This window comes from Gavia stellata, chromosome 3, assembly GCF_030936135.1.
Source record: "Gavia stellata isolate bGavSte3 chromosome 3, bGavSte3.hap2, whole genome shotgun sequence".
Lineage (NCBI taxonomy): Eukaryota > Metazoa > Chordata > Aves > Gaviiformes > Gaviidae > Gavia > Gavia stellata.
Window position 1 is genome coordinate 9,085,853 of NC_082596.1, and position 245,957 is coordinate 9,331,809.

At 40.3% G+C, this 245,957-nt stretch overlaps 3 protein-coding genes across 3 annotated transcripts; 1 reads left to right on the plus strand and 2 right to left on the minus strand.

Moving 5' to 3' along the window:
- Positions 1-13,162: 13,162 nt before the first annotated feature.
- Positions 13,163-170,889, minus strand: TG (thyroglobulin). Its single transcript, XM_059815276.1, has 48 exons — positions 170,823-170,889; positions 169,082-169,190; positions 168,078-168,175; positions 167,439-167,642; positions 166,986-167,145; positions 162,593-162,699; positions 161,346-161,489; positions 159,402-159,587; positions 155,182-156,246; positions 152,958-153,545; positions 151,502-151,744; positions 151,030-151,167; positions 150,400-150,477; positions 149,821-149,933; positions 149,022-149,133; positions 147,313-147,513; positions 143,608-143,817; positions 141,204-141,358; positions 140,574-140,730; positions 136,436-136,660; positions 131,080-131,229; positions 128,689-128,859; positions 125,129-125,251; positions 123,252-123,367; positions 122,525-122,633; positions 121,136-121,333; positions 119,108-119,275; positions 118,500-118,565; positions 117,770-117,850; positions 116,158-116,295; positions 114,866-115,042; positions 113,750-113,861; positions 113,038-113,117; positions 111,038-111,181; positions 108,245-108,310; positions 96,191-96,322; positions 93,513-93,677; positions 91,444-91,666; positions 87,713-87,806; positions 82,808-82,967; positions 77,840-78,039; positions 44,016-44,180; positions 42,999-43,166; positions 35,832-36,013; positions 31,415-31,522; positions 19,361-19,501; positions 18,397-18,587; positions 13,163-13,513 (listed from the first exon to the last, which is right to left on the minus strand). Exons 1-48 carry the CDS (start codon positions 170,887-170,889, stop codon positions 13,398-13,400), a joined length of 8,304 nt encoding a protein of 2,767 aa, XP_059671259.1. The 3' UTR covers positions 13,163-13,397.
- On the plus strand, positions 57,151-72,952 carry SLA (Src like adaptor). The gene is made up of 7 exons (XM_009816223.2): positions 57,151-57,211; positions 63,460-63,559; positions 66,890-66,976; positions 68,393-68,496; positions 69,636-69,767; positions 71,641-71,773; positions 72,733-72,952. Exons 1-7 carry the CDS (start codon positions 57,151-57,153, stop codon positions 72,950-72,952), a joined length of 837 nt encoding a protein of 278 aa, XP_009814525.1.
- A 9,109-nt stretch (positions 170,890-179,998) lies between the features above and the next one.
- Positions 179,999-236,976, minus strand: PHF20L1 (PHD finger protein 20 like 1). Its single transcript, XM_009818793.2, has 20 exons — positions 236,950-236,976; positions 235,668-235,773; positions 227,267-227,438; positions 227,027-227,111; positions 226,143-226,231; positions 219,693-219,900; positions 218,902-219,027; positions 214,367-214,449; positions 210,326-210,578; positions 208,130-208,315; positions 207,719-207,925; positions 199,720-199,776; positions 198,297-198,401; positions 192,366-192,530; positions 191,801-191,982; positions 189,772-189,871; positions 187,353-187,548; positions 186,559-186,928; positions 182,964-183,126; positions 179,999-181,849 (listed from the first exon to the last, which is right to left on the minus strand). Exons 2-20 carry the CDS (start codon positions 235,748-235,750, stop codon positions 181,707-181,709), a joined length of 2,973 nt encoding a protein of 990 aa, XP_009817095.2. The 5' UTR covers positions 235,751-235,773; positions 236,950-236,976; the 3' UTR covers positions 179,999-181,706.
- Between the last annotated feature and the right edge of the window lie 8,981 nt (positions 236,977-245,957).

A 245,957-nucleotide genomic window follows, 5' to 3' on the forward strand; every position in this document is an offset into this window, starting at 1 on the left:
AGGGTGGCTGTCTCTTCTGAAGTGTCCACTTCCCCACTCAATTTGGTATCATTGGCAAACTTCATCAGGGTACACTTGAACCCAACATCCAGATAACTTATGAAAATACTAAACAGCGTTGGGACCAACATCGATCCCTGGGGGACCCCACTTGTGACAGGTTGCCAGTTTGAAAAGGAGCTATTTACCACCACCCTCTGTGTGTGGCCTGTCAGCCAGTTCCCCACCCACCATACAGACCACTTGTCTAGACTGTAACACATCAGTTTCTCTAGGAGGAGGCTGTGGGAAACCGTATCAAAAGCCTTGGAGAAATCCAGGTAAACAATGTTCACCACTGACCCCACATCAATTGAGCAGGTTACTTTGTTGTAGAAGGCAATCAGGTTTGTCAAGCACAGTTTGCCTTTGGTGAATCCGTGCTGGCTTTTCCCAATCACGTGCTTCATTTGACTTGTGATAGCCCCAAGGAGGATTTGTTCCATAACTTTCCCAGAGACTGAAGTAAGACTGATGGGCCTATAATTTCCTGGATCCTCCTTTAAGCCCTTTTTGTAGATGGGGGTGACATTAGCCTTCTTCAGTCTTCTAGGATGACCCCTGACCTCCATGACTTCTCTAAGATTATGAAGAGCAGTTTTACAATGATGTCAACCCTTCCTCTTAACACCCTCAGGTGGATATTGTCAGGGCCTATTGATTTGCAGGGGTCAAGCTCCTGTAACAGTTCACATACCAACTCTTCCTTCATTGATGGTGGGTCTGTGTTTGCATCAACCTGGATTTTTGTTCCCAAGACCTGGGACTCAACAGCGCTGATAAAGACAGAGGTGAAGAAAGTGTTGAGAACCTTTGCCTTTTCAGAGTTGTTGGTGACTAATTCACCTCCCCCGTTTAACAGTGGGCGAATATTTTCCTTCTGCTTCTGCTTGTTGTTTACGTACCTGAAGAACCCTTTCTTGTAGTTTTTGACATCTCTGACCAATTTCAATGCAAGCTGAGCTTTTGCTTTTCTAACTGCATCTCTGCATGCCCTGACAATGCCCTTGTAGTTCTCAATGGGTATTCACCCGCTTTTCCATCTCTAGTACGCTTCTCTTCTGGTTTTGAGCAGACTCAGAAGCTCGCAGTTAAGCCAAGGGGGTCTCTTGCTCCACCTACTTCTCTTACCTTTAAAGGGAACGAACTGGTTTTGTGCTTCCAGGAGAGCGTTCTTGAAAAACTCCCATCACTCACTACCTCTTTTATCATCCATGGAAGCCTCCCATGGAATCCCTCCCAACTGAGCGAGCTGAAGTTTGCTCTTCTAAAATCTAAAACCTTTGCCTTAGTACTAACCTTCAGCATGCTCAGCAGAATCCCAGACCCCACAATATCGTGATCACTGCAACCAAAGCTGTCACTAACTGAGATATTACAAAGCAGGTTTTCTTGGTTTGTGAGTAGCAAGCCCAGCAGTGCCTCATTCCTGGTTGGCACACCTAACATTTGTATGAGGAAACAGTCCTCTATGCATTCCAGGAACTTGATGGATGACATGTGAGCTGCTGTATTGTTCTTCCAACAAACGTCTGTGTAGTTGAAGTCACCCATAAGAATCAGGTTCTGTTGACCCGAAGCTTGCTTAAGTAACCCAAATATTGCTTTGTTGGCCTTATTGTCTTGGTTTGAAGGTCGGTAGCAGATGCCTACTGTAATATCCCCCTTGGAGATGACCCCTCTGATCTTGTCCCAGAGGCATTTGATAGGGCTTCCACAATCACCATAGTTGACTTCTATGCATTCAATGTTCTCCTTAACATAAAGCGCGACTCCTCCTCTTCTTCCCTGCCTGTCTTTACGAAACAGCCTATAGCCATCCATTGCAATTGTCCAGTCATGTGAGTTGTGTCGCTATGTTTCAGTTATTCCTATGATATCATAACTTTTTGACAGGGCATGGAGCTCCAGTTCCTCCTGTTTGTTCCCCAGGCTGTGTGCATTGGTATACGTACACTTGAGGTGGTTGGTCTTCTGGTTCTTATCTTGGGAGGCAGCTAAGGAACATTTGTGACTGCTCTGGTTGGCCTGGCTTATTCCCCAGTTGGTTGCAATGGCGTGAGCGTTGACACTTTGGACCCCGCCCGCCCTGGTCTTTATATCTCCTTGTGTAATCATAGCAATATTTCAGTTGCATTGAGTCTCTGGCTTGGCTGCATGATGCACACCCTCAGAGGGAGAGTTGCACTGAGAGAAGGAGCCTCTATCCTGCTGGGCATGGCTGTGTTCAACCGAGCACCCTGCTTAACCCTAGCCCTGCTCCTCCTCCTCCTCCCCAGAGCCGCTGGCTGATGCTGTGAAGGAGTCCCCCACTCACTCCCTGAACATGGATGTCTGTCCCCCTCTTATTGCCCCTGCAAATCTCTGGTCCTTCCTGTTGCAAGAAGTGAACATTCAAGTTAGTTATCAAATACCATGATCTGATATTTGATGCTTTTACCTCTTGCCCTGGTTCTGTCTGCCGTGCAGCCCACAGGGTGATGAGGATTTGGAGTTATGCCCCAGTTATTTCTAAACCAGCCATGGACCAGGCTCAGCTCTGCATAGTGCCCCCTTTTTAAGGCTGGGGCTCAGTGGCCTTGCAGTGCCAGCATGTTTGTTTTGCCCTTCCCTGACCACTCCTTTCATCAGGAAAGACTTTGACTTGAAGTCAGAGAGATCTTTGCTGCAAGTTTCAGTGGGAGGAGACCTCAGCTCTGTTTGACCTTCTATTTTCTTTTAAAGTACTCAAAAGAGAACTTCAGGCTGCTTCCAGGGCCAGATACTTTCTTGGCCAGTTGCAAGAAGCCTTCCTTATCTGGCTGCAATACAAGCGGTCAGAATTTCGCTTGGATGAATTGTTCTCAAACAAGGTCTCCAATGTATTAGGCAAAAAAGGCTTTCCTTTTGATGTCAGCTGTGATGCAGGTTTTTTTATCTCAGCATACTTTTGTCCACAGACCTATTTACTGTGGTGGATGGATGAAAATGCTGAGTGGGACTTAACTGTGTTGTGTCTCAGGCACCACTGAAATGCATTTTTAATTTGTATATTTCTTTCCCCTGTACTATTACCATTAGATTTTATCTACTACCCTTAAATGTTGCTCTCTGGGGCTATGAATCAGCCCCTTTCTGCAGAGCTCCATTCTTTTAATTAGCACTAAACTGACTCCCCAAGCACCTTTTAACAATATAAACACTATTAATTTTGAGGGTTTTTTTCTCTTTTTATTTTATTTTTCTGTTCAAATTCATCATAAACTCTGAAGTAAATGTCATGAAAAAAGAAAATGGAATATCTGCAAAGTCCATGCAGCAGCAGCACAGCAATACGCAACAATGCAATTGCAAATCACAGCGGGTAAAAAATTTCTCTTAGGTTTTGCTGCAGTTAAGGCCAGCATTACAGCACAGAAGCCAAAATGAGCAGGGACTGAATTCTTTGCTAAGTGCCAGTCACCTGGAGAGAAGAGGGGTACCTTGCTGGGACTTTGCAATGCACCCCAGCTGTTGGTTTTGCATCAGAGGCTCAGCTTGAAGATGGGAGAGAAGAGTTGCGTGAAATGAATATGGAGAGTGTGAAGAAATGGGATAAAGTGGAGATAAATAATAAGGGGTTAAAGAGAACAGAAAAAGCATCTGCAGAGGGAAGGAGGAAGTGGGGGCAGGAAAGAGACTGCGTGCTGGAAAGCTAAGCCTCAGCAGGCCAAGGAACGGCTGCAGATACAGAGCAGGACTTTTCCAGGACAGCATTTCCTGTTGACTCAGGGACTGTGAGGAAACCAAGATCAGTTGGGGAATGCGGATTTCTTGAAACGTTTCTGTACTGGCAAAAGCATCACTATTATAGACAAAAAGGGCCTTTTTTTTTGGAGTCTCATGAGCAATTGGAGTGCTTCTTCACCAGTACAAGCTGATTTGTGTAGAACAGTCTGGCTGGACCAACTACACCAATTCAAGTGTCCTCACAAACCTTTTCTAGCATAGACCTGACCTACAGCAGCATCAAGAGCAGGGTAGGAATGTGGTCTTCTCTAATTTGTCTTTTCCTGAGAGTAATTTCTTGCATTGCTATACCTTAAAATCTACCTGGCTTTCAACTCCACCCCCCTCCTATGGCCCTCCCAAAGCGACAGAAAAAGAGGCGTCAAGCAGCTTCTGTCTGGGAGCTTACAGCTGGGCTGGGGTCTTACAGCTCTTCCAGCCAGGCTTGCATTTGAACTGGTACACTGTAGAGCTGTAAGTGCGATACTGCTTGCAAGCTGAGACTCAAGAGCCTACTGAAAAGCTGGAAAAGGTTTTTATCATCTGTGACTTAGGCTAGTGTCGTGGTTTAAGCCCAGCTGGCAACTAAGCACCACACAGCCGCTCGCTCACTCCCCCCCTGCCCCAGTGGGATGGGGGAGAGAATAGGAAAAGTAAAAGCGAGAAAGCTCATGGGTTGAGATAAGAAGAGTTTAATAAATGAAATGAAATAAAATGAAATAAAATATAATAATAATAATAATAATAATAATGAAAAGCAAAATAACAACAACAAACAAGAAAGGCAAGTGATGCAAATGAAAACAATTGCTTAACCACCCTCCGACCGATGCCCAGCCCAAGCAGCGGTCCCCCAGCCAGCTTTTCCCCTAGGTTATATACTGAGCATGACATCAAATGGTATGGAATATCCTTTTGGTCAGTTGTGGTCAGCTGTCCCAGCTGTGTCCCCTCCCAACTTCTTCTGCACCCCCAGTCTACTTGCTGGTGGGGTGGTGTGAGAAACAGAAAAGGCCTTGACTCTGTGTGAGCCCTGCTCAGCAGTAACTAAAACATCCCTGCTTTATCAACACTGTTTTCAGCACAAATCCAAAACATGGCCCCATACTAGATACTATGAAGAAAACTAACTCTATCCCAGCCAAAACCAGCGCAGCTAGTTATACTACGTCTTTATTGTACTTATCTGGCTGTAAAATGGGAATAATAAAAACTCCGGTCTTTGCAGGCAGGAGAAAGAAGTAAATGCCTCATATTGTAAGTGATAGTAAAACAGATGATTGATTTTTGTTTGTGAAAATTAGAGAAACATCCTATAGAGACGTAAGCTCTGGAGATACTGAGCATGCACCTTCCCTCACGGTCTGCTGTTGGGCATTAAAAGTAGATGCTCTTGAACACCATGTTGCACAGTCTCTGGTGGGACACACCATGTATGTCATGTTTACACATGACATCATGTTGTGTAAGCACCATGTTAACTGAATTTGAAGTGATGACCATCAGCCAAGGAGGACCATGAAACTTAGCAGGTAGTGAGGGTGACAGGAGCAGAAGCATAACCAAGGGAGGTGAACCACTGACACCAACCTTGGGTCACCAACAGGCTCTTGCAAAGGAAAACATGGAATCCTCCACCAGATCCAGTCTGGTCCACCATGGGGAACTGCATGCACAGGAGAGCAAGGAGAATAATAACAGCGAAGACAAATTCCACCCAAAAGAAAAGGTTGTGGATTAAAGTAGCAGGTTAGATTTGTCTGAGCAGATCCCAAGCACTTGATCCCTGGGACTCACCCCCCAAGTTCAGCTTTCTGGTCTTCCACAAGGCTTCACAGAGCTCCAATGTGTGACACAATGGCCTTACTGAGAGCTAAACATAGGCCAAGAGGTCTATTTTTAGCATGCTAAAATATTCCAAAAAGGTGAAAAAAGGGTGTAAATTGGGAACTGGATTCCAGGGCAGAGGGTTGTGGGGTTTTTTTGTGAAAAATGGCTTCTCAGAGAAAGTGCTCCTTTTGGAGGATTAGTGGCATCTTGGCAAAGAAATAATTCGTTCCCTCATAAACAGTCACCACTCTGAGTGCAACTGCTGTAAATCAGGGCAGCTTACAGCCTTTGGCTCTGCTGGCATTCCTGACTTCAGCTGAAAAACAGGCCCATGGCTTTTGATAGAAAGATCACTGCCAAATTTAAGAGCTTCAGCCCTCATTCAGACATTTATTACCAGGCATGAAAGCAGTGCAAACTGCCATGCAAGCGATCTGAAGCAAACATGTCTGTCAGAGTTTGACTTCTCCCTCTGCCTGTCAGCCCTCTGCTGCCTTTGCAAGTGGTCAGGCTTGTGACTGTATGTTTGACTGTGTCAGCTGGGTCGGAAACAATTTGTCAGGCTGATCCTTTAACTGGCTCCATGGAAGCCTGTATCCTGAGAGTGCTCGTCCCCAAGGATTCCCACATGTGGGCGTGCACCCCTTGCGTTCTAATGTCCAAGGGGTTCAGCTGTTTTCTCACAGTGCAAGTCCTGACAGCCCAGGAGGCTATAACAGAAACTGTGAAAAACCAGAGTATTAGAGCCACAGAAACTGGGCCATCCACCACAACTCTGGCTAGCCTTGAAAGTCTTATTTCATGCCCACATCTTATGTGCGCACTGAACAAATTATTTCCCTGTAGAGTGTTTACCTACAAGAATTAAGGATAGGACAACAGGTGTCGTAATAAGCTTAGCTCCTAAGGTGCTAAGTTAGGTGCCTAAATAACTTTGAATTTGAACCAAATGGGGAGATGGTATAGGTCTCTCTTCAGCACATTTTGGGAAGTGACTTCCTCCTTTCTAGATGCTTCATCCCCCACAGAGTCCCTCCCTGGCAAGGGAGAGACAAGGTGAAGTCCATTCTTCCCCTGCTGTAAGCATTGCTAGAAACACCCCTGTTACTTCTGAACAAAGAGCTGTTGGTCACCACTCCAGGCTGATCTACACTACACCCCATGTGATAGGATCTGACTTATGTAACTGCCATACATCTTACCCCTGCTACAAGTTAGGATTTTGAACAAAAACCACCCATTTGGAGTTTTTCTGCACTTTAGGCTGGGCTGAGATGCTGAACCTAATGATGTTGCTTTGGCCTATTCCTTTGAGAAACCAATCATTCAGTTGGTTAGTTATTTGCTCTGTCTTTCACTTGAACATGGGTTTTACTTCAGAGTTAAATCTCTCAGCTACTAGCATCCCACATGATCTAATCAAATCCTAGGTACTTCTAATCCCCATCGCAAACTGCAGATCTGAGGTCACACCCCTCTGACCAGTGAGTTGCCAGTCTTCCTACTCTAATAGCATCTCTCATCTCCACTTGGCTGCTTGTGGTGCTCTGCACCTCTGCTCCGCACTGCCAAATACAGTAATACCTGCATGCAGGTTTCATTACATTATGATGCTGCAGAATTGTATCTTGGTCTACTACATCACTGAAAATGCTCTTGTGATAGAAGAATCTACTCTGCTTTATCTCAGGTTTCTTAAGCTCACTGTTTGCCCTTGGGAAAAATTGTCATCATAGTCATGATAATAAAGGGCCATGTTAGTTGCAAGCTAAAAGCCTGCTTGAGGCAGGGCCTGTCAGTCTTTCATGTTTGAGCTGTGCCAGTTTTGGTAGTTACAGGGTAAGGTAGTGGGCATCCAGCCATTCACATTTGGCTTGTCACTCTGAAGATCAGCCATTAATTCAAACTTGTATTCACTGTGTCTTATTACACAAGTACCGAGCAAGCTCCTCAGAGCCAGAAGAAACCCCTGTCTTACCTAGATATCCTGTTCTTAAGGTACCTAGCCAAAATCTTTTAAACAAAAGACTTTTCTCTGAAAAGTCATCCTTCTATTATTTAAAATTGATGTATTTGAGCAATTATGATTGCATAATGTAAATCTTTTTAGGAGAGGCTTAAAATCAAAACCATAGCTTTCCTGATGTTGGTGTATTATTTGTTTTACTTCTGTTCTCTTCCCCCTCCCAAAAAACCCACAAGAAAACAGCAGTTCATCTGCCTCCTGAAGGATGACAACAATCTTACAGTTCTTTACAAAATGATTTTTTTCCATTTTTTTAAAATTTGGTCTGAATTTTTGACCAGGTTTTATTTTTAGCCTTTCAGTCCAGGGGGACTCAATTTGCTTTGCTGTGGAAAGGCAATTCTACTTCATGCACCTTCTGCATGTGATGTGTCAATCTGTGGGAGCTGAACTGAGGAGAAACGGTAAGCCTCTTTGCTCTTCAGCTTGGGCTCTCATTTCACTTAAACTGCCTGACACATGCAGACCAGATCACTACCTTCAGTGGCACATATAAAATGGTGCTGCAAACTGGTTGTGACTCCACTGACTTCTTTTATATTGTTGCAAAATAGGGGTACGTGGTGTGAGAGAGTATATGTATGCTAAAAATGGATAATGGTCATGAAAAGTGCTAGCTGGCCCTGAAAACTGGCCAGCTATTAACATGAAACAAAAATAATAGGTGAACTTTTTTTGGTCTGTCTTGCTCAAAATCTCAATCTTCACCAGGGAAGCTAAGCAAAAGGCTGAATTCTCCCTTCACAAGCCAATGAACTGCTGCCAATTGCAATGGTGCTTTTCAACGTGGACATCCGCTCATTAGGAAAGGGCCAAGACTCCTAAATGAGCACTGACCGTTGCACAGATGTCGGGTGGGGCTTCCAAAGACATAATGGGAACCGGGCATCTCAATTCCCTACAGGTCAGTGGAATCTGACTTACAGAATTCCTTAGTCAGCTTTGAAAACCATCTGTAATGTTTAAAAATATCCAGTCCCGTCTGGTACAGTGGCCTACAAGATACTATCGGTTTCCTTGACTTTTGCTCACTAGCCTCTCTATAGAGTGATTGCGTAGGAAGCAGCCAAGATAAACTACTGAGACATTGCCTCTCATACCATGATAGTAGAATACATGAAGAATAACAACAGTAAGGAAAAGGAGGTCTCCTTAAAACAAGAAAATAACAGCTTTTGTAATGACTCAAAATCTGTGCTGTGAAATGTGGCATTTTCCACACCCAATCATACAGCCAGCCTCCTAAAGAGTGAGTTAATTTGGCAGAAATCTTGATGCAAAACTGTCTTAATTCTCCTTGACGGCACATCAGCTCTCAGCTGAAGTTCGCTGAGTTTTAGTCACTGCTGGAATCAAAAGGTCTTTCTTGGGCAGCTGGAAAACTATGAGAGGGAGCTCACATCATCATGACCAAAGGCCACGCTAGAGGATCCACATCTGCAGGGGCAGGAACTAGTGACCTCTCAGCTTTGGGCCAGATCAACGTCACGGAAGTAGAAAAAGTTGAAAGAACTGACTATCGCACTTCCTCTTAACCAAATTCTCTCACCACCTGAAACTTATATAAAATCCCTGCTAGGCTGGTGTCTGTGTTTCAAAGACCAAATGAGAACCATGTGGAGGATCTTTGGCTTTGTGATCATGTTTATTTTTTTAGCTTCATATAGGGAGGAGCAATGGTCTATAAATCTATAATTACTATTATATAAGCCACTGCTATGTACTGTCGCTGGAGCAAGTTAGAGAGAATATGAGCCTTTCATATAATACAGAGAACTGGCTGTGATGCTGCTATGGTGAAAGACTGAGTCGTTAAATTTAGCCAAGAGAATTATATGATGTGGGTTCCTGCAATAGGAGGAAAACAACCGTGATGTTCCAGCTGTATGTGTCAAGTACTTATGAAAACAATTAACGTTCCAGCATTGCCATTTAGTTAGTTGTTCTCTTTCCAACTCTGCATGGTAAAATCTTTCTAATACTCTACATTTTTTTCTGTTGACTAATATCTCCTGTGCAAAAGAATCACACAAAATGCTGTAGGTTAGATATTCAAGCCTCAGCTCCATAGGTTCTGATGGCTTGTCTTTCAAAAAGTTCAGATGACATGACTTAATTGGCATTAATTTGGTTTGTCTGTCTGTGTGTTCATAAGGAAGTTTCAAACGATGCTTCACTTTTAATATATTACAGCTATTTCCAGCAGGAGGCAAGAAAGCATGGCTCTACTCAGCATGCTCCTGTGCATCGTTTCACTACCAGATCACTGAAGTCTTTGGTATTTCAGCTTAAAGCATGATGACCTAAATAGTCTGAGAATGTATTTTTCTTACTAAGAATTATATGTGGGAGCAGACTTGGCCTCTCAGTATCACTAAGGCTAAAGTCTCCTGACCTCTGTCAGTCAGCCCACATGTAGGCTTTTCTAATTAAGTCTCCCAATAGGGATTTGACTGGGCTATTTCTATCCATGTGATTCCCCATGAGGAAGAGCAGTAAAGTCAGGAAGGTGATCAGATTTACAACCAAAGACTGGATCACTTGTACTGCTGCAAAAGTCACTCCAGATATCAAAGATGTTTGGGCTTGAGGACCCAGGATGGAAGATGGGTGAAATATGGGATTAGATGAACACATGAGATCGTAAGACTGCATTTGTCTGCATCAAAATGCACCTTGGCAGAAGCGAATTAAAAGAGGTATGGAGAATGAACAGGACTAGCATAAGGGAAGAAGACGGTGAAGAGAAATGGGGGAGTATTGCTTTTTTTAAGGAGGAAACAAATAGTGGGCTATAGAAAAGAGTGTGAGGGCTTCTAGGAAACCTGAAGAGAGACAGAATAGTCTAAAGACCTGCATCCAGTGTAACAGGGTGAGTTTGGGGCAGTCAGCCACTAATGAAATAAAGATGTTTTACAAAAATCCCATACTTAAAAAGGCTCTTTTATGAAACTGACAGTCAAGCTGAATACCTCAGGAGGGGTGACCTAAAAGGGCCATCATACCTACCTACCTACCAAGCCTACCACATGGCCAAGACTAATTAGAAGGCTACAAGGCTAAGCAGCTGAGTTCCTAGCTCAAAACTAAAACCTTTTCTCAAATTCCAGAGGCATATCTGGGCTCAGGCTGGAGCTAAATAATAAGTGGGGAAAGATTATATATTTGGCTTTCACTAACATGAGTCAATACTGAAGCCTTTTAAATCTGTCCTCTGTTTACCAGCTCCATGGGCAGCAGATTAATACTGGGGCTGCTGTGTACAATAAGTTCTCAAAGATATTTAATTTTGTATGATATATTTTATGCTTTATGATATTGTGATGCAGAAGACAGTACATTCACAGCATTATGAAAGGAACCCTGATGAGCTGAGCATTTCCTGTTGGAGTTATTGAATTTATTGGAGGTGTTTTTTCTACAATTTGATTCTTTACAAGGCAATTAAGATTAATTACTTTTTGTGAAGCTGGCCTGTTTGGAATGACACTACTAAAGTTGGTACACACAGCAGGGAAAAAAATTCTTCATTTGCATTTCTATTTGTAAATATTTATCTGTATAAAATAATAATTAAAAGCATATGTTTATAGTTTATTAGGATTTAAATGATTTAGGTATTATATTTAGCATTCCAGTGTTCATACAATAACCTTTTAACATCTCTTTAACAGGAGTTAAGGGACAGTAGTTTGATTCATCAAAACTGTTAGTCTCATGGCCTGTTTCCCCAAAGTGATTATTTGACTCAGTGTAACAATGCAGCCTGGCATATGGCTATACCAACCCCATTCTCCACAAACAATAGCCCAGTTAACGACAGTATTTCACAGGGATTTGGCTGGTGTTCTGGAGAATTTGATTTTTTGGAAGAGTACAGTGCAGAAACGAACATTAGCTGGGAGAAGATGCCTCAGTGTTGGGAATGAAAGCTAGGAAGACCAGTACAGACAGCAAAGTGACCTAAAATACTTTTAGATTAGTCATAAAGCATTTGTTTCATGGATGAAGAAGAACTTTTCGCATTTGCTGAAAAGTTTTATATATATAGATATACACACACATATATATAATAATAAAGATTCACAGGACTACTAGGGTCAAGCTAAGGAGGACCAGGATGCTGCCATTGTGGAAATTAGGTGACAGAACTAGAGAAACCCGTATGTCTTTAACCCAACTCACTGTTAAATGAATACGAAATACTGTAGCTCAGTTTTGGGTCTTCCCAGGGCTGGAGATACACGCATGACTGTCTGCATATATGGACACATGTAAAATCATAGCTGTTATTAAAATAAGAGGTTTTGGCTGGGTGCATTAAGTTTTAAATAGAATCTATTAGACATTGATTTCCAGGAGCAGTCTCAAAAGAGGAAAAGTAAACCCAGTCTTGGCCAAGGAATCACAACTGCTGCAAAGAAAGCATCCTCTGTTGAGCTATACGATTAAGATCTAGGCTTTTTAAAAATTCTTACATCTTTTCTTTTTTTCATTACCAGTTAGCTAGCATAGGTAAAGGTAATGATGGAAAACACAGTTTGATTTCTCCATCTTTACTTTTTTATATTTAATCAGTTAACCAGCTTCTTGATGCTTCTGTACTTTTTTTTGTTTATTGAACAATATGTAAGTATAAGAACTATGAGTGTTACACAGTTTTTCTTCTAGCTAGATAAAATCTTTGGAAACCTGGATACATGGCAGACAGCAGCAACTGCTCATGCACTGGCAAAGGCCCCAAGCAGCAAACAAAACCTTATGAGTTGTTTTATTAAATCATTTCAACACTGCACAAAAATTTTGGGTCCTACTGAAATAAATGGAAATTTTGCTATTAGTTTCAGGGCAGCCTTGATTTTACTTTTTGTTCTCAAGTATCATGAATATGTATGTGGTATACTGTCAACTGAGGATTATCTGTTGCCAAATGTTCCCCACAATGAATTAACAACCTAACACAAATTACCTTCAAAGCAATTAGATATACCCTATGATGCACTTTTCCTTACGCTTCCAAAACTATTCTGTATCTATTTCACCTTCTCCTTACCAAAGATAAATGTTCCAAGGACAGCATATTCTAAGCTTTAATTAACATATGCTTTGTATTGTCTCTGTTGTGTGTTGTGCTTTACCCAAATGGTCTTATACATATTTTCACGGGTGATCATGACCTGAATATAGCATGTGCATGTGCCTGACTTCATGTGAACACACTCAATGCACACTCTTGATTCCCTTCTTACATCTCTTTTCCTGGACTCAACCCTTCCCCATTTTGAAGCTTTTTAACTTTCTCCAGAATGTCAGACCAGGCTCCCACTCCTATTGGCAGCTTGGGATAGGATGAGTAATAAAAAAGAACAAGTCAGATATGACATGTGGCAAATTTAAGCCTCATCAGCTGAGGGACTTCTCAGAGTTTCAATGTACAACCTTTCCTGGCTGCTGGTACTACAATGTGTGCGCATTTGGGTGCTTGCAAGAAATAAAGTCCAAGTACTTTTGTTTATTTTTTGCAGTTTTTATTGATACTTAATTTTTCAAATTACAGTTTCTTTTGACCTAAAATAACAGCTATAGGGCTTGCTTTGTGCCATATTCAACAATTTTCTTGAAAAACTACTTTCTTGAAAGGTCTACTTTATTTGTGCAGAAAGTTAACTAAAGGAAGCAACTTGTTCATCTGGTGTGAGACCATTGTATGGATGTACAGTTGTGTGACAAATCCATCCAACAGCATTGTGTCTTTCTATCTGCTGTAAGCCACCTTGTCTCCCAGCAGCTGGCTCTCCTGGGAGGTAAGTCCTTCACTGGGAGCTTCACTAGGGCTGTTTTCTGCAGATGGCTCTCCATTACTTGCACTTCCTGAAAAGACAATATAATTAAGATGAAAATAAATGTCATATCTTTGATGCAGCAAGCTAAAAGGTATATACTTTGTCAATGACACTCAAAAGCCTTTTTATCCATCTATAAATGTTCGGGAAGCTATTTTTCTCAGTTTGCAGTCCATTTGCAAAATGCTTTAGGGTAATGACAGATCACCTAATGGTAATTAATTATCATGCTTCCAGCATGCTTTAAATAACTGCCACTGGAAGGCACAATAGTTTGCACTCCACCTGTGCAAGACTTGTTCTTTTTTTTTGTATTATCTCCTGATACTTACCTACCAGGCAGGAATGGGGAGCATTATTTTTTGTCTGTCTGGAATACATAAATCCCCAAGCACCCACCTCTGATAGATCTCTTCTTCCTTATTCTTTACCACCTGTGATTTTAGTCTTCCACCCTGTTTCAGAAGCTCAGCTGCCTTAACAAGACCAAACTGTGCCATAAACTGTGCTGATACTGTTAATTTAACGTATCCTACCCAGATTGCTCTCATTGCTGCACAGATGTCCCTCATACTAAAGGAATCTGTTTTCTAGTGGAGATTTCCAAAAAGAAGGTGTGAATAGAATGGGTAAAAGATGAATGCTAACCACAACATTCCTGATTCGTTCTTGATTCAAGTCTGAACTATGAACACTGATGCTTTATTTGGACTCTTGTGTGGCTACATATAGTGTCTCAGAAAAAAATGGAGAAGGCTTCAGCTTTGCGAGCCGTTGAATTTTCTACAGGTGGGGTCCAGTCTGGCTAACTTGGACACGTATGCTTAAATGTCTAAATTGAGGCACAAGAGTTAGGCAGACAAGATTTCACTTTGGAGACCCTAAAGGTATCTCCTTCTACCCAGCTGTAACGCTGCTTACAGACGCACTTATTTTAGGAGGACTGGTTCTGTTTAGATACGAGTTAGAGGAGTAAGAGATGTAGACTGGATCTAAGTCTACCTGTTTGGGATGCAGTGAGAAGCCCCTTATAAAGGGACTCACTGTTATGCAGCACAGTCCACGACACTATGCAAGGGGAATTTTAGCATTCAGACATACTGTCTAAATATGCATAAACATTCTGGACCTCCTGTTTTTAACAGATTTTCAAGTTGTTAACACATTCCCTGGAAAAAGCCATCCACAGCTTTTTTCCACAATGGCCACTCCCCTTGTTTCTCATTTTGATGTTTCCCATGGAAACCATCATGATTCAGAATATAAAGCATGTCTTCAAAATGCAACCATGGGAACTCCATTTACTAAATCAAAAACTTTTCAAGCACCATCACTTTCATAATTCCTCAGGTAAACTGTCCCCCAAAATGCCAACTTACAAACTGGTTTCAAACAAAACTTCAACAGATTTATAGATCATCTTCAACGAAACAGATTCAAACTTTCCTCCATAATTTGTAAAAGCACTTCCAGTAAATACCGTGAAGAATCATTGCATTTATGAAATTACTTTTGTTAAATTATCTTCAGTTATGACAACAGACATTTCAATTATATGCCAGGAACAAATGATACATTCTGTCATTAAATATTGCTGTCTGATCGCAAAATGAAACACCTACTTCAACTTGGACAATATTTTTACTGAATGGAAAGAAAATCACAGGTAACAGTTAAGCTGGATATATATATACAACAGCTTCTAGATCCAGCAGTGAATAACCTAAAAGACATGCAACTTCAGCTGTACAAGAGATTATAAATGAGAGGCTTTATTCCAGAAACTGCAATTTATGAGTTTAAGAGTAACTCAGTTTTCTGTTGGACTGAGACCTACAGTCTAAGATATTGAGCTTTGAGCCTTTAGTTATTCCTAATTTGACATTTGTAAGTCAAGACAGTTCACATGGTAGTAAACAAAGGATGAAGAAAAGATTTTGAAAAGCCAGTTGTAGTTAGATTTTATGATCACTGGATTGTCCAGTTCTTCTCCATTTTACTGAAATATGTTGGCATTTTTTGCTTGTAGATTACAGATGATATATGAAGCTGGAAAGATACTGATTTGAAGGAAGAGGTGAGATAGACAAAACAGGATTCATCACAGTTGGTTGAGATTGCATCAAAACAGACCCTCTACAGCTTTGCAATTGGACGTGAAAACTGGATTGTTTCATCAGCAATGCCTCTTGCTGCCACACTTGTAAACTCCATCTACTTGGCATGAGGCCACAAATTGCCAACCACAACAACTGAGACTCAGCAGTCAGAATGAACAGTGTATCATACAATCCAAAAACACAATCATGAAGATTTATAACTACTGAAAGGCAGGAAACTGCTCTTTTTTCCACTAAGTATGTGTTAGATTGGGTCTCACAGTAGCTGACAAATAGTTCCCCCTCAGGATGGAGTGCAAGGTATATCATCCAAAAATGGTTTGCAGCATTGCTCTCTCAAATCTAGCATCCAATATCATGCCAGGATCCCATACGACAGCTTGGAAGCACTCCAGGAACAGAGTCTGGAGCAGTCAGGTAACAACATAGGTGCAGTGCTTCAGCTCCAAAGGGAGGTACAGCAAGCTACTTCGGCGCAAGGAGGCACACCAACCAAGCAGCAACATGATGCTTAGGGACTTAAAAAAAAAAAAAGATTTCCATTCTCTTGACTGAACACATTCCACAGTCTCACTTGTCCACTCCCGCAGAATGTGATTTTTGGGAGCAATGCAAGTGATTAACTTGTACTGATGGACTGACACTGCTTTGGCATGAATTTTGGCACAACCTCATCTCAAAAAGAAATTGAGGGTGTTCAGCCATCAGCATCTGAAGTTCATACAGTCCTTCTAGCTGAACTGATGAACATTACGAATCTTTTTTCACAAGGAGGTGGGCTCAGATTGTTATCAAGAGACCCACAGTAGGAGTCTCTATAAGTTACCATGCTGAGGTCTGGAGCAGAAATGGATTTGATGTGATGCCTATTTAAGTAGAATTCATATGAGAAGTTTCAGTACTCCAGGGTGAGATAAGATTAAAGATGACTATCGAAGCAAGGTGACAAGCCAACGTTGCTATGAGATGGAATTTAGTAGAAGTGAACTGTGTAGCTTCATTACCATGGTGCTGAGGCCAAGCAAATACTGGCTTAAAGAGCAGGCAGGATGTACTCACTTCTGCTTGCAGAACAACATGTTGACATGTACTTTTTAAACCTTCTCCTTGACAATCTATACTCCATAAATCTCACACTGTGTGGCTTGTTTTCAAAAATTTGACTCATCTTTGTGAACTCTTTCAGTGTGTTTTTCTCTCCCTCTCTCAAGTTTTATGTTTAACATTCAAGTATTTGGTTTTGGCCACTGATGAGGGCAGGATATTGAGCTAGGCAGACCATTGGACTGACCCATACACGAATGTTGTTGTGTTCTTATTCCTGTTTGGATGGTTTTCAACCTTCTCCATCTCAAAACCAAACTGCCCTGGTAGATATTTTCCCACCTTTTTTCGGGATTTTCTGTAAATGCTGGGAGTAGCCTCTGTCCGTGGTGCTCGGGCAGCAGTCATTCTGTCAGAGCTGTGACTTCAACTCAGTCTGGTGTTACACAGAGATAATGCTGTGAGATTAAGTGCCAAAAGGTATAGAAGCTATGCCCAGGACTGTTGAAATATCAGAATCAAGCTTTGCAAATTAGGAATATCTCGACCAGCAGAAAGCCGTCAGAGAGATCAAAATATCCCCTCTGAACTTTAAAGACGCTGAGGGATACCAAGAAACTGATGAAAATGTGTACAGCAAAATCTTGAGTCCACTTTTGAAGAAAGACCATGAGTAATGGTTCAGGCTGTATCTTGAACAAAAGCATTGATGCTTTGTGTTTGTATCAGAACCACCAACTTGATGGTTCTGAGATATTATAGTTTTGTGTCACTCAAACATCAGCCTCTGTCCATTTGAGGTGGTCTGTCGGGCATAGATAGCCTAGGTAGCTCGGTGTCTTGGAGAGTACATTTTGTTCCCAGAAATGCAACTGCCCTCCAAAGCAGAAAAAGCCTGGACTCTGTTCACTGTGAAGATGAGTCCTTAGGACATAAAAAACACTTGTAAGCTTGCAGGCCTCCAAGAATAGTTCAAAACATCTCACCCTGCCAAAAAAGGATGGTTTTGTTTGATTTTCTTGAGGCAATCCAAATTTGTTTACAACATACACAGACATGAAGGGGAGTTTATTTACCAGAATAAATTGAGTGTTCAGGGCAGAGCAGCAGATAGAAATCTCAGCAGAGTTGGTCTTACTGTTCTAAGCAGTAAGAAAAATTTGAAGGAATCTCACAGCTGCATGGAAATTTACAGCGACAAAGGAGAAATACAAGGGGCATAACTAGCACAGCTATAAAAAAAAACCCAAAGAAACTAGTGTGAAGTCAAAGCATGCAGGATCCATATTGAGATATATCTAAAGCCTCAGTTGCAACTTTACAGTGGATAGAAGTTATTGTGCTCCTCCTAAGTTGTATGAATCTCAACATTCTCACGTTAGGTGATGCCAGTAGACAAAAGAGGCCACTTCCAGTTTAGTCAAAGATTATATTATGACTGCAAATAGAAAGCAAACTATTAGAAGATATAGCTTCATCATATCTTCTATAATCACTGCAGGAAGATTTCTCTACCTCTAACTCCAGGACAATGAAACTTTATTACACACTGTCTGCTCTAAAATAAATTTGTTTAGTGTTCCATCACGAGAGTCTCAACCATATACTCTGGACAGTGCAAGACGTTTCATCTATGAGAAGTATTTTTTCACACTGACATAACTATAACATCAACAGGACTACAGACAGAGGAAACATTAAACAGAGAATTCAGGTTTTATTTAATGACAGAAAACATTCTGCTCACCTGTGGATGCTTTCAATCTTCTGATATAATCAGACCAAAAGGAACAGTCTGATTTTTTCAATCCTTTAAGAGTTGGCAAGGAAACAGTGAACTCCTTGTAGTTATCACCATCATCATTTGGCAGATACATAGGCCAGGGAGGCATCACCCCTGACATTCTTCTTGAGAAAGTATAAGGGTAGTTTGGATTTCTAAGGGAATGGGAGAAACGAACATTAGAAAACAATGACATGAAGAGTAAAATGCAGAAGGAGATCGGCTGGGTCAAGGAAATGTGTATCCAGTCCTTCTGACCAGTAGGGTTCAAATTCAGTCCAGACTGGTGAATTGTTCATGGTGTCTCCCCTCACAGTAACTTGGTAGTCTGGTTCACTTCCTAGGGAACAGGTACACAGAACCTTTATAGACACAGACTCATGAATGCCCTCAAGAGGCCTCAATCCCAAAGCAACCCACGGTACTCTAAAAAGCACATAAAGTCATAGTTCGCACACTAGCTTTCCAGAGATACCCCTCATTCTCAAGGATGGCCACGGCACAGTAAAGCTGAGGATTATTTGCAGGTTAGTTGGTAAAGGATGCACTGTGTTTTCATGTGCATTAACCTTTCTTCTGGGAATAAGGGAACTCTTAGAATTGGGGTCCTAGAACCCTTAAGAATTGGGGTCCTAGAACTAAGCTCTGGAAACAACAGCAAGACCTTTGTAGCCCCCATATATTTAAGTAGAATTTGCAGCTGCTCCATGGAGATAAAATTCCTATTACTTCCAGCTAAGTGTCATACTACAGTTCTTTGGTATCTGCTTGACAACTTGGCCATGACTTTCCAACAGGGCTGACCAAAGCCCCCCTGTAGGATTACAAATTGCTAGAGGAAATGGAGGCTGCCTGAGTGAGGGACTACGTTCCCTCTACTCCTCGCCCCCTCCCCAATCATAGCAATTTTTAAATGTCACATTCTTACCCAGAGTTTACAAAATTGGAGATATACTGCATAATTTGCAAGGAAAGGCTTTTTTCTTCCAGAGTAAATTGTTCTTCATACTTCGGGTAGAATGGCAGTCCAAATGCATACTGAACATCCAGCAAGAGCTCCTGACCTGAACTAAAAAAACCATTTATATAAAGATAATTAAAACCGTCATTTATTTATCTGGGGGAGAAAGGGACCTAATTTAATTCAGAGACTAAAACAAAGTTTTAAATAATTAATGACCATTAATTAGAGTGCGGTGAGCTGTGGGGCTTTTTGAAATCAGAACATAGAAGAAAAACAAGCAATAACAAGGAGAATTATGTTAATGTAGGGTCTTTAACATTTGTTACAAGAGGAAATTGTGGGAGACAGCAGGGCATATTTTCTAAATTAACTAGGCATATAAAAGAAAGTGATAGAGGGAGAAAACCACTTGCCTATTCCTTAACTGCCTCTTAAGTTGTGTACAGCTTTTCACTAAAATTAAATTCAGAAAGTGGAAGCAAGTGGTGACATGGAATCTGGCAGCCATGATGGAAGGTTAATTATGGTTTATTTCACAGATTTGGAATAAAATCCTGGCCTTTAACGGCAGTTGGAGTTTTTCCATCGACTTCATTGGGGCCAGCATTCTGCCCCAAATCTTTGGATAAGGAAAGATGTAATAGGAGATGTTTACGGAGATTTCTCTTAGACATAGTTTTAATTTAATTTCTCTGCTGGCTAGGTGGTTTTGGTTCATACAGTCTGTCCTCCCCAAGTTTCATATGGCAGTCATGTCAAAACAGCTTGAGATAATCACCTAGATCAGATTTAAGAAAGAATAGTTGTTGTTTACTTCTGTGTAATAATTAACACATATAATAAGGAATATTTCTACTATTCAGAGACAAGACTGGCCAGGCAAGACAACACTTCTAGGACCTAGTAGCAAAGGTTACACAACTCAACATATTCAAGTCCTGCAGAAAAACAGTGGGCAACTTCTACTAATAAAATTATGACTGAACTATGCTCAATACATAGCTTTGAACCACAGAGACATTTCTGGTATAGAGTCCAATTGCGTTTTCTGTATCCCACATTTAGACAAAGGTCTTACTGACTTGGTTAAATGCTGCATGAAGGCAGACAGCATCAGGGGACCTGGGAGAAGGAACAGATGTCTGTGAGGCTAGGACAAACAAATCCTGGATCCACTCAGCAAGATTGCATCTGCAGTAGCTGCAGAGGTTGTTGTTGAAAGGTGTCACAACTGAAACTCTTTTCTCTTTGGACATGAAATGCAGCAGCATTGGTATGACCCTGATACTGCCTCTAATGGAACAAGGCTTATAGTTCAAACCATTATGGGCAGGTAGACTGAAAGCAAGATGACTTCTTTATATTTTAGGAGTGGTTGCACCAAAGCCTCTATTTTGAAAAACAAACACACAACCCACTAAATGAAATACATCTTTCGTTGTATTTTTCTTAGTCTTATCATAATAACTCAGTAATACTTTGCATCTGGAAAGTGAATTATTCACAGATTATTCACCAAAAAAATGTAGAACTGAAACAAGATTAAAGCACATTTTTCTTCCCCAAATGTTTATAGAAGGATTAAGCAAGATCATAGTTTAATAATTTTGCTTTAAAAATAATTTGCTTGGCCCAGTATATTACAGCAATATTTAGTGTCAGTATTCCAGCAAAGGTGCTATATACTTAAAGGAGCTACTTCCTTTTCAATAAAGAGTCACTTTTGAGTAGAATAGAGGACTTGAAATCAGTTAAGATGCAATGAAGGGCCAAATGTACCCATTTAGGGAAGCCATAGCAGAGGTGAACTTTGCCCTAAATCTAAAACGAATGAGCTGGGACTGAGGGTTTCCCCCCAAACGAGACTGTGTCCTCAGCCCTCATGTTTCTAGAGATGAAACCTGTTAAGGTCACAGCCCAGACTAAAATTCAGCAAACTCCTAAACAGAGAACTTATTAGGACTGAAATTATTTGTACAACTGTAATGGGTTTGATACAGAGATGTAAAGTGGTACAAAACTACAATTTCATGGGCTGCTTTCAATATTTCTGGTTGATGCTACCACACCCTGGCCAGTCAGTATCAGTAGTAAGAGGATGAGAAAGAAAACATATGACTAAGAGGGGAAAGAGGCACATATATACATGCACAGAACAGCAGTAAAGATGACTGTGAAACATCTAGGTGGCAGCTAGATGGAAAATATCAGGGGAACATTTCTGTCTCCTCTCTCAAACTCTGTTCATCATCCATTACTGCCAGAGGGGAGTGCAAAACAGCCAGAAACACCCAAACAAGGATTTTGGAGTCTTGTAGGAGCTCTGAGCATACTCAAGGTAGTACCAGGTAGTGATGCTGTTTTTACTGAAAGAAAAATGGAGTGAGACAAAGAAAGGAGTGACAGATAAGCATGTATAACTTTACTGTTGTACACTGCTAGCTCTGCAGGGAGGTTTTTCTTTGCTAAGCTGCTCCAAACTGCACTCCTGAAGCCCCAGGGTGCCATATAGGTGACTCAACAGCATCAGCTCTAAATGGGGAAATGCAGTCCCCAGCAACCGGTGGACTTCAGAAGACAGTTTGATAAAAGGGAAGACTGCAGAAACAATGGCAAAAGGGATTTTTAAAGTGTTTTTAAGGAAGACAAACTAATAGCAACTAAATCCCGCTACAGAAGTCTCTTTTTAAGGAACAGATCTGTTATTTTAATAAGAGTGGTGAATGTGGTTACGTGCAAGGATGAAATCTTGGCTTTGGTGACTTCACGGGACTAGTACTTCATGCAAAGGTATCACTTCAGATCTTCTGTGTATACCTTTTCTTTTTAAGATGTCAACATTTTTAGAAACAGATTCACAGCTCTTCTTCTGTGACAGTATGACAGACTAGTGAATTGAGCCATGGGGAAGCTAGGAGCCAGACACTACCAGTTCGTTCACATTAAAGTGAGCTCCCTTTGGAGCATTATTACTTCACTTCAGGAGACGCTACTGGAGTTCAGTTATCCAGTTTACAGAAAAACAGGGAGTAAAATCAGAAACTTTGTGATATTCATAGCCAACAATTTAAGAGCAGACCCTGAAATATCACTTGCTGGGAATTTTCATTATACAGTGCCAACCCAATTGGGAAGGTATTGGTTCTGAGAAAATTTTCCTTAAGCCTTAGATGAAGTTTCCATTTAAATGTTTCCAAGTAAGAAAGAGAGAAAGGGGTTTCTTAGCCATCAGATACTCCACTGCTCTCTCTATAGACCTCTGTCTACTTTTGCATGCAAAGAACAGCTTCAACAGGGAAGAGTAAAAGCTGAGAAGGTCAGAATTTAGAACAAAAATGCCCAGGTTACGGTTGATTTGGTTCAAATTCTTGTTCCAAATCAAACAGAGATGTAAATGCAGGTTTCCAACAACTGAAGTGAATATCTTAACCATAAGCTTTTGGAACAGTAAAAAAAAAAAAAAAAAAAAAACCCGGAAATCCTCAAAAATTTTGTTTGCAAAATGGAATTGTCATTAATGGCTATCCATAATCATGGCAGTCAGAACAGAAGAATATGATCTGGCAGACCACCATGCTATTCTACACTAGGACTGAAGGCATAACTTACAGCTGGGGCTGCAGAGACCTCACACTGTGATCCATTGTAAATTAGGACATATATCTCATTTTGAACTTTGTCCTTGTTCTAGATCTGGCTAATTATTTCATACTGGAAACTCATTTTGATGATTAATGACTGACTATGGCCTAACATGTCTCTTTTTTTTTCTTTCATTTAAAAATAGTCATTACTCTCCTAATGTAACAATTTCAACTAATCTCAAAGCCTTTTGAGTCACAGCTTCTGTTTTTAGTTGACTTAATGAAGTTTTTAGTTCTTTTTTAAAACTCCGTACACAGATAGAAGCCAATGTAAATTAACTCAAAATTCAAATGACAACCTATACAATACCAAAATACCAAACTTCCCACTGCTATCCCTTCATTTAAATTTTAAAATAAGAAGATAAATATAACTCTAGCTAGAGTTCAGCCAGAGTTACCAGTAAGTTACCCAGAATGAAAAAGAAAGTTGAAGAAGAATCAGTCTGTCATTAGTGAACATACCAAAGGGATATTTCTTTATCAATCTCTTTAGCTGTATTGACCAATAATGATAGGTATTTTAGTCCTCATAAGGCACAGACAGCCATTAACAGAATACTTTTCTAATATATATGGTCTAGAACAAGAAACTAATGTGTGGCCATGAGTTTCCTTCTCTTTTTGTGCTTTAAATTTTTTGCTGATAACTAGGCAAGAGAACCACACAAACGGAAATTTAAATGTGCTGAAGAACCTGACACCACATCTTAAATAGTATGTGGGAGGAATTTAGTTGATATTTTCAATCTAAAACTCATTCTATCTTCATTCATACAAACAATTTTAGCCAATTTTCTTCATACTCCTTTTTATACAATTTTATATACTCAACTTACGGTCCATTTTATGACACAAGCACCCCCTTTTTCACAAGGGATACTGTTTTGGCATTCTGATTTTTTGGTTGTTTTTTTTAATGAATTATAATTTTGGAACAAATATGGTCTAGCAGACATATTTCTCAAGCCCCAGCCTGAAAAACCCTGACCCTCAAATGATCTTCAGTCTCCCCCAGCTCAGACTAGAGATGTTGGCCAAAATTCCCATTACCCTATGTGATACAAAGCCAGACTACACAGCCCAGTAAGCTAGGCCTAACAAAAACCTAAGCAGATGATAACGTCAGAGGCTTAAGTTCCCAGCCCCACCATTTTGGGGACAGTAGCATCATTAGTCATAAATGGTCTACTGAGCAACTCTTTCCTTCCTCAATGCCTGCACAAACCTTTCAGTTCAGCTAGAGCATTGCAACCCAGCCTCTTCTGGAGGTAAAATAGAGAGATCTGTTTATTTTGTTTCAGCTACAATGATTGTCTGAGAAATTTAAAAGAAATAGTGTACTCAAACTCATGTTAGTCACTAAACTTAGCAGATATTGGCGATCTGCGACAGACTTGTGAGATAAGCAAACCATTAATCCTTCAAATGTAAACTTTTATGAGCATAACTGTTCATTCTAACAATTCTGTGAACAGATCCATGTTAGAGATGGGATCACGGTTTTGCGTTCCTAGCCTCGCATTCAAGACCTTGTTCAGTATCCCATTGGCAAGGATAGGCCTATCATTGGGAAAACAAAACAAAACTCCTATCCACTGTCACTTGGCTTTGGTGAGAATAGGTCATTTACATGCTGATCAGATTGAACAGCACATATGAAACCCAGACTCATAGAGTTGGTGATAAATCTCCTGCTGATTTGAGTCAAGATAGAATTTCATAACAACCGTGTCCCTAGAGAAGAGGATATGATTTATATATAAAACGCCACTGCCTGCATGATCTTGTGTACCCGTTCTGTGTTTATTTTCAATAAATGGATATAAAATTAATTCTTGCAAGAAGTATTGGAAATACTAAATGTGGTTGGTTGCACACATCTACATTCTCTTCATATTAATACCAGCAGATTTGCAGAGTGGGATCAAGTACCCTAAGCTGTTAACAGCTACCATCTAATCAATGTCATGGGAGAGGAGTAGCCTACCAACACTGCACTTTGCCTGGACTGAAAAGTTCATTTTGATGATAAGCAAAAATAATTTTTAAAAAAACTATATACAACCACATATCTTAGAAAAGGAAATGGTATGTGATTGCAGGGAGACAAAAAATAATCAAAGGACAGCTGGATATTTATAGAAATTTAATGAGCCAATGTAAGGCCTGATGTGACCCCTGCAGTTCTAGGGATGCATTTGGCTCATTGTGTCTCACATTACAAAGTCCTGCCAAACAAATGGGGGAAAGCATGTGAAAAACAGATGAACATTTTTCTTTCTTTCTTCTTTTCAGGAAAATCAGTACATATGGAAAAAGCTTAACTCCTAATGGCATTGAACTGCCAAGTTTATCCACCTTTGTACCAAAAAAGCCCCATAGATACATGTGACTTGCAAAAGTATCCTGGAGTTTGCGGTGTCTTTTCCACTTGGATTACTCCAAATATACGCAATGTTCTACTTTGCGTTATAGCTGTGCCAACTGAAGAAAATAAAACTGCAGTAGCAGATAATAAATTCAAGAACCTGAAAGCTCACATTCATTGAAAAAAAAAACAAAACATAGATCTTAATGCAGGAAGAAAGCACTTTTATCATCTTGTCAGAACTCCTAAATAACACAGATTACAGAATTTTGTCAGGGAATTGCTGTATTAAAAACCTAGTAATAGGCATATTGACACTTGAGTGCATCTTTGGGGGACAGAAGTTCATCCATTTGTTCAGTATGCATACTCCTGAGCTGAATGAATGGATGAATTTCCTTAAAAAGGTGATGTGTCCGTCCAAAGCCCCCAGAGCACCAAGGAAGGTCTCTTTAGATATATGGATTTAGTGCTTATATTCTAGATTACATTTCGTAGGAACAGCCTGTCTCAGTGCAGCACATGCAGTTCCAAAAATTGCTTTGTACTTTTCTGAGTCTTTTAGCTGAATTTTGCTTAACTTAAAGCTGATTTCTGCTTTTTCTGAGCTTGGTACTTTGCCTTCACATGTTTATGGCTAATTTCCAAGATCTGAAAAATCTACTGAGTTGTAAAGGCCCCTAAACCACTCCGTGGGAAGAAAAAACAAATTGCCTAGATCTCAAGCCTTTAGCAACACCAAAACTGTCTAAAGACTTGAGAATAGTGTGGTGTGGTTGAATCAGTGGGAGAGTGTTTTTATAGCTGCAGCTGGCATAACACAATAGATAAGGCCAGAGGGGTGAGAGGCAATTCCAACAAGAAGAGCAAATCAACTTTTAGGAGATGAGAAGAAGCACAGCTTTATAGAGAAAAATTACAAGCTGTTGTTGCAGCAAGTGTACGTAGCTACCTAAGGTGATTGTGGTGCCTGCCCAGCTATGGAGGCAACGTGCATCTTATCATTCTTGTTACCACCTCTCCAATGCCTTATCTTCCCTCTGTGTTTAGATGAGTTTGTTTGACACCCGGAGACATAACTTTCTGTCTGCCTCCACAGCACTCACTTCACCCTGTGGCCCCTGAACTTATGGGGTGTTTGTACTCATGGACTAACAGCTGCAGTTAGGAGGAGAGCCTTAAATGTACAACAGGTCATGAACAGAAAGAAGTACAGGGATATGGTTATTACAAAATCAAAAGAGTAGAAAAACCTCCTTTAATTAAAGGGAAATTAAGAACAGACAGAATTAGCACGGCATATATAATAAATAGAAAATGAAAATACTTCACATAGTTGAATGGGGTTATACACAAGCATTTATTTTCTTTTATCAGTCAGGAGTTCTCGCCTTCAGTTACAGGAATCATAAAAAGTGTCACCAAAACCCAGACAACTATGTGAGCATTGGCATGGAGCAGTCTTTTAACAACTCAAACCAACATACACAAGAGTGCATAGTCAGGAAGTAAAGACAGCCCCAACTAAAATGACTCAAAACAGACAGCAGCTCATTAATCTTGGATGAGTCTGTCCAGTGCACAACAGTTAACAAAAGCTTTTGTGACAATTATTATGGTAATGTTAATGACTATAAGAGAGATAACTATAAGAGCCTCATTAAGTCTCACTTTAGACGCCTTGAATGACAACAATGATGCCCTGCCATCCTGCTGCAGCTGATGATCTGTCCTCCTCAGTGAGCAGAGCACTGATTTTTGCCCACCATCTTTAAGACAGCTCATTTGGCACCAGCGTGACTTGGAAATATGTTGGCATGGCAAGCAGTGCTACTTCATATAATATGCAAAAATCACCCAGAAAACTATTGAAGGGTTAACAAGGCAAATCTTTGTACAGTTAATAATATTATCCTTGTCAAAACATACTTCTCCTATCATGTATTTCTTTACTGTAACTAAAGCTATACTCCAGCCCTCCTCACTAATCCTAGGCAATGCTGAGCAGTCACATTCCTCCTGCATTGTTTAGAATAAATGTTTACTCCAAGGCCTAAGTGTTCTCAAAAAGAGTGAGAAAATGGCATCTGGGTTATGTATATATTTTTACCACAGATCATTAATGTGGGAGTTGGCTATGCATCCTGCTCCTTATTCAAATAGGAACTGAAGACTAAAGCAGACATGGTGTTATGCCAAGCTGGGGAGAATGCTACCACGTGGAAGGAGATATTCGTTTGCTTTCTGCAAGATCGATTCATCTATATGAAAATTGTCAGTTCATGGTTTTATGGGATTTTCCACATATGTCATAGACATCAGCATGGCCTTGTTAATCCTACCCCTGTATCTATGCATGCTTGGATGTGTGTATGTGTGTACATTTTAGAAACACCCAGCTGAGAGATAAACTTTTGCTAATTGACTCGTACTAGTAAAAATTCCTCCCTGTTTAATAACTTCTTGACTACTTTGCATCATTGCAGTTGGGTCTGTCTTTACTGGCTGACTTCTCCTTTTCTCCCTCTTGTTTATCTTGCTGTGAGTTACTAAGGGACTGCTCCATGCGAAACAAGAGGAAATACCAGTACTTTTGCATCTCTGCATTTTAACTCTCTGTTCTGTTACACATTTTGGGAGACACACATAAAGTAGGAGAGAGGTGGCAGAGCAGTTAAGAGAATGTGTTGCTATACTGTGCCTTATCTTAATTAGCGAATGGCCATTTCCCCAGCCAGAAAGTTTTATCTAAGAATAAATAGTCTTCCATGGTTGCAGTATTGAACACAATATTATTTTAATGTACTCTTTCCAATACCCCTGTGAGGTAAGCTATTAGTAGTTATTATAGATAATATATAATTACATTGTTGTCATCATCATCATCTATATGATATAAATAACAAACACAAAGAGGGAAGGGCCCATAGCCTGTGTACACTGAGACCTTAGGAAGAATTTAGACATCAAAGACTAAAAAATCATTATCTTTTCTCTTATGTTACCCTATGGACATAATACTACAGAAGTTTCCATTTTTACAAGCGAAGGTCTGTATCTCAGCAAACACAGATGTGATTCAATATCAAATGGGCTGAGAAATCATTTTTCTGCCAAATGCCTATAAGTGATCAGGAATATCTAATGAGGTGTTCCTCCAGCTACAATGCACCAAGGGGGATCTGATCCAATATGTATACTCACAGAATATCCTTTACATGCCTCCTCTGTGCAAAATATGCTGTTGGCTATTGCATTCGTTAATGCAAAGAAATGGCTGTAACAGGGTTCTTCTAGTCAGGAATTTAATAGCTAGATTGTTTGCAGGGTTCCCGATTCAATTCTCACTTCTGCTGAGCAAGTTCAAACCCACACATCCTACCTTCCATCCTAAGCTGTAGGTTACTCGGCAGAGTATCTGCCTCTACTCCTCCTCCTAAGAAGAATCACAATTTTCAAAAGACTTGAGAACTGGCAGGACTCATTACTCCAGTGGTTAGGAAAGTCCCTTGTGAGTTGGTGACATGGTTGCCAGCTCTTTCCCCAAGATTAGTTTATATATTCTACTTGAAGGCTGTTTCATGTACGTTGTTGGTTTTAATCTGGTAGGGCAAATCGACAATAATATTCCCAAACAGTGTGTTTTGTTCGTCTCACATTACTGATGGTTTCTCACAGTTTTTAGCAGTTAAGGCCACTGTCCTGTGTGAAGCTCCTACCCTCGACAGCATTGCTTCGTTGGCAGGCAGTGAGTCTGCCGGACAGGCTGCAATGCACATATACTATATGGAGGGGGGAATGCTGCAGGGAGGGTGAGGGAGAGAGGTCACATGGCAAAACTGGGATGAATAATAAGGAAGGATTCATTCAGGAATGAATGACAACAATGTTTAAACAAAAGACTCTCAGTATATTCAGCGAAGAATCTAGTGTGGGGTCCCTTGGGAAAATGAGGGCATCACTTCATAAATAGTTACGTTGTAGTGTCAAATGAGATCCTTTGGTACACGGACAAGCTGAATTCTGCAATCTCTGTTTAAGTGCTTGCCTTTGCAACCTAAACAACATTTATTTTAACGGTACTTAAGCATAAATAAAGATGAAAGGAGTAAGAATGCAAACGCAGCATATCAATTTGAGTCCATTTCTCCTTGCAAGTGGTTTAGCCTAAGGCATTTGAGCCTCTGCCTCACGTTCCCACAAGTTTCAGACAGCAGACTGGCTTTATTTTTCTTTTAAAGAGGGTTATGAAAAAGTGAAATAATAAATTTTGCACTAAAATTTAAAGTAATTAGCTTAGAATTCCACTCACAACATAAATATTATTTAAATGTGTAGGTAAGTTCTATGTAAACTATTACTGCGCTGAAGAGTGTGAGGAGAGCTAAATAACACGAGCACAGGAGAAATCTTAAATAGGGCTACATAGAAGAGGAAATTCTCATCAGTTCAAAATCACTGCCTCAAAGCCAGTGACTCTAAGTTGTATAAGTACTATTTATTTCATCTATTTTCAAATAAGATCTTATCATAGATGACTGGGTCACTATCATTCTCCAAAGCAAGAGAAAACTTGCTAGCTAATTTAAGAACACAGCTTTTCTTTCTGTGTGGCTGGATTTTTGGCATACCATAGCTTGGCCCTATTTGCAGCCTTGTAAAAGTCACTTATCTGAGCCTATCAGTAGCCAAACAGAGCACTGCGAGCATTCCCGGTGGAGCTGCCAGCGAAATAACGGCTCCCTGAGGATTAACTTCTCGGCTAAAAAGAAAGCGAGCCTGTCTTACGGCAGCATAATGGCCTTCATCTGTAACCTAGATCTTGGCTGGTTTCTTTCAAATGCTTTTTCACTACGCTATCAGAAAGGTAAAAAACCCGCGTAGTTCGCAGGGAACGTCACCGTATCAAATGGTGCCAGCAGGAACCCGCTGTCCCTCCCCTGAGCCCTTTCGGAGAAAGCCTGAGAAAAAGTAAAGGGTCTCAGAAGTCTTTCTTGGAGAGAGGTATGGGGCGGTACAGGGAGCAGGGGACAAGCACTGCTCCCTCATAAGGAAACAGCTGGAAGAGAAGCACCCCTGTGTGCTTTGCTGCCCTAATGTGTGGATCTAGGGGACAGGAGGGGCTCCTGTCACTGCAGTTTCTGATCACTCAGCCTTTGAGAGTAAGGGACCAGGAGCTACCGTGGTATGTCACATAGCAGCCCAAAGTGCTGACCACTGCCTGCAAACCTCAGTGTCTCATCCTGACTTCTGGGAGAGACTGGGTCTAAAATAAAACCAGGGGAGGTCATCTTAATAGCCTCTGACTACCAGCTTGTTTTATGCCCAAGGGAACAACGCGTTTGCATCTCCCACAGGCATTTAGAACTTTCTGTCTAAAACATGATACAGCTTCTCCTGCTGAAAATTTTTCAAGTAAGCTTCTAACACAAAGGATGACATAGAGTCTGAGTCTGCAAATGCTTGTGTTCAAAAACACTTTTCCTCCCATGAGACAGTCTGTTGGCTGATCACAAGTCACGGTGCTGGAGCAGGAAGGAATAAATCCCAGACCCTGGTCACACTGAAGACCAGTCAGCGTAGCTGTGGTACAACTGCATTGACTTCAAAAGGGGGCAGTGTTAAATTGATGTTGAGTCCTTAAAAAACGTTACCCCATTTACCTTGAGAGCTGTGGGCTCGCGATGACTTAGACCATATTCTGGTTCTTTGTGGGAGATTTATCAGGTATAGAGTAGAAATCTAAAAGGCTATCTGAAACTGGCAAAGGTAGGTAAGTTGGAAAAGAGAAATTTAATTTAGACATCAACTTGAAGTGCCTCAGTTCAGAAACAATATTCGTTTATAGTCAACAGAGAGAAATAAACTATTAAAGCCCAATACCTCCTTTGCTAATCTGAACTGTTCATACCTACATCTATCCATTTACTCCACAGGGTGCCCAGACAGCCCTGTTTCTGCAAACTCTAAATCCAAGAAACATAATAAAATACATCTCCTTACCTGCTCTGTGAGGAGCTCTCAGGTACATGGTACATGAAGACATTTCCTCTGGAGGCAGCAGCCCAGTGACTGGCCATGTTTATGATGGGACACGTGATAAACTGGTCACTGATAAAAAAGGAGGAGCAGGGAACAGACACAGTCACATAACAGAAAAAAAGGAAAGAACCCCCACCACAACCAACAGACCTCTCTCTATATTGATAGCCTTCCTTAAATCTTCCAAAACAGCTCATATCTCTGCGTTCAGGTGCACTGAGGGAAACCACATTCACCCTCTATGAACCCAGTACACCCTAGAATTCACTAAATTTTCTGGTTTATGGAGTGTTGAACAATGGTAATGATACTAAAGAAACAAGATCTGACACATAAAGAGTAGCCTGGCCAAAAAAACAATCCCATTTTAGTCTAGTTTATGGGGGCCCATGCTTGTAATAGTATAAAGCTCCTTCTGGCACCACTAGAAATGGCATCTAGTAAAAGGACGTATATATTTTTTGGGTTAAAGATCAACAATATCATTTCTGCATTTGGATCTGTGTGATTTTTTTGGATAGAATTTCTAGAGCTGGAGGAAGTAAGAGACCACTTTTGGAGATATCCTGCAGGGCCTCTAGAAGGGCTCATCAATATGGACTATCTGGTGCAGTATGTCCAGCAGAGAAAGGTTAAACAAGAAGAATGCAATAAGATAGTTAAATGATCAATTTATCACCAGGTATTGCAATACAAAGATATTAGTGAAGTAAATATATCCAAACCTTCCTAGGTTCCATTGCCCCAAGAAGTGGGGCTGGAAGATGGGGTGAGCAGTAGCTGGAAGGAGCACAAGCGGTTCAAGAGAAGCAGGCAGAAAACAGGACACCTTACTGCAAGATATCTCATTATGATTCCTCAAGGCAATATTATATACACACATATCACCACTTCTCATTCTACATGTGCCTGAAGACTCAACACACTCTTCGGGTGTTTATATATCCATAACTACATGAGCACACCAAACATATCTGCTGTGGAAGTGGGAGGTTTCAATTCTCGGTCTAGTGAATCTGAAACAGTAGCTGTTCCTTCAAACTTGGTAGGTAAAAAAAGAATGACTGATGGCAAGAAAGAACAGCGTCAGAGAAGCATAAAAACATGTTGCTATATTTAACTGGTATGATTATGAAAGGCACCGTTTGGGTGGCTATCTTGGTTCAGCAGAGTTTATTTTAAGCCCATCTGTGAGACCGCAAGCTATGGGCTGACTGACCACAATACTCTTTGACAGTTATGGTTGACAACACCCGTATGAAACAAAAATTACTGCTGTTCACATGCCTACCAGCATGGGGTTTTAGCGGAGCAGATGGTCTTTGAAAACTAGGGAGTCTGTGGAGAGCATTGGCTCTCGAGAAATGCTTTGACATACATTTCACCACTTAAAAATAATTCTCAGTTGGTGCTATAGGGGGAAAAAAAGCTATTCTGGGGAAGTAGAAAAAAAATGTAAAAAATAGCAACCACAAAAAAGAAATGTCTGGAATATCAGAGTTAAAAAAAAAAAAAAAAAAAGAAAAAGAAAATGAAACTCATTTCGTACCTGGGAAAAATACCAGAGAATTGCAGCTAAAACAATTTTTAAAGTGGAAATATTTTAAAACCACAAAATATTCACAATGTATGTAGTTAGCAACCACTTATGTTGCTTTCTCACACTTTAGAATCCTGTTAAAACTTTAGCAATTAATTATAACTTCCTGGCATAGAACTTCTGTTAATATAAATCAAAACTAAAAAACAAAAAAACCCCACAAAATAAACACACTCCAAAAAAACAGAACCAAACCCCTTTTTTCTCCACAGTATATGTGATGCTGATGTAGATGACTGTCATTCTGTAACTACTGTCTCCCTCCCTTTTTCCTGTAGCTGGAGTCATTTCCAAAGTGTTTAAAGCAAAGGATTATCATCAGCTGTCCTGGTTTCACGACTCATTCTTCTGCTAACTCTTTAAGCCGTTCACTTCTTTCCTTAGCCAAGTCGTTTGCCTCATATCGTAAACAAGCAGGTAATCCCTGCCCGCGAGGCTGCTGCAGGGTGCTCGCAGGCTGAGAGCCAGAGGAACTATTTGTGTATTGCATTCCTGCTGCAAGCAAGCGGTGTGGCCACCGTCGCAGCTTTGCAAAAGTCAGTGTTTGCACCACGCCGAGCCCTGGGCTGAACGTGGATGATCAAATGCGACAGCCCTGTGTTGTAGCAGCTCCTTATGGAGATACCTCTGGATGGGAAGAAGGGTTAAAATTAAAGTCCTTCAGTGTTTTACTATGGCTTAAAACCTTACTGATCTGACTAAAGAATTATAGCCCCATGGGTAACAATAGTGATGGAAAGAGATTGAAGACAAGTTCTGCTTTAATGCCCATGAACCACCACGCTTCCACGTGTGCTGCATGCAGTAGCCCCAGATGCCGTAGCGATGGGTGGCCTGTCCCTGGGACAGGCTACAAGGCAGGGCAAATGCAGCATGGTGTGAGACTCGCTAAATGGCACAAAGCTCAACCCACAGCCTTCTGGCTTGTTTACTCCATGATCTCAATGCACTGGCACACCGGGACCACCCAGAAACCTTCCCCAAACAGATTTGGTCACTGCTGTCTTGGATCAGATGTTTCCAAGTGAATCTTGGCTCCTGTTCATCTCCCACTCCCTGAGGCTCCCCTGGAGCAACGCCCTGCAATTCTGATGGAGGATGAAGACCTACTGAAAGGAAAATCTTTTCTCTACGGTCTCATGGAGAGGCTCAGAGTGGAACAGAAAGCTGTAACACTGAGAGCGCAGATACCAGGAGCTTGTAGCTATGATGTCTCAGTTCAGAACAGAGGTGAAACAGCTTGAATGGGCACACTAGGGCTCAAACCAGCAGCTTATAAAACACATCACCTTAGGAGTTTTCATACCAAATCTGCTCGTGAAGCAGAGACAGGAATAGGGAAAGTTTTTGATTCATTTTCTGAAAATCTGTTCCAATAACTTAAACATTCAGCCCCATGTTTGCACAGAGGTAGGAAAAAGGAGATAAGGACATTCCCCCTCCGTTTGCCTCCTTTCAGAAAAAATGGGCCCACCCCGCCACAGCTCAAGATCTGTACCTGGCTAAAGCAAACTGACTGCCCATAAGGGGAGAGAGCAAAATCTACAGTTTTCTCTGCAGACCAAACCACCATGTGACCCAAGCTAAAGATATCCCCCAGTCTCTATGGCCTACCATAGGTCTCATGACTGCTGTGCAGTCCTAGTTCAACAGGGCAATGAACTCTTCAAACTGACTGTTACCCAGAACTGCTGGACCCTAATGCCATACCCAACTAAGGGTCGAAGCTCTGCATATATACTAGGTGGTGTGAACATGGCCCACTGCTCATCTTCCACTTCCCAACGATCCCTCCCTGCAATGTTTCAAAGCGAAGTATGGGAGTGCATATTCTGGAAGTAAGTCGCTCATGGGTCTTCTGACATTTCATCACTACCGCCTTCGGAAGAGGCCGGGAAGCACTGTGAGTCTACAGTGTGTCCTGATGGATCAAACAAAGCAAGAGTCAGGTATCATGTGTTCTCCTTCCACCTCCACAAGAAGCCTTCCTACAGAAGCATCCTAATGCCTGATTCTGCTTTCTCTGACCATGGGAAACCATACACAAAGGGAGCAAAATGAGGATTAGGTGACATTATACAATCACTGTACGCTGGCATAAATGATTACACAAGGGTTAAGGAAATGCATGAATAAGCTTGAGGGGAATCTTCTGCCATAGGCAAAATGGAGATTAGCAATGCACAGAATGGAGTTGGGAGCCACTTTTCTGAATGTTCACAAGTGCTTCACCATTTTACACAGGATACTTACCTGTAGAAAGCCTGACATTGTGAAAAAATATATTTTGCAGGTTTCATAATATAAAAATTAATGTAATTGCTGAAATCAAAGTTTTCAAACTTGACCAGTCTCCAAATTTTCAAAAACTAGGAAAAGTATCTAACTGTATAATTAGGTGACTGTGAATAAAAGCCAGTCTATTGGTTCTTCTACTGTCACAGGGATGAGAGGACTCAAGAAATAGTTGATGCAGAGTGTGCAAAAAACCAAGACAACTTTGGCATGAAAGAGTACACAAAGAAGCATTAGTAGTCTGAATCCAATACACAGTTCAGGAAAGACAACTCAAACTTTTCACCAGGCATAAAAGTCAGTTCAATTTCTGTTTACCAATGACATTGGAAACCTCACAGAAAATGAAATCATATTCCCCATTTTCTGTTCATTTGCATAAGAATTTCCCAAGTTTTTCAGAATATAAATGCACACTTGAGATAAGCAAAACAAACCTTGCTTAACCCCAATCACACAGTTGTAATAGGATGAGTTTCTTACCGGGTGGCATTTTCCAAAGCCCTGGAAAAGGATGAATAATCATCGGTTGAGTGTTCGAGGGAGTAATACCACGTTGCTGCATCTTCAATGAATGAGTTGGAGTCTTCTCCTCCTAGAGAATTTTGCAGAGCCTGATAAAAGGCTGTTTTGCTGTTTGCTCTTCCTTGACTTTCTTCAAATTTCTGAGAACAAAATGCATACATGGAATTTACAAAAAAAACCCAAAAGATACATTTTTAGTGGAACAATATGGGCTCAGATCTCCCTCTGCTGGAATGAGTCCTCTCTGATTCCTAGGGGAAGAAGTAAGGGACAGTCCTACTTTTGCTTTCCCAATACTGTCACCAGCCAGCTGTATTAGCTTCCTCAAAACATACTCTAGGACTGAATCCCTAAGCTGTTAAGTCTAAATCATAGGCACAGTGCTGTGCAGATGTAGCTCTAATACTACAGAAACCCAGCTGGCTCCCACGGAAGTAGTCCACATGGATAGTTCTCCAGTGTGAGCGTGCCCAATGCTGTCTTTCTGATGAGCTCCCTGCAGGAAAACTAAAGGGGAAAGAGAGAGATATTGCTCCTTTCCTTTGGGAAGTCCAGAAAGCGAACACACCATATTGCCATTTCATTTCAAAGCTAAAGACTGCTGGAAGTTTTCATCACATCTTTCTTTGAGGAAGTTTTTTATTTGATCAATTCAGAATTTTCACCTTTTTTTTTTTTTTTTAAATAATTTATTTCAAGTTCAGAAACAGGGCTGAACCTTCCTGTGGATCAAGTCCTTTCTAAAGAGGGCACCTTGCAGGTTCATGGTGGCTGAAACTTGGTATAAGAACTCCAGAGAGAAAGATCCAATAAACCACCTATATTATTTTGGGCAGTCAGTCTGACGCAAAATAGGCTGCTGTCTGCCCAGTCCAGTTACCATAGATGCTTTACTGAATATATTACTTTGATGGCCCGCAGCTGGTTTTCATCACACAGCTAGGTCTTTCCACAACCTTATACAGAAAGTACAAAGGGAATAATTACTTTTCAACAGATTCACAGAAATGAAAGATGGAAAATAAGTCCCCATCTGCTGAGGCCAAGGCCTGTCCTTACTGATATACTCTAATGCTTTGTGCATTTTGATTAAGTGACTTTACAAGGGATTTCAAAAAACTACCAAATATCCTAAGGTCCAAAAAGAACTTGGAAATTTTCCTTGTATTTGTAATAAATTCTTCTTTTGCTAGATTTTGGCCCATGCAATGTGAAAAGAGTCAGGTGGTGCCAGTTTTAGTAATACAGCTGTACTTCGAAAAAGATCTGGAACTCACCCATGACACGTCACTTCATGTGCACAAATGCCACATATGAAACTGCATAGCACACTTCCCTGCAAAATCATTCAGTTTAAATACAGCAAGGACTCGTACATTTTTCAGCAAGAAACAGAAATTGTCACTGAAGACCTGACTGCAGATTTACTGAATTTGAAAGCAATCTTCCCATTGGCTTTGGCACACATCAATTCAGCTCCCTACTAACCAGCAGAAGCGTTGCTGCTGTCTAATTAGGAATCTCTCATTTGGTGACTGGAGCTGGTGGATTTGGCTAGCAGATATGGGTAAGAACAGATGCTTTTCTGTGTCAATGCAGAGCCCAAGCTCTTATGTGTAAAGCATCCTGTCTAAGGCAACTTTCATGCAATGCTTTCATTTTGTTGGGGGTTTTTTAATGGATTTGTTACATTATTCTACACCTGTTATGGATAACTTAAAGAGAAAAAGAAAGAGAAAAAAAAACTTCGGGTATTGATTATGTACCCTAGGAAATGATCCTTCACTGCCTCATCAACTACCAAGCATCATATAAGCATTACAGTTGAAAACCACAGAGGAGGAGATGGATCATCATACAACCATACATACATCATGTGGTTAAGCTGAAGAACTCCTTGCCACATGGTTTTGTGGATGCCAAAATTGGTAAAGATGAAGTTTCATGAACAAGTTTTTGCATTCAAAAAAATAAAATAGTCAGTTGATGGTTATTAATTATGGAAAGACCAATTCAGGCTAGGAAGTCCCTGAGCTGCAAAGTGCTAGAGGTTTGGAGAGCATTTAGCAGAAGTATCAGATTTACTTACCCTATTCTTACAAACTTCCACTCTTAGCCACTGCTGAAAAGAGCATTCTGTGCTAAATGGGCCTTTGGTCTGACTCAGTGTGGTCGGTCTTATGTTTTTACTGCACTTATGTACTAGTTTCTGTGATCTTCAAAATGCCCCAGAAATTCTGGTGACCTTTCTCAGCAATCATTGATAATAGAGTGAGGTCCTCGAGACGTGCTGAGTCAGATGAAAGAGGACTCAATAGGCAGAGATGGGTGAGAAACAGAACTGGCATTTGTAAGACATTTTGAGATTTTTCATTCCAACCAGCACTAAAATAGGACAATCTAAAACATAATATGTTAATTGTTGCTTTGGTTACAATATAATATAATTTAAACATCCGACTTGAACATGATAGCACAAAACAAAGCAATGCATTCAAAATAAAACCCATGAAACATTAAAAAGACAAAGCATTTTAACTTTTCAGAAATTGATTCAATTTGACCAATTTTCCATGTCCAACAGATGTTTCCCATTAGAAAATATATGACCAAGGAACAATTTTCAAATAGCAGTAGATACAACAGCTGCTACCAGATTAATAGAAACAGCTGCACATTATGTAAAATAATTTACATTCTGCTAACCTTTAAAGAGGTATTAGCAACTGACCTCAGAGTTATAGTGGGGTTTTCAACTATTTTTAGAAAGTAAGAAAGAAAATAATTAAAGACAGCAGGTGCACTGCTTTCTACTGTTCTGGTGATGCAAAGCAGTCATAAACACTCTGTAAACAATGAGTTATATAATGCTTACTGTCCTTGTTCCTGCAGCATAGCTTCTGGAGCATATAAATGCATCTGGTCCAGTGTTTTATTTAAAAAGAAATTCTAGCAGCTGATAGACCAAATGTACTTTTCTGACAAACTGGAATAGTGATAACACTAACATAATATGTACAGATCTTAGGTCTTAAATGGCTTTTGATAAAAGTTGTCACAAAAGATGGTGCCATTCAGCAGAGTGTTTCAAGGATTCCAGCTAGTTACAAGATGAAGTAAAGAGCTGATATCAGCCCATTCTCCTCACTGATGGCATTTATCAGGACACTGCTCCCCTGATCATTACAATTAATATACACGTATTTGCCATCTGTTTTATGTTGCTGAATACCTTTATCCATAAAGAAATTAATTGACTGTAATATAGTGCAGGATGGAAGATCTGGTCTGCATAGATCCAGCTGCTTACATGGGGTAAATAAACTATATTTCTGTCTATCCACTCCCCTGTGTCCTGATTTTGGGTTCTGCAGCCAACCATATTATGCTAAGGAGGGAAAGAAAAAGAGAGAAAACACATGAAGTGCAACCTTAGTCTTCCAACTAAAAAGTAAGTTAACAATCCTTGAAATGTGGGGATTACATAGTAGGCGCAGAACATATGGAAGATATAAACAGGGCTGTACTGACTTACATGCATATGCAAACAAACACAGATCTAAATCAGCATGAGCGATTCCGTATATTTAATGTCAGTAGGAACCATTAGATCCTCCCACATGAGCATAACATATAGCACAGGGATAAAATTTTGTTCAGTTGGGAATTGAAATCAACATTTTTAGAGGTTTCTGCTCAGCTGCCCTAATCTATGACTGCTCAAAGCTAATATCCCTGAAGGTCTGCCATGGGAATTGCAGTTAACGGGTTCAGGCTTAACTACTCCATATGCCACGTAATAGTGCATTACGGCACCACTTACCATTCCCTTAACAAACTCTGCTTTGTCTTCTCACTTAGTCTCAACCATCTGATGGCTGCACTGGGGATGAGTACGAAGTGCTCCAGGAAGTGGCAAATCTGTCTCAGTTCACATGAATAAGCATTAAAGTGAATGCCATAAAATGATCATTTCCATGGTCAAGACATTGAGCATGAATGTTCAGCATACTCTCTGCTGCAAGCATCAGAGAGACCTCAGCCTTTAATTGTAAATAAATCGAACATAAATGTTTTGCTAGCGCATAAGTGACGCCTTCTGTTTTTCTATTTCATTTTTAATAGTAAAGGTCTTAACAGGCATAAGCACAGTGTTGCAGTGGGAGTACAGAGACACCCAACACAACCAGATGCCAGTAAGCCCCCACAGAACAACATGGTGCCAACTGGATTTACCACCTTCAGGTCTGGTTGCAATCTAGAGGTTTTACTCTTACTCCTAAGACTCGACTGGTAAGAGTTTATAAAACTTGCATGCAAGTCCAGTCTAAGGTGATAAGATTTGCATCACGTCTCAAGCTTGCTTGCATCCAAATAGCTAAAAGTGTCTCCTCACCATTTAGAGGATCAGTATTAATAGAGCAAGACCAAGATTAATAGAGCAAGCCCTCGGCTGAATTTGCCAGCACAGCTGTTCCCAGGAACTGGTGGAACAGGTCAGCAGGGGTTAAATTTTATTATCCCCCATTTCTTGCATCTGACTGCACTGAAATCAGTGATCCTAAAGGAGATAGAAATGAAGGACTTTTTGCCAATTCCATACGCTTGCCATAGGACCTTTTAGCTGTGCCATTTATTTACCCAAATACATGCATGGTTCTTCTCTCCACAGAGTTGGAGCACATCCACAGATGGATTTTCACCCTAGGGAGGTTTCATCCCCTCTTTGTAGAACAGATTAAATAACTTGGTTGTAGTCAGAGGCACACAAGGAACTATGCCTTGGTTCCCCAAGCTGAGTTCAGTGCTCTGTCCACCAGCTAAGCCCTCCCATCTTCCTTAGTATATCAGTAAAACCAGCTTTGGGTTTTCCTAGAAAGATGCAAGTCAGATCTACCTCAAGGCAACCCTTAAAATGAATACAGTAGAAGAGCAGGATACAGTGTGGGTTGTCTCAAATCCTTCTTCTAGGTCTATTTTGGGGAGAGGACAGTTAATACAGTTCAAAGGTCCCTTACAACATTATGACAGAGGAAACGGCGCACAGACTTCTCAATAACAACCACCAACCACACCAGTTTCTGCCACTGTAGCTAAATACGTCTGTGGCCTACTCAGGACTTCATCATCTGACTTTGACTGCAACCATGCATGGCCATGGCTATGATGTAGAAATGCTCTTGAGGACCTGGAAAATGCATGTTCTTAAATAGCTCAATGACAGAGGAAGCATTACAGTTTCCCAGCAATTAATACACTAACTGCATGAACAAGGAAGAAATCAGGAAGCTTTAGCCCTGCAGCATGTCTTTAAGAAAACAATCCGATGACAGAAATACAGACTGGTCAAAACAGTCATATTCCCTCAAGCCCTAAAAACCTGAAAACACAGGAAAATAGAAATAGAGGAAAATGTGGATAAAAAAATCATCAGTTCTTACTGGGAACATGAAAACAGCTTAAGGAAGTCAAAAGGGAGAAAACAAAACATAACCACCTACCATGAACATTACGAATTTTCTGGAACAGAGGTGGAATCTGACTGACAGCAGTAGCACCAAGTAAGGTAGATACTATTATAATGGCTAGTAAAGAAGTTAACTATCCTTCTAAGTAAGGATAGTTAAACACTTGCCAAAGGAGATCAGAAGACCTCCAACAGCAGGAGATTTTAAACCAGGTCTCTCAGGTTGAGGTAGATATGACCATTTCTCAGGGTTGAGTTGCACCAACTTTTTGAGTCCCCTTCCAATCTTATTTTCTGCAAGTCTTTAAATAAAGAAGATATTCCAGATTTTCTTTTTGGAAAGGCAACATTTTACTGCTGAGCTCTCAGTTACAAGTGGGGTTTTTTTTCATTTCAACCTGACAGTGCTGGCTTTTAGCACTTGTGGCTTTCATTGACATCATGATTTGTTGCATAATTTCTAATACATCTTGGAATTTCACTTTGGTTTTGCAGACAACTGTCACATGTGGAAATAGTGTAAAGGAAAGAATTTCACTTCCTGGTCTTCATCACATAACTTGTAATGAGGTTACTGAGGTTTACTCCCCTCTCACAGGGTCTGGATCATTACCTGCAGGCCTCCAGCATCACGGTCCATTTCCTATGTTTGACTCTCTCTTTTAATTGATTCCAAAAGAGAAATAAGAGCAGGAAACTTCTGATGGAGACTAAACAAGCAATATGAACTTCATTCAGGTGGGTCAAAAAAGGGGGTACCAGCACAGAGAAGCTGGGATTGACCTTTCACTGCTTCCTAAGAGATGAAATCCACACAGTTACAGAAAGATAGCAACAGACCTGCAGTTCACTTAGATAACCCTCAAAATAATCCCTGCCATGTTACATTCTCTTGTTGATTTCTTAGCATGTATCTGAGCATGTTGGAACATTTAATTTAATTTGGCAGTGTTAAACAGGGAAGCGCTATTGTTCCCATGGTAGAGAAGGACAAATGAAGTGGAAGAGATTGATATGCTGTCTCAAGAACAGACAGTGCCGGAGGGTGCACAAGAAGACGTAAAATCCCTCTGGGGAGACCTTAATGCGCTTGAGGACTTTTATGTCCAAAGTATAGCATGGACACAATTCTGTTCACCAGTTTATGCCCTGAAACCTTAGCCACACATCAGGCCAGTGCTATTTTTAGTCATAGCTAGTCCATATTCAGAAAGAAAATGTACTTCTTAAAGGCAACAGAGAAAAATGTTTGCAGGAAAAAAAAAGTTGGCATGGAAAAGACTGACTTAGCCCTGCTGGACAGTGACGAACCAAGTTATAAGCTTGCTTTCTTCTTGGTGATGTACAACTGAGATTGCAATATTAATAGGATTTCAGAGACAGAAAAACATACTGCTGCATATTAATACATGTTAAATCATTGCTGATCTTTTACCTTTTCGTATCTCCCCCAGTAGTGTTAATCAAAAAATATAATAATGCCATTAATCAGCCTAAACAGGACTGGCTGGAGACGGACAACACTTTTGCACATTTGCCTGGAGTATAATTCACAAATTGTAGAAATCAGAAAGGGTCTGTCCTGGCTGTGTAGGATTACTGTCATCACTATAGTAACAGTAATACCATCAGTTCCTTAACAGTGAGTCTCTTCCTACCTTAATTGCCTTAGCTCTGCTGATCAACCCATCTTGCTGAGCACTTCCAATGAGCAGATCTACTTTCTGAAGTTGAGCGCGCTGCAGGGCTTTCGCAAAAGGTTCTCGAAGGTAAATTCCATCCACCACTGGACCCCAGTACTGGAATGGACCACTTATAGCTAGGAGCTAGATTAGCAAAAAAACAATAGTAGTGCACTTAAATTAGCTTACTCTGGTCATTTCCATTTTACTTATGTTTCAGAAAACTGAGCTGATAGACTTCAAGTGAACAAGTGATCGGTTAACGTAAGTGTAAACTCACCATTGGCAGGAAGCAATGCTTTTGCTGACAGTCTCAGAGGTGAAACGAGCTGAATAGGCCAAGAGAACTGATGGCCTTGTAGTCATAAAAATATTATTTTAAATTAGGGATTGGCTGTATGCTGGTCCTGATCAGAAAATGTATTGCCAGTGCATGTTTTAATCTGTGGGTAAAGGATCCATATCTAGAATTGTTTATACTGCAGCTTTCACAAGTCTCCCACTTAAGAGTCAGAGCACTGATATCCCTCCCCACTTCCTTTTCTGCAAAAATGCAGTTACTGAAGCTGCAGACACTTGATTCTCCTCTAGGGTAACATGCAAGGGCAGACAAGAGGGGGCTGAAGAAGATGTGGTCAAAGTAGTGTAAAAGGATTTTCATCTAAAGGAGAATCAAGCTGTGAATATTCATAGGTCAGAGATGGACGTCATGGACATCAGCATCACTCCACCAAAGCTAGTCCAGTTCCTCTTTCGTAAGGATTCAGCCCAATTTATTTTTTAAGCTTCCTCACAGCTTCATGTCAATGGAAACTTGTGTTCAAAAAATGTGTAGATGTGGCATTGTGGGACATGGTTTAGTGGGCATGGTTGTGTTGGGTTGATGGTTGGACTTGATGATCTTACAGGTCTTTTCCAACCTTAATGATTCTGTGATTCTGTGAAACTTCTTTTTGGTTCCTTGTCAATGGCATATATTTTGCAATGGTATACCTTAGTTTGTGCATCATTGAGGACACGAGCAGGCAACTGGCGGAGGCAGGCTACAATTTCCTTACTGGTGGATGAAGGGCATCCCACATCTTCAGCCAGGACTGCTGCTTGGGTCTGTGCTCTCCTCTTACTAATAATGGATGCTGGAGAAAAAGCTGAACCTCCCTGGAAAAGAAAGACAATATCAGTCAATACATGCTGTCAAAACACATGGTCCCCTGGCGCACGTAAAAAAGATGAGAAGCAAAATCTGCTCAGTTGCAGAATGTGAAACACTGGTATTTAAATCATAAGAAACAAGTTCTAATGATCAAAGCAAAAGGGAGAAGGATAGGTTTGGCTGTTTCCAGCTCTGCTGTGGTTATTTTGGAAGACCTCTGAAAAGTGTCTATGTTATGTCTATACCCACGTCACAAATCTTCCTGAAAACTTTGCTGGAAGGAGACATATTCAGACAGAGGTGGATACAAAGAAGGTGCTGTGAGGCACATCAGGGAATGGAGAGCCCATCTTACAAGGGCAGACTAAATAAATTTTTACTTCCTTAACTGTGATAGATAAGGACTGAGAGCAGGCATGAACTTTATAAATTAATCCATGAAGAAGAGATATTTTTACCTTAGGACAATGCTGGTACAAGGCCAAATAGGCATTAACTATTCATATTAAGTGTAAACAAATTTAGGCTAGAAACTCTAAGATAGCTAACCCAAGGAGCAGTGAGAGTTTAGAAGACCTATGAGCAGAGGTAGTAGGAACAAAAGGCTAAAGCAAGCTGCAGAAGATCAACCAGAGCTGGAGCACATCAAAATCAGAGCACAGGCTACAGTCCAATCTCTATTCCAGACTCTTTGTTTCTTTCCTATACCTGTGCCAGCATGGAAAACGTCACCAAGAAAAGGTGGTACAACATTGTTGAGTAACCATGAAAACTACTTATTGAAAATGCAGATAAATTAGCATAAATCTGATAAGATCTGACCTAGAACAGAAAGGCTGGAATAGCTCTGATATGGTTCAAATGACTAATTTCCAAACATTTATATCAGTTTACTACAATAACTGCTAAGTTTAGCTTCCGTCTTCTAAAAAAACCCAAACCCTAGATGCACGATATGAAAGACCCTGGTCTATTCAACCGATTAACTTACTTCTTACTGAATTTGTTCAATGCATAGCTACAAGTGTGAAAAAGCATAAAACCAGGAGCAAGTTAAAAAGAAACAGAAAACAAAAAGCAAATCCTTAATTTGAAATTTTCTCAAACCTTTGAGCCCAAAGAACTTTGTGCAGCCCTGGCCAGCACTGAGGATATTATTTATATTTCAAACAAGCAGACCCATTGATACTAATAGGATACCATTGCTCACAACTGGAGAAATTGGTTTCCAAAAATAATTCGAAAAAGGTTATTGTTTGGATGCAGAGACAGTCATTTTAGTTCACTGTGTGTAGAATTTCCAGTGCTACTACCTTCCTGAAAGGTTTCTCTTCCTTTTTAAGGGATATGGAAAACAAGCACTGTCATTAGCTTAATAACTGAGATGCAGATGGTTGCAGATAAGCAAAGGAAAAAGCTAAAAGATTGTCAATCCTGTGTCACTAGAAGAGCCATCTCTGGTTTTAAGAGGGCAGAAGAACTAAAGAAGAAGAAATAAACACCGCTTGGTCTTATTCCTCACTTCCGCCCTCGATTTAGATGTTTGTAAGGCACGATATTTGCCAGCTGCTCACTAGGTGCACTGACTCAGTTGGTCATGAGAGAGAAAGAAAGATATCCTTGATGAGAGTATCTCTGTGTGTGGGTGTGTCCCCAGGACGCAGAATGAGAACGTTGCTTTTTTGCCTGGCCTTTGGAAGAGCACGTTCACCAGAACTAGGGTGAGTGAGACTAGAAAAGGGATAATGTGGCATACCAGCTACCCTCAGAAGAGTAGCTTCCTTGCTTTTCATTTGGAGTGGGGAATTATGTGCCTCCTTGGTATAGCAGAGAAATTAGGTCTAGGATTGCACAATATTTATCCACTAACCTGGCAAATATATTCTTCAACGTCAGATCTGAACATGCTCAGCATGTTTTATCAAGTATCCAGTACCTCTAAATGGCATTCATTTAAAACAAAACAAAAGAAAACCACAAAAAATTAAAGGACTTCAATTTCCCAAATTCTGAAAGTTTCACAAATTTTGAAAGTGGTAGTTTCTGTGGAAATTCTGAAGTTGCCTTATTAAAAGGCTAAGTTTGGTAGGGAAAGAGAGTCTATGATCAGATGACATACGGAATCCAGAAATTCACTGGGACCAAGCAAAACATCCTAGTGTGTGCTTGATTTTGAACACATCTCCTCCCAAGGATTTTAAAAGCTGTGCAAAGTTCCCTGTCTCTGAGATCTCTAGACTGCCCTTGGGTCAAGTACTGAGTTAAACAATGATTGCAAAAGGTTCTGGATAGAAGTGTCCCACAAGACCTCTATGAAGAGGGACAGCTAAAAGCCTGGACAGGCAAATCTTCATGTCACAACACTGGATGTGTATGGGCTAGCATTAGATAAGGTCCAAGCTTGACGAGTAAAAGAAAAACCCAAAACTTTTGCAAATACCTTTGCTAGGTAAGGAGAGTTCTTGTTTGGAGCCCTACTCTAGCTGTGGATATTATTTTCTCTTCTTTGCATGAGTGGTTAGAACAGGTTTACATGCTCTTCTTTATTCTGGTTTTTTTTTTTTTCCTATTTTCCATGGTAATGGCCACTTCCTCAGTTTGGTTTTTTTTATAACATCTGCATTCAGGAAGCATGTCTTGCGTTTGGGGTTTGAAAGAGATGTGGTATCCACTACTGTTATTCATGTTTGATTTTTATTGGGACTGGAAGCGGGTGATAGAGGAACGTGGGACATCATTCAAGCAGTATTTGGAAGCAATACTGTTATGTTCCCTCCCCTGCTGCATCTGAAATACTTTCCAGGCTCTGGAAACAAGGCTCCTCTTACCACAGAAGTTAGGCAAGCAAAACTGTACCAGTTCTCTCTTTTTCAAATTCACATCACAATTCAGGCTCATTGTTTCCTCACCCTCACCAAAAAAACCCTCAGGAACAAATAAGTGAGAGCAGAAGCTGGACACTGCCCAGAATTAAATTTCTTCCTTTTTGAGCCTGCAGTTTTCACATTAAAATGAAATCTTCCCTAAATGCTGTAGCCACATTACAGGGAGGCTCAGAACACAGAGGATAACATAGCTACACTCATTTCCTTCTTTCCCTATAAAACTGTAATTTATTTGTGTGATTAGTCCCAGCAACCAGTAATGAAGGAGCTGTGTGCTTTAAAAAATAGGACTATTTATGCAGAAGCAGAAATAGTGGAGGGACTGTTCGTTTCCATTACATGACACCCATATTACCATCAACGTGACAGAATCATGAATCATGAAACCAAAAATCATGAGATCAGCTCAAAAATAACAAACACTGTGTTCTTTTTGTTAGTCCTCTGGTTTTAATTCTCCAGGAATTCTCCTGTACCTATAAACACAAGAGCTAAAAAATTTACTTTTAAAACTAGCAGCTGAGCTCTTCAGATAATCCTGCAGAGTAGTTTTTTGAAAGCAAACCTCTGAATAATATGAGATATACAATAAAACTGTGAACATTAGCCATCTTGCCATCACAGGGTATTTCCTATCTCAGCATCATTTCGAAGGGCTTGACAGGGAACTGAAGCCACATGCAGTTCTTGTTTCAGCTGTCCTTACGCATTGACCTACTGTCATCAGAAGAAGCTCCAATGACATTTTTGCACAACGACCCGGATGAAAGCGTTCAGTACTGAACTGCTGAGAAGAAGTGGTTGCAGCTGTGTTGCACAATCCACAGAAGCAAAATTACACTGTCCTGCTAAATTCATGGCAATAGTGGGAACATTACAATGTGGGGCAATAATACCTACTGTAACAAGTGATGGCACTGAAAATGGAAGGCAAAGATTTCAGTACTATTTAGTTCAGGGACCAGCAGCTTTGCAAGCATTTCTTTATTTCCCTTTGCAAAATGTAGAGGTTAAGTTAGACAGTAGAAATTCAGATACTAGGAAATGTTGCAGCTCACAGTGGTGAGAAGCTGATGAATGCAAATTGGTATTACATGAAGATGAATTCTTGCTTTGATGTTAGGCTGTGATCAGCTGAGTTGTGCCCGGTACCTCTTGCAAACTGCTCTGTTGGGACATCATAGCTCACAGATCTGCACTGGTGCTATCCTGTCCATCCCAATTCTCCCTCCACTTGTTGGTCACATCTAACTAGTCTCGTCTAGCCAAACGCTAGCTTTCTGCTTCAGGTGTCTCACGGTTCAGGAGCTTTTAGTTAAATAGCACCCCTTGCTGCTATTCTGATGAGATAGTAAAAAAGAATATATGGACTATTACTGTACCTCTGTCTCCCAACATACCTGGAAAAGACTATCACTGTATAAGCTGCAGTGCTGAATGTCTTTTAATTCCTCATTTACACTGGAAACTCATGTCTGCAAAGTTTTTCAAAACTGATTCACAACAGATCTAATGATTAGAAACTTCACTGCAACTAGTTTTTATCACCCACACTCTGTAAACCCAAAACCTCCTTCCTCTCCTCACATCATGACCTCTTGTTTTTCCAGCCTGACTTGAAACTGAAAACCTTGCTTGAGCCACGTTTGTCTCTTCAACACATGCACACCCTTCAAATTAATGCAGTTTCTCCGATGGCTGCACGGCTGCAGACTCCTTACGAAGCAGGCTCTCTCTCTGCCCAGAGGTATGCTATAGACAATTCAAACAGCAATAACAGTAACACCACCCAAAAAGCGAGATCAAAAAATATCTAATGAAAACAGTCAAACTAATGAAAAATCCTGGTAATGCTACTTTCCCAAAAGAACCAGCTGTACAGCAATTTTTTATTTGTTAAGGATAGTGTCCCTATACAGCTAGGCACTCTCCAGGCTCAGATGCATACAGTTCACAGCCAGAAGTAACTGTCAGACCATCTGGCTTGATCTCCGGGATAGCCGAGGCTCTTGCATTTCCTGACTGCTGAGCTCAAATGCTTCCTATTACTTAAAACATGGCTTATGTTTGACTAAAAACTGATCTTGCATGAGGCGTTTAAGCTGGGCTCAGAGACACAGAGAAATGGATATCACAATCTTCTCCTTTGCAGTTTGTGCCTGAAGATAATCGCTCCACTGACAGAAAACTGCATCTTATTTCTGTTTGAGGTTTCAGTTAATGCCAGATTAAAGAGACTGTTTATATCCTGATTTTTCTCCCTGCAAAAATAAGCAAGCTGCAACTAAGTGACCACTAACTCTTCTTTCCAATTAGCTTAACAGATTATTCTCTAAAAGACTGGATTTAAAAAATTTTCAGAAGTTGTTTTCAATTTGGGGCCTTGTTTTTGTCTTGCAGGGTTGTATTTCTGTATCTTGCATTGCTTTTCCTTAGACATCTAATTCTGCGTGGTGGCAAGTGCTTACAACACACCAAGGTTGCAGGGCTCTATGTGAAGACATTAATGTCATTTTTTTTCCAGGCTTTCAGACAAAGTCTGTCTTCAAGAACCTGGAGGTGTAGAAATCTTTGGGACCCACTCAGGGAGTCTCTGTCACAGCTAAGGAGCTATGTGGCAGATCTGTGGCAAACACTAGCACACAAAGTGTAACAGGGAATTGGCAGGTCAGTCCAGCAATGGAAAGGGAGACCGAGATATAAACATTTTTCCCCTCCATAACCATCTACTAGAACTGTGATTTCCAGATAAAATGGGGGAAAGGGGAGGGTCCTCTCTCTTCTGTCAAAAATAACATTTTGAAGAAGGAAGATGTCTTTTTTAGACATGAGTCTTGGCAAATCCCTCTTTGCTCTAATCAGAGGCAGTCCTGCAAGTGCAGTGTTCCTCTCTCAAGTGACTCACTGAGTGCCTGTGTCAGGTTAGTGACTTGAATAACAGGATACAAATACTTTTAAGATGACATATAAAGCCCCACTTCATTCATATAAAAACTTTCTTCCATTTAGATGTAAACATTACCTTATCAATTATCCTATTGTTTAAAGCAAATTATTAGCTGAACGCTCTGAAAGAATAAACTGGCTCTCATCATTGTATAACGGTAAACAGCCACTAGAAACAGGCAGAAATGACATGGAAATGGAGAATTTTATTTACTTCCCTTCACTGCGAACTTATCTGTTCCTCTACGAGCATGGTACAAACCATGGCTGAGATTTATTGTGTTTCCAATGGAGCATGTTCTACCAGGGGAGTCCAACCTCTTCTTCAATCTTTCCTGCTCAGTCTGAGACCTGCCCCATTCGTGAATGCATCTTGGGACGTAACCTGACTTCTTGCAAAGGCACAAAGACCTTCAGAGCCAGCCTAAGGTAGATATTGGTGAGAATGATCAGGAAAAGGCAGAGCTCTGCCCCTGCCTATTCCCATGTGTGGTGCAGACATCCCCCAACCCGTGATCTTCTAGTAATTCCAGAAACATTGTACATTCGTTTGGTGAATGCTGTTAGGAAATGTGCATGCCACACCCCTGTGATTTGAAGAAAGCAATAAGGTCCTAAACAATCAAATTATAACTGGCAGGGATAATCATAGGGCATTATGGTAAAACCAGCTCCCCAGAGGACTGGCTATAATGCTGTCACGGCTCTGTGTTGCAGACTGATTTGCTTATCAAGCTCCCTAATGCTTTCCTGGCCCTTCAAGGTGAGGACTGCTAGCACAGTCCATCAAAGAGAAAGGATAGTCTCCTGTAATTTCCATAGCTTCAAATTTTGGCACAGCTTTGGGAATTTGATCACTGTCTTCTGGTTCCAATAACACTTACACAACAGCTCTCACACTTGTCAACTTTTAGTTTTCATCATCAAACAGATTGGCATTACAATGAATGTCTACTCAGAGCTACTCCAGTGTGAAGTAGGAACGCTACTTGGGTTTGCTGGGTTTTCTGGTGGTAGGTTTTGCTTGTTTTTTGATTTTTTATTTTTATTTTTATTATACAAAATTAGGTATATGAGCTTTTCAGATAACATCTTGATCATGAAAGAAAAGGGCAAACCTTAAAAAATCCCTTTGATTTCTATATTCATATCTTCAGTACTATACTCCTGAGGGGCTTTCGTCAGGTTATTTAACAGGCTACTATCTTGTTTTCCCCATCTCAGAAACTGAAATGAGAGAGGTCTTGGGTCACCTGCTTCTGCACTTTGTGCAACTGATGTGAAAATGTGCTTCATAGACAGGCTTTCACTCCATATTCTTTCATTGCTCATATTGAGCTTCAACTATTTGCAGACAGGGGTGTTTTGGAATGCAGAGTAAAGAAGAATAAAGCAAACCTTGCGTTCCCATCCAGGCTCAATAAGAATGGGAAACAAAGTTTTGTGCCTCTTCCTGTCTGTCTGAAAAAACTAGCAAAACTACATAAAACAAAACAGTTGGGGACTGAATAGTACTGGATAAATAAATTTGGAACAAAAAAAAAAAAGAGGAGAAAGAGAAACCCTTTCTGTGTAAGTAATGTAAAACTGCTCATTTTTTATATCTGCTCAAACCAGCCCTGATGCAATATATTGAAAACCTCCCTGTTTTCCACAGCCCATAGATAAAAAGTGTCTTGAGTAGTGACTTGCAACAGGAACCTCATCTGTTGCAAACACTTTGAGCCTTCCTTATTTCTCAGAGAGGAAGTGTGTGGCCTGTTTGGCAAATGCTGCTCTACATGACAGCGTGAACTTCACAACACACTCATTCGACTGGCTGCTCCTCGACTTGATCAGCTAAACCTTGCTGGCAGCATGAGAGCAGTATTATGACTACGGCATTTTTGAGAAATACTGCAACCTGGAATATCATGCTTAGCATTTAAAGGTAATCATTGCTCTGATACATTTTAGATTATCTGCAAACGGGACCAAATGTTTCAGTTTTATTTATATAAAAGGGAGTTCTATTTCATTAACAATGACAGTATTCAGACCATGGATTTCAAGTACCACCAAAGGTAGAAATAGAAAAGCCTGCCTTGATCCTTTTCATAAGGAGTGGTACTAAAGATAGAAGGGACAAGGAGTATTTCTGCTGAAAGCTCACAGTAAGATAGATATATAGGGCCTTATGCTGAAGCAAACTGCAGTTCACTATAACCCAAAATATGAGAAATGTTACATATTCGTGGGCTTCTTATTCAAAGTGTTAGAAGTTTGCATAATGTGGTATTTCTGTGTTGTTTCATAGTTGCATGTTTCTGTGAATTACCTTGATTACAGCATTATATTGTTCTTTCTAAGCACAAAGGTACAAGAGCCTAAAAGCTGAAAGGATGCTCATTTTGATTAATGACAAATTAAGGTAAATTCACCAAACAATATACAGCTTCTGAAATCTAAGCTGCTTTCTTTTCCCCACATGAAAAATAACAGCATGCTGGTAATTTCATTTTCAAGATAAATGGGATTCAGACATTACCTGTGAACTTTGCTGAGAATTATATTATAAGACCATGGTGGTATAGATGTGAATATAAAAATAAAATAGGGTAGAGCATCTCAGGAATGATGAATATCCTAATTTTACTAGTCTGCAGTATTCCTTGCAGAGGGGCTTTACTCAGGTACTTATTTTGGCTTTTTATTTCTCTTATTAATTTTGTTTCTTTATATTTACTAATTCTCAATCATTTTAAATATAACTTTGAAAAAGTTCTTCTAAAGTGACAGACTTTCCTATGCGCTGTGCTATTTAACTGAGCGCGTTTTCTCAGAGAACAGATTATGTGAAAGGAAATTATTGCTACATGTGCTGCACACAGGAACGGAAGGTGTAAATTGTACCACAGGCTTTTGGGACCCATGAGGTAGGTCAGCGAGATTCCAGTCTTGACAGATGAAGAGTTCATATCTGCCGAGAGTTCTGCCAGTGATAAATAGGACACAAAGCAGGACTGGGCCTGTAGATATGTTTCCTCACCGTCCTTTTGGCAGCAAAAACAAAGCAGTAAAGATCACTAAACCCCACCAGTTGTGTGTTTGCAAACAGCTATGGCTGCAGCGACCAGCGTTCGTTAAACAGCATGTGCACAAGTGAAGGGGAGGGGAGAAAGGGCCAAACCTTGGAAGACTGCAAATGCGGTCTTAATGGTTAAAGTCTAATTTCCACACAAGCCTGAGGAGGTGGTCTGTGAGTGGGGAAAGTTGCCCTTACACCTGCAGGTAGTTTGGTTTGCAGCCCAGCAGCACAGCGGTTCCTCCGAGCTGAACAGCAGCTGCACTCCTCCATGCAGGGCTTTGGGTTGTTAAGACAAGGTGAGCTTAGAGACTATCACCTCTCCTTAATTCTTCCCAAATCACCCTCAGTGAATTATTTTCTTTGGATCTGGCGTAATTATCTGCTCCTATGACAGAGGGATGCCACCTCTACTTGTATCCCAAACTCTGTAACCAAGTTTAAGTGAGATGCAGTGCCTGGAGCAGATTTGCCATTTCAAAAGAATATAATCTATAAAACTGTTATTGCTCTGCTATTGACTTAAATGATAAAATATTGGCTCAGCCACAAGATGCTCTACAGTTTCCTGTAAGTCTATTTTTGCAGAATATCTCAAAAACTTCAGAAAACCGCCATACAGTTTATCATATAGCGATACAACGGATTGGCGCTGCCAATACTCGGTGCAAGCACAAGCTACTTAAGCCATTAAGTTCTAGCATGCACTTGAGTCATATGCACTGTTGTTTTAGAAATACTTAGGATACTAATTCATACACTGTTACTCTAAAAACAGCGATACGTCATCGCCCGCAAGCAAGTAGAAATAATCTTTCGCCCTCCCCCACCCCCCATTTCAAACAAAACTTCCAATTTCTTCCATTTCCATCCCATTTTCAAATGTCTAAGAGTTGACCCATACCTCATGGCATTCACTCCACCACCTGTGACTGGACTATAGGCACCTCTACGCTGCCCAAATGCATAATGACAAGTGGCCTTAGTGGTAAAACCTAGTCTGATATCTGTCATTTTCCTTTCAATCACTTTGGCTAAGTGAATCAACAGCAGTGGTCATGGCTTTCCATTTGCTTATTTTTATTGAACACTTCTGCCATGAGTCTAGAGAACATCTTGAATTCTCTGTCCTTTTTAAGACTTTATGCTGCCACCAATTGTAATAAGTGACAGTAAAACAGCATGGAAAATGTAATGAGACACTGCGAACTGTCACGCTAGTGACATCAAAGTCCAAAATGTCATTGCTCTTCGCTGTTACTGTAAGTACTTTATAACATTTGTATTTTCTGTAAGTCAGATTCTTCTACATCTGAAGTAGCAGCACTGAGCTGCATGCTCTGTCCTGTTGACTTCAGTGGTCCCTTGAGAAGAACAATGATTTGTATGGCAGAATTGAGCCAGGCTGGTTTTGGCTATGCTCTGCAAAAATACGAAGCAGGCACATGCCTGTTGTCCGGTACTTAATCCGCCTGGACAAGTGGTTTAATTACAAACTACCTATAAGCAAACCTTCAAAAACACTTCAGGTATTTTTAAAGCAACATTTAGAGTTTAGACCCCTAAATAGCATCTAGGAAAATGAAGGTGCCTTGCTCAAATGTGCCATGCTTTTAGAAAGTTTGTAAGCGTGAGGTGAAGTTTTCAAAAAGAAGTCTTTCCATCGTGTACAAATGCTACGTATCACTTTCCAAAGTGACTCAGACACACCTGAAAATTGTATCCACTGTATCTTAAGAGTAGGAAAAAAGCCTTTGAAAGCACTCTGATCGCTAGTAGGATGACTTGCTCTCCTGGCCCTCAGATACCAAGACCCAGAATAAAGGGGTACATAGAGGTAGGGCTCTATTATTTTTATGTTTTCTTACTTTTGTGACACAAAATTCAAGTACTATTCTCATCTAAATAACAATTGCATGTGTTAAAATTATAGATGGGCATAAGATTTTCATGCTGCCGTGCTTGGCACCCATCTGGAGTTGCACAAAATTTTTGGTAACTGCAGCTTGCTTACTACACACTTAGCCAGATTTGACCTGTCCTTTTCAAGTACTGCAAAACTGCAGCTATTACAGCACAGAGCTCAACAGGGCTTATCTGTCCAGGTATTTATCCCACTTCTCTGGCTGACTTTTTCAGCCCTGTTGAACTCTCTATTGCCATGCCCAGGAAATTTTGCTGGCTAATTTGAAGATGAGCCAGGAACAGCTATAACATCTGTAGCCAAAGTACTGGCTGCACTATTCCTATGCCTATACCTCTTATTCTTGATGGGATACAACTGAGAAAAATGTTGAAGAAATTAAAATTGGGTCTTGCAAAAAAATATTCATAGTTAGTTCAGGAAATTATAATCTTGCGAGTAGACAGTGCCTGCCAAAATGAATTCTGATTTCAGTTTGAGAAACTTCAGTGCCTTTAAATGGAGAATGATTTTGTGTTTTCTATCAAGAAAGACCCTTTTATTCAAACATGAATACCCAAAGAGTTTATTTAAATTTAAGGCTACTTTTTTATTCAGCTTCTAGACTTCTTATATCAGCAATGAAACAGTTTTTTGTTCTTGTGAAAGCAGATTTCAGACACTTGTCAGAAGGACACTGACACAGCTGGGTCCTACAGCTGTGCCACAAGCTAGCTCCTGAGTGCAGGCAGTGAAAGGGTAATGCGCCATTTGACCGGTGAAATGGAGACTTCTAGCAAAGAGCCTTTGGGAACAAGCACTAAGAAGCTTGAAAATCAGATGAGGTAGAGTCAAACTGTGCATTACCATCTGTTTTAGCACTGATCTGCTTGCATTTGATAAGAGAGGAATTCTTTTTCTTTTGAACGGCATTTTATTCTGTAGGGTGTCTTCCTAAACTCGCTGTAAGACGTCAAAAATTTACGGTATTAAGCGATATACTCAATTCTGCCAATCTTATTCCAAAAGACAATTAGTAGTAAAGTCTCACTGATTTCAGCAGTACTGCTGCTCAGGTTAGACACCGCTCCAGCTAACACTGTCAGGCTGTAGCCTGTTGTAAGTAAAGGGCAGCATGCCAAAGGCAGTAATCATCTTTGAAATATTTAAGTTAGAAAAGACTGAAAGATGCAGAATACCCACACAATGCTGTTAGAGCTCCTGTTATCATTTTCACAGGGCAACTGACAGAAATATATGTTTAAAAAATAATTATCTATCAGCTAGTGGTGTTGAGTTATTTTGCTTTAATGTACAATTTCAAACAGATAAAGATTATTCTCCTCTGCCTCTGAAAATATACCATGGCAGGAGCACCTTCTACATCCAAAGGGTTTTTCTCTCTGTCCTCTGTCAGAGAGAATTAGGATGGGTGCAGTCAAGCCACGAGAAGGAACTGTCCCTCTCACAGTATTTAGTTCCACAATTGTCTGATACTGTTTCTTGTACATCCACCAAGACTTTTTAAGACAAGCATCTGAAGAATTTGCACCACTGGCTTTATGCAGGAGGAGTGTTTTGAGATCAAATACTTTGAGGCAAGGCGTTACTTAAAAAAAAAAAAAGAAAAGAAAGAAAGAAAAAAAGAGGAAAAACAACATTGCTCACATTCACTGAGAGCACAACTGCATCAGAGAAAAAACCACCGAATGACGTCCTTAGTGTTCGGCAATAAAGCAACAGAATATACACAGAGTCCTGAAAACCAGATATGTCAATCTAATTAATTTCTTTGTAGCTTCAGAACTCCAAATGCTGAAAAGAACATTTTGTATATGAAATGACTGTATGGGCATGGCTTTGCTGTGACTTCCTATTGTGCTGAGGTACTGGTAATGGAAACTTTTACTACATTGCGTTCTTCTGAGCAACTTCCCTAGCTGTGGTTTTCTGCTATTCCCCTGATAAAAGCACCAAAGTGGTGAGAGTTTAGCAAGTATATAAAACTCTCAGATGAATTTGACACAAGAGTTCTCAAAAGCAAAACTGTGTAAAACTGCAGACACCCAAACTAGGTCATTTCTCATCTGTTGGCACAGCAGGTGTTATTCTGATGTTTAATTTCAATGTCTCCTTTGATTTAGTTCTGAAGAGCTTTGACGGAATTAGAGAGCGCAATGGGAAACACTGTGAAAACGTCGAGAGCCTCCGAAGAAACAAATGTGCCAAGCCAGACGGGTAAGCACTCATTTAATTTCTTTCAAGAGAAAAAGATGTTCAAAATATATGGTACATTCATCCATGTGTCTTCCTTCATCCGCCTGATGTAGTAAAAGCAGGCAAGTGCATGACTGCTGTGGGAGAATGAGGGCATCCTCAAGACAGTGCTTATTTTTAGGTACGTTCCAGCTTGTTTTCCAAGAAGTACTTTAATTAAAAGACCCAAACGTTAATACTATTATTTGTTGGTGCCCCTTGAAAGACATTCCTTCCAATTCAGAAAGCACTGAAGCACTACTTCAGAAACCAGAAGTACTGTATTTTAACATACTTGCATATGTTGTTTTGTATTGTTCTTGAAATTTGTTCTTGAAATTTGGTTTTGCTTCATTTAAAGTTAAAAAACTTAATGATGTTATGCTTGCACTGAACCTGAAGTCCACTGTTAGACTGTTGCATTAAAAGCAGCGTGCAGCCAACTTGTCACCAGGTTTATCAATAAAGGTCACAGAGAAATACACATTTCACAGGCCAAGCTGCCAAAGGGGGATCTAACACATCTGCCCTATGCATCCACATGTGAAAAAATCAGGTTGCAAAGCCCTCCCCCGTGTAGGCTGGTAGAGGTCATGCATCTGAGGGGGAAAGCAAGAGGGATTCAGTGACCTGCTGCTCCCAAACTGCAGGTGAGTAGGTGGAGGATCAGTACAGCCTCAGATCTCATGCCGCAATACAGCAGACAGCTGGTGCAAGAGCTGCAGTAAATCACTCCCCAAAGGTGAGAAAGAGAAAACAGTTTTGGTTTTTGTTTTTCATTTCTTGGAGGGGGAAGGCATTAATCAGAATTTTGGGGTTTTCCATGAAAGATGGTCCAGTTGTCCTGCTCATTATTATAAGGATAGGGAAACCAGCCTGGTTTCATTAGAGCTGGAAGAAAACCCAGCCCTAGTTTTAGCATGGCCAAGAACTAGCTGATACGGGCAGCCGTGTGGCCCTAGGTCCTAATAAAGCAGAGACCAAATACTGTTAATAGCTACTCAGAGGCCCATACCATGAACTGAATTTTTTTTTTTTTTTTTTTGTGAAGAAGAGTGCCTTATGTTGATATTCCCAACAAGTGCTGTCACAAATACCATAACTGTCAAAACAGAGACATGCACACACTCAGAGCAAGACCTCTCTGATGAGCAGGGGAGTGAGGGGTCACTGCCCTGGCTGTGACCAAGTCTGTATTGCTCCTTCACATGCTAAAAGACAGGATTTAGGAGGGCGAAAGCCAACTTCATCCCTTCCAGTGACGTAAATAGAACATACCCCTAAAAGAGAACTCAACAAACATCGATAGCACAGCAATTGCAAGGGGAAATTACCCATTTAGGAATTCAGGTCTCGATCTGCTTGCACTCTCCTACATGTCTAGCACATCTATAAAGGTGCTTTCTTAGATCCTGCCTGACCTTCTACTGCCACTTGGGGAGGAACAAGTCTCCCATAGCTCCAGCGGCAGCTGCCAAGGCCGTAGGGATGTCTCAGACACTCACACAGCTGAAATTGCACTGGATACCTATGTTTAAGCACCCAAAGGCAGCTTTTTAGCCACAAAAATGATCAAAGCGATGGAACACCTCTCCTGTGAGAAAAGGCTGAGAGAGTTGGGGTTGTTCAGCCTGGAGAAGAGAAGGCTTCGGGAAGAACTTATTGCTGCCTTTCACTGCTTAAAGGGGGCTTACAAGAAAGATGGGGAGAGACTTTTTAGTGGGGCCTGCTGCGATAGGACAAGGGGTAATGGTTTTAAACTAAAAGAGGGTAGATTCAGACTAGATATAAGGAAGACATTTTTTTACGATGAGGGTGGTGAAACACAGGCACATGTCGCCCTGAGAGGTGGTAGATGCCCCATTCCTGGAAACATTCAAGGTCAGGTTGGACGGGGCTCTGAGCAACCTGATCTAGTTGAAGAAGTCCCTGCTCATTGCAGGGGGGTAGGACTAGATGACCTTTAAAGGTCCCTTCCAACCCAAACTATTCTACGATTCTATGATTTAATAGCTTGCATAGCTCTTTGGACCTAACTCTTAGTCTGGGTCAGATCAACATATTTCATAATGGCTTAGATGTTGCTAATTAAAGTTGGGAATACAAACATCAGTACTGTCATCCATATCCAATGAAAACAGACTTTTGAAAAGGAACTTGGTACTAAAAGCATATATTGGGGTTAACCCAGTCAGTTTGTATCTATTTGTCTTCCTGAGCAGATAAAACTCCAAATCACATCACCAAACATCCCCAGGCCAGGAACAGCCACCTTTGATTTAAGTGAGGTGAAGGATCCAATCCACAGACTTAAAACAGTCCAAATAGTTATTAGGAAAAGCATGTTTTACACTGGCTCATCTCAGTGAGACTGAATAAAATGAAGGACTGAAACAGACAAGAAAGAAAGAAAGGAAAGAATATCCAACAAGAAGGGGGAAGAAAACAGATAACTGGAGTCTGCAGATTTGAGCCGCAGTGTGAATGTGTTCATCAGACCCCTGTAAGACCCTTGTGCTGTCTGAGAGCTGCACTGAAAGCAAAATCTTGTGCTTTCCTCACCTCCAGTGCATCAGTCTTGGTCCTGAGAAAGGGAGCAGTGCATAAGCTGCATTTCCCAAGGAGGCATTTGGACTCCAAATATGACTGCATTCCATCTGAAAGCACACTGTACGGGCATCCCTGGCATAACCTAGGTACTGATAACAGAGTAGCTACAGCAGCAAGGGGTCATCAGGGGTTGTGAGCCCACCTCCTCCTCTTTCCTCCCTTGGGACCCTGAATCAAGGGTTAATCCTTACTGAGCTGCAGCTGCATAACTCTCAGTTCCCAAGCTGGCTGGTTTAGACCTAATTTGGGTACGCCAGTGTGACTCTGCAGCCACACCTTACGGCTGCTGCACAGACAGCCTCCCAGACACACACCAGTGCCCTCCTTTCCCCTCTCTGGTATACACCATGCCATAAATCACAGTATTTCTGCTGGACAGTAAAGCTGGGATGATGCAGGGAGCTGAGCTCTGGGCAGCTCATTCCCACTCCAGGCAGGGACCACACTGGTGCACAGCCCAGCGTTTTCTGGGGGTGATGACCTGGATCTGGATGCTCTGCCTATGCTCCCCCTTCTCTCTAACAGTGCTTTGTAGTCCAGTCACAATGAATAATTTGAAGCATGCAATATTCAGTCTCGCACTTTGCAAGACATCCAGGGATGCAGACATCTAAAACTATCATGTATTTCATATTCATTTCCTACTCCTAATAAAAAAACCCAGAATTAACACCTGATTCAGTGGAAATGACTGTGCTTCGATCTTTCCACTCTAACTTTTGAGTTGTTCCATTTCAGATGTAACCTATACTCGCACTGCAGAGGAGAGGTTGTGTTAGAAAAACTCAGGCCAATCTTCTCTTTCCTGTTAGAACTTGTAAGTGTGGGGAGTTCATCAGATCAAATCTATTAGATCACTGTGAAATTTAGATGTGGAGAAACAGCGTAATTTGTTTAGTCCCTGTTTTGAGGCTTTTGTGTGAAAGGAGCTAGTATGGGTTCTGTGAAATGTTGTAGAGTGCGGTATGGTATTTTACATGACCAAAAAACCCAGTGAGGTTTGATTTAAATACTAATTAAAATGAGGTCTTGTTTGTGGACTAGGAGGGTTGAAAGCTTTTGGGTAGTACAAAACCCCTTTACTTTCACTCTAATATAAGTACATGTAGCGTAAGAGGTAACGTTTGCATGGATGTGGCAGCCAACACTATGATTAATTCCTTCCTTTTCAGAGCTACAAATTAACATGTAAAATTGAAACAAAAATGAATATAAAGAAGAAAGTGTAAGCAAAGTAACACAGATCTTGCTAGAGCAGAGAAAAGTCACGTACCCCGCAGTGCGTAACAAAATGCAAACCACTGGTGCACAAGGAAGGAGAGCAGAAAAGCACTTGTTTTCCACCCTTTCAGCATGGAAACAAAACATTTATAAATAAACTGCATAAGTTTTAAAAAAAGCATTGCTAAAGGCATTGTCATTAAGCTAAAAAAAAATTACATTCCTTGTGGAATTGCTGCCTAACAATCTGCAATGAGAAATTAGGCGATGGCACTTTATTTTCATTCTGCAGTTCTTACAACATACCTTCTGGCATATATTTCTTGTAGTCCTGGGTAAAGATTTTGCTTTGTCGAAAAAGACTCAGCACCAATACTTAGGTCTTGTTAGCCTCAGGTACTAAGCAGTTTCATAGACAGAGAAGATGTCTCTTAATTTTTAGTGCAAAACAGGGAAGCAATCAAAGGCATGCTTAGCACAGAAATTTCTTCAGTATAGTTGAACTAATTGTATCATAAGTTACAGTAGACTAATCACGGCAGTTGGCTGATTAATACAAAGGTACTGGACTAGTCCTGTTTAATTCAGTGACACTAATCAACTAAGAAAACCATGGCAATACTAGTACTAAACACACTGCCAAACTCATTAATGTCTATTCCAGACTCTATTCATCTATGCATCCATAAGGATGGTCACTAACTGTATCATGGGGCCACGTCAATGGGCAAAGGCTAGCAAGACTAAAAATGCTTACAGTCAGTTTGAAAATTAAGGTAAAATGACCCACTACTTTGCATAACACAAGTCCCTAAAACATAGCAACGAACAGATACTCAAAAACAACTGAGAAAACACTGCTTTTTATCTCCTTTAAACCACAGGTGTGGAATATTTTCCTTAACACTTATATTCTCATTATCACTGCTGTAAGGATAACAAGTGTAAAATCTCTCCTCTTGAAAATATTTCTTTTCTGCAGACTTGCATGTTTGCTTCAGCCTTTCATCGTTATTACTGTGAGTTATTTGTAAGGCCCCGGGACACAGAGGCTGAAAACACAGAGCCAGTCTCAGCATTCATTCAGGATGCTGTTTCTAGGTTTTGCTAAAAAAAGTCTTCCTTAAACACAAGTTGACGAGGAATCTATATTAATTGAGAAAATCTAACAAGATACAGAAGTGCATCTATCTCTCTGGGTAATTTCTTTCTCTCCTCCCCTGAATTCCTTCCCGTTTTTGCACATATTGAGCTGCACAGAGTGGGCAAGTGTGGAGATCAAACCACCTCCGCAAACGTACTGCTAGATGGCATTACTAAGAAACGGGGCTCCGATCCTGCTGGAGACAGAGGGAAAGCTTTGTCTCCCCGTGCGCCGGTGGAGGGTACTGCGACCTGCAGAGGGAAGGGACCCAATTCCAGGAGAAACACAGGCAGCGTATTGCACAATCCCTCTTGCCAGGACTTCTGCCAAAGAGCTCAGAACACCCAGAGTGACACATTTCTGAATCTCCCACCTGCCAGCATTTACTGGGCACCACAGATTCCTGCTGTATGAGGAGCTCTTGAACGTTTGATAGTCCCAGTCTTGTGCAAAGTGCCTCCTCCGTCCTTCAGAAACCCAGGAGACTCAGCACGTGTCCTACACAGTGCTGCAAGGTCCGGAGTCATCCCAACTGATGTAAAAGGTCTTCTTATCTCTTTACAGACCTCAGTTCTGCAAATTGCAGTTGTACAATGATTCAATTATGAACACCCATGTTGCCTCTGTTCTTTAATTGAAGATATGGGCATTATGTGCTACCTCTAGTACAGTTTCCACACAAGGAGGGAGAACAAAGCGCTCTGGCTGTTCATCAAGCTAATTTTAAAAAGTGATGGGAAATGGGCAATAATGGCCACACTTGCATTGCCCTTGATCTAAACTAATTCCATACCTTTGAAAATTATCAGTGGTGTTAAATGATGGAACAATTCAACATGCATCTTCCTTTCCTTAAATGTAATGCATCAGCTTGGCTCAAAATTGTAGCTGGAGGCATTTAGAGACAGTGGCATTAATCAAACTGGGTTACTTCCTAATACTATAAATACTTACTAATTTTGATAGTTTCAAACTGAATATGTCCTTTAAATATGGTAATTACTAGAAAAAGTGGTCCAAATGTAGTTGCTTACAATTAACCTAATGACTTTCTTTCATTTCTAGTATCTTCACACTCTTCTTATAAAGGTACAGGCTCATCTTTAGCTCTTTGTATTTACCAAGTGACATTTCAGAGGGAGACTTTTTTCCCCTTTGACCTGCTATGTAAAATATAACACATACAATGAAAAACCCATTGCTGCTTCAGAAATCTATCTTGGTTTTAGGTCACATTTTATTTCTTTTTTAACAGGTCAGGAGAGTGATTTCCTTGCTGTCCTCTATGACTATCCTTCAGCAGACATAAGCCAACCTATATTTCACGTAGGGGAAAAACTACGTGTCCTATCAGAGTAAGTTGATCCTTTTTTTTAATACTAGTTTTTGTTACAATTGATGCAAAGCTCTGTTTTATGCACCTGGCCCAAACTGGATGCAGTTCAGCACAGTGAACTGAGTTCAGAATTTGCAAGGAAGGATGCTTAGCCATGGTGTAAATTTCCCTATAGTTTAAGGATTTGGGATTTCAGATTGTTCTTTGGTCCTTGGATTCCTTTGACATGGTTTCTGAAGCTGGATTCAGACTCTATTCTAAAATAGGACTCAAAACCGAATTCTGCTTTGAAAAATTATTTTGAGAAAGTATCCCCACCATGTTAGTGGAAAACAGACTAAGAGCAAAAATAGTTTGAATCACATAGAAAAGGAAAATTATTCTGAATGTCTCTGTATCAAGTGTGTATCTCATTTACTTTCTCATCCTTTTTGTCTAACAACTCCTTTATGATTAGGTCTTACAATTTCACCCTAGATTTAAGGCAACTCTAACAAAAATAAAATAAAAAATAGCTGATTTTTTCTTCTTAAATTTTTTAATTGATCCTGCATTTTCTTAGTGGGGGAAAAAAAAGGTCAAAGATTTCCCAACCAGTTCCACTCAAAAATTTATGAGCCTCAGAAGGAAGTAAGCTTAAGAGCACTAGTTCAGACTGACCTTAAGCATAGTGCAACTATTGCCACACACAAGAGTGAGCACATTTCTTGAAAAACAGAAGCCAGCAGCCCTGATATTCTTTTATGCACAACTTGTAGCGGCACACAGTGTTCTCCTAAGAGGTACTCAGCCCCACAGCCACTGTTTGCACTGCTTAAACAGAAATGAAAGATTTCATTTTTGCAGCTGGTGGAGCAGATGGATTCAAGGGGAGACCAGACACATTCATAGCAGAGAAATCATCTGAAGATTTCTAAATTTATAAAAAAAAATAATTCTCTGAGGAAGTCAGAGCGTCAAACGGTTGGAGGACAGAAGCATCACGGAAAGTTGGTGAATTCTGGGACTCTTCTCCAGGCCACAGTGACCTGCAGTGGCCGTTCTCAGAAACAAGATACAGGGCTAGGCAGACCTTTGGTCTGACCCAGAATGGCTGCAGTTATGTTGTACTGACAAAGTGTTTTCCCTTTCTCCCTGAAACCTAGAGGTCACAAGGCTCAGACAATACCACTAGATGAATTTTCTGCTGCTGTAGAGCTTCCCTAAACCAGGGGAATTCTTCTCTGGTAACTTCTAGCTGTTTAAACCTTGCTGCAGTTTGCGTAACATGCACGACATGGTACAACAATTGCTTTAGCTTGGAAATTCCAGCTTAAAGCCTCACTCCCAGCTTTCATCAGTTACGAGCCCTCACAACACCACATAACTACATATGCCCATATCAATGGAAATTATATGTGTGGCATACCACATGCATACATGTGCTGCATAGTATGATCTACTGGATGAACAACTTCTAAAAGAACTAGGCTTCTGTAGCAGCACTTTTTATCACGTTTGTTGTGCAGTGATCAAGAGCTTCTCCTAATACTAAATAAGAGCCAAAGCAAGCCTTGATAGGAACTCTTCTCCTCCTGTTTTGAATCAGCTTGTTCACAGAAGGCAAGACACTCCAATGCTCTACGCAAAGCATAGTGTCCTACCTGTTCTTCCCTACTGGGGTATGTGCTGATGTTGATAGGAACTGTTTGCCTGCAGACTCTTGCTGCGCATAAGCTGTAGGTATAATCTTTTTCTCAAGTCATTCAAAGAAGCAAAACACAGTGGAAGAGAAGAGCAGCATGGCAGGCATGAGCAGAGCATGAGTGATGAGGAGCCGCCAGGGAGAAGCCAGCATGAGCATGCAGAACCTACTGCTTTTATAACGGCAGCTTTTCAGCCTTCTACCAAAGCAATTACGTGTAGCGGCAATCAGCCCCACCAATCCTGCAGGAACATGATACATGGAACCCCCATAGAAAATACAACTCCGCACAGATATTTGGGACTGCTCTGGGTTGGCAGGATTAGATAAGCACCACTGGCCCAGTTTCTCACTCTACACACTTGTCAGGCACCTTTCATTACCACGTGAACAACTGCATTTAGCTGGCAGCAGTCAAACCAGATGTCCCCAGTGATCCCCCGAATATACATAATTTCTGTGGCTTCTGCCCCAGGAGAGACGTGCTGCTTTGGGACTTTTAACCATCATAGGGATTTTTCAGGGTTAGCAATATTACAGTTTGGAGCGAGGGAGATGCTGAGTCTCTCAGGTTTTTTGTTATTGCAATTCTTGGTTCTGTCTGGGAGAGTTGCGGGGGAAAAAACCAAAATAACCTAAACTTCATATAGATAATTTCATGTTAGGTAGAAACCCACAAACAAAACTTGTGGGGCCATGAAATTTCCAGCTCTGAGCAGCAGGCACTTCCCTTTTTCCCTCAGCATATACATTCTGGACCATGGTCCCAGTGGCAATAACTCAGGAGGTTTAACCTAAGTGTTTTCAACTCAGCAGTTTTGACATACACTGAGAATCTGGTCTGCAATCCAGGCATTATTTGGGAGCATTTATACGAACACCCACAAAACCATCATTCAAACACAAGATATACTATTATTTGTATTCAAACTCTTAAAAGGTGGAGAGACTGCATCAATCATCAGCATCCCTGCACTAATCACTAAAGCTCCGCAGCACCCGGGTGAAAATTCTTGTTACCCTGCCCTTCCTAAGGGATTCAAAAGCCAGAGCCAGCATTCAGTATCACAGCAAGAACCTAAGATACACCAGTGAAAAAACATATGTCTAGTCACCTAGTTTCAGCTATGAGGTCTTTTTTATTGGAGCCTGGTCAGCAACTCATAGAAGAAAAGGAAAAGAGCAAACCATGAACCAGGTTCTGTTAGACTGAAAACCTGTTCCCAGGCAGACACGGTCCATGTGCTGAGTATCTCTACCCTGATGTTACAGGAGTGACCACAGGGCTGTCCAGACACAGCATACTCAGCCATAAGCTGAATATCTTGGATACCAGTACATGTCTAGCTGTGGGAAGGCAGAGCACAGCATGGTTTAACCACTGAGTATTTACCCTTCTTCTTTTAACTACAGAAAAATATTTTATTACTTACGTAATTTAAATGGAACAAATGTAGCTTATTTCTGTGTCCAAATTTAATCCTGATGTAGGTTTAGAAATGGAACTACTCTAGATGAAACAAACTTGGGTCCCTTTCTGAATGCGTAGATTCAGGAACAGAGGCAGAAGGTTACAGGCTAATCTGTATGTCTTAACTAGTTTCTAAAATGAGGACAAGCTCTAAAAGTACATCTGAAACTATCCCTTCTCTTGCTTTCACACAGTGAAGGAGGCTGGTGGAGAGTCCATTCCCTTAAAACAGGTCGAGAAAACTACATTCCAGGAAAATATGTAGCAAAGGTTTACCATGGGTACGTACATGCATTTCCTATAGCCTTTCAACACTATGTTTCTATGTATACTACCCTGATTAGTTATCTAGTGTCATAATCAAAACAATGCCAATAGTGACTAGACGGACAGAAATTTTATTTATTGACAGTCTAAAATAGTTTCTTTGAATTCTGAGAACATCAAATCCACATCTATGTTTAGATTATATGTAAAGGAAAATCCTAGTTGTAAATGCTGGAAAGGGTCAAAAACCCCTCAAATATCATATAAGATATTTAAAATTCTTCTGTTGCATGGACTGATCTCTAATTTTAAGACATTGATAAAGAGACCTTATTTAGAAAGAATTTTTAATATTTACATAGAGTAAAATTTAAGCTAGAGTTGCTCATGAAAAACAGACAGAAAGAACAAATAGAAAGACTAATAAGTCATTCAAGAATGTAAACTCTCACACTGGAATTGCTAAGGAAGGTTCAGAGGTTTCTTGTTGCCCTAGACACCAGTCAGGAAAAAAACATTAAAGCACACACTTAAAACTTTTCTGGCAAAAGTTTTAATACCTGTTTAATTCTAAGCATATAAACTGTGAACTTCACTCAATTTATACAAGTGCTTAATTTTTAATATGCTTAATATGCTTTTATATGCTCCTGAAATAGACATGCTTTCCCAAAGGCAGAGCACAGATATGGTAACGGAAGCTACTGTCTGAGGCTTCCCCAAGACTGATAGCAGACTGGATCAAACACACAAGAACAACTTTAAAATAAAGTGCCAGTAACTCCTACACGTGCCGAGCAAGCTCAGTTACATGGTTAGACACTAGCTATGGCAAAATACAGCAGTGCACCAAGCTATGGTGAAAATCAGTAGGACTAATTCCACTTTCCCTTATCCAGAAAGCCAATTAACTTAAACGGCTGGACTGTTCCCTAGCATATGGTTGGACTTGATGACCTTACAGGTCTTTTCCAATGTTAATGATTCTGTGATTCTGTGTGATTCTGTAATCGTATTTTATTTTGGGTTTATTTATGCTACAATAAAATACAATTTGGGGTTAACAAAAGCGTTTTAAATGAAAAAGAGGGATTTAACTAATGCCACAGATATGCCATCAATATACCACACGGATAAGTCCCCAACGATTCAGATCAAGGCAGCTCAAAAAGTTTTGTTTTCCTTAATAAGTCCAATCTTTATTCACTCTTCTCTTAGTCTCACAAAAGTTAATGGAACTCAAAGAGAGCAAGATTTTCTCCATAAACTGGGGAAATATGCCTGGACATAGTTGAGAGAATAACTACAGAAAGCCACAGTGTTATTTTTGCAGTCACTTTTCCTGGCTAATGCTGCACTTTCATGGCCACATGCTGCTCTCTGTTTCACTGGTGTCCAAATTTCAGAATTTGTTTTTTCCTGCTTCACAGCTGGTTATTTGAAGGGCTGGGAAGAGAAAAAGCAGAGGAACTTCTACAGCTACCCAACACCAAGGTCGGCTCCTTCATGATCAGAGAGAGTGAAACTAGGAAAGGTGAGAAAATACGATTTTTTGCCCCTTGATCTCAGGCATTAACAGTTTTACAGCTCTTTAATTCACTCCCCATCCTGCTTCATATGGATCAGTCCGAAACCACAAATGTATGTAATGGGAAGGCAAGGGCACCCAGTGCAGCATGCCAGCCTTCACCAGTCACCTACGTTACGAGCGGTGCTGGAAACAGGGTTAGCAATGGCCATGGAAAGTTCCACAGCCATCAGCACAAACAAGACACAGTTGTTTAAACACTATTATTTACTTTGGTCGGATGCAAAGCTTATTAGGCAGTGGGACTTTTCAAATGGAGGAAAAGTCGCAGCTTCGCCTTGGTCCACAAAAGATTGCCTGAAGAAGCTATAAAATACACACCAAGCAGCGGGGGTGGCTGATAAGTGCATTTCCTATATAAACAGGTGGTTTTTCTATTTACTTTTTAAAAATAACATGCCTTCAATTTTATTTTCTTTCATAGCAATTCTGTTGCTACATGGTAATTGTACTGGACACACTTTATACTTTTATTCTCTTCAATAGGAAGACATCTCCCATTGTGCAACGTATTATGTTCTCTTTTTTTGAAGCATACCACAGGCCAATTAGTTTCATAATACCTGTACTAAATGCAAAGAAATTTAGGTTCAACATTCAGTCCTTACCAACTAAATGCTGCGCAATAGTTTTAAACAAAGAAACGGGAAAATCCAAATTGTCATCTCCTGCCAGGACTGCATTATCAGGTATCAGCTACTGCACTATTGGGACCTGACTAAATCAGCATACCAGCACATGAGACTGGTCCCCCTCTTCAGAGTAAGGCAAACAACTTCTGTAAAGGCCTATTTCCTTTACACCATTCAAAAAAAATCCCTTACCAGTGAAAATAAAGGAAAAATACACCAGAAATTTAAATTAAATCAAAATCTCAGGCCCTTTATTCCCTTTGTCATACTCCAGTATATATACAAATTATACTATATAAGTAGAAATTAGGATAGCCACTCAGTTTTTTTCAGATCTTTCTGGGACCTTTTGGATCACGGCACCCCATCTTACAGATATTCTGGTTGTGGTCACTGCTATCCATCCAGAATTAGGGCCCTACTTAGGTGTAATCAATTCTTCTCTTTCTCCAGGGTTATACTCTTTGTCAGTGCGGCACAGGCAAGTGAAACATTACAGGATCTTCCGCCTTCCAAATAACTGGTATTACATCTCTCCACGGCAAACCTTTCAGTGCCTTGAAGACCTTGTGAATCACTACTCAGGTAACAAGAACTGCAGAATAAACATATTTTCCACTGGCAACTGTAAAACTATCTATCAAAGGTCCAGAACAAGAAGTTTTGCCTATGTCTGAGACTTGCAATGACTGCCACAGAACAAGCAATGGAAAAACTTTGGGTTATATCTTTTACTTTATTTTTGATCCTAAGTACAAATATGCTACCCTTAACAGTACAACTGAAATCAACCCAAGAACTCAGCTAAATAAAGACAGACAGGCTCTGCCCGTATTGGTATATTATATTGTATGGCCATGTCAACAGAGCTGTCCCTAACACTATTTGGTGCAAACACTAGTATCTAGCACGTCCCTAGACAACCTTCAAATACAGTTTGGAAGTTAGCACTGATGGTTCAACTCCTGGCTCACTTGTTTTCCAGCATGGACGTGTCTGCCATTTATTTATTTACCATACAGACAGACAGATAGCATCAGGACATGGAAGACCAGATTCTGCAATCAATGTTTTCTTTAGGAACCACTGCATCAGACAACCTTATCTGCAGCAGAAAATTCTCAGAAACGTTGTTAGTTTCTTCCCTATTACTTTAGAAGAGTGGGGGGCTGGATTTTATCAGCAGAAGTTATCTCAAGGGGTTCAAGCTGATAACTCAAATCTAGATTCAGCTCTCATTTTTGCTAATATCAGTCCAGTAGACGACACCTGTTTCAATGATAGTTTTCCAGATTTATGGCAATTTAACCTGTGTCCGAGAGAGAACTTGACAAATGACACAATTAAATGGCTGCAGTTACCGTGCGTTAAAATGAGAACATTTTAAAATTAGGAAGGAAGATTGCAATGAGTTAATTGCATAAAAGTTACAAGAGAACTATAGGTTCTGTGTTTTAATAAGTAATGGGTACTCTGTAATTTTAGAAGTGCAAAGCTACCATATCTGCGTATTTCATAGGTAAATGAAAAATTGTGTTTGCTAAAGAGTACTCTGATAAACTGGGGAGAAAAGCTGTATTCACATTCAAAACATGCAAAAGAAACTTTCAAGTCCAATGATATAAACAGAGGAGTGAGTATTTGGACAGGAATTTTATTTTTTTTTTTTTTTTTACATTTTAGTTAGCTGACACTTTTCTCCATTTAGAAGGAAGCAAGTAATTGAATCCTAAAATTTGGGGTGGGGTGGGAATCCAAAACTTATAACAATTAACATTTTTATTGAGCTATAGGTGTAAGAGGAGATGTAGTGAGATTTAGCTCTCATCCTTCCCCCACCATGAAATGATACAGAATCTCACCCTGAAATAAGGCTCAGAGATGTAAAACACTGCTGTTCAGCCACAATGTTCTCTACTTGGACAGAAGAAAATATGCAATGTTCCTAGTGGAGCAAGGAGAAGAGGATAGAGAGAAGAAACACAATGGAAGTAACACGTGAACCTTGATTCATTCCATAGCCATGTTCCACAGCAGAATAGGTGCACATACAATCCAATCTGAGTGGTTGCATCTTGCATCTATTTTACACTCTCTTTGCATGGCTGAGATGATGGGAGGCAAAAGCAGAACTCACTGAGGACTCAGGAAACCTGGGTTTAAGTCCCTGCTCTGCCACAAACTTCCTTCTAGACTTTGGGCAAGTCACTTTATTTTTCTGTGTCTCAGTTCCTCACTTGTGCTGTGGGAAATATACCCCCTGATAAATGAAAAGGCAAAGGTATGAGGAAAGGAAAAAGTTAAGCCTGTGTTACAGTGTTCTTGCCGAGAGCACACAATTTATTGACTACTACTACTGTGTCCAAAACTGTTTATTTGAGCATGCACCAGGGAGGGAAAACAGTGAAGATAACAGTGAGCAAAGATTAACTGTCTGTGTATTCATTTCCCCATTCAGAAGTTGCTGATGGTCTCTGCTGTGTCCTTACAACACCTTGTCTTACCCAGTGCACTAACAACAACAGCGTAATGAATCAAGTTCCTCCTGTGGTGATGCGGAATAAAAACTTCAACTGGAGAAATATTCACAGGTACCACATACAACACAGGCTGCCAGAAACAACAAGGTTTTTTTCCAGCTTTGTATATACTTGTACTTACAGCACAGAAGAAACAGCCATTTCCTTCTGCTGAGACCAGTTTTAAAGATTAGACAACCTTCAAAGCTGCTGACAGCCAGTTAACCCATGAAAACTGGGTATCCAGCTCTCTAACTCATAATCTTGGTCTAACTTTGAAAGAAAATAGAGTTAACATTCAATCATTTCTCCTACCCAGCTAAGAGTGTGGCCACATATTCAGTCCCTTTGGGTCTCATGAGTCCTCTCCACCAAGGGCCAGGCCATAAAGCCTAGTCAGATCCACCACCAATGGCACACTAAGGTGCAATGGCTTACAGGTTGGGCCCCGATAGTCAGAAATGGCTCCCCCTTGTTCACATGGTGGCCATCCATGAAGCCGCACAAGTGCAATGAACACATTATCACAGCATGAATCTTTCTTGCTGTGTATATCTCAATACACAGCTCAACTCGAGGTTCACAAGATTTCTAATATCATGACTGCAACTAGAGAAAGTAGGTCAGGTTTCAGAAGCTGGTGAAACAACCACCTTCAGAAACAAAAGCACCTCTTATTTTTGAAGTGTAAATTTCCCTCCACTACCCTTCCTTCACAAAGCATATTCATTTGCTTACAAACGCAAGAAAATTTTGTGCAGTATTGAGGTCATTTTTCCTACAGATTAAGAAGAAAGGAAGAAAGTATATAGAAGTTATTTCCTTTTCAGATGCCAAAAAATATTTAGAAACTACTGTTGCACTGATTGTTTCAGAAAATCGCTAAGTGACAGAAACGTTTGGCGATTTATGAGATGGGAAATTTTTTAATACAACAAAATTAACGTCATTTGGTTTAACAACTGTTAACATTATACTAATAGTCTCAGTTCAAGTAGCTGAAATGGTAACAGAATTTTGTTCTTTTAAAGGCTGGAGGTTACTGAAGATACTGAAAGCACCCTGGCAGCAATGGATGACTCTTGTCTCAGCTATGGCCTGAGAGAAAGTATCGCTTCCTACCTCTCCTTAACAGGGGATGACAACACTTCTTTTGCAAGTGCCAGAAAGAAGAAAGCCCAATCTCTTATATACACAGGGAGCAAACGTAAAAGTACCCTTCACTTGCCGCCTACGTACTATGAAGACTAAATGTAAGACAACCAGGGAAAAAAAGAAAACTGAGGGGTTAGAAGAGAAACCCAGAGCATCCCGTGGTCCTGCAGTCCTTTGACAGCTGAGAAATACAAGCACACCAGCTGATGATCAAACACTGGCAAAGCTTCTGCACTTCCTCTGCTGAATGTTAACCAGAGACCTTCTTAAGGGTGCTATCTCAGCCATGGCATATGCTGGGAACGTCCCCAGTGCACCTGAAATTAGAACCTGCTCTCAAGCAGGACAAACTCAGATAGACTCTAAGTCAAGAGCCAAGTGGGGCAGATGACTTTTCAGCAAGGGGGATGCCCACCATTGTACAAAGGTGATTGCATAGGGAAGGACTAACTACAGCTCAGGAACCTAATTTACGTCTTACTCTGGTATTCTCCCCCAGGCTGAGAACCATCTTTACAGAACCTACTGACACTGAGAAAAGGAGCCTTTTTCTTCTCCATATAGAATCTTTCATTGCCATTGACAATGGGTCAGAAAGTCATCAATAACCCCAAGAAAGTATCTAACAACTGGCATCCAAGAAACACCTGATTATATTGACTCCATACTTCTGTCATTTTTACCTCTTAGGGAGAAAAATTAAAATCATTGACTTTCCAAGTGACATTTAATTCAACTGCTGGTAATGGCCTGCAGTGTCACAAAGTGGTTCACAAAATTAAGAACAGGATTAACTCACCGAGACAAGCAGTTCCTGCTTAGCCCTGAGCTGGGAGTATAGGCATATCCAAAAGCATAACTCAGCTGCTCATAGTCTATCAGATATACAACAGAGAACAAAGGGGTTTTTAAGGGAAAAGTAAAATGTGGTAATATCACGCCTAACTGCAAAGGTAGGCTTGCAAAGGTGTGACCTTTTACGTGTAGAGGACCAGATTTTAACCTCATCTCCTGAAGGCACCCCCATGTTTATGTATAATATTTATATTAATAGCAGCTTTTTTTAATAATTAAACTAAGAGAGCAAATCAACAACAGTGGGTGTTAAAGAGTATTCTGAATTTCTTGTCTGAGTTACGTCAAATAGCAATGACACATTTCATCAAACTGCTTAAAGATTTGTAACTGGGTTACCTGAAATTTCATGAATTAGAGAATTTTTCTATATGTATGTACCCTTTGCTAAGTGATATAGGAGCAGCTAGCATGGTCCTTTGAACCTGATTTGTGACTGCTTTCTAAATCAAGTAGTCACTCGCATCTGGGGGTGTAAAATGCTGCAATCTATGTTCTCAAGCTGAGATCTTTCCAATGTAATATTCTGTCATACCTTTTTGCACAGATTTGAGTAATGAAGGCTTGGAGAGACAGGGAATTGGTTTTTTATCTATATATATATATATATTTCCTCTGTAAATACCTCTTAGCACAAATCTGTGTGCTCTTTAGATCTTGTAACAGATCATTTGCACTAGCAAGAGAGATTCAGAGATCAAAATAGTTCACAGTCTATTTAAACATATTTCAGAACTTAAAGGATGAATGTAATTTGGCTGGTAAATATTAAACACCACAAAGCAAAATGAACTCAGGAACTCTAGGCATTTGTATAATCTCATTACTGTTACTGATCATTGATATGTTATGGTGACTGCATTTTATCCATTGAAATGTATATGGGGAGCATTACAGATTTCTCAGTCATGATTTGTATTTATTCATTAAAATAATATCCAGTAGTTACTTTGTATTGCTTTTAGAAAATGGAAAAACTAGTGCAACTAGTACAAACACACAGTCTTGCAATGACATCGCCAGAAGGTATCTGACAGAACACGACAAAAGAATCCAAGGGCCCATGTAACTGGGCAGCACTTGGAACATGCTGTGTAGGAAGGGGATAAGACATGTTCTGGTGATGACAGGTTCACACAATCACAAACGGGTTCAGGTTGGAAGGGACCTCTGGAGGTCACCTGATGCAACCCCCCTGCTCAAGCAGGGCCACCTAGAGCCAGTTGCTCAGGACCCTGTCCAGATGGCTTTTGAAAATCTCCAGGGATGCAGACTCCACAAACTCCCTGGGCAACCTGTGCCAGTGCTCGGTCACCCTCACAGGAATGATGTGGGAAGGTGACAAAAACTTATGGATTGTGCCAGAAGGGATAGCTGGATTTCACAGATTGTTATGGGGAAATTCTGTGAGGTCTGACCATTTCTCACAAATAACTGAAAGACTATATTGGGGACCTTTTGGGAAGCATGATCTTGCAAAGGCCGACAGCACCGAGGTGATTCTATACAAATCTGAGATTACCTAAGAAACAATGTCAGAAACACCAATTTTGGGTAGGGATGTAGCAAAACTGGGACCAATGGAGAAAAAGTAATCAGAGGTGGTTGGCTGGTTTGAGAGAGAATGCAGCTGGTAATGGGGAAAAAACAAGGAGATGGGAAAAGGGGGAAGAAAGGGGATCTAAAGGGTAGCAAATTATAGGATCAGGGATATTTAGGGTCCATGTCAGACAGCCGTGCACCTCACTGCAGTAGTTTTCAGAAGGGCAATAAATCTGCTCATTCCACAATTGGCTGACCTGCTTCCATGGCCAGGAAGGACCTGATGTCTTCACTTGCGTTGGGTGGAGAAAGCCTGGGAGCTCTCCTCCTGACACCCACCAGGGAATGCCTGGAGGGGACACCTAACATATCTGCCCTCTACAGCCTCCTGCAAGAGGTGGAGGCATCCATACCATTGATCCACTCTTCTACATCAAAATTGCACTGGTAAATAAATCAATTAGTCGAAAGATGAAGTCAAACACCATGTTAGTGCTCTTAAATGATTTAAAACAAGACCATAATCACCGAAACTACTTTTTTCTAATCACACTACTGAAAGATGAAATAAGTTTTAAAAAGTGCCCATGACAGCTTTGCATTGATTTTGTACAATTTTTTTTCAGACCTGTTCTGAACAAAATCTATTATAGGGCAGACATAGGAAACTCAAAAGCATTTTGCTGTTTCAGGTGCATGTCTTCTTGTAGAGAAAGTTTCATACATCACCCCTCTCTGCATGCTAAGAAACTATCATTTTTTTATGCATGACAAAGACCCAAACAAGGAGCATAAAACTAACTTTTGCAGAAAAGCTGTATTGTTGCATGAAATTTTCCCTCAGGAAAGCTATATCTGGTATATATTCTCAGTTTCATGATTCTTAGTCTGTGTGCACCTCCTGTTTTTTATAGTAAAATTAAAAGTGCACAATGATTTTGGTGTCTTGGAACAAAAACAAGATGCATCCCTTTACAGGAGGTCTAGGTGAGAAATCTGAGTAACCCAACAGTTGCATTCTGCGTCACTTTATTATGAAAAAAAGTATATTTTTAAGCCACTTGCTATTACTGCTTGCTTTTCATTTTGTCAGTGTATTTCACAAGAAAACTAAATCCATCGTGACACCGTCAGCATAAATACTTAACACTGCTTTGAAATAAGTGGAGATCCTGCTTTTGCCAAGACAGTGGTCTGTACAGTCCCAGGAAGAAAATTGTTATTATAAACACTAGATTAGTGGGAAGAATTTATGCACCTGCCTGCTCACTGCACTTGCCACTGTTTTCCATTATTCAATGTCCTGCTGTAGGAGAAAGAAGGAGTTCAAACTTTATTTTATAAAAGAAAAGACGTACTGTGGAACTACACTCCAGAAATAATGATAAGCAAAGAGATCCTTGCATTTCCCTTTCCTTAGTTGCTCAACTGACAAATTGCACTGTATTCTGTTACAGCTTTCACAGGGCCCCATCCTGAGCCATGTCAGTAAAAGGTTTGTGACTTCAGAGAAAGAGTAGGATGAAACTGTACTCTGAGAGAAAAGGACTCTGGGTCTACTAGCAATTTAACTGCTATGCCAAGAGCTGAGTAAAAACCTAGGAACTATGTGAGGAATTATCTGAGAACGACACAAAAAACAACAACTGAACAGCAATTTTGAGCAACTTCCCTTGCCTTCCCCATGCAATTAAAATAATCTTATTGAGACATGGGGATGCAAAAGGCAAGTTATGTTTCCTGGAGCAAGGGCACACTGAAGAAAAATCAAGTAGTGAATAGAGATGTCATTATTTTCAGGGCAAGATTTTATTTAATTGGGCCCTAGGTTTCCTAAACAAAGAAATCTGTTCCTCTGCTTACTGTTCCAAGTCAACACTGCTAGCAGAGAGATCATTTTGTCCAAGCACCATTTCTGCTGCATATATAAACCTCCACTGAAGATTAAGCCTCATTTCAGAGCACACTACTCTCATCTGAGGCTGTAAAGATTGAGGCTGACAAAGCTGATCTCAAAGTCCTGAGATTTGACATGGGAAGGGTTGTAAAAATGCGGATCACTTGGTGTGACTGTGAAAATGGTCCAAGCTGACAGTAAACAAACCCGTGGGTAAACGGATTTTTACTCTCTCTCTGAAAGTCACTTTTTCTTTTAAATGAAGTCTGTCATGAGATCAGATAAAAAGATTGGACACTTTAAACACACGGATGTTTGGCTCATCAGTTTTAGAGTCTAAAAACTGCTGATCAACAACCATATTTATGGAATGGAAACTAACCTGTTGTACCTATAAGTTATGAAACAAGACTATTTATAAAATACACAAAAACCCGCAGTGACGAAAACCAGATTCTTACTATGACTAAATCAATCACCAAAGTGCATCTCTTGTACATCCTTGTGAAGCACCCAGCTTCTGGAGATAGCAGTCACAGGTGAGATGAAAAATAACCATAGCAATAACAGCCCTATTAGTGCTGCTAAGGTATGGATGAAATAAAACCAGCACCCACACACTGCAACATCCTCACGTCTGTAACAACATCCTTTCACAATGAAGTTGCGGTGACAGGAATGGGACTTACCATCAACAACACCCTCCTGAAGAGGTCCATATCTGCTGTCTCTGTGAGCAGGTGAATGCTGGTAACGTCTGCCCCACCACGGTCAGCTCCTAAAGAAACCCGGCTTGGATCTCCTCCAAAGCTAGCGATGTTCTGCTGCACCCACTTCAAAGCTGCCAATTGATCCAAAAGGCCAGCATTTCCACTGGCCTCAGGAGAACCTATTGTGGAAAATAAATAAATAGGTCTGAAAAGAAATAAATCTATAAACATTTGAAGTTTTGATTAAATGTTACATTTTTAGCAGCTCTTGTAGCTGAACCTTGAAAAAATTGATACCAGAGCTTAAAAGTCTGAAGTGGTCTCTTCCAAGGTCATCACTTTACAGATTGACTCCATTTCAGTTTTTACCACTCCACCAGGCATCCCTGGAGGTGCCTAATTGTCTGTCCTGATTATAGAAAAATAGCTCTCCAACTTCAACCTTCATTTGGACACCTCATGGCGGAAGACATGAATCAAAGCTCAAGTACCCATAAACTGAGGCCACGAGATTCTTTTTCTAAATAAGTAGCTTGATCTTAAAATGAATTAAAAGCAAACAAAAAAATCAGTGTGTTTGCCAAATTCAATCGACTGGTTCCCTGGAGTACACCTAATTGCATCTTTTTGCTTCCTAAATCCCTTTTACACTTACCTGTCTAACCAATCAATTATAAGTCACATCATCTTGCATTTCTTTACACACATACAGATATTATTTTATAATTTATAATATCTCAACATATATCCTTTGAGATCGACCTATGTCTAACTGATAGAGATCTGAATTACATATATTCATATTTCTGTTTCCATGAAAATAAGTAGCCGTGTACTCCCTATGCTTAGCTTTCACCACCGAAAAAAATACTTTCTTTACAACACCAACCAGTGGTAACCTGATACTTTGATTAATGGGAAACTAATGCTGAAAGCATCTAATCATGCAAACCCCTAGGCAAGCTTAATTTTATATCAACAAAAGCAGAAATAAGTAATTCCTACACGGTCCCTAAGAAGGGAAGAGAAAATGTTTATTCACTGTCTACTTCTTTTTAATCCACAATGAGCCATTCATTTTTAATGATTTTAAATGCCCCACATTCAAAAGTTGGGGGGGGGGGGAAGACAATACAGAAAAGCCAGGCATAGAAACACAGCTGAAACTATTTGTTTCTGCCATTGCCAAGGCCAAATAGTACAATTTTAAGGTAAGGGTAGGCTCAGAAACTAGGGAATCAAAATGAACAGATAACGGAATAAAAAGCTGCCACTTTGTGGACAGGTAGCCCTGTTTCAGGCAAAGAGCAATTGAAAGCCTCCATCCTGTAGCAGACATCCACATGCCTACCATAATGAATTACTGAGATGATATAGAGACCGATTTAAGCAGCAGAATAGAATATAAAGGACACCAGATTATTGACAGCCTTGCAGATCTTACAGATACCCACATCACAATAGTCATCACTATAAGTGCCCTTTCAGGAGGACAGCCAAAAACTAAACGGCCCCAGAAACTACAACCTTCCACCTATAGCCATAGTTTCAGATGATCAAGCCAAGCCACACCAGTGAAGCAATGGAGGAAAAACTTTCCCTGCTTTAATTTTTAGGGGTTTTTGAGTTTGTTCTGCACACCATGACCAGTTCCCGTGGTTCTCAATCCAGCAATAAATCTACTCTATGCTGTTAAAAAGGAAACCTCACTTCAAGGGCTTGCTGCATGCCTCACGAGACCTCCCCAGAGGAAGTGAAATCCATGTAAATGGTTTAGCCACATGATGTGCCTCGCTACCAGTACACGAAACAACAAGGCTGAGGAGGGAAATATAACCAGTTCCTTTTGCCCTGGCAAAACCACAGCCAGGTTGTGAAATGTACCACACTGGGGAACAGACACATGCACGGACAGTCGCAGTAGTTAGACCAGAAGAAACTTGTCTGCCAGGAATCTTTTCCACTGCTTGAGTGATAGGCCTGGATATATATCTCATAAGCAGACCTTTTGCAGGAAAAGATCACATTCCTGGGGACCACAGGAGAATGAAAAGAAGCTGGTGTCCGTAAGGAAGCAACAAACACACATATTTCTGTTGTTACTAAACTGGAGAAGAACAATAGTGTTAATTTAAGCATGAAAACCATCCTGTTTTATATGACTTCATGGACTCTTTCAAAAGAATCAGGCCTAAAAACATGACTCTCTTCTCCATACTCTTGTCATCCATATCACTGGCAACTCATCTTGACTTTTCTGGGTGCAAAGCCAGAGGTGAAGGCACTAGTAAGAATGTGCATCACTTTTTGTAACATTAACAGGCGACAGCTAATTAAATTAAACATCCTTTATACTTAGAAGAATAAGAGCTCTTTGACTGCTTGCAAAAGCCCTGTCAATGAGAGACCAAAAGAACTGCAGAACTAATAAAAAATCCAACCAAACAAAAAAAGGTAATCTGTTGTTTTCACTACCCTTCCTCCCCCAAAAATCTCCATTTAACTCCTTCATTTCTAGTTTTGCAATTTATAACAAGCCAACATAAGAAGATTCAGCACTTCTCTTAGTCAGACAATAAAACTGATATTGCTCACAAGATGATAAATTTTGTTTGCCACTTCAGGGCCTTCTAAAAGTCCTGCTGCTAATGTCCCCACAATCCTAACGGTGAGTTCCTGCCCCCTTTGAAACTGATGGCAAAACTTCCAAAGGACCAAGACTTGTCCAAGTCTTTCAGTAAGAATGGAAACATCCCTGGTATATCATTAGACTTGGCTTGAGAAAAACTCTTCTAGTATTTGACCCAGCTTGATCACCTTCATTGTAAATCCCCAGTGACTACTGGTCATGTACAGAAGGAGTCAGAGGTACTCTACCAACCTGCGGTGGACCAAAGAATAGATACTGCAGTGGGAGCATTGCTCAACAGAATGGGTATGATTGAAAACCCATGCTGACAGGGAGCCTGATACAGACATACCACAGCTCATCATGCCCACGTGGACTAAAGGGGACATAGGGGAGACAGAAGTGTGGCACTGAAGGAATTTTTAGGGCTTCCCATGAATGTGGTGCTTAGCCTGCTCCAGTGACTCTTGCAAAGAGCTTTTCCTACTTGCTCCAGTTCCCTCTGGAGCAACAGGATTTTCCCAAACGTACATCAAGGATTTCCCACAGGAGAAGAGATGAAGGAAGACTGCACTTGTCCCTGGCCACAGCTCTACAGTACAGAGAAGGAGAGGGCCCCCAAATACTCCCTCCTTGTAATGAACTACCCCTTACCGAAGGTCTTCAGGAATGCAAATTCGGTCTATTCAGCTCATGCACTGAGTTTTTGGGACATGCGTGCAGAACCCTATGAAAAAGAGGCTGGAGAATTTTCCTGATCCCTAAACTATGGATCACCATATAAATAGTGCTATATAATATTCAGCCCAGCTAGCAGTTTCCACTTAGGAAGAAACCTGGGTGAGATTCACAGCGCTGAAGGAGGTTAGTGGGTAACGCGTGGGCAGTGCTGCGTAATGGAAGCTTGCACAGCACGTATCCACACTGCGTTTGGCTCTAGGCAAAACGAAGCCATGGTATCACTTTCATACGCATCTGGTTTGCACTGATGAAAACAGTGATTCTTTCCCAGTACACCTATTAACAACTTCTTATCTAAATGAGTAAGGAGTTTGTAGTGCCAGCTCTCTAGTTACTGAATGAAAAACTGGCTTTGCTGGGAGTGAGCTTTGAACAAAACAGTAGAACAGAGAGGGAAACAATAACCAGTAGCTGCAGCTATAACCCCAAACTAGGCAAAATCCACCCAGCATCAGTAGCAGTGAATACTCAAAAGAATCATGAGGCTAAGTATGTAGGTCTGGTATTTGCAAACATGGCAAATATAACCTCATAAAGATTATAAAGGTATGAAAACGTCCACTAGAGAGACCAAGGTTTGCCACCAGACCGATGGAGGCTGAGCTCCACTTGCAATAGTTGCATTTTCTCTCCATGGGTCTCTACCTTAAGTTCCCCTGCCCCAGCCAGAATTAAAAGACAGTAGAAAGAAAAGTGTTCCCTACTTGCTTAAACAGGCAAATCTAATAAAAGGCAAAATGAAAAAAACAATCCCAAAGATCAGATGGCACTACCACAAAGGTTTGGGGAGGTGTGAATGTGCGTTTTCATGCGTATGTGCCTCTTTGCACAAGGCAAAATCCTGTATGTTATGGGAATTTGTATAATTTTTAATGGCAGTTGGTATTAGGAGGCAACAGGAGAGCAAAAGTGTCCTTTACACTAGAGTGTGGGGAAAGGATACAAACCGAGCACACAAATGTTCAGTCATGTCCAGGACAGTAGAAGGGGCTCACAGAATTCAAATTAAATGTGGGAAGTCCTTCAGAGGAGAAGTCAGGCTGAATTACTGACGAACCAACCAACTATCTTTGTGTTATACTTTCCATATTTTCATGTCCTTCTTACCATTAACCTGCAGTTATCGCTCTCTGTCTCTTCCCCACTCTGATGTGAGCACAATAGAGCATTAGCAAAATTTCATGGATGGAACAGTTGGAAGTTGGAGATGTTGAAAACGATATTCACAATGACAGGCTACTGGAATTAGCAGGAATTTTGATGCCTAACCTATCTTCATGCGTGTCTGCAAAACCCAATGTCCACAGTTGCATCTGCAAAGAGAAGTCTAGCTTTGATATAGATGCTTGGGTTTTGTTTGTTCTTGTCCCTTTGCCTCCAGCCTCTCCCCTTTCTCTTCAGATCAAGTCCCCACCATTTCTTGGCCATTTTTTCCCAAAAAAAACAATCAGTGAAAGATACAGGTTTCTCAAGTTAAAGAATAACTTAACTTCAAAAAAAAAAAAAATTAGAAACAGAAGTGTTACAGAATGCAATTTAGCCCATAGTTGTGTTTGTTCTAGAAATCCATGACTTACCAGTACTAAGGAAGCCAAAAACACCGACTCGGTAGTTTGCTGTCACAACAATGATGTTACTGATGGCAGCTAGGTATGATCCATCTATGGTTGTCTTTCCCGCCTCAGCATTGTAACTCCCTCCGTTGTGGAAGAATAGCAGCACTGACATGTTTTTGACCTGCCGTGACAACAACGAGGTTAACATTCCTGTAGCCAACTGCTTTTCTAGGTCACTGATGAGAACACAAGCATCTTCCTTGTGAACACTATCTACGCCATTCATAGCTCTTTAACAGTGACCATAATGAGAGGATATCTGGCCATCTGTCTGAAATTCTAGGGCTAAATTGTCCACAACGACCTATATATCATTAATGACCACACTGTGTCCAGTATAAAGAATATTTAATGGCACCACTGTGTTCCACCAGCCAACAATTCTACCAAGTTAGCTCAATGCAGGGCCATACTGCTGCATTATCCTGGTCTTTGAGCACGTGGTGGGCTCAACTTTGCTGTAACATGTCTGGTTTACATAAACACGCAGGAAAAGTTCAGACAATTGGGAAACAGGAGAAGGAAAAGGCCTGTTGGGTTGCTTCATCTTGAGCGGACTAACTCAATAGCTGTGCAGGGCTGCTTCCTACTCTCCAGTCTTCAGCACTTACACACTGCCTAGTCTCAAAAATCTCACTTGTCAGGAGCTCCTCATTGCTCCTTCAATCCCCATGGAGGTTTTCCTCTACTAGATATATAGAGGGGTCCTGCAGAGAGGACTTTGTCATGTACATGACATGAGGACTGTGCTCATGAAGCACAGAGGGAGTCTGCCCCAAAAGAGCCCAGCAGGACTCCCGGGATGGGAAGGAGCTATGATGGGCTGCTGCCCATGTCAGCACTCCTTGCAGAGCCATACGATTTCACTCAGAAACAGAGGCTTTTTCCCAAAGCAGCACCACATCTGTGTGGACCCTCTCTGCACACGCAGCAGGGCTGCAGCCAGGCTGCTGCTGCATGAACAGCACAGAAGCAGAACTGCCCCAGGAGACCTCAGCATTTACCAGCAGATTACAGCTCTGTCAACATGACACTCAGAAGAAATATCATTGAAACATACGGAGGGGTTCTGTTTGTTTTTTTTTCCTTCCTGCTGCAAAAAGCAGAACAAACTGCTCCAAGGCTAGAAAGGTTTTTTCAAAGTGTAATCTCAATTTTCCATTCAGCACTATCAGCCCCTGGTGCCACTTTGGGACTATCCTGAAGGAGGCTCCTCTCTCCTCTGCTCAGCAGCGGGTCACGCACACCCGCCCGTCCTGCTTTCTGCTTTGGCAGCTGCTGGTGTTTTTCAAAGAAGGGTTGGTGGCCCCAGCAGCAGCATCAAAGTACATCTGAGGTTTGTTTTTCCCTGCAGCTAGAGGGCATTGAGCTCTGTTGCTGTTTTCTGGATGTAGCTCAGCTAAACACAGCAGTCCCATCTGCTCTGGCAAAGGATGTCTCCAGCAAAAATACGCCTGGCTGTACGGGAGAAGCAGCAGGGAAGCGATGGTTGCAGCCTCCTGCAAAATTACAGGACAGGAGGCAAAATCCCCTCAGCTGCCCTTAATTTGTCATGATTATGTGCACTCCCACTTATCTATCTGGAGAATCACTTCAGAGGCTTCTTGTGAACACGGCAACGTTACCAAGAAAACCCCAGAAACTGCAAGCACTGAAACATGCTGCTCGCTCTCAGGAACTTCTGCTCCTGAATAGAAATTGCCTAATTCACAGTGCCTTGTCCCTGGTTCCCATTTCTGTACCACATGCAGCACACAGAGAGAGATGGGGGCAAAGGAAAAAAAAAAAGAAAGAATCTGTTTTCACTTGGAAACTCATTCTAAAATACAACCACATCGAGCCATGTCAGCTAAAACGGTATTAAACATGATGTTGAGCCTGCTCCATCCCCTCAGCTCGGCATGGTTAAGCCTAAGGTTCCAACTAGGCACTGCCCACGTGTCCACAGCCTGCATAGCACCATGACCTCCAGCTGCCCTGTACGTTGTATATTACATTATGCTGAGCGACTTTACCCGATGCTCTAGTGATGAAAAGCTTAAGAAAGGCAAAGACGGGAGATGAAAGTTAAAAAAGGCAAAACAAAGCCTGCTGCAACAGATACGGAGCAATTTAGGGGAAGATTTAGCACCAGGGCTGCGCCTAGTGCCAAGTGTCAGGAGATAGCATTCCCACTTCCCGTTGGGCAATGACAGATCCCTCTCCTATGTAAAGGTAACCTATCATGAAAAATACTTTGGAGCTCAATCCCAAGGGATTTCAATCTCAGAGCTCATGGATTTGGGCATTTTAGATGAGGGCTGTTTAACATAATTGCCTTCCCATTTCTTGTTAGCCATTTTAACAACATAGCACAATTATTTTCATGCTTTAATTGAACTATGCCTCACAATATGAGTTATTTTATACCACCTATCTATCTATATATATTTGGTAGTCAATTAATTTTTTACTGTACATTAGCTGCTGGATAATTTATTTTGAATATAAGTGAATTTCCCCCAAGCCTTGTTCACAACCAAATTCAACCAACCACTACAACTAAATCTGTGGGACAGAAGAAACGCAAGACCTTAACTAAAGCCTGCTGGACCCAGTCTCTTCACTCCCCACCACTTGGTAGCAGGCTCAGATGCAGCACCACCAGCACCGATTCCAGGCTGCAGTGGGGCAATGATGGGCAGAGTGGGGCCAGCACATTCCTCGCAGACCAGCCATAGCTGCCACGTGGCTACTGCCCAATGCAGGGGTTTGCTCCATATTTAGCAACAAAATGCAGACAATCGCACTTTGAGGTGTAAAATCTGTGCACAGGCTTCCAGCTGGGACACAGTCAGATGGTTCCCTGGCTTAGCTAGCGGGGGGATGTCTTCTGGGGAGCCCAGCAGCTCCACCGTGGTCTCACGCCTGTAGGGGCTTAGGTCCCATCTGCAAACCCTCGAGGGGGAGAGCAGTTTAGCATCCACCAGGAAGCTGCAAGTCAGCTGGAAGTCTGAAAGTCTTTATAATATTCAGAACCATCTTCTCTATCCTTCCATAAAACACTTAATGAGCTACTTGGTAGGGATAGATTTAAACTCTACCAAGCCAGGCAACCTCAATTGTTTTTACTACTGTACAATATTGCTCTGTAAAGAATTGAGTGCAACAGGGATGATGTGATAAGGATGGTAATAACATGTGCAGGGGATGGGAGAAGAGGAGAGAGGGTACACTTTCTATGCATATTTAGTGGAGAGTTTCAATTCTTGATCCTATATTTGAAGCCTTTGCAAATCAAGCTGAAGCACAGCTTTGCTTTGCTAGGGTGACAGGTGGTGACGATTATAGGTGGAAAAAAGTCTCTCAGAAATGCCAGTTTTATTTGGAGGGTTATGTGGCACACGTAGCTATGGAAGCAAAATGAAGTGATGTCATTCACCTTCTCCACTGCTTGACACTTAGAGAGTCCTTTGGCGGCAGGCAGCAGCCCCTGCACCACGCTCTTGTTCAGCCTCAAAATGCTCCTGAACATTCTCTGCATTCGCTGCTCTCCAGGAGGTTTTATATTCAGTATTTACTAGCTAATTAAACATTCCATGGGCTGAAAATATATAACTATAGCTCTCTGTATGTGAGTAAAAAATAGAGCTCTCCACAAAAAGAAACAGGAAAATGCCATGCCTTCTGCTCCCGGCTACTTCTGCAAAACCAGAAGTTTTAGTTCTCTCTTGGGCTAGACTTACACATGTGAAACTGATTGACTTGACCAGACCTACTTCTACCTTACACCTTTACAAAAGACAGGACGGATTCAGTTCTCAGTAGCGCTAAGGAGAAAAGACAAGCCAGTTTAGTCTATCAGATGGTAGAAAATACGATGCTTGCAAATAAGCTGTCTTGAAAGCAGCACTTAGGCGGAGATGGCAAACTGCCTGGGACAGTGACCTGATGTTTTCAATAAGCGATGACTGCACTCGAGGCAAAATGAGTCTGGTGCTGCAGGGAGCAAACAGGCTGCTGGTCTTTCTGGTGATTAAAAGGACCTGCAAGAGACTGTGTGTGCTGCTGTCAGATAGCTAGACCAGCTCTTTCCAAACATGCAGTATGACAGACTTATAAATTTCTATTATAACCACTGTCACCTGAGAATTGCCAGTACTGTCGAAAGAAAAACTCTGTTCCTGTGCTCTGGGCCCATTCTTCAATGCGATTCACATGTTATTCAGCATCTTTATCCCCAGCCCCCCAGGGGTTTGGCCAATCATCTAAGCTTGGCTTTAACTTGAAGCTTTATTTTCTATCTGTTCAGAATGAGAAATTCAAGAGCTTTCAAATGACAGTTTCTCAGATGGTACCATGGGCCCAGTCATCTTTAAAACGTCTATTCTTATGCTCTGCGGGCTGGGCACAAATCTAGCATTGCTTGCTACCGCTGTTCCTCAACAGAGCTCCCATGGATGTCGACTGGGGAATAATAAAGATGAGGGTGAAAAAACCCCATCTACTGCTGCTCGATTGGTGGTAAGTGTTGATGTGATGTGTTGCATCGTGTTCTCATCTCATGAACAGTCTCATTTCAGGGACATTGCCATTTCTGTCCTTAATTTCTCCTCCTTTGCTGCCACCTTCTTCTTGTATTTTGTTTCCCTCTTTGTCTCTCTCTTACTTCTAGCTTTTTAATTTGCTACCCTCCTAGTTACCCAAACACAGCTCACTGAAAGCCTATAAGGAATACTCTTGCACCAGTAAAAACAACAGACTGCCTAATTTAACCTTTCAGGGCTTTGTGAACACCACATGAAAAACAACCATTCATGCCAATTAAAAGTACTTTGAAAGAGACAGTGCTTAGCTACAAAAAAAATTGACTTGTCTCCTACTTACAGTGGTGGAAGGAACAAAGACGTTCAGATATAGGCAGTCTTCACTGACAGAGTATGACGGAGCCTCTCCATCTCCTGGCTGCCAACAAGCGGCCCTAGAGACACGGATTGAGAAAATTACAATAAAAAGGCTTGCACCCTTTTTCCGCTGCTGCTATTTCCTTATATCTTGATGCATTTTTATAAAATCTTTAAATCTGTAGATCTCAACCACATTTAAAACTATGCCCAGCTATACCTTAGTAACATATGTTGATTTATATATGCACATACAAATGCAAAAAACACACTGTATTTTCACATCTAGAATCCTTCCCTCAGAAAACCAGCCTCATTTTAAAAAGATTAGAACTTGAAAATAAGCCTTCAGAAAACTCACGCTTTACATAAACTGCACAAAACTAGCACCAGATGTAAGGGGAGCAGGACTGGGGGTCTCAGGCACAGGTCTCCCTCTGCTATTGCCTGCACCCCTTGTAATCCACTCTTTTGCTGAAATGCCAGTTAATTTGTTTTGATTTCTAATAGTCTGTGGGCTACATTTATTTATATTTATTTTAATTTCTAATGATCTGTGGGAAAATATGGTAAGTTTAAAATTTTAACACATTTTTAAAGTCTGTTTGCTCTAAGCATCATAGTAGACCATTAACAGTGCCCAGCTATGTTAGAATTAACCTTTCAATAAGAATTTAGCCAGCCAGCCACATACAGAAAACCATTTCCTGGCCATCATCTGTATGAGATGCATATGCTCGAGCTCTCTCCACAAGAATCAAGCGGATGACTTTTGCTGTTTTGAAGCCAGTTCCTTCTACCTCACAGCCATATTTATATCATAATGAGTTATGGAAAAGTATCACAAGTTATTAGGGAAGAAGCCAGAAGAGGCTATGGAAAAGACAGTAATATCTCAGAGCATTCTTTCAAAATTATCATTTTTAATGCCCTTGTAAAATTTCACCTGAAGGTGTGAAGAATTTAATAGAGAACTACAAGGAAAAGGACCAGCTTTAATGCAATTCTACAAAATCTTTCCATATGGGAGGCTCCTAGGATGGTCATATCACTCAATAGCTTTCACACTGATGTAGAGAAGCACATCATCTCCAACCAAAACTGCTAAAGCCATTTTAGGCAGACAAAATACAAATTCCCAGGTAGGAACCCAGCCAGGACAACAGGTCTAATGCTATTAGTCGTACAGCTTTCCACAGGGCAGCAGGAATCATCACCCGCGCTCAGGGCTTTTTTTTTTCTTTTTTTTTTTTTTAGCAACTCATCAAGATTCCCAGCACCTCCAGCTCCCAGGACCTCCTCATGCCAGGACCGACTCCGGGGAAAGGCTGCCACCTGCTGAGGCAAGTCCGCAGCTCCTCCAGCGGCTGGAGACTCCAACAGCTGGACAGGTTTTTTGGTGGGTTTTGGTTGGACTGGGGTTTTTTTTAAGTGTTTTATCAGGTCCAGGCTGATAAATAGACATTTCTATTCTGTCAGTAATTTCACTGTACTAATGCGAATTTCTTATATACAATTATTGTGCCACACCAGTATAGAGTCCTAAAAAATACAGGTGTCAACACTTTCTATATGCACACAGAGTGAGGTCCCTCTGATTTTCCAAGTGCACCTCCATGGTTCTAAGCTCAAAGAATTCTTTTTTTAACCTTAAATGAATAATAGAAGATAATGGCCAAGTTCTTCATTGGCTTAAGGAAGCACTGAGAATTCAAAAGAGAGGAGCAGATTAACTAAGGTCCCTAAATTGTTTTGAAAATCTCAGCCAGGCTGCTCATTGCAACACCAGGTCTTCAAAGAGAGACCACAGAGGCAGGTGGCTCTTACCAAAGTCCTAGCAGCCACCCCGCTGTGGCTGCAGACACAAAGAGCTGATGGTGTGTGTGTTAACCTAACATCAATGTGCACCCAAGGAAACAAAAAGCCACATCTCACCAAATCCCTCCAACGTACATGAGGCTGCGTGGCTACTGTGGTTATGCTCTTAACACCTCCACAGCTCAGGTGCAACCTGAAGGATGAGACCACCAAAGGCCAGATGCTCTTTCAACTCCTCAAGAGAACACTGCATCTCTTTTCACTTGGTTCGTCACAGGCTTTGCTAGAAATTTCTGGAGACAAATCCTGAGTAATGGAGGGACCAAACAGCTTCCACACAGCTGGTAGGTCTCTAAATCTGCAGCCTCAGGGTGCGTTTCCACCAAAGCACATGGTGATTCATGTCAGGCCTGCAGGGTGCCATCCTCCCAGGCCCCTTGCAAAATCTGTCATTTCCTTAACCATGTGAGTGCTTGGCCAGATCAGCTAGTTCAAGTAGTTTGTCACTAACTACATGAGGACCACTGCCGGTGCCAGGAATTGAACAGGACTGCATGGCCAGCCATGGCTGAAAATATAACACAGGATCTCGGTAGACCTCAGATCCATACTAGCTGCCTTGGAAGCTCTTGGGTCACTAAACCTCAGCTCTCAGCCATGGTTTCTTCAACTCCCACTACAGAAAGTTCACCGAGTCCTTCCACCAGACTCTCTCCTTTTGACTGTTCTGCACCTTCAGTCTCCTGTTTCTTGTTTCTATCATTTTTTTTCCTTGCAGTTCCTCATGTCTGCCACAAAACAGTCTGCTTTTTATTGATAGGAACGTGATCAGGTACCAGCTCTCCTGTATCAACTTCCTGTGTACATGTGCAGCATGGCTCGCTCAAACGGTTTTCATGTGCTCTGTAGTTTGCTTTCTATTATGTGGAGCAGGGATGCACTGTGAGAAAGACTCTATAAAAAACACCACTTCTTATCTTGTTTCTTGTTGTTGCTGCATTTCTATTTGCTGTGGGGTTTTTTTAAAAAGAAATCCCCTGTCCTAGCATATCTGTGCTGTGGAACGTGCTAAGTAGTATCACCCAAACCCTCTTTTCTTTAAGAAATACACATTCACAATTTGTCATTTTGGTTCCCCAATGCAACAAAATTAAAACTTATCTCGTAAGACTAAATGAAATACAAACATGTACACAAAGGCTATGTCCATAGAGTGCCTCCAACCTAAACAGTGATGTCTGTGCAGCCCTGGAGAGCCAGGGCCAGCCAATAGGAAACATTAGATACAGGGACTTGAAAGAAATTTAGCCCATCTGCTAATACAGTTCCTAGCGCTCGTTTCCTCTTAAGGCATTACCTAAAATGTTTGTAATTTTTGTACTTCTGTCCAAGTCATTTAGCAGGTATTTGCCTTTTAATAGTTTTTGGACAGAAAAGACTATCTAGGTCCTTCAGCCTGGTCTCCTAGACATTACTAAGCAGAGAATTTCTATATGAGGCCCACAGCTTTTGGTTACATAAGTGTTAAAGCACCTCTGTTTGATTAAATACCAAATTTATGGCTCAGCAGGCACAACCTGTGTTTGTATAAATATTATAAATACCTGTATAGATATTCAGAATGAAAATGGATTGACAGCAGACAGTCAGTGGGGAGTTACGCATAGATTCAAGGCAATGTACTGGAATCTGCCTTTTTTCTTGAGGTGCTTGCATGCATTAACATATAGACAGAGAAATTATTCTTTTTGCTAAACAAAGTCCCAAAGTTGTATTAATCTGTACCCTACAGGTTCTTTTGCAAGAAAAGACATGAAGAGTGTGGTCATCACTCCAGCTACTTTCATACACCTGGATGAAACAAGAGCTCTTGCAGATGATCAAAGGATTTCTTACCGAGCCACAGTAGCATTCCACGTTTCCACCCAAGCAAATGGCTCTGGAGGACTGAAGCGCCTCTCTGCAAGGGGAGGTGCAGCATACGGGATCCCCAGGAACTGGCTGATATTTCTCCACTCCGAGCCAACATGGATCACCTGGGATTTGCCCATCAGATCTCCATGGGACAGGATGTACACAGATGGGGTTAAATCCGATTCAGAAATGGGCAGGAATAAATCTATCGGGGGTGGGGGACAGAGGAAAAATAATTTGTTTTTTCGAGTTAGTACCATTTCAGAAATTAAAATTAATTCCATTTCCTTTAATTTTAAACTGTTAAGTGTTTAATTCACTTCATTAAATGAAACATAGATAAATTTGTGTTATTCTCTCCCTATGAAATACTTCATGCTACGCTAGGTGTTAGCTGCTGGATATGAACATTTAACTTTCCAAACCCTTACTCAAACATTTCTTCCAGATCAGACATCACATTAGAATATAAATCTGAGCATTTCTATAAAAAGGGAGAGAGATTTTCAGACTTCCACCCCTGCCCCAGCAATATTTATAGCAAGTCAGAGAGAGGAACTATAACCACACAGCTCATTGATTTGGGCTCTCACCAGGAAAGAAAGAGTTGCACTTCAGTCCCCTTTCCAGTAGCGGTTTCATCATGGGAGACAGAAGAGCTTGAACAGAAGGCAACGAGCACAACTCATGTCCAAATTCACTACGGGCCTTTGTAGGGACTGCTGTTCTTGAAGTGGAAATCATCAGCGCAAGTGCTCACTTTAAGTCAGGCACATGGGTGCCTTGTATGTGCCAGAGAATGGAATGCAAGAGTGCAGGGTACAAGAGGGCCTTCACCACCACCTCTTGCCTTACACTCTATTGAGAATACTGCCATTTTCTTCCGTAGAACTTATGCCGGTATCTACATTTTAGATCAAACATAATTGCTTTCTGAATTAATTTCTTGCTTCCAGAAAATTATGAAATCTTAGGGGGTTATAGTTTGATCAATTTTTTTTTTTTTAATATAACTATTATCTGAATTATTGGCTGTCTATCCAAAGAAGAGGTTTTTCAATAATGCCTTACTTTAAAACAGAGCTAAGTGGTACCTCGTACTATTTCTCTCCTAAAACAATGTATTTGATAGGCAGGAACCAAATTCTAAGTCACATAACTAAACCCCAAAACTTTACATAAATACACAAACACTCAAGTCTAGCTTTTATGTCTGTCTGTGATTTTGCTTCACTTGACAATGATAAACCGCTTTTCCTCTCATCGAGTTGGAACCTACAAGGTTCTCATTGATTTGTCAATTCTTCACAAAAATTTCAGTGAAGAGAAAAGGAAATATTTCTTCCCTTTCTCCTTATTGTTACCTGGTTTCTAATTACTTCTAATAAAAGAAATAATCAGCATTACATGAAAATAAAGCAGTCTCTTTTAAAAACAAAGGAAAAAACCAACAAAACTTACAAAATAAATACAAAGTCAAGCAACAGACTTCTACCTGTCTACACAACATCTATTTCTCTCCTAAATCATTTTCACTTCCTTAAAATATTAGTTAATCTGGGTTAAGGGTTTTTTGTTTTGTTGGTTTTGTTTGTTTGTTTGTTTTCTCCAGACATGGTCCTTAAGGCTTTCAGTTGACAGTGGGTTTTCAACATTCTTTGTGTTATTCTCAGAGTTTAAAAGGAAGAATATATAGAAACATCTTCTGCAGATGAAAAAGAAGGAGCTGGACTTTCATTACTGATTTTTTGCTTTTTTTTACCATTCTGCACTTTCCAAAACGTCTTTTATAGACCAGACTTCCTTTATTATACCTGCTTCAACACTTGACGATAACACTATGATTTTGTGCATTTTTATAGAAAGTATTTTAGGGACATTTTCCCATCCTGCTTGGCTATAACTCCACTAAAACAGCAATGGACAATTATCTAGGAGACATCCATATTTCTTTATGTCTAGTGAGGATTTTCTCACTCTTCCATTCACAAGAATTGTGCACAGGCCACCACAGTTGAGTTCCTTCCTCCACTGCCTTAACCTGCTCTTACCTTGCCTCCTATAGATATATGTAGCTGGCTCTTTGAGTAAAACCCGGCAGCTGTGCCCTTGCAGGCCATGTGCGCATATCTGTGTATCAGGGTAGAAAAGGCATCTTATTGCTGAAGGCTGGATTTCCAGTGTAACCACTGTACATGACTGGTTCTTTGAACAAGCTGTGAAGTGAAATGTGAAGAAAAAGAGCAGGTAAAAATGTATTCTCAAAGTATTTTGTATGACATTGTTATCATAGAATCATAGAACATACAATCATTAGGTTGGAAAAGACCTTTAAGACCATCAAGTCCAACCATAAACCTAAGCCTGCTAAGTCCACCACTAAACCATGTCCCTAAGCACCTCATCCCTACGTCTTTTAAATACCTCCAGGGATGGTGACTCCACCACCTCCCTGGGCAGCAGGTTGTTGTGACAAGTGTAGGACTCTGCACTTGGCCTTGTTGAACCTGATACAATTGGCCTTGGCCCGTAAATCCAGCCTGTCCAAATCCCTCTGAAGACCCTTCCTACCATCAAGCAGATCAACACAAACACACCCACCCAACTTACTGAGGGTGCGCTCGATCCCCTCATGCAGATCATCGATAAAGATATTAAACAAGACTGGCCCCAGTACGGAGCTTCAGGGGACTCCACTTGTGACCGGCGACCAACTGGATTTAATTCCATTCACAATAACCCTTTGGGCCTGGCCGTCCAGCCAGTTTTTTACCCAGCAAAGAGTACACAGAGTCCAAGCCACGAGCAGTCAGTTTCTCCAGAAGAATGCTGTGGGAAACGGTGTCAAAGGTTTTACTAATGTCTAGGAAGACCACATCCACAGCCTTTCCCTCATCCATTAAACGGGTCACTTTGTCATAGAAGGAGATCAGGTTAGTCAGGCAGGACCTGCCTTTCATAAACCCATGCTGAGTGGGCCTGATCGCCTGGTTGTCCTGTATGTGCCGCATGATGGCACTCAAGATGATCTGCTCCATAATCTTCCCCAGCACTGAGGTCAGGCTGACAGGCCTGTAGTTCCCCGGATCCTCCTTCCAGCTCTTCTTGTAGATGTACGTCACATTTGCTAACCTCCAGTCCGCTGGGACCTCCCCGGTTAGCCAGGACGCTGGTAGATGATGGAAAGTGGCTTGGTAAGCACTTCTGCCAGCTCCCTCAGTACCCTTGGGTGGATCCCACCGGTCCCATAGACTCGTGGGTGTCTAAGTGGTGTAGCAGGTCACTAACAATTTCACCTTGGGTTGCGGGGGCTTCATTCTGCTCCCTGTCCCTATCTTCCAGCTCAGGGGGCGGGGTACCTGGAGAACAACTGGTCTTGCTATTAAAGACTGAGGCAAAGAAGGCATTAAGTACCTCAGCCTTTTCCTCATCCTTTGCCACTATGTTTTGCCTCGTGTCCAATAAAGGATGAAGATTCTCCTTAGCCCTCCTTTTGTTGCTAATGTATTTATAGAAATATTTTTTGTTGCCTTTTACGGCAGTCGCCAGGTTAAGTTCTAGTTGGGCTTTCGTCCTTCTAATTTCCTCCCTGCAAAACCTCACAACATCCTTGTAGTCCTCCTGAGTTCCCTCCCCCATCTTCCAAAGGTCATAAACCTTTTTTTCCTGAGTTCCATCCAAAGCTCTCTGTTCAACCAGGCTGGTCGTCTTCCTATAAGATGCTTAAAGGAAAGGTCTTACAACAGGTCAAGCAACAAGGATATGAAGTAACTCTAAAGCAGAATAATGGGACATAATGTCCTCAGATCCCCAGAACATTCTCCAAAATAGCCAAAGGACAAAAGGTTTAAAATGGAGCAAAACAGCAAGAGAACTGGTATCACAGATTTTAGGAGAAAAAAACATCTTCAAATAAAGTACTGAGGACCTCAGCTGAATTCAAACAGTCCTCAGGGAGCCCCAGGGAAAGGTTTCAGAATAAGAAAAGTGATCTTCTCACGCATCCCAGCTTGTACTCAGAGGTGGGCATCCAACACTTTTCTTTTTGAAAGGCTCCTTCAAACAGTTACGGGAAAAGGAAAAAACAATAAGCTACCCTCGTAAGTTGAGGACCATCTACTGCAAAAAGTGGGACCATTCCAAGTACCACCTTCTGCAGTAGGTGGGAACTCTTCCTTATTTCTACCGCTCTGTGGCATCGAGGATTTGCCAGTCATGTGAAGTTGAAGGACTGTCTGCTGTCTAGTCAGGCCATTGATTAAAGCAGCTCCGTTTGTTGTTACTACAGCCCAACCCCTGCTTCACCCCAGCTCTCAGTTAACCTGCCCTCACGCACCACAGCTACAGGTTACTTTAGATAATGGTAGGTGGCTCTACCCTCTGCCTCCCTCGATGAGCTTCCCTTAACTGTTCTTTAGAAAATAATGACATCATCCCTTTAATTATTCACAACAATATTCTCCAAGTTGTACAATGCCTGGAGAAGCAAGAGATCTCTGTGCCCAAGAGGTGTCAGAATTACACAATCACTGTATGGAATTTTATGTCTATTGTATCTTTCATTAGATAAACTATTTCAGGTCCCTTCTCTCAAATTCAGGAACACTGGGGTAGTTTTCAAAAATAGATACACTGGTTTTACTTATGTCAGAAGGGCAGGGGGGAAGCTGTTCTTGTTTTCTTGAGGCTTACAAGCCAGTGTTTTCTGTAAAGAATAACCATTTCTTACCGGATAGACAAAAGTCTCTGGCAGTGGAGAAGTCATTGGATATATCTCTACTAACTTGCACAACTTCAAAGTCTGAGATGGATGAATCCATGAGAACAGACACATTTAAGGGTTGCCATATATCCAAATACTCTGTAAAATGAACCATACAAAAATAATATAACTAGAGGAATCAGTAAAAACTTTAGAGGAAAATAAAATACAAGTAAAAGCATTGGAGAGTTCGACAATGAAAGACTTTCACCTTCCTTTGCATCAACTGGGAATAAATGAAATGTAATATTCAAAGGCCTCTGATTGACTAGAGGGTCCAGTCCCATTTTCAGATGTCATGTACAACTAGGTTTACAAAGGTATTCAGTTAATAAAGAGGTAAATCTGGAGCAGCTCCATCCCGGTTTGCATGTAAATCCAACTGATTTAAATAAAAGGTTTCTGAACAGGCCTAATTACATTAAAGGACATGGGTCGTAATGCTTGCACACAGGTTCCTGAGCAGGTACAGCCACTAACTCCTTGGAAAGCAAGTGGGAATCCTGCATGTGACTGAGCACTCCCAGGATCTTCAGCAGACATCCTCATCTGTATCTAAAACAGGAGCTGGTTTCCTAAGGTAGGCTTCACCTCAGTCACCTGCAAGGTAGATGTCTACATCCGAGTTAGTTACACTACACTCCTTGTAGTATCAAGAGAAACAGACAGTTTTACTACACCGTATCTCCACCCTGGTTTAGATGTCTGCTTTAGGATGAGACAAATCACCCCCAGGAATCCACTGATTACATGAGCCAGATGTCTGTGTTGTCTGTACAGGGAACCTCATGTGAGTAGCTGAAATGGAGATGTCTGTGTTGCCTGCATACATCTACACACAGAGAGCAAGTCCTGACCTTACAGACTAAGTGAAAATGAGACAACAGCTTTTGCAAATGTTATATTTTGTCTTCACTTCCCTTACAAGCAATCGACCAAACTCCCACAAAAGCACATGCAATTTTCACAGATATACAGACTTTTTTTTAACAGTCACAGAGATTATTTTGAGCATTTTCATTTGATTTCATAGACAGAATTACATGAAATTCTATGAACTGTTCTAATGACCTGTAACTGCTACGTAATTGAGATTTAATTTTGTTTCATATGTGTATATAAACTTATACACAAATGCATACATATGTATATATACATGTGTATTACACATATACAAACATGTATATTCACATATATACATGTACACATGCATGTACATGTGTGAGCATATATATACACATACATACCGACTCTAGTATTCATCAAGAATTATTCTTCTGTCTCACAGTGGATTTAAAAAAAAAGCCACAAACATTCTTTTCTCATACAGAAACAGATAAAAATATCTTCAGGCTCTCAATTTTGCACACAGAAGTCAAAAAAGAAGGCTTGCGAAAGAATGGGCCTTTAATTATTTTAGTTCCTTTCAGCAGTTCAATATGTTTTAAAAACAAAAGGGCCCTGCTGTGGCCACCGAGTCCTAAACAGGAGGTTGCTGTTACCCTCTCCATGTAATCGTAGGGTGAGGACAGAGCTGAGTCAGCTGTTGCCTTGCTATTCCTGGTGAGAAGATCTTGCCTTGTTGCTTGAGTTCATTTACCACACAGATGCAAAAGACTGTTCATTTCATTAAAGATTTCATTTAGTCTTATGAGAAATGGGTGACTTGCAAAGGTGGCCAAAGTTTCCTACCTTCCCCCCTCACAGAAAGACAGCTGTGACCATCCCACTCAACATCAAATCTGGAGCTGAGGTCTGGGGTTCATACAATCAGGGCTGTGGCATGCCCTCCCTGCAACTTGGAAATCCTGGTGTTGGCGTACTTGTCCAGTTGCTGAGAACCCAAGACCCAAAATGGACCACAGACTAGTCTGGTTGCATTGTTCCTTGAGCAAATAGGCAGGGCAATGACTAAATTAGATTTCAAAATTATTTTATTCCAAATAATTCATGACAACATAGGGTAACTGCCACAATCCAGGGCTCTACACTGATGCTAAAATTCTTTGCTTTTGCAAGGTAAATCCTTCCCAAGGAAGTGTAAACCTCAAGCATGGGTTATCTGCCAGAGGACAAGCTGAAAAAAACTGACGTGCTACCACCATTGCCAAGGCTGTTCCCTTAGTGCTAGCTCCTTTGCTCTCACCCTTGCTGAAGAAAACATCTGATGGAGTGATGAACCGACCTATTGTACTCCATATAAGTTCCCAAACAGCCCAGCCCTAGTTCATGCCTGTGAACTAGAGGCAAGAGAGCAGCACTGGGTCCCATGGGTCCTTTTCAACCACTTCAAAGTTATTCTATTCCTGATATATTTGGGAGCAACTCTTCTAAGAGATAGAGACTGAAAGTCTCCAAAAAAGTAGAAATGAAGGTTAATTTGGTATTGCACTGTTATATGTTAAAGACTACAAACTTACTTGATATTGCAGAGTAGCAAAGTCATCATCAGCACTATATTCAGAGGGAGTCTGAACTAGTAAGGGAGCAATGACCCTGCAATTGCAGCTTAACTTGTGCAACAGACCCGCTGCACTTCATTTTTTCTTCCCCTTAAGCACTGACTATTCAATTATTTTAGAGGAATACAATGATTTTAGTCATGTGGAAATTACTACATTTCATATTGTCAATGGTTTCATTATTTTAAAACTGTCTAATATGACCTGATGCATGTCCCATGTTAGACAATTTCAGCCTCTACATCTAGGGTGACAGTTTGGGGCATTTATTTAGAAAGATACATAAAAATAGAAATCAAGTCTGTAAGTGATGGAGAATTACGTCCTCTCCAGAGATTATCTGCCTGCACTACTTGATCCCCCAGGTCTTACTTTTCCAGATTATATCTTGTCAGTTTATGTTTTCAATTATTTCTTAATTATTTTTTCCTGAAAACATGAACAAGAAAAGATTTTTTTTTTTATCAATATGACTTAAACTTTGTTTTTACATAAGAGCAATATTGCCATCTTGCACTGTGTACAGTACTAGTAACTGCGGTCCTACTGCTGGAACAAGTAATCTCTCTAGGTTCAGACACAAAGCTTCAAATTACTAGCTGTGGCTCTTTCAAAAAAGAGCCTTGTCTGGATTCCATCGTAAGTCAACAAGTCTGGGTGCATCAGTGGTTTTGGAAGATATTTCACCAGACTGACTCTCTTCCCATAGCTTCCCTGACTCACCGAGTGACCTTGGGCAAGTCTCATAACCTCATATGCCTCTGTTTACTCACAGGTCAAACACTCAGAAGCATTCTTGCTAAGCTAAATTCTACTCTCTCAGGAAAGAAATTCAAAACAATTCCTCAAAAGCAAAACAATTTCCTTGGATTTACACCTCTGACACTTGAATTTGGCCTCCTGTATCTATTTTCCTGAGGTTTACTAGCTTACCGTTATTAAAATCTTTCAAAGGTGCTCAAATTAAGCTTGTGAGTGCACACTGCCATTATTAGGTCCCTGTAATGTGTTCTGCATTTGATCACAAGCTAAACTTCCTAATTCTATATTAAAAGATTTTTATTTTATCCCTTTATGCGGGATAGAGACAAGTTAATAACATTCATTTTAAATACATATAAGACACAATGGGCACTTTGCAGCCCATGCTAGGCACAGAGGAGTGACCACTCATGATGCAAACATCCAGAGATTGTACATTCATACCTAAACCACATTTTATTTTGCTATTCTTTGCCCCGAACCTCACAGAAGTGATGCTTGCAGCCTCCCACTACCCACAGTTTTTGGGTTGGTTTGGGGTTTGTGGGGTTTTTTTTCATTCTCAGTCCTGGATGAAGCATTCATAATCTCAGATCAGATTTATATCCTGAGACTTCCAGTGTTTTCCCTTTCCAACCTTCCACCCAGCTGACCCCAGACGCAGATAAATGCAGAAATACTAATGCTTAATGCAGAGCAAAGCCCTTTAACCCAGAGTTGTCCATGGCACGACTGTGGACATTGCCAGCCAGCAGTTAGCCGCATAAGAGGTTTGGCTATGAGTTGTTTCCTTCTTCTCTTCTCCTGGCAGCGGACCCAGCAATGCCCGCAGCCATGCACACCTGCTTCATTTCATGGGCAAAACAGAACTTTCCACGGCTGAGCTAAACTTGCCTCATCTAGAAACTGCTCTCACAAGGCACACAGCTACAAACTGGCACTGCTTTACTGAAAATGCATAATGCACCTGATGGGCTGGAAGATGTTTCTGGTTTATATATAGGTTAAGCGCTGACCTTCCAAACCACATTTTGGCAAATGCTGTGATTGGATAATTACAGCACTCTGAATCCAGCCACCCCTGTAACTTTTATTGCAAAATTATAGATGTCCCATGTAGAGAGCCTCTCTCTTCCGGATGTTCTTGTTTGAGTAGGTAAGGTTTAAGACTGGATTTGCAAAAGGACTCACGCTGGCGTTACTCTGTTCCCACTCAAGTCATAAGATCACAAGACTGGAATAGATTTCCTGGGGGCACAGAGTTCAGCCTCCCGCTTTCACAGGCAATGACATTATAAAATCCTTTTCATATAGTCAACAAAAGTTTCATCACTGACTTCAGTGGAAGCAAAGAGGGGTCAGTTCTGAGTTTGCTGGAAAATTTGACATTTGATATAAGGAAACAGAGATACAGAAGTGCAATAACATAACAAGTTAAATTTAGAAGAAAACCCGTGAAGTTGAGGAGGTACAGAAATCAGATGAGATTAACATGAGGTTAAGGAAGTATGTATATCAGATCTCTAGCTTCAGTATGCCTAATTTATGTTTGAAAGACAAATTCTGATCTTAATTCTGAAATTTGTGAGCCATACTTAGTAGCCCTGACTCAAGCCAAAAACATGCTTACAGACTGAACCCAGTACTTTATATTCCTAGCATTCAGAGGTTTTTTCCAACGAAGACTGCTAACCTGTCTGCATACCAACAAACTCCAAAACCAGCAAATCATCAACTCAGAGTGGACCTGCAGAAAATACACTCTTTCTAAAATACAGTTGTTTCTCATTTTTGTCCATCCACTGAGATTTGAATAATTCAAAATGAGTCATTTTCTTAAAACTGCTGCATAATAACTATAATCACACCTCGGACAAACTTGTCCCAAACTAACAAATGTGTTATTTATGGCCTTTAGCAGTGAGCAATCCATCTATGCTCATGTTAAATGCAACCTTTCTGCCTCCTTCAGTAGTGCCAATTATAGAAAATGGTATAGTAACAGGATACTAAAATTGTACCAGATATTTATCCAGGTTTAAAATAAACTGTTTTCAAAAGACTAAAATCCTCATGTTTACAAACAGAATAAAAATCAAACTTAAGGCCAAAGATAGATAGAGTAATTCTACACTAGAGGTCCAATATGCTGTATGGGAGCATGGTAGGTCAGTTCCTGAGGATGGATAAAAAAGGCTGTCTTTGTTTCACACCAAAGGTCTCTCTGACATATCCTCAGCATTGTGGGAAAACATGAAGACAAATTATACTATTAATCACCAAAGTCAGCTACATCAGCAACTGTACTACCATCAGCATCTCTGTTGAGAATGAAAATAGCCTATGTGCTGAGACAGCCCGAGCTGAGCCACTGCTCAGTCCTGCATCGAGGGACTAACTATAAAACTTTAGGGGATCACAGGAGGCAGAAACAGAAAGGGCCTAACAGATCATTATATCCACATGCCTTGGTGGTTTCTCAATGAATTACTTGATTTGGATAGAGTGGGAATGGGGGCCGTATGATCTGTATACGATCTGCAGTCCCATGCAGAGATCACCGTTTAAGGGCCGCTGTCTGCTAGCAGTTGCCAAATCTAAGGTAGATAGCCCTATGCTATTTAAAACTGGTGAACCTGAAGACAAAAATGCTCATTAAAGTTTGGATAATTACCGTATACAATTCATAAATCTCATAACAAAGTACAAAAGCAGAAGTTACACATCAGTTTCACTCCTCCCTTCCACATGCACGGGAATATTTGCAGGCTCTCCAGTTTGCTTTCAGCACAAGTATTCCTTCTAAAAAGCCAGGTAACATGTTTCATAGGTTGCTTTGCTTCTTTCAGTCTTGATTGTAAAGACATAAAAACTTCCACAGTTCAAACTCCTTTGCATAAACCATTTGAAGAACAGCATTATGCAACCGTAAAATACCAATACATAATTTCTCATAAAAAACTTTCTTTATCTTCCCATATCTTACAGCTGGCTGCAGAAAGTTCCATCTCAAACCTAATTATGAGACCTGACTGTTTTCTCTTTTACATAGCATTCCTCCATACTCACACAACTCAGTGGAGTTGTTATTTAAATACCAGCGTAAGTAAACTAAGACTGCAACACGACGTATTAGCATTTTCAGCATGGGCAGTCTTAAAATAACAGCTGTCCTCCCATCATTGAAGATCACAGATCATACCTGAAACTAGCCACAGATGGTTCCATACTCAGTGTCATCACAGCACGATAACTTCTTCAGGGGAAAAAATGCTCCAAATGTAACAAGTCAGACTTTCCCAGTCTGTTCAGGCTATCTATTTTTCAAGCATTATTTCTCAGGTAAGAGAAACTACATGAAAATCACAACAGACAAGCAGAAGCGTGCTCTGCTCCGTGGGATAGATGTACAGAAGACAAATAAAAGTATTCATTTAGTTAAAGATGAAAACCACACATTCAGTTAAATGCATTGCAGATTAGTGATGAAGATGACTTTGAGAGTTTAACTTTGTATCAGAAAGGGTATTGCAAGAATACAAATAGGCAAAAGACGTTGAAGCCACAACAAAGCAACAAGAATTCAGGTAAAAGGCACTAAGGATATTGTGCAGCTCACCTCCCTCCTGCCAGACAGCAGTGACCTACAGGCATTACAGAGCACTTAATTCCCCTTTTTTGCAGGCTAATGGGGTATCTAATGAGTGTTAGAAATGCCCAGCAGTGCTGCTTGTAGGGGGAGTAACCTGAGGAACTCCAACAGGAGCCTCAGGCTGTCGAGAGGAATCACAGGGCTACATGGACTGCTGGATGAACCATCTGGTAGAAGGCAAAGAACGGGAAGAACCTCAAGCCTTCCCTCTTGCTGTGTCTCTCCAGCCTCACATGGGGAAGGGATTTTTTCCGTCTCCCTGGTGGCAGCTCTACGACAGAGCATGAAAAGAAGGCACTACTGAAAATTATTTCTGCCATTGCAGATTCAAAGGTCTAGAGGTTTTATGGAGATTACTGCTCATGAATATCTTCAAAAGCCCAGACTGGGGAACAGAAGGAAAAAAAATACATGTTTTTGCTCAATTTATTTAGGGAGAGTTTCAGTGAAGGAAACTCCAGTAAATTTTTTGGGTGAGACAAAAGAATTTGGTCTCAACTTTTCATCTTTTAAACCTGTAGTGACTGCAACAGAACTCCCCTTTGCGCACAGTGGAACTAACAGGGCTGCACAGTGCCTTGCAGCTCCTTGGCTCAAGGATTTCTGCCTTCAGGCAGATACTAGGATAAATTAAATCATTCCAGCTGTCCCTTGCTGACTTTGGGCAGTTAGAGATTGTATATGCATGCTTTAAAAAAAACAAAACAAAATGAAAACCCAGTGAGATTCTGAGTTTCAATAACAGAAAGTGAGACAATTTAAGGTCTGGTGACAGTCCAAAGAAAGACAGCCTAGCTCTGGGAGAGCTGGCTTCATTGTAGAACAAAATGGACAAACAGAACTGTTTGGGGGCCATAAAATTTTCTTTTAAAGAGTGTTCTCCAGCTTATTCAGGGAGAAAACAGAGAATCTTGACATGTTGGTTTCTGATGGTTTTTTTTAGATTAAAGAATGGCACTTCGACATCTCCAGGGCAGAAGGATTCTACTGGCTTTTCAGAGGTGCTCAAATCTGAATTTATATCCTTCCATAAGGATAGAGATGGAGAAGCTGGTATTTAACAATCTGGCCTCCTGCAGGATGTCAAGGATTCCTCAAAATGCAGCTTCTTATAACTACATAAGCCAGCTAATGTAAGATGTTACCTCAGCTTGCAAATCTTGCTCTCCTGACCACCTAAGGAAAGATAGCAAAGGAGCCAATAGTCCTATTAATTTGAACTAGAAAAGCTGAAGCATGTGTGAACATGAGAGACAATACCTATTTTCTCAGAATGTTAAAACAGCTTCTCCATACAATTGCTAGACGAAGGTCCTAGCCAGTTTTCAGAGAGAGCTGAAAGACAACTTGATGGAAGACAGCTTGATCCAGGATGTAAGTCTGCCCATTTCTCCAGCCTGTTGAAGTCCCTCTGAACAGCACCACACTCATCCGGTCTATCAACCACTCCTCCCAACGTTTTTATCATCCGCAAACTCGCTGCAAGTGCACTCTGTCTTATCATCCAGATAATTATTCGAGATGTTAAACAGTATTAGCCCCGGTATCAGCTCTGGGGGTACACCAGTGACTGGCCACCAGCTGAATCACAACTCTGTGCCCAGCAGTTCAACCAGCATTTAGTCCACCTCACTGTTGACTTATCTAGACCTTACTTCAGTTTCTGTGGGGATGTTATGTCAGACAGTGTCAACAGCCTTTCTGAAGTCAAGATAAACGACATCCACTCCTCTCCCCTCATCCACTTAGACAGTCACCTGATTGTAGAAGACTGTCTGGTCAGGCATGATTTTGCCCTTCATAAACCCATGCTGACGAGTCTGAATCACCTTCTTGTTCTTCATATGTCTGGAAATGGTTTGCAGGATCAGTTGCTCTATTACCTTCCCAGGGATCAAGGTGAGGATGACAAGCCTATGGTTCCCTGGATCCTCCTTCTTGCCCTTCTTGAAGACAGGGGTGACATTTGCTTCCCTCCCAGCCTCAGGAACCTCCCCCTTCACCAGGGCCTTTCAAAAGTAATTGAGAGTGGTCTTAGAATGACATCAATGAGCTCCCTCTGCACTCATGGTGCATCCCATCAGGCCCCATAGGTTTGTATATCCAGCTTGTTCCCTAAGCTGATCCTCCTCCATTGAGGATAAGTCTTCCTTGCTTCAGTCTTCCCCCCTGGTCTCAAGGGCCTGAAGGCTGGGCTTTTGCCAGTAAAGACTGAGGTGAAGAAGGCACTTTGGCCTTCTCCATACCCTTGGCCATCAGGTCTCCCGCCCCATTCAGCAGCAGATCCACATCTTCCCAACCCTTCCTTTTGCTGCCCATGTACTTGTAGAAACCTTTCTTCTTGAAGCTTTTTCCATTGTTCTATGGTCCTGCATGCCTCTACCCTCTCTATCGAGAAGAACAATGAGTAAAATGAGCAAAGCATCTACTTCCCACAAGACTGAAAATAAGTCTGCTAATCTGGGTTTCTTCACAATGTGTCAGGGCTGGAAACACCACAGACTCGGAACAGAGTCAGGACCCTGACTGCAAATGGGAGGAAACAAAGTGCTGGGCACTCTGTCCTGAGCATTTCAAACTCGCTAACCAGAAAATGAGGCAGTCAAATGCATGTCTGTTAAAATACAGGCCTTAATTGTGCTTCAGTAAAGTCGGAGTCTAGATTGGACGTAACATTAACTTCACTATCTCACAGAGCCTTCTGACAAAGTATTCAAATTTAAGTATCCTTCTGATCTTTTGATGAAAAGATTTGGTTTTGGTTTTTTTAATATATATATATATGCTTACATGCACACACACACATGCATATGCACACATGACAGCGCCCTTTAAATAGTGACAATTTCTCACTCTCCATTTGGTTACCACACAGGAGTCACAGTATTATTTTTTTTCCCCATATATGAGCAATATCATAATGTAGCAAATTCAGTCACTGCTAGCTTTTCTATGACACCCAATTCTAAAACCATTAATCTTCTACAGCATATATTAATCTAGCATATATAATCACATAGAGTTCGGAAACCATGTTTTTGAAAATTTTCCAAAACCTCTGACAACACGACAGAGATAGCAATCTGACCTAAATAACCAGGCTGGTACTTTTACTATCAAAATGAGGCAGAACATAAGAAGGACAGATGGTGCCCAGTTGCATTTTGAATGCACACACTGGTGTCAGAGACCCAAAGAGTACAGGATGCCAGTGCTAATTTGACATCCAGGCTAGCTGTGCTCTTTGTAATTCACTGACTTCTCCTGACTGCTGTCCTCAGGACAACCACTCCAATCCTGAATCCTGCCTCTTCATGGGAGGCTCTGCTCACTTGGGCGGTTAACCAGACCTTTGCAAACCAGAGACTTCCCTAGTTCCTCTGCATTTGGGAAGATGACCTGGAAATGGGTGTGATAGATCAAGATTGTTACTAAGGGTAAGATGAGCACCTCGCTTACTGTGGCTAAGTTCTGGGAAGTCTTCAGAGTAGAAAGCAAATGACAGAAAGGCCTAATTTCCTTAAGTGCTGCTTAGGTCACGATTTTCCTAGATTTAAGCAAGCAAGAAAAACATAGAAGGAAAATGACAAAATTACTACAAAGCTTCACACTGGGAGCAAGAAAGCTTTAGTAAAGCAGTTTTCTACATCCTGTGGGGAAAAAAAGTTTGCAAAGGAGTTGAATTGCCCAACCTACACATTACCCCACTAGCTCTTTCTAGCATTTCACACAAAAATTATTTCTGCTTACCTATAAAGACATGAGTTTTCCTTCTTTTACATTAAAATGATCGTTATAAAAGCACATATTCTACTAATAATACAAATTGTCTGAACATGATCATGACCAGCAGTCATAGATATCATGATGAAACAGTTAATAATAAAGTCTGAACTCAATACTGAATATTAACCAGCTCCTGCAAGCCCAGTTGCATATGGTTTAAGAAAAGAGAGACACAAACAGATTAACAAATTTGCTCAGATCAAACAGATAATCAAGGGCAGAGATGGATGAGACTTCTCCATTTCTGTCTAACCTGAGGGTTAAATGGAGTTATCTAATGACTAGTGAACCTGCTTCCTTTCCGTTACACGCAGCATTTAGCAGTTATGATGTGTATTTCTGGAAAGGACACATCAGGGAAGCCTGTAGCTGTTGACAATTTGCATATATTTTTAGGGGGCAATAAACACAAAGATCTGAAAGACAGCAGTTAAGTTTCATTTATTAAGAGGATCCACCCACTTTTAAAGTAACATGTGAGTACCATAAGATTAATTTACTGTAAGACTGAAATATCTTTTTTTTTCCCCTGATATAAAAAAGATGGTGTCACAGCAAGTTACAGCATCTCTTCAAAAGTGGGACCCAACACACACCTCAAATACTACATTTCTTGTGATCCAGTTCTGAATAGTCTTTGAGATAATATTCCCACCCTTGTAGGAAACCACAAACAAGGACTAAAGGCAGTACAGTTTATCATTCTTCTGTACCACCAATTATAAAGCAATATAACCCTGCATTAACTTCTGGAGGCCTTGTCCCTTTCATCACCTTGTTTTTTGGGAGAACTAGATCTGCTCAATTTGACTTTGCATCTCTATTGCAATTGTTTGTATCTATTTGAAAACTCATTGTCACTCCTCGCATTCAGCATAACTGACAAACTGCTGGCGATTTGTCTAATCTGACATGCCTTGCCATCCTGGCAAGCAACAGATGCTACAAGAAAGGCACTAGAAACCCCAGAACAGTGGACAATAATGCAATAAACAGCTTTTGGCGGGGGCTACCCTTGCCAGAGCTTTTCTTCATTGCTCACTGCACTAAAATATGAAGTTATGTCCATTGAAAGTGATGTGATATCCACACTTATAAATGATAAATTTCTTTATCAATCCTGCCAAATATTTTGCCTCAGTGACCTCTTGTGGTAGTGAGTTTGAGAGATATTAGCATTGTGGATGAAAACAATTCTTCCGTTTAAATGATACACAATTAATAAAAATGAGTAAACACCTGAATGAGTAAACTCATGGTGAACACAATCATTTCATTATAGTGTGATCTTTTAGCAATACATACAAAATAGAGGATGTTTCCTTTTTTTTTGGCTTAATAATACATGAATACACTTACCACTTTCTGGCCTGAGAGGTAAACTAACAGGTGGACACAGGTTAGTCATGGTGTTCTTCAAGTTAGCTAAAAGCAGAAAAATACAAAACATTTGAAAACAATTACAGTTGAAGGTTTAAAATGTAATCAACACCTCAATACTTCCAGCATTACTTCTGGGATCTGAATGTTGCATCTTCTCACCACAAACACCAAGACCAAGGATGCAAGGCTGCTTTGCTATCTAACCCTTTGGGGCTTGTACATGAAACCAGACTTCCCTAAATTTCTGTACTTATAAACATTTCTACAAACACTTTTCAAAACACAATTATTTATAAACAACTCATTTCAGTAGTTTTGTGGTTTTTTCCATGCCCTTCTCTGTGTTTGGTTTTCTGCATTGAAAGAGACATCACATTTTCTCTGCTTCCTGATTAGCAAACTGGAATTTCTCAAAAGGAGAATTAGGAACAAGTTAGTTTCCAGCAGGAAGCTTTTCTAATTAAAACTCAAATAATCATTCATATTTTCCACACACAAAACTTCTCATTTGCTAACATTTCCCTTAAACATTTTGTAATTTTAAATAACAAATAAGAAGTTTCCCATCTGCATTCATATTTTGGCTAATCAAATCAGTTATAAATTCTCTACTAAGACAAAATAAACCACCATCCCTACAGAAGCTGAAGACAGGTCAGATTTTCTGTTTGCTTCTTCCACTTTGTACTGCCCATGCATGTAACCAAAAGATATTTCTTAAAACTCAGGAGTTTTACCATTCACATATAGACAGGAGTGAAGAACTGGGGCTACCCAGAACTCTCTTTAAAATGCTACTATATGTTTCTTATTGACTGAGCTGCAACCATGACTATACGTATGAAGTCAAATTGCTAATAAGCAGAGCAATGCGGGAAAACAGCTCATACGTCAGTTTAACATACTATGAAATGCTGGGGCACAAGTACCTTCCTACACAGAAGACTGTGGACTAAAACCAAAGACCGTGCTTCATGCTAACTTCCCACCGCCTATGGTAAATTCCTCCTTTAGATTTCACTCATTTTCCTTTTTAGCCTCAGAACTTTCTTGTTCCTCTTCCTGGCTCCCAGACCCCCAACGCACCAGCACAACTGATACAAATTTTTGTCTGCAAATATCTCCATTTGCATAAACATCTGTGCCTTGCTGTGTGTTATGGTGGAAACACATCTGAAGCTTCCTCACTACATAAGGAAATGTGAGGGTCCCTCCTAAAGCTTTCCCCTTTGCATACACCCCAGGCTCCTCTTTATCATCCTTCTGTCTGTGAAGTGAGCAACATCCTTTATTTTTAGTTGGTTCTTTGTCAATGAGAGGAAAAAACAGCTCCAAGAAGTGGAAGTGTATCTACACCTCCGACATCTCCTCTTCACTTCGCCTTTCTACCATTCTTCATTCTTACCCCTGGTTGCCTCTCAGCTCTGCCTGCCCACAGGCTCCTGCCATTGCCCACTTTGTCAGGGCTGTTGTTCCCTTTCTCTCAGTGCTAGACCCTCAGCCCATCCCTCCCCACGCCCACAATGAGGATCTGGGAAACCCTATAAGCTTCCGTGGTGTCCCCTCAACCCCATGCTGTGTCTCCTCTTTGACAAGGATTGCCCCACTGGGGGAGGAAATGGATGGTCTAGTGGGCAGAGTGACAGTGTAGGGCTTGGAAAAGCTCAGGATCAAGTTCATCTTTCAGGCACTTCGAGTGTGGATGAGGGATTTCTTTAAGTTTACCAACACTGCAAAATGCAGTGTATTGCCAGGATATCTGATGTAGCTTTACACAACTGTAACAACTGGATTATCTTTACATCACGTACACTGGACAGTAGATATCCACAATTCATGCCTCCCCTCTCCACTTAGATATCAGTCCTTCTCTACTCTGCAAGAATCAAGGGAGTGTAAAAGCAGGAAATAGCACTCCTTACTGAATTTTTTCCCCTGATTCTGTCAACATCGCCACACCTGTTCCTGCGGGGCCTCGTTGCCCTCACTGGAGTACAATAAGGTTCTGCCCATGTAGACTCAATAACAGGCTATTGTCCCATAAAGAGGGATACAGACAGTCAGGCAATTGTTTTCCTTATTGTTTCAGTTACGTTAAATCAAAGCTTAACAAAGTGGAACTAGACACACCCAAAAGGAGTGTGACAAATGACAAACCCATTGAAATTTTTCAACAAAGTAATGGAGCCTTTGTTTTGCTATGGAAAAGAAAATTCACTTTGACTAGGAGTGGGTTTGATTTCTCTTGAGGAAATAATCTAACCTCTCATAACTTCTCTTCTGTTTAAACACATGATGGCTTCTTACCGCTTGAAGAGTACAGTGCTACCTTGAAATTTGGTATTGGCCCTTTCTTTACCAAAACAGCCAAAAGTGAATTTTAAATTCCGTAACAAAAGCAAACCTTTTGAAGTTATGCATACACACACACTGTTAAACCATAAGCCAAGCAGTGAGAAACAAAGAATGATGTCCTGACCAGGATTGTGCAGTGGGACAAAATATATTTGGATTCCAACATTGGCCGCAAGTCTCCCAATCTAAGAAATTAGATTTTACCTCTTTGAGGTATTTCTATTCCTTTTCTATTAAAATTGAGATTAAATTGCACCTTTCTTTCCCTTGCACATACTTGTTTGCCTTGTCTATTTGCGATCCTTGCAAATGGGTCCTCCATCTGGAAGCTGAAGCTTCTATACACTGAAGCTAAATAATAAGCTTTAATGCGCAGAAACCAGTTGGAAAAGCCATGTGCCCTGCATCACTTACCAGGCTTTTGATACCAGCCAAACGGGTGTATTCTGACTTCAGCATCTGGTGAACTACAATTTGAAACTTGCCAAGTGCTTCTTGTTTCCTCAGCACACGTCTGGATTCCTAGGCTGTTCAGAGTCAGGCACACGATCTTTCCACCTGCCAGGGAAATACATGGCTATAGAAACGATGAGGAAAATTTTCCTCTTCTAGATAGTATTTTGAGGAAAGTAAATACAGCACGGTTCCACTGAGTGGTAAGAGGAATTCCACTGACTTAGAAATCAAAGGAGGGAAATACCTAAAATGGGCCAAGTTTTACTGTTGTTGAAAATAGTGTTGAAAAATCACAATGAATTCCATGTGAGGGAAGGCAGGTAACCAGCATTATAACCCATTAAGGTCTCTAGGAGTATTTCCACTGAGCAAAGATTAGGACCTCTTCTTTAAGCAAGCAGCCCTTTCTGGTTAATGCAATCCTGGAAACTAAAAATCTACATGTATGTTGAAACACAGCCCCTACTTACATCAGGATAAAATTTCTGCCTTTCAAAGACCTAATGTAAATATTTCTGTACCTGAAAAAATGGAGGGTTTGAAAAATAGCTAGCAGTTTCATTGGAGATTTATCCTAGCTCATGTTAAAATCATTACTGAAAGTTCTCTTGACTATATGAATGCCAGGACTGGATGTCTGAAATGCCACAGATATAATAAATATTAATCTGATGAACTAAGAGGTGTCAGTTTTGCATGTTCAGTTCTTTAAAATCCTTAATTAATTTTAGAACTATTTAAAGAAACTTAAAGTCATATTCAGTTAAGACTTCAAATTTCACATGGCCACACGGAGGTATGAAAACTGTCAACTATTTTTGATTTATGCAGTAATGCCAATCTAAACCATATTGGATTAATTTTCCAAGCTGCTCATTTTTGACTGAGTCAAAATTTTCTCCACTCAACAAAAAAGGGAATTAAAAATATATATTTATGAAGTGTTCCAAATTCTCAAATGAATTGTAAAACTAGTGCATCCTAATGACCTCAGGGAGACTCGATTAACACATGACACTTCCGAAAACAAGGCTGGCCATTTTAGCGGCCTAAATCTGCATTTGGAATAAAGTATTAAAAACTATTATTTCATTGACTTCGACCTGGATGGCATCCAATTTTAAACACCTGCTAAAGACTTCCTTTTAAACAGAGCGCTTCCTTTACAGCCAGTGGAGGGAAAGAAAAGTATCTCCAAAACAGGATTCAGTCAAAGCTTTTAATGACCCTATAGTTGAACCTATACGTCTCTCTGCTGACTATAGAGGGAGTGTAGTGTGACAACACCCCTTAACTTAGCCATCTCAGGTGAGTAAAATATGTTTGTTTGACTTTCTAATGGCTTTCAAGTCAGGTTTATTTTTAAAGATCTGATTTCCTCAGACTAACAGAAATGTTACTTGAGATGTCTTAAGTAGCTAAAATACTAAGGAGAAGATAGGCAACCTCTAACCCCAACTAATCTTCCTCAAGTAGAAGACTAAAATTTGGGAGCAGAGAAGTTCAGACATTCAAGAAAGCCAAAAGGTTAAGCTGCCCCAAAGTATCCACAGACATTATGTGCTTAACGTGCATTTAATTTCACTAATATTTAAGTTTCTAAGTCCCTTGGGCTTTAAAAAATGAAAAAAAAAAAAGCCAATCAACGTTTTGGAAGAGAGGTTGATAAATGAGAAGTAACAGTTCCTTGGAGTTTTATCAGTTTGAATTTCATGCTGTTGGAACTGCAGCCTCTTAAGGACTCATTCTCATGAAGTTTTCTTAATAATTTCTGAGATGTGGAGTGTGTCATTGGGCTGAACTCCTAGAACTGGTTATAATTACCCAAACAGGTGCTAAAGAGAATTGCATAAGATCTGTAAGGGCTTTTAAAGTGCCCTTCACAGCAAAAGGACTGTAAAATTTGTAATAATGAAGGAAAACTAAAATTATTTTTTAAAAAAATAGTGAAAAAATACCTGATAGCTGGGAGTCATTAAAAAAGCCAAATCCCGTGCAACAGGGGTCAGCATCACACCAACGCTCACACTCAAAAAAGCTGGGAAAGGACAAACATCATTACTTTTATTATCAGTAGTAATCTGTCTCTGCCATGGAGAGACAGATTTTTTTTTAATTTTTTTTTTTTAAGGTTGGACTTGATGATCTTACAGGTCTTTTCCAACCTTAGTGATTCTGTGATTCTGTGATACTGAATAGGGGAGAGACACTGAGAACCTGCAGAGATGCCTTTCATGATAAGACCACCTCATGGTTCTTCATACTGCATAGACACTTCCATACATTTTCCATTTGTAGATGAAATTATGTTCTATCAGTATACATCTACCAGACTACATCTAATAATTTAGATGAGTATTTTGATGTCTGCCCTAAAAATATCAGCTTAGATTAATTTGGTGTATTATTGCTAAGATATTTAACTGTCCAACAAGCAATTTAATAGCAGTTTAAGAAATAATTCACATATATATAATTACTAATTGTAGACATTATGTATAACTCAATTATAAATTTCCTTTAATTCATATGCTTTTTTCCCTTTGTTAAATAGTCTTAAATAATGTTTTGGATCAATATGTCTGAATCCCCTTCATCTGTGTAACAGAGCCTTGGTACTCCAGGCATGACTAAACTTCCAGTAAAAACAAAGGAACAGTCATGTCCTACCCATCTGAAACAGCTTTTCTGCTCATGTCAGTCTTATTCCTCACTGAGATCCCAGTTACTTTCTGGAATGGTATACGTGTGTAGAAGCTCTTCACAGAACTTTTTAGAGTGACTGGAAGGAAAAAGAAAAACAAAATTGGAAAAATCAGCTTAACCTTGTAATTTACATATATTGGTCAAGTAATCACATCATAAGGGTAAAGTTTATGTTTCTGTGCTATAATGGTCTTGATTCCATCAAAATGTAATTTTTACATTATCACAGTAACTTTTGACAGTTAAGACTAAAGATGAACAAAAATCCAACAAGCGAAGGCTCTAAAAGCTTAGCGAAGTAAATAACCAAGGAAAGACTTCCAACCCAGGGCTTCTGTTTCTGAGACCTGTATCGACATTAGTCCTTCCTCAAGGTCCAAAAACTGGGGAACAACTCCCTATTGGAAGAGTGTACTTATGCAGTAGTCAACTGTACACTCCAGTGTACTTATGCATTAGTCAACTTGTGCTGTACTTTAGCTCCCCAAAAAGACACAATTTAATAGTTCAGTTCAGTGAACCTCTACATTTTTCACAGCAAAAGTATAGGTTCCTGTACAGTGATAACAGGCTTGTTTGTCCAGCTTCCACGCATGAGCCCTATGAGAAAATCATTGAACTTCCCAAGCATTCAAAGAGCAGAGGTTAAAATCCACATGTCTATAACTCCGGGTTTGCTAAAAAGACCCCATAAAATATTACACTCAACAACTTTAAATTTTTGCATTGCTTATCCACCGTGGAAATTTTAATGGTTGAAAATGGGATTGGTGACATCCCAATGACATTCCCATTTCACCCACATTATAAAAAGACCTGGTATACAAATTGTTTGAGCTACCCTTGGCCTCTCTGAATTGGGAAAGACTGAGGTGGAGAAAGGAACTCATGGTTAATATCTTTCCATTCTGAACTGAAAATGAAAAACCATACCCAGAACAGCCTGACCCTGCCTTGCCCCATCACATCCCAGGGCTCGTTCATACATTTAGACTTTTTATCTCAGAATCAAGAGCCAAAACACTAGCTTGCATTACCAGGGTTAGAGCACAGATTATACATCCAAATCCCAAAACTTGCCTATTTTACGATACAATATCTGTGGTTGCCGGGGTAGCACGGTTCGACAGTTTTCCGGTATTTGATCGATGCTGCCATCACAAATCTGTGCCTCTGGATAGAGGGTGCACACAAAGTATATGTCTGTGGCATTTTGAAGATCTGCTATTTGACAAAACTCATTTTCTTGTGCACAACCTAGGAAGCAAAATTACTAAGAGTTACACACACATGAGGGTTTCTTTCCCTCTCTATTCCTCTTCATGTCTTCAGTGCACTTAAAGCTATCCATCAGCAAACAACTAAAAGAAGATGTCAGTATTATTCTATTATGGTGCAGGAGGAACAGGGACAGATTCTGTTTCTAGTGACACTGAAGAGCAGGCTTACCTGGAGAGCACAGAAAAGCAGCTACACCACAGCTAATTGGCAAGATTCATTCCCCATCTGTGACAAGCATTAGCCTAGTGTATTGGTGTCACTATCACTGTGATTCATAAAGATTTCCCTCTCTTTCTTTTTAGTAAATTTGACATACAAACTGTATAATCATAAAAGAACACTGCATCAGTTGTGGGTCTCTTAGTTTAAAGAATAAAAGAATAATAAAGTCTACAACGTCTTAGGAAGATTTTGCAAAAAATATTTCTGAAGTATTCACACATCGCACAAAAGTATAAATAACTTCTCCAGAATCAACTGTTCAAGCCATTTGTTTGTAGCAATTTGCACTGAAATTTTCCCCAGGGTAATAATGCACCCTCAGAAAAGAAACAAAGCTGTCAAACCCATTTATTAATTACTGTGGCAATGGCTTCTCTAAATATGTACGTCAATGTTTAATTTTAAACAGGCATAGCTCAACCAACCTCCTACAGTGATATTCGTGCCTGGTTAGTACCTTCCTGGTAGTCAGAGCTAGAAACTCTTCTCCATTTATCACATCAAAATATACTTTATCATTAATCCCAAATATCTGTATTTTAACTTTACCTTTTACCACTATGTCATCTATCTATTTGGTGGGGTACATTTCAAGAAAAGCAGAGTATTGCCTAAGCTGTATCTTCTACTTCTCTTGCCCACAACAGGGATACCCTGATGATGAACGACAGGTACCCTTTCTGCCACAGTAGACAAAGATTGTACAGAAGAAACAGGTGGCCCCATTAGCAACTTCCATGAAAATTTTGTGGGTTTTCCGTGAAAAACCTTTAAGTCCAGCATTTCTACTCACCATAATTATAATACCTATTAAAAGATACTAATTAATTATCATTCCCTACAGAATAACAGTCTCCAAGACGTCTTACGTGTAAGACACCAAAGCACAGCTTCCTCTGCTGAGTACTTCTGCTTGAACACCCAGTACTGCTGGTAAGGGACAGAATAGTTCTGGTCACTTCGTATCCGGCTGTTGTCCATTAGGTAGAAAAGATCCTTTGTGGAATCTGAGATTCAAACAAACAGACAAACAAACTGCTCAAACCCACAAAAAACTTAACTGTGATCTGAAATAAATTAAATTTATTTATATATAAAATTCTGCCTTTCACAGTAAAACAGCTGCAACCATTTTGTAGGACTAGCATACACCAGAGGCTGCTTTTAATAACAGACTTGTCCACCCACAGTTATTGATGCTTGTGCGTGCAATGCCTCCTTGCTGAGCTGCACTGCACAACACTGCATTGTCAGACTATTTCCACCACCCAAAAACTAGATGAAAATCACAGCTCCTAGAAATAAGAAGGTTCTCTCTAGTCTGTCCCACAGCACATCAGCCTAACAGTGAAGTATGATGCCACAGATACAATACCTTAATCAATTAATCCAAAATACAGCAGTTTCCTTATATTCCCTTGGGAAGCTTTTATACCTCTGTGTTAGAAGTTTTCTTAACAATCTTAATACCTATTTTGTGTCATGTCTAAGACTAAGGGATGGAGGAAGAAACTGCATTCCTTGCGTAACTTCAGGTTTTAATGACATCATCAGCCACAGCAAGAGAGCCCTGAGGGCTTCACTCATGCCTTGGCAGGTAAAGGCAAGAGAATTTCACCCAATTAATTAAGTGCAGTTTTTTCTCATTTTTAAGTCTAGACTTTAAAATACCACTAATTGTATAGGAGCGCCACTAGGTAATTGGGCATTTTAGTTTACCTTCCTGTCAAAGTACATAAGCAAAATCAGCAACTCGCTTCATGTTAGGATTTTACATGCATTAAATCACAACGCTCAGGTATTCATCAAGGCTCCTCAGCAAAGATTACAGTTCATTAGAGATGAACCAAAGTGCTCTCAACAGGATCCACTGCTCTCTTTCTCTTAGGATTATGGTGCTGAAGGCCCAAATGGACTCTAGTAATTTAATACAAATGATTCTAGATATATACATGACTTAGTATAATGAAGAGATGACCCTGGAATAACAAAGGAGCTAGACAACTTCACAAGTCCCTCACTTTTGTCATCTGTGGAAGAAACACTTTTGATTACAGTTTCATCCTGAGTTTCTCTAAGCATCGTATTTACGGTCATATCGTCAGTAGCAGTAAATATGCCCAGGCCCCCAGGCTAAGGATTTGATTCCTGGGTTTATGCGAAATTTTTTCTCAGCCAAATAATATTTCCTGAATCTTTACAGTTCAGTAAGTCTGAAAGAAGGTGCTTTCACAGAACATTTTAACACTTTCATTTCCAGCTTGGCCTGGGAAGGTAAAAACCATAAAGACAGGAGGCTCACGTTTTGAGCATCTTTCTCAAAGCCTGTATTGGACTTCCTACCTAAGAGAAATCCTCTGGAATTCACAATACTTATATCATTATGATACATATATGACAATATATGATATTTTCTGGTTAAATTCTGCACCCCACTCTGCTATCTTCTGCTGTCTTCTCTTTCTGCCCCTGCTATAATACCTGATAACATTAGATCATTCTCTGTCTTCAAAGCAGTAGCATTGCACGCAGAGGTTTTCGTCCGGGTGACCATATCAGAGCCTGGAATGCAACAGGAATTAAAGAGCATAGTAATTCCCTTTATCTTTCTTCCACAAGACAAGATCATCCTTTCCACCATTTAGGAAAACTCCTTAGGCTGTTCCACCAACTGATGAATCAAAAACGAGTTGTTTGGAAGATAAAAGCTAATGCCATATCCACAATCACTATGCATTCAAAATCAGTGTTCTGGAGGCTGTGTGCATTTAGAAAGCAGTATCACAAATCATTTGTGCAGGTCCTGTGATGGAAGTTGCAACATTCAGAAAGTAAACATGCAAAAACAACACATACATGGTAATCACACTAATAAAAGTAACCAATCTAGTTACGTATAATGTGCCAAATTATTAGGGTACCTGGACACTGATGGGACAAAGGCAAGTGTCTCCATGATACCATTTTGCACAGCTATTAGAAGTTATAAAGTATATCCTCAGACACAAGAATTTACCCAAATTTCATGAAATTGACAGTAGCAGAATTACTTCAGATTACAGCTGTCCCTGCCAGAAAAGACTTTCGAGTAGTGTCTCAATTTGAACGGTATAAAATAAAGTCAGAATGACACTTCCATTAAAGAACACATATCTGTCACTGCCTACTGTTCATCATAAGTTTTTATAACAACTTCTGTGAGATAACTCACCTCTCCACAGATAAACTTCCTGAAAGGTAGTAAGATTTCTTTCTGCCTCTTCTGCCAACTTAGAAGCTAATGAAGAGAAAAGTTTGTTAGAATAGCTGCTCAAATTAAACAGGTAGCATTGAAATGCTCAGAAATTGCAGTAAAAACACATCACTAGACTATGCATCACCTTATGTACAAGACCCTAAGGAAGAAAGACCTAGGTGTCCTGGCGCTAGTCTGGGTCCAGGGTGCCAGGGCTTTACTCTATTTTCCATCATTTCTTTTTCTGAGCACCTCTGGGTATCTATCTTTTTGCATGTGCTCCAGAGTTTACCTTTCTTTCAGATTATTGGCCTGAATCTGCCTGAATTAAATACTGGAAGTATTAGAGGGTAACATGCTAAAACCAACACAGTTTTGATTTTCATTAGTATTCACACAGTAAAACATGGGAGGTGCATCTATCTAACAATGCATCCAATTAGAGAGTTTTTATTCTCTTGTGATTGTAGAGATATAGATTTACTTGGGAAAAAAGCACTGAAGTACCAGAGCAGGCTGGTGAAAAAGGCAGAGTCTATAGAAGAATTAAAGAAAAGGAATGTAAATTGAGATAATTGACATACTTCCACTGAACACTTGTTCTCCAAGGGCGAAGGAAAACATCTTCTCTTTTTTGTCATAGCTCACACCTTTACATATCCCATCTATGACAGACGTTGGCGTTGGACTCCAGCCATTTTCACTGCAGATCAGCACATCTGGGTAGCTCAGCAAACTACACAAAACGGTACCTAGGTTCAGGGAAAGAGAGAGTTGCATCACTCCAATAATGCTTTGCACCTACAGAGAGCTTTTCACCCAAGCATCGCAATACTTTCTCTAAATGCCAGTTGAACCTGTGTCACTGAGATAGATACCCTTTAGTGTTGCAACCCCCCCCCCCCAAAAAAAAAAGAAGAAAATCAGAGCCATACGTTCAAATTGGAGTACTAAGGTTAGTTATTCCTACCTAAAACAAACACTTGTAGCCCTCTTCAGAGATTTTAAGCACATACTATTATCACCTAATAAAATATTACTATTATCTGATAATACCCAACAGTGTTCTCAGCACTTTATAGCACCACAGAGGTGTATTCAATCCTTTGGTGGTCTTACAATCTCAGTCTCTGAACCAAGAAAGCACTTATATTTTTACTGGGATGGTTTCCTGGATTGGTGCCTGATTTCAGTCCACCCAGGCCTGAGTCTCCCCTAGCACTGTGGTGTGAGTTGGGGGGAGCAGCACACTTAAGGCCAGCTGTTCTGGCATTACTCTGTTGCCATAACATCTAGACAATACTCAGCTCTTGCTTTGTACTTGCTGACACAGCTCAGGCATTTCTATGGTCTTACAATGCCCTCTCTGTTTTTGTTTTTTTTTTATTTTTCTTTATGGACTGGGTATATGAGATATTGAATGTGCTAATTTTTTTGTCGTTTTCTTAACAAAATGCTAGTCCAAGTAATGCATTTACCTGTATTATTGATCCAAATAGGTCACTCCAACTAAACAGAGAGCTCTACAACATTCACCTTCTCCACACCTCCTTCTAAGCTCACAAGTACAGGGAATCCAAAAATTTGATAGTAAATAGAGGAAAATGGACCTTACAAGATCACCTAGAATATTTTGGTGCAAAAAATATGAGATGCCAAACCAGAAAATAATTTCCTGTAAACCTGGTCTAAGGGAAAGTGTCCCTGCCCTTGGCCGGGGGCTTGGAACTAGATGATCTTTAAGGTCTCTTCCAACCTAAACCATTCTATGATTTGCTTGAAAATTTCTACAGAGAAAGTTTTCTCAAATCCCAGAGCAGTTTCCACTCAAAACTAGAGAAGTGCTTGCCACATAGCAGCCAGTAGCACATGTCTGGATTTGTAAGAGCCCATCTTTAAAAACTTGAAACATATCAATTAGAACTTCGTGTTTCCTATAGGAAATGCACCTCCAACGGGAAAGCTGATCCCATGTGAGCCGGAAAGGAACCTACAAGAAGCAGGCACTGACATTAAGTGCTTAAATTTGCTGGCAGAAATCTGGGTTCTGCCTAAGTCCCAACTCTCCCAGACTGTCCATCCCACTCCCACTTGCTCTCCTAGCTAGACACCCAGACTTAGGAGATTATAGCATTCCTGCATGCAATAACATAATGTAATGCCCTGTTTAGCATCCTCTTTTCCCGCTCCAAGAAGGCAGTTGATTTACATTTGCACTACCAGCACTCTGGAGGCACCGCCTTAACTCCCCCATCAGCTGAAAGGCACCAACTTCTGGCAACCGAGCTGCGTTATGTAAGGAGAGAGGCTGTTTCAGAATGATTTATCCCATCAGATGCAGATGTCTAAAGCAGGTCAAAAGAATTATCCTCTCAAAGTGTCCATTTATCTCCAAGAGCAGCTTGCCACCTCAGGTCTTTATCTCTACTGCTCCAGGCCAAGTCTTGGGCATTACTCAATTTCTGCCTACACCGAAAAATGTCAGTGATGTAGAGGCAGGCTGCTGACTCTGACGTGATGTAAAGGCAGGTGTACTGTGTACAAAAATTAGTTCTACCCAGTTAGTGTCAGTTTTCTACTGTAGAATTTTTTATTTTGCAATTGGACAATACCTCCATCAAGCGCGATCTGACTCAAGATGAAACCGTCACAGCAAGAGTCCCTGCTGCAAGTCTGCCGGCAGAAGAGCTGAGCGTCAGTCAGAGATGCACTAGCTGCTGAGAGCACCATGGAGCGATACACGCCAGAAAGCACATTCTGAAAACTCGTCCTTTCAAAGGTCTTGAGTCCAGATGAGTTAAATTCTTGTCCTGGGTAGACAGAACGGGAAAGAAATGTTCAAAAAAGCTCAGGAGGAGATGGGGTGCTTTCGGATTGCTTGCAGACTGGAGCTGGTTGAAAGTTTTATGGTAAAAACTCAGCTTTAGAAGTCCTTTTTCCAGACTTTGAGTTTCAGATCATCAAATGGTTTGGTGCAATTATACCTGGGTAGTTGGTCAGAATGTACTGCCATGGTAGCAAAACCAGTCCACCATACCAGCAAAGGGCTCCTAAATCAATGTACGCAGTAAGGTTGGTAATATTCTACTTTCAAGCACTACATTAATAACTCCCAGGTATAAATGAAGCAAACTTATTAAAAAAGTAAAATTTGTTATTTGGCCACCATAACTGCCTCTGCAATTAAGGCTTCTGCTGACTAGACACGTATGTAAGAGGACGTGATTCATATAATCCTGGATCTAATTAGCAATATCAACAGAAACCTAGAGTGGATCTGGTATCAACAAGATTACGTCGACTGCAGCAAGCTCAGGGATCTTTTTTCAGGTGAGACTTAGCTCTTTATTATTATTAATAAATGGTGCTCAGAGGTTTGGACAGAAGTAAAAAGAAACCAGTGACAGCAGAGAGTTTTGACTCAAACCCTGCAGCATTCTGCATTTAGTTGTCTTGTTTCAAATTTGGCATGAGGCTTGAAGTTGGACACACATCGGATAGGACATGAGTGTTATCAATCACACTTAGGCCAAAAAAATGTGTCTTGTACATTCACTAGATCAGTTGAATCACTGGAGGGCAGGGTATTTCTCAGCTGGTATATTAGTAGGACAATTTACAGTCAAAATTAACATAAACTGTTGAATTATGTACAAGCTGGTCATTAATAATGCCTAGCATATTCAGATAACAAACTGTTTAATAAAGAGAAATCATAGTAGAACAGAATAGAATAGAGAATAATACATTGGATAAAATTTGAGTTTTGTGGGACTATCGGCCATCACAATGGCTTACAAAAGCTGTATTCCTAATTTCTAGGGAACAAGACATGAAGGGAAGATTTGCCAAGGTTTCTGGGCTATCACTAAATGTTAAGCTCTGAAATATATTATGCCTTCTTGAACAAAGATGCTCCCCCGCATTTAGTCATGATGCTATATAGAACTGCAAGTCTGGGCACAGCAGTCTAACATTGGATGAGTGATTGCATCTGGTACCTCTCTTCAAATAGACCATCACTGCATCTCCCTCTGGATTCCTGACATGAAGCACACAGTTGAGGCGACTGATGCTAGTGGCAGAGGGGTTCCCCAAAACACCTTGCACCTGAGACAGAAAACAGGCATGCACAATAAATACAACCTAATTGATTTCCCCTCCTAAACCCCATTTTCCTTATTCAGAAACTCGGGGGGGAATTAGCGCACATGGTTTATAACCACTGCAGCTCTGTCTGGCCCAGTGTGGGCATTTTTTATTCTATCAAACTGAAATCTTGACTCTTCAATGCCACATTGCTGTGTTTAAAAGTAGTGACTAGGAAGATGTTACAGTACTAAAGAGCTTACGATGCAAAACCTGAACCAGAGGAAGGGACTGAGAAATGATGACTGTTTCAGGTGAACTGATTACCAACCTGGATACTTCTAGTTTGGACCATCCAGATGAACCCCCCTTTTAAGTTAACCTGATTTCCAGACTGCAGGAGCTCAGCATGTTTTAAGAATGAAAGTGCTGTGTGAAACACTGAGGCATTCGTATGTCACTTTTAGGAACATTTGGGTGTAGTTTCTTTACCAACTTGCAGGAATTTATTACTGACTTAGTGAAAAGCAATGTCCAGGGGTCAGGTAACAGCCTGCCTTTCTTCTGTGAATACCTTCTACTTATACTGAACCTACAGTATTATGATAAACACATATTTTTAACTATGATAATTTTTACCAATCCAGAGGTGGTGCAGTTGAAGTTGACTTCAGCAGCACTGTATAGTTCACACACAACTTCAGCACCAGCAGGAGTTACAGTGGCAAAACCACATGTGTCTTCCCTCTCACAGCCTGAAAAACAAGAAAGAAACCTTAGGTTTCCTAGCATTTCATGTGCAATATTTCTGCAACAAATTCCACTGTTCACTGCCATTTACCTAGTTTTTCATAACTCCATCAGACTGCGAGCACATGAATTTCATTAGCCAGATGAACTTTAGTATTCAATTATTTTAGTAGAGGGTTAGGTTTTTAAATCAACTTAACTTAATGCAAAAAGTTGTTTGGACATTCATTACCTGATGAGACAAACAGCTGAGTTAGGTCTAACCACCCACCCAAATATTTAATGTCTGCTGGATAATTTTGCAGGGAGAACTCTCATGAACCACTTTGCCAGGACATCACATCTGCCTGATACATTAACCCCATGGTAAACAGGTTGTGACAAATATTGGAACGATCGGAAGGAGGGAAACATCAAATTCTTCAACTGTGCCGGCTGCTTCTGCAGCAATCACCTGGCCAGGGTAAGGGAGCAAGCAGCCATCCCCCTCCAGATTTAGGAGTGGCTGAAGATCCTTCTGGCCCTTACACACTCACCACTAATTTGCTCCCACAGCTCTGCTCCTAGAACAGGAGGTGAAATTGTTTCCAAATGTCTTTAGTATAAGATCAACCAGCTTGGACCAAAACGTCACCAGAAATGTAAGCTAAAAGGTCTGACTTTGTAGGGAAGCAGAGAGGGACAGGTTAACCCTTACCCTTCAGTGAGCACCCCAGCGGTAGTACTTTGTAGTAGTGCTGCCATTTGACAGTGGGTGTAACTTAGGATGAAAATACAGGCTATGTGCACTAAATCAGATTGCTTGTCAAAGGGGCGTATCTTTTCCTCCCTAAATTCATTCTGACAGTTCTCTCAGCTCAGCGTGTGGCTTTTGAAGGTCTCCAGTTTCAGAGGAAGGTACAAGAAACCTTACAGTATTCAGCTAGGGGATGACCTGGTGCAGGAAAATAATTCTAGTAACACATACAAGGCTTCACGTATTCACTTCTTAGCATGAGAGATCACTGCTCCAGCTAGACCATGGTATGTGACACAAAGCCACAGACTTTGTCAGACTTCTGTGATGTCTGCCCTAGAAACAGGCCACCTGTGTTATTCCTGTCAGGGTATTTTTATTTTGAGCATAACCCCTCTGCCTCTCTTCACAAGTCTGAGCATTAGGAGACAGAAGGTAAGACTGATTCAAAGCACCCTGAAAACAGTGCAGTGATTCCCCTTGGTTTTAGATGACTTTGAATCAATATAAACCAGCAAACGTGATGTAACCAGATGTAATGTAGTATATACACTGTAAGGCTCAGCAGAGAAATATCTCTGCACTCATTATAATATCCTTCTGACGTAAGCAAAGATGATTATTCCTCTTCTATGCACCAATCAGGTAACTTGGGAAGAGGTGAAAGCTTGGTTTTCACATGTCCTAAACACCTAACCCTGCTCTTGTCTGCACATCTGAAAAGCCTGATGAATGTTTCCTGGTCTGAACCTCAGCTTTCATCCATATTGCAAACTATACCTACTGGCTTTAAAGTCAGATGACTTGTCTGAAGTGGTGTGTAAAGTCAGAAGACTTCTTTCTGAAAAAAAGACCAATCTCTTCCCCCAACCAAGGTCACCAAAAATTGTAAATATCTTGCTGTGAATTGGTGCTGGACTGCAAAACACATAGTTCATCTAGGAACTTAACTATAAGCTCATCATATAAAAAGATCATTATTTTCCATGATGGTCAGTGTTGTCTCTACAGATTTTCTGAGAATCCTCACCTGAAATGCACTGAAAAGCTGGAATTTGCATGTCTCCCCCAAATGACTGAGACTGAAGAATTTGAGCTTCTTCTGACCCATGAATCAGTCTGGAGGCAGGAACTCTCTCAAATTTTCTGAGCACTAAAAAAAAAAAAAAACCACAAAAAACCAATGAGGTACTATCATCAGTTCCTACGCTGCAGAGAGACAAAGACTTTAGGTAGAAATAAAAATTCAATAATTCTGTAGGGAAAGAGGTCTGCTCATTAAATGATGTACCATAACTCCACAGATAACACAGGAGACAGCTAGACTGAGGATATAATTTCTGTTTTGCAAAAAAATGTGTCACAAGATCTTTTAAAAAACAGTTAGCCAGGAGTGGGCTGGGAGTTTACATTCAAGTGAGACTTCTCTTCCAGCAGCAGACTGGCCATCTCCCATTACTTGTTCATGGCGCTGAACCAACTATTGAGTCAACGGGGGAACCAACTTTCTGCAAAACAGCCACCGAAACAAGCGCCAGCTCCAACAGAACTTGGCTAGAAAGGAAATCTAGGAGCCTTATCACTTCTTTACAGGAGCACAACAGGCTGAGTTCACACTGAGTTCAGGCTCAGGGATCTATCCAAGGTAGAACGTCCTGCATGGTCCTTTTTTTATTCCTTCATTCAGCCTTTAACTCCAGACTGTCACTTTACCTACCAAACCCTTTTCTCTACTCTCTCTGAACCGGACCCGCTGCAGGGAATGTAAGGAAGTATGACAAGCAGCAGTGTTCACAGACTGGGAAAAGCTCATGGGGCCTAGAGGTGCTCCAGAGGGTTTGGTCCTGGCTGTGGCCTGAAGATTATAGTCTGGTGAAGGCACACAGTGGCACCACCACTACCCTGCTCAGGCTGCTACTACCTGTATTACAAAGGTTTTTTGGTACAGTGTGTCCACCAGTTGATAGACTAATGTATTTTAGTGAACACAGCATACTAAGGAGAAGGAAAGAACATGGTGACTTGGCACCACCCATGTGTTGACCAGACTTGTCCTCTAAATGCCCCAAATGAATGCAAAACTCTGGCTCATTGCAGCCAATGCCTAGCCTAGACCTAAAAGTGCAACGAAGAAGGAGCCCTAGTCTGATCTCAGCCCGTGGGAGATGTCTGCACATGGAAGAGCTGGAGGCTCAGTCCTTCTCTCCCCCGCGCACATGGGCGCAGAGGTCCGGCAGCAGGATCCCAGGCCTCTCTCTCGGAAACCTCTGGATAAACCACAAAATAAAAGTCAGGGATAAGTTCTTAAAACAATCATTTGTACTCTTACAGCAAAACAGTCAGGACTAAATCAGAAGCAAATGTCCACTGTTGTCAGGGCTGAGTCAGCAGGTGCTTTTGATAAAACTGTCATTTCTGCTTGGAAAAAACATGAGGGTTAGCCAAACGCTTCACACAGAAAAATCCTTGCGCGCCAGCTGGGCAGGGGAGAGGGCTGAATGGTGGTGTAAACAGAGGTGGAAGTTTTTTCCTTCCTAGAAATACAGGATGATTGTATGATACCTAGTTAAAAACAGAATTCATGTATTTTCATAAAACTGAAAAGCAGCAATGTTTTTGTGTTGTTTGACGCCCTCATTTCTAATGCAAAATCCAAAATTTAAAAAAAAAAGATATTTTTAAATGCTTTTCTTTTCTTCTAATTTTTTTTTCCTAATTCTGTCTTCATCCCACCCCTCCATTTTATCTTCAAGAACATGGGAGAAAAGTAGAGAAGAGATAGAAAGTGTAACAAAACATTAAACTGAAAACATTGCAAAACTAATAGAAAAGCTGCCTTTTTTTAATTATTGAATTTTGTTTTTTAATATAAAGAAAGGCAAAAAAATTGCATTCATAAAGCTACTTCGTCAAAAACAATGGGTACAATGAAAAATATTCTACCAGCTCACATTTTCATGAACTTCTTAGTTCACATTTTCACATTGCCCCCTTCTCAACAGAAATATAACTACTCAACCATTTCACAGGCTCACTGCATAGCAGAAATCCTCCTTCATCTCATGTTACTAGAGAGTAAAACTTTAGCTCCCATCCCTTTTGTTGCAATGTTAAGCGTCGCTTAAACTATAACAAGGGAGAGAACAATAAGAACGAGCAGGGGTTGTTGCAGCTTATTATTATGCATTCATACAAGAATATTCTTCCTCCTACTGAAGACTCAAAAAACAAAGAACATTTGGGTTATTTATTGACCCTGCCCAATTGCCAGCCTCCTGTCAAAGCAAGATCAGTCTTCAGACCCTGCTGTCTTGTTGCATGCTGAATTCAGTTAAGGGAAGTAGAAGGGGCACAGGGAAAAGTAAAAACAGAGATAATCAGTTTCACTTTATATAATGCTTTCTGGAAATGCAGCATGATCTTTAAAAGAAATAAACAAAATTAAATTAGCCTGTAAATTATTTAAAAAAACCAACCAGAATTCTTGGGTGTTCCCTTTTGTTGTTATTTTCAACCCTAAATTGTCAACACTTATAACTATATATTTGTAGTGAACTCTTCTTGCATGATCTACAAAAATATGCACAGATAGCTACAATTGCTTAGTCCTGGACAGAGTCAGGAATGCTCATGCAGGAGGGCTCAAGGTAAGTAACGGGAGAATTAAGCTCCTGTGAGTCCTCTGCCTAAAGAAACATCCCAAGTACCCCGTGACTGAGAGCAACAGAGGCTAACACCTTGTGTTCATAAATACGATCAGTCTCTGAGTATGCTCAGAGAAAAAAAATAGCTATTTTAACCGAAGATACTTTTGTAGCCTCTTCAGAGGGCTTTCATTTCACACTCCTTCCACTGACCACACTTGTCATAAGACATTGCCTAATTCAGAGCACACCATGACATCAGTTTCTAAACTGAATATTCCATTAAATTCGATACCAATCGTATGATGAGTAATAAAAACTTCTGGAAAACTATTTTTGGGCAAGGGAAAAGCTTTGGGGCTGAGAAGCGTAATTAGACCTTCTTGCAGGCAGTTTGGGGACTGTGTGATGAATGACTTCTATTTCAAATTATTCATCCTTGAGAACTGGCATTTCACAACTGTGTTCAAGCAGGAGTAAGTTCCCCCAGCTTGCAAGGATATGTTCACAAAGTTAGATGCCTTACAGCAGGAGCCCAGAAGGTGACGTTATGCTGCTGCTGTGAGGTCATTGCCAAACACAGTCTATTTCACATGAACACACTGATGAGTGATAATTTTACAAAGAAATTCATCATTCTGCTTCTTTCCCATTAGCCCTCTCATTATTCTTTTGGGTTTCCAAGCAGAGAGTAGGCCATCAGCATACATCAAAAGCTGTCAGCCATCTGAGAGTGCAAGAAACCTGCTTCTCTCTCTTCCCTTACAGGAAATGACTTTTCCAATGTAGTCAAGAAATGCAAAATTAAGGAGGAATGTGGCTTAAGGCAGAGGCCACAACTATGGGGAGGTGAATCCCCATAAGCTGTGGAGTGATGAGCCTCTTCATAAGGAGGTTTCCCTTATACGGGGTCAAAACATATCCAAAATATTCTTCTGACACTTACCTAGGCACTGGTAGTCTGTAAGAAGATCGTCTGTTTCAGTCCAGTCCAGTGCTGCTCCAAAGCTATCAATGCAGAAGGACTTCTTAGTGTCAGGGTCTTGCTGGGAAGCTCTATACTGGCCATCTTCATCACACTGCAGACCCTGCTCATTGCTTTGACAGTAAGTTATACCTGTTACAAGCAAACAAGAGAAGAAAAAAAGGTACTTTGATAATGCTGTCACCGGTTTTCACAGAATGGTTCTGGCTGGAAGGGACCTGTGGAGGTCATCTGGTCCAACCCCCCTGCCCAAGCAGGGCCACCTACAGCCAGTTGCCCATGACCATGTCCAGATGGCTTTTGAACATGTCCAAGGTTGGGGACTCCACAACCTCTCTGGGCAATCTGTGCCAGTGCTTAGTCAACCTCACAGTAAAAAAGTATTTCCAGATGTTCAGAGGGAACCTCCTGTGTTTCAGTTTGTGCCCATTGCTTCTGTCCTGTCAATGCAGTAGGACAATGTTTAAATGATGTAGGACAAAAGTGCTTTAAGTACAGCAGAGACTTCACTGAAAATTAATCTATAATTTGGATTGTGTTTCATGCTCTGAAACATGGTAGTCTCACTGCTTTGTTGTTACTGCAATTCATATTCCAAACATTTTTAGAATCCTCTGCCATGGATCAGATCTCATTTCTGCTAAGTACTGTAAAGCAAAGAAGTACAGGGAAGGAACTGTATTTTCCTACAGGTTTGTTCAGTGCCTACTGCAATGGATCCATGAAATGTTATGAACCATAGCACAAGAGCCATCTCATCAATTTGTTATTTGTTGCCCCCCGCCTTTTTTTAAATTCTCCCTTTCAGTGGGAAAGAAAAGGCCTTAAAGAATGAAGAGCTTTGATTTTAATTAGCAGCATTTTCCCCAACTACTTAACATTTTTAATGATTTAGAAATCTTTAGAAACCAGGTAACTGGGCTCCACGGAGAAAGAAATCTGGAAATTTGACCAACATTGAAGGCGGCAGCAGAGAATCCCAGGTGGACTACGCATGACAGCTTAACCATCTTGATGCCCTCCTTCTGAGAAGCTACTGAAGCAAGTGAGGCTTATCTATGTGCGAAGAAACCACCAGAGTTTAGTCTGACATATCAAAATGTGCCAACATTAGCATTGTTTCAATTCAATGCACCGAGCCAGGAGCTAAGGTAGTTTAGGAAATGCTTCTCATGCGGCTCAGCCATCCTTGCCACAGAGCCACAACCTCTGGTAGGAAAAGAAGGTAAGCAGCATAGAGGAGAACACTTCAGCCCTCCAATTTTCCCGTGCTGTGTTTGTGAGTCAATACTTTCCTTTTGTTTTAATCTGGCAGTTCAGCAAACTCTTCAGACTTTATAAGAAGACAGGAGAGAAAGGAAGGGAGAGAAAGAGAGAGAGAAAGGAAGGGAGAGAAAGAGAGAGAGAAAGGAAGGGAGAGAAAAAGAGAGAAAGGAAGGGAGAGAGAAAGGGAGAGAAAGAAAGCTAAATGTGTACAACATGGCCCTTTGGAAAGGGCTGGCACTCAGACTCCGCACACAAGCAAGGTGGAAACCAGGCAGGAAGTAGGTTTAGTTGCAGGCACTTGCAATAAAGAAAACTGCAAGTGCAGTAAAGAAAACCCAAGGAGCAAACTTTTAAGCACAGGAGTCCAATACCTACACTGGGAACACAGATGGAAACGAAGAATGACAACTTTAGGCAAAAGCTAATTGACGTCAGGGTACATTACAATAAACCTGTCTTTTTATCCCACCTAAGAGAATAAATAGGTTGAAACAGAATAAAGCAGTTGCTATACCCACCAATACTGCCAAGAAACCCATTCTTACTACCCACTTATTTTATTCCATGAGCTAATGCTGCAGACAAAACTGACTTTGTACTTAAGTGATTTTCTTTATGGAACTGCATGCAAAAATAAGTCATATAAACTGAATACACCAACTTTAGTGAACATATCAATAGTTGTTTCATGAGGAGTATTCGTATTTGCAGTGGGAAGAGCTGCACAAAGACAAGACTACTTTAGTGTTCATGAAAGTGACAATAAATGAACTATACAAGCTGTTTCTCACTGATACTGAATACCCAGATATCATTCCTGAGGCCAATGCACATGTCTCAAGGAACCACAACATCCTAGATGAGACTGACCGCTCATTTCTGATGCATTTTTGGTCAAAACACCAGACAGCTTTTTCTGCCTTTGAAAACTGTCTTTGAATGTATGCAGAAGGGATCATATCCATCCAAAAAACGCCAGAGGGAGTATCTTTTTTTTTTCTTTTAGACTTACAGATGAAAAAAAAATTCCGTTACTCATTTAAAGCCAGCATACAAAGGGTAAGGGAAGAAATGAGTTCAGCTTACAGTGATCAGCGCTGAATGCCCCATAGGAGTTGGTAGTTTTGCCCACAGGACACTTGACACAAGAGGAACGTCCTGTCTGATGCTGATAGTAGCCAAGAGGGCAGGGAATGCATTCATCATTCCGGAAATGGCTGCCCGGAGGACAAACAACTGCAAAGAGAACAATCACCTTATCACTCTTATGGAATCCAACCAGTTCAGGCATTAGCACACATATGTTTAAGTGTATGTATGTGTGTGTATATATATCACACCGGTAGACTTGCCATAGGCTTCAGGCTCTCAGTAAACATATTTCTGAGTGGGATAATACAGAAAAATGCTCCTTAAATGTTCATTAATCTCACCAATGACTGAAATATAGACTGTGGTCTTTTTTACTCAGATCACCCTAAAAATGTTCTTGAATTAGTGCACATCAAGCTCTTTGGAAATGCCAAGCTGAGGCCTGATTTCCATTTGTCAAATCCATTTGTAATAAGATCATGCACTTTGTGGATAGGTTGTGAAAGAAAACAAAGGAACACAAGCTACAAACAGAGTAACTTCTACAAACACTACAGACAAAAACAGGAAGACTCCTAGGAGTAGAAACTACAAAAACATCAGCCAGAAACCCACCATATGGTAGCACTTTCATTCAGAATTCCTGGTAACGAAATTTTTGGTAAGCACTTCCAAACTAAACAGTAATGGCTGGATTAAAAGTCACTAGTTGTGCGCATGACAACCCAAACACAAAACAAAAAGATATTATTAGTCTGTATATAAATCATTTTCAGAACAGATCAGGAGTAATATTTCCAGCTGACCTGCTGCATATTACAAAGAAAACTCTCTGTCTTCTGGGAGGTCATAAAATACCGTCTTCCCCTCCAGATCATTCGAATGAACATTAAAGCAGAAGTGCCACAGACACATTTGCAGGACAATACCTTTACTTGTTATTTCACAGCTGCTTTCCAGATGTAGATTTCCTTCAATATGCTATCAAATGTATATTTTGGGACTTTGACAATGTGCAAAACTTCATTTCTGTTTTTGCCCTATGTCTTGACAGCAATTCAAGCTTGTATGAGAGAGAAAAAGTAATGGAAAATTGGCCATCCCCACTACAACTCATATGATGAATTGCTGTTCTGGCCAACACACTGGAACGTAAATTAGTCTAACTTATAGAGGAGCACCTAAATTAGAATAGACTAAAACGATAGCTAGTACAAAAGCGATCATATCTGCCTTCATCTGCTCTAAATGGTCTGATGGGAAACTCTAGGATGAGACAACTGTGAGACTGAAGTTTTCCTCTCAAGTATGTATCAAGGCAATTGCTCTAGGTATAACACATATCTAAAATCAATTACAGAATCAAAAAATCCTGGATCAGGCAGAAGTCTCCTTTCTCATGCATATTATTTAATACACAAGAGTGTCTAATACATTTTAAAGACATTTTCCAGCACATGCAGAAAGGATCATACTCATTGCAAATGAAGAACAGTAGAAATTGAAATGAGTAATCCATGCCTAAATTGAAGACAAAATGCAAAGAATGAGGGAGACTAATTAAGCAATTAGAGTTTAAAAAGGAACAAATTAATCTTTTCAAAGTATTCTCCTTTTTTTGTAGTTACAGTCATGCTGTGAAAGTAACATCTGTGTCTCCAACCACATTTTAAGCAAGTAAAATTGCCTTTTGTCTCACACATGAGATTAACAAAATGGCACAAAGAACAGCAAAAAATGTTGGTGCAGAGACGTGTGTTTTCTAGACTCTACAACTCTTGAAGGCACGCATCTTTTCAACTATAGGTTACACTTGATACAATCACATAGAGGTTAAGTTTGATTCTAGAAGTCAGACAAACCATCATATTGTACTTCTTTCAAGCTTTAACATTGGTATGTTTAAACAATGTAGGAAACGAGAGAACAGCCTTGAGCCAAAATCTCAGAGCTAAGCGTTAGCCCAAAATTTGAATTCCTAGAACAGGAAAAAATAAATAAAATAAAATAATAAAATAAAATTTGAATTTAAACACCCAAATTGAAACCCTTGCTCCTGCACATCAGATTTGTAACCTGGCCTCACTTCTACCAGACTCGGGCTCTGTGTACTAGCGGAACAACTTGCTGAGTAGCAATTTCCAGGCTAGAGGATAACTCACTGGAGGAACACAAAGCAACTTTGCGCAGGGGTACCACTACTCACAGTAGCCTCATTTTACTTAAGACTTGCTCCAACTATGCTAAGCATGCTTAAAGTCTGTCACAACTGACCATTACCTAATGCTTGCACTGCTCTTTTCTTCCTCCAGGGATACTGGAAAACTTCGGGATATCAGATCCTTGATCTAGATTATTAGAAATGAAGTCTTGAGCTGCCAGCTCAGCTATAAATCTAGCACTTTATTTGATTTGGGTTATGCTCTGCTCAAAGCAACTCCGATAGAATTGCCAAGCATTCTAAATAATAAAAGGAACCAGCATAAAAAAATGTAATAAACCAAAGATAACTCACAAACAGGCTTCAGGCTTTCTCCTGAAATAAATGGGAGAGAAGGGTTGAGCTGACAAAGCTGTCTCCTGGACAGTTTCCAACTCTCTTCTTTTTGACTCACACCCTAGCAAGGAAAGTGTATTTTGTCCCTTTAAAATTAAGCTAAAATAAAACTGATACCTCAGACTCTTCATAAATACCTGTGGGGCAAAGTAACTCAGTGTAAGACTGAGACAAAGAAAAAATGTCACATCAGAAAAACTAACACATGATAAATGTTACCCATTTTACAGGCAGGAAAACATGAAACTAAGCTACAATAGATGCAAGCCCGAAGAAACAGATGACTGTAAGGAAAATACGTGAGATGAAGAGGCAGGTTCATGCAAGCTTCATGTTCCTAAATGAAAATACTACGTTTACTGAGAACACCAGAAAGCTGCTACTGCTAAGAGCTGTCCATGCTTCCTGAAGCAAGGGGAAATGTCACTTACAGTGAAATGAAAACAAACATTTCAGTAAGTTCAGGATCTGAAAAGACAATTTTTATTTTAACAACATGGTGGAACAGGAAAAGGAAGAGAATAAAGAAAGAATCCTTGTCACCATCACAGATGATACTTCGATTTCTGTAATCACAGGTGATACTGCTTACTACTAGTCCCTATTATCAGTAGAGAAACAGACCCAGACAGGATAAATGACCAGACTACATATCCATAATGCATATCTATAACTGAAATAAATAAATAGATAAATAATCTATATCTTAAAGGAATCAGAAACAGAATTCCTAAATCCCCTGTTTAGAATAAATTATGCATTTCTACTACACAAACCAGTGTCCAGCAGCATGTCTACCATGACATCTTAGAATACAAAATCTCTGCCAAAAGCTGGAGCAGAAACTGTCTCTATTCCACATCTCTATGACAAGTCTGTTTTACTGAGTGCCTTTTTCTACAGCTAGCTGGTCCAAATAGGTATAAACTAACTTACAAGGCGAATTAATTAACTGCTTTCTAGAGGCCTTTATCCCTGGCAGAAAATATTTGGCAGAAAGATCAAATTCTTTGTAAGTTCTTCTGCTCTAAGTGATGGACTCTATTTAATAAATAATGATACCTTTAATCAGTAAAAGAGTACATCTTGTTAAGTAACTGCAAGTTGTTACAGACTCCAGATTCTCAGTAGGAATTAATCTCTTTTCTGCAGGGTGTATTTAAATAACCAAAATCTGAAGTGTTTCAGACTATGGAGATGAACTGAAACTGTGGTCAATTTATCCTTAAAGGTCCAAGCTGGAAACTGCAGCAGTTCAGAACTGATTCAGCACTTGATTACTTTAAAGCCCTTCCCCAGGCATTAGGAAGCTCTCCTAACTTAAAGAGAACCACCATACCAAGCAGGGAGCTAAGTTGTTTTCACATATTTTGATTCTCTCTTAGGTCTCTAACTTAATCACAGAATCACTAAGGTTGGAAAAGACCTGTAAGATCATCAAGTCCAACCATCAACTAACACCACCATGCCCACTAAACCATGTCCCACAATGCCTCGTCCACATGTTCCTTGAACACCTCCAGGGAGGGTGACTCCACCACCTCCCTGGGCAGCCTCTTCCAGTGCTTCACCACTCTCTCCGTAAAGAAATTTTTCCTAATATCCAGCCTGAACCTCCCCTGGCACAACTTGAGGCCATTTCCTCTTGTCCTATCACTTGTCACTTGGGAGAAAAGACCAACACCCACCTCTCTGCAACCCCCTTTCAGGTAGTTGTAGAGAGCGATGAGGTCTCCCCTCAGCCTCCTCTTCTCCAGACTGAACAACCCCAGTTCCCTCAGCCGCTCCTCATCAGACTTGTGCTCCAGACCCCTCACCAGCTTCGTCGCCCTTCTCTGGACATGCTCCAGCACCTCAATGTCCTTCTTGTAGTGAGCTGCATAATGTTGAAGTTTTCCCATCTGAAAATATTCCTCATTTTGGAAAACTTACCCAATACCTGCTACTGTTGATCTTATACCTAGAAGTGGTACATCACTCTCCTCTGTTCCCGAAAAAAAAAGCTAGACATAGTGAATACATCCCAAACGGACATAAGACAGACACAGATTCACTGAGACTAACTGGGCCAATGAGAACAATGAGGGTTGCACTGTAGGAGGGCTGATGTTGACAGAAACAAGGGCAGGGCTGTTAAGGCAAAGGCTCTTTGGCAGCATGACCTGGTACACAGGAGTGCTAGGCACAGCCACGGGGATCTGTCGAAGAGGTAGGTTTGGCAGCCCTAAGCAGGTTGTTGGCAGAAAGGCAGCCCATTCCAGGGAAGCAGACTAAACAAGAAAAGAAGATGAAAAGAGGGCAGAAGTGCAATCAGGTCTGGGTGTTGGCCAACACCAAGAAAGCTTCCATCTGAGCTGGCTGGACTTGGCCCAGGAATTCACAATCTCAGGACTTTGGCCATTTCTGCATCTAGGTTTCTGTTCGGGGTAACGTATCATTATCTGAAGTTCTGGCTTCAGATTATCTTTGTGAAAACTTCCTATTAAGGATCACATACGTTACAGAAAGATCTTCTAATACCGGACAGATCTAAAAAAATCCCTAAAAATGTTTGCAAAACCTTCTATACTATGTCAGTGCCATGACACCTATTTCCAAACCATTGGTTCAACGCAAGGACCGAACAGTAAGCAAAGCACTAACTCCCCTTTCTCCTCAGATTTGTCATTCATGTTGGTGCTTCACGCCTTTCTCATATTAATCATAAACACAAGTTCACTGATGATTTTCTAACTTTAGCTTTATACTGATTCCTAACAGCATCAAAGAAGGGAAAGCTATACTGAGACATACCACATCCTTGTGAATTTGGGACTGCTTTCCCAGGAGATGAAGTTCTTCGAAACCCGCTTCTGCATCCTAGCTGCACACTTGGGGACAGATCAAACTCTTCATCGCGGGGAAAATCAATGAAAGAATCTCCTAGGAATTGCTTGGAGTCCAAATGCAGCAGAAAACCACCATCCTTAATCTCTTTTATAAATGCTCCAATGAGGTTTTCTCCAACAATTGCATTTTCTACAAGGGGAAAAATGCACCAAGATAGCATGAAAGAGATTTCCAATATGGGAATGCATTACCACACAGAAACTGATGAACTTCTTAAGTTAAAAACATAAGCAGATACAGAAATACATTAGCAAATAGCAGACAAGAATGAATCTGCACAGTGTCTATCAGATTAAAGTCCTAATCTCAATATATGTAGAGGGTGCTAAAGAAAAACCAAAAAAAAACCCAACAAAAAATGGCATATTCAAAAACTAAAGCATCAGAGAACAAAATTTGATTTCTGAGTTACAAAAATTCAGCAGATGAAAACCAGGTTTATCTGACATTCAGATTTAATTTATTCCCATTTTTTTCAATGGGTATCATTTGCTTCTTTTTCAGCATTTTGTTGGCTTGTTTTGGAAGGCCAGCATCTGTAACAATATAATAATCACCTTCCATCACACTACTGATATTCAACATATCACCTATGCAACAGACATGCTTTTCACAATTGCTGAATCTGGCATTTAAAGCTGGAAAACAGTGAGTACCTTTCCTACTCTCTATACTCTTAGTTGCCCAGACAGCTTCCTTTCTGATGACTTGCGCAAGGACAATTTTCAGTGCTCAGTCAAGAGCGAATTTCCGAGTTTGGCTGGACCAGAAGTACTACAAGCACAGTGTTCCCAGCGGATTTTATTTGGTATCACTTTCTGTTTATCCCTGCAGGCTTTATGGCATTGAATGAAATGTTGCTGTGGTTTACTGCTTTAAATTTGCAAGACAAGGGTCTCCTGCAGCTACAGGTGATGGGCAGCAAACAGAAAGTTCTACACACTATGCTTTGAATTTTGCAAGTACATCAACAACCTTGGATGTTGAATTTTGACAGGGAGGATGTTACATACATAAAGAGAGCGTGAGGAAGGTTACAGCTTCACGCTGTATTGTTTTGTGACTGATGCGTCCAAGGCAAATAGCTGAGGGTAGTGCTGCCGCCTTCTCATGCCGTGAGTTTCCCGACTTTGCGCTGCAGCCCAGGGGTGGCTTTTCAGTTGTGAGAGGATAGAATTTCACAGCCAGGCACAAGTCTCCGGCAACGCAGCGCTGCCCTCCTGCCCGTGCTGAACGGACCACAGACATACGATGCTTTTTCTGAAAGACCATCCTAGACCTTTAATACTGAAAGCGTAGGTGCCCTCTCTTCCTGAATGTTGGTCCGTAGCCGACTGCTGTCATGTAGATGTTGTTTCCCCCTTTGCAGAGGAGGGACCTGAGGTTTTTACACTTACGGGCTAAAGTGAACGGACCTCGCATTAGAGCTGACAGCTGTATCCTCGTATTCTCAGTGCTCTGTTTCCTCCAGCTTTGAGCAACCTATCCTTCTGCTGCACTGACACATACTATAATCGACAAAATAGCACTTAGTTTTGTTCGATCCCAGGCCAAAATGATACTTAGTTTGTGAGGAAGTAATTGGAGATCACAACATAACCAACAACACTTTGCAAATGTTTTGCCAGAAATTGTCTCATAATTGAAAGCAGGAATAAGCAGATTAGCTTTTTATTCAAGCAAATATCCTTCCAAATTGTCTAGCTGTAGCAGAATTAAAAATAACCTTGAAATGACAGCTGGAGGAAACTCACACGTAGAAAAGAAGCAAACAGTCATACCAGTAAGAATCCACTTAGGTCTGTTCAATTTGCTTTAGTCTAAAATGTTCCCCTGTATTGAAAAGTTCTCAACACTATCACTAAATGAGACTCTCCTATGACCACACTATGTATCCATGAATATATGGTATGGTCCAAGATGAGCTTCCCAGGGCCTTCAGCATGCTCTAAAGCATGGCAAATGCAACAGTGCTTCCCCAGTTTTGCTCCTGTTTTGCTACACAATTTTGGCAATTCGCATCTCATATTTTGTTAGATTTACTGGAACCTGGTATACCTTTAGGGACCTGGACTTCTGGGGGGACAATACATTTTTTCACATACAGAAATAACCTGCAAATAGTTGCATCCTGTGTTGTGCAGTGGGAAGAAGTCTGATTTAGGGTTTGCTCCTGTTGAACAAAACACTAATTTTGATGTGAGAGGGATCACACCGTTACCCAGAGTTTATACTGGCCAATGAGAAAGTGAGAGAAAAGAGAAAGAAAAAAAGTAAATTTATTCTTTTTTTTTCTTTAAGGAAAATACAGAGCACAAAGACATAGGTTGAAATATCAGTTGTATAGAGCAGGGACTGATTTCCTCCAATCTCACTGATGGGAACTGTTTACTGTATGTTCATCTACCAAAAGCTCATTTTTATAACCATTAGTAATTTTGCCTGTTGAACAGAAAAGAGATAAGTTTTTGCAAGTGTTCCTCACTGTTTTAGAGCTGAGGCCTAAGCTACAAAGCATAAGATCCTTCAGGAAGGGATTTGCACAGCCTCGGAATTTAATACATGAAAAATATCTGCAAGAAAAAAAAGTAATGAAGCATTCATGAGTGATTTAGGTTTGAGGCTCTTCATTGGGAACATATGCACGCTGAGCTTCTGTTTAGCAATTCTTTTCTCAGCTACTTCAAGAGCAAGACTTCTCATTTACTCGTAAAGAAGCTAGGAAAATAACAAAGCTATTTTAGTAATGTAGATTTTCAAGTCAAAGAGCCAATTTGCTCACTCTGTGTAAATACACGAGAAAACACCTCAAACAGAAAGACCCAATGCTGCCTTAGAAGGTAATGGAAGTTGATGGTGCCAAGAGGGTACAGAGAGAAGGTTCCCAGTTGTCTGATCTCCCCAGACTAGACTCATACTGCCTTTTCTGAAACCATACACTTATTGTCTGAAAAGCAATTTTAGTACCACGGGGAAATGGAGAGGGTCAAAAACGTAATGCTCTCAAAGCAGAACACTTTCAAAAGTAAAGTTTACTATAAAACCAGACACACTTATACTTTGATCCACCTTCTGCAAACTGCTTGATTATTCATGCTTCCCTTATAATCTGGAGCAACTGAATGGACATAAACATAAACAGACTGTAAAGCCAGGAACCACACAACCACTGCAGCCGCTGTCTGCATCCCGAAGACTTTTGGACTAGGTTCTGATCAGGCAAAAACTCCTGTAGGGCACAAGTCTCTGAGTGCCAAAGTTAGAGGCAAAGACACGTGCAGGCAGAGTTATTTATATTTAGTGCTGGGAACACCATTGCAGAACAGTAAAACTGGAGAAAAGCTGGCACAGAGGGCATTTGAACTTGGGATATGTATTTTACGTCTTTTATTTTAAAGGGAAACACTTTGAAATAAGCTCCTTACACCACCCCTAACTCCCACCCCTAACACCCCTGGAACCTACAGCAAAGATCTGCCAGTCAGTGGTCTCTGCATAATTGCTCTAGGACTTCTGAGGTAGGGGTCATTCTTTAGTGTCAAAGGTAATGTAACAAATAGAAAAAGGAAAGGAGAAAAAAGAAATAAATGAAAAAAAAGCCTTGGAAGAAATTAGTTATATTTTTGGCAATGTCTGAACTGTGTTTCTCTGAGTCCAACCCAATAAGGAACACAATCTTTTCCACCACTGAGGACCTGCCCACTGGAAATTAACATCTGGGACAGTTCAGCTCATGCCCAATAAAGTAATTTTCAATTTCAGTTAAAGAAGCTGGGAGAGGCAGTCCTATCTGAAAGAAACATTCAATTATAGCTCCTTTCCACTGTGCAGTCACAGCCTGAAAAGATAAATATATCAACACCACAAGCTCAAAACCACAAATCCAGCATTATACAGACTCTCTCCGTGAGCATAAATGGTCTCCGTGAGCATTTATGCTACCTTGTTAGTGTCTCCTGAAAGCAGACACAGGGAAGCAAAACAATTAATTCACAGAATTCACAGCTTAATTCACAGACATATCAGAGGGAAAAAAACTTACCAATATCATGTAAGTCAGGGAGAGAAGCTGCCGGGATGTTTTCCAGCTGAGTCCTCCACGTGACGTTCACCCCCAGGCGGTCCACGCTCAGGCATTCAACATAGATGGTGGAATCATCACAGACAGAAACCGAGCCGGTATTTCCAAATGCATTTACCTTGAATTCAATATTAAATGAAACCACGGTTAGTTGCCTTTCCCTATTCAATTGCACTGTGCTATGCTCAAAAGCAACATTTTCAAAAGGGCCTGTAAAAACAGAAGTAGAAGTAGGAAAATATAATTTTAGCAGGTTGTTTACTCACTGTAAGAATAGTCAAAGGGTTCTCTTCTATCAAAATATATTTTTAATAAATATTGGACTGATGTGATATGACTTCTATGGCTACAATTAAGCTGATCTGCCGATGTGGGGTCAGTGAGACCGAACATCCTATTTTCCCAGCCATCCACATGAGAGTGCTGCCAATCTTGACAGATTTCATGGCATTTTCTGGTCTTCCACCTCTCTCAAACAGGCAAAGTTCTACTTTGTCTCTCACTCGGTTTTTTTAATACAAAAAACCCCAAAACAACCAGTCACCAAACAAAAAACCCCACCAACAACAGACAATAAGGAATTGAAATTACCTGGAGGTGACATAAACCACGAGCCTTCAACTCATCTAAAATAAATATCTGGAATGCCTGGAGTAATCCAGAGTAGTCAGAACTACAAGTCTTCTCAGGAGGCAGTAGTAGCTGAAAGTGTGTTTGAGCTTGGACTGTCTGAAGTAATTGGAGCTCTAAAAAATAAGTAGAAAGGGCATTTAGTAGCCTCACCATTTAATGTGGGAACTGACTTTCAAAGTTACTTTGAGAAAAGACAACATTGATTTGGCATTTTGACCTTGCATCAATAACAACTCCCCATTTCTAGGTGAAAGCAGTAGAGTTGACCGTAGTAAATAATAAGCAGCAAGGGTCATGCTTGATAAATATATAGGTTGTGCGTTAAAAAAAAAGCCAGGTGATACAGTTATATAATAATAAAGAGATATTTTACATTGGAGCACTAACTCACAGAAGGATAAGGAAAAATATGGATCATTAATGATGACCTTTTATAAGCCTTGGCACATAGGAATTTCCAGAGAACTAGATGAAGGTTGACGTTATGCCAATACTTAGAAAAGAAACAGGAAGACAGGAATTATTGACCTGTCAAGCTCTGCTTCTCTGAGACACAATCATGAAAGAACTTCTATTAAAAAAGGAATTAAATGATTAAAGCAATTAATACTAATTCAAACAGGCTTTCAGAAGCCTAGCTTGTCAAATTAACTAGGAATCAAGTTTTAGGAGAGAATAAATTTGATTGCATAATAATGGTGTTGATATGGACATCTACAAGGGCCTTCCAATTTTTTGATAGCAAACCAAAGAGATGCTAATCACACAAATTGATGAGAAACCTGTGAGCTCATCAGTCACAAAATGAAAATCTATTTAACCAGTTTTTAGCCAGAATAAAAAAGGTGCAAATTCCTTGTGTCCACTGGAGTCACGCTGATCCCAGGCTTCATGGAGGCTTTGTTATCTCAGATTCAGCACAGCAGTGATGCTGTGATGCCACTTCCAAATGGAGCTGGCTCTTATCCCACCAGCCTGGAGAAGCGGCAAAGCTCTCCCTCATTCACTCCTCTACAGACCTTCACTGCAACACATACAAGTGTCACTGCTGGAGCGTCCCTCACTCCCAAAACAAGTAAGCGTGGCAAAGCCTGGAGAGCATCCAAGGAGAATGGTGGGAGGGACAAGAGGACACAAAAGCTTGCTGCTTCCTGCAAGGCACAAAGCCCTCTATCTGTTCAGTTTATCAGACAGTAGTTAAGAGCTGACTAAACCACAATCTTTAAGTGTACATATAAGGAACAAGAAATAAGATGTTTAAGAGTGTGGGTAATTACTCATTGGAACAAATTGCTAAGTGTTGTGGTGAATTCTCCATTATCGTGAAGATTATTCAATCACCTTCAGATGTGTTGGGAATTTTTTCTCTCTCCTTAAAACCATGCTCTATTTCAAATACAAATTACTGTGGGAAGTCCTTAGCTTGCATTAAACGGCAGCTTGTATCAGATTGCCACACACTCCCCTCTGGCCTTACAAACAGTATTCAACTGCCATCAGGCAAACATGAAAGTTACTTAACATGTTACAAAAACCTAGCAAACACGATTACAGACAGACAAAAGTCTCAGTCTGAAATTTAAAGCTTAAAATCATTTACACTTGGAATAGAAGACCCAGCGTACAACTGGAAATGTGTCAATACAGCAGTTTCCAGAATGGGTTTAACCCATTCTGGAGATGAAGAGTAGCTGCAAACTTGGCATCAAGATCTGCATTTCTCCAAGTTCAGCACTGCTACAAACTGCTGTTTTGATCAGAATGTATCTCTATTTATCTGAAATAATTGAAAAGGCCAACACTAATATCCAATTACAGGAGCTTTGAATAGACAACTGATTCTTCCAGATTTAAAGTGCCGGCTTTTTCTTGAAAGAAAAATGGTTTGAAACATACCACAAGTCAGCCAACAAAGACAACAATAGTCCTAAAGAACAGACTGCTGCAAAAAGATGCAGAAGTAACAGTGACTTGATTATGCAAATAAACAGTCAAGTTCTGCCAAATTCAAACATCTGGTGCTCATCTGTTCTTCCAGGACTAAGTGGTTCCATCAGAATCACTTCATGGTGCCAGCATCTTTTAACTTGCAAAGAAAAATCTGCATATAGATTGAATAACTATTTATAGCTATATTATTACAGAAAAGCGGGACTGTTTCTGGCATAGGAGCCAGCCAGGAAACAGAGATGAAGATGGCAGAAGACAGGACTAATCTCCTGCACCTTCATTTAGCAACTCCCATATAACTGTTGTGTCCTATTACTGTCATTCACACTGTAGCTTCGTGATGAAAGCGCATTTTTGCACATCTCTTGGCATTGCTCTGCACCGTTCCCAACCCACAGCAGTTCAGACATACTCTGGCAGGCCTGGTAGAGTGGGGCAGCCGAGACCCATCGATGCTGTTGCACATCACACTGAAACGACGTGCTGAGAAAGGCGCTGTGGAAGCCCTGCCGACACACCAGCCAGCACTGCTGAACGCTTGAAGCTTGCCCAGAAATGTTTTCACAAAATACAGCTCCGTTGAGAACAGACGAGGCACCGAATGGCAGAGCACACTGCGGACCTTTAGGCACATGAGAAATGGGATATATTAGTGGCATACTATGAAGCACTTCTAGTAAAAAGTCCGCATAACCCTGATATCAACGGAGAAAACCTAGACAGCACTCTGTGCCTTTCCCACTTATCTCAACTTGGATCTGGTTTGATGCCAGCATGGTTCAGTTTGCTAAAGCTGATGAAAAAACACATGTTGACTCTGATGGGTAATGCACTGAGTCCAGAAATCTACATGCATTGTTTCTAAGAACAAATAATTCTAAAACAGTCATGAATAAATGTAAGCAGGAAATGAGAAGAAGGTTTCTAACCATCAGCAGAACAAACCTTTACAAAAGTTATCCAGTGGAAATAGGCAGGGCCAAAAAACCCCAAATCTCAGTTCCCTTTAGAGTGAAGTTTGAAAACTTTAAGATGAGGAGCTTATGACTATAGTGTCTTCAGCAGCACCAGGATGTTTCTGGTGACTCAGCAGATCCTTAACAGTAGTATACAGTTTTGGAGTTGGAACACAAAGTTTGCCCTATGAACTCACTCTGCATCAATACAGTCATTTCAACCCTGCTAGCCCACCGTTAGCAGACTAACTACAATGATAATTAATTTCTACTAATCAGTACAAACCAACTGCTACACTCAATATTAGCCAAATCCCAACCTAATTACTGAATATACCTAGTAATAATGAAACACTTCTGAGTTCTAGAGCTGCAAAATATAGGAAGAAAAACCACTTTCTCACTTAGAAATAAATATGAAGAAAAAGGTCTTCTCATATCATACAATTCACTTGCTTGGTGTATGTATAGAACATTTTCCAAATACCAATGCTCAGATCAGCCCCAACCTCCCTAGTCACTGGAGGAAGGCAAACACCGCTGGTGGTTCAGGTGTGAGCAGCCTCTCTCTTCCCTTCTGGTGGAGATAGAGATTAATTCCTTAACTTAGCAGCCACTTCAGTTAACGCTTAAAGCATTGCAGGATGAATCTGGGATCCAGTGTGCACAGTACGTCTTTGTTTTCCAACCCTGAACATTTCAATGCCAAAATAAAAGGTTTTCATATCTGTCTCTCTGAGTTGCCAAATGCATTTTTTTTCCAAGTCTCCTTTATAGCGTCTTTTTCTGCAATAACTCTGTAAATGGGGCCACTGCATTCCTCCTCTTCGCTCACCGACCCTGTAGCCAATCTCTTTTTCAGTAAAGGTGGAAACCTGGCATCCTTGGTTAACAAACTTTTAATAAACCTCCTGAGATTTTAGGACCAAAGATATCACTGTAAAAGAGATAGTAATACTTACCCTGACCAATGTAAATTACATCCACCATTATGTGTAAATTATATTAATATCTCTTAATACAAAGTATATAAAAACCAGTCTATGTCTCTCTATTGCTCTAACACATTTCTATATCCAGCAAGTCAAATCCAGCCTCAGCCATATGCTGCAACAGTCTTTTGCTGTCTGTTCCAATGAGAGCTGGTATGTAAACTAGAAAAATAACCAGCCCCCAAAACATGTGACGGATGGTTTCCTGGTGTGGTTCACAGGTTTCAGTTCATAATCAGTAATTTGTTTATTTACCCCTCTACAGATGTCATCTCATTTACTATCGTTATCAAGCCTGCACCATTTTGTCATTCTTCTAGATCTGGACCAATTTCTCGGTCCTGTAAGAGTGAATCAGAATCCAGTTGAATATTGGCACTTCTTTCATAGATGTTTCTAAAGATTTCTATAAGGAAAATACTGTCTCCAGGACATTCTCTGGACGGTGCTCTCTCCTCTATCTCCAATCAGAGCTGTGGGAAATGGACATGAGAATGGGAGATGCATGTGAGGACTGCTAGGATACTTGGCATCATCTCTTCAGTGCACGTCAACTAGAAAAAGTTGGATTCTACCACTGATGGAAATGATTAAGCTAATGAAAACCTCATTGCACGCACTGGGCACTGTGAAGTTATTACTTGCTATTTACAGCTGTCTGTTCTGATGTTGGAGGAGAAGGTTATCATATTTTCCCACCACAAGAGCTTATTTTGCTGGTAGACAAGATCTCCAAGATAGTGAGATAGTACTCCCTTCCCTTTTTTCTGAACAATTATTAGTAGTTCCGAGGACTAGAGGTATAAGGCTGGATAGACTGAGGGGGAAAATAACTTTTGCTTCTTTATTCTTACACAGTAACTAAGTTCTTTAGCATGAAAAAGTTCCATTGCTATTTCAAAATCCAGGAAAATCATTAAAGATTATTTCAATTATATTTCTAGGCAGAAAATAACAAACAGCTTTCAGTAAAGCCAGGTTTCCACTATATTTTCTAATCAGTTCTCTCTCTCAGCTCAGTCTTTTAAAAAAGAAAGGTCATTAATCATTCAGTCACTGTTTCCTCTGGGAAAAGTACAGCATTACAGGATCCCAAGAAACATTAGATTTGCACACAAAATGTAAAATCATCTTAGGGGTGTATCTCGGGGTACACCTACACCCTCCTTAGAATATATTCCATAAATTCCCTTGGAATTTAGGGGGAAATCTAGAAAATGAGCTCTCATGGTGGTAGTTTCCAAGTTGGTTGAGGAGCTATCAAATTGACTAAAATGCCTTACAGCTGGTTAGGCTGACACAATCGAGTATTTGGTTGGTGAGCATGTGTTGCTCTTTACATAGCAGAATCACAAAAGGAAACTGAAGCAATTTCTTGTCATGTAGTCTCGTTTTCCTAAATCTACCAACAGCTCTCATTTAAAAAACCCAAAGAACTATGGAAACAGTAGTGTCCTGCAGGCACTAGTTGGAGGTTTTCTTTTTATATCTCTAGGTTCCAATAATCATTACACTTTTGAGCATAGCCTTGTAGAAAATTTAATTTGGTTTGCTTCACCTTCAGTGATGGGAAGATGCATAAAGGCCATTGCAAATTAAATATATGCAAACGTCTCCCATTTGGACATCTCGCTGGAAACCATGAGTGAATTCTAGTGCTTCGCAGCTCTGGTCATGCAGGAAATAATCTGTGAATATGTAGTGCTTTGGCACAACCTTTTCACAACCCTGGTCACAAGCCAAGAGTAGGAATGGCAGAAGCATACATTTTTCAGATTTTATTTTAGTCAGTTGAATGGCTTTTAATTCCAGAGCCAGCTCAGACTGGAACAGGTTCAAGTTTGCAGCAAGCTGTTCAGATGGACTTTTTAGCTAAGTTTAATAGCTCAATGGCTTTGATTTCATCAGTTTTATGAATAAAGAAAAGTCAAAGATCCATTCCCTTCTCCTTTCGCCCTGACAAAGCACTTGAAGAAAACTGGACACTGCGCCCAGGTAGGTCTGAAATCTGTTATAACACAAAGATAACCATACCTTTTGAGCAAAAATCTCTGTAAACATCTGAACAAGGAAGCTTAACTACAACTAAATACTGGAAAAATTTAGGATCTGGGTCAAGTTCCAGACCTGGGCTTGCTCAGAAGCGATGCACCTCAAGCAGGAACTCACTTGCACATGCAGGTCTTCCTCTGCTTACTCGTGTCCCTGGCACCTCTTCTCCATTGTCAAAGACACACCAGCAGCTCTCTTGATCCTGGCTGCACTGCACGGGTGAGAAAGTCCCGTTGTCCTCTTCACACTGTGGGATGTACCCTTTGCCAGCTTCTCGTAAACCAGTTTTAGACTTCAGCATATTACAGAAACTAGGACCTTTAAGAGAGAAATTCATTGCAAGATACAGAGCAGAAGACAACAAAGTGATCATCTGCAGAAATGAACTATACTAATGTACAGAATAGTCCTAAACATCAGTGCTTTCAGCCTGGTTTTGTATAAGGAAGAAAGGTGACTGATCATGAAACCATAAATAATTTGAATCGTTACAGAAACATTAAATTTTACTTCCACTAGAAAAAATACATTTTTTTTTCTAGAGATTAAAGTGCAGTTTATATGGGTTTGCATCAATAAAATAGTGGAAAAAATACTGATAGTTATTTTCTATTAACATCTTTTTTTGCTATAAATTTGATAGTGTATCATTTAGATGCTGATATTTTAATTTTTAAAAAAATCAAATTAATCTTTTTAATAACAATTTTTGAGTGAGGTAATTTTAAGTGTAACAATGCTATTATTTACATTTTAAAATAGCCGAAATGTCCCACTTTAATACCTTCAAAACTGGAAAAAACCCAACCATGGAACAGCAATATTTATGGTCTCCCACAAACAAACAAAACAGGGACACGAGCACGCAGAACCACCCCCTGACGAGAAGATCCAAAAAGTTCAGTCCAAACTTGAGACAAAGTTGGGTCTTACTAATTTTGTTCAACTGCTTGTAAACCTGTTTAACGAACCATTATACAACTAATTCCTGCGGTTACTTATCCCCCATCAGGCCTGTTGCAGGTCTTCATGGACTTTGGTCATCAACATATATATAAAAAAAAAGAAAGCAGACTTGCTGCATCAGGTGAATGTACTATCTAACTCACTATCCTTTCCTGAGTAATTATCTACTCTGTTACAGACGTTCCAGGAGAAGGTTTGCCTGAAGCCAGCAGATTATTCTCCCAAATTTTCTATGGGAGATGGCAAGCAGAAAATCACCAGCGGAAGAACTGAAGCAACAAGCACAGCAGAACTGTAGGCTCTTGGGCTGCCTGTACTGCTCAGAAGAGCAGAGCCAGTGCACGGGCTCCAATAGGGGATCCCAATTCCTACAATCAGGTATTCTTCAACTTTTTGGATCAACCATCTCCTATGAGACCTCAACAGTCTTTATTTGAAGACAATAAAAATGCATTATAGACCTAATTGCGTTCCATGGAGTGGTTGTGGACCATGTAAAATGGACTCACAGACTGCACGTGGCCCGGTTCCCACAGTTCAGGATTCACTGCCTTAGAAAAAACTCATCCACAAGCCCAAAGAATTTTCTATGGTGTAAGAAATGGAAGTTAAAAAAAACGCATAGAAGCCTCTTCATCACTTTGTCTAGACTAGTTTATTTCTGGTGTTATGAAAGTAAAGGATCACTATTTTCAGATACCCTTTCAATGCTGATGTCCTCGTATGTACCATACCACTGAGGAATTAAACTATAAACCCCCTGTGTTTCAAGGGCATCGTTCTGAAAAGGAAAGTGCATATGCCGCAAAGCATGAGGCATTGCCACTATCGTCACAGGCTGTGGGTAAAGCATTACTCACACTCGGGATTGCCATCCAAATCTTTGCTGCCACGCTGAAATACTTCTCCTGACACAGGATCTACACACCAAATAGCTGTGTCGGATCTCTGTAGCACAGCGTATTCTCCTGTCTACAAAGAATCAATTATATGTCATTGCAGAGCGATGTATATTAATACAGACAGGCCACAATCCATACCCCAAAGGTTGGTTAAAATATTTGATTATATTTACATTTGTCCATTAATACAACACGTTGAAAAGAAACACAAAATATTAAAATACAGTCTACCTAATTTAATACACAGGCCAGGCCCTGAGAGAAGCAGTATGCAGGCTGAAAGCCCATTGAGATGAAGTTCTGGTATAATCTTGGTTTGAAACGTCTGTTCCTTGCCCATCTCAGGGCTCTATCCTGCTCACTGCCACGTTTTGAGAGCATCATGGAGCCTGTTTTGGGATACCTGCATCCATCTCCCTCTCATCCTGACCTTCTCTCACAGCTCAGGCAGAAAGAGCCCCCCAAATGTCAGTCAATTATGTTGTGCCTTTTAAGCACAGCCCTGCAGAAGAACTAGGCAGAGCCACCACGTGGGCTGGGACAGAGCTTCCTATTCCCAGTCTTCATCTCAAAACTATTTAAATTCTGCCTTACGCAGGGCAACGCCTGCTGTTTGTTTTGTCTTACCCTTTTCTTTCAGGTTAATAGGAATGCAGAAGGGATGCTTAAGGAGCATAGACTGAAACTGTACGGGCCTTTGGCATGGTGTAAGCAAAACCGGGGAGGTTTTGTTTCTTCCTCCCTCATGATAAATCACCTCAAGGCAGTAGGGGATGAACAGATCAGCTGTAGAGGCATCCAGCTTTGAACCGCTCTGTCTCCAGCTGGAAATTAAGGCATTGGTTCGAGATCGCTGACATGATGTCTGGCCTGTAAGAGGGAAAACATACATGTATGTTAAAATAAAATCAAGTTCTCAAACCTAAGCTAGAGAAAGGAGGACATCCCCAGCTCCTTCGCACATCTCCAGGTACTGGAGGTACTACAGGCTACAGCCTCAGGCAGGGAATTCCTGATCGGTGTTTTATAACCACAGAATCACAGGATGGCTGAGGTTGGAAGAGACCTCTGGAAACATCTGGCTGGACATCTGGTGCAAGCCCCCTGCTCAAGCAGGGCCACCAGCAGTAGAGGGTCCGTTCTCAAATCATGCAAGCCAAAATCACACATAGTGAAATTAAATGAAGTAGCAAAACAAGCACAAAACTCCTTTCTCTTTTCTTGCAATGGTTAGAAACAAGACTTGCTTCATGCACATCATACTAGAATTTTCAATAAATATTAAAATTTGTAAGAACAGGTAAAGACAAATATTTAGGAAGAAAAACCAACTGACATTTGGGAAGTTCTGCTGAGCGTGAGACCAAGGAATCCATGACATAACGTCCTCTCTCATCCACACACCAGCAATGACCTGGCCAGGGAAGAAAAGCAGCTTTATTTCAGATGTTGAACTGCAGTATGCTTTGTTGCATGCTGAGCAGATTTTAATCCTCAGCAGTACTATAGAAAGTGGTCAGTAAATCTAAGTCACAATTAACTCTGCTGTCCAGAGATAAGTAGACCACACCTGAGAGCAGTTGTGAGAATGGGGATGTAGCAGCTCTGGTGAGACTTTTCCATTGCAGGCCTATCCTGCAGCGTATCATCTACTCCCAGCAATTTGGTATCATCCACAAACTTGCTGAGAGTGCACTCCATCTCTAATGAAGGCGTTAAGCAATACCAGCCCCTGCACTGACCCCCGAGACACACTACTAGCAGCGAGCAACTGAACATCGACTGAGTTTTGAGCTCCAGTGAGCTGCCACTTGAGTCCCTCACTCCAGTCAATTTTCCACCCGTCTTGTAGACCACTTCTTTTCAGTTTGGCTACAAGAATACAGGTTTTCCACCTTTTTATTAGAATTCTGCTTAGCTTTTCTTTGTTCAGACAGCCCACAGTGTCTTGTTAGCAATTGCTCACCTGTGCTCTCATAGCACTGAGCTGGCTCCCAGTTTCCCAGGCCATCACACTGTGGGATGTAAGGGAGAAATCCCAGCTGCGTTGCTTCCCCTGCAGAACGTTTTGAAATAAAGTGACTTCGCCAGTAGAAATGCAAGACTATAAAAGATAAGTAAAAAGAAAGCTGTTAGTGGCCCATACAAGATATTTCAAATGCACATGTTTGCAAACACCTGAATGTTCCCTGTACTTTAGAAGGCAAATTAACAAACGCTGCAAGTACATAAAGGCTGCTAAGTGTCCAGATCTTATATATGCATCATGTCATACATATAAGACAACTGAAATCAGTTCTTGGGTTGGCAGGTAAGTTACACTGACTAATTACACCTGCTGGGTTGCATCTCTTTTTCAGCAAAGTTGAATTTGACATAGAGTACTTCTGCACAGGCATTAATCTATTTAATTAAGCTCTCATCTCTCTTTCACCTACCTGACCGTGCAGCCAGCTGGAGAGCATAGTCACTGCCTGATAACAGCTTTTCAGAGACCACCACCTCTGTCTCGTAGGGCCGAGCAGAACGTAGGAGGTCATTGTCTGTGAGCTGTATTCCCTTTGCCATCAAGAAGCTTTCTCCAAAAGGGAAGTGGGAACTATTTGATGCTAGGATAAGCTGCTCTGCCTCCTCCATAAACTTCATGGCTTCCTGCTTAACACCTTCACATATACCAGGACCTGTAGAAACAGAGGGTATTTTAATGCCTTTCATCTAAATCCAATAAAGGTTTGCATGTGAAAACTAGCTGGTCTCTTAATTAGCATCTTCGGTTTCCTCCTGCACTTGCTGTGTGTTGAATTGCTTAATGAAGCAAGCAAATAAGACTCGTCAACGCTTAGCTATATAACCACAAGAATCCAAGAGTACCAGGAATTACCCAAATATTCTCCAAGTCTTGGGCCAAAGCCTTGATAATACTAAATTACCTCCTCATCATTGGTTACAAACGGAGTCATATGTCTCTACAGAACTGTCCCTCAGTCACTGGCATAAAAAAAGTGGATAATCAGAAAAGAGAGTGAGAAAAGAAACTGAAGGTATATCTCTTGGGTCCAGAGTGGCAGCTGACACCTGGCCTGTCCTCTCCATACACCTACTGACTCAGCTATGGCAGTTCAACATGCCGAACCAGCTCGGTGAAAGCTGCTCTGCTAAAATAACTCTGCTAATCTGCTTTTTCCCCTTTATTCCCCATTTGCCCACAGGAATGGCATCTCCAGCACTCCTTGCCCATTTGGAAGTTTGCCATTCATTGTCCTGTCTCTTCCTCCCAGCTGGAAAATTACTATGATGTCATGAGAATGGTTTTAGTTACTACATTTATAATACAGGTCATCTGCTGAAGTAACCCCAAAAAGGGCCCAACAGCTTTGATGGAGATGTCTAGACAGACAGACAACTTCAGTGTTGGCCTCATTCTTCTCCTGTTGACTTCTAGGGGATATCTGTTACTGTTGACTGCATAGTAAGAAATGGTAAAGAAAAATTCTCTTGCCTCATTTTAAGGCATTCTTGAAAGTCATTTACATCACAGTGTAATCGTGACTTTTCCATACAACTCTTCATATACTGTTTCTAACTTCAAACTGTCCTTTGCCATCTGGCTAAGTATCTTCTGCAAAAGCATTATATGTCCAAATTCCAAATTATAAAATCTAAACAAACTTGATAGGGAACTTCAGTCCTCCTTATTCCCAAAGCTGAGACACCACTTATTTACCAAAAATTAGTTACCCCACCTCTGGTGGCCAGCGACAATGGCAGTGTTGATGATCTTTCTGACAAGTCATCGTCTCCTAACCCACAGCGCTTGAAAGGACTTTCCTCTTGTGGCGTAAGAGCAAAGACCAGATACATTGCTACTTATGTGCCAGAAATTCTGTCACTTACATGCTGGGACCTGGTTCACTTCTGCCTTTGTTCCTTGCAGCTCTTCTCCTTTGCTGTCAACACACCAACAATCACGAAGTTCGAAGTGGCTTAATGGAGCATTGAAATCAGTATAGGGTCCTGGGTAATAGGTCAACTGCTCATTCAGAAGCTGCCAGAACGTATACGGATCCAGTAAAATGTTCTCAGATGCATCAGTCACGTTTCCTTCTAGCACTTCAGGTGGGAGATCAGTGAAGGAGGAATACGTGGTGAATGCTGGGAAGACATTCTGGTGCCCAGCCTCATACAAAGCTTTAATAAAAGCTGAAAAGCCTTTGGAAGATGCCTCTTTATATCCAGTTATGATGTTCAATAGGTTAGCAATGGGCAGGGTTTTGCCTTCATTGTTCTCAGCAATCCACCTTTCGTACCACTCAAAGGCTTGCTTGGAAGGTCCACTGCACTGCACCTGCCTCCAGGCACCGTCAGCATCACACTGCGGGAGGTAAATGCTGGAAAGCTGAGACAGAGCGCTTGGATCTGACAACAGGAGTTTCACAGCCTTTAGAAACTCCTGACCAGCTGTTACTTGGCAAGCACTTGGGCCTGGGGAAAAGAAAAACATTCATAGCATGGCTTGTGAATGCACTGAAGATATACAATACCCCCTACCCGCCTACTACTATAAACACCATTACTAAAACTTGGTCACTTATCCTAATATTAACAACATTATTTCTGGCCTGTTATTAAGAGGGCCAATGCTATTAAGCTCCCATGCTGAACCAGGGTATGATTTCCAAAGGTATGTGAGCACTGAAAGGTGCAGATAGATAGGATTTTTAAAAATATTTTAGCTTATTATGTGCCTGTAGTTCTTCCTGAGGGAGGATAGGTGCTTGATGCCACTAAATGCCTTCCTGAATCTGCTCACACCAACTAGGTATTTTCAGATGCACTTGATAATCTGGCAGTTAATTCTTATTCAGAAAATCCCTGCAAAAGCAACCATCTGAATAGTAGCATAATTCTGGTTTTATTTCCCCTTGGACCTAACCAGAATTTTCAGATTCTGTTGTGCTCTCTTTCTATTCTCTACCGAATATTGCAGCTGAATATAAAAATACCATCCTTCAAAACAGTGGAGTGACTTTGTTTTGGAAGCCTTTTCTGCCATCTCCAGAGCCAAATTTCATTTTGCCACCAAGAAGCTCTACAAACCTAGCAAAACATAGGAGCTCATCTCCTTTTGAGCACCAGAGAATAATAATGAACCTGTTCATTTTTGATTGCACTATGGATGGGTTGCTAGATAGAAATCCCCTACCAATTCAGATGATTGCAATAAATTCCCCGCTATTTCTACAAACTGCTGTTCAAAGGAGCTCCTTCACTATGTACCACTATCATCTACTGGATACTCTGCTATTCCTTCCAAATGAGAAGCAAGCTCTTCTCTTGGTCTGTTCTCCCTGTTGATGTGCCATTTTTAGTTCACAGAAACTTGGAAGACTATGTGCTAGCCTATGTGCTTCCTTCTTCCTTTGTATTACGTTACTAGAAGGGCAGAAGAGGCAGTTCATAGTCTATAGGCACGTTGCAATGCCAAATTCATTCTGACAAGTCATTTGCAACTCACTTTTCTGGCCTGACTGCATGACCTTTATGAGAAACCTATTAGCCTTTGAATCTCTATCCTACATTTGGAGTCCTGTGACATCCTACCAAGTTGAGGATATATTCTTGAGCTAAAAGACTAAAAGAAGTTCATGGTTTAAGGCACTGAAGCTCTTCAGTTCTCAGGACAAGGATGAGCCAGTGACCATGTCCAGGTGACTTGGTCCTGGAAGTAAAAGGGCTTTTTCACTTGGCATGGGTCACATTCAGTTACACAGATGGTCCAGGTCTCATGGGCATCATGGATGTTACACACACTAGCTACACACTTAGAGACATTTGCCAATGATATGCTCATTAACAAGGCAAGATGTCAGGCTCCTCTATTTTGAGTGTGCCTACCCTAACCCAGAAAGAAGAGGGGACCATCTTTAAGACTTAGGATATCAAGGTTTACGTACACTGTATTTCACACTATTCCCCTGCAGCTGTAGGGCTGACTCGCTTTCCTGTTAGGGGACAATATTGTTTGTATACATTTCCAGATCTAAACAGATATGAAGAAAGAATCATGAATTTCCAACACAATAAGGAAGCATCTTTAAATTCGCAGTCCCTTACTTACATTGCATCGGCTTTCCAGCTTTTCCCCTTATTCCTGGAATAGTCTTGCCATTCAAATCAACACAGAAGCAATTCGTCCCATAACACTGGAGTGGCAGAAAGTCTCCATCCTCGGTACAAGAGGGAATAAAAAGATCTGATCCTGCAGGCAGGCTTTGCTTCAAGTTTTGCAGGTTTCTCCTTTGCTTCTCACAATCAGTGGGACACCTTGGACGTTTGCCTTGAACTCTTGAGCCTGGAACTTCCTTACCGGAAGCATCCAAACACCAGCACTCTCCTGCATAGCACTGAACTTCCTCATACCTCCCCTCCTTGGTGCATGTTGGAACAAACAGGTCCCTTGGCTCCTCACCACAGTCTTTGGATCCCAGTGCTAGTTTCACCACTTCGCCTAAATCTTTAGCAACACTTTTGGGGACAGAAATCACTTGTTGAAGAAAAGTAAAGAACTCTGGTAGTTCCAGAATAGAGGAAAGGAATTTCATCATATTCTGATTGTCCTGGAGAGTTACTGTGCGGCCAAAGCTACCTACAAGAGGTTTACTCAAAATGGAGCTCCCCTTTGATACCTCCAACGAAAATGCTTCAGCTGATTTCAGAAAGTCTTGGCTGTTATCCCTCTCTGCCACATCCTCCTGTGGGAAAAATTGGCCAATGCTGTATTTTCCACTAGTGCCAAGTGCCCCTGTGAAGTTAAACTGGATCAAATTCTGCAAGAACCTTCCACCAAAGAGGTTTTCTTGGAAACGCTTTGGATTGGCAGTAAATTGCAGTGCCACTTGAGCCAGTTCCCTTGATGGGAACATCCCTGTAATGGCTTCACCAAGGGTGGTTTCTAACCCAGGAATCTGGCTGATATACGGGCTTTGTGCAACTGGGGACGACAATCCAGAGTCCAGAAACAGCTCCTTGAAGGAGGGAGGGCAGGGTCTTGAGAAGCCAGCTGTTTTCTCTGACTGCATATCTGGTGTGGAAAACAAATTGGGCTGACTGAAGTACCCAGCAGGGCCATAAAAGATCCTTGACAAGGCCCGTCGTCTCTCAGAGATGCACATTCGTTCTTCACCTAGACAAATATTTAAAAAAAAGAAAATGCAAATTTTGGAACTTCCAAAACCTGTAACTCTATGGCTATCTTTCAAGCAGTCTCAGCAGAAACCGCATAAAAGTATAGTTTAACCTGTCTCTAGTTCCTCCACTATGCATCACGCACATTGATAAGGAAATTTGAACTGTTGTTGAATATGGTCTATAAACAAAATTCTTCAGTCAAGACACAAAGTGTTCCTGTGACTGAAAGAATGAATAAAGTCTTTTCCAAACATTTTAACTCTCTGGTAGGATGTCTGCTTCTAATGAAAACTTCCGATGATCCAGGCGCAATATGCGAAAGAAAGAGAAATAGACTGCAGAAAAACAGAAAGTTATTTTAACTAATGCCCACTAATGAGGAATTTATGGAGACTTCCTACCTAGATCTTCAATTTCATAGTGAAGTGTTCATTGCAAGAGGTTTGAAAACAAATTGTTAAAATTAGCAGTAATAGAGTTCTAAGGACCAGATGGCATTCCTAAATGAGCTCTAAAGGAAAAAAATACAAAATTTCAATAAAAACAAAGTTTCAATAAAAAGTCAGGGTACTGAGGGTACCAGCAGTGGCCCTGGCCACCCACATCCTGAGCCAAGCTATGTCATATGTACGTCTGCATCCAGCCCCATCTGTACGTTCACACACCGACAGCAATGGCTCCAAGTTAGGATGCAACACATCACTGAAGAAGGACCTCTGAAAATGTCAGCTTAAGGCTCAAAAGACATCAAAAAAGGAAAGACTTGGTAGATATAAAGACACTGAGAACCAACCAGACAGGATGGTTATGGCACTGACTGGACCTCTGGAACGCACACAGCAGCTTGAATCATGTGCCACATGGTTACCTTTCCTTGAAAAGTAGCAGAATTACAGAGAAGGGATACAAAAGCAGCAGAATTATAGAGAAGGGATGCAAAAATACTTCGAGCACAGAACAGCTTTTCCAGTAGGAGAGACTATTCAGCTTGGACAAAAAAAGATGATAAAGGTTTTTAAAAAACAGGATTCTGCACATCACTCACAATAGACTATTATTATTCTGTATTTCTCACAGTACAGGAATTAGAATGGTCCAGGAGTACATAAATATGATCATGAAATTTATTGCCAGAGGATGCTAGGAGGGATAAAAGGTTAAAGGGCAGTTAGGCAAATCCCTGGAAGATGACTCCATAGGGGAATGCTGACCACAATGACCTGGGTTCAGCCTCCAGTTTGGGGCCTCTCCTGCCTGCAGGAGGGTATATGGAAGCTATATGCATTTCCCATGTTTCTCACACTTTCTCCCTAAGCACCACTGCTGTCCCTGTACAGGACAAGACGGTGGATAAACAGCTTTGGTCTGCTCCCGCTTGGCCTCCCCGCCCCATCCCCATTTATTCCACATTCAGACAATATGATAAAGCAGCCATAAATCCTGTTAACAGTAAGGCTAAAAGCTGGAAATCTTAAAAGCTGCTAAAATAGATTAGCAAGTAATCCGAGGCTCTGTGATCAGCGTCTTTCTCACTCCTCCTTTCTCACCCTTGTCCTGCTCCGCAGGTCCTGGCAGGGGCTCAGGTTCCTCCACAGTGGTTCCTTTGTAAAGGCATTTTCTGTAGGATGGGCCCCTTCTGTTTTCAGTGTTGGCTCTTGTTAAGAGGGATGAAAAACATTCCTCTGGGGACCAATAAGTTTGTGTAAACCACAATCCCACAAGTACACTAATATGAAACAAATGTAAGATCATGGTCTTTAAACGCTCTTCCCTCCTACCCACTGTTGAATCAAATCAAAGCAGAGTGAGAAGAAATAAACAGAAAAGCACTGCTGGGGTGAACTTACTGTAAAGGTCTGAAAAGGAGCATGTCCCTATCAGGACTGCCTGGTGCCCCAGGTCATGCGAGTACCCAACCTGCTGCCCACACCTACATCTCTGCCTCCTGCCGTGTTCACACTGCCGAGTGCGAGAGTTGAAGATGTTAAAGAGAAATAAAACAGAGCAGAACTGGAGACACGCACATGGCACGTAGCTGCCTGAACACAGACTGCAGCTATATCCTCATGAAATACCTTCTCAGGAGTTAGTCTGCAAAACCTCTGCAGAAATTTTTCCCTGCTTAAATTTCCTGAGTCTGCCAATAAAAGCTGCAAGCAGCCTCAAGTCATTGCCCACTGCTCCGCCCCCCCCCCCAAAAAAAAAAAAAAAAATCATTAGGAGGCTCAGCAAAGCACGGTCAAAGAGAAAACAACCAGTCCCAACATATGGCGAGGCCCCTCGGAGGTCCCCTTGCAATATCCTTGGTGATCAGCCTTGGAGGCATGTGAGCATTTTCATTTCACAGTAAGCCTGTCTGTGCCCAGAGCACTCCGAGTGACTTGGAGCCGTGACACCCGGAGTAGGGTCCATCTTCTCTATCTGCGTGGTAAGACTGTGTCTCGCAGACAGAGCAATTACCTTCCCCGAAGGCGGCCCCCGCGTTAAGACCCTGTGCTCCCCCAGCCCTCCAGCGCAATCCTGAATATTTAGGTAGCGCACTTCGGAGTGAAGGTTTTTAACTTTCCTCCTCCCCCCCCCGGCCCTTTGACATTTCTACTGTCATTTCCATTTGGGGCACTGATTTGATGGTGTATTCTTCATGAAATCTCTCAAAGCCCAAACCCATACACCTTTTCTGAATTGTTTGGGGGTTTTTTAACTGGATTTGGCAATTTTCATGGACAAATATGCAGTGACAGAGATAGGAAAAAAATGCTCTGAATGAGAGATGCCTTAGAAATTCCATAGCATTTCACCAAAGGAAGGAGGTAAAACCCAAACCCACCATCACTGGCTTCCTTATATTATCCCAGATACTATGACTTAACGCCCCAGCTTCTGGAGTCAAGAGACAGATATCACGGTTGCAAAGAAAAGCCTTGCTGTATGCAAAACTAAAAGGCTAAAGAAAGGTCATAAAGGAAAATAAAAGGAATATGATATTTAATAATTTATTAGAATGTGGCTCTAGACCCCAGGGAGGTTTTTGGATCTCATTTTTTGAACACCAGAATCTGTCAGAACCCAGAAGGGAACTCCTCCTTCGGGTTTCTTTCTAAAGACGCTGAGAGATGTGCGCATTTTTCCTTTTCTAAACCTCATACATACCGCAGGCCGGGGGCTGTCCTCGCCGCTTTGTGCCCTGGACCTCTCGCCCTTTGGTGTCCACACACCAGCACTGTCCTCCCTGCTGACACTGCACTGGCCTGTAGCCCCCATCAGCGTCGCAAGACGGCACGTAGGCGTGCTGGTAACGCCGGGCTGCGTGCCGCTCAACCTCACACTTAGAGGGGCCTGGAAGAAAAACAGTATGTGTTAAGGAGGGAAAGCTTAAAGTTTCAGAGCCATCTCTGCTTGATCCCATTGTTCACCTATTTGGGAGAAAAGAAAAGAAAAAGAAGTTTCATGTCCTTACTGTTCTCAGTGAAACTTCAAGTACCAGCCCGAAATGCAAATTCTCCATCCTGTTTTCCCCTGGAGTATTGGCCCCAGGGTTTTCTACTGTAGGCATTTATTTCTGAAAACTAAACAGAAAAAAAACCTCAACACATTTTTCAGCCATAGTCGTGGGTAGGCAGAATAGCAGCATCGCTCTCAGGGAGCCGTGCTGGAGGCTGGGTGAGCTCTGGCCCTTAATGCAAATGCAAAGCTGGTCAACAGAGACAGATGTGCAGCTTGGGAGATGGAGATGAAGGCAAATCTCAGTGTTTCTGAAGAGAATGAGGCATTGTTCCTGCAAAAGGATCTGAACCTGACTGTGAGGATTTGGTGTGGGACCACCCAATTTCTTTCATTTCCTTCCACAGGGATCTGAAGACCCTATCCCTCTCAACCCAGCCTTAATGGCAGAGAAGCCAGAACTCCATAAAGCAAATTTTCTGAGCTACGATCTCTCCAACACTAGACTCCACCCTTCCAACAGAAATTTTGCTTGTTTATATAAACCTGCAATCCTACAGCCTAAACATTTCTCACCTTCAAGAGCTTTCCAGCTACACTCAGCTGCCTGGCTGAGGCAGCACAAGCATCACATCAGAACAACCTGTTCATCGAGGAAGTCTGACAACTTTCCCAATGTGTATGGCTTCAGGTGGCGGTGCGAGATCTGGGGGAGTCACCAAAGCAGTCCCCCTCCGCGGCTGGGGAACGTGGTCACATCTCCATCTTGTGGCTGTTACAGCTTCATCTTTGCTGACAGCCGCTGCATCCTCAGCTGCAGTCGGAGCTTATTGCACAGCACTGTGCAGTGGGAGGGGGAAGATGCTTTCCAGACTCCCCAGAATTATCAGCTTGTCCCAGAAATAGAAAAACGGTGTGAATAAGTGGCGGGAAGACCTACATCAGTATCTGCTTAATATCTCTGGTGATGCAACTCCTTAGCGAGGGTTGGACAGCAACATCAGAGGAATTTGGATGGGAGGATGGAGGATCACACCAGTGGGTTCAAACTGCCCCCAGCCAAGGCAATTCTGGAGTAGGAGAGAGAAGGAGGTACCTGACCTCCTGTCCCACAGAATTCACTGCCCGTACACAGAGAAACTCTCTCCCTATTTGCCTGCCCCAACCAGGAGGGAATGGACCCAAGCGCAGCCTCGCTGGCTAAGGCACTACAAACTCTTGGGTAGCCTCCTGGGGATCGAGTGTGCTGTGGACAATGTAAGATCCTTCCTACTTCTGAGTGTACCGTCATAAATTAGGGAGCATTTTCTCACACTTTTAATTTTATAAATCGCCGGATCCATTTCCATAATCTCAGTACAAGAGATACGGAGATTTCATGGGATTTCAACTCATGCGAACTTCAAGTGTGTGGGAAAGCGTTGATCAGAGAACAGGTGCAATCTGCTGGTAAGAATGTACAATTCAGAGGTTGAAAGGCAGCTGAAATTCAGGGACCTTGATTCTTGCACTGAAACTGTGATATTATATGCTTTTAGTGCATATAGTCTCTTGACTCCTGACTCCTAGAACAACTCTCCCCAATGGCAGCTGTCACATATAAGCTCCAAAATCATCACCTTAATTTACAGGGCACCGCCTGGTGCTACTTACATCGGAACTTGCCAGAGGTAGCTAGCTGAACCCCCAGAAACCGCCTCTGCAGGATCCGGTATATGCTGGTCTCTGTGAACGTGCGGGCAGGTTCCAGGGCAGAGAAAACTGTGTCGTAAACTTCATCGAGCAGCAGTTCCAAGCCTGGGAAAAGAGACTTTTAGCACAGAGTCTGGTTTTAAGACTGAAGTCACCTGCTTTATGCCAGAGTAGCAGAACTGAAAGCCTATCGGGAAAAAGAAAACCAGTCTTCTAAACTGGCCAAATGTGAACTTATCCTGCATAACCCTAATGCACCGCACCATACAACCCACTGCTGAGTGCCCAGTCGTTACCTTTATGCCCTGACATCTACCAAAACAAGCAGGAGGAATTTCTCATAACTGGCACTGTGCTGTGGTTTTGTTTGCAGTAGAGTAATTGATGGAATTTTGGAAACTGATGTTACCAAAAAACAATTCCCAATCATTTTGGTTGTATACCAAAAAAAAAAAAAAAAGAGTGCTGTAGTTCCCCTGAGTGCACAAATTTTTGGCGATCTTACCACCTTTCCGGGAATTAAAGTTCTCATCTACCATCTAAATTTTAAGCTATCATGCTTTGCATTTTTCCCATTTTTAATTTTTTTTCTATTTTTAAAACCACGGTATCTAAGGAAGAGGAGCTAGAAGTCCTCAACCTCCTCATTCCTCCTTCTTGGAAAACACATTCTTTCTTCTAAAGTGTCCCATCAACTATTAACATTCCCAAAAGGTATCCTAAGGCTATGAGAGAAAAGGAAGGACATCTGATGTCCCCATTCATGGCAGGGTGTTGGACTAGATTGTCTTTAAAGGTCCCTTCCAACCCAAACCATTCCATGATTTTACCTAAGAAAGAAGAACACAGTTCAGTCTCCAGGCCCTTTATATTCCCCTGCATTTGCTAGCTGGTCTTACCAAGTATGACACAGATTTCTAGTGTGGGCAGAGGCTGGACGTTCAGAAATCCTATTCCACCATCCCAAAAAGGACAGGATTAGCTCCTGGGCAGCAAATCCACTTGCTGCTGACTGAAGTCCTGCTGCTGAGGGTGGGATTTCACCAGTCTTTCCCATGGACACTACACTGGTCACAGTGGTGTTACCCCTTCTAAGAATGAAACTGAAGTCCCAAATGAAGCTGAAGACTGATAGTTGTTATTTGGCCCTTTCTCTTGGGAACTCAAAGCTGTTCAAGTTAAAGGATCAGACGCCGGAGGGTACTTACCGGTGTCTGCTAACTCTCTCCCCAGGCTGTCCGCGCAGTAACAGTACCCAGAGACCTCCGGGAACGTCTCCCGCAAGGAGCTGAATGTTTGGAAAGCCTCTGGGAGCCTGGAGAGAAAAGCAGCCCCCTGTGAAGAGCCCGGGGAGGCCCATCGACAGCAACGAAGCATCACCTGTGTTTCCCTCCCGAAATTGTACGGCAAGGATGCCTGCACAGCACAAAGCCATTACAAAGCCCTTCAGTCTCATTGTGGCAACCAGGCTCTGACATGATCCAAATCGGTGTTTCAGCAGGCTAACAAGTCTCCCAAATGCCGTTTTTTCAAGCACAATTTTTTAAGCAAACACAGGACAATAAGATCTCCCTTCAGACACATTTCTGACTCTTCTTAAGCAGGTACCCAGCATCTAACACTCATTTTCAATTCTATTCTCATCTTCGAAAGCCTGTCAAAGAGCATAAAATAGACGGATGTTGGTTTAATGTTATTACAACACCCGTTCATTAGCTCCTTCCACAAATCTGCACAGGATGGCAGAATGCCTAAACAAACAGGTTGCTTCCTCTTCCCTACATGCTACGTACGCTTTCTGCACTGAATTAAGCACAAAAGCTGATAAAAACCTCACTAATCTTTTTCATTTTGAGAGCATGGCTCAACAGATTAAGGAGAAAGGGTTTTTAACATATTACAAATAAGATTGACTCTTACTTCTGGAGATCAAAGAGATGCTAGTTTCCAGCATAATATTCCAGGAGTGACAACAGCCAGATTCCAGCAAAGCAATGATTTAGGAAGGAAACTTAATAGGGTCAGAGTTGGAAAAAACATGATAAATTTGATCTTAACTGACAGACACTCTAGGGTTTCTCCGAGCAAACAGAAGATAAGTTTTTCTAGATTCAAAGCGCCAAGTTCCAAAACAATCATTATTTTTACAGACACGTACCCGTACCCTGAAATACAATAAAGGTCTAGTGTCCCAGCTGCATGTGGCTTATTTGGGAAAATCTAGCAACAGGGAAGTGGAATTTTCTGCTCAAGACATTCAGAGAATTACACAAACTAGGTTTGCACCAAGCAAGGACACTTAGCAGTAAAAGTAATGGTGGATTAGGCCCTGATCAACTGGGGAAAAGCTTAACATACCAAAGCAGTTTACAGCGACCCTGTGAAACCGGGACTATGACCAGCCTCAATTCCAGTGCCACCCTCCTGCAGCCTCAGGGCTGCTCTAGCACGTGCAGTCTGCTGTGCCCCTGCCAAACGCAGCGAAACGCTTCCCCGGCTCAGAGCCAGCGCTCAGGTGAGAGGAGTGGAGTAAGGGGCCTTTGCTACCGTCAAGAGTCTGCCCGAGACCTCCGCCACCTCTCGCCGGGACTGCTGAAGATGTCACTGCTTCCTCAGCACAGCAAAGCGCGAGCGGGGGAACGCGGGAAGCAACAGCAGCCCCTGGCAGGGGAAGGGGCTGGTAACCTCGGGGTTGTCCCAGCATTATCCAGCAGTGCTCCCGTCTCAGAGCTTGCAGATCCCTCGGAGCGCTGCTTCGCTCTGGCCCTCTCCCACATCTTCAAATTAAAAGCCTACTGACTCCCTCCACTTTGGACCATCAACTCCTGCGCCGCTGCTGACACTGGCATGCTAAAAGCAATCAAAATACCGTACTTCGGGGCACAAAGGGACTTCCATCAGCATTAAAACAATGCAATTTAAGATATAAACAGCTAAATACCATCTTTCTATGGTCTGCTACGTACACATGGATATAAATGTCTTGGGGCATTTCAGGAGCTTTCTGCTCCCCTGAATTATCATGCACTGCCCACTGCCCAATCAGGAAAATGATCTTTTCTTGGGAGAGCAATGCCTCCATATTCAAAGGCAGACTTCTGCACTGCTCATGTCCTTGGAGCTCAGCACCTCAACATCTCGCTGAGTGAAACAGGATGCAATGAAAAAATTCTGCATGCTGCTTTCTTTCATCCTCAATGTTAAGAAGTCACATGCATAATTATACTACTTTTATATGGGGCAGATGTGTAGTCATATCCTGTCATTCTGGTTATTTTTGTTCCAAGTTGAGAGTACAGCCAAATAAAGTACAAACAGATATAAATTAGGCCCACACAACAAGAGGTCAGAACTTTTCTCACCTTAATTGGAACACTCACTTCCTACCACCTCTTTCCTTTTCTTGGCCGCTTTTTAATCACAGCCCTCGAGATGAGTAGTGATAACACAGAGTTCCTCATCTATCAATCAGACCCAGTCCAAAACAATGGCTGAACGAAAGATGACTACGTTTAAGTTATGGATGAATTTATGGTGTATCCATGTGTTTCAACAAGAATGTACGCAAAAATGTAGGAAAGTAAATGAATGTGAGGTTGTTGACCTTTTCTTCCAACTGTGAGTCTCTGCTCTTGGCTTCCGGCAAAGATAACTCATTACTGATCTTCAAAAGCAGGTTTGCAAGTAACCCCTTCTATGTTTCTATGTGCAGCTCAAGTTATAGCTGCCTTTCTCATTGACTACTCAGAAACAGAGGGAGAAAACCCAATCATGGTTTTTTTTCTCTGCCAACAAAATAATACAAAAGAGGGCAGAACCTCTAGTGAGCTGGGATAAAGACAGCGACGCAAGGTCTTCAGTCTGATGAAAATTATAGCAAGAAAGTAAAAAGATCCTCCTCAACTTTTGATGCTTTGTTCTTTCTCCCCAATCTGCTACAGGGCCTTCTATATGGCTGCCCATCCAAGCAGGACCCGGGCACTGTCTGTATAAAATAAGTAACAGCAGCCAAGTCGCCAGGGTGAGGGAGGAAATTTGGGCTCATCTTTCTTTCCAAAAGTCTTCCTTCTGGGAAAGTCTTAGCTCTAAGCTTCTGAATTTCTCCATTTATTTTTTTTTAACATACTGATTTATTCTAGAATATTTATAAAGGTGTAAGGAAACAATTTGGGAATGGAGTTAGTGTGACATGTCTAGATTTCAAAAACCAGTCTGTGGAACCAAAGTAAGTTGCTCCACTGGTTCCACATGAACATAAAATACAGCTTTAAATTTAAATCCCTATTCTGCTATAGTCCTTTGCTGTGGAACTCATCCCTTCAGCTCTGTATTCTGGCCTCCTGATTATGGGACTGGATAATGACATTTCAGGCAGGAACAGTGTGAAAATAAATATATTCATGGCCTGAGATACTCAGATATGATGGTAATGGGTTAAGTCAATACCATAATTAGAAGGGTAGACAGCTGGGAGTGAAATGATCCTGCTGTGATTAATTACATGAGACGGACACAAGAAAAGCCCAATCTCACAGGCCTTTGCAGACAAATCTCCCAATGGGAGAAAAAAAAATATGTGAATTTAAAGCATTGCTTTCTTCTCTGTAATTGCTCTTTTAGAATTTCCACACTCCACAAGACAGACAGATTATTTTGCTCTTGCCCAAATAATCTCTCCCAAAGCTCTGACAAATTTGCACTGTGCATTTGGGCCTGACTCTCAGTTTTGCTTAAATTAAAAAAGAAAACCCTCAAAACAGCAAAATTTACAACAAAATGCCTTTGCTACTACAGAGCCAAGTCAGAATAAGACATTACATTTACTCCATCGCCCTCCACCGGGGAAATGCGTTGGCTGAGATGCCAAGATAACGGCACTTCGCAAGAGACCAAAAGGTTTCTCTGGACAGTCTGAACACCTGCACTGAAACAAACTCCTCTCCCTGTCCATCCCTTATTTCTCCACCTGAGCATTAATTCCCAGCTCCTCCACAGGAAAACAGCTTCTTGTTCCCATGGACAAGCAGTTGATCCAGAGTTTTGAAATCTCCCCCAGCCTGCTCCCACACCCAAAGCCAGTCTGTCTGTCAGCACGCCCATTCGTCCCTCGCTGGTTCACCTGTGTAAGCAACCCTGGCACTGCCTAAATGGACGAGGGTTTCCCACCGTCATGTGGAACTTGCTCTTTGCATGTTGCCACTTGTCCGCCTGTCCATCTGTTTTCATCTCCCATATGGAATCATCTTTCCTACCTCATGTACACACCTGAATTCCTCTCTTCCTTCCACATTTACCTTATTTGCTGTTGCGTGTCTGTCTGAAAGGCAGCCCTGACTACTTTTCCAAATACAGATCGCAATGTGGTATCCACTGCTGTGTGAGGACACGCTGATTAGACTGCGGGGATGGAATAGCAGGCTTTTCTAAATGAGACAATTTAACTCAGAAGAAAAAGTTTTTTACTTAGTCCATTCACTAACAGAAAATATTATTATATGGGGTCACAGAAGAAGGGCTTCATGTGGAAAAAAAATGCACTAAGACACCGACTTGAAGAGTTATGCAGGATTGTCTCCCTGTTTCAGAAGCCTACACTCTTACCTGTTATAACTATGAATGAGATCAAAAACCATCATGTCTGTAGTGTTGACAAACTTGCACTGGACAGGCAGAAACTCTCCATCTGCTGCGCACTGTGGTGGGCTCTTCTCCCCAAACCCATGCAGAATGCGACGGTCTCGGATCTCACAGTTCCCCGGACCTGATGGGGAAAAAAAAGTAATGTTTACTGGTGTTTTAACTTCCCACAAACAGCTGAGTAGCCATCCCATGGTTTGGAAGGGATTTAGATTAATTACATTGAATATGGATACCTAGGTGCCTCGTATTCTCTTTATAACCAAAGCAAACAGAGGCTTAAAGTCCTCAGTTAAGCACCTATACTTCTGTAGCATAAGCATAGGCTGCACTGTCCAAGCTCCTGATCCACCACCTTTCATTCACACCAAACCATCCCACTCTACAAAACCCACTGTTTTGTTGAATATTACTTACACCGCATTGGCTTTCCTCTCTGCCTGGTGCCATAAATCTCCATTCCTTCTGGATCTACACACCAGCACTGACCCAGCTCCGTGTTACACTGCACCGTATCAAATGCCCCTGAATCCAGGCACTGAGGGATGTAGGAGATGCTGCTGCTGTTGATGTATCGACTCACCAAGATCCTCTGCTTTTGCAGCTGGCAAAAGGATAAGCCTGTAGTACCAGAGTAGGACATTGTTAGAGGAAGGTATTTGCTGGGCACTGAAGCATTAATTAAGACAACATCTGAGTTTTCTCAGAGCTGCAAGTTCTGATTCTGTCACCCTGGTGGCATGAGGACATTGATGGTCCTGAAGTCATGAAAACTGGTATACAGAAACCCACCACAAAAGCCAATACACTAAGCTGATCTTTCATTCATGATTTACATTCCTGTGACCTTCATGAATACAGACCATCCAGGTGTATCAGGTTTCCATGATCAGCTCTGAAGAAACTCCAGAACTTCTGATAGAAAGCTCCAGCAAATTACAACAAATTAGAGTCCATCAAAGTCTGGGGCTAAGCTATTCTTGATTTCAGCAGTTCTAATGTAGATTTAAATGGCTTTTCACCCAATATGAACAAAAAGCGAAACTTGTGACTTACAAGATACAGGGTATCCATTCTGTTTGCTGCCAGGTACCTCAATGCCGTTCTCATCCACACACCAACAGGAAAGACCATTCCTACTGCACTGAACTGTCCTGAAGGAGATCACAAGTAACATATTTTATTTTGTTAGTGACAGAGTCCTCAGTCAGTACAGGACATAAACAAAAACATAAAGCAAGCCAAACAAGTTCAAGTACTTTAACACTGCAAATAATGGAATCAGAAAGGGCTGTGTTTAGGGTGACTCTGACTCTACCTGGTGGGAGCTCTTAATTCCAGCAATTCTCTGAAGTCTTCAGGAATTGCAGGTAAGTGACTTGAAGACATTCAGGAAGAAAGCAGGTTGGACAGAATCCTGATTCTCAGTATTTGAGATTTAGCATACATTTTGAGACATTTTCTAAGTCAAATCTAGAATGGTCAAGGTCCCCCACCCTAAGCAACAACAACGAGGTAAGAGCAGAGAACATTACCCCCCTCTCAGGCTCAGCTTTCACTCATTAACTTCTTGGATCTTCAAGCAACATTCTGCTCTCTAAATCAAGGTTCTCCATGTGCTTTTTAGTTCCTTCACTGCCTTTAGAAGGAAACCCAGCTGTGCCACTTACAGCAGGGTGAATAACCTCTCCAAGTCAACTTGGCTCATCTGTGCCAGCTGGCTCCCTGGTCACAGACCATGCTCCCATGAGCATGCGTAGGAAGATAGCAGTTGCATTATACAACAACCTGTACCAAGTATTTAACATGAAAATAATGCTGCCAAGATTAGCCTATTAATCTTAGATTAACCTCTTAACCCAGAGATTATTTCCAGCAACATGGAATTCATTCAGGAGAGGCTGGGTCTGCAACACAGCTCAATGAAGTCACTTCAGTCTCCTGCACCCCTCACCCTCCAGTTCACCAATAAGGAGGCTCTTCAAAACTGAAGCTAAAGCTTTCATTAGTAGTGAATGGTCACGTCATATAGCAGCAGAGTAATAGCAGGGATGTATTACCTGAACTGGCCATCTTCTGAGCACTGAGGAACATAGGGTTCTCCTCCTGAAAAAGCCTTTTCCCGCTGAAGTTCACAGGGACGTAATGGTTGGGAATCTGTCTGGTATTCTGAAAGCAGCAAGAAGGTAAAGGGTGGTTTCACCACAAGCCTGCTCTTATCAAAACCCTGTTAGTGCCAGCGCTGCGTGGTGAAAGCGCCAGGTTCATGGGTCCTCCCTGGTTGTTTCCCCATTGCTCCTCGCACGCCTTTCCGCATAGGACAGCACAGGGAAGTACTGGACAAACTCGCTGGCCTGCCAGCTGCAGGATAAGCACATGATGGACATGCTTGTGAACCCCTTTCCCAGGCCTGTATTTTATTAGCTTCAGCTCTGTTCTGTACCAGTATAGCTATCATTTTCTGGTACCCGAGGTAGTCTGCGTACTCAGAGTTAGTTGTGGCTATCACCACAAAACAGCCCTTTGCCATAACCACACAAATCACCATTAATGTTTCTGCGTATTGATTCTTTATTGAAGCTAGGTCCCTCACTGTTCCAACAAAACAGAGGTATTTCTTAACCTTGTGAAAGACCTAAAAAGAATCAAACTCTAGCAGTTAGCATCAGACTAATTCAAATTAGGAGCACTTCTCAATTTTCACCAGGGGAAGTGATCAACTACTGAAGCCACCTAGAAGGAAACAGTTGACTCTTCAGTTCTTAATGCATTCAAAACCACATTTGGATGCTGTTTTAGGAGAATGATGAAATTCAGTAGGTTCTTTTTTACAGAACAGATTAGTTGACCTGACACTTTCCCCATGCTCAAAATTCAATGAACGTCATGCTCTTAACTCTGTTGACTGGTTTATAAAAATACAGTACATAAACAAAACCACAGCTGCAGCGATTTAGACCAAAGGTTCACTTAATCCAGTATTTGGTCTGAGTGTGACCGCACGTAGTAGTGCAAACACATCATAAGTATTCTCAATACTCTTCAGCCGCCAGCATCTTGCAGTTCAGGGACTTCTTTAACCACAGATGGTTTCTGTTGCACCTAAGATCTCTCAGTCACTTCCATTTCTGTGAGTTTTCACTGTGTCCCCTTAAGCCCACGTGAAAATTTTCACGAGACTGTAAAGGGATTTTAGATTAGCTCACCTTCAGACATCCACACCTAGGCAAACCTCACCATTTTCATCTCAAACGTGACTCTGAGCCATTTGCTCTGGGATGTGTGGAGATCCCTGTGCATAGTGCTAGAGAGGGTCTAATAAGACATCTGAGTTAAAGAGATTAATTGAGTGATTCAAATTGCTTGTTCTGCAGGACTATCAAACTCAGACCAGGCACTCAGACTATCCAGTATCTTAAGGTTCAAGCCTAAATTAGATGATGGTACATAAAAGTAGACGATACACTCTTAGGACCTTCACATCCCTGCAGCACCACCTTTTCTTACCCAAGCTCCTTCACTAGCCCAGCCTGTTCTTCCAGAAAACGGGGTTTTTTTCCCACCCAAAATCCGGGTGTACTGAACTCAGATAACCCTGACCATTTAAAGATCCTTAGAGCTTAGTATTTAATCTGGAGCCCAAAGTCACTCTGCACAGCACACAATAACTAGCTAGGGTTGCAGTGTGCAAGATTCAAGATCATTACATACTTCGTCGGAATAACACACAGAGTGGCACAAGGATCACAGGAGCACAGTCACTACTAGACACAGGCAAAGGAAAAGAGCAAGCGTACTTACCAAGTATATTGGCTGCTGCTGTGCTAATAAAGCAGCAAAGAAGGGTGCAAAATGGGATGGAGCCCATCTTGCGATGGGAGAGCTCCATCCCTTTTTGCCAGTGAGGCAGCCCTGCACATCCCATGTAGCCTTCACCCACCTTTTTATAGCAATCATTGTGCAGATGGGTTCACTTATGTGCTGGTAGACTGGCCACAAAATTGGGCGAGTGACGCATACGATACTTCTGAGAAAACCGCAAGAGGCCCGTTCACCTGGAACAGCCCTCGCGGTTCTCCTCAGCCAGTTCTCATCCCCGCTCCATGGAGCACTACTGAGCCCGGTCATCGGAGAGGAGAACAAGCGGCAGCAGGCACAGGGAGGACTTCGTTAAATCAACACGCAAATTAAGCACGTTGACATGACCCCAGCCAAGAGCTCCTGCTCTCACCTGCACTGCGGTGCAGCCAGACCTTGTGCTCTCTATCAGAAGTACAATTTTTTTGTGTTTCTAGAGAGCCTAGCCTGCTCAGGGGACAGGCAAGCGTTAGGCCTCCAAGCGCTGCAGCACTAGGAGTAAATACAATTCAGAATGTGGTTGGTTATTAAGTGAAAGACAGGATGGACGCAGCTCCACTGACTGTGGAGGGAATTGAGGGTCAGAGTCGATTGCATCTGACCTTTTGCTTTTACTCCCACTTGCACCATGCACTTTTATACAGACAAGTATCTGACTGGAAGCAGCTTAGCTTCCTGGGCTTCATCCTCCAAGTGTAAGATCAGTATAACCATTAAGCATGCTAAGTCCAGCCTTTTGGTACTAATTACATGCACGATCCTTGACCTAAAATGTATCAGATATATTATTTCCTTGGTTCCAGTGTATCACTTCTTACTTGTCCATCTCTTACATTTGTCAGTTAGCATTTACTTGCACCAGGAATTATGAGAACTCACAGAATCACAGACTGATAGGAGTTGGAAGGGACCTCTGGAGATCATCTAGTCCAACCCCCCCGCCAGAGCAGGTTCACTTAGAGCAGGTTGCACAGGAATGCGTCCAGGCGAGTTTGGAATATCTCCAGAGAAGGAAACTCCACAACCTCCCTGGGCAGCTTGTTCCAGGGCTCTGCCACCCTCAAAGGAAAGAAGTTCCTCCTCGTGTTTAGATGGAACTTCCTATGACCAAGTTTGTGCCCGTTACCTCTCGTCCTGTCACTGGGCACCACTGAAAAAAGACTGGCCCCATCCTCCTGGCACCCACCCCTGAAGTATTTATGAGCATTAATAAAATCCCCCCTCAGTCTTCTCTTCTCCAGACTAAAAAGACCCAAGTTTCCTCAGCCTTTCCTCATAAGAAAGATGTTCCAGTCCCCTGATGATCTCACCCTCACTTATGCAAAGCTTGTTGGACAAATGGGCCCAGAAGAATTAGCTAAATAATAACAGAAGCACGTGTTGAGGCTGGACTTAGGCTGATTTCAGGAAAAAGTGCCAGCAGCACTCCTCTTTGTGATTCACAGGTACTAGGCAGTCTAGAAACTCTCCTACAGACCAAGACCGTGCTAACAGTGATTCAAGCAGCCTTCTGTGGAGGCTGTGAACCACTACAGTGCTACAGTGTTTGATGTATATATGGTAAATGTGATCTCAAACAGCAGTACAATCTTGCTTTAGCACCCCTAGCCTTTACAAAATGAGTGGGCTATACTTGGATTTGACTTTCAAGCAACCTGCTCTGGACTTGAGGAAAGTCAAGAGCAGAAAGATCAAACCAGGAAAAGGTGAAGAACATGTCCAGCATAGATGACAGACCAAAAAAGCCAATCTTCAAAGGCATAAAGAAAAATTCTGTAACAGCCCTGATTAAGATGACACAGAAAGAAAATTAACTTCTGGATTAGCATAGGATTTGCAGGGAAACATACATGCAGGTCAACAGAATCAGACTAAACAGAGACTAGCCAGCATTAGCACTAGGGGGGCTGAATTACAAAAGATTTAAAGTCTGAACATGACATATATTTTTGACTCAAGTATGCTTCAAGAGTCTCAGGTTTGTTTCTGCTCCCCACTGCAGCAGGGCAGCTACAGGAGAGCAACAGGAGACAGCCCAGCCCCGCGTCACGGGCTCTCCAGGGGCAGTGGGGTCGGTGCTTGCAGGCACAAGGATGTTTCCAAGCCACTGAAACACATACCCAGAGTGTGTGTGTTGGTGCGGGGGTGTGATATTGATTTAGTCCCATTTTCTGAAGTTAGTTAAAAATTTTCATTCAGGTTCCTTGCACAGCAAAGGGGGAGAGGAGCAAGCTCATTAAGGCAGCCACACACTCTCCTCCTTTATTCTTTGCTACCAAAGGTCATTACTAGCTGATAATGGAGTAAGGCAGACAGGAAACCAAGGAGGTTATCAAAGGGCTATTACTAACAGAAAGAAGCACAAATCTTCAATATCTACATAGTACTGATTCCCAAGATTACTTTTGTTTCCTTCAGAAACACCTAGAAAACAACCTCTGAACTATGCAAGTGGGAGGAACAGCCAAGTCTTAAAAGTCTCTTAAAAAACCAAGTGAGAGAGTGAGTTTCGGCAATTGGCATCACTTAAACCGCTTCTAGATGTGTGTCAAACCAGGATGGGCATCTCAGTACACGCAAGTTCAATGGGATGCAATAGCCCATGGAATAAAAAAACCCCACTAGTTTACAGACCAATATGCGCAATCCACATTCTTCAGAGAAAAAAAGGCACTTGTCATCTATGGCTGGTCAAATTCAAATTAAGAAAAGCCTCACTGCATAACCCTCAGTGAAGGGACAACTGAATTGACTTCTATTTTTAGCACCTGAGAAGAGATGGAAGAATATCTTAAATTAGCTCACCGAGGAGCAGAAAAGGTCCCTGTGACCAATACAGCCTTAAAACTAACATGTCTTCAAAATCGTTGCTCTAGTGCTGGAAATGAGGGTTTCTTTCGTTGTACTACTACAACAACCAAGCTACTCAATCTAGACTATAATTGTTGGGGGGAAGAAAAATGTCAGTGTGATGAAACATTAAAATCACAAACCTCAAGGGAGAAGCAGACCATTTATTCATTGTTCCAGTTTTGCATACACTTTCTGAGCAGAAAAGACAATTTGTGCAACTGCAATCTTTACATATCGAAAAGCCCAAAGGTAAATGATGCCTGTACATAGACACATAAACATCTATACCCACAGAAAAGTTGTTCTCACCCAAATAAAACTTGAGCCTGGGAAGTCAACCTTACTTAAAGAAACGAACTTAAGGGAGCCTCCTGAATGAGGCAGCAAATTGGAAGCAAAAATCTTAAGAACTGAAAACATGGTCAGATTATGCCCATATCAATTAGTTCATTTATTTTTAAATAATAAACTGCTTTTCTGTGTTAAATAGATCACCAATATTGGACAATCCTCTCCCACCTACAGAAAATCATAGACTCACACCATTTGTTAACAACTTATTACACTTACAGAGAACTATGTTTTACATTTGGTACACTTCTTCCCAAGCATGAGACATTTGTCTCAATCTTCTTCACATGATTTTGGCACAGATAGCAATAACAAGACCTTATGAAGCACTTACCATCTCTATCATCTCTGATTAAGTTTTAAAAAGTCCTCATGTAATGCAAAATTGAAAGATGACAAGGAAAAAAGCATAGCCCCACCAGATAATACAAGTTTCGGTCACTTCATACATGACACATTCTTTAGATTGAAAGAATGATGGGGAAGTTCCAGTAACTTCTATGCTAAACTTGGCTAGATCAGAAAAGCGGGCAGAGGACTTCAATGTTTTGTGTTACAATTTACCAGCTGGCCAAGTGCCTTTGGTGACAAAAGAACCTAACGAAGCCCATGTAAGAACACTTGAATTTGCCTTTGTCCCTGCAGAAATGAACCATTTCTAGGGCAAGTAAAATGGCTTTTTTCTTACTTACCCATTGGAGATAACAGAGTTTTCCCCTATCTAATAGTACCATAGTGATGCAAGGGAGAAAAATTTTTATTTTATTCTCATGACATCTGCGATGCAGATTGTGTTGAAACCCGAAGCAGAAGTCAGTTCTGCAACCCGCAGTGGCACGATGGATAGATTTGCACACTTAATCAATTCAATGTTTGACAATAGCAAGCTAATGCAGCGCGAAAAGCCACCGTCAGTCCCACAAGGACAGCCACAGGGTGCCAAACTTCTGGTGTTGGTAGGACAAAACTACTTTTCGTCTTTTCGATAACGTGGTACTTAACCTTCTTGGAACCGAAGGCAACAGCGTACAGCCCATGGAGGCAGAAAGCAAGTTCAGGGACAAACACAACTCCTTCTGCCACCCAACACAGCTGTGGAATTGAGTATGCCACCTGAGGTTGCAAAAGAAATGAATGAAAAAAGACAGATTAAACTCATGGAGCACAGATCCATCAGTGATTGCTAAAACTGATGGTCTTCATAAAGATTTTCGTAAAGGGAACCTCAGTTTACCAGAAGTGAAAGATGCATTAAGGGAAAGGCCAATTTGTACAGATCTTTTATAGTCAGTATGCTCCTACAGATGCTGACATCGTATTTCTACTGAAGATAAGACAGCGGACTGGCTAGATGTTTGGTCTGACTCAGGAAACCTCTTCTTTAATAAGTCTGCTAATTAGAAAAAGTGTTTCAGTGTATTACTCCAAGATCTGAATTTGGCCTTCTATCTATTTGAGAGACTGCGCCTTCAATAATGACTAAAATATCTGTTTCAGAATTAAAACTTTGAAATTTCTTGCATGTTTAAGATCATAGCTATTTTTGCTGTGAACAGAAAAATTTCTCTGTGTTAGTAACTCATTTAGGTTCTGTCTGATTTCATTCACCTGCCGCTTACCATTTCCGCCCTGGTCCACAGAACATCTAGGACAGGAACTTTCTTAGCATCATTTGCTCATTTCTTTCCCACTACAATAGTGTCCTGAACAATAGTTTGTAGGCAATACTAAAATATAAGAAATCACTAAAAGCAAACTGAAGGTTTTTTGTAGTGACGTCGTACAAAGGCACAAAACTAGAAACACCCCTCAGAAGGCAGATGTCTGCCCACAAGAAGAGATGCCATCAGTGTGAACGTGTTGTTGAAAGACATCGTCTTTCAAGAACCGAGTGCATTGCAAAACTCCAACCCTGAAATTGTTAAACACCAAGCAGTTCAGGAAGAGAAAAATCTTCTAATTACCTTGCCACACAATAAGTAATTCAGTACCGCAAATAATTTACTGACTGCATAATTTGCCTACAGGCTAAAATACAACTGAAGATTCCCTAAAGCTTTGCAATGTATACAAATAAATGAGTATTGATGACTGCATGTAACTTGTTGACTACAGGCTAAAAATGCAACTGAAGATTCCCTAATGCTTTAAAACGTCTGCAAGCACTCACTAGCTCGCCAAAACAAAAGGCCACTGAATGGGAGCCCAGGCATAACAATCTCAACAGACCTTTATTGTGAGTATTAGAATGCAGTCAACATTATTGCTATTATAAAAAACAAATCACAGAAGAAAGTATTTAGCTTCTTTCATGGAAGATTTAATAATAGTGCACTGCTGCCTCTCTCAGAGTGTGTAGTGACAATACACTGACGCACAGGCTACAGCTGAACGGAGGCGGCTCTGGCCAGTTTTGAAGAAAGGAAGGCTGCTGTTTGAAGTACGCAGCAATGGAACTAGCTTTAGTTATTCAATCCACAGAGTAAGGCTGGCTCATCTACCACATCCACACAGGCCCAGTGCGTATGGAAAGGGAAATTCATCCCTGAATGGTTTTTCACGCTAGTTCATTTTCTCCCTGGCGTCTCCAATTTTTTTATCTGAGTTGTTCAGGCTGGTGCAGAATGGCTGCCAAATGCACAATCTGCTCTGTGCAGTGTATTTTCACCATCATTACATACTTCGTATTTGTTTTCCACATATAAAACCAGATATACACACAGTGTATAATACTTATTGCTAAAGACAGACCCCCACTCCCAGTGTCCAGGAAATAACATAGTATAATAAAAACCATTACTGAAGTATTTCAAACATCCTCTGTAAAATGATCACCTAAAGCCATATGGACTCAGCACAAAGTGTCAGCTAATAAAATGCGACAACGGCAACGGGCATTTCAAAAGTGATTAAGCCTCTGACCTTAATAAGCACTCCAAAATTAAGGTGTGCGTACTGTAACAAGTCTAAGCAGTAGAGAGAAAACCTGCAGTTCCAGTGTTCTAAACTGACATGGCAAAGATGGGTCCCGTTTGCAAATGAATGGCATCATTGCATGCACCCCCCTTCACACATCAGCACCTCCATATAACTACTAACAGGGCAAGGTAGTCAAGATGGCCTGATTGCACACGTCTTGTTATGAAGCCCCTGTTTGCAGAATGCTTCCCACCCCCTACTTTTGTTGTTGATTTTTACATCAAGCTCCAGTTCAGTTCAGGACCTGTTTTGTGTCTTTCAAAGTTTCAGTGAAGAAAAATAGTTGCAGTTTCCCTCCAAACACAAAGGAAAAATGTTCTGGTTTGCAAGCATCAAAATACTTTTACAATTTTATTGTGAAGTTCAAGCGACTCCTTTACATCCCAACCTTCAGGTTGGTAAGGAGTGCTGGAGCCCAACAGTGCCAGAGGGGTTTTGCTGTAATACTCATTCAAGTCTAGTTAAGTTAGAAGCCAGATGGGAGTAGAGGGAGATCACCACTTGCACAAGATCAGAAGAGGCTCACTAAAGGAAGGCAGCAAAAACATCTGAGGATTTTGATCATGGTACACACACTCCAACCGTACACAGCTCATAGGACACACTGGAGGCTGAGGACAGAAGAACAGAGGAGAGCTTTCCCTACACTGCTTCCCACAGCAGCCAGGAAGAACTGGGCACAAGAACAGAGCAGTGAAACCCCCCAGGCATCACAGAAGAAGCTGGAGTGCAGAAAGCTGAAGAACAAAAGGAGAACCAGATGCAAGCTGCAGAACAAACAGACGAGGAGCACATGTAGAAGCTCAGACACAAAATTGAAGAGAGACAGGTGGATGTCAGCCATACAAGAGGACTGCACCCATGGAAGAACAGTTTCAATTCTTTGCCACCCAGGAAGTATGTGAAATCTATCAGAAAACTGCAACCTATCTTCTTCGACTATTTTAGAGAGGACAGCAGGCTTCTACCACTGTAAATTACTCCACAGCTGAACAGAGATCTATGCATCTAAGGCCAAAATATCCAAAATATGGGCGCTACTCAACCTATAGCTACCCACGAAAAGGGTTAGCAGGAAGCATCTTCCAACCCACTCCCTGCCATATGACTTGAAGTACCTCCATTTTGCAACTGAAACATAGGCAGCCCCAGCATGCGGTATCTGATCATGTCACCAAGACCACATTTCATTTATGACTGCAATACTGGTGTTGTACGGCCATTGCTGCAAATGAAAACGCAGCATTCCTGATGTAGACACCTACGGTATGGTCGCAGGAAGGAGAAGGCTTTGAAATGAATCACCCTGATACCTCCATGAAAAAAACAAGCCTCAGACAAAAAGCTGGGCATTTAAAGGCTCCACAAGTTTGCCACTTAGCCCTGTGAAATCACAAGAGGCTTCTGTACAATGGCATTTCCCTTTTGTTTATTACTATTAAGAGCTTCTATTAAAGAAAGCTGCAAATGTAAAAATTCTACCTTTCTGTGCACTTGTATCAAAAACAGTCCTTACATCGCCATATACTGTTTCTTCCCCAGAGAGGGTCTGCTTCCTTCATCATACTGCACAAATAATCGCAATTCATGCCCCAATAAATGATGTTGCAAATAGACCGCGTGTAGATCCCTGGCTTATTTACAGAGGAAGCAGGAAGACAGATGGAAAATGATGCCTACAGGATAAAGATTTTCTCAATAAGGCCAACTAGAAGAAATACTGGTATGAGCCAGACCACATTGGGCTTGACTGGCACACGAGCAAAGCAATCAACTGTAGGTTACATTCTGTGCAAACCACTTAGCATTTTTATGGCACTTGACTTGTGTTTAAAGAAAAAACTTCAAAAGCATCCCAAACCCTTGAATACTTGAGAAACTGGGGCCAAAACTAATGTTCACATGTTACAGACTAACATCACAATTTGAGAAAGCAAACTCAGACAAGTTTGTGAAGCATTCAAGCAATACACAATGTATCACAGCACTGTCCGTAAGGACACTGAGATTGTATTTCTTAGAAGATATGAACGCTTGCAGCAATTTTTATAATACACGACTACACAAGAAATGAAGATAAAAAAATATTGAACAGATTATTTGCTTTTGTAAGCTCAGTCCATCCTGAATAAGGCGGGATCCTGAGGGATAAAATTTACTCATTTAAATTTAAAGACCATTACATATACAAACAGAAGACAAGTTAAAGCTGCAAGTGCAACTTTGACCTTACGATTTCCTTTTCAGGATACCATTCCTCCATCTCTGCACTAAGAATGAATCCTCCCTTCTCCCACCTGGTATCTCTCAGTCCACCTCCACCTTCAGTAACATTTACAATTATATTATATCACACGCATGCACACACATTGCATAATATTGCTACAGTGTATGCTGTATAAATTATGTAAATACATTCCACTTTGTTTCAAAGTAATTCATCTGGATTTACACTTCTCTTATACAGTACACACAGTACCACATTCAAGGATATGCAGCAAGTGAATAATATCTAAAAAAGTCTCACATATCCAAAAGCAAGTAGGTCACTCAACTACTCATACTGTTTGAAGCCATTTTTTAAGCATCCAACTATATAAACAGAGTATTTTTATTAACAGTTGCTATAAAAATGTCAAGAACTCCTTAGCTCTTGTGTTCTTCCTGCATTACGAAGTTGCCATCATGATTCCATAATTAACTTCTATGTTACCATGCAGCTCTAATGTCTCCTATAAGCTTGATGTGGCAAGACTTTTTAAATAGCAACCACTCTGTAATAGGGGTTTACATTTTGCTTTGGACATCAACAGTGATAACTCACTTCAGACATGATAGACAGACAGGAAATGTCAGGGTAGGTTTATTTGAGCAATGAACCAGTCATGTTGCTTGCTTTCTCAATAATGGTTTTATCATGAAAGTTCAATGCACTGTTTGCAAAGTCTTTCCTGGATAATCCATCTTTGGCACGTTTTTCAATTTTATGCATCCTCAAAAGGCATTCAAAGATATTTTTGATTTTTGATGGTCTGTACATTATAACAATCACTTCTTTTTTACATTTGTATGTAGATCAGGAAGAAAAGTGGAAAATGTAGAGTATGCAGAATAGTTTTAATAAACAGTTTTACATACAGTACCTTACATATAGAACAGTGTGTTTGCAAATTTAAATAATTTTTGAATGTACAGTGGCTTGTACTCTTATCAAAAGGTAAATTCAAGTTTACTGTCTATCGGTTCTAAAATGCATTTATACAGATAACTAGAACTGATAAACAGACGTGAGGCATAAAATGTTCAAGTATCTTAATGTCATCAGTTAAATAGCCTCCTTTTAACAGTCATATTTTACAAATTTCAAAACCTGTACATACATTATTTTCAATTTTAGAAACTGCTTGTTAAAAGGTAACATTTCATGTTAACCACCAGTTCTTATAGTCTATTGTAATAAAACTAGACATGTGTAGATATAAATGTATATAGTATGTATATATGTACATGTGTATCTATACACATATACATACACATACAAATATGTATGTAGCACTGGGTACAGTGGCAACTTATAAGCACAGGAAAAGTCCTGGGCTCAAAATCCAGCAAGAGCTAACAGAGCAAGTAGGTTGCCTTTGGTTTCATGACATTTCATTCACTGAAGCTGAAAGATTTCATAAAAACATTTTGGATAATGTATTTTGTGATATTTATTCTAGTGGTTTAGTATATTCACAGCCACAGACAGTTTTGCTGCTCTTGTCATTCCTCATCCCAGCTGAGGATGGTAGTTTCAGAGGGCCAACACCAGAACAGAGCTACCCAGGACAAAAATTGTACCTTGAATCCTGAATACTGCAATAGAACATAAAAAAATATAAACTAGATACAATTTTGGATGGATTGCTGGCACCAAGTAGGACTTTGGAAAAAACCTTCATTAAGTCATAATCAAACTCTCATCCCAGTGGTTTTAATATTATTTGGCACATCTGACCACCACTATTTGCCACTTAGGTTTTAAAGGAGTCTAAGGGTGCTGTAATAAGGACTTCTATTTAAAAATATACTTTAAAAAGGAGACCATGATAAGTAATTTCTTTAAAAAAAAAAATCAAAGCTAGCGTGTTCATTTTCTTGAACATTCATGAGAGAAGGAAATAATCTAAAAACTTTCCTTGTAGAGAGGATACAGATCTCTCTGTGTCTATCATCACTACCAAGATAAGAGGAATTTATCAAAAAGGCAGTTCCCAAGAATTTTTAGTCAGCTAAAATCTGCTAATTTAGATTTTTTTGCCAAAGGTTCCAAAATAGTAGCATTGTTCTTCACAGAGTTTTTGTTTGTTCAACTTTCTTATACACGGGGATTTTCTTGTTTATCATGTTAAAATCATGTCAACATTTCTCAGTATGTAATATATTACATTTTGAGGGTTGGACATTGAATATTCAGATTTTCAGTATAACAGATTCCTTACTCTAGATTTCCTCTCCTCTCTCTAACGCTTCAGGCTATTAATGTAATCAGCAAAGAACCAGATAAATGCTCAGCTTTTTGCTGTCTTCCTGTCAGTCTTGTGGCTAAGTAAGAAAATTCACTGTAAAGAACCTATTTTTACTTTTTTATTCTTCCTTTTGTCATACAGAGCAAAGCGTTGCTATTTGCTGTACTTTCCCCATGTCAATCAAGAGCTGTTTGATACGTCGCTTGAGCTGAGGCAATCTTGCCAGAGGATCTGGTGGTTCCAGTTCTCCAGTGAAATCAAGCCAGCTTTCTAAAACTATAGAAGGAAAAGGAAGAAGTTGATTAGAATAAGTCTTCAAGAAACAGTTTTCATAAAAATTAAACTCTTCTTTCTTACTCTGTCTTTTATAAGGAGGGAAAATATACTGAGGCTGTGATCTTTGTTTAACAGAAGAAATTTTTATTAGGGGAAAAACCAACTAATTCTGTGTTTCACTCAAAGAATCCAAACACGTCTTCTGATTTGATTGTTACTATAAAAAGGTACCTGGGAGCAAATTATACCCATAGCTAACAGTTTACCATTTACACACATAAAAGAAACCTCAGTTCACAATCTTCTAGCTATGACAGCTCTGCAACAGATAATGCAATCCTTAAATGCAAGGCTTGCTTCTGTCACTTTAACTGGCTCCTGTTTACAAGGTCCAGATTACAGAATGGTTTTCCAATCTTCAACAAATGTTCTCAAGGAGTTTCTATGCTTGTAGAGACAGAGAAAGGAAAAGGTCAACCCTGTTAGCCTAGAAATACTGCCTAGTACAAGCAGGAATATTGAAAGTAAAACTGCAAATAGGAATTAGACAACTTTATTTGTTAAAAGATAATTAAGGACTCCTATGACTAGGCTACAAGCTCCCCTTACTGGCTAGTAAACTTATGAGCTGTAGTATTTACTCCTACACTATAATTTCATTCAAGTTTACTCAGGAAGCCTGGTTTGTCTTCCTGAAACCAGTTACTTACTAATATATAGCAAACCAAATTTGAAGGCAGAATGAACACATCTGGTTTTTTCCTAAATATTGCCAATTACCAGAACAATCAGGCCAAAAACACTCCAGGCTTAGAAAAATCTATCAACTTTATCATCCATATCTGGACAAAGACTAGACAAGTTACCTAAGCTTTCTTTCAGAAGTCTGCCTAATATCACAATCTTGAGCTAAATTTTCAGGGGTCCTGAGTGCCTAAGCTACTTTATTGGGCACTCAAAACTTGTGGAAGGGGGTGGGGGTTATAATTTTGGGTACCCAAATTTGAATACAATACTTAAAAATCCATCCTCAGTGCCTCAGATAACCTTCAACAAGGTGGCAATGAAAGATACTGTTACAGGTGTATTAACAAGAATCTGGCAATGCAGTTACCATCAACTTCTTTTTCAATCAGGTCCATTCTGCTGGTGACTTCATTCTGTACATTCTCTATATGCGTAAGGAGATTTAGCTGCCATTGAAGATGTGTGTCCACTTGTTCTTCCGTGCCTTTTCTTTCATTACAAACAAACACAGTGTTTCCTTCAGCAGAATTCTTCTTCATAGGAGCAACAGAAAGAAAAAGATTGCCATTTAAGAGGGTTTTTTTGTTTTAATTTCTGGTGTTGAATTCAACACTTGAGTCACATGATAAACTATGCTGGTTTAGAATTGTACTTCTATCTACTTGACAAAAAACATACTCAAAAAAGCCATGTACCGTGACACATCAATAGACTAAACTAAACAAAATGCAAATTCCATACAAATGAGCATGTATAGCACTGGGGGAGTGAGGCAAGAGGTAAAGTTTACCAGCTCAAGCACTTTGTTTAATGCAGTAAGACAGACTGCATTTTTCTGCCCTTTTTACATAAGTCGTGACTTAAATCACGAAGTGCTGAACTGCATCAGTCTACCATCACCAAAAACATGCAAAACCCTAAGGTTTGTTTCAACTTTAGCCAGGGAATGAAGGAAAACTCCCTAAAATGCAGTAATATCCAAGATGTCAAAAGTCACTATTTTGCACAAATAAGCTGGCCATCCTATTTGTTGATTAAGACAAAAGACTTCTCTTCCTACCATTGCTATGGTCCCAGGTAGCTTGCAAACACAAGTCTGGGACAGAATTGAACATGTTTGAGGATAGTTACAAGGGCAGTAACAGGCAGAATTAGACAAACATAGTATCTAAGAAAGATTGACTTCTTTGAAATAATTAGTATCTTCATAGCAAGTCAGAGATAATACACAAGTTCCTCATCTTTCTCTATCTGAAATTTCAGCTAATGGAAATGACTAAAGGTAGTATACAGGATTTAATAAGTTAAAATGTTCAGCATCTCCATTAATTAGCAGGATTCACAGTTTCCATTTTATACCCACTATGACTTCATGTCTGATGAAGTTCTTTTAGCTATTGATGATTCTATTTTAGGGACTAGAATGCTGGATATGTGTGCTCACACAGTGTCAGTTCACGGCAAATGCCAGAGCAAGGAGTGAATTTTATTGTATTAGTACACTTCTCTGATGAAGTGCACAGCTGGGTTTTTTCCACGTCACATAACACCATCATTTTTTTCTTAAAGTATTTCTTCCACCAGTCAAGAATGGGAAGAGTGAGAAGAGAGGGGAAGAAGAAAATAAGGACTGATGGATTTTACATTACTTCTTAAGCAAAAAAACCCCAAACCCTTTCTTTTAAAGACTTAAAATGAATTAAAAAAACAAATCAAACTTGGACCGACCTGCTGGCAGCTTTATGAGCGAGACCTGGAGGACAAGTATTGTTAATATTCACAATAGTCATTAAAGGAGTTAAAGTTATTTATAAAAAATAGATTTTAAAAGTCATAAAAGCCTCTAAACTCTCAAACCTTTTGGATAAAATCTTTCTTCTCTCAAGACACCAGGTCTGCCTCCACAGTGTTTTCACTATTCAAACTGTTATTAATCTTATAAAGGATATTTCCAAGGTAAGTACAAAATGCCCTATTTCTTACAATTTTCAGACCCTCTCTAAAACCAAGAGAGAAAGACACCATTTCTCCCTTGCTGTATGAGTACCCAAGTCCATAATTCTAAAACCAAGATCATCTGCTAGGTGAATCTTTTAGATGCCCACTGCAGTAAGTTAGAGAAAATCTTAAAGCTAAGTAACTTAACATCTAAATAAAGAGTAAAATATTTTTCTTCCTTTTAATGACCTCTGTATTTATTCAAATGGCTAGTAAGTGAGCCTTAAAAAAAAAAAACCCACAGGATCAAACAGGTCCTCCTCTAACCTAAGAGATCAATGCAGGGAATCAGGGATTGGTAGGGGGGGTAGTAAGAGAAGCAGAGTACAGGATCCAGCTTGTGGAGAAGAAATAAATGGGAGGTTCAGGCAGGGAAGGCTCACACTTTCAGAAGCAAGAACAAGGAAACTAAATACAATTTTAAAGATGATGCAGAGTCCAAAAAGGGACTTGATAATAGTCAATCTGAACACTGTTTATAAGAGAAAAGAAGATACGTAACAGAACTGTAGATTAGGATAAGACAAAACAGTATGGAAAACCAGAATATTCAAGGCTCTGCAGGATGCTAGAAGGGAGAATACAAAGCCCCAACCAAAACTTTGACAAGGACAGGTGAAGAAGACATCTTACAGAGAAGTCAGTTCATGTAAAAATGGCACTTCAGTGTCAGTGTCATCATGGTTTTAAGGTAAGAACGAACATGTTCATGGAGAAACCAAGGAGAGCTTTTCAATGCATATATTAAGTCTAGACAGAAAGCCTTATTTCAGATATCAAGGCTGACTACTGACAACAAGGTGAACTAAGGTGTCCCAAAGGAAAGAGTACTCTGACACTGCCCCAAACAGATCTCTTCCTGGTTTAAAACAGACAGCACCCAGCTTTTTAGATACATGCTTTAGTCTCTGAAGGGAACAGTAGTTTTGTTTCACTGCTCTTTTAATTCTAAATGTATTTATACTATTTACAATGGCAATTTAAGCTACTGTTGGAAGGAAAGTGTATTTCACACTGCTGCATGTCTCCTTACTACACAAATGGAATATAATCATGCAATTTAGCATACAGTTACTTCTAACTAGAATGAGCCAAACTTTTCCATTCAGACTATATCGCTTACATGCCACATTTAAAACTAAAATTAAAAGAAAAAAAAGACATATCTTACTCATTTCTTCCACACCAGAAACTGTACTTCAAAAGGGGGATGAGTTGGGCGATTTATTCTCACAGTTGGTATTGTAGAAAACAGAAAGGTTTGTTTCATTTTGTTTTATGCTTAAAGAGAACTCTTCACTAAAGCCAGATTAACAAGTTTCAGAGCTTTTCCACAAAGTAATGGATTCAAACCATTAATACCAAAAATGAGAGCGCTGTTTAAATAGCCAAATATAATCCTGACTAAAAACCTGTGAAACATTTAATTAGAAGAAATATGCAATATAAAACACTCAAAAGAAGTTGCGCACGAGATGACATTCGTTGGTCGGTAAATCATTACTTGTGGACAGAATTCTAGTGTTGCTATTAAAAGAAGAATACAGTACAATAACAAACACTATTACAAATCTCAGTTTAACAAACAATAACGAAAAACCACATGTAGAAAACAACTGAGAGAAAAAAGGAAATTTGTCTCATTTTCCTCACCTCACAAAAAACACTTAAGTTCTGTTTCAAGACCCTGCATTTCCCCCCACCCCCGAAACACTGTATTGAGCATAAACCGTTTTAGCACAGGCAATACTTTGCATTTCATTCACCAGCTGAAATGGGTATACTTCACCTGAAACTATTTCAGTGATCCAACTTCGCTTCTAGTGATTTCTGCTGACTTTTTTTAATAGAGTATGTTGACTTAGAACAATGAACACTTCTAAATACTTGTATGCGTTTGAATTTTGTCAGATTGAACATATTTTTTCAACTAAGAAACTTCCCAGATGAAGAATGATACCTACCTGCTCATTCATGCCATCATCTTTAAAAGAATATTGTAAACAGTTTTTATTCTCTGTGTGAAATTCCTGATCCTCCTCAAAACTACTTGTGTCTTCATCATCTGAGCTCATAGGGTCAGTGACTGCTTTGCAGTCTTGACCAAAACTCTGTGGTTTTTGATAACTGTGCTCACTTGTGATGTATGTTTCTTCCATCTTCTGGGGTATACTGGGCGGCTCTTTATGGTTTTGACTGTGACACGTCCTTTCAGTTGGATTAACGGCATCCGGCAAAGTCACTAATTTTTTCTCTACCCCAACAGTTATTTGTTCTTGTTCTTTTCGCATCCCTGAATAAGCCCAGAGATGAAGGTCTGGGTGATGCTTATTTCTGCAACGAAGGGGAGAAGAAAAAGCAAGTTATAAAGAATACCACTTACAGCACTGAACGATTAAGCATCCACTTCTGCTAGATCACCGCTATTGATAAATACCATTATCAGATATGTAAGTATTCCTAGGTCACTTATCAATTTAGGATAAATCCAGAATGCCCATCTAACACAAAACTGACTATAAAAAAAAAAATCACCAATAATCCCAATATACCAGATCCACTCAAGTGCTGAAGACTTAACTCCCACTGAAACTGAGGGTACTCTACATCTTGCACTGGAATTATTTAAACCGTTACACAAGAAATTACTTTAATATTATAATAATAATAAAAAAAAAAAAAAATGCATATGGAATAATGGTAGTCTCTGCTACCTAAATACATAAAGATGGAGAATAAACCCTGGACTGATACTTACTTTAATATCCCAATCTTCAACTGCAATCCATGCAATATTTCAGTTACACCATATACATCTGCCAGTAGGTGATGCGTTGACACAATCTTTTTGGCATTAAGATGAGAGTAGTTTTCTTTCAAAAATGATAATCCACACATGTGACCATTGTTTAGCCAGTCTTTATCATAAAGATATTTGGCACTCCACCTCTGACCTGGGGTAAGCAATAAACAAATTGAGGGCCATCTAAAGCCACAACAGAATTGTATTTAAAACTAGAGTGCTATAATTATATACTGTACTCTCCTAAACGTCTCCTAACATCCATGAAAGAATGATTCAAGATCTTGCTATTAGTATATTAAAATTTAGTTTTCATGGATTAAGAGGAAACTCTTAACACTTATGAAAACCAAAATAAACCTGAAATCTCAAAACCTCTCTAAATGGCATTTGAAATGAAAATCTAATCAACTTTGCAATCAAAGTACAGGACATCAAGAACTGTGCTATTATCAATCAAACTGCAAAAAAAAATGTTTAAATTGGCATTTTATTTATCTAACTACTGCAGCTTACTTTCAAAAAAAAAAAAGAGAAAACCTAAGTTACCAAGAAAAATGCTAGAGAGTGGATTTTATATGGACATATCCAAAACACCTAATTTGCTTCTAAAAGACAAATATTTTGCGTCAATACTGAAGTCAGTATCTATTTATTAGAAGCCAGGAAAAGGCTGTGAAAAGCATGAAAAGCAGACATCTTCAGGTTATCTGACAGCAGAGTTCTTACACTCTCTGTTGAGGTACCTTTTACCAGACACTACTAGACAAGATATTGATGTAAGTGGGCCCTAGGTCTCCCATGCTATGGCAACATCTACAATCTTAACCCAACAGGCATGAACACGTATTTAGCTAATGCTTCTGTAGCAACTTATTAACTATTTAGATGAAGGAAAAAAAAAAAAAAAAAAAGAAAAACCCCCAAAAAACAGAACTAGAAATGTATAATGCTAATTATTCCAATATTATTGTTTACAGTGAGGACCCCAGACAAACAGACTGACTAAGACCGCAATATCTTACACTCAATTTCATATCAGACTATCATCATATACAGAACAAAGAATGGGTTGATGGAAGCCCTTCATACCTTTCAGGAGAATACCCTGTCTATCTCCTTTCTGCCCATTATCCCAATACACTTTAAAATACTGACATTGTGAATGACCTTTTTCTCCTGACATAGAAAGAAAAGAAGTAATGGTTAGGAAGGGAGAGAAGATAAAAATTAGGGACGCAGTCTCTGCATAGCAGGGGATAACGAAGTACCTAGTACAGTGCAGGGAAAGAACACAAGACAAATTAGTTGGCTTTAGTAAGAAAAAGTTGACTGCTCAAAGAGTATACCACACAGAACTATCAAACAAGACTCCATACCATCAAGTTAGAATCAGATTGGGGCAAATGGAAAAAAAGGCACATCTTTCCAGCTCTGTTTTCCTACATTTTCTTCTCAAAAATAACTAATAAAACCTGTGCTATTTTATACCTCTGCAAACAGTTCTCAGATTTCGTATCTTAAATTCAGAATGAAAGTAAATTTGAGGGTGTAGTCTCATTGCCCTTTTGAAACAGCTGGACTGTTGGATATTTCACCAGAAGACATGTATATGTGTTTGTATCAATTGTCAGGAAAAATACTAAAAACTTTTTCCAAATCATATTGTTTTTCTCAAAATAACTGTGAAGAAAAATGGGTTTACGGACAGAATAATTTTTAAATCAACACCTTCGTAATCAAATGTATTCAGTTTAAAAGTTAATAGACTTTTCCTAATTCTTACAATTTCAAACTTATCCTAACAATCTTAAGTTCAATATGTGCTGTTTGTACACCATTGTTTACCATTAAAAGTGCTAGATTTTTTCATATTTTACATATTCAGCTGCACACCTTTATTTACACAATTCTGGACAAATGCAAACATTATAAAATTGCAATTAATATGAAATTACATCCACAGCTTATTTGAGCGCACAGTGGTAATGAGTCCTTTTTCTCTAAAAAAATATTTAAATGAACAGATGTGATTCCAAGTACAGGAAAAACAGATCGCTGAACAAGAATGATTTGTTTAGAAAGACTTTTCAGACTACAACGACAGGAAAAAGCGCTAAGGTTTGGGGGGAATTAAGTTTCAACAACTAAAGTGATGGTAATTAAGATCACGAATAAGATTTAGCGTAGCTGAACAAGATGTTACTAACAGAAAACTAAGCTTCTGCTCAGAGCCAAACTTCGAATCACTTGCCCCAAAGAAGTATAACAGATAACAGAAAACAGACAAAGCTTTAACAATTTAAGCAATGCATAACATCTCTGCTTAAAATTCCTAAGCAGACAGCTGCAGATAAAGGTGGTTTACCCGTACCTGGTGGATCTCTGCAGATATAACAGATGTACTGCTCTGGAATGCTGTCCTCTAACAGTCCCATGCATACACTGTGCTGCCAACACAAGCACTCTTCACACTGACATCAGAAAAAAACAAAAGCAAAAACTAAAACCGAGATAAGTAGACTCAAAAATCAGAAGCTATTTCTTGTATCGTCAATATGCAGAGAACAGCAGTTTAACTTAAATAGCTGGTTTGAGTAAGATTATTTTAGTTGGGCAATTTGTGTTCGGGTAGGCAAAGACATCAAGCTAAAAAAGAACTCTAGTTCTGAAAGTTACCTCAACCACAAATTCCAGACTGGAAAAAAAAAAAAGAAATTGAAGATGTAATATTTAATAATACTTTATTACAACATTCAGTATTTTAGCACCTAAATATTTAGCAGTGAAACATAAAACAGGAGTATAATATTACAGTAAAGTAGAAAGATAATGTAATACATTACAGCATAACAGTGAAAAGTAGAAAACTCTTCAGTTTAATTATTTATATTTACAAAGCATCTCTCCAGTGCGCTAGAAAGATGTGTTTTTAATATCGCACCAATGGAAAATCTAAAAGAAAAAGAAAATGAAGAGAAAATGAAAGAGGAGAAACAAGAGAATAGGAGAGCAAAATAGAAGTGGTAAGACATGAGGGCCTAGAAACAGCAAACTGTTTGCTCTCAGTGAGACAAGGCGTGAAGAGGAAAAAAATCAGGCTGTCATTGGACTTTAGAAACGGGCAGGAATCTACCACTTAAAAATACATTTCCCTTTCTCAGCTCAGCATTTGCCTGTGTTCTAAATATCTGCTGGTTTACTACTGGAAGTCTTTCCTCTTTGCTTTGACAGGCTTTTGAGCATCAACCTATTCAAAACACTGAAATCACCTTTCCTCTTGTCATACCACTATGGCTACAATTTCCTCTCCTCTCTCCAAAGATTCCTACACCAGTCCATTTTTCCACACTATTACCATAGCTGAACTCCTGCTTAGTTCCTCCAAGACAGCGTTTCAGTAATGTGTTCCCAGGGACAGTCTTTGTGTCCTTCATTTTCAGATCTTTCTGTCATTTCCAAAAGACTTTAAGTCCATTAACACAGGACAGTCATACTTGCTTCCTTCAAGTCTCAACCAAAAAGGCTCTGTAATTTCAACAGAAACTGTACCACATTAATAGTTGAATACAAACCTGTTTTTTGAGTGGGGGGAAAAAACCACAGGAAGTTCATGGCTTTTTTAAAGTTATTGACAACTGAGTTCTTCCTCACTGTTGCTTGCATCTGATCTAATCGCTATATTACAAATTCCTTGAGACAAAGACGTTAAATTATTCATTACTAGATGGGAAATGCTCCCCTCTTTGGAGTAGAAACAAATAAGCAGCAGTAGTTACAATCCATCAGCACCTGAATGCTGTGCAGACACTGTATACTCTTCTTCCCTTTTTTCTATACCAAGTAAAATTTGAATTCTTCGCAGTTCCTAAAACCAGCTAGTGATTTCTAGTTTGAGAACTGCTATTCTAAAGATGAAGCACACACATCACACACACGCACATCACAGTTACTGATGATATTAATGTCTGTATAGTAGAGATCTTGAATACAGCTGAGGTACATTTACAGTGAGCAGAGTGGTATCTACAATCGGTAGTGCAAAGCACAAGGGCCAGACCAGAATGGCTAGTATAATCGGGATGGTCTGTGGACAGAAGTGATGATTTGTGTGCGGGAAAGGATACTTTATTCCAAATTTATCAACTGGCTATAAAGAAAAAGGTTACCTTTCCTTACAATCCTGTTCTACATATCGATTTGTTAGAGAAACCCCATCTTCGAGTAATAGTTCTGCATACACCGAACAGACTCATGCCAAGTGCAGAATGTAGAAATATTTTGTTATTGTTCACTCCTTTTACAGCTCTCTACATAACTTTCGTCTCCAACACATCAAAAGGGCACCTTCACAAGCAAGAAATTCACATGGAAAAATATATCCCTCCCCCAAATTTCTTTACCTGAATCATAAAGCCATTTTCTTCATCCAGTTCACAAATGCATCTAACAATTTCATTGAGAGCATCATCTTCATCCTGAGACTCTTCAAAGTTAGTTGAATCAAAGTCCTGATTGTATTCATCACCACTAAGTAACAAACTCTCTGTAGAGGAATCATCCAAGAACTCCACATCTGAAAGGTCTAGTAAAAATAAATATATGTGAAATTGTGTGTGCAGAGATGCAATACTTTACAGAAATACAGGCAGTTTTGGCAGTTAAAAACCTTAACCTGCATATAGCAAAAAATTGCCAAACACTGCTGGTATATTAGATTTCTAGACGGATTCTGCAAAATGCCTTTAATGCAATCTCCTCAGAAGCAGAGTAGTAACACTTAACCAAAGCAAGTACAATGCAGAACAGCTTGATGAGTGTAAGCATTTTGATTTAAATAGATGAAGTATAAATCAGTCACCATATTTATAGCTACAATCCCAAACACAAACCAAATTATTTCCTTTAAAATTCTCTTTCTTAAAGAATTAAACCTACAAACTGAAAGTTGCTGTTCAGCCAACCTACTTTCTCCACTAAGGTCAACAGACAAGATAGCTCTTGGATACTGGTATGATGTATTCTTCTCTGAGAACATGCTGCGCAAAGTCAGAGAGCTCCCCGAGGACCGTGTTAATGGAGAGGAGCACCTGTCTAAGAATTCAACAGAACTATCTTCATAATCTGAATAATCTGAAAAGTAAAAAAAAAAAAAGTCACTGTTACAAAAGTAAAGAAAAGTTTATGACAAATGCAAAAAAATTAAATATTTAAGTATACCGCAATATTATGTTCAGAAGTAAAGAATATCAACATTGAGGTATTAGTATGAGGAAACTGTAAATACAAAATGACAAAAGCTCTTCATAGCATACTTTATAAAAAAAAACTCCAGTAAGAAACATAACGAAGATTAATAGCTAAGAGAAGCATTACCCATTTAACTCCCCCCCATCTCTGAATGCACAGAGGAATAATTTTACCTAGAACATCATACAGTCTTCTTTTTCCACAATTCACCCTGTACTACCTGCTAGCCTTAGAGATGCTGCTGGTAGCTCTCTCTTTTTGCCTTAGGTCTGTTTGTAGCGCTATCAATGTTGCTACCTAGAAGTAACTGCAGACTGTCCTGTCAGGTTAAGTGATAAAAGCTTGTCTGCCCACCTGCAGAGAAGCACAGGGAGTCCAAAGAAAACCCTCCTGGGCTGCTCCCAGGCCCATTCCAGGAGCCATTAGCCATTGATGGCTCCTGGGATGAGCCAGGGAACATCCCAGCAAGGTATATGCACATGCCCAGAGGAGCATGATGAGGAGGCAAGCAACAAACACACCCTGCCCAGGCCCCTCCCAGGGCTGTCTCAGCAGTGCCATCATCCCCATTATGCAGACATGAAACCCATCACGGTGTCTTACCCAGAGCAGCTCTCTGGATCACCTTTTGGACTAGGGGGGGGTTGCAGCCCACAGGTGGGGCACACTATGGGATGCAGGGGAAAATCATTTTGGGATTGCACAAGACTTATAGAATGTTTAAGGAAGAAACCAGAAGTGGGGAAAATGGATGGACCCAAGTGATTTGGGGAGGAACAAGCGTGGGGAAAACAGAGGAATAAGGGGATAAAAAGAACCAGTCATGCATAAATAGTTTGCTGGTCGGTACACTTATCTGGCCATGTCCTGCATCTGATCAGTACAGTCCATCCTATCTGTGCTGGCAGATGTGGCGGAGTCTCCCTCCTTGGAGATACTCAAAAGTTGCCTCAACATAGTCCTGGGCAACTGGCTCTAGGTGGCCCTGCTTGGGTGGGGGGGTTAGACCAGAGGACCTCCAGAAGTCCCTCCCAACCTCAACCATTCTGTGATTCTTATTAAACCCCCTTTCTAACTCTTACCCAGGTGAGAGGCTCTCTATTCAGTGTGCAGGTGTGTGTATGGGGCTCTGAGTGCCAGCAAATGGAGTCAGACCATGGGTCGAAGGGCTCATGCATCTGTGGTGCCAGCACCTGGAGAGACTGGATAAGTGACTGAAATGCCATCCACTTGCAAGGGATCTCCGGTCACAGAGGCCCATGAGTTCATGCTGCAGCACCTGGAACCAGTGTGAGTGTCTGTTAGCAGAGATCAAGCTGGACCAGCTGGTGAGCAGATGAAGTGGCCTGGGAGCAAGGGGTGAGTGGGTCTGCAAGGGCCAGCTCTGAGTGTGAGTGCCTCTCTAAGGCTGAGAGCCAAGGGGGGTGCTATGGGGATCTGGGGAGTCTTGGCCAACTCTGGTAGTATGCAAGCATGCACATGAGTGAGATGGCCTGTACTGAAGTGGGGCTGCGGCCCTGGGGGCTCGTGTCTCCAGGTGCCTGCAACTGGAACAACTGGGATCCAGAGGCAGCTACTAGGGAGACAGTGTCTGAGCCCAGCTGCTGGAGGGATCCAGACTGTACATATATATCTGCATATTCTCGCTAGTGGACCCCCATCCTGCTTACCCAGAGAGGTGAGCAGGATAAGGCTGTTAGCACACGCACACAAGCACAGACAGCACCATGTGCTTGTGCCTACTGGTAATACAGCCGTATTGACATTTATATTGATATCAGATTGATATATTTTCCTCTAACACACAGTTTTTGCAACAGTCTCAAGGAACACATTTGCAAGCCTGTCCTTAATCATAGTGACTGGAGAGACTGTCCCAGGTAAATCATGGAATCACAAATCATGGAATGGTTTGGATTGGAAGGGACCTTAAAGATCATCTCATTCCAGGTGGCTCAAAGCCTCATCCAACCTGGCCTTAAACACTTCCACAACTTCTCTGGGCAACCTGTTCCAGTGCCTCACCACCCTCACAGTAAAGAACTTCTTCCTAATATCTAATCTAAATCTACTCTCTTTCATTTTAAAGCCATTACCCTTCATCCTATCACTACACTCCCTGAAAAAAGAGTCATCCCCATCCTTCCTGTAGGCCCCCTTTAAGTACTGGAAGGCCACTATAAGGTCTTCCCAGAGCCTTCCCTTTTCTAGGCTAAACAGCCTGTCAGCCTGTCCTCATAGGGGAGGTGCTCCAGGCCCCTGATCATCTTCGTGGCCATCCTCTGGACCCACTTGAGTAGGTCCATGTCTTTCTTATGCTGGTCAAATGGTAATTAAGAGTAGCTACCCATTTACTCCTCTTAAAACTTATTACTTTGCATATAAGTGAGTAATCAGATTTCTGCACTTTGATCCTTCTGTAGGAAGCATTCCTGCTACCACCTGTATCTACAGTTTTCTTGTAATGGGTTTCACAATATGCTTCTCTCCTAAATACCTTCCATAAAGCCACTATTGATATTTACTTTCTCCTTCTGTCAAAAACACACTATCTACACATTTCCTAAGTATATTCACTGTAGGGGAGTCAACTCAGTAAGTAGTTGAGTTGATTACTTCATGTTGTATTGCTGTCAACCTCACTGTAGCAGAACAGTATGAATAACAGAAATTACCTACCTTCTGTGTTATATGGGTTTTATATGAACAGTCAATCATGAATATATTCAGAGCACAGAAAAAGTTTTTGTTGGGTGGGGTTTTTTTGTTTGTTTTAAAGCCTTGCACAAAACTTATCTGAAGCACAAAATGTGCCCACTCCAAAAATGTGCCCACTCCCTCTTCTTTCCCAAGATGACTCAATTTCATTCCAAAGGAACAGAGCATGCCTCACACCCCTTCATTTCTGCCCATGCCCTGAAAGTAGAGTGAGTTAGTCCTGGAGAAAGAGAAGATTGCTTCTTTTGACAGATCATTTTTCAATGGCCTTTTTCAGGGTCAGACACTGGAGTCAGAATCTGCCAAAGCATTCTTCTTTTTTCCCCAGTTAAAAAAAAAATAAAAAATACCCAGGCAGAATACCTCTGAGTTTCTAAAAACAGATTTTCACAAGATGAATTCACAAAGAACAAAATGCTTACTTGCACTGCTTTCCGCATCTGGATTTAAGATTTCTGTTTGTTGGGGCATTGGGAGGTATATAGTTTTCTCCTAATATTTACAAGCATTGGATATGGCCCCTAGAAGTTGGAACCTAATCGCAGTACCTCTGCTAAGCTTCTAAGTTTCAAGACAAGTTGGCAAAAAGACCAAAGGAATAAAAAGAAGAAAAAAAAACCCAAACACCACAACAAACCACCTTACAACCTCAACAAGATAAAACCAAAGAACAATACTGGGTACAAGAACACATCTCTGATGTTAGTTTGCAAGAGGTACTCTACTTGAATCAATTTGGATGAATAGGGTTTGCAGAACCCATTGCATGTTGGAGCTGTATGGAACCAGAGAACCAAGTGCACCCCAGGCAGTGCGAAGCCTTAGACTTTCTGATCTCAAGCACAGTGTTTCATGAAACAGCAAAGTATCATATGCCCAGATGAGAATGACCAGTCTGACCAACTCCTCCCAAACCTTCTAAGTTGTGCACTACATCAGCCTTTTCTGATGATTCATCTCAATTCCAGGATTCAACACCAAAAGATGACAGATAACTTCTCTATTTACCTTTTTCTTTGGAAATACATGAAACAGAAGACTCAGGGAAATACCATGTAAACATTTCCCCATTACAAAACACACATTTGTAGTTTTGAATGTATTTCAAATCTGTAGCTTAACTTGTTACCTATTAAAACAGTTCTGCTCAAAAGATATTTTGTCAAATACTTCAAACAACATTTTGCTTATTTTTATGCAAGTTCTTTTGCAAACACTTTTACACCAAGACTTAGTCTGTCATATACTCAAAGGATAGAAGATCTACAAAACATTTTTCTTAGTCTTATCCAACTGTATTGAGAGTGCTGCTGGGGATATTGCTGTACACAAGGTAATGGCACGTTATTTTTGAACGTCTCCCTAAAAATGGAACCTGTGGAGAGTATTAACTTCCTCTGCCATGTTTTAATAATCACAGATGAAGTAGCCCAGGATTGCTTAGGGTCTTAGGGTTTTTGTTCTTTTCTTTGGCTCTTGCATACCTAGCATTTACCAGTATCTTCTTGCAAATACTTAGATGCCTTCCCAAGTAAAAAACTCCCAATAATTTTTAGGTAAAATAAGCAATTGAAGTTTACAGTTTAAAATTATATTGCTCAAATATAAAGATGGTGAAGTACCCGAAACCTAGATTACTGCAGTTCACATTCAAGCACTGCATTATTTGGGAGCATTTTCATGTAATAGCACAAATTTTGGACAGACAAATGCATATTCACTCTAGAGAACCACAAGGCATCTTTAAAAGTCTGCAGTCAGAAGCTCTGTTTAATGCACAGGGTTTTTCCACATAGTCTGAAGGAAAAATTTCTATAAAATGCTTTGTTTGATAGTAAATAAGTAGTAAATAAGTAGTATTAAAATAAGTGGTACTCTTTTAAGTCCTGAAACACTTTTTGAAGTAAGCAGGTGTAGCACACAAAAAATAAAGTTCAGTCTTTAGCAAGAAGAAAAGACAGAATGAGTCTGCATTTGCCCATGCTGTTATTTTTATTACCATAATGCTGCAACTAAGACTGCACTGGATGTAAAAAAAGGTAAACCAAGGAAACTGTAATGTGATTTTATGGGAGATTAAAAGAACCAAAGGATGTGGAAAAGGGGATGAAATACGAAGAAAAAGTAAAACTGTACTGGTCAGCAGGATAGTTATCTTTTTATTAAAAAAGAAAACCCAAACATTGTCCAGTCTTTCCACAGAAATCATGCCAAGGAGAGTTAGAGAATGGATGGCGCTAAAACGTTAAACCACACTCTTACAGGAGCACTTCTCAAACAAGGAAAAAAAAAAAAGGACAAAATGGTTTGAAAGGGGTTTTTGTTTTGTAGAAAAGCACAAACTACCTAGAGCCTCATATCTAAAAAACAAAATATTTTTTTCCTCTAGGGAACGGAAATAACAGAGAAAAGAAAAAGACGAGTGATATGATCAAAGAATCTGAATAGGGAAGTGAGACGAAGACAAATGGAATCACCACTTGCCAAGACAACAGACGAGGTTGTTGCAACAGAGACGCCAGCCTCAGCTGTTAAGGATTAACTGTTAAGGAGGGGCTGCATTTTATACAGTAAACCACTGAAATTTAGCAACAGACTAGATACTAGAATAATTTTCATGTCCAAGCAAAATAAGTAGGATGCCTATACAGAGCTTCAAATGAAGAATTTGGAGAGATGAGAAGAGCAAGCATATCTTTTGAAGGAAGAAAAAACATCTATGAAATACCTGTGTCTATCATGTAAAGACAGGCTATAAATACGACAATGAGGTCATAGAACTACGTGGCCTTTCAACATTCAAGGCCAAAACCTATTTGACATTTCAAAAATGTGACATTTATATTGTTTAGAAACAAGTTTTAATATCTAATGCCAGAAATACACTGAGTGGTTTTGCTTATATAAAAAAAAAAAGTAAATTGAACTTACCATGCTGTTTAGATTTCTTCTTTTTTTTCTTCTTCTTTTTCTGTTTTGATTTATGATCTTTCTCCTTTTTCTCTTTTTTCTCCTTTTCCTTTTCTTTCTTTTTACCTGAAATAAAAATTATACATTTTAAAACAGCAGTACCATTCCAAATTACTTGCTGCATATGCCTTAAACTAAACATGACATTCAAAATCAAAATATTCCAGTTGCCGAGACAGATCAAAATGATTCAGTTAATTTACTTGATATCTTGGGTATGCCTCTCATTAATTGCTGGTAGAATGGTTCAAAGGAATCTCAACAGTAACATTTTACCATTTTAAGTAATTCCAAATGAGATATCATAGCAGAATAAGATATAGCAAAGCACACAAAATAAGTGACATTATTTAAACAGCTTATAACATCTATTTTACTTACAGCTTATAGCTAAAAGGTTTGGGCAAGAGAAAAAGCTTTCAAAAGTACAAAATTCCAAACCAAAAAGATAACATAATCTTAAAAACACATATTAGGCCTATAGAAAGTCATTTAAAGGAAATTCCAGTATCACAAAACTGCTGATGCTGTCAGCACTTTCTATCACAAAGTGACATCCTCATAGAAAACTGATTCTGACGAAAATTTAGGATACGATTTTTACACTGCAGTTCACTTCTAAGCACTGTTGGTATACACATGAGGACTAGTACTTTGTCTCAGAAAAATTCTGTTTATCCTAATTTATCCTGTTAATTCTCCCCACACAAAATACATCCCACAATATTGTCACTCCATAATAATTTTCTAAGCAATCAGCAGTGAGATAAATAATGAGGAAATTGACTTGTTACAGAAAATAAATTCTTAAAGTCAGTATTTAAGGATTGTTTCCTGCACAGGAGTGTTATTATCTTCTTGGGGAATACAGAAACAGAACTTCTACCTCCTGGAAAAACAAGGCAGAATCACTTATGAATTCCTGTCCATCTCTAGATTTTTTTTATTTTTTTTATTTTTGAAACACAGGATTAAACCAAAGCCCTCTTAATTTATATTTTCATTCAAGAATTGTCAAATGTTTTGCTAGTAACATTTAACTGATTTCTCCTCCCCTCCCCAAATCAGTCAGTACAAGGAAATAAAGGCAGTAGCGCTAATTCAACTAGGAAAAAAAAAAAGCTTTTTTTTTTTCAGGCCTCTCACAGGTACTTTTGGATCCTTCCAAATCCTTGCTACAGGCACTTTCATTTTCTCTTATAAAATTATTCTTCTACTATAAAATTGTCATACATACAAAAACAGTTTTTAAGACTTAAACAAACAAAAGAAGTGCAGCTGAGCCCAGGAAATATTTTACGCTTTTACATTTGCTCTTCAGAGACATCAAGTGTTAAGAAATTTTTTTCCTTTTTTCCTAAAAATATTATTGCTCTGTACATACCATATGTTGAAGAACTTTTCTCTTCCAGTCTTCCTTTTCTTTCCATTCTCACTGCACCTGCAAATCGAAAAAGAATATACGACGTAAGTGCAATGTCTGGCTGATGACCCACTTTCTTGTAAAAGCCATTAGACTGTAAAAAGTCCTAATGGTACATAATGATAAGAAATGTACAAACAATAACATTATTTTTAATGTCACTTTACAATTATTTTTATTGTCTAAAGCACTGGAAACAAAAAGTATTGTAGTTTACCAACTTCTGAATGCTTGTCCTTCTCAATCACGTTCTTTAATATTTTCTCCTTCAGACTCTCAAAACATTTCTCCTTTATGGGCACAGAGCACTGTATCTCTGTCCCTTCAGAGCTCACTGATGTGGATGACCTCTTTTTTTTACTATTCCCTTTGGGTAACTTTAGACTATTGGTTAAAGGCATTTCCAGATGCAAGGCATGTACATGGGACGAGGGTGCTGAAAACAAGAAGACAGATTTACTAGGCATTCCATAAGGATTGCAGCCAGATCACTGGCTGGGTCAGATCACTGAAATGTCAAGTATTGCTAATAATATCATCACACTTAACATATAATTACTGCATATGAATGCCTAGGTCTTAGTCTTACATACAAGACAATACATGCCACAGAAAGCTTCTTTGTTTTGGAATTTGCACTCACTTTTAAACTACTTGTACTGTTTAAAGTGTATTTTTGCTGCTACTTTCATGCCTTTTTGTTTCCTTTTTATTTCACTGTAACAGAAACCCGTATCAACAGTAAGGGTTAAAGGTGCTGACGTTGTCAATACCATTTACCTTAACATTCCATTATGTGAAGAGAGAAACTAAACTCTGGTACAACATTTTTAGTGCTATGTATAAAATTTACACTTCTGCTTATTGCATTTTTCATTGATTTTAATAATATTAAATCATTCGCTTTCATGTATATATTTAATCCATATTTGAATTACATGCAAAATACTGTGATAATTTGTCAGAATTCAGCATCATATACTGACAATTCTTATCTTGCACTATTCAGAAAAGTTTATTCAGTGAAATACTTAAGTATTTTTCAATATTTATCTGATGCAAATTAGGAAATAACATGGCAAAACAAAACTCAAATTATAATTTTCATTGCTAATATTTATAATCAAATAGGACAATGGAATTTTCAAATAATCAAACTAGAACAAAAGTTATTTATAAAGAACATTACTGAGGTCATTCAAAACTCTCTATTACTGTGTTCATCAATATTGTGAGAGCTTTAAATTTCATTTAAATGTAATTAGGAAAGCTTAATCTTCATCAGACCATTGAGGACATTTCAGGACCATGCCAAGGACATACTGTAAAAAATGCAGCTCTGCAAAGTCATAAGTGGTTCAGGTTTTTTTTGGAAGACACCAGTCACCTTCAGTGTCTCTCAACATATGAGTCCAACAGAAGTATCAGCATGTAAAAAAACACTTGCGGGCTAAAGTGCCGAACCAAAAAAACAAAACAAAAGGGTCCTGAAAAATACCTGCTAGCGGTCGAGATATTAAACAAGACCAAATACGAAGCTGATCTGGAACGGGTTCTTTGAGCTCCCCTTTCTTTTCTTTTTTTTTTTTTTTTTTAGTTATTCAGTAATAAAGCAACAAAAAACATTTAAATAAGCAGTGTTAAGATAATTTAGTAAATTTATCAGTCATAAAAGGATTCTGGAGAAAAGGAAAGAATGTCTCAGGGTTAACGCCATATGGCAGCCTTCCAGGCTTGGACAGACCAACCCAATTCTATAATACAACATATATGTTACATGAAACCTAGTCCAGCTCCTAGGCAGCCTTCTCAGGAAAACAGTTAAAATGCCAGAGTGAGAAAGCCACAGGGGCAGCAAGAGCAATGGTAAGTAGTACATCACCCTCCACACCACACAGCACTTTTAAATGCCAGATGTTCCCAGTTGCAAGATGCAAGACATCACCATACCATGCAAGCTAGCCAGCAGCCAGAAGCAGCTGCTTAGTTCTTCGTGCTGGCTTTAACACTAGACACGAGCACGGCTGATGCTAACCAAGCCTTTCCACTACCTCAAATCACCCATCTCACCTAAGACCATAACCCTTTCAAGACTGGTCTGCTATTCAGGCTCTTGCATTTGTCTGTATTTCAAGTGGACTTAGCTTGCTGGGATACTTATCATCGACACAAAACACTATCCAAATTATCCCTTTCTTGGGTTTCCTAATTAACATTTGTCTCTGTTACAGGACTGAACTGCCTTGCCATCTGTAGAGCAATGAGTATATTTTAGCACCTCAGTAAAAGAAAAAAAGTGATGCTTCTCCACATCATCATGCTATCAACGTCTTGTCTTGTTTCTAAAAAGAGCACAAAAGGATCACTCAAATGCACATAATTTGGTTAGGTCACTGCCATTTTGATGAAAAGATGTGAGAATACTCCATCCAAACAATCAAGAGAAATTTAGCCTCAATATTAGATGATTAGTATTTAAACTTCAATATTCAGAAGAAATCCTGACCTCAGGCATTCAAACGTGCTCTGACACTGGTAGCCACAACACAACAAACTTCAGTATCTCAGTAATTTTCAACACAAGCACATTTGACAAAGTAATCAGCTAGTAACTAAATAACTGTTTAAGGGAACATTTATGATGGGCGGAAGTCTGCTACAGTCACAAAAATATCGATCTCAGTGAGAGCTCTCCAGACTGCCTTTCTACAGTAACCTGAAAAGAGAAATTACTACTATGCCTGCATACACTTATGTTACACAGTTACATTATTCTTGGCTTTTACTTTTATTAATGAGAAATCATTCTAGATTGAGAATCCTAAATTCTCAAATCCTAAATAAAGTATTAAAGCTTGCAAAGTCTAATTTTCAACCGTGCAAGCACTATGCCTTACAAGTAACCACAAAATTAGCCAAAGTAGATAATCACAGTCTGAAAAGCAAGTAACAAATACTGCAAGAAAAATATTAGTTTATAAAAAAATTCCTTTATGGAAAGATTACCAGACATTTTTTTTAACTGCTACTTTTAAGTGCAATTTTATTCCTGTTGAGGAGTCTAGTCAGCCACCTCCCACACAGTGAAGCGTGGGAGGTCTGCGATTAACACTCAGAGAGAAAGATGATTGAAGATTGGACTTGATAAACTACTGATTATGTCATTGTTCGAAGATCAATTTTATCACTAGAAGACTGATTTCAGATTAAAAACAAATGCAAACCACAGCAATTTTCAGCCTGCTTTATGACACTTTTCCAATGCTACCTCTCCTGGTCTGGCACGGTGAAGTGACACAAGCCGCCGTCTTGTGAGCACAGGTACAGAACGGGATGAACAAGCACAGCAGCGTAGACGGGCTTTTAGTGGTACTGCTTTATTTCAGCTCAGCAAATTAAAATAAATTTTACCAATGTGAAGCGACTTATTTTGTTGCATGATACTCTATTCCATGGCTTTTGATGTTTCAACTTTCCTAATAACAGAAATATCATCTGCATTAGCACACAACTTAAACCATAACATGACCAGCATGAATTTTATTATGAATTATAGTTCTATCATAATTAATTTTGTGTTTTGAATTCCCAGTGCATAGGATGATTTTTATACCTAAGTGCACTTTAAATACGTATCACAGATTAATACCTGATCCTGCACAAAACAATCTCTTGGAAGAATAAGGACATGAAAAGTTCTTCTTGCCTTCAGCTAACTACCCCAAGAATCAGCTGGGAACTTCAGGGCAGAGATTAGAAGGGCAGACATTCAAATTAGGGAGTAAACCTGACTGTCAATAGATGGTCGAAGTAAAACAAACAGCTCCAAGGTAACAAGAGCTTTAGTTCACTGGCGTCTACATACCTCTTAAAAGCAGGGTAACCAATAACACTGGCAAGAGTTTATTAAAAAGCAACTGATCTCGTTTTCTGAAAATTTCGTACATCAGCTGTTTCTTATTCCTGCTGCAGTAAACTCTTATCAATAAAATTATGTAAAAGTATACAACCATTTTTTCTTTTAGTGTAAGTGCAAATCTCGCCCATATAGTTAAGCTAGTTACCCTACTAGCAAAATTATCTAGACTGAGCTAGAACAGGAAATAACAGCTAACGATAACATTGTTAGATTAGTATTACAAATATTATAGTTATATCAGTAAACGTAACAATATTTTCCTTTTACTTAGATTTTAAAACCCAGAGAGCTTGCTGAAATTATGTTTGCTCAATACATAACAGTTAAACTAACACGAATGGTGTAGAGTTACAGAAACCAAGAAAAAGGATCACAAATTCAAAGAAAATTATAACTACAGAAAGATCTGAACTTTATGTAGTCAGAACTAGAAAACTACAGCATTTTGCATGCATTCCGACTGACTGTGAATTTAAAGTCTATGAAGGGCTAAGTGACAGAAAGGCCAGTTATCTACATTTTAAGCAGTCTGACAAATGAAAGCAAGGATTCTTAGTTATGTGTGTACAATACCAGGTGATCACAAGTAGGCCCATACAACAGTTTAAGCAAAGCAGTACCTCTCTTCAATAATTAACTGGTAGTGTATCAGTGTCAACCAAAGTGCACAGTACTTCCCTGTAGCCTGTGGACTGAAGGAATTCACCAAAGTGCTTTTGTGTTGCCTTTACAAAATGACAAGTTGTTCATTTTGAGCAATGATTTTGAGATCTATGAGTTGCCATTTATGCTTCTGCACTTCAGTGCAGCTCATCCCTCCCCTCTGAAGTACACCAAGTTGGTATCTTTTGAACAAAGAAGTCATTAAAATGCGTAATTTTCAACTACATAAAACTATTTTTTCGATTGACTCAACTGATAGCCTCCATCAGAAGCCTAAATTTCCAAAGCCACAAATTGCACCTCTGGATCTAAAACAGTACAGCTTTTTTACAGAAAGGTCAGCGATCATAATAGGCTGTTTCAGGCTAAATATTTCCGTTACCTCCAGAATTTCTGAAACTATCTACAGTTATCTACTTCAATGATTAGGAAGACAGTAGGTCCAACTTAAGTGCACTCAGCAAATTCCATAGTGTTGTCAAAATTTAGAACACCAAGATCTGTCCAGACTGTGTCAATAAAATCTAAACAGCAGAAATATCATAAAAGGACATAGATTTAAAGTAGGTTTTAGATTTAAAAAAGCAGACAATTACAGTAAAGTCTGGATTTTACACCAGAGTTCTCAAACTGTAATGTACAGAGTTACAATGCCTATGCTAAGCAATGCAATATATTAAATTACACTTAAGCAGGCAGATGTTCCTGCATAATGCAAATAAACTTTTCTCAATAATTTCAAGCATTGACAGGAATGAGAAAGGAAAGCTTTGGGCACCTCTCCTTTATGTATTAGCTTACCATTGTTTAAACAGGTTCATTAGAAAAGTAGTGATAAAGTGAATTCTATTAATTCTCCAAGAATTTGGTGTAATTATGTGTGCTTAATTAACATGACTTGAGAACCTGTGCTATTTTCAAAAGTAAAAATATGCCTTCTAAAGCAGAGAACACAACAAAAACTATTCCACAGTATAAAGTAACTCCAGAGGTTTCAAACTTGAACCTAAAAGCTACATTTTTCTTTTTCTTCTAAGAAGAATGAGAAGGATACGAGACAAATGAGTTTCACCAGAGTTAGAAGCCTAAGATGAACCCAAAAGACATATGAACTTCAGTTACAGAATCTAGAGATACTACTAACAGAGGCAGCTAGCTCCAAAACCTTCTACGAAATCTCTGAATTAAAGATAACAAACTGCTTAGATTAGTCTTTCAGCCCACAAAGCTTATACTGCTCAAGTGGATGCTGGGCTACATACTTCTGAAAACTTCTAACATTTGGACAAAAAGCAGGTATGATAGCTCAAGACAGAATTCTATTGCATGGAGGAAAACTGTAATACATGAAAATTAGGAACAAAAACCACGTCTGTCCACAAGGCAAAAAACCCAGAAGACAAAAAGGTAGCTGGCAAATCAGTTCCTTGAGAGCTTACAACTCTTAAAAATATGTAGGTTCAAAAAAGCTCAACTAAGCTTTAAATACAGTACAAACTGTATCCTGCAGCATAGGTTGCAAGTCCTTCCATCTTCCCATTCTGGACTCAAGTAGTAGTACCAGACAATTTTGCCAGGGAATGGTTTTCCCTGACACAAAGTGTGTGGAAGTGTGAAATATTTTTGAGTCATAAATAAAGGTGGCTATAAAGAAAACATTATTTTTTTATTTAATTAGACTCAGCTGTGGCTAAGATCAAGCTCAACAAATAAACAGGTAAAAGTGTACTCTTGGATGCTGGGATTAGAACCAGCTCACTCAGAGTCCAAGACAGTCCCATGACGGAAGCAGGAAACAAAATAAATACCTGTCAGCATTACCAACTACACATTAAATGAACCAAAAAACATATCAGAAAAGCCAGAAGTTAAATTCCTAGTAACTGAAACGAGTTTTAATAAACAAGAAACAGATGGCAATTGGAAGTTGTTTTTCTTTTATGATCTTGTTCTATCAATGGGCAAATACTCATCTCCCAAAAAACACGTCTCTTAGTGGCAGAAGACATAAGACAAAAGGACTTTTACAGAAGTAATTTTCCCAGGAATCTGCTATTCGACTGCTATGCAATGTATCGAAGGCAAACAAAGACTGTCACATGGTTTCACTCGAGAAATTAAGTAATATTTTTAAAAGCTTAAGTGGCAGCTCATTAGAAATTCTTGCAGCCCTTATTTTGGCAAATTAGTTTAAAAGATTAACAGATTTTTTTTTTTGGCGAGAAAGGATAGTTACATCATCTGTTTTAATCTAGGCAATATTGATCCAAGAATCCTATCCAGCCTTTGCTACATCAGGTTAAATAGCTATGCTACAACTCGATGAAATTATCATCTTTCTTTCACTGGCAGTATGTGTAGGCAGACACCCAAGACTACTACAAAATGCTTCACTGATCTATTAAGCACTGCAGCTATACTATCAGCTTAATGTAAAACTGTGGGTTTTTTTTTTTTCCCCTGAACATAACTAAATTATAGTTTGAGTGCCATAATTATATACTTTAAGGTCATGTTGTCCTCCCTTACTGTTGATCACATTTACCAAAAACTTCCCCAGCAGAGTACAAGAATTTGATTTTTTCCTCCTCTTACTTTATTGAAGAATTTTCTCATTTAAAAACAAAACCAAGGCTTGTGAGGGAATTCTTTCTTGGAAGCCAATTAAAAATGGTATGATATACACGTAAGAGACTTATTTATGAAAAGAGCATATGGACAGCTAACATACACTGGATGAAAACAACCCACTTTGCAAACCACTAAGTAAACCCTCCCCAAATCTCTTAATTGCCTCTATCGAAGTGATTCACTTAAACCACAGTAACCAGTAAACTGTTACAAAGCGAGAAGCAGCACAGAGCTCCAGTATTGGGCTCTATGCTAACTCTGTGAGGGTGAACTAAGTCTATGTAAGTTTTAGAGGATTTTTCAGAAATACGTTCAAGTGACATTTCGTAGCAAACAAATGACAAAATTTCCACTGCAAACAAAAGCAAAAGTAGAGGAATGCTGACTGCCTCGTAAAATGCTACTAAGTTTTAAAGCTGAAGCCACAAGATTAATGAGTACATCTAGACTTAGTATATATTACTATGTTAGTAAACAGCTTCATAAACTATTTTTACAAGTTTTAACAATATAAAATACTTTTGAAAGAAATACGGCTTTTTGTATATTCCACACTCTCAGATCCTCCTTAAATTGTGTTAGAAAAAGTGCTAATGCAGCTTAAAGCCAGTGGAAGACGAAGAATATGCAGATGGATGGACCCCAGGAAGAGTGGCAGGTTTGCGAGTGCACAGAAAAAAAAAGTATCCCCTCTTTCTGTGTGACTGAATACATACACATTGTAACCCTACTACTATAAACCTTTACCTGACGCTGTTGTAGCTACTCTTCCATCAGTTACTGCTTTGGAAGAAAGATATGTAATCATCTGAATATCTTCCTTGTCTTTACTGGGATATTCATTACGGAAAGTGGATTCTGTGGATAATGGTGCTGTAACTTCCGAACTACGGCTTAAATCAAGGGGGAGACATGGTCCACGCTTCTCAAGTGATATATGAGCAACATCAGGTACTACATAAAAGAAAAAATGTAATATTAAAAAAGATACATAGGTCCAACAAACAACAGTTTGGATTGCAGCGTTACATAACATAGGAACAGCATACAGCTTTAGCTACAATAAGTCAAAATATCCCATTAGATGAAAACTGAAAGGTCTAATTTTTATGAATCAATTTCTCTTGGGCAGGTCTTTATTAGATTAAGATACATTACCCTCCAATTTTGATGACTGTTGGTTTTGACCACTGATGGAGAACACTTTTCCATCAGTAACTGAAGAGGGAGAAGAAACTTTTTCTACAGAATCATCAGGCAAGGAGCAAGTGGCTAAACGCTGTGATCTTCTTCTCCGTTGGCTATGTTTGTAGGATCTAGGGGAATTCACTGGCTGTGATGGACCTAAAAAGAGATCTTTCAATGTTCATGAAGCAGAGAGATATACCATAATCTTACCGCAGTATCTGAGATCTAATGGGGAGTGCTTTAAACAACTCTTATTTGCAAAGCTGGTAATCACAGCAGAACTGGTAAAAGTAATTAAAAAACTGTGACTGCCAGGAGCAAAAAATGTTATCTCAAGATATGATTCTGCTTTTTGCTTATTATACGTTATTAGGGCATGTACTTCCCCACTGATAAAGGCTGTTGTTTTAGGCACTACAATAAGCAACCCCCCCATATAACCCATGAGAGTAGGCTACTTATAATGGAAGGGGGCAACAGGACTTAACAGTAAACAGAACAAATGATCACAGTTAAAGATCTAAAACGTCATGGATAGTGGTAATATACAACTTTAAAAAAAAATAATCAAAAGCAGTAATTAATTTAATATCCCACCTCCCATCTTCTGCTAACCTGATATCAATACCCCAACTATATTTTAAATGCACACTGCCAATGCATGGCACAGTAAGAAGGCTCACGAATCTCATACTTAAAGAAAAAGGGGGGGACTGATATAGGTTAATATAGGCCTGATTCATTAAAAACAAAAAACCCACACTCCCCTATACCTCTCCAATTTTACCCAGTTTCACAAACTTTTGCCTTAGAAAAACATTTAAGCCATTATTACACTGTAAATCACTGTTCTCTCCTTTTCTAAAGCAGTTTTTAGAGTCAAAGATGTACAGATTTAAAAACAATGACACAGCAAAATCAGATTTCCTTTAGAGGTGGTAAAGACTCAGAAGCCAAAGATTATAAGGCAGCACTAACAAGATCTAAGCTATTAAGTAACCTATTTTTAAACTAGCTATTTTTTAGAACATTGCTACAGAGAAGTCTAACTTAATCCAAAATACAAACATGCTCAAGAAAAACTACTTACCATTATTTTAGGGGTGGGGAGGGAAGGCATATTACAATATAGATGACCACAAATACTTTGTGGGGAGAAAAAACAATTTATACCAATGTGTCCTGAATAAATAGAGATGGCTGAATTTGCACGCCTCCCTCTCCCATTCATTTAAAGTTATCTGTGAGAAAAGATTAGAAGAAACTTATCTCCTAAGGTAAAATATCAAATCAAGGTTAAGGGGAACACACAATGCAGGTATAGTCTTCCATCCTCCATCGCTATTCTAAAAGTGAAACAAAAATGTAGCTTTTGACTTACTGGAACCCACACTTATTTTAACTGTTGGCCACCTCATTTAATTTTCTTCAGGCAACAAAGAGCCTGACCCTAAGCAACACTAAAGAACTAATGTAATCTCAAAAATTCTAGAAATTTTTGAATATTCACCAGAAATAGCATATTCAAGGATGCAGCATAAACCTTTCCCTGTTCTTCTGATAACCAATATCTTGGTACTCTGCAAATCAGTTACACACATTAAGAAGCTGAACACCTGTGGTATTATTCTGAGACAAACAAACCTGATATTTTTTTTTTCCCCCCACCACAGATCTTGAACCCATCTTCTCTTTCACATCATATTTGAAGGAAATATCACATAAGGTGAAGAATGCCACAGCCAACAGGTACAGCACATCAGCCTGCTGAAGGCGGAATTTCTCAGAGAAGGAAAGGTCCTCAACCAAGGTGTACATCTTTTCTTTTTAATGAATCAGGCCCCTTCAGAAGAGAGGTTTGATTTTTCCTGTATCAGTGTTAATACTAAAGTGGAGATCTAAGCTGGAGGGAAAGCCAACCATTAAAAGCCACAACTCTATAAATATAAATGTATTTTTTAAATGTATTATTTCCGGTAGAGTAATTCATACGCCTTGTTATGTGACTTGACTTTTAAAATACTGAGCTACCCCTAATTCTCCCGCTTGGACCTTTTATTTAAAGCAGATTCATTTTTAAAAGCAATAGCCATTTACAACCAAAAAAAATTTCTGTATATCTCTTATAAGTAATTACGGTATTTTTTTTAAAATGTCTGTGCTCACTAGTTTTATTTATCACAGAAGAAGGAAGCTGAGAGACCAGCGTCAAATCCTCGACTTGTATTAATTCTGGGGAAAGTGGTGATTTAGGGGGCTTTATACACCCAGAAGAATCTCCAGATTCTTGTTTGCATTTCTTGCTGCGAGCCTTTCCTGAAGACAAAGTTGAGGATAACAGTGCAGGTTTCTGAATGCTGGCAGAACTGCTAATATCAGCTTCTTTTTTTTTCTGACTTTGTGGTTTAGGTGAAATCTCCTGAATAAATAATAAAAAATTGATACTTTTATTTCAGTTTCTTCGCTGTAGTTCTTGTATTCTATTTTGATCTTTTTAAAAGCAACTTTAGTATTCAAAACACATTTTAAAGCAACATTATTTTCAGTACAAATGAAAACTATTTAAAATGCATCACATTAGACTTTTTTTTTTAAAGGAGCAGAATCAATTATTTTCAGTATTCAGAATACCCTCATTTCTTACTCTTTGAAATAACTGCAAAAAGCCTGAAAACAAAACTTTTTTCCTCTATTCCCATTTTAAAAATTCACCAAAGTCTTTTTAGTTTCTGTCTGTCATCTTAAGTAGACCAGGACTGTCAGTGCTGTCTCAAAGTACAACCCGGAGAACACTTGTTGCAAGCTAGAACACATCCACTGATCTACAAACACAGAATCACAGAATATCTCAAGTTGGAAGGGACTCACCAGGATCACTGAGTCCAACTCCCTGCTCCTCACAGGACTACCTACCACTAAACCATATGACTAAGTGTGTCATCCACACGCTCCTTGAATTCTGACGTGCTTTTGCACTGCTATGAGCAAGCAATCCTTGTTCAGAGGCTTGCAGTTCTGAAAAAAGTTGCCAGATTTTCCCTTCACAGTCATTTCCTTGACCATAGCAAAAAAAATTTAAAAAGCTCCTCAGGAACACTTTGTTTAACACGAATCTCATTTTTAGAGAAGAACCTGAAAAAGTTGATAATGCTCCTTTAAGGAATGTCTGAAAACAATAAAAAGTTTCCAAATACTGAACACACTCTCACACAACCCCTTTCAGTGCTGGGAGTCTGGATTTCACCACATTATATGTTTGTGCAAACACATGAAGAAATCACAACTTCTAGCACCACAGGGTTAAATAGATTGCTAACTGTTGGGGAAAAATGAGTAGATAAAGAGTTAAAACAGTTTTTGAAGAAAAAAAAAATATCAACATATAATGCAGCTGTCCAATTTCATAAATTTTCATCCTTCTTAACACACATAAGGAAGTATTATTTTTAGACAATTAGCATGCATTGACAGACATTAGCATTTTAGATTTAACTGGACGTTCTTCCTACTTTACTGAATAAACTGTGCATGTGTTACAACTTGCCCAATAACGGCAAACTACAATATCTGAACATAATTTCTTAAACCTGTCCCCTTTCTTGTCCCAGTTACATCACACAGCATAGTACCATCTAATAAAACCATAACTAGCAAAGTAGAAAAACATTTCTAGAATGTGTGCTCCACTTTATCCAAACTAAAAAGTCACATCTCCGATGATTTGAGGGTATTATTGGGTTTTGTTATAAATCACGATTTTAATTTTCCACTGGAACTTTCCATGTTCCAATGGAAAAAAAAAAAAAGGCAAACCAAAAAACCGTAAGTGCACATTCTATGTTTGTAAAAGGGCACCCCTGAATTCTACAGGAATAGCTTGCTGGAAGTACCGTGTAAAGATCCAGTGCAAAACACCCCATTCAGCAGACATCAGTTCTACCTCGAATAACTCAATTACACATATACTAAGTGCAGTTTATTCATTTAAATAAAATAGTTCATGAACTGTAGAGTATACCTATGCTGGTTATGAGAGGCATTACCAGAAATTAATTAGAGTCGTAACTTGTAAATAAACAATTTTATTGTTCATCTTCACAGATGTGAAAGACATTACTACAGCATCCATTACTTTCAAATTACAAAGTTATTTAAACAAGATTAAAAAAATTAAATTAATATTTTGATAAGGTGCTTAACCTCTTAACAGGACAAATTAACATTAAAAAACTTAATGAATTAATTTTATTCATCTAATCAGGTCTTGGTCAAAAGGAAATATAACATGACATACCCTAATACAGTTAAATAAACTACTGTATCTGCAACTAATCATCTGAGGTTTTGGGTTTAAGACAACTGTAAACTAAAAATATAAATATAAATAAAATAAACTTCCATCAACAAAGTCAATTTTCGGCTATTGGCCTGAATACTTCTACCATGTTCTGTATTACATTATTAAAAAACCTACAAGATATTTTACCCATTCAATTTTATAGCAGTAGCAGACAAAACCTCTAAGGAATGTCAGCTTTGCTATTGGAAAACCTTTTGGGGAGGTTTATAACTCGGCCATTGTAATTTGAATTTGGGCAGGAAGTTAGTGAAAAAAAGCTTTAAGCTCAAAAATTTTCCTCCCCATAGTTAATCATTTAAATGTCTGTGACATTTCTGGTTTTAGTTAGAAGTGAAGGAGTAGAACAATTTGGGACTTTAGATGCCTCTTTAAAGGAGCTTAACAACTGTTTCCAAAAATGAGGTTTTTCAGACCATTAGCATGTAAACAATGACAGAGACATCTTTTTTTATATCTAATCAATAAAACAGAAACAGCCGAGTTACTAAGTCTAAGAAGTAACAAAAAGTTTTTAGCAAATATGCACTGTAGTTTATACTGTTGCATACACAGCCTATGTAAACCACAAAGTCCCATTCACTGCAATGGGATTCTGCATGGTAAGATTTACATTGTAATGATTCTTCCAAAAACAACATGCTGTAAGCCATTTCACAGTTTTTTGCACATTGAAAATATCACACACAGTAGCAATAAAATCATAGCATCTTTAATATGCAAAAATTTGAGAAATGGAATGTCATGTCAATACATTGTAAACCTTTATGCAAAATATCGGTCAATGCATTGACACCGTAGTGGCTCAGTTAGCCGTTACGGTGACAGCATTAAAAACAGAAAATAATGTTCCATTGACAAGACTCGCATCCAATGCGGTGTCAATGGAAAAACCACAGCAATGCAATTATATATCAGCTCTAAAGAACCAGTACAACAAAAGTATCAAATAAAGTTTGGGGTAGGGACTGTTCATAGAGTGTGCCGGGGCTTAAGAACAGAAGTGCTCTTTTAAGAATTGCAGGCAGCAAGGCTATTTTATTCAAATGCTGCTGTTGAAAAAGAATGAAAATGAATACAAAAAAGCTGTATTAAAACTACATTAAGGCTCTGATTTAAATCATTGGAAAACAAAGATGTCCTGAATCAAGACTACTGTTCATCCTTAGCTTGCTTTACCATGCTTAGGCATTCAGCCCTTTTAATATGCAAGATAATGCACAACTTGGAGTCAAGCAATGCCTGAACACAATGGAATAAGCCAAAGATAAAATGGCAGCCTTTAGGTCCTGCAAATATGCAGGTTTAAAAATCAGACCCTTAACATCATTTAAAATTTTCTTTTTTGTATTTATTAAAATACACACCCTTGCAAAATGTATGGCTCATTGAGCAGTTAATAAAACACATACAAGCCTACAACACCAAATTCTTACAATATAAAAGAAACTTCTTTTAAAAGAAGTTCTACTTGATGTCAAAAACTTTGTTTCAAACACAAATGAAATTTGTGTAAGGGCCTTTTCCTAAGCCAGTCATGGTCATGGCTCCAGCTATAAAACTGGACCTTGGGACACTGGTCTCCATACATTTGTTGCATGGAGACTTCATTTTTCTTTGTTTTCTGTTAGTTTTGTAACACAAAAGCTTATTACTGAAATTCAAGTCAATGTTGTGTTTAGAGACAATTAAATTCCTTACTTCCGGCTCTGCCAGAAATGTAAACATAAGATCAATTTTCAGTTCCCTATTATATCTGAAGGGGCAAATTTTAATGTTGTAGGTACTACATTTCCATGGCACACTCCAGTGGGAACCTTGCAAAAGAATCAAACTCTACCATTTCATACCTGCTCCAGGACTGGAGCTGTTTCTTTGTTGCCTTCCTTTTTTTCAGCACCATCCGCAACAACAGCTTTGGATGCTAATAAACCTTAGGAGAAAAATTGCATAGGTTTTTAGTTAGAAGCAGCTTGCAACAAGAATTTGTGGAAAACAAAGCAAAACAGTGAGACAAGAAATATGAACTGCTTATATCTACAACATAATTCTCTCTGAAACAGCTCCACACAAAACTGAAGACTTTAAATTAGAAGAAACAGAAAGTTAAAAGGATGGTCCCATGACAGTGCCCTTTCACAAGAGGTACTTCTCTGGCACTTCCACTTAGAAGACAAAAATCAAATTATCAATTGTAAAATAATGCCTCGCCATCCTTTTAAAGCCCAAGCACTTAGGCTTTAAAACCAAACCTGTGATACTTAAGTAAATTTTGAGAGATCAAAATTCTTTACAAACCTTTTCTATCTCTCCCCTTTCCAGTCTTTAAGAAATTCCCATCAGAATTTGTATTACTGCTTTTTAACTCTAACACATGCAAATGTTTCTTCGACAGAATAGAACAAGAGATTTAATTTCCAAATGAATATTCTCAGCAGTGGAGCACCCAAATTACCTCAATAACAAGACCATATTGGGAGCAAATATATCAGAATATGTCACTTCATTCATGAACTCATATACAATATCACTACTATAAAAAAAGAAATCTGCAAAAGACAAGGCAACATAAATATGTGGAAGCTTTTTGTTGGTTAAGCATACAGCAATAGCTTCAGTTCTGCTTCACACAATAACTTCAACTACCTAAGCATGCAGAGAAGGAAAAAGTTCTATGCCATAAGACAAAGCAGAACTGACAAAACCTAAAAAACACAAATCTGAATAAAAGTTAACTATTATAATCCCTGGGAATGTCAATATTGGGGGTGGAAAGTTTAAGTCCTCAAAAATAACTTGAGCTGACAGATCCACAGGAAATTCCTACTGCTTTCCATGAAAAGTTAGATGTGCTCAAAATTAATTTACAGTGCACAGTGCCCAAGGAATTACAAATTGGCGAAGCCTGGGCTCTCAGGAAGCGTTTAGGACATTAAAAAAACAACAAAAACATGCACACAAAACCAGTGTGGTATTTTGCTAGAGATACCACATTTCAGCATTCCACAATAAATACTAGGTGCTTCTTTTCATTTACTCTTTATGTTAGATTAAGTTATGCTTCAGTTTACTGGACAGTAGTTATGTTTTAAATAAACTTTTTCAGAACACCAGATCTATAACAAGAGGTGCAAAGTAATTGACTTTACAGCTAAATAGGTTAACTGAAAAGCAGAAACTTACTTAGCCTTATTATATTAATACAAATAAAATCATCAGGTAAGGTTTTAATTTCCATTAGGCTTCATAAAAGATTTATGTTTCATGGGTCTAAATAAACCTTTGTGACTCAAATTATTCTGTTTAAATCAAGTTGCAAAATAGGCAATGTTCTTCATATTGACAACCATGCATCTACAATGAAAAGTATAAAATAACTTTCAAAATTAAGTAAAGTAGAGTTTTAAATACTAAACAACAAGCTACAGTCTATAAGGCAGCTTTTGTGGTTCTACAAACCACAGGTTGCCCAGAAAAGTTGCGGACGCAGTGTTCAAGGTCAGGCTGGACAGGGCTTCAAGCAACCTGATTCTAGTGGAAGATGTACCTGCCCGTGGCTGGGCTGTTGGACTAGGTGATCTTTAAAGGTCCCTTACAACTCAAACCATACTATGGTTTTCATTCCTAGCTAGATGCTCAGTGCTCAGAAAGTAAAGCCATGAAACAAACATAAATTCTGTCAGATCTGTGAATATATAGCCCTTCTTGTTTCCTTCTTCTCTACCTCATTAACTATCTTTCTAACCAATTACCATGCCTGTAGAAAAAGACAAAACAACTCCACGAGCTACTACAGTAGCAGGACTACAGGTTCACCATCCCCTGTCAGTAACAGCACATAACAAATAAAAAGCATGGGGTGGCATAGTCAACGAGAAGTGTTTTGTTCTCTAAGTTTGCTGCAGATGTCATCTGTTCTTTTAGGTATCAACAGTGCAGCAGGAGATGTGGAAGCAAGCATTCCAACAGAGGCAAAAATTATTTGGAAGAAGACATTAACACATGCTTAGCAGGAGACATCCTTCACCTTCAGGAAATGTAATTTTCCCCAGTGGTGGTGGTAGCAGAAGAAAAAGGAGCAAAGGAAGAAACTTTATTTTGTTGGATGGTGAGCAAAGAACACCAGATGCAGCTGTTGCCCTCGTGGGAGACAAGGAGAACCTTCTGCAACAAATACTGAATGCTGAATTGAAATCCAGAAAACAGTTCCCTTCAGACAGTTTCCTACAACCACATTTTTAGCTCTATTTCCCCAATACAGCCATAAGACACTTGGTAAATGAACGTTTTCCTAACAGCTACAATGTGTTATGATTCTTTTGTAGCCATTCTGATGGGCACACCAGCATGATTCCCAACTTCCTTCAAATCTAAAAGCTCATGCCGGAAACACAAACAACAATTTACAAGTATTTCAAGCATAAGAAATAGGCACGTAGCAAGAGGAAGTTTGACCATCAGCAGTTACATTTTCAAAATACTCTATTACATGTAAAAACAAAAAACCTACTACAGTATGAGTTGCAGAAGCGTGTTAATTTGAGAACAGTTACACAAAGTAACCACCAAGCATGACAAATTTCATCTTATAATTAAAGGATTAATTCACTTTCATTGAATGCTAACATACTCTCTCGTAGCGGAGTATGCTTTTATGGAGACAAAGAGAGACACTGTTTTTAGAATAATTACAAAGTCAATGGCTGCAACACGATGTTTTCTCATTATTCAGTTCAGTCTATATAAGCCCATTCAACTGCTATTATTCTCACAAAGATCCTTACGAAAGGAGAATCTATCCACAAGCACAGAAAAATATAATTTCTAGAGCTACAGGTTTTTCAGCTGGTTTTGGTATCTTCTGCTACTAACTGCTCTTGGAAAGAAATTAATAGGGCTCTAAATATGTATCATTAGTATATATCTTATACTTCTACTGCTCATGGCAGCAATTAAATTGGGACTTAACTGAGGGTGTTTGCAGTATGGGCAAAGGAGAGTAGAAATGAGGCTGATACATCAGACACCTATTAACTAAACTTGGTACCAAATAAGAAGCCTTCCAGGAAAGAAAATCCTGGAGGCAGAAGATGGGTTTTTCTAAAGACTGCTTCCTTCATATCATGTTCCATACTGGCCCATTTCATTTATTTTCTTATTTAGATAGAAGTACTAATTGAGAGACTGAAATGGAACTACACTCTTAAGAAAACTGACTAAACATCCTCAACTGCTGACCTATGAAAGGCTGGATCAGCCAAAACAAGTCTGAAAAAACCTCACCACGCAGTTTAGTAAATCAGGTTATTTTTATCTTATAGAAACAAGTAAGACTTTTTATATGAATGACCATACCCTAGCTACTAAAAAAAAAAATATCAAACAAACAAAAAACCCCTGTAATCTGTAGCACATAAAAGTTTGTCAAACTTCACACAAAATAATATTTACTGGAATAATGAGTGGAATGCACTTCTATCTTACTGTCTGTGCAAGGGCCCCTCTGTTAAGGGCGGGGAACTTCACAACTTTTTTCCACCCATCTTTTGAAATGCACTTAATACTTTCCTAGCACAGGTACAAACAATATGTTTGCATCTCATCCTAAATACCGACAGGATCAATGCTGGCAACACAATTTGCTTATTGTGAGGCATGGGGGAGGAGGGATACAAATTGAAATAATTTTTCCACAGTTAAGGAGGTTTCGATTAAATTTTGGAATAAAATACATTTTTCAATTTTTAAAGAAAAGACCAATTATCTACTATTCCATTTCCTGTTGTATAAAATGTATTCTATAGCTGTACACTTGTTTTCCATTAATACCTTTGAGTAATAAACACAGGGAATGAATGCCTTAGACACTGAAAAAAGCGCTTCAGATCTTCATTCCTTCAATTTGTAGCTATGCTTGTATACTTCTAAATGACATGCTGTAAACTCTTTTCAGGAACAGTTTTACTTTACAACAAACTATGACAAAACATTTAGTTTTTCCACAACTAACAAAAGCTTTAATTTACAGTGGTGGTATGTAACTTATGACTGCGTTAAGAACTTGTACGAACCCCAAATTCACCCGATAATGGAGAAAACTGCAGCTGGAGTTAAAGCATACTCAAGAAATTAATCAGTTCGGGATGGCTACCTTCCTAGAAAACTGCTAAGACCAAGTCAAGTCTGAGACCATTCTCTGAATTTATGAACAAGGTAGATTTTATTACCATTTACAGATTCCTTTAAAATTCCAAACAAGTAAAAGACTGTAGTGAATATCTGCCTCACAAATGTTCTTTTATCCAGCTACTGTAATACTTTATATGTAAGCATGTATATTTCACTCCATTAAAAAGGAAAAAGTCAACAACAAAAAGTATTTTACCAGTGATCTTGTTAAGACGAGCTCTCTTTGCCTGAAATGAGTTGCCTAGATTACTTTTCCTCTTGTGTGATAACGTGCTCTCTGCCTGCACAAAGGCCATCTTTGGAACATCCACTACAGGAAATCCTACTTTTAAACAGAAAAGAAATCTAATAAACTCACATTTCACAAATATGAAACAACATCCAAAACACTTAAGTATTTCAGAACTGCTATTAGAATACTGTAGTAAAGAAACTTTAAAATTATATTGAAAATGACACATTCTGGAGATTCAGTATCACATGTTGAAGCACTAGATGGAGATTACCTCAGAAACCTGTAATTTTTACTCAAATTATGAAAAATGCAATATTAAAGACTATTAAAATGAACAAATTCTTATCAACCCAGAAATAATTTCAAACATCCCTGAATATGGATATATCATCCATACCGAGATTTTTTTCTTAGAACAGGATTAGGTATTATCTCACAGGTAACAGAAGATGTAGGAATACAAACCAAAGCGTACAATGAAGTCATTAAAAAACCAAACAACTTACATTCTGCTCTTGTTAGAGCTAGTTAGAAGTTTCGCACAAGGATTAAATGCTGACCCAACTAGATTTATCTGGCGAAAATTGTTTCTGAACTGATTAATATTATGTATCATAACAGCTAACATAACAGCAAATGAGACATCTTCCTCTAGAAATACTAGTTATTACTTAATTGCAAAATTAACAACAAGAATTCTACTTCAACATTGCAGAAAAATCTATTTTATCTTTCATAGAATTTGTTTTTACCAAATGTGTCACTAGATGTAGGCTCCTCTTCCTTTTTTTGGACTTCCTGCATGATTGTAGAGGTTGAGGTTTCTTCCTTTTTTGAAGGAACTTTTAGCCATTTTCTGTCCTCTTTATCTTTATTGCTGTTTGCGCTGGTTCTAGGTTTACTTCCTGCTTTGTTCTTGGCTGCTGCTGCAGCAGCAGCTTTGACCAAAGCTATCCAATCCTCCAAAAAGGAAAAAATGGTAAGTAAGTATTAACAAGTGCCTGAGACTCAAATAGAAAATACTTATAAACCCAGTGAAACTTCATCTACAAATATTCAAGTGCAATTGAATTTATTTTTATGGCTACTACTCAAAAAGTGGTAAAATGAGTTTCCCAAATCAACTAAAAAAACCTCAAAGTATTATCAGTATGTCACATGGATAAAAAGCAAAAAGAAAAAAACTTCAGAAAACCACTGTGTATAGAATTCCAGCTGCACACATTCCCTGCTACCTATTTTATGTGTCATAGCTTTAGATACCCAGGAGCTCCCAAACCCAGAACGCTGACTTTTTTTCTTACCCTTCTGGCTGTGAAATACACCAATTCCCATTGTTGCTCAAATTTAACTATTATTCAAAACTACAATCAACTCAAAGCATGGTCCAGCCAGCTGCATGATTGGGCAGAGCTCTTCCTGAATTAAACTGATAGAGCAGGGACAATTGTTTTTTCTAATTACATTTGTGTTTCTAGAGTAACTACAGATAGCACTCTTTTTGTATTACATTCAATAATTTCAATAAAGGGCTCTATAATATGACTGAACTTCACAATACACATTTAAGGTAATAAAAGTGTCATTTTGGATTATGGCTTATTTGACCATACAGAAACATCCAAGGAGTGAACAACAGAACATACAGCCCAAATTCATCTACTTTTTGGCATGTAGATGAAGTCTAGCCACCCTGTAAGTCAACGGAGAGAATTAAATACTTCCCAGGCTGAGCCAAGCTCTTTCTACTATTTTGGAGTGATCAGGCTCCTGCCTTATGTCTCCTGAGTGTCAAGGATCAATCTGATTGCAAAAATTTTGACTTGATCCTTTTAACTGAAGTATCTTTTCAAATTTTCTGTAACATCAAGATACAGAATTTTTCCATGGAGAAGTTATATGTGATATAAAAACCAATCGCAATGCTCACCCTCCACCAGTAAAAATTAAGCATCTGAGTGTTTTGAACAAGAATCAATTTACTACATCGCAATCTGGCTACAAGAGTATTTGCAGATATTTACTACCACATATAAAAAAGGTATGAAAAAGACTATCTTTGTCTAGTTTCACATGAGTGCTTCACAAATAGTGAAACTTTTTTTTCCCCCAACTGTAAACACACCATGTTTTATTATAGACTGTTTCCTTATTGCTATGTTATCATACGAGGTAACTAAAGTATCTTGATTTTATAAATCTTGTTTCAATGCAACTTTTTCCCACTCATTATGTATTATAAGTCTTTCAAATTTCTGTTCTACTGAGGTTTCTTTGCCTTCTTTGATGTATGAGAAAAGCATAACACAAAATGCAAAGCATTAATTTTCCTTGTATTACGCTTTTCCTTTTCCATAGCTCAATACTTTTAAATCACTGCTTTACATAGGTTATGCTTCTACATTGCATCAAGCTACGTACTTAGAAACACCAACAGTTTTGATTTCTCCAAGATAAAGTGTTCCATGTCCAAACTGTCAATGCAAGACACATACACTCAGTCTAGCTAGCAGCAGCAAAGTTTGGAAGCGCTTTGGCAATGCTTACGCAACAGGCAACTACCAAGGCCATTTGGTGACATGGCAGCCACAAAGAGCGTGTCTAACTGTCAGCTGCATAGTCAATCAAAAACACACATACCTCTTTTTTGGCCAGCCAAAACGAGCACACACATTAGCTCCAGTCCATCCAGAGCCTTGCCCATCCAGCAGGACAAAAAAAGGATTGAGCTATTTGTGCTGGTGAGGAGTTAGGAGACCTGAGAGTAGAAGTCTTACATTGTACCCTGGCCAAGGGATGAAGAGGATCAGTAACACGGCTGGAGCTTGGATCTTATAATAAAAGTGGGAAGCAAAGGAAGCACAGCCTGCATCAAAATGGCTTCTAAATGGCATTTTAATTTTCAGTCAAGCTAAGCACCCTGAAATTGGAAGCTTTCAGAAGATAGAGCTTCAAGGACCACAATGAACTAAGTATCCTGTTCTAACGGTAGCGGTTCTGGTGCAGCATGAAGGGTTTTTTTGTTTGCATTTTATTTCATTGTTTAGATACTTTCCTTAAGACATGGAGCTTACAAAGGGTAGCAGGACACATATAACAATGAAGCAAACAAAGGTTAAACATTCAGAAGCCAGAGCAGAGAGACATTAATTATGGTGATGGTTATACTTTTTTTTTTTTTTTGAGATTAACATGTAAATTTTAACTCATTGAAGAGAGCCTTGAGCGGGTGGGTAGACAAGATTACCTCAAGACGTCCCTTCCAACCTCAACAATTTTGTGATTCTGAATTGGCCAGAAACTCTGTGGGTCAATTTTTATTTTGGCTCTGGAGTCAACATATAGGCACAAAAGTGACAGGTAATTCCTGCTTTTTAACCTTGAACTCCTGCTGAGCAACTGCTCAGCTGCACAGCTCCTGACATGTGAGAACTCTAAGTTGCCAAGGTGACTATATTTCTTTTGAAAAGCACAGAAACTCCTCCTTCAAAAAGATACATTTGTGCCTTTTTCAGAATCTTTAGAAAAAATTAACAAAAAGTGGGAGAATAACAGTGGGAGCCTAAAGCACAATGAATTCTGAAATCTGTCTCAGGGTCACTGCAAGATATCTACTCTGTCAAACATAATAGTAGGACACTAAACATCATAGATATCACAGAAACTAGTTGCAAATCTTTAATAGCAGGACTTTTCCCCAGAATATTCAGTATACACAAAGCCAAGGGCCAATATGAACACCTTAGAAATTAATAAAGTAAAAGCAAAAAAGTTTACCCTACTTCTCCCTCGTGTCCTGGCATTTTCCATCTATTTGCTGTGATTTTGTAACTCTGCACCAGTTACTTTGCACCATCCAGCCTGATTTCCCGCTTCCCACAATATCTCACCCCAGTGAGTTTCTCATTTACATATATAACTTTAAAAATAAAATAAAAATCTGTATTTTCTTCTTTTTTATTCTTACTAAAATTCATCTTTCAAGTAAGCTGAGAAAATTGACAGGAGAGAAGTAATGGGACACTGTAGTTAGAAGACAAAACATTACTTTATCACTACTGAGGAAAACTGTCATTATGCTAATCAGATTCACTAAATCAAAGCACAGAAAATTGCACAATCAAGAAATACGTTAGTGGAAATTACCCAACAGCCTTACACATCAATTGGCTAAAACACTTAGATTTTAAAATATTCCTTTGCATGACCTTAAACCTGCAACAGTGGGAGGGCAAAAACCAGAATAATTTCTAAAATCCAACCCTTGCGCCAACAGCAGAATTCACACACACATTGTTCTCCCTTCACCTGCCTACAATCACCACCTTTTTGCTTCTTTACAGTACTAAAAATTCAGCTGTTTTTCCTCTCCTGACGCATCACAACTCCCAGCTCCCACACAGTCATACATACACATACATAGAACATCATCAATCTATTGACTGGTTGATTCCATATCAAGCCTGGATTCCTTACCCTCACCTTTCAATTCTAAACAGTCTGCCCCACCTACATCTTGGCTCACATTGTCTCCTGTCACATCTTTTTTCTTCTGTCCCAATCGCAAATTCATGCTTATTCCTCAGCTTTCTCTTCCTGTGTGCAAAGTCCCCTCCCTCTCCTTCAAAACCCTCCTCAAAACTCACTTCTTTTGGTTCGATTTCCGTCACTAATCTCAGCTCCGGCGCTATCTGCTCCCTCTCGCGCGCCTAATTACATCGAAGATAAAACAAAAAACATGAAACAGAAAAAGTAAGTTATCCGAATACTTCATATGTGCTCTCACAAGGGCAGTCTCAATATCCCCATCTTATTTTATTTTTCTCTCTGTACTACATTAGCCACATTTGTGTGATTTTAATTAATTTGCACTTATCTGCAGAGCAACCTAACCTATAGTCTCATTGCATTGAATCACACAAATATTTTCCACTCTTTAAAAATTTTGCCTTTCCACCCTCACAGCTGAGTCTTATTAAAACACACTTCTGCTACTACTCAAAAATAGAGTTTGGGTGTTACAGTGTTCACAATCTCTGCCTTTAAGACACTCTAAGCTCAAATCAAAGAATTAACTAGTCTATATCCCTCTTTCTCCATGTAATTCAAATTCTGCATGCTTAGCACACACCTTCCAAACAGATCTTGTGTTTGTTAAATTTGCTAATGCACTAGAACTTGAAGTATCTTAAGCTTATACTCATCTCTTGAAATGTACTTTTTCTTTGGAAACAACCAAAAGCAAGACATAGGTTTAAATTAAGCATGAAGTGTTAGATCTGCCAACTCCACTATTTTTCAAATCAAGTTATACTCTTGGCATTTTTTTATACTTTACATAATTTTCAGTAAATGTCATCTTATAAAATAAATAATGCAAAAAAGCAGAAACATCCATTTGAGTTCTAGGTTTGGACAAAGCTCTGTTTCAGATAAATGATTTTCAAACCTTCAAGTCTTAGATTCCATTTTTATTCTTAAATACCACAAAAATATTTTGAAGAACAAACATTTTACCATAGCATAATGATGTAGGAGATGTTGCAAAAAAAAGCCTCTTTGCCTTTGAAAGCAACTTCATGCCTATCTCTAATATTGCAAAAGGAAATGCTAAGACTAGTATCAATTAGCATTATAGAAAAGTGTAATTGGTGTTGTTCTTGCTGCAAGAGAACTTAAAAATTCTAAATCCATCTCAAAGTGTAAATTTTGCCCCCTTATTCTTTCTCAACACTTCACTGAAGCCACCTACATTCAGCCCCTGAGATGCATGAAACTGACACCTTAACTCTCAACTACTAAGAAAAATTAGAAATAATAAATGAGCTGAACTGCCACCAAGCATGTCTGGACATCAAAATGGTTGTTAAGAAATGGATTTTTTTTTTTTTTTTTAAAGCTGAAAATGCCTGTGGCCTAAGAATAGTAACTCAAGATTAGACACAACATAGCTCCCTAGAAAAAGCACAGGACAGAGTAAGGGCCTTCTTCACATTGTCACAGAAGGGCTATTTCAGTTAATTCACAACCACATTACCCAAGTTTTTCTTTTTATGAAGTAAAATGAAATACTCTAGCTTCTTAACTTACTGTCATACTGAAAGGATTGTTTGAAATATTATATACTGGTTCAACAGAGTTATTGTAAGACTGCAGCAAGAAGCCAGTGTTAGCGTGACTATGGATTTCAGTTTCATCTCTTTAATAAAACATAGTTTAAATAGTGCAGTGTTGCCTGCACAAAGTTCCAATGTTCTTTGCATAGATGATCAACCCTACTATACAGCTACCTGTAACCTGGAGGCCAGGATACAGAAATGTTTTCAAGCCAATTAGCTTATCCATCTGCCCTTGTCACAACAGGGATGGTTACAACAGTAATTACGAAATACCTGAATTTTGTTTGCCAAGTTAGGAGCATTCTGAAGAAAACTGGGAGCAAATAACACTTTTTTCACATTTCTTGTCTCAAGTCTCAAATAGTTTCAGTGGAGTAATTTCTCATTAACTATGTGAATACAGTTACCATGCAAGATAAATGCAATGGCATTTCCACTGAAAGCATGTAACAATTTTCAAAGTTGTTTTTCTTTTGCAAGTAAAGATATGCCTATTGACCAAATCATGTCCTCTACTTCACAGTCTCCCTCAACTTTTACTCAGCATCTCTTCTTTAACAGCAACTGGACATTATCAGAGATAAAGAAATATTTATCTGCCTGAATCCCCAAAAGTTCTGATACAGGGGAGAAAACCTGCACAGAACAGTCATGTTAATAAGAACATGTGGGCAAAAAGTTACCACGGTAGCAAACAACAGAGATGGAGTGGGTAAGAAATAAATAAATAAATAATCAGCAGCACAGACTACTGACAAGCTAAAGCTTTTTTCTGAAAGGACACCAGAGGAAAAAAGTCTCTGGATGCCCCTGGCTTTGTAAACTCTGCAAGACAAAACTCTGGGAACAGATTAGTCAGCAATGGAGTGTATAGCAGCTAGACATTTCAGATAGAGGCAAGACTAATTGAGCAGCACACTATGGGGCATCATCCATACAACTGGTGAAGCAAGGCAGTGCAGGACCTAGAATAAAGACTGTAATCTAAAACGAGTTGTGCTAGATGACATTTTTACTAACTCAAGATATTTAAAAAAAAAAACTATATAAAACCTAACAAAGGGATACCTAAAGTATTCTTACCTGCCCTTTTGCATCCTCTGGCATAGATTTGATATGCATCCTCTTAAGACATCGAATAACACCATCATAGAACTGTACTGTGAACGTTCCTAGAAAAGGATTGATGTAATCACTATGAGTAGTTAAGAAACAAACACACCTTGTCACTATGAAAGCTTTAGCAAAATGTTTTGTAGGCTATATGAACAAAGTAACCGGGTGTTACGTACAGTCAGGATTGAGAATTTGAAGAAAAATAAATGACAGCCTCAATGAAACGCTGCTTTTATATTATTGCTCTCTGTCTAATTGGACAATTTCAAGCATGCTTAAGCTACTGTGTCACTTTTGTTCATAATCCATTGAAAGAATTAGGTAATATTTAAGTTGCCACAATAGGGAAACAATTCAATTCACAATCAAATCCTCGTTTGCTTTGAACTTTTTTTTGAACAGCAAAAACTTCAACTTCTACTTATGTTCATTAGAAACATCACCCCATTGTGAAGTATTGCATCTAAGTTGTTCCTGTATTTCCCTATTTTCATTGTTTTTCTTCAATAAACAGAACTTTAGAGAGACCTACCATTCCTAAAACAAAAGTTTAAAGGTATCATTAGCCCAAACCAAGAACAGTACAAAATATTCATAACACTGTGCACAGCATATTCTTCTCATCACTGAGGAAACATTAAGCATTTTGTCTTCCAGGAGAAATTCCAATTGTCTAATTTCACACAGATAAAAGATGAACCTCTTACTAAACTTGATAGAACAGAACATTTTCACTCAATATTGAGGCAGTGAGGAAAACTTTATACGCATGTCAAATTTTTAAGCAGACTAGAGCTACAGCATAGCGTATGCAAACAGTCCTTAGCAATGGACCATACATGAATACATACCCTCTTTATTAATTGCTTCAATCTTTGCAGGGTAGTATCGACAGTCTGTCCAACGAGCTAGGACTTCTTCTCCAGGTTTAAAATCCTATTTTATACAAATTTAGTCATTAGTATTTTAATCATTTAGGATTTTTTTCCTACAAAGAATTAAACATTATGTGCTAGAGAGATTTAATGTAGGAAAACAAGTAACACAGTTTACAAAAAAAGAGTCGAAGACAGAATAAATGTGCCACTTACAACAAATTCTTCATCATCTTTCAGTCCTTCTTTCCTTAATGCTGGTCGCTCCAAGGGTCGCAACCTATTGCTGTCCCAGTAAATCCACTCATCGTATCGATGACTCCAACGTTCAAAATGCACCAACATCTTCCCCTCTTCATAATCTATCTTCTCAATACGAGATGGATACCTTGAATGATAAACATAAAATTATAAATCCCAAAGCTTTTTCCAGGGTTTTTATTTTTTTGCATACAACAGTGCTTACATGACCATTCAGAAAGTTATACTAACACCTTGTACTGAAAAATCTCCAAGTCTGAAAAAGATGAAATTAGTAAACTAATTGTTATCCCACTATCAATTTAAGAGTTATCTATACACATCACTGATATGTCATCAGCTTCATCCTAGTCAAATTTAAACCTCAAACTCCCAGACCAAGACTGTCTGAAATTGGCATTAGATGTTTGTGCTTAGCAGTTTTAAAACCTGTGCTTGTTTAAAGCAAAATCCTGTAAGTTTTCATTTGCTTGGGAATGGGAAGGATATAAAATAGTTTTAGGAGTACATTCACTACTTTTATCATATGAAATGCTTCATCAAACTACACCATTGATTCCAGACAAATCTGAGCAACTAATCAAACCCAGAAGTCAACAGAACATTCTTACTTAAGCTAAGCTGCTTACTAATTTATAGATCAGCTTCTATGATTTCAGTGCCATTAAATTTGATTTATAGTAACTATTTTTTAGCAGCCATCTCTCTGTAACTCCACATGCACTAAAATAAATATGTCAGTCTTAATTAACATGTGGATTTTACTCTCAGCAAACATTATGTGTGCTCAGTAGAACTAATCAGGACTGAGCTGCAACCAGATCAAGTCTTAGGCATCTAATTTTGGTGCGGCATAGATGTAGTTTAGGAACCATAAAGTTTGAGATTACATTTGTAGGGAAAAATGGCAAATTTCTTTAACTTCAGCAATTATTATTCAGTCTTACTATTTCTGTTTCTCTTAAGTGATGTATTTCACAAAATTGTGGTAAGGGAGCAAGGAACAAACTGGTTTTATTACACTATTTCCTCCACCAAAATTATTAGATCCCTTCATTTCCACTGTATGAAGTGCAGAGAAAATTGGAATGAGCAGACCTCAGCTCCTTCTGCCCTTCAAAAAAGTATTGAAACAGATTCAAAAGCGTAAAGGATCTGCTAAAAAAAAGTTAATTAGATCATCAAATTTTTGCCAGAGTTTATATTGGGGATGGTCTAAAGTTCACAAAACATGTATTGAAAGAAAGACCACAGCAAAAGGACAGCTGTCTTTCATTAAGAGGCAACCTGTTTTTCTAACAAAGTGCTACTGTGGAGCAATGGTATGAGAGCAGAGCTTGAGCAATCAATTTCCAGCCCTACTGCAAATTCCATCAGCTAGAAACACAACTGACATATACTGGAACCCTGTCAATATTTTCCATTTTGAATATTTTCTCTACAAAATACTGGCCGTGCTCATAAAGGAGTCTTTAGCACTATATTCTGATTAAAATACAAAAGCTTTCAGGAAGTACAGGCTTTCCTTATTTCCTGGTGGCTAGAACAAGGCATTAAAACAAAAGGTGTCAAACTCAATTTGCTCCTTCATTTCTCCACTCCTACTTCTTCAGCTGCAGTGATGCATACCGCTTCCCAACACCTAAATATCTCAGGAGTTCCTGAATTAGAAAGACTCTCTCTGATTTTCTAAGTTACTACTGCAACTACTTCAGCCACATTTCACCCTCACATCTGAATGTACAATAGGGTCCAACCTCTTGTTGCATTTGTCTCATCCATACATTTCAGAAATGCAAAATATTTTCATAGCCGTTCTTTAAGTTCCCAACTTCTTCTCACTGAACTTTTAAAACGACAAACAATGTCTTAGTCTCAAACTGCAGACTCTCATTTGCTACCCTGCTAACAAGATCTTTTTCAAGATAAAAGAACTCCATGGGACTTCTTTCAGAGGAGCAACAAGATCAACCTCTTTTCCCCTCTCAAGTAGACTGACAACAACAATCTACCAAGAACAGTGAAACTGATGATATATTGTATCAAAACAGAAAGTAAAACTCATAGGTCAAAACCTGAATCCCATCATCAGCATTCTGGTTTAACTTTGAAAAAGGCTTCAAGAAAATAAGTCCCCAAAGGGCTGGTCTTCCTAAGCCATGCCTCTGTCGATGCTTTCTTCTTAAGTCTACATGCTGCTAGGTTTAGGAATTTTATTACGAAATTTCTTACTATTTTTTTCATCTTCCCAAGTGTTCCAATTTCACAGAGGGAAGGAAGGAAAAACACCAGAAAAGCAAGAGGACAGGAAGTGCACTTTGTAGCAATCAAAAATGAGAGCTTGTGGACAAGCACAGAAGCTGCAGTAGTGAAATGGAAAAGAAGAACGATGGTGCTCTTTCTCACTACAGTTGGAAATTTCAGGTTTATCACATGCCAGCCAGGCAGCAATGCAGAACTACAGTTACTTTACAAAATTCAGGGACCATCAGCCAAAAGACAGAATTCTCCTTTTCCTACACATCTACAATGCAAATACTCTGTCCCCATTAGGGCACTACCCTACAGCAGTTCTCTTGCTACATTTTTATTGCTGCTACGGCTGATAGCTTTCGCTGGTCATCATCAGCAAAGTCACCATTCCAAGCACTCTGTGTAGAAGACAACAGAAGGGATAAACTGGCAAAATATGGTACACTGTCCTGGAAAGAGAAAACTGAGTAAGAGGGGGAAGTAAAATACAGAGTATAGTTTATAAAAATGAAGATAGTTTTAAGGAAAATTCAGCGAGCCAAGAATTGAGACGCTAACATATATTGGGGGTGGGAAGCAAAGCTACCATCATTTAATAAAAGAAGATATTCAAAATATTAAGTCTCATTAGGGATCACCCAACAAAGGAAATGCAGCACCAGGTATTTGTTGGTTAATTTCTCTTTGATAAATACAATTTTTGCTACTGAAGTCTTTTAAAAATGTCATTATCAGCTCTGAATCAAAGTCCATGATACTGGTTTTGCCCAGTTAAATCTTAAAATAATCGTATCATAACATAATGACTTTATTCCAATAATTTATTTTTCTTCAATGTATGTTACAACAGTGGTTGCAAGATGACTAGAGCCAAAACCCACATTCAAATACAATCCTTAGAGATGGAAGATTTAGCAGATCTCTGAACCACCCAAGCTATATACAACTGGTTATTAGGCAACCCAAAAATAACTTTGTATGGATTTAGCAACAAGCTATTACCCTCAATATCCACTAAATTTAGCCACACAACGTGCCACAAATATGTATAAACAGTAATATTTCACAATAGTGATCCCGCAGTGGAAAAGAGCAGACCGTACATATTGCAGAATTTACTACTGCAAATTTTACATTGCACAGAAACATTTTTCTGGTGTTAATAGTTTCTGTACTTTTACTGAAAATAATCAATGTCATAAATTGCAAAATTAAACAACTATTTCAAAGGCAATATGCACTTCCTGCTAGTAAAAGATAAAATGGCAACATTATTTTTTTAATCCGCCTTTTTAAAGAATTATAGTAACAAAGCATACAAGAAAGCTTTTACTATGGCTAAGAGCAATGTTTATATTTATTCTGCAGAAAAAAGATTAATATGAAGGTGGTTACATCTCATACACATGAGAAATTTAATGTAGAAGTTCCTTCCATTGTAAAGCTACAAGTAGGCATTAGGAAGAAGTACTACAAAGGGGAATACAAACATCACTCTCTACAGTATCAAAGTGTAACGATGTCTATGGTCCAACAACCTTATAGTCAGCTTAATTCTTCCCGTCCACACCCAGCAAGTACTCCACACTAAGGGATCAGAATGAATTTGGTATACAAAAAGATTTGCCAACGTTTGTTCAGCACAAACCAGAAAAATACACTCTAAAAAACTGAGAAAAACATCTTTACTTTTCACAGAAAAACACCCCAAACAAACCAGACCACCACACTCCAGTTCAATAATGCAAGTGTTCTTTTTGTGGCAAGAAACAATAACCTGCAAGTTTTGGGTGTGTTTTTTTAATAGCATGCCAGAAATAGTATTTAATAATCCCAAATAAAGTCTCATCCAAATTTCAGGGGGTTTTGTTCTTGTTTTTTAAAGAGAGAACAGGAAAACTATTGTTAGCTGATGGTATCTGCCCAGTTTACGTACTGCATGCTCTCCATTCTCAGGTTCCATTAATCCAACCCTTAAGAATTACGCAACATTTCTGTAAAGCTGCAGAATTTAATATGGCTTACAAAATTTACACTATGAAGCACTGGTCAGACAACAATGCTCCAATGTTCATATAGGAAAAATCAATGGGAAACTTCCAGTTTTAATTTCTTGACAGTGTAAAAAAAGCATACCCATTTCTTCCAATGCACTCAACACATATTAATGGCTACACGGAAAGGATTTTTCATTTTTACATCATCATCTTCCTTTTGACCCTTCAAAAGTGACCAACAAGTGGTGAATTGCCCTGTGAGATGGGACAACAGTTATTTCAAACTGTAAAAACGTTAGTAAATTTGCCCAAGTTTGCACCTGCAAAGTGTAGAAACACACGCATCCTTCCTGCCTTCATAATAATGGCACAAAAAGTCATTCCTTCTACCTTGTACGGGATATAAAACCAAATACCCTCCATTCTGACTTCTCCACAAATAGTCTCCTGGTATCTGCAAACAGCTATTTCTAACTCCCCACCTTTTATTATATATATTGTATTATATCAATATCAAGCACAGTCTTCACAGTCCTCTCAAATACCTGGCTGTGAGATAACCCAGTCAACTGAAATACAAAGCAAGGACTGTACAAAATAAGATTTCCCAAAGTCTTACAGGGAAAAAACTTCTTCCATAATGGAAAAAAAAAAATAAATCCATCCAGATAATCAAATATACCAAGTCAAAGTGCTGTTCTGATAACTAACCTATTTCAGTGAGCTGTTTCCATTCCAGAACTGCAACAAAGGCCATGTATCTGTACTTCCTTCATTACCTAACTTACAGTTTAGATCAAGCAGATTAATAAAGACTATGGTCTCAGAAAAACAACAGGGTTGTTTTTTTCAAAGCAGTATCTGGCACTTACAGGATAACTGGTAGAAAGCTAGAGCCACAAAAGACACAAGAAAACAGAAAAAAAGGAAGAGATGCATCTTTAAATACATCAGCTTTAGAGAATCTGTGTCCTACTTGTGGGACCTAACAGCTTAAGAACCAGCCTTACACATGGGCACGTACTTGAAGATATGTGTGATTTTACGCTGTTCCATTTGTTTTGTCAGTGAGAGGCATAAGGGGGGCGTGCACATGTATCCGTTTTTGCATGAGATCATAGGATAATCCAAGTTGGAAGGGACCTCAGAAAGCTGCTAGTCCAACCTCTCACTGAAAGCAGGGTCAGCTGTGGGATCAGACCAGATTTTCCAGAGTTTTATCCAGCTCAGTCTTGAAAACCTCCAACGTTAGAGACTCCATAAACTCTTTGGGCAACCTGATCCACTGCTTGACCGCCCCACGGGAAAAAAGATTCTCCTCGTACCTAGCCTGAATCTCTCTTGTTTCAGCTTGTTCCTGTTGTCTCTTGTCCTCCAACCACTCTGCAGAGCTTGGCTAAGTCCTCCTGGTGACATCCCTGTAGGTATTGGAAGGCTGCTAGTGGGTATCCTGAAGCCTTGTCCAAGCTAGACATGTTCAGTTTCCTCACCTACTCTTCACAGGTCGTACACTCCAGGCCGCTGATCATCTAATAATTTTCTATTATCAGTCAATCCCATCTCATTTACTATCTGCTGACAGATGATCACATTTATTTTGATTAGAGCTGCATTTCATAATTTGCTTTAGTGACTTTAACAAGTGGTACAAATTCATTATGTAAGATGACCTCTCCTGCAACAGTATACCGTTCTTCACTTGATAAAGAAGTAACTGCAGTTACCTTCATAATAAAGCAAAAATAAAAACACTCATTGACAGCCTGTCTTTGCTGACTAGTTTGACCAGGCTTTCTTCTATGAAGTAATTATACATGCCAAATGATACCAGTGACCCAAACACTGTCTGCAAAAGCTTTCTCGTTTGAAAGCACACAGGTTTTAAGCAATAAATAGTCAAGATACACAATACCCTCTCCAAAGTTTATGGAATTCAAACAGAACACCAGATTCCATGAGATGAATTTCAGCAACTACTACACGGATGAAAATTTAAGACCTTCAGAAGTGCCTCAGAAAGGAAAAACACACAGCAGAACCTTACTCTATTTTTTCCCATCCTCTAGAAGCCTTTTTTGATTAACGTTTTAACCAGTCATGAACATTGGATCTTTAAATGACAGCAGGCTTTCAGAAAAATGGAGAAAAAAATTAAAACGCTTTCAAAGGCTATTTTTCAGCAAGTGTTCTCAATTTGTTGCTTGGAGAAAGACTGAGCTAAGCAATACTACTGCTCTTCAATTTTGGTTTTGTTAAAAAATATAAAGAGATAGCATGCAAGTTCAGCAACTTTATGTTCTTTGAAGTATGTATTTCTGCATACAGATGAGGGGAATGCATACAGCTTATATATAGAAAGAATTTAAAAAACATCCACCACCCCCTTATGCAACAGAAAGCTAAGAGGAAAAAAAATAATTCACATGGACTATTATTCCAGCCCATGTCACCCTAATAATAACACAACAGTAGGCTTTCTCTAATAAGCTCTTTGGTTACGTCCATGAATAGTATTTCATTTGAAATAGAGTCCTGTTTTTAGTGTTGCTGTAACTGCAAAATTTTAATAATAACTTTCTGCTCCTGTATACGGCACCACAAAAGTTTACATGCATATAAACTTGACCAGTTCTACCTGGTGGTCCAGATGATGGATCAATTCCTAGAAAGTTCAGAATAAATTCTACTCTGCCTGAAAATACTAAGCAACTCAGCTGCAGAGCTTGCGACAGGGCCCACGCCTGACAAGGCCAAACCTAAACAAGTACTCCAGAACTGACATGCGACCCTCCCCTGTGAAAAGGCTGGGCAGATCCAATACAAACTATACACTGGATATTCAGTAATCTTTTTTTGATATGATTAAACTGAAGCTATCTTTACACATTAACTTTTGTTATCTAGTTACATTAACCAATTATCTCTAGTCACAGGAGGTGCTATAAAAAGTTCTGTTAAAATTATTTTTATAGCATTTTTCAGACAGTTTCATAATCTTAGCATACAGTTATAGAATCAGTGTGTTGAAAACCCACTCTACAGCAACAGACAAGGACTGTTCTGTAAAACGTATTTTCCTTTAGAGACCATTTATTAAAACAAACACTTTTGCTATAATTAAAATCAAAGCTCTACAGATAAAAAAAGTTTAACACAACTTTTTATACAGAGCATTAACTATCGGAGTAAACATGTAAATAATACCCAGACTTCTCTATCACATAACTTGGAGTTAGCAGGATCAGATATTTACATGAACATGCTTAGTTCTCCAGGAATGCAACAGAAAAGCAGGTACAGGCCTTTATATTTCCTAGCCCTAATTCATCAGAGAGCAGCTAAGAAAAAACTTCTGGGTAGAAGCATCAACTTCCTGTGTTATCTACTTTAACAAAACCAGGGATTTTTCAAACTGAAATAGCATGGCCAGCATACATCATGAAATGAGCCCACTTGCATTAATAAAATTTTGACTAACGATTTATTTCAAAAGAACAACTCCTTTCACAATATGCACGCTGTGTAGCGTGGTCCTTGTGCCCAGAAATTTCCATTTTATAGTCTTGACTCTTACTCAAGATACGACTGGGTGATGCAGAGTCACAGTGTTAAGCACTTCATTCCTCCAACTGTTCGATACAAAACCAATCATACTTACCTATTCCATGAACCCCAATTAAGGATGTTTTCTTTCTTTAAAATCAGTTTTGTGAACCTATGAAGTATGATAACTGAATACAAAACAAACTTGCATGCATGCCTTCAAACTAAAGAAGTCTTTAGTCACAGAAGTTTGCCACATTAACACACCGATCATCTCGCACATGAGATTGCATTCCACACTCCTCTGGAAATGCTCTTTGCTTACTATGGCTGCACAAGCAACTAAAAGCAAACGACCAAAAACCCATAGAAAAGTTTAGTTTGATTTCTGAAGAGAAAATATTTTCCTAAAAACTAACAGTTTTAACAGACTTATTATGTGGAAATTCATAAAGTTCACAGTCAATTAACAAATGCACTAGGCTTTGTAATTAGACATCAAAGCACACAATATACACAAAGTAATTTTGCTCTTAACGAATAGTGCACAATGTCTTCCATACCATTTTTGTAAATAGTCCAGTGCCTCCAAACGAGCACCAATCTCAAACGTGATCCCAGGACGATTTGGAGGCTTTTTACTCATCTTGATATTTTCTTTTTCACTACCTTTGGAGGGGAAAAAAAAGTCATATTAAAACACATAATGTTGTCTAAAACATGTCACTGACAGCAAATATACTCCATAGGGTGGAAAAAGATGTGAAATTTCTACCCTTTCCATTAACTGCTTAGCTTTCAGAAGTATAGCCAAAGCCCAAAGGAGGCATTAAAGTATGCACATATTTTTATACAGATTTCTTTCCCTCCCCAAAAAACCCACTCATCAACCTTAAGTAAAAAAAAAAAAATAAAATCTGGTGCTTATCTCTGGAACGTGTCCAGAGAAGGGCGACGAAGCTGGTGAGGGGTCTGGAACACAAGTCTTATGAGGAGCGGCTGAGCGAGCTGGGGTTGTTTAGCCTGGAGAAGAGGAGGCTGAGGGGAGACCTTATCGCTCTCTACAACTACCTGAAAGGGGGTTGCAGAGAGGTGGGTGTTGGTCTCTTCTCCCAAGTGACTAGTGACAGGACTAGAGGAAATGGCCTCAAGTTGCGACAGGGGAGGTTCAGGCTAGACATTAGGAAAAAGTTCTTCACTGAGAGAGTGGTGAAACACTGGAATAGGCTGCCCAGGGAGGTGGTAGAGTCACCCTCCCTGGAGGTATTCAAGGAGCGTGTGGATGTGGCATTGTGGGATGTAGCTTGATGGGCATGGTGCTGTGTGGTGTTGGGTGGGTTGTGGCTTGTTATTGTTGTTGTGTGGCGTGGGTTTTGTGGTTGTGTGTGTTTTTTTTTTTTTGTTTTGTTTTTTTTTTTCCCCCCCCCCCCCCCCCCCCCCCAGGTTGGACTCGATGATCTTACAGGTCTTTTCCAACCGTACTGATTCTGTGAACTGTACTACACTATAATTCCTTGACATCCCTTTGGAGTTACCTAGATGTGTGTTCTCTCCTCTGCTGTGGAAAAAGTCAAAACCAAGAAAAACATACCTTACCAAGAATAGAAAATTAAAGATAAACATTACCTAAAGGACAGGTAAGATGAAATTAACAAAACCAAAAATAAACAAACAAAAAAAGTGATCTGCAGCCTTTCTATGCACTCTCAAGTCTGATTCTTAGCACTAAGTAAGTTTCATTCACAAGTGCCTTTTAACGGTTTTTTGGTAATTCAGTCACTATCAAAAAAAATCACTTCTCTGTCCGACTACCATCACTATTACCGTGACTTTCTGATGCACTACCTTTATCATCCCGAAGCACAGAGTGGCTTGCCGTCGGGGGCGCAGGCTCCTGCTGCGTGCCTACTGAAGAGCAAGGGTGCCAGGCTGCAGGGCCACAGCTCCTGGGTCCGGACCGCGAGAGGAGCGGCACTCAGACACCAGTTTTTAAGCAGGGCTCCCCTGCCAACGCCGGGAGCGCGATCCGGGGCAGCTGCCTCGGAGGCGGTGGCCGACCTGAGGAAGCCCATGCCGCTCCCCGAGCGCGGAAGACACAAAGGGGTCCTCCCCAGCCAGGCTCGGAGTGCGGGAGGGCCCCCGGCCGTCGGGGACTGCGCGCTCCCGCAGGCCCAGGGGAGGACGCGAGTGGCCGCGGCCCGCCGGACCCCCCGGCCGCGGTCAGGGCCCAGCGCGGGGAGGGCCGCGGGCGCCGCCCCGCCAGGCCCGGGCGCCGTGAGAGGGGCGCCGGGCCCCCGCGCCGCGCCGGGCCCGCCCGGAGGGGGCCATCGCCAGGGGCCGCCCTCCCTGCCGCCCGCGCCCTCCCCGCGCTCCTTACCGCCTCCTCCGACTCGCAAGGCAGCGGCGGGGCCTGTGGCGGACCGCAGCCCCGGCGCGGCGCCCGCTGCTCCCGCTCGGCGCGGCGCGGGGTGTCCGGCGCGGCGGCCGCCCTCACAGCCCCATCCTCCCCGCGCCCCGCCGCCGCGTCACCACCCCGCGACGAACCCGCGAGGCGCGGCTCGGCGCCGCCATGCCACCGCCCCCGGCACGTGACTGCGGAGCCGCCGCCGCGTGACGCGGGTCGCGGGGGGGGGGGGGGGGGGGGGGCGAAGCGAGGGAGACAAAGGGAGGCGGCTGTGCGCATGCGCGGCGCTGCGCGGTGATTGACAGCGCCGGTCACCCCGCACCGGCCCGTGAGGTGCGGGCCGTGGGACCGGGCCGTGGGTGACGCTGTGGTGGTGACACCGTCGTGGAATGGTGCTGGCAACAGCGTCACGGCTTTCCCTGCTGCCATCATACACCGTCAACCTCAGCTGTAAAAATAGGGGAGAGGGAGGAAGGGGTGGGGGTGGCCACTGCGGTGGCCACTGCGGTGGCGGTAGCCAGCGGCCGGCCAGGCATCAGTCGGCTGGCGGGAGGCGCAGAGCCACGGCCTCATCGCAGCCTGCGTTTACCTCCCTCCTTCACCCATGAAACCGGCTTTATCTCGACCCACGGATTTTCTGGCTTTCGTTCTTCCCACTCCCTCCCCCATCCCACTGGGAGCGGGGGGTGAGCGAGCGGCTGGGTGGGCACTTGGCTGCTGGTGGGGCCCAGCAGCCCCTTTTGCACCCGGCATGGGGCTTGAGATAACGACAAGATCGGGTCAGGGTGTGCTAGGCTGGATTTATAGCTGTTACAGCGGTTTAGCTGCTACTTGTGGGTCCCAGCGTCGACTTACTTGCTCCCATTCTTGCTGCACATTAAACTCCAGGGCTTCTTAATGGCTGCTGTCAGCTCTTGGTGTTTGCTGTGCTGCTTATCGCTGTGGTTTGCTTTGCCTGGGAGACCTATGATAAAAGCGCTGGCCTTGAGCCAAGTCTGGCGTTTGGCCCCTGCATTGCTTCTGTCTCAGTACTCTGGGAACCATCTCATGGAGACCTTCCTCCTCTTCTCCTCCAGGACAGATGTTTCCAACCTTCTTGTAATGGCAAGATCAGCATCATCACATCCCCGTGAATGTGACCAGTAAGATAACAGTCAAGTTTCCACCAGCTAACAAAAAAGAAACACAAGCTTTCCAAGGCATAGTGGGCTTCTGGAGACTGCACATTCTGGGTCACAGTCAGCTCGTGAGTCCTCTCTATTGAGTGACACAAAAGAAGAACTTTTTCAAGTGGGGCCCTAAACAGCAGCAGGACAGACATGACATAGTTTCTGTGGTAGCCCTTGGGCCCGTCCAGACAGGACCTGCTGTGAGAAGCATGCTCTGCACTATAGCTGGGGAGCATGGCCTCACCTGGAGCCTCTGGCAGAAAACACCTGGAAAGACATCTAGGTTGACATCTAGGGTTCTGGAGCTGGGGATATCAAGGGTCAAGGTGCCTGTGGTGCACTAGATGTTCACAGGAAGGGTCCCCTCTGCACCTCATGCAACCGACACTGCGCGAAGTAAGTGGGTAGCATTGATCATGCAACAGGCTCAAATGGGGACCCGCAACTGCCCATGAATCCTGGAAGAGATCACAGTTTGGCCAGGAGACAGAGATTTCAGAGCGTCACCTGAGGAGGTAGTTCAGGCCCAAGAATATAATAAATTAGCCGAAAGTGAAAGGCAAGGTGCTCTGTTTACCAGTGGATCCTGTTGTGTCATGCAAAACCATTGGATGTGGAAAGCTGCTGTGTGGAGTGCAAGTCATGGACCAAATTAATTGATTAGACTTTTATGGACATTTGGGGAATGTCCCACAGACTAAGGGAATGATGTCTGTATGTATGCCAGAGGACGAGGAGGGGGGTGATGATTGATGGGGATGTATTGGAGAGTGTAGGACCTGAGTATGGTGTACATGGTATGGAACAAGGGGTGGGAACTGGGTTTGGCTGGGATGGAGTTAACTTTCTTCATAGCTGTCCATATGGTGCCATGTTTTGGTTTTGTGGCTAAAACAGTGTTGACAAGACACCAGTGTGTTGGCTATTGCTGAACAGTGCTTGCACAGCATCAAGACTTGCTTTTTTTTTTTCACTCTGCCCCCCCAGCAAGTAGGCTGGGGGTAGGCAAGAGACTGGGAGGGGACACAGCCAGGACAGTTGACCTGAATTGGCCAAAGGTATATTCCATGCCATAAAATGTCAACCTCAGCAAGAAAACCTGGGACAGAGGAAGAAGAATGGTGGGGCTTTTGTCTTCCAAGGTGGCCATTGCTGGGAGACTTGGCTGGGCGTGGGTCTGCTGGTGGGAGGTGGTGAGTGATTGCCTTCGCATTGCTTGGAGTTTTTTTGGGTTGGGTTGTTTGGTTTAGGTTTCTCTTGCTTTCCTTCGCTTATTAAACTGTCCTTATCTGGATCTACCAACATTTTTACTTCTGTTCTTCCTATTCTCTCCCCCCTCTCACTGCGGGGGGAGTGAGCGAGTGGCTATGTGGGTGTTTGGCTGCTGTCCGAGGTGAACCCATCCGCTTTGGTTAGTCCCTGCGAGGCTACCTCCCACTTGAAGAGTCTTTATAGGGAGACTGTGCAGTGGGATCTTTTAGAGTATTTATTTGCTATGGGATTTTTATTCCTCCTTTGACTTTTCCCTGTTCCCATTTTCTGGGTGGTGGTGGCAAGCAGGAGAGTGTGAAGGAGGAAGGAGGCTTGAAGAAAAACAAAACAAAACAAAAAACAAAAAGCTTTTTTCTCTCTTTAAGTTGCAATTGCATTCATTTAAATTCTCCAGCTCTTAGCACCCTGAGTGTAGTTTTGATGCAGGCTTTTGTTTAGAGGGTTTGTTACAGCATGTTGAGGGTTGTTGCATTGGCAGTGAGACCTCTGCAAGTGGCAATGAACGTGCAGCATCAGGATGACAGCATCAGGATGACAGAAAAGTGAAGGTGCTTCTGTCCAAGGAGAGGGAGATGGGGGAAAGATGTAAGAGGTAGGAAGGATGGGGCCAGGTACCTGTGGGGGGTTGAGTCATGCTCTGTTGACTGCCGGAGGTTGTCTGGGTTATGCTGTGGTATGAGAAGGGCTCAGGGCAGTGTGTGGCACTTTGAGCATCACCTCACTGCTGAGGCTATCGGGAGAGGGAGGCAGAGCTGACAGCAGACTGCAGAGGTGCAGCAAGCCGTGGGTGTTCGGTAATATGGGCTAAAAGCTCATCTGCACACCCACAAACAAGCACAGAGAGACAACAGCAGGAGAGGGAGCCCAGATAACACCCTGACCCAGCAGCTCCCAGGAGCCATCAGCCCATCAAAGGTCCATTTGCTCAAGCTCAGTGGAGCACAGGGGCACAATGGTAGGTGGGAACCCAAATTGAGGACTCAGAGGAAGGGACACCCCGACGCAGGGTGCTGTGTGTGACTCCTACCACGCTGCCTTCAGAACAGCAGAAGTCCACTTGTGGTGGTGTTCAAGGAACGTGTGGACGAGGCATTGTGGGACATGGTTTAGTGGGTATGGTGGTGTTAGTTGACGGTTGGACTTGATGATCTTACAGGTCTTTTCCAACCTTAGTGATTCTGTGATTCTGTGGTCCAGCAGTATGGGGCAACATTTCATTGCACTATTATCGGAACAGTTAGGAAATCAAGGAGCCCCAGCCAGGGTCCCCATTTCTTTGCTGCCATGTCAGGAATACCCACCCCTGCCCTGCTGTACTCTGGAGGGCACCCACAGCCCCCACTGGCCCTGATCTGCCTATCCTGGTGCCTCCCTCACCCTGCCCATGGCCCAGGACCCTATTTCAGCTACTGTGTTCCACCATAAAGGGGCAACTTTGGCCAAGACCTTTCTTTATTCTTTTAGCACAAAAACGTCTCCGATATTTAGTCTCATCTGCGAGGAAAAGAGGGCTTACACACCTGCATTGCATGTCTGCCTTCCCTTTTCCGTTTCTCCACTTACTTCTGAAACTTCTGCCTTACTTCAAGCTTGACAGGGAGACAGAGGTCTCATCACTTACCCCAACCTGTTTTGTTAAAATGCTCAACTGGACAGGGAAGAGCGACTGTGTCAACCTCTCCATGATAGAAGGACTCAGTATTTACTCTCCTGCAGACACCAGAACATCACAAGGCAGAGAGATGCAGGAAAGGAGATTTCATTACTTCTGTTACTTGCAAAATTTGGTGTTTAGTCTTGTCATGGAGCATGTCTTTAGCATTGTGAATATTACACAGACCATAAATTGGAAACCAAACTGGATAGGAGATTTTATCTTGCCAGTCGGTGACTCACAAAGACTTGGAGGGGGAAGAGAGGATTTCATAATCAGCTGAGCATGAGCTCATGGTGTGCTGTTGATGCTGAAAAGACTAATGCAGTCTTTGCAAAGCATATGCACATGGAAATACTGAGTAGGAGTTGAGAGGTGACATTATCTCTGCACTTGGCACCAGTATGTTGTTACTAAAATAACTTACTGTTCAGAAAAGCCATCCAAAAACTGGAAGGGTTCAGGAAAGATCTGAGAGAATGATCAAGCACCTGGGAAAAAGGATATTATGGTGAGAGACCCAGACATCAGTTTGTTTATTTTGCCATTTATTTTTTCTTGTGGGCGATTGGATTAATCCATAAAAGAACTACTTTAAATGTCAGATACTGCCATCACAAGGTAACAGTCAATGGAATAAAACTTCATCTTTGGTTTTACCCTTTTTATAGCAGGAAGACATTTAAAGTGACTGCTGGTGCTTGTATTTAAAAGGTGCCTGCACGGCCTCAACCTAGCAAACATACAGCAGCACCTCTGCCCCTTTCTATCCATCTGTGTAGGTGTCGTGGTCACAGCCTGGCTCTGCTCTGTCATCATCTGTCCTTTTCCTGCCTCTTCCTTGGTCCATTTTGACACCCTGTCTGGCATCAGTTACTATGTCTTCCTCTTCGGTTTCTCTGCCCTTCTTTTTCTTTCATCTCAGAAACTCCCTCCCCTTCAGAAATTCCTCCCTCCTTTTGTGAAGATTTCCACTATCTCACCAAACACTTCTCTTTTCCTTTTAAAGCCCTAAGTTTTCCAGATGCTGGGAAATACCCTGAGGTGGCTGAGTTTTGGAGCATGTGGCCTTCCATGGGAAAAGAAAGTAGCTAACAGCCATCACCATGGACACCAAACAAAACAGTACACACACACACACCCCCCATGGGTTTGGGACACCAATCCCAGTCTTTTCCAGTTTTGAAAGACACTGAATCTGGACATGTTTTCCTCAAGTGCTCGCTGGTTCTTAGCAGAATGCCTTTAACTTAATAAACGGTTTCTTCTGGAGAGCTGGCTGTTTGCTGACGGGTATTGCAACCACAGCACTGTATTTCACTGCATGCTGGAGAGGTGACATGAAGCTATAAACCAGGAGTCAGGTTCCCTACTAGCAGTATTGTAAGGGTGAAGTATGGTAAGATGAGGATGCTAAAGAGTGAGACCTGCTAAGGCCAGGTGGGTAATGAAATTTGCTTTTATACAGGTAGTTCCAACATGAGTGAAAGAGTCCAAAATCCATGCAGAGAAAGAGAAGAAAGAACAAATGCTGACTGTTGATGGAGGTTGAAGGAAATCCCGGGAGGCAGATGAAGTTACTGCTTACCAGAGTGGTACCTCTTGATGCTCTGCATGGCTGGAAGGGAGCAGCTATCCGTTCTGGATGAAGGCAGCTTTGCTGTGGCATGTTACAGCCCAGTTAAACCACTTTCTGTATATCCATTTGATACTCCTTGGGGGCATACTCAACATTTGCTGTGCTATGAATATTGTTTTGCAATGAATGTTAGACCTCCTGAGATTTAATCGTGCTTTTGCCTCGGAACAGTGCTGTGCAATGTGTTGCTTACTTCTGCTTTACATATTGCAGCCATGTGTATTGGATCGTGTTTTTGTTTGCGGGGGGGTCTGTAGATTGGAACACATCCGTAAATATTTTACTGAAGTCTTTTTTTAAAGCCTTGATGAGAACAGTACTGAACAAAAGCTGTGCTAATACCTGCTCTGATTGTGCACTGATTTCCTAGATTATTTCCCTCTGAGACTGAAATTCAGCATATACTTTATGGTGGATCAACAGAGCACTTGACTCACAAGCATATCCCAGTGGTAAGTTTTTCACGGTCTGCCATTATTGAGAGCTGACCTCAGGGTGGGTAAGGGAAAGGGACAGAAGGGATGTCCTGCCAAGACAACAACTGTGTTGGAGTCGCCGTTTGAGCACTCAGCAGCAGGATGTTTATCACAGTCGTAATGATATTGGGGAGTACTGTAAGAGGAAAGGAGAGACTAACAGGCAAACCACTGCAAAACATGCAGTCTAGCAAGGACAGTTTTGTAGTCAGGTTGCCAATATGAATGTGTAGAGAGAATTTGCAGCTTGGACTGAAGGAAAACAGAACTCCAAAGCTCACATTTGTCCAACCTGGTGGAGTCCAGCAGTGAGAATGAAAAAAAATGCATCACATCTGCCAGCAGGCGATAGCAATCACTTTCTAAACTAATGTGATATTTTGCTGTCTCCTTTGTGGTCCTGTGAAAACTGGGGTGTCCTCAGGGGCTGAAGGATGGTTGTCGATTAAGAGATTAGCCCTGAGTGTCCAACCCTGCCTGTAAAATGCTTGCAAAGCATTTGTTTATGGGAGGAGTCACTTGTTTCTTGATATTTGGCCATTGGGTCTGTGCTGGCATCGCATGGACAGGTTCCTGGAAGGCTATCAGAGTTCTGGTCTCTGTCCTCAATTGCCTTGTAGGCCACATTCAAATCCTTGATCTTTATGCAATGCTGGATAGCATCCAAACTATAAAACCACTCTGCCTCTACTGCATCGTCATCCTCCACTGGATACCAAAGGCTGCCTGTGCCTTTTCCTCTCCCTGGCAGTTGAATTAGTCCAGAACATCAGTTTGAATTCAGCTGGAAATGCGACAAGTAAGTATGGCACAGGCATAGCTGGAAAAATTGCAAACAGTTCCAGAAAGGCCTGCGGACTCTCAGTACAAGCTTCACAAATTTAGATTTTGCTTAAATACTGGCATACAGGCGGAAAGGGACTCAGTCACTGCCAGACTACAGAGAGGCAACTGATAAGGGTGCTGTGTAAAACAGCAGGGAAGATAGGCGTCTTAAAGAACGTTATTAGAGTATCACTGTAAATTGTTATTTGTCTTCTCTTATGCATCAATCTGTGTGATTTATTCTAGAAATGTCCATGACATCAGTATCATCAGTGTTTTGCCAGTATCATTGTCTCAGGAACCAGCAGTACCAACACCTTCTCAACTACACATTTTCGGTATATATAAAGCATAACATGATCCTTTAGAATTATATCTTGGCCAGAAGCCTTCACTGCACATCAGTACAAGACCCACCATCATTGGTCCATGCAGACCACATCAGGACTGTCACAGAAACCATCCAGGGTCTTAAGTACACTCATCAGCAGTACATCACCGCCTCCAGAGGAACATTAATTTCCATTTTGGGACTCATAATGTAGCAAGGAAACTCCCAACCAAAGATTCAGATTTTATCTGTTTAGATAGGGCACCTAGGTGATACCCTAAAGCTGTGTGTATCTAGGTGGCCTGTTCAGCTTTCAGCCACCAAGATGCTGCTATGCAGGTGGCCTGCCCAGCATTACCTGCAGTGACACAGAAGACAAGGAATGTGAGCAATCAAGTCTTCACCACATCTCATGGGGTCTTCCTAGGTTGGCCACATTGTGCTGGGTTTGGACATGCCTTTTTGTGCCCTTTAGAGCTAAGAGTGATCAATCTCCCTATATTGTCCTACCTGGTGTAGTCCTTGTCCTTTCCCTCTCAGTCTGGCTGTCCTGAGATGCTGCATGTAGATTTATGCTGGGAGCTTGATGACCTGCTAGTCCAGGCACCATGAACACACACCATTCATGCAGTGCTTCCCCTGCCACCCCAAGACCTGTTCCCACTCATTCCCCATTCAGGCCAGCAATCAATGCATTAATGTTTCTATTTTGTGCAAAAAATGCTGCTAGTGCACAACAGCTGGCTCTGTCCTGGCCACTTCTAGCCACTGCAGACAATCTAGAGTGCCAATTCATGAACTTTTGTAATTCTTAATAAAATTAGCTCAGCCAGCTGTTAGCATAGATTTGTTCATTGTTTTTCTTAGTGTTCCTACCTTCTTGTTCATAGATTCATAGAATCAAAGAATATCTCAAGTTGGAAGGGACCCATAAGGATCATCGAGTCCAACTCCCTGCTCCTCGCAGGACTACCTAAAACTAAACCATATGACTAAGAGCATCATCCAGACGCTCCCTGAACTCTGACAGGCTTGGTGCCTGACCACTTCCCTGGGGAGCCTGTTCCAGTGACCGACCACCCT

Excerpts from the sequence above, each read along its gene's own strand:
- TG (XM_059815276.1), bottom strand. The coding sequence starts at position 170,889 with ATGGGCTCCATCCCATTTTGCACCCTTCTTTGCTGCTTTATTAGCACA. Across the intron at positions 91,667-93,512 it reads ATATATCTATAGGAGGCAAG|ATTTATTCCTGCCCATTTCT; the intron begins GTAAGAGCAGGT and ends CACCCCCGATAG. Across the intron at positions 43,167-44,015 it reads TCAATGATGCACAAACTAAG|CTCCTAGCTATAAGTGGTCC; the intron begins GTATACCATTGC and ends TTGCTAATCTAG.
- PHF20L1 (XM_009818793.2), bottom strand. The coding sequence starts at position 235,750 with ATGAGTAAAAAGCCTCCAAATCGTCCTGGGATCACGTTTGAGATTGGT. Across the intron at positions 219,901-226,142 it reads CAGAGGATGCAAAAGGGCAG|GATTGGATAGCTTTGGTCAA; the intron begins GTAAGAATACTT and ends TCCTTTTTGGAG. Across the intron at positions 210,579-214,366 it reads CAGCTCCAGTCCTGGAGCAG|GAGATTTCACCTAAACCACA; the intron begins GTATGAAATGGT and ends TTATTTATTCAG.
- SLA (XM_009816223.2), top strand. The coding sequence starts at position 57,151 with ATGGGAAACACTGTGAAAACGTCGAGAGCCTCCGAAGAAACAAATGTG. Across the intron at positions 57,212-63,459 it reads AAATGTGCCAAGCCAGACGG|GTCAGGAGAGTGATTTCCTT; the intron begins GTAAGCACTCAT and ends CTTTTTTAACAG. Across the intron at positions 68,497-69,635 it reads AGAGAGTGAAACTAGGAAAG|GGTTATACTCTTTGTCAGTG; the intron begins GTGAGAAAATAC and ends CTCTTTCTCCAG.